The sequence below is a fragment of the Barbus barbus genome (genome assembly GCF_936440315.1).
Source record: "Barbus barbus genome assembly, chromosome: 32".
In the NCBI taxonomy this organism is placed as follows: Eukaryota; Metazoa; Chordata; class Actinopteri; order Cypriniformes; family Cyprinidae; genus Barbus; species Barbus barbus.
In genome coordinates, this window is record NC_136760.1 from 6,000,976 (window position 1) to 6,252,148 (window position 251,173).

A 251,173-nucleotide genomic window follows, 5' to 3' on the forward strand; every position below is an offset into this window, starting at 1 on the left:
ATTTACATGTACATACATTTATGTTTATGCATGTGTTTGCATTTATATATAATATATATACACATAATAAACACAGTACACACTCATGCTCATATATTATGTAAACAAACACTTATTTTGGATGCAATTAATCGCGATTAATTGTTTGACAGCACTAATGCTCCATGAAAACAAATGCGTTTTTACTTTTCTGTTTCTTTTTCCTTATGTGTATGCAAATTATATTTACGATTTGTTTAACATCTTTTAATTCAATATTAATCAAAAACATTTATTTTCCAAAAGACATAAAAATTCATGCAAATAAACGGTTATTGAGTAGACCATATACCATAATTAATATATTTTCTTAGACAAAATCCAAAAACCAGGATTTTCAATTTACTAATATATAAAGGCACTTATTTGTATGAGCAATGAAGACTCCTTTCCACACTCCTGCTTTTCATTTTATTGTCAGTGCAATACTTTAAGAGGACTGAGACTTACAAGCCACCAAATTGTAACATTTATTTGCCAGGAACTAAATTTATTTGTCATCCAAATGCCAAGGCTTTTAACTGCTTCGTATGCCTTCACTGCAAGTTGTCAAAAAACTCTACTAATGGTCAACTGATAGTGTTACAAAAACAAGAGCCAAATGTGTCACTACACTCTGCATGCGTTAGATACTAAACTGACAGTTGCATAAAACGTTTAATGGAACTGCGGAAAAGAGTACGTGAAAGTGCATATAAGTAGCTGACATGACTGCGGTGATGTGATTCCCTGAGGATTAAGTCAGTATATGATGCTTAGGGATTTGCTGCATATTTCTTAACTGTACAGATGGTCTAATGGGTCCCAAATCTCACACCAGGGAAATATGTTGTACAGATAATGGCCATGAATGTACAGAATGTAATGCTTGGCTTAACTGGAGCTCTGATCGGTCCCTCACTGCCCCTGTGCTGTTAGATTAGTGCCCTGTGGATAAATTGCTTCTGGTGCACTTAGCGAATCAGATATTTCATCATTCTCTAATGTGCTTTGCAAATGCTATGACTGCATAATGAATTTTGATAAGCAACTACACGCACCATAACTCAGAGTTCAGTTAAAAAGAATGTTGACAAGATACTAAAGTTACACTATAGACAAAGCACAAAACATTAATTAAATGAGTGATTCTTTTTAATTATTATTAATGCATTTATATAGAGAGATGCATACAAAATAAAAGAAAAACGAAAATAGTAACAAATATATTTTTGGGGGGGAATTAATAATAAAATTAATTAATAAAAATAGCCTATAATTTTAAATTAAAATCTAAATGAAAAAAAATTAAAGTATTGTTTATTATTATTATTATCATCAATTTGCTATTTTAAATATAATGCCTCTAAATGATGCCAGAGTTTAACTTAACTTTTGAATATTAAGAAATTTTCACTGGAATAAAAAGTGTTGCAACAAGCCCCATCTTATTTAGGCTATATATTTACGATCATATTAAATATTAAATAATATCATATTTAAAAAAATAATAATAAAAAAATACAAATGTGTTGTTGGGGCAATAAAAATTAATTATGCACAGACAGAAAGAGATGTAGCCTGTTTAAAGTTAAGAACTTTATCCCAATAGGGCCAACCTAATAATTTAATATAATCAAGCAAGATTTGTAAAGGTATATGTGTTGCGTATCGCAATAGATTAAAAATCACCGAATGCCACAGCACTGGAATCAGACTCCGCCCACCTCCATAAAACACTTACTGCTGATGATCATGGATTAGTGAAAGCGCATGCGTGAGGAATCAACTTCAGACTCGTGGACTGCCGTCAGAAAATGTAAGATAAATATTTTCACTCCTTTTTATTACATTATTACTGTCAATGTGCCAAATGAAATAAGTCAATGGCCGGGTAAATTTGAAACAGTTGGTAGCCTACAGTATGTTGCACACACGCTGTAATCTACTGTATAACGTTACAATTTAAGCGCGTCCACTGATTTGTTAAACAAACGTGCGCGTAACAATCTACCAAATATAAGTAGCCTTTTCTAGAAGTGTAGTTTAAATAAGCTTAAATGTGAAAATTATATTATTTTTGAGCCTTCAATGTCTTTTTATAAAATAGATATATGACTAAAAGTTTGTTAAAATGAATACGTGATCAGATAAAGTGCTGGGACCGGACGCGTGAGGACAGCTATCAGATCAGATCACTATTTAAGCTGTCAGTCTACAGAAAGGTTAAGACAGGGAAGAAAGGATCTCACTGTCACTTGACATGTAATTAGTGATGGGGTCAGGGGCTTCTTCATCCAAAGCCCCCTCCACACCTTCACCCCAGTGTGCCAAATGTGCGACTGCGTACGTTTGAATGCACTTCTGTCATCGCAACTGTTCTTCTTGTGTATGTTTTACCGGTATTTGTTTTCATTTTAAGCTCAATGTCTGGAAATGAAGAGCGCACGTTCATTGCCATCAAGCCTGATGGAGTGCAGAGGGGACTTATCGGAGAGATCATCAAGCGTTTCGATCAGAAGGGCTTCAAGTTAGTTGCCATGAAGTTAATCCAGGTAAACTGAATTAACAGTTTTAATCTCGATTGTTTTGATAGGACTTGCCTTTCCTTGTAAAATAGTAAAACAGCGTTTAGTTGGCAGTTACATCCACAGTTTATTTGTGTATTGTGTGCCGAATATGACAACAGATTTATTCAACATGTATACCTTACGAAAATGAACCATGGTTTTTCTACAAATAAAGCCAAAAACTCATGGTTACTATAGTTCAACCATGGTAACCCCATGGATTTGCAACACTAACCACAGTTTAACCACGGTAGGTATTTGTAGGTTAGTATAACTGTGGTAACACAAATGGTAGTCAATTCGCCAAAAAGCATGGTTACTACAATTTTACTATAATAAAACCATGGTTCATTTTCGTAAGGGCAGAATATTTATTCAAAAATATTTGGTGGTAAAACATCTACATCACTGCTCAGCTCTCATCAACGTTCTTTTACCTCAGCATCTTCTAGCAAAAGGATGATACTTGATATGTGGATGGCTTTCGAAAAAAAAACTTGTTACATGTTTTCCCCTTAGTCCATAATAGTAAAAAAAGCTAAGGGAACTTAAGCTCTCTCTCAGACACACTTGTCTTCTAAGCGTTAAATCAATTACTAACTCTAATTATAGTTGTTGGGGTCTGCAAGGTTGCACCTGCTATTTATATCCCTTGTGAAAATATTTACATATGCAGGTCCTTTTCAAAAAATTAGCATATTGTGATAAAGTTCATTATTTTCTGTAATGTACTGATAAACATTAGACTTTCATATATTTTAGATTCATTACAACACAACTGAAGTAGTTCAAGCCTTTTATTGTTTTAATATTGATGATTTTGGCATACAGCTCATGAAAACCCAAAATTCCTATCTCAAAAAATTTGCATATTTCATCCGACCAATAAAAGAAAAGTGCTTTTAATACAAAAAAAAAAAAAAGTCAACCTTCAAATAATTATGTTCAGTTATGCACTCAATACTTGGTCGGGAATCCTTTTGCAGAAATGACTGCTTCAATGCGGCGTGGCATGGAGGCAATCAGCCTGTGGCACTGCTGAGGTGTTATGGAGGCCCTGGATGCTTCGATAGCGGCCTTAAGCTCATCCAGAGTGTTGGGTCTTGCGTCTCTCAACTTTCTCTTCACAATATCCCACAGATTCTCTATGGGGTTCAGGTCAGGAGAGTTGGCAGGCCAATTGAGCACAGTAATACCATGGTCAGTAAACCATTTACCAGTGGTTTTGGCACTGTGAGCAGGTGCCAGGTCGTGCTGAAAAATGAAATCATCTCCATAAAGCTTTTCAGCAGATGGAAGCATGAAGTGCTCCAAAATCTCCTGATAGCTAGCTGCATTGACCCTGCCCTTGATAAAACACAGTGGACCAACACCAGCAGCTGACATGGCACCCCAGACCATCACTGACTGTGGGTACTTGACACTGGACTTCAGGCATTTTGGTATTTCCCTCTCCCCAGTCTTCCTCCAGACTCTGGCACCTTGATTTCCGAATGACATGCAAAGTTTGCTTTCATCCGAAAAAAGTACTTTGGACCACTGAGCAACAGTCCAGTGCTGCTTCTCTGTAGCCCAGGTCAGGCGCTTCTGCCGCTGTTTCTGGTTCAAAAGTGGCTTGACCTGGGGAATGCGGCACCTGTAGCCCATTTCCTGCACACACCTGTACACGGTGGCTCTGGATGTTTCTACTCCAGACTCAGTCCACTGCTTCCGCAGGTCCCCCAAGGTCTGGAATCGGTCCTTCTCCACAATCTTCCTCAGGGTCCGGTCACCTCTTCTCGTTGTGCTGCGTTTTCTGCCACACTTTTTCCTTCCCACAGACTTCCCACTGAGGTGCCTTGATACAGCACTCTGGGAACAGCCTATTCGTTCAGAAATGTCTTTCTGTGTCTTACCCTCTTGCTTGAGGGTGTCAATGATGGCCTTCTGGACAGCAGTCAGGTCGGCAGTCTTACCCATGATTGCGGTTTTGAGTAATGAACCAGGCTGGGAGTTTTTAAAAGCCTCAGGAATCTTTTGCAGGTGTTTAGAGTTAATTAGTTGATTCAGATGATTAGGTTAATAGCTCGTTTAGAGAACCTTTTCATGATATGCTAATTTTTTGAGATTTCATGAGCTGTATGCCAAAATCATCAATATTAAAACAATAAAAGGCTTGAACTACTTCAGTTGTGTTGTAATGAATCTAAAATATATGAAAGTCTAATGTTTATCAGTACATTACAGAAAATAATGAACTTTATCACAATATGCTAATTTTTTTAAAAGGACCTGTACATATATGGATAGCTAGTTGACGTAAACATGTAAAAAAATAAAGTCTAACATTGAAGATAAAACTCATGCTATTTGTAAATCTAAGAATGAAGATACATTTTTCTCATGTTATTTGTATGTTAAGTTTTTATTTTCTACATTTTTGCTATGTCACACCATAGGATAGGCAATTTTTGTGTGTTAACTACCCATATCTATCTATCCATCTATCTATATGTATATGGTTAGGGGGAAAAAGGCCCTCATATGCCACTGAAAATAAAAGCTAGAGGCAATTATTGTATATAAATATTAAATATAATTTCTAATGAATGTTTAAAAATAGAATTGTATTATAACTGCCTTTTAAATGTATTTTCTTAAATTATATTACTTTGATTAAAAACTTACTATTTTTTAGTCTCTAACTGTGGCAAGCTCTATTTAAAACTTGCACCTGTTATATATATGCCCATGTGACCATCGCATTAAAGTAAATATTGCCTTCAAATATTCAGTCACAAAAAAGTTGAGGTCAAAAGGATATGTGGGATTAGAGGACCTTTAATTCTCAAAACTTTGTAGGCTTTTTGCTCATATTTTGTATGCTTGTCTTCAATGCAGGCCGATGAGGATCTTCTGAGACAGCACTACTGTGACCTGAAGGATCAGCCTTTCTTTCAAGGGCTTGTCAGTTATATGTCCTCTGGCCCTGTGGTTGCCATGGTAAACCTATTTATATTGTTTTCCCCAGAGTGCAAGTCTAGGGCACTTTGAATTTAATAATATTTCTGGCTTATTGCTAATAAATATTCTTCATTCATTTTATGAAGGTGATTAATGTTATTTCTGTGATATATTTTTAGGTGTGGGAGGGTTTTAACGTTGTAAAAACTGGCAGAGTAATGCTCGGCGAGACTAATCCCATTGACTCCAAGCCTGGGACTATCCGAGGTGACTTTTGTGTTCACGTTGTCCGGTAAGATGTTACACTATTCTAAAATAACATTTTGATGACTGCGTTTTAAACAGCAGATGGTTTATTTAAAGAAAAAGCCTGAAAAATTAATACATTTCTTGTGTAAATGTATTGCAAAATAATTGTAAACTCAGATCAGCAAACAAATCGTTTTGACAAAAAAAAAAAAAAACACATATACATATATATATATACATATATATATATATATATATATATATATATATATATATAATTTATAGTTGTATATAGTTAATATATAGATAATATATAGTTGTTTTTTTGTTAAATTAATAAAAAGTGATGGTAAAGACAGACTTATTGTTAGAAAAAATATATTTTGAAATTCTATACTATATAGAATTCTATACTAAATTCTATACTATAATGCTATCGTTTCTGAACTATACTATAATTCTTTCATTTCTGAATTTATTAGTTTTGTTTTCTTTGTATATATCGATTACTTTGGTTGTTACCAACATCTGGTGAAAATTTCAAATCAACAGCACCTTTAGAAATATATTTACTGAGAAAAATGTTGACATGTTCAATACTTATTTTGCCCACTGTATGGGTGTGTGTGTGTGTGTGTGTATCGTGAAAAAGTTCAAGTGAAACTTTCATATATTCTAGATTCATTACACGTAAAACATTTCAGAAGTTTTTTTTTTGTTTGTTTCAATTTTGATGATTAGAGCTTACAGCTCATGAAAGTCAAAAATCCAGTATCTCAAAATATTAGAATATTTGAGTTTCATTAAATGACCATCCCTACAGTATAAATTCCGGGTATCTCTTGTTCTTTGAAACCACAGTAATGGGGAAGACTGCTGACTTGGCAATGGTCCGGAAGACAATCACTGACATCCTCCACAAAGAGGGTTAATCACAGAAGGTCATTAGTGACAGGTGTGGCTGTTCACAGAGTGCTGTATCAAAGCATATTAAATGCAAAGTTGACTGGAAAGAAGAAATTGGGTAGGAAAAGGTGCGCAAGCAACAGGGATAACCGCAAGCTTGAGAATACGGTCAAGCAAAGCTGATTCAAACACTTGGGGGAGTGGACTAAAGCTGGAGTCAGTTCATCAAGAGTCGCCACGCTCAGACGTCTTCAGGAAAAGGGCTACGTCTGAAGCATCTTACCTGGGCTAAGGAGAAAAAGAACTGGGCTGTTGCTCAGTGGTCCAAAGTCCTCTTTTCAGATAAAAGTCAATTTTGCATTTAATTTGGAAAGCAAGGTCTGGAGTCTGAAGGAAGACTGGAGAGGCACAGAATCCAAGCTGCTTGAAGTCCAGTGTGAAATTTCCGAAGTGGTGTCTGCTGGTGTTGGTCCATCGTGTTTTATCAAGTCCAAAGTCAATGCAGCCGAGATTTTGGAGCACTTTATGCTTCCATCTGCTGACAAGCTTTATGAAGATGCTGATTTCCTTTTCCAGCAGGACTTTAGCACCTGCCCACAGTGCCAAAACCACTTCCAAGTGGTTTGCTGACCCTGATATTACTGTGCTTGATTGGCCAGCCAACATGCCTGACCTGATCCCCATATGATAACTATGGGATATTTTCAAGAGATTGATGAGAAACAGTCGATCCAACAATCCAGACAATTTCAATTTTTGAAAGCTCAATAGTGCCTCAGCAGTGCCACAGGCTGATTGCTTCCATGCCACTCCTCACTGATGCTGGAATTTGTGCTAAAGGAGCCTGACCAAGTATTGAGTGCATAAATGAACATACATTAAATACCTTGAACTTATCTGTTTTGCAAATCCTTTTTTGATTGATTTTTAGGAAATATTCTAATATTTTGAGATACTGGATTGACTTTCATGAGCTGTAATGCCTAATCAAAATTAAAACAAAACTTTTTAAATATTTCACTTTACATGTAATGAATCTAGAAAGTTTAACTTTTTGAAATAAGTTACAAAAAAATGATCTTTTTCATGATATTCTAATTTTCTGAGATGCACCTGTATTTATCTGTACTTGCTTTTGCTAATATTAAATTGCTTTTACTTCAGGAACGTCATTCACGGCAGTGATTCTGTTGAAAGTGCCAACGCCGAGATCAACCTGTGGTTCAAACCAGAAGAGATCTGTGACTACACCAAATGTCATGACAGCTGGCTCAACGGCTGAACACTTTCTTCTTTTTCAGCTCTTTTCTCCCTCCCGGGTGCTTCTGATTTCAATCAACCCATTTTAATTTTTATTCCCACTGTTTCTGGTGTTTGTCTTCACAATAAAACCAAAAATGATTTCTATCCCATGAGTTCAAAGGCCAGCTTCAATGACCTGGTACTATATAATAAAACAAATGTTAGAGCCACTTTGACATGAGTATTCTGAGAATTGATCTCTTGACGATTTTATTAAACATAATACTTTATACGTTTATACTTACTGTATGGTACTGGTGGCCCTACTCAGGCTAAGCAACAAACCCCCATGTCTTTAGCGCAATGCCACACAAAGCACTGCAGTAAGGAATGAACTTGGGAAATAAAGTAAAAAGTGCTCATTTAAATGATACTGTAGCACCAACAGTGCTGTTGTCCATTAACATATCATTATACCATGTAATATAAAACCTATAATTCCAGATTGTTACTTACAAAAAGAAAGCATGCAAGAACAAGATGGCCTGGTCTTCTCCCAGTTTTTACATATTCAATTCTTTTGAACAATGTAGTTTACATCAAACAGTTAGAGAAAGGTCTCTTTCAGTCAAGTACTGGTCGTCCTGCCAGTGTACAGTACATTCAGAAATAAATTTGTACAATAAAAGATACATAGTGCATACACTACATAAAGATGGTAAAAGTGTAAAAGTCACAGAAGTGAATAGAAATGAATGCTCCATTTGAACATTTCTTATCCTGTATATTCTACCAGATGGTGATGTTTTTGTGTTTTAACCACATGGGCCCCGTTTTATTAAAATAAAAGTTCCCTTTTGGTCATCCGAGCCTAAAAATGTAGTGCTTTGCAACGGTTTCTATTTTTTGCTTCCCAGTTTCAGAATTAACAAAGAGGGACTTTCCCTTTTAACCTGACAAACCCAATAAATTATCATTCTGGTACAAAAATATATAATAGATGTAATCCATATAATGTTTCTCTTTCCCCAAACACAACGGTTGTCAAAATATACTATTAATATGCTAAGAGAAGTCATTTTCTTAACATGTTAAGCTCTAGTTGAATTCTTATGCAAAGACTGAAACATGCAAGTGTACAGTGAAACTAAAAATATACTGTACAACACCGAATCTATTGGCATGGACCTTTTTTTTTTAATAGTTATAGTTACAGTACAGGTCAAACATACTTGGTCCATGAGGTTTGGGTCATTAATAAATCAAGCATTTTCTTGGTTATGTTTTTGATCAGCTGTATTAATGCTTTTGAACAGGATCTTTCAGTCTACCAAAAACAAAATTGAAGAGTGATGAATCTCAGAGCACTTGAAACCGAGTTCAGGTTGCATCTCACCTTGATTTTACACCGTATATCCATTTGCTAGAGGCCAACTGTGAGCACAACAGGAAATTAAAGCGTCTCTTTTGAAAGAGCTTTACTACAGTAGATTTGAACAGTAAGTGCTTACATTCGGCAATCTTCACTGCAGATACGTCCTGTCCGAGCGAGATGAAGATGCAGAATGCAACAGTTTGGTAAAAGATATGTTGAAGTTCTCAAGTGGATTTTTTGGAAATTAGAGGCACGATCCAGCCAACAGACACACCGTGGTCCATTAAAACTGGTACAGTATATAAAATTAGCTAATTTAATTAAACTGTAAAACCAATGCTAGGTTCACTGAAGTGCGTAAACTAGGTGTGAGAAGTTAGACACTGAATGTCTAAAACATCCAGATGCTCCCATGTGAAGGCCTCACACAAAGGTTATACCTGTAGGAATTACAGTAGGTCAATCCAACATGGCTTCCAGCTGGTCAGCAAGATCATCGAACATGTTCCCTATATCATCAAGAATGTTCCCAGCTGACTTCACTGTGTTAATGCCCCTGAGAGAAAGAAGAGAAAGAACAAGGTTAATATGGGAGTATTGTGAGTGTATTTGAGTGACTTAATAAAGTAGTGTTTACACTGATAGCAACCTGTAGTCATTTTCAATTTCAATTTGAGTTTGCGATTTTCAGGACCATGAGCAACTGTTGGAGATGCATTGTGGGAGTAAAGTTTCCTTCCATGCAATGCACTTCATCTCAACTTTCAGTGTGATAGATGAACCGGAGATAGCATTAACCATGTATTATAACCAAAATAACCATTTTTATTTCAAATATTTTGTAATTAATATGCATATTTAAAAGTTTGGATTTTTTAAAGAAATGTATTCTTTTATATAGCAAGGTTACATTAAACTGATAAAAAAAAGTGACAGAAAAGATATCTCTAGTGTTACAAAAGTTGTCTATTTCAAAGAAATCTTGAAAAGCAAACATATAACCATTCCCACAAAAATATTAAGCAGCACAATAGTTTTGAAAAAGAAAAAAAGAATAATTTTTGAGCACCAAATCAGCATATCAGAATGATGTCTGAAGGACTGTGTGCTGAAAAAATATGGTTTAGGTTTTTTTGTTTTTAGAAATTGCTAGTAAAGAAACATTGAATTAAATTAGATTTAAGCAGAAAGACTGAAAAATGTTCTTGTAAAATGTACTCCAATTATCTTTGTTTCGTTTACAGCTTTAAATAATATTTTGTGTGTGTGACACTGAAAAATGGAGTAATGGCTGCTGAAAATTCACCTTTGCCATCATGGGAATTCTTTTATTTGAAATTGTAATATTTCACAATAATACTGTTTTATTGTTTATATATTAATTAGTGCTGTCAAAATTAGCATGTTAATGCAGGCAATTAATTTTTAAATATATTTGGCGCAGTTAATGCAGGGGCAGAGCTAAGGTTGGCCACCCCACTCACAAATCCTGCTTCTGCTTCGGTCTCTTTTTTCATGACAAGGATTGCGTTTATTTAGACGTAGAACATCTTTACGACCACATCCTTTCAGACCCGCGCTCCACTTCACCTCAGCTCCAGGCGCAAGTCAAACGAGTGTGGAAGTGGTACAGGTGACTAAATTCAAATATCATGCTATTAAATTAATATATAATTAATTGCTGAGGTCATATTATAAGGTACAGTAGCAGTCCACTGTTTAAAATGTTTCATGTTTCACTTAATATATAAAAAAAAAAAAAAAGTAGCCAGTATATAGTGTTCGACACATTATATGACCAGTCAGGAGCGTCAGGATTAGATTCACAGCATCTATATTTAAAACACTATGACAGGAGGGGGGTTTATCTTGGAGTAGCATATGCTCCGCTATGAGCTAAATCTGTTCAAAATGCAAAATGTGGTTCAACGCAGACAGATTGACCAGCTACACTGCTGAGTGGATTTGTTGTGACAAAACAGGATGGGAGTCAAATGAAAGTCCAAATTGTAGACACCATCTGTCTCCATCCGTGAGATAAGGACATCAACAATCTGTCTTCATTGCAGCCAAAACTATCAAAGAGTCAAAGGAAAAACACACTAGTTTTAGGGAGATCACTTATTGCTAGATTTCCCAGCGGGCTTGTTGTGACAAGCAGTCATTCAGTCATTATAGGACCATCTGCAAACCTGTCTCATCGAAATACAGAATATAGAATTTCCTCTACCGTGTGGAAAAAGTGGATTCACGCGGTTTAATACTTTTCTGACCTATTATATGACAAAAAGGACAGTTACAAACATACAAATATAAGTGGTTGGTGTTAACCTGTCTGCTGGATCTTCCTGAGCCAATTTCTTCTCCACAACTTTAAGTGCTGCCTCGAGAGACGTGCTGGTTTGCTCGAGTTGTTTGTGGACCAGCACATTCTGGCCTTCCGTCACAGCCTGTGGCTTTCCTGCCAGTACAAACTGACCTTGAGCTGCTTTGTTTGGTGGACAGTGAGCCAGAGGACTACAGGGAGGTGAGACGGCAAAGGCCACGCTCTGTACAACACTGACTGTCACTCCTGAAGAAAATTGGCCACAGCAAAAAGGTGGAGATAGAACAAGAATTTAGTAAGAGCATACGTACGATCCCAGGGCTAGTTTTCTAATTCAGTAGCATCAATTAGTGCATTTATCATTAATAAACAAACTATTATTCATTGTTTTTGGTCATTGAATTGAAGCTCAAATAAAATACACATTTTAGATGCTTAAGAAGCTTACATTTGAAAAAATTACAAATGTTGCCTAAATAACTGAAATATGTTTAAGTTGAAGTACTAATATTACTAAAATTGAACGTCTACTAATAACAAAGCTTAATAGATATACATATAAAAAACAAAAGCACATAACAGAATTAATCAAATGCAAACTAAAAAAATACACTAAATATATAAAATATTAATAAATACTATAATAAACATAAAAACACTAAAATAACACTGGATCCAATTAATTATAATGAATAAAACAATGAAGTTCTGCCCTATATATTTTTGCTTTTGACTCAGAAATACATAACATTACAAAAGTAAAATGGGCTTACACACAAAAATGGAAAAATTCTAAATAAAGCATCAAGTAGATTAACCCTATAAGACTTTTAAATCTGTGTGTATACATGCGTTTTATATGATTAAAACAGGGGAAATTATTTTTAAATAAACGACTATTTAAAAATATTGTTTTAATATTTGCCATTTAAATAAAGACAGATTAAGCGGAACATATTTAAACGCCTCTAATGTGTGATCAAACCTCCTGTACATTATTCAAATCATATGCATATAAAGACCAATTTTAAGATCCATGGGTGCTGATGTGATTTATTGGTAATTTGAGGAAATAAATACTGTTATTTAAAGCTGAGAATGACAAATATAAAGTATAATGTCTAACTAGCACTCAAAGCAGCTTGTTTTCAGGCATTAACAGTTCTGCTGTAAATGAGCCTATACGACTTACACATTCATAACTATACTACTGTTCAAAAGTGCGGGCTCTGTAAGTTTTTTGTAATGTTTTTAAAGTCTCTTAATGCTCACCAAGGCTGCATTTATTGATCATTAAAAAAAAAATTATTAATGTGATGGCAAAGCTGAATTTTCAGCATCATTACTGCAGTCTTCAGTACCACATGATCCTTCAGAAATCATTCTAATATGCTGATTTGGTGATCAAGAAATATTTATTATTATTATTATTATTATTATTATTAATGTTAAAAACAGCTGTGCTGCTTAACGTTTTTGTGTAAAGTATCATTTTCAGGATTCTTTAATTGATAAAAACTTTATTTTAAATTAAATCTTTTGTAACATTATAATGTATTTACTGTCACTTTTTCAACTGAATGCATCCTTGCTGAATGTGAAGTACTTAATTTATTTTAAAAAATAAAAATTAAATAAAACCATACTGACCCCACACTTTTGAATGGTAATATGCTTGGAAGTAATTAAGTATTTGTTCAAAATAAATTTAAATAAATTGAAAAATATTTTTCAAATAAATATCCTTTTCTAATACAATCTTCAAACTCGCATTTATAAAATATACATAGTGCTTTTTCTTATTTTAAATAATAGCCTTAACACATTGCAATACCTGAGTTTCCTGCAGAAGAATGGCGTGTGGGTTTAGAAGGGGTGGGAGGTTTATGTGGAGATCCTGGTTTCGGAGAGAGGCCAGATTTATAAGGATTTTTTGCATTCTGCATGCATTGCGAGACCATCTCAGTCTCAGTGGCCCTCTCATTTCCTATTTGCGTGCTGCTGCCCTGACCTTTCATATGCAGTTCCTTTGGCTTGTGTCTCCTTTTGACTGTGTCTGATTCCATTAAGTTAAACTCCGGCACCTCTAGGGATGATTTGATCGATTGCACCGGCTTCAGAATTTCAACAGTGGCCTCAGACTCTATCTTAGCAGATGCTATTTTGGTCCTTTGTTTGATGGTAACTTTGCCCTCTTCTGCGAAAGGTATGCTCTCCTGTGAGGATGTTGAACCTTGTTGGTTCCTCAGACAGCTGATGTTATCATCAGCAGGATTTTCTCCACCATGCCTCCTTTCATACGTTGAAGATTCACTAGTGGTCCTCCTTCGGTTTTCCATATTTTTTGTCGAGATAACTGGGGACACGGCTTTAAAAACAGGGTTGTTACATGTCTTATTGGGGCTTTCTGTATTGTTCTCCAGCCTAGCTGCAATACTTCTGACACTTCCTGCGCTCTCCATTTCAACCCCACTTGTAGTTACCCCACTCGGGGCAGAGCTTAGTCGCTTTGGAGGGGGAGGAGGAGGACCTTTCCTCTTGGCACGTATGGCGAAGGAATGACTGCGACCCACTTGGCGCTCACTGGAACTGTAAGATGGTTGGCTGCGGCCGGGCTTGCGAGTGAGTGTGGCATAAGATGCCACATTGGCGGTTGTTGTTGTAGGGGCTGAGATGCCATCTTCTTCATTCTCTCCATCTGACATAGCATAACGTGAAAGACTCTGAGTGCGCTTTTTGGGCTGGGATAGGTCCCCGTTTGGCTGCGGGGCTCTGATTGGACTTGGGCTTCCCATGTTTGCGTTGTAGGTTTGATGCTGCAGATAGTTGAAGCCCCTCTGATGAGGTGATCCATGATGGGGCTGAGAAGCAGAAACCACCGGTCTGGTGAGGACGGGTGGATATGCGAAACGTGCAATTTTACTAGTGGTTATGGGTGGCGTCCTTATCGGACTGCCAGTTGAGGGGTGATGTTGTTGTAGTGGCAACACTGGCGCCATTTTTACAGGTGATATTTGGCTTCTATCCTGAGATTCCTTGCTGGGACTGTTGTCCATACTGCCTAAGCTCTCTTGTGAGCAGCTGTTGGGGGTTACCGATGCCATTGGACGTTCTTGCGACCGTCCTGACCCTCCTGACCGTGTACCGATGCTTTCTTGACTAAGACGCATGGATGTTCCACTCATGTTTCCGAAACCATCTTGGCCTCCACCGTGTCCACTGTGAGCCATGGCGTTCTGTAGCTCAACGCTCAGCTCGCTGTCCTGGAAGGTGAGCATCTTTGGTGATAGAGGTGATGAGGGGCATTCGGAGCTGTCGTGATGTTCAATGGCCACCAGCTCGAGGGTGGGAGGATCTCTCCTGCGCTGTAGCAGCGCTTGCCCCTCGGCCTGGTTCTTACGAGCCTTCTGGACGCCACTGAGCTTCTTAACAGCAAGCATCAGCTTCTTCTGATGGCCTGTAGATATACATAATGTGTCAATCTACAGATGTACATTATTTAGGAAAAACAAATACTTTGGAAACAGAAATGTGGTTTTGGAATCTTGTGTAGAATTTTTGATCAAGGCTTGAATCCACAGTACCATTTAAATGCATTTGTGCAATCTATCTATCTACAATACCATTCAAATGTTTGGTTAGTAAAGTTTATTTTTTTTTTGGAAGAAATTAATGCTTTAATGCAGAAGGATGCATTACATTGCCCAAAAGTGAGAGTAAAGACATTAATAATGTCACAAATGTTTTTCCATTCCAAATCTATTACAGTTTCCACAAAAATATCAAGCAGTACAGTTCTTTTGAATATTGATAATACAAAATTTCTTAAGAAAAGTTCAAAAGAAATTCTTCAATGACAAATCCACACAACAGACAGATTTCTGAAACTAAAGATGAAACTGAAGACCGGAGTAATTGCTGCTGAGAATTCAGCTTTGCCATTACAGAAAAAAATTACATTTAAAATATTTTTAAATAGAAAAGAGTTGTTTTAAACTTTAACAATATTCCACAATATTACAGTTTTACAGTATTTGATAAAATAAATGCAGCTAAACCTTATCACTAAAATCAACAGTAGTGTATCTACTGTATCCATTCACTTACCCAGCTTAGTGATGCCAATTTCCTGTAGATCCTCCCATGTGATATCCTGCACTATGTTGATGGAGTCATATCCATTCTCTGCTAGCTTTTTCTGGTATTGTGGCAGCCCAATAGCACTGAGCCATTTCCCAATATCAGACTGAAACAAACAGACAAATTTCATCTTCAGTGCCTCTGTTGGTTAATCATATAAAATCAACGTCTGTGATATGAATCTAGCAATTATCTGTTTATTAACTCCTGAAGCTCTCATTAGTGTGAAACCCTTGAACTTGTACAGCACTTACTGGAATGTAATCTGGCAACCACTCTGGGATATTCATGTTGCCGATCTCCATGGAGATCTTCTTGCGGTGGCCAGGCTTTGTAACGCCAATAGCAGTGAGATCCTAAAACATAAAAAAACAGACTGATACACTTAAAACATTAATAGACCGTATGTTCAGCTTTGATATCTATTGAATGCAGTAGTGAATACAATGAGTTGTGCAAACGTAAGCCTGTGTACTTGAATGCTGATACACAAAAAGAGGGCTCACCTCAGGGGTCATTCTGCTGATTGTGGGCACATCATAGCCAGCTGTGAGGAAATTAGTTGTGTACTGCTCAAGCTGAAACTCACAGAGCCACTGGTAAATAGCCTCAGCATCCTATAACACAAAGAGACGACTGAGTAATACACACAAAAGCTCAATGGGTCAGTCATGTAAACATCCACAGTTCATTTAGATATAATTCTCTAGCTTTAAAATAGTTTAACATTTTATTTTAAATGGAAAATAGACATACTACAGTACTGCAAACTGAATAAAATAAAATGACTGTGCAATGCTGTGTTTGGCTACTATTCCAAGGGAATACTAGTTTATTACTTAATAGTGTGTAGTATACATTATACGAAAAAAAAAAACACTTTATGCAACATCAGCACATTAGCTCATGCCATCTAATTAACATGAAAATAAAAACGGTTGTTTTCAACTTATCCACACGTGTGTGTGTGTGTGTATGTATATATATATCATATATCATCACTACTAGGAGTAATATATGTATAATATCTAAATTATATATGTTATACATTTTGCAAAACATCCAGTACATAAACTGTATAAACAACATTAATATAAAAGTATTACTATTAATAATGTTAATAAATAAATAATTAGTGTAACTGAATAGTAATTTACAGCCACTATTATTACTACCCTATATTTATTATCCAGTTTTGTGTAAACAGATTGGTATGATTTGCATGGAAATGAACGGTCAAATCAAGCACACTGCATAAACAATTTACATGGGGCTGACAGTGTACACTGCATATGCTACATTGTAAAAATAATATATACTGCAACAATAGCACGAGTAATATGGTAATATGCAGTTCTGCCTTGGTCTTGCCTTGCCATCCAGAAGTTGCTGTGGGTGTATGACATGTTGTTCTCCAGGTCTGGAGCTGCTCAGTGGAATCCTCCGTCCAAGAGCACCTAAAGCACACACACATTTCTGTTGGTCAGGGACTCTGCTATTGCCTTAGGCGGTGTACTGTGGAATCAGTGCAGTCTTTCATACATGTTATTATACCTGCATCTTTATACTTTAGTGTGCTGATGAAGTACATGTTTCAGAAGAAAAACATGTTCTCCTGTTACCTGAGGCTGTTACCTAATAGATCATACCAGAATCTCGCAATCACTGACACTTAGAGAAGAGGATTTAAGACCTAAAGCTGTTTTGATGAGTGATTGTGTAAGTATGTGTTCATTTGAGAGACATGCAAATATATTTCTTCTCAGATAACAAACAGTACTCCAAGGATGTGCTTGGCAGGAAACAAACACGTACAGTTATTAAATAATAAAAATCCATATAATGATAATCCATTAACTCGTAACCAGGCATTACGATTTTTTAAATGTCTGCAGTGGCAATAACATGTAAATATGCCCCCATTTAACTCACCTCCAGAAAATAAGCTGATTTTAGGAGAGTTTGTTGATCTCATGCTTATTTTTAAATTCTCGTCGAGTCAAAGACACTACAAAAACACTCTTGTGTCCGTGCCACTGATAATCTTCTCTCCTTCTCAAATTCTCTTCTATTCCTTGGTATTTCTGACTTGCATACAACTTTGCCTCCATCATTGCATCCTTCCCTTCTAGTGAAATCTGACACTGCACAGTATCTGTCTTTAATACATAAGCAAGGCAGCTTAAATTACCTGCTCATTTTTACTTAAAGCGGTCTTGGGAACAAACCTTTTTCTCCACTTAAAACTGTAGATTTATGAAATACTTGGCGATTTTTTAAATATTAATAAAACTAATGAATACACAGGTCTGAAGTGATATTTGTATTAAATGATTCTCTGAATGTCCTGTTCATGGAAAAGACACAAAATGTGGACATGCTCAAGGATATTAAAAATTATCTGAAGGACAGTGCATGAGTCTTTTTTAATTGAGAGCATTAAACTTTCAATGACTGCTTTTAAACTTTAATATACAGAGGCTTGTAAATGTATTTGGATACTTAAGGCACATTTAAGTACTGCATTAGCTGTTTAATATATGATATTAAGCAAAGTAGCATCTACTGATATCAGAGCTTTTTTTAAACATTATTAAATAATTAAATAAACAATAAAAGTACTTAATTTTAAGACATTCAGAAATTAAAATAAATTAAATTCATATATAACAGCAGAGGTTCTGACCTAAATGAGGGTCCGTCTGTTTTGCGGGGTCAGGGGCCTGAATGCACAGTTCCACCAGTTCTCCAGCAGAGGGAAGCAGCTGCATGTGAGAAAACCACAGCAGTGTCACATTTAACTCAACAGCTGTCTGGCAGAAATAGCTCAGAGACACAATTACTGCATGTGAAAGGCTTCACACAGAGAGTCTAATTGCTACATATGAATATTAATTATAATTATCAGCAAGAACATAATATCTCTTTAATTTCACATGTAAGAGTCTCTGTTACAGGCGTTTACAGACTCCATCATTGAGAATATTGGGGGTAACTCAGCATGAGATCAACATTAGGCTCTTTATGGTAGTTTAAATAAATGCTGCAGTATGAGTAACTGTATGCTCAGCTGCATATAAAATGCAGAGTCTATTGTGTTATGTAATTAGGCAATACCAATGTGATGGCTATATGAGCTCTAATTACTGTTCCCACTGAGCAAAACCCTTTTCTATTCACCGGACCCTTTGGCAAAATTTGGGGGTCAGAAAGTTTCTTTCCCCTTTCTTTTTTTTTCTTTAAAAAGTGGATACTTTTATTCAGCAAGGATGCATTAAATTGACCAAAAGTGACAGTAAAGTTATTCATAAATTTAAAAAAAAATAATGTTCTTTTGAAGTTTCTATTCATCAAAGAATCCTGAAAAAATATATATATTGTGGTTTCTAAAGAAATGTTAAGCAACAACTTTTCAACCTTTTTTTAGCACCAAATCAACATAATAGCATGATTTCTGAAGGATCATGTGACACTGAAGACTGGAAAATGCTGCTGAAAATTAGGTTTTGCCATCACAGTAAATTAATATTATAAAATATATTTAAATAGAAGACAGTTGTAATACTGTTTTTTACTGTATTTTGAACAAATAAATGCACCCTTGGTGAGCATTGGTGACGACTTTTATAGTGCAAACAGAAATATCTAAAATACTAATGACCTAATTTATCAATTTTTTTAAACTATTTGTTTATTCTATATGTCATATATTACAAATATTTAGGCTAATAACACCAGGATAATAATCATTTAACATTGGTAGGTTCTCTAGAGCATATTTCTCACTTGTTTTTTCAAGTAAACTTAAGAAAAATTCAAAATAACTTTTGTCAAGATAACAAGAAAAATAAGATTTGTAGAAAACAAGGCAAAAATAATCATGCATGGCTTCTGCGAACGTCTATATATAACAGTAATTATTCTTTCCCTTTGGTGCCTCTATGAACCATGACATCTCTGTACTGTTCTAGGATGGGGTCGCTATCTTGTCAATTAATCAGTGCTGCATATTTCTCTGCACAGTTCTCTCACAGCTTCAGTTCCCCAATGAAAATCAGTGGACATGCAGACGGAATCATAAAATCTCCAGTTGTTGTTATTTTCTGATTCAGCTTAACATTGGATATGTGAAACTGAAGCCCACCTTGGTGGTGTCCTGGACAGCAGAAGGTGACTGATTGGGTCCATTGTGTGGAAAGTTTCCCTCAGTGCTCTGTCCACTGCCAGCACTGCGACTGCTGCCCATGCTGCCTGCACTGCCCACACTGTTCCTGTCACCTGCTGAAAGAAAGAGGAATAAACAAAGAAAATGAACAGCTGTTGAAATACTGCCCGTTAAAAACGACTGCTTTACTACACACTGGGCAACAATGGGGTAAAAATTTTAGCAGCTACGATCTCTGAACTCCAGCAAGGTCTCTGTAGACAAGGGGAACTTGAAGGAGCACAAGGGAACATTGAGGAGGGCTAGTGCAAATTAAGCAATGTGAATGGCAAGCTGATGGTAGGCTGACAAACTTAGGACAAATATAGCCTAAGGGAACAGGATTCCTGTGAAACAGCTGGAAAAAACCTGAACTTGAGACAAAAGTCACTGGTGTGCGGGCTTTGGGACAGCCGTGGGGATGAGAAAACAGGGGCCTAGGGAAACGGACAACTCTTACCATTAAGAGAGGTCCTGAGGACCCAAATATCCTCTGGCTCTTTGGGACTAGCTGGCTTACACAGGGCACTGGGACTTTCGGGAATCGCACCTAGCAAACACAAACACTTTAAAGGGCCATGGGGGGAAACTTTGGGAGTCCAGATATACTTCAAGCGGAATCGAAGCAAGAACTGGTGTGATGTCATTTCGTACAAAATCAGAACAACACAAAGTTCTTTTGGAGCTTTACTGAACTGAACTTTACAGAAAAGTTTGCTCCAGCTGGTAAAAACCTTCAAACTACCATTGGTCCATGGCGATTACGTACTGTAATGGGTTAATTTCCTCTGTTTAGTCTGTTAAGGTCAGACATGTGTAAAAGCATAAATCTACTGGAGAGCTGCTTAATAGTAAAAAGTGAAATTGTAAATCTAATTGAAAACGAGTGCCACTGTCACTTATGTTTAAAGGATTAGTTCACTTTTAAAATAACAATTCCCTGACAATTTACTTACCCTCATGTCAACCAACACAAAAATTAAGGTTTTCTCCATATAGTGGGTTGAAGGTCCAAATTGCAGTTTCAATGCAGCTTTAAATGGCTCTACACGATCCCAACCATGGAAAAAGGGTCTCATCTAGTAAAACAATCAGTGATACCCCCCCCCGCCCCAAAAAAAGTATACTTTTTAACCACGAATGCTCATTTTGATTACGTAATTATGTTGGAAAGGTCACGCATGGTAAGTTCTTCATCTGTGTACTTCGGTTCGAAAAAGGTAGGGTAGGGCAAAAAACTGTCATTTTTTTCTCCAACTTCAAAATCATCCGACACCGTTGTTTTACCTTTTTTGGAAAAGGCGTTTGACTATCTTTGCACATTTGTTCTGTAAACGCTGGGTCGGTACATTCGCCAACCTCATGCATGACCTTTCCAATGTGAATATGTAATGCGTGAGGTTGGTTCTAGTGCAAGATGAGATTTGTGGATAAAGAAAGTATATACACATTTTTATTATTTTAGAAAATTACCAATCATTTCCCTAGATAAGACCCTTATTCCTTGCCTGGGATCGCGTAGAGCCCTTTGAAGCTGCACTGAAACTGCAATTTGGATCTTCAACCCGCTGCCATTGATGTCCACTATATGGAGAAACATCCTGGAATGTTTTCCTCAAAAACCGTATTATTTTTTTCTTTTCGACTGAAGAAAGAAAGGCATGAACATCTTGGAATACATGGGGGTGAGTAAATGATCAGGAAATTTTTATTCTGGAAGTGAACTAATCCTTTAATACTGTAAAACTGCTTGCTTTAAACCAATTTATTGTATAAAGTGCTATATACATAAACAGGACTTGACTGGAGTGCTGAATTACAGAGCTGGTGTAATGTTACTATGGTCAGATGCTTTCTTAACTTCTGTTTTCTCACCCCTCTCATTTTTGTTGTGTGTTTGTTTACTTATAGAGAGGAAAGCAAAATTTACATATTCATCTAAATTGCGCTCTCAGCAGCATGGGTAAACCCTAGTAAACTGCTAAGGCATTTCAAATTTTATCTCCCAAAGTGAAAAACTGAAAAGTACTTTGTCGTGAGTATATCACGGCCTTTACGGCCAATGCAGATCAAAATAAACTTTTCACCAAGAATTACATGACTGGACTTGGGAAAAGTCTAAATGTGGCTATGATGTATTAAAGTACAGTTTATGTTGCTCACGTGGTGAGGGACAGGGGAGTTTTTTGCTTCCACAGATGCTTGGATGGGCTCTTGAGGTGAGATTGCAAGTTTGTAAATTGAGATTGTAAATTCATCCCTGCGAGTCTAATTCTCACGCTACCTGGGTGCTGATCCAGCCCATTGTGGTGAGTCAGTACAGGACGGGTGGATGAGTATAAGGTGTAGGAGTCGCCAGAGTGAGATGTGTGATGAGAACTGTGTGAGGACAGGGCTCTGGACAGAATGTTATGTCTCTGGATGGGCAGTGAGGCTTGCCAGGAAAAAACACCCCCTATGGACACAACATGGAAACACAAATGAGGCACCACGGACACAAACGAAACATCATTCTTGAGAAAGATGTTTCCATAAGGGACATGCTCTAAATAATATAAACTAATGGAAGTATATGAAAGTTTGGGGTTAGTACATTTTTTTTAATTGTATGTAGCAAGGAAGCATTAAATTGATCAAAAATGACAGTAAAAGCCATTTATAATGTTACAAAAGAGTTCTATTTCAAATAAATGCTGTCCTTTGAAGCTTTCTATTCATTGAAGAGTCTAGAAAAATATGTATAACGATTTCCACAAAAAAATATTAAGCAGTACAACTATTTTCAGCACTGATATTAATTAGAAATGTTTCTTGAGCACCAAATTAACATATCAATGTTTGTAGGATCTTGTGACAACGAAGACTGGAGTAATGGTGCCGACAATTCAGCTTTGCCATCACAGGAACAAATTACATTATACAATATATTAAAATAAAACAGTTTTTTAAATATTTGAAACTATTACTGTTTTACTGTATTTTTGATCAAATAAATGTAGCCTGGATGAGGCTACATTTAAAATAAAAAAAACAGCTTTTGAACAGCAGTGTAAATATTAATTTATTTTATTATGAATGAAATAAAATAAAATGGTGAAACAAGAACATGACAAGTTCACCCAGAAATCAAACTAAATCTATCATTTACTCATCCTCATATTGTTCCGTGTTATTTTATTTCAACTGCTTTTGTCTATACAATGAATGCAAGTGGGGTCCAAAACAACAATGGACATCCTTTGACTTATATAAAAAAATAAACAGACATTTTTCAAAACATTTTCACTTGTGTTCTACAAAGAAAGTAGGTCGCACAGATTTAAAACGACACTAGGGTGAGTAAATGACGACAACATTTACACTTTTTTCTCTTTAACATGAAAGACAAATCCCTTTTTTTCTTCTTTCCATACATAAACTTCAAAAACTAAGATGAACCTGGGGAGGCTTTAACATCCTGATAAGATAACACAGGTGGGAGAAACGCCCCAGCACAATGAGTTAAGTGGTTGGGTCTTAATCTGGCTGTTTTGCCTCCATCATGTCTCTTCAGCAGTATTGAGGCAGAAGCTTAGAGCGGAGGCTAATTTCGTGCGAGCAGCAGGATGTTGACGCTGTGACACGACAGAGTGCTGAGTCTGCTGCTGCGCTCACTCACTCATACAGAAAAAAAATACCAGGCTCATTTCAGGGAAAGATTTTCTGCTCAGGAGCTAGCAATCTAAGGCCGGCTCCCCCCTTCATGGAGGCACAGGACTCTAAAGTTGATCCGCCTGCCCCCAATATGTTCCTGTTAATCCCATTAGTGTGTGTCTGTGTGTGCCTTTATCAATGGACAACATGTCTACAAGAATTTATGAGAACTGCACTACTTTAGTATGCATTATTTTGATATGCATACTGTGGGATGCAAATGTCAGAGAGTGCATTTAAAATCTGGGATTCAAATTCTATTTTAAGCCTAAAATATAGTTTTAGGATTTAAAGATTTAGAATAAATGTTATTAAAAAAATACTGTTCCACTACTTCAAAGTCAAAAACTCGAGCTGCTGTCTTTAAAACAAAAAGGTGATATTTTTCAATCTTTATCTGCGCTCAAATTTTTATGCTGATAATGTAATTTAGTAAAAAAACTCAAACTCATTTTGAAAATGGACTATATATTTGTAGTAAATGCTTGTGTAAGTCGAAAAATAAACCAGAATTGTTAAATATACCCGATCTGCGACTAATGACCTCCACGATGGAGGGAGGGAAGAATCCCACACGGTCAGTGCCTCTCTGGCTGTCATGGATGTGTCCTTTCCAACGTCCATCCATATGTTGCTCTAAGACCTGGAACAGACCAATAAGATCACAGGATATTCAGCTCTATGAATACTTGCACATTTTATAATATTCATAACAGTCTTCTCTTCAATAGCTATTGAGACTTTTTTTTTTTGTACCGCATGGAATCATTTCAATAATCTATGATTTAATTATAGCCCTCTGTGTACCCTACACTATTCAAAGCTGAATGACCTGTGTCATCTGGTTTTAAATAATCTTCTAACCTTTTTTTCTAACCTCATGGCCCAGCCTGTGATTGTTTCCTCATTTGGCTGCACAATGTGGTAAATTAAGTCAGTTGACATTCCACACATGGTAGAGAGGACTTGTGTAGCAATCAAAGTCAATCCATTTGACTGACGTGAAATTGTGTTTCAAGCGAGCCTGGAAAAAATTTATGTGTCGCGGCTGTCTGAGTTGTTTTAAGTGTCTATTCACTAAAACAAACATGCAAATTAGGTAATGGCACAAACACGCACCTCACGTGACATGAAATACTGATTTGGGTTGAAATGTAGCATCATTCACAGTTTAGCATTATTATATAACATTTGAGTGTTATTTTATTATCTTTTAAATGCTATTATAGTGTTATAGTTTGGGTTAGCTTTTAATTCTTATATAGTTTTTATTTTTTCCCTTGTAATTTTATTAGGCGTTTTGTAATTTTCTATATATATTCTATAAGTTTTCCATTTTAGTACTTAAACTTTATTTCCCTTAGTTGGCCAGGCAACATTTAAAGTTTTTTAGTTTAAGGATATTGTCTAATATTTATATTTTATTTTAGGATTTACTTAAATTAACAAAAATTATTTTTTAAAGTTTCAGAGAGTCAAAATCTGACCTTTTTTGCACAGGCAGGCAGAGTTATGTGAACTGAAGGTGCAATTTACTATAATTTAATAAAAATGTACATAGAAAGAGGACATATTTGCGAGGAAAGTGCTATTTAGTGCTATAGTACCTGGTTAAACTGTACTGCTGATCATTTTTTTGCATTATTAGAATTATTAAATTATTAAAAAAATTAATTTTGCCCCATAGTGCTTCATTTTCAAAAGTGCTCTTTAAGGTCAACATCTGTTTTTAATTAGTGTTATTTTAACACCATGTCACCAGTTATTGGAGATTGAAAAGGAAGGCAAGTTGTTGTTCATGACCTTTCATTGAGATTATGAGATGTTAATTTACCCACAATTCAACCACCTAATTCCCTAATAAAGCTGTAAAGAAACTGTGAATTTTGAAGCTGAGTTAAGTCTGAGTGGAGGTATCTTTCATTGCTAGCTTTTAAAAACCCCAAAGTCTCTGTTATGTCTCACTGCCACAAAAACACAGCAGTCTTTCATGCTAGCAGAAATGGCCGCCTAAAGCTATCTAGACAGACAAGGTGTGAACAATGTCATAGCATACGTGCAGCACTGAGCCTCAGGCTGCACTCTACAATACGCACACCGAACACAAGTCTTTTATTGGGGGTGAAGCACACTGTTATGAAGGCAAACTAGGCTGAACACACGCTACTATAGCACAAACAACAAGCTACAGTTGATTAATTTGAGACGTCAAAGGCTGATTGGTGGGAACTTGTTGCAGCATGCTAAAGTATTCTCTGTAGGGAACACCAAATTACGGGCCTCACTTGTTCATGTTACTGTTATGTCTTATGTGTAGGACATAATTATATCAGTTAGAAACATGATATGCAACGCTGTGTGTAGTCTTCCATATTTAAAGCATTCTGAAAACCGCTTTGAGCTCTATTTTTCCACAAGCCAAAACATCTTTGTTGTTTTGATGTTTTTGTGATTCATCAGAATATGGTTTAGTAATTTGGTAAGAATGCAGATCAAGGCAACGCTCAAGCACACTGCCAATTATATAGGCCTATTACATAATGCACATTATACAGTATTAAATTAGGACACCTCTTGTGAGAAATAAGGCTTGAAAAGCCTACCATGATTGTATCTCCTGCCCGGATGTTGAGTGCAGTTGGGTCATGGAGATTCCAGTAGTCCTTCAAAGCTCTCACCTGCAATGCTCCGCTAGCATCTGATGTCACAACCCAGGGAAATGAATGCATGAAAGAATGAGCGGGAAAGAAAAACAGTTTGCCTTTAAAAAATACTCATCAAGTCATGCACTATACGTTTAAGTAATCTCTGAGGTCTTCATATTGACTCAGGTCCACAAAATTGCTACCGGAAAACCTAAGAATTCAATACTCAGGTTAACTTGTTGCAATAAAGAAGTGTAATAAGCAGAATTTAAAGAGGAGTAATGAAGTGTTTAAATACTCTGAAGCACTTAGAATATCTTCTGAAAATTTAATGAGGAGCTGAGCTCAGAACAGGGATGCTAAACACCCCTCATCTTCAAACACAGCTCCTTCAGCCGTTTTAGTGCCCGAATCAAAGCGCACACTTCAAAGACAACAAGCAGCTTGATTACAGGAGGGATAGTAGAAGGCCACAGCTACTTAACACATTCAGACGTATGCCTAGACCTAGACACACAACCACAAACAAAACTTTTAGCTAAATCTTCAGGCATTGCTGTTGCCCAAGGATAGTAATGTTATGCAACACTATCGCTTTATAACAAAAGCAGGTTCCCAGAAACGAACACACAACACTAAACACACTCTAGGCAACTATTGTCTATTTTCAGTCTAAGCTAACAATGAACAAAGGGCTCATGGCCTGATATTAAATAATATATTGTACATCAACAGAAAGAAAGAAAGAAAGAAAGAAAGAAAGAAAGAAAGAAAGAAAGAAAGAAAGAAAGAAAGAAAGAAAGAAAGAAAGAAAGAAAGAAAGAAAGAAAGAAAGAGAGTGAGTGAGTGAGTGAGTGAAGTGACATTCAGCCAAGTATGGTGACCCATACTCGGAATTCATGCTCTGCATTTAACCCATCCAACGTGCACACACACAGCAGTGAGCACACACACACCGTGAACACACACCCGGAGCAGTGGGCAGCCATTTATGCTGCAGCGCCCGAGGAGCAGTTGGGGGTTCGGTGCCTTGCTCAAGGGCACCTCAGTCGTGGTATTGAGGGTGGAGAGAGCGCTGGACATTCACTCCCCCCACCTACAATCCCTGCCGGCCCGAGACTCGAACCCGCAACCTTTGGATTACGAGTCCGACTCTCTAACCATTAGGCCACGACGAAAGAAAGAAAGAAAGAAAGAAAGAAAGAAAGAAAGAAAGAAAGAAAGAAAGAAAGAAAGAAAGAAAGAAAGAAAGAAAGAAAGAAAGAAAGAAAGAAAGAAAGAAAGAAAGAAAGAAAGAAAGAAAGAAAGAAAGAAAGAAAGAAAAATAAGGAAGAAAAGAGAAAAGGAAATGCCAGGAGGAGGAAAATGAAGAGGGTAAAAAAAATTATGTAAAGGAAAAGGAAAAGAATGGAAAAAGTAAGTAAAAGACAGACAAAGTAAGGAAAGGGAAGAGGAAAAATGGGAAAGGAAAGGAAGGAAAGGAAAGGAAAGGAAAGGAAAAGGAAAGAAGGAAGTGAAAGAAAAAAAAGAGGTCAGAAGGGATAAAGGTAAAAAAGGAAATGCCAGGAGGAGGAAAAGGAAGATAGTAAAAAAAATGTATGGGAAGGAAAAGGAAAGGAATGGGAAAAGTGAGTACAGACAAAGTAAGGTATGGGAAAGGGAAAAAAGGAAAACTGGTTTGGGAAGGGAAGGGAAGGGAAGGGAAGGGAAGGGAAGGGAAGGGAAGGGAAGGGGTCAGAATGAATAAAAGATACAGGAAAATGCCAGGAGGAAAAGAAAGAGCGTAAAAAATATATGGCAAGGAAAAGGGAAGGAATGGAAAAAGTAAAGACAAAGTAAGGTTATGGGAAAGGGAAAAAAGGAAAGGGAAAAGGAAAAATGGATAGGAGAGGAAAGGAAAGGAAAGGAAAGGAAAGGAAAGGAAAGGAAAGGAAAGGAAGAAAGAGGAAGAGGGAAAACAAAAAAAATCTAAGGTAAGGTAAAAGGATAAATGAAAAGGAGGAATACAAAACATAAAAAGGGAAATGAACAATAAGAGTAAAAGGAAAACAACAGGAGTTTTGGATTTCTGACTCACCTCTGAGGAGTTGTTTGATTTCTTTGCTGGCATGTGAAGTGGTGAACTGGTTCACAATGTCCAAGGCTGTTTGTTTGTACGTGTTGCGGATGTTCACATCAATCCCAGCCTAAGTGTCAGATGGTGAAGGGTTGGATTGATATGTTAGGGTTAGTTCAGGTGAGAAAAAAACACTCTGTATACTGACAGAAATACAAAGAAATAATATATCACTGTTCTCTGATATGACAGACTCAAACACTACACTGAGAGAAAGCCCCCAAAACTGGTTCTACAATTCACAGTATTTTCCCTTGCTAATAAATCTGACATAATAAATCAAATTAAATCAACACTCTTCCCACTATTTTGCATCCATCTACTTACATCAAGCAATAATTTTACTACTTCCGTTTTCCCATAGAGGGCAGCCTCGTGTAGAGCCGTTCCGGATTTAGTGGTCCTGTTGATGTCAATCCCAGCTTTTAGCAGCAGTCTAAAAATGAGTGATAGACCACAGTGACACATGAGCCATGCTGTCCACAAGACACCAATGAAATCACTCAATAGTACAGTCAGCTACCACAACATTCAAGCTGACACGCTGATCAGGTCTTTTTGTCCCTTATAAAATGGCTACTTACCAAATGAATTAATATTAATTTCAGATATTGATATATCAGATATAGATATATTTTTTTAGATACTGATTTCAGTCGAAATTATATGCGAGAAGAAACAGCATTTTTGAAAATGAATTCCCCTCTTAGGTGACTCTTGTGAGAGGGGATTTTGTCATTTGAGGGGTGGAGGGGGGCATATTTTAGACATTTTTCAAAAATATATATTTATCTCACCTAAATGTTTAATTATGCACTGCATTTGTGCTTTGACAATCGTGCAATTGTTGCACAATAGCTTTTCTTTTGCATTTAATTCTTTATTACAAGCAATCCTGCGGTTCATAAAGAGCTTTGTTTTCCTACCTACACAAGTGCCATCCATTATTGCCTTATCTAAAAGTGCTCTTTTCCTTTAAACCTAGCCAAAATGCCATAGACTGTGTTGACTGTGAAACACAGTAGACTTTAATTATATGCATTTATGGTGTAATTACTACATTTTTGTGTCAATCCATGTTCATATTTACCGCAAACAATGCGCCGTTACTTTAGTTAAAGGGTTACTCCACCCCAAAAAACGTCAAAATAGTCCATCTGCCAAGAGTGGTTCAATCTGAATGTGACGAGAATACTTTTGGTACGCAATGAAATAAAAAATTACGACTTCGTTCAACATGGGGGTAAGTGATTATTGACAAAATTTTCATTTTAGGGTGAAGCAACCCTTTAAGCGCTTGCAGCGAAGCAAAAATAGGTGTGGAAACTATCTCTGCACTGCAGCAGACACACCGCTCCTGGAACGCACTGCCAAACAGCAACCGTGTGCAGTATGAATGATCTAATCTGTTAACATGAGCACGGAAATGTGTGTGCTGTGCGTGTGCATGAGCGCACGGTCTCCAGGAGAGCGCGCAAGCACTGAATGGTTTAAACACTGGCAAAAATTAAAAAGAAATGCAATTTATAAACTTTAGTGATGACGTGACACTGCCTCGATTGTACAAGTGACAATTCCTGGGTCAATATATATATATATGCTTATAGTGCAGACACGATGATTTGAAGCCTTTTGCGCATTTTGAGAGAGAAAGAGAGAGAGCGTGCGGTGATTCACTCACACTGTTTGTGAAATCATGTCTCACAGGAAGTTTTCAAATTACTTTATAAGTTATTTAATGAGGAAATATGAATTGTACCTCACCTTCAGCATTATAATTATTTAACATGCACCGGACAAAGACTGAGATGGTGTCGCTGCATGTCATGCCAAACCTCTCACAGCAGACGCATCATCAGCTTGAGATCAGTTTTTTGAGTTTGGCCTTTTTAGAGACTGCTGATCAAACATCCCAACGCGATTATCGGCCGATAGTGATCGGTAGCCGATCAATCGGAGAACCCCTAATCCCACAAAAAAAAATACAGGTTTGAGGGTTAGAAAATTATGACAGTATTTTGGGTGAACTATTAGTCAGTAGTGAATTTGACAATAATAATAATTATTGATCTCAGCAAAAACAATAATTGTAGCAATTCATTGATTGCTTGCTAAATTCTGCTTGAATTCATTCAGTTTTAAGAATCCAATGCTTTATACTAAGAAGCGTAGAGTGGTCTCCTGTTACCACTGTACATCTTTCCCATGTTTAGAAGTTCCAGCATTCCAGAAAGGCAGTGGAGGGGAGAGCTGCAGCGTGAACTTTCATATATGGTTACTGCTAGAGAAGCATGTTGAGCAGCTGACTGGCTGGTGTAACCCTATTCGGCCTCATTCCTATGCATGTTACCATCACAGCGCAGTCACAGCCCTCTCATTAGACTCAAGAGGGGAGGGCAGCCCAGGTCAACACATGCACACAGCACCAAACACACTACACTCATTCCACAACCTCTTCTCTTCACCTCACTTGCTCGAAAAACATGTCAACAAAGCGCCCAGCCAAAGTCTGCCTGACCATCAGCTTGACACCACACTACTTTCCAAAAGACAGAAAACCTCCCAGAGGCATGCATGCCTGCCTCTGGTCACATATTTACTGTGTCCACACGTGCGTGTGTATATATATATATATATATACATATATATACAAATATACACAGTACACACAAATTATGTAAACAAACTTTTATTTTGGATGTGATTAATCGATTTGACAGCACTACTAAAAACACCTGCCTATGTCAGGAGTAGGTTTTTAAACAAACTTACAGCACCTCCCCGAAACCATTTCTACATGTTTGAAAAGCAAATATTTAGACTGAAAAGAAGATGTAGGAAAACACAACAGGATATAAAATAAGGGGTTAGTTAGCAGCAGACCTGATGATGTCCTTATGACCATTGCGGGCAGCAAGATGCAGGGGGGTGTTATCCCTGCCGTTCCCCTCTAAGAGCGCTACCACCATGTTACTGCTCAACAACAGCTGGGTCACCTGGAGGAAAGAATTAAGACACTGTGAGGAAGCCATCCAAAACTAGAAAACTTTCAGCCAGAAAGTGCTCCAGTTTTGCCTACTAATGTCTAAACAAGATGTCACTGCCAATTTAAAACACAAGAACACAACCAGCCTGAGTTGTCAGCCCAGGCACATGACTTTGTACTCCCTTGGCATTGAGAATCTGTCAAATGGAATTCAGTTTCCAGCTGGGGCAGAATCCTCCTGCAGCCCAGCAACCGACTGTGTGCTGCTAAATTAGACTCATTCCATCAGCCCGACTCTCTGCAGCATTTGCATTCTATAATTCCAAATGACTTGGGCGAAAGATTAAATAGAAGTAGTTCACCCTGGCATACTAGTTTAAGGTGAATTAATGAAACTGTCATCAGGAAAGCCATCTTTTAAAGCCTTTCATCTCTACTCGCCCAGCTTGGGGCTTTTGCAGGCAGTTTGTATGAGCTTACTGATATCCTTTGCCGCTGAATGCATATGTAATGCAGTCTTCGCCAAAATAAACAAGACTTCGTTCAAGCTCAGTCATATCATGAACTCCTGCTCATAATTATAATAGAGATTGCAGTGTGGAAATAGATTCAGCACTATGAGCTTGCATTGAGACTGGGATAACTCAGATGGATGTTATAAAGGGCACAGCTATTTTAAATCAGATAAGCCCTAACTATATTGATGCAGAAATACCAATAGCTGAACAATTCCATTGCACCCATGTCATCTCATGTCTGCTGGAAAATACAGTTTTATTCTCTGGTTATTATTTACTTCTGTATCCACATATTGTTAAATGAAATATCAATATTGCATGAATATTAAAATACTGGCTGATGCATAAGCTGATGATTATTTAAACTTTATAGCCGATAACCAATGAATGGTCAAGAAATTTGTCTATTTGCGACAACATTGGCATCTCTAATATGCTTTTTTGAGACTAAAACAATTCAAACACATATTAATCCCACTGAGGTGGTATGGCAGCAGGTCAAGTTACAACATCACAACAGATGTACTATGACTACACTCTCGTGACTCACCTCGAGTCTGCCAAACTCACAGGTCAGGTCCAGAGGGGTCTTCTTCGCCTTGTTGACAGTACAGGGGTTGGACTGGTGTTGAAGTAGCATTTCAGACTGAGGGCAGACACAGACACACAAAGATACTGTGAAAGGGCAGAGAAGCTGTGTCTGGCTACATAAGGTTTCTGCAATTACACAATAGAAGACAATGTCAAAAGCCATATCAGTTCAAATCTATCCACATATGAAAAACTGAAACAGCATCCAAAAAAGTCAAGAACTAAGAGGGAAAGGTCAAAGAAATACTGTAAATTATTGCGTTATATGTCACACATTATACCCTGTGACATGTTTTGTGAGGAAGGGTATGCCATTTGAAAAGGGAATACTCTGCATTTCAAGCCAAACAACTGGTCAGTCTAACCTGGTTCTGAGAGGTATCGTATACACAGCAAGGTTAACAAAAAAAATGCATTGTTTTGAAACAAAGCCCTGGACCCTGTAAAGTAATGCTATCTTTGCAGGGGACCTCTTTTCTGCCTCGAGCGTGCAATGACACGTCTTGCATTTTCCTTCCTTTTCCTTTAGAAAACATAAAACAGTAGGTATCCTTTTTATCTAGCTGCCAGAGATCTGTACACAGCCTCAAAAGCTATATTTTGTTTCAAGTCACAGCACATTGCTGAGTCACTATCAAAGTGCTGCATTCAGCCTTTTTGCTCATTTATTTTGAAGATACTAGTAAGTGACAGAACTAGTGATGCACTGAAAATTCGACAACCGAAAATAACTTGTCAAAAACAAATTTTTGGTTTCATGTCAATGGCCCTGGCTTTATATTTACCTCAGGAAAGCCATTCAATGTCCATAGTTTGCTAGTTACGGTAGCTTGAAATATTAACTCTAGAGAGAAGCATTTTGCTAGATATTTGCACTATAATATACATTATATTTTTTAACCTGGTGCCTTCATTATTTAATACAAGTCTGTATAAATCTGTCATTAAAACAAAAAAGTTGTTAGAGTTTAATTTTTATTAATGCTCATATGTTAATTTCATTACCATTTAAATGTTAATTTTTCAAGAGTGAATTAGAGTAGAAACAATTATATAATCAAAAAAGATTGATATAAAAAATGCTTTGTAATTAAAATGCTTATATACAACGTTTTATTTATTTAGTGTTGATGATCAATTCAATTTAATTAATTGATTATAAAATAAATGATTGATTAGAAAGTAAATGTTAATAAAACATTTTTTTCAGCTTCAGTAAAAAACTCATTTTGGTGCATCACTAGATACAACAAATGCAAATCCAGAGTTTGTAATGGGAATACAATGTATTACCCACATTGCTTGGGCACTTTATGATTTTTTTAAGTCATTCTTTGGATGGAAATCACTTTAAGTAGCCCAGACTACATCAGTGCAACAAGTTCCCACCATACCTGTCAAACAAACCTACTTTGGTGCAATGGACCATGGTATAGGTGAAAGTCTGAAACCTTTTTGACATTTTTCTCCCTTTTTTCAGTGTAGACTGGCACAAAACTGGTCAATAGTGGAGGAGCAGTGTGCTACATACCACCTCATAGTGTCCGTACTGTGCAGCCAGGTGGAGAGGGATCTGTCCATCTTGTGAAGCCCCATTCACAGAAGCTCCGGCTCTCAGCAGCATAAGTACAGAGTCAGCCTTCCCCTGCCAGGCAGCATAGTGCAGTGGACGCATACCTACAACAGTGAGCAGAAAATCATTATTTTCACAGCTACTTGTTCTTTTACACTGGAAAAAAACAGGGCTTTCTTTCTCTGGTGGTGCAGTCATTTTTGCTGAAATGGGAAAAATCGTGACTACCTAGCTTGTCTATGTTTAGCCCATGCACAACATACGGTAAGTTTCAAGTTTGAATAAATTACTCTTTGTATAAATATGTTTTTAGACTTTTCATCCAATTTGTTTTGATGGTAGAGATCTTGATCCAAAGACTCTCATGTTGTTCCAAACCTGCATGGCTTTATTTCTTATACAAAATACAAACTAAGATGTTTAGCAGAATGTCCATGCTGCTCTTTCACATACAATGAAAGTGGCTGGGGACAGGAACATCTGTGGTCACCATTCATAGAATAAGTATGGAATGACATATGGATGAATAAACTGCTAAATATCTTTAAATGAATACTAAACTTTCACAATATTACACGTACAGAACATGAACATAGATTAGGACACATGGAGTATAACGTTCGCTGTTTTCACATTTTCTGGATATTATGTAAAAAAATAAAATAATTGATTATTCATATTTGGGCAAAAAGGGTTCATGGGAGGGAAAATACAGTTGAACTTGCACAGTTTTGCAGCTGTATTGATGTTTTCGAAAATGCTTTGGAAAAGATAAAGAAAAAATACGGAAGCCTATATGAAAACACTTGAGACCATGATCACTTTTTATATCTATGCGCTGAAACATTTTTAGAGCTGTCCATGTTATTTTTTTATTTTATATATTTTTCTTTCTGCCTATATGACCACTGTGATCTTCTGACTTCTAGTATTTTATCAGGTATCAGTTATCATTGTATCAGGGAAATTTATTTTTAACATCTTTACATTATTTTGTGCCCACTTATTAATATATTCGATATATTCAAATCTACTTTACTGTTGTTTTTGGACCTCACATTTGTTGAATTATATACCTTATCAGAAAACAAAAAGGTTATTTAAAAAAAAAAAAAAAAAAAAAAAAAAAGTAATTATACAAACGATGAAGGAAATACATTCTAAACGTTTCACAAACTCACTGGCTTGTGGATAAAAATCATAAAGTGTCTCACCATTGCTATCTTTGATGTCCACAGTGGCTTGTGCCTCCAACAGCAGAGACAAGAGGTCAGTGGTGCCAGTGAGAGCCGCATGATGAAGAGCTGAAAAACTGAAGAACAGAGAAACAGTCCTATAAACTACACAAAAGTCTCCTGTAAGCTACCTAGACCTCTAAACTGAATTGCTTATATTCACAAAGCTTTTGGCAAACAGCAGCTTTTCCGATTTAAGTAAGAAAAGTAATAAACTGTAAATTTGGTGCATTTTATGACATGACGAGCCATACTGAATCAACTGAATCAGAAAAGGCCTTCATTCATTCATTTTAAAAACAGAACATGACAAATATGCATCTGATTTATCCATCTGGTGTGATAGAGGGAAATCTTTGGCTGGTCTGGCGATGTTTCTGTCACAGGGTTCAATTGAGTACAACACTGTGATCAGTCCTGATGGCACAGCTAGAGCTCACTGCCCAATTAGCAGACAGATCTCTGCTTTCACAGTCACTTCATGACTGGGGATGGTCCGGCTTCTAAAATATGCATGTGTTTGAGGGAGCAGGCGGCTGAAGAATAAATAAAAGAACATTTCTTAACATCACTTAAAAGGATTGAACTCAACCAATGTGGATTAGATCGAGACAGATCTAGAGATATGATATATTAAAGGGATTGTTATTGTAAGTGAAAGAGCTGAATTACAGGATTATCATTTCTCAAATCTGTGATGACAAGTATACTTAGCAGTTACTAATCTATGGGACAATATGTGGTCATGTAGTTGGGAAACTTTTGAACATCCTCATGCTCCATTCTAGGAACAGCCATTAAAATGTGTCAGTGCAGCTAATAAGTATATAATTAGCTCCCTAGATTAAGATGACTTTTCCTTGCAGTCTCAGATTGTTTCCAGGGTCTGAAACTGAATGGAGCTGCACAAATCCCAACGAAGCACTTCTGTCTGAGATAGATAAATATATAATTTGTATTAAAAATGTATCACAGGAAGAGAATACCAAGATTGCTTTAGATGTGCTTGTCTTCAAGAGGAAACTGTTGTCCCTGTTTTCACTAGCAGCTATCTTCTGCTTTGTCATTCGGTGTCAGTGTGGACAGGTTCAATGATGCTCCAATTCAAGTTGCTCAGTATTTATTTAACAGTTTAAAGGATCACTTCAGAGAAATTCCTTTCCAGTCCATAAACTTAACAACATCACCATAAAATCCCTCTGACTTGAGTTTAATGATGGATGAGACATTCATGCATTTTACAGTGCACTTGTCACAGCCTCATTTTACCAAAAAAACACCAAAAATACAGGAGAATCAGGGCCTAAACAAAGCACCCACAGTACAGTGAACAAATTGATGAAATTAACCAAAGGACATTACTTCTTCAACGGTTACTTTATTTATATATTACTATATAAATATATTTATATACATTTAAACAGGATATATGACACATAATGTTCAAAATTTTGGGGTCAACATTTTTTTTTGTTTTTTTTTAAAGTCTCATGCTTACCGTGGCTGCATTTATTTGATCAAATTACAGTAAAAACTGTGATTTTGTTACATATTATTACAATTTAAAAATAAGTTTTTCTATTTTAATGTATTTTAAAATGTAATTTATTCCTGTGACGGCAAAGCTGAATTTTCAGCAGCCATTGCTCCAGTCTTCGGTGTCACACTGTAACACTTTCCCTTTAAATCTTTGCTGGGGTGCCAGACAGGTATAAATACTCTGTCAAAATAGTTAAGTTTTGTTCCCTTCTAAACATCAGTACTTAGTCAGGTCAAAACAAGTCATAAGAGAAGTGAACAAAGGATACATGCACACACTACTTCACTTCTTATCACATATCATGCACCCTTAAACTTTGCAAGAGTAAACATCAATTCCATCACACCACCAAATCACAATTCATTTAGAACAATGTCCACACAAAAATATAAACACAACATCACCATCACAATCTTCATAACACATCATCAAAACACATTACATCAGCATTTTACAACTAGCCCAAGTCTTTTAAGAGGAGAAAAGTAAGAGTCAAAGTCATAGGTCTCCATAAAAAAACAAGAGTGGATATTGGTTACTCACACGCCACGGCGTCCACATTCATTAAGAGTCCAATCAACTCAGTCTCTTATGATTCCACAGTATCTCAGGAAGCTCGCCTTACTCACGTTCATGGTATAGTCTCCATTCGCAATGATTTGGAACTTTATTCTGAAGGCTAATATTCACTTCCTTGATATTCCAACAATAGCAAAACAAAGAACTTCCAGACACAGACTGAAGATTCTCCGATGCACCGTTTCTTCAATTACAAGGACTGAGATTTCAGTTAACGCTGTATTTGCTCTGACACAAACCATGGCCGCACATAATATATTCCAGTTCCAGACACTGACAGGAAACCTTTAATCCCTCAGGCCAAGTAAATCACAAACAACAAACACGGCCATTCGTTCTTCCAAGCAACTCTCCCTTATTCAAGCCCACCGCCATCTCTTTTCAACTTTCTGAACGGTTACGTCATCCTTCCGGTATTCCCACCCGGACTAATATAACGCCATATTAGTTGGGGCAAATGTTATCTATATATAGAAAATACATCCTCAATATATACAATTCATTGGAGCGATTATAAATTCATCAAGGCAGTTATTTTAATTAAATTAAGAATTAAAGTGCCTTGTCACAACACGATCCTTCAGAAACCATTCTAATATGCTGATTTGGTGTTTAAAGAACATTTCATATTATCATCATGTTAAAAATTATCATCGTCACCCTATAGAGCCATTTTGGAGAGTATCACATATGTAAACAACATAAGCTGTTCTGTGTCAGCAGCACCGTAAGCGCATGCTGTTTGTGTTTTTTATGATATGATCTGAACGGCATACGTTGCATACTGTACGTTGTTTACATATCTGATGCTCTCCAAAATGGCACTATAGGGTGACGCCGAGGAGACGATTGTTGAATAAGGTCGTTATTTTTGTTTTCTTTGCACACAAAAGGTATTCTCGTAGCTTCGTAAACTTTCGGTTAAACCATTGGAGTCACATGGACTATTTTAACGATATCCTTGCTACGTTTCTGGACCTTGATCGTGTAAGGATTCTTGCTGTCTATGGGAGGGTCAGAGAGCTCTCGGAATGCATCAAAAATATCTTAATTTGTGTTCTGAAGATGAACAAAGGTCTTACGGGTTTGGAACGACATGAGGGTGAGTAATTAATGACAGAATTTTCATTTTTGGGTGAACTGTCCCTTTAAAAATTAACTTTTTGCAGTCAGTGTGGGCAGACAAATTACTTGTTTTTCCAGGTTAGGACACGTAAGGTTCCCTGAACCCATTTTACACCTCCTCCAGTCTTCTCCTTCACTGCATTGCTGTGGTGCTCCTACAAGCCCTTTCATGCAGAAAAGACAAACTGACCCCTTTATCTCATATATCAGCACAACTTCACACATATCATCTCCCAAAGAGACCTTACACCAAAATAAAACCCAATACTGAAGCTTCAGCAGGGACTTGGTTAAAATCATATGAGTTTTGTAAAACTAACAAATAAGAGATGGAAAAATTATTATTGCACCCTGCAGCTATTGTTCAGAAGCCACAGATATTGAGTGAGTAACGCTGATGATGATTAATATGACACATAATATGACACATATCTGAAGAATGCTTGGATCAGATAGCACACACTATCTGATCCAAGCTTCTTAAACACATCAGTACGTCATCTACTGCGCATGCAAAAAACATCCCACTGGGATTTGACAAATTATTATATACAATTCCCATAATACAGGTGGCGGTATGATTTAAAGTTCCTGATACTATAATGGAAGGAAGGAACAAAGAAAGAAAGAAAGAAAAAGAAAGAAACGACCGAACAAAAGGAATTAAGGGAACACTCCAATTTGTTTTTAAAATAGGCTCATTTTCCAACTCCCCAAGAGTTAAACAGTTGAGTTTTACCGTTTTTGAATCCATTCAGCCGATCTCCGGGTCTGGCGGTAGCACTTTTAGCGTAGCTTAGCATAGATCATTGAATCAGATTAGACCGTTAGCATCGCGCTCAAAAATGACCAAAGAGTTTCAATATTTTTCTTCTGTAGTTACATCGTGTACTAAGACTGACGGAAAATGAAAAGTTGCGATTTTCTAGGCCGATATGGCTAGGAACTATACTCCGTCTTAGTACACGATGTAACTACAGAAGAGTCAAGTTTTAAATAGGAAAAATAGTGAAACACTTCGGTCATTTTTGAGCGCGATGCTAACGGTCTAATCTGATTCAATGATCTATGCTAAGCTACGCTAAAAGTGCTACCGCCAGACCCGGAGATCGGCTGAATGGATTCAAAAACGGTAAAACTCAACTGTTTAACTCTTGGGGAGTTGGAAAATGAGCCTATATCCAAAAAAAAAAAAATGGAGTGTTCCTTTAACAAATGAACGAGTGAATAAAATAAAGACCAAATGATAGAACAAATAAATAAATGAAAAAAAGAAAGAAAGAAAAAGAAATGTGGAACAAATAGAATGAATAAATAGATGTGCAAAAGAAAGAAATTAGCTAATGAAAGAGAATAAACAAATGATTGAGCAAAGACAGAAAAAAAAGATTAAGTGAACAAAAAGTATGAATAAATGTGCAAAAGAAATAAATGAGCGAACAAAATAGAATTAAAAAAGAATGAGCGAAAAAGACCATTTAAAAAGAAAAAAGAAAGAAAGAAAGAAAGAAAGAAAGAAAGAAAGAAAGAAAGAAATGAGCAAACAATGAACAAATTGTTGAGCAAAAAAAGAAAATGAAAGAAGAATGAGTGAACAAAAATTAACGAGTGCAAAAAAAAAAAGAAAGAAAGAAAGAAAAAGACAGAGAAAGAAAGAAGCAAACAGCACCAGCAGTGATGAATAATGAAATGTTTTTCCTCCACCTCAGCTGTTTCTCAGTTCTTCCCCTGCTGCTCATGAAAGCACAAATTAGCGCTCATGCTAATGTGAGGCCCTCGAATTCATGGAGATGTGCTTTCAACTTTCTGCCACTTTCGTCTCTCAAGACTAATGGGACCCCAGATTCAACAACAGCACACACTGTACAAAAGCAATTAGACTTTACCCAGCATGCAGGGCTTAGTGAGTCAGAAACCAGAATGAAAATTACATAAAAACACGTTAACCAATAATATTCCCACAGATGCTGTCCCAAATAGCCTAAGAGAGTTGTCATAAATAGTTTCAATATTGTCCTGAACGTGAGCTCCCAGCATGCACTGCAGAATGAACGCACAGATATTTTTATCAGATTATTGTTTTCCTGTTTGCTGACTTTAGTTTTATGTTGTTGTTTTTATCATCACTGCTGGGTATTTGTTCACTGGTGATAAGCTCATGTTTTTACTTAATGATATTTGTTGACTGTGAGGTTATTAAAGTTATCCAAAAAAATGTAGGACGGGGACTTCGTTCTAACCATCATATCCATATCCAAAGCATAACCGGTTATTGATTTGATGGTGGCATATCTGACTTCAAACATTTTTAATCAAATACATAATATTTTTTAATGTCAAATTGCTTTACTGGTTATGAGCTCAACTGTACACAAAATATACACATACTGTAGCAGTTTGACCCAATACAATATTTCCCATAGCATCTATCCAGTATTTTTAAGAGTTAAGCTTTGGGTCTGTGGCTCTCTCTAATAGTCTGAGCTTTGATTTCAAACAGTGCTGTTTGCTCAAAGCAGAAAGGAATCATGGGAAGAGTCATGGGAAAACCAGTCAAACCAGGTCACGTTACTTTTAACTAATGCTGAGATATAGTGCACAGAAAATCTATAATGCTGGTAGTCTGTGCCGTATATTGAGGAAAAAATGGCACAAGAATTACAAGTTTGTCTCTTATCCAAGCATCTATGCATTTTCTTTTTCCTCTTTGCACAGGAAGGTGTTACAGTACAATGTTTGGATAGAATCTCTGCAAACACACTGTGAAAGCAGACAAAACCACAGCTAGGCCCAGCAAACAAACACAAGACATGGCATGGAGCCTTTAATATGCGTCTTTGAGGCATACAGTAAATAGAAAATTTGGCAAGTTACTACATTCATTGGGACGTATTATATCGGTTTAATTATTCCTAGGGCTTAATGGGCATGTGTTGTGGTACTCTCGTGAATGAGCATCGAAGACTTAACATGGAAGAGAAGAAATTGTTGAATAAAGTTATTTTTGTTTTCTTTATGCACAAAAAGTACTCGTAGCTTCATAAAATTAAGTTTGAACCACTGATGTCACATGGACTATTTTAATGATGTCCTTTCTGGGCCTTGAATGTGTCAGTTGCATTGCTGTCAATGCAGAGTCAGAAAGCTCTCGGATTTCATCAAAAATATATTAATTTGTGCTTCAAAGATGAACGAAAGTCGGATTTGGAACAACATACGGGCGAGTAATTAATGACAGAATTTTCATTTTTGAGTGAACTATCCCTTTAATGCACTGTACATTATAATGCTAATAGCTCAATACACTGATGAGTGGCTTCAAAAAAAAAAAAAAAAAAAAAAAAAAAACTTTAATTTGTTTAAATAAAAAATAAAGACGGCATTAAGGTAGGTTTAATCACTCATTACAAAATTATCTGTATAATTTTGCCTTGCTAAGTGTTTTATCTTTCTTCACTAATTAATTTACTAAGGGAACATTATTGTTACTGCATAAGACTACACAGAGGAAATGATAATTGGTGGATGAGACAACTATTCAGTTATGACCTACATTTAATATATTAAACTAGGTTTAATTAAATCACGTTACTGATGACTTCATTACTGCTTTAGGGACCGATATGAATGCATCTCTTTTATATATATATATATATATATATATATATATATATATATATATATATATATATATATATATATATATATATATATATATATATATATATATATATATATATATATATATATATATATATATAGAGCTAGCGTGTGTGTTTGCTCAATCATACAGTACGTTGATTCTAGTTTGACAGGTGTTTAATTATTTCTAAATTATTAATATAGTTAAACATAATATATATGCTTAATAATAACTAATTATAAAAATGTACAATAATATAATATAAAAAATAAAACAACCAATAATAAAAATGAGTGTTTTCGTCCCCATTCATATTTTTGTGACAAATCATTTTCAACAAGATTGTTAAGGGTTTTGAAATTGAATAAGGGTTGACTAGTCAAGACATTGGAAAGCATATACCACCTTCTAGTAAAAAAGAAGTGTCAACATTATACAACAGCACATATCCAGCGTTTAAACAGGTGGTACACACATGCAATGTTCTGATGAGTAACAAATGTGATCAAAAGCTTGTGTGTTGCTGTGTCTGATGTACTTTGTTTGCTTCAATCTGCTTCTGAAGTTAAAAACATGCAAAATTCATACATTTGAGAATTTGAGTTTACTACATAAATATTTAACTGAAAAGGAGGCAGGTTTGGATGACTCACAAAACAACCCATCAAAATGTTATAATTTCTGTATATTTATCCCTTGTGCTGTGCTGAAAATCCTTTACCTAATTTGGTGCAATTGGTAAAAAAATGACCAGACTTTTAAAAATAGCTGGTAAATCTCAAATTTTATTACTATATTATCAACAAATTGAGTCTTTTTGTCAGCTTGTTTTCTTTCAGTAAGCCACATTGACCTGAGTTTATGCACCTTTATATTAAAAAGCTTTATTTTTAGTCCAATGCAGTTGAACATTATCATCTTCAGAAAAAAAAAAAAAAAAACATACTACATATGGACACACAATTTGGACCAAGCATGTGGAAAATGTGAGAACTTACCCATCTTGGTCTTGGTAGTTCACATTTAGCCTCTTTGTGGAGCCCAGCAACTCTAGAAAAACAGATGGAAATAAAAGTCAGGACATGATGTGATGTTTTCAACAATTCAGTCAAGCTGCTGATCCCTCCATTAGAGAGGTATGAGGCATGATGATGTTTTGGCATGAAAGCACTTGTTTCAAACATTCAACAGGCATTTGTTTTGTAATCAAACACAATGTAGATTGATGGTTATGTCATGTTTTTTATTTCTGTAAGAAAACATTCATACAGTCTATTTTGTCATCTGAACAATATTTATATGTAAATGCACATTTCTGATTATAACTTTTTTTCATAAGAACTGAAAAGTTACCTCCGTTCAAAGTGGTCTTAAAAGGATAGTTCACTAAAAATTATATTTCTATCATTATTTTCTCACTCTCATGGCTTGGACAAAACACTGCACGTTTCTTTGTGAAACTGAAATATAACACTAATAATAAACTAATAATGCACTTGCATATTATTGCTCTTTTGTTAGGTTTGATTGCTTCTATTGTCCTCATTTGTTTTGGATAAAAGCATCTGCTAAATAATAAAATGTAAATATTATGTAAATGTAAATAACAAAACTAAACTGAAGTTTTAAAACAAGCCCCAAATCAAATAAGTAACACAAAAAAAGAAATCTCTTCATAGAAACAAAATAAGGCTTTGCCTGTGCTCTTTCCATTTAAAATTAGAGGAAACCACTGCATTTTATTCATGATCCAAACAAAGATGCTGCATACAAGCAACATGAGCAGATTCAGTCTCTGCCAGCAGGTGGCATTTAAAGCGTTTCCATGGTTTCAGCTGTAAACAAAGCAGTGCTGCACTTATGAACTTTAATATGCATTATACAGAGGCAAGATGAAAAGAAAAAATAGCATCTAAACTTTTCTAAAAACAGTAAATTACCCTCAAGCCCAAGACACTGCATGATTTTCGGCTGTCCCAGACGAAAGACTGGCATCGTGAAACAATCACGGCGATTTCTGATTCACCACGATTGTTTCACGATGGCAATCTTTCATCTGGGACAGCCTAAAATCACGCAGTGCGTTTAAGGCTTCAGACAGAGGTTCGATTCAATTAGGGGAACAGATTTGAATCGTCACATATTTAAATTGATTTTCAATCGGCTCACGGTTAATTGTTAGATCCCCAAGTATTTCTAGAAAAAAAAAAAATAATTATTAATTATCTCTATTTTGAGATGCGTTTGATTATTAATATTTAATGAAACCATTAAAATTGAATCCAGATATTATGGTATAAATAAAACTGAATTTGGGAAAAAATTAAAACATTTCATAGGGCCTTTTTAATAACTTAATACGTTGCTGAAACAAATTTAATTGAGACATGCTTTTGATGAATGAAATTTAAATTTAACCATTAAAACAGTCTAGAAAAAGATTAAAACAGAAAAAAAAATGAATCCAGAAAAATTTAAATGGAAAAAAATATATATATAATTTGGGAAGAAATAAACCGATTTCATAGGGCCCTAAAAGTCCCAATGCTGTAGGACTGTAATTATCAGAATTAAAAACGCTCCTTGACCAATTAGATTTGCAGGTACAGTTCTAAGTTAGAATGTTCTAAAGATGTGGAGAAGAAAAAGTAGCAAAAATAGAATATTTAAGGAACAAAGAGCAGCTTTGTAAGCATTGTAAACATCAAAAAATACAAAACACTGAAAAAATTGTTTGCTTCACCTGTCGCTAAAGGGAAAATGTGATGTAGGTCAATAAGTGAAGAGCGATGAATGCAAGACTGTCCCAACTGACAGTAGACAAGTCTGTCCTCTAAACAACACAGAGCTGTCATCATTTAAAACCAGCTCTGAGCTACACAGCATCCTGAACGCTTTTATCTCAAACAAACATGGAAATGAGGAGTCTTAACTGCAAATGGAAACGGTGTTCTCTTACCTGTCAGTACACACACAGCTGCCTGTCCCATTTTGACTTTAAAGAAATGTCACAAACCTAAACTTTTCTTTGCATTCTTACATCTTCTACACGTCAATCATTCACCTGCTCAGAAACCTTTCCATCTATTTCATATATCTCAATCCATCACCCTCACAAAAGAGCCTTTCTCCTGCTCCAAATCAGAGAAATCCACAAGTAATTGGATCTATAACTATTTGTTCCCTACTGCAAAGTGGGAGTCATAACTCCCCCCACATCTTCTGGATTAAAACCAATCAGAAAAAAATATTTAATTTATTGTGAAAACTGCATCTCTTATTCTGTGATTATAGGCTTCTAAAGTGAGACAGCAATCAGCTCACTTAAACTATAACATTTCACTCCTGTATTTAAGAGAGTGAAAAGGCCTTTCATGGTTGACTGTTAAAGACATAAAAAGGAAAAAGGTAAGGATGTGTACAGAATGTGAAAAGATGCACTGCATGTCTTTAAAACATTTCACAACACACAATATAGAACACATCTGATTCAACTTTTACAGTCATGTTTATCACGCTCTTACAAACTATTCTAACTTAAACTTTCAGGGAAAATGTTTTTTAAATAAAAACTGAATGAGCTGCAGTAAGCTTAATGGGGGTGATGGTGAAGTCATGCAACTGATGTGTAGTTTATTTATAGTCTTCAATTAGCTCATTACATCTGGGGATGATATTAAGGCATCAAAATTGAAGTTATGATGAACAGAACATTTAAGAATCATAAACCTTTGTTGGTCACAGTGCTTATTTTCTGCAATAATCCAAAAGCCAATGGAAAAAAAACCTATTGGGTGTAGGACATTTCTAAATCCCTGGTAGCCCTTCGGACAGGCATTCATCAGATTTTGGTAGTCCAAAATGAATTTAACTGAAATAAATAAATCAGCTGAACACAAATCAGGATGATCAAAAACTAGAAAAAAACAAGAGAGTCAAGAGAGTAGAGGTGCAACGGATCACAAAATTTCTGATTCGGATCGTACTATGTATTTTGAGCCACAGATCGGATAATTTTTGGGAGAGCAAAAAAAAATTAAAAAATAAAGTTATCATTTAAATAACACTTTCCCCCAGTTTCACAAACAAGGCTTAAGCAAGTACCAGACTAAAATGTTTGTGTAAGAGGTCTCAACTGAAAATATCTTGCTCTGACATATCTTAAAATATGTCAGTGTCATAGTTCTGGCTCAAAATGCACAACTGAAACGTTTTCTTCCAAGGCATTTTTATAAAAGCTGCTTAAATACAACCCAAATTTGAATAAAATGAAAACTAAAAGAATTTCAAACCACATGAGCCAATATTTTATTCACAATAGAACATCGAGAACATGTTTAAACTGAGAAATTGTACAATTTTATGCACAAAATGAGCTCATTTCAGATTTGATGCCTGCTACACGTCTCAAAACAGTTGGAAAAGGGGCATGTTTACCATGGTGTAGCATCTCCTCTTTTTTTCAAAAAGTTTGAAGACGTCTGGGCATCGAGGTTATGAGTTTCTGGAATTTTGGTGTTGAAATCTGGTCACATTCTTGCCTGATATAGGTTTCCAGCTGCTGCAGAGTTTGTGGTCGTCATACATATTTTTCATTTAATGATGTGCCAAATGTTCTCTATAGGTGAAAGATCTGGACTGCAGACAGGCCAATTCAGCACCCGGACTCTTCTACTACGAAGCCATGCTGTTGTAATAGCTGCAGTATGTGGTTTTGCATTGTTCTGCTGAAATACACAAGGCCTTCCCTGAAATAGATGTCGTCTGGAGGGGAGCATATGTTGCTCTAAAGCCCGGTACACCGACGGTCGGCCGTCAGGCAGTTTTTGTTCGTCGGCCGATGAAGTCTTCTCAGTGTGTTCCGCGGCGTCGGCTGAAGTTGGTCCTCGTCGGCTTGTTGGTTCCTCGCGAGAAAAAAAAAACCCGGAAGTGACGAAGTAAACAAACGACGAAGTCAAGAGGGAATACACAGAACGCTCATTATTTGTTTGCATTTCTCATTCCGATACGTGAATATTTAAAAAAGATATGGCTGTCTGGAACGAGGCAAGTGAAGATGAATTGATTAGCATGATCCAGGAAAGGCCAGCTTTGTATGACATTAAGGAAAAATGTTATGTCTTTTTTTAGCATATTGTAAGCTGCACTGTTAATATGTTATGCACAGTTGTAATTTACATTATAGTTCTTGCAGAATTCTATGTAGACTTTAAAGTATCTATTGATTTTTTTTTTCTTAAATTTTGAAAATCCTGGATTTTTTTACTGATTTTAGTATCTAAACAGATTTTTTATCATATTGTAAGCTGTATTGTAAATATGGCATGCACAGTTGTAATTTATATTCTAGTTCTTGCAGAAATCTGTGTAGACTTTAAAGTATCTACTGTTTGTGTTCATTTTATATCATTGCCTTGTAGCAAATTTTTTGGCCATTGTACTGCACATTGGAAAATAAAACACTTGACTTTGGGTAAAAGGTACTTGCATTCACAATTCTTTATGTAAAAAAGGATCACAAAACACAATGATGTAAAAACCTAACCTTTATTTAGCAATGTCACACCATCTTCATAAAACCGACACCAAGGGTTTTATCAAAGACTGGAAACAAACAAGTTTGTCACGTCACGTGCCATTTGCAACGTGTCAGACATTTTCAAAATATCAAGATTCCGTCTGTGGTGAGCGAGATTCTGATCTGATTTCAGGCACCTTTGTTTATGTTTTGTATCCCTTTAGCTCTTCCGGTTTCCGGCTTTGAGTAACAAACACAGACTACTGCCACCTGCTGGTACAGAAAGGAATTTCTTCTTTACGCAGGCGCAGAAGGACGTGCTATTTGGCCATCGGGTGTCGAGTGTCGGCTTGGTGTGTCAGGGCAACTTTGGACCCAGACACTGCCGAAGTCAGCAGATGTCGGCCGACCCCGCAGTCTGTTTTCGTCGGTGTTGGCTTGGTGTGTACCGACCGGGCTTAAAATCTTTATATACCTTTCAGCATTCACAGTGCCTTCTAAAACATTCAAGCTGCCCATACCATATGAATTTATGCACCCCCATACCATCAGAGATGCTGGCTTTTGAACTGAACGCTGATAGCACACTGGAAGGTCTCCCTTCTCTTTAGCTCGGAAGACATGGCATCCGTGATTTGCAAAAAGAATGGCAAATTTGGACTCATCTGACCATAGAACACCTTTCCACTCTGAAACAGTCCATTTTAAATGAGCCTTGGCCCACAGGACACGACAGCGCTTCTGGACCATGTTCACATATGGCTTTCTTTTTGCATGATAGAGCTTTAGTTGGCATCTGCAGATGGCACGGCGGATTGTGTTTACCAACAGTGGTATCTGGAAGTATTCTTGGGCCCATTTATTAATGTCAATGACAGAATCATGCCGATGAGTGATGCAGTGTCGTCTGAGGGCCCGAAGACCACGGGCATCCAACAAAGGTCTTCGGCCTTGTCCCATACGCACAGAGATTTTGCCAGTTTCTCTGAATCTTTTGATGATGTTATGCACTGTAGATGATGAGATTTGCATAGCGTTTGCAATTTGATGTTGAGGAACGTTGTTTTTAAAAGTATTCCGCAATCTTTTTATGCAATCTTTCACAGATTTGTGAGCCTCTGCCCATCATTATTCTGAGAGACTCTGCCTCCAAGACATCCATTTTATAGCTAATCATGTTACAGACCTGATGTTAATTAACTTAGTTGCTAGATGTTCTCCCAGCTGAATCTTTTCAAAATTTCTTGCTTTTTCAGCCCTTTGTTGCCTCCGTGCCAACTTTTGGCAAAATTTGAAATGAGCTCATTTAGTGGATAAAAGTATAACATTTCTCCCTTTAAACATTTGTTATGTTCTCTATAGTCTATTGTGAATAAAATATTAGCTCATGTGATTTGAAAGTCTTTTACTTTTCATTTTATTCAAAAAAAAAAAAAAAAACATCCCAACATTTCCGAAATTCAGGTTGTATCTTAATTTAACTAAGGCCTAGTCCTGGTTTAAGCTAAGCCCCGTCTGTGAAACTGGGCCTTTAAGTTCTTCGATACCACAAAAACTAGTAGCATAACTAATAAAGGTCAAACATTTTTAAATACAATTGAACAGTCAGTGATAAAATAAGAACAAATAAACATTAAGCCGAGAAATAAAATAAATCAAAGTTACAAATAAAACAAGGTCTAATTAGTTTTCAGGTACAGAAATGTAATAAGGGTAAAATTATCTGCACAGTTTTGTTTTTAATTTAACTGGTTTGCACTATCTGCCATGCGCCTTATGCCACCTTATCTATTTCTTTATTTTTTTTCTACAATGTCCTTACTTGTATAGCTATAGAGTTGTATGTACATATGTTTAAACCGTATTATCTGTATTTGAACGTGTTTAATGTTAATTGTATGCACCAAGGGTCTGAGGGTAACGCAATTTCAATTCTCTGTATGTATGTGCTGTACATGTGGAAGAATTGACAATAAAGCAGACTTGACTTGACTTGACTTGACTGATAACACTGCATAGTGTTCACTCTATAAATTAAATACAGATTAATCTTTGTTAAAGCTGTGTGTTGTTTGATTAACATTAAATGACAGACAACAGCAGGTTTTTATAGGTCGTTGTCCCTTTAAGACCGATTGCACGGGTCCAATATAATGATACACATGTGATTTCTCTAATGTTAATGTTCACGCAAGACATATCCGACTGTGTTTACGAGAATAATTGCCCATACATGGATTTTCAGATAATCGTGTGAATGTGTCCGTTCAAGCTCAATGAGATGCTTTGCGCAAAGAATACGAGTACTGAATTTAATTCTCTTTAGTCTCTTCGTGGCATCAAAGTTTTAAAACATTTGAATGTTTAAATTGGCAACATATGCAAATGATCAACTATGATCTGTTTCACCCCTACAAGCGAGTGAACAACGCAAATCAGGAAGAAGTTCAGAAGTTGGCTAGCGATTTTGCAAGCCCTGGGGTTTTTGTCAAGGGAACTAGGGTAATGCTAACTTTCGTGGGTGGCCCATAAAAATAAAAACAAAAACACATTACAGCAGCACTCACTACCACACAGTGGTTAGTAGTAAACACAGCCATAAAGTAAAAAAATTAAAAATTAAAAAAATTAAAAAATATATATTTTTTTTTGTATTTCAGCAGATCTGGTTATGGCTAACAAAAAAATATTCCTGTAGTCCCAATGCAAATGGATTCTGATTCCAAAAATTAAACTGCTTCCATGCAATTAAATTAAGCTGTGACGAGTTGAAGGGTTGTGTTGCATTAGTACATATTAATTAACTAAGCTGAACAAGAAGCTAAAAAGTGCACATGTGAAGTAGACAGATCAATGCAGATCCCATCTATATACCCTATTTTGGCCGATCCAAGTAGTCTAACACTGTATGCTTCACACATTGCCTATGGATCTGCAGGGTCTGTAAGCCATGCCTTTGGCTCATGCTGGGCTAATCACAGGCCCTGTTGCATCTTGCACCGCACAGGACTCAAACACTCCCTAAACCCACACAATAAACATAATGAGCCAATTTAAAGGACACCTTGTATCAAGTCATTCATTGTCACTGAGCCTGTTGGGTTTTTATGCTTGAAGGCATCTTTACATATTTTCTTATGAATAGAATTTCCCCTCAAAAACCCTTAAAATCACAACAACATACAGGTACTGAGTGAATCTGAAGTTTGGACGTAAACGGGTGAGTCAGTGTCTAAGGTATAATCAACAATAGCCTTAAATATACACTGATTTTAGGAATTTGACACATTTACACTGACAATAATGTCACTGAAAATGCATCTGTGAAAATGTCAAACTAATGTCAGCTCTTAAGTCTTTAATGCCAAGCCATTTCCAAACACAACTTATAAGATGCAAAACAAAACCTGAATGAAGATTTTGCAGCACAGTTAAGCCCACGCTTCCAAAGTTTCATACATATGTATAAAATATAAACTATTTACTGACATTTTCAAGTACACTACCATTCCAAAGTTTGGTGTCATTAAGATTTTTTAAAAGGAATTAATACTTTTATTCAGCAATGCTGCATTAAATTACATGTATTAACAGTCTTCCAAAAAATGTATTTAAAATAAAAGCTCTTCTTTTGAACTTTCATGTGAGGATCATGTGACACTAAAAAACTAAAATAATGGCTGAAATTCAGCTTTGCCATCATAGGAGCATATTACATTTTATGATATTTAAAAAAAAAAAAAAAAAAAAAAAAAGATTTTTTGAATGTCTGAAGCCATAAATGTAGCACTTATGGAGAACTTATGGGTCAATAAAAGAGAAGTATCGTGTTAGGTCAAAAATGCGTTAAAATTCATATCAAAAGAGACCTGAATACACTATTATAAGGAAAATGTTTCTAAACAATTTCGGAATCAAGTCATTTGTTTAAAAAAAATCAATTGTAAAGAAAATTATCAAGCTGAAAAGTTGGAATGTTTAGCATAATTTTTTGACTATAATTTCAAGAGAAAATAAAAGCTAAAGCAAATTTGCAAAGCAATACAATAGTTGAAATCCTTTTGACAATCAAATCAAAGTTGTGCCACTAGCCTACCATTTTGTTGTCATGAGACAAAAAAACGAATGTGTGACCATGTCATTAAAAAAAAACAAAAGACGTTTTGTTCATCTCAAATGGAGCAGAATAACCCTAATAACCCTACGAAAAACATCTTGATATTCATGAATCAAAAATACACAAGCACACACACACGGCTAAATACTTTTCCGAAATTTACATGTCATGTAAATTCATCTAATTAAAGTCATTTAATTAGACATCCATCCAATTAAATGACTTTAATTAGATGGATCGCTAGTGATTTGGCTTGGCTTGCCTGAAGCAATTTGGGGTAATAGAGTTGAATGACCTACCTACAATTTGTTCCAGTAAACAATACAGTAAAATACAAGCTAACAACTTCTCTTATTAGAAATATTATTAGCAACTTTAATAAACTTGTATTAAAAATTAAGATTGTAGAAAAAGGACTTTTCATTTCTGCATAAGGTTGAACCACCTAGCTATACCCCTTTACCCACATGGATTTCAGCATCTTTATGTGTGGCGCACAAGACCCAGCAGTCACATGTTATCCCATGAGCCTTTGAGACAGTGTGTTCAAAGGGAATTACCACCACAAAATAGGAAAACAGTTTTACTGTTACCTTTCCAAAACACTGGATCTTGGCTCGTTTCTTAAACAACATTCTGCCACATGATGAAAGCCTCCCTGAACAAAACAACTGGAAAATTGTCAAGGTGTCTGAGCTCACTGTTAGTGGATCAGCGGAGATAAACGGAGGACCTGGTTATGTAACACGCACAACGTGACTGCGCAAAAGGTGACTTACTGGCTCAATGTACATTTGAAAGAATGTAAATGATCTTGCAAAAGACTCAAACAAACTATGTCTGAAAGGCAAAGTTTCACTGATACATTGTCATTCTGCAAAATACAAAATACAATTTATCCTACCTACACTGGGCTACGAACTCTTTTGAGAAGGCTTCTTTGGAAATGTAATAGATTACAAGTAACCCTATTTAAAATGTAATAAGTAGTGTAACTGTTTTCAATTACTTTATTAAAGTAATGTAACTGATTACATTTGATTACTTTTCTAAATTTCTAATGAATGTTTTCAACTGTTAATCATTTTAGGGTTAACCACTCAACACTAATTACTGTCAGACTTTCAAAATCCTTCTTCATTAAAATTAAGATAATTTAGTTTTAAAGCACAGCTACCACAAAAAAAGACTTGCAGCACCTTCTGAGATTAAATACAGATTTAAATTCATAAACCATTTAGTTTGGCTACTGTTTTTTAAATCAAATCTTTGCATAACTATGACAGAAAACACTGGAATCTAACAATGCCTTGGGGGGGAAAAAAAACAGTTATTCTTAAAAAATAAAACATACAACCTAAATAGAAATAAAACAGTTATCAAATAAGCATGTGTCCTATTCTGTGTCCTAAACTCCTGAAACATTGTTTTATATTTTTGAGCAGTCAATGCAATTTGGGAAAGAAATCAATCCTATCTGTATGTGTGTGAAAATATTCAGATGTAACCCCCTTTGTAATCGTTAACATTTTCCTAAGCAAATAATTTAATCACATTTATTCTCAGTAACTGTAACAGATTGCAGTTACATTTATTTGTAATTAAATTAGGTATTTCTGTTACATGTAACTAGTTACTCCTCAACACTGGCTAATAAACAATCAATGAATGATATTTGTTACTTAAATTATTGCATAATAATTATTATTATTTATTTAATAATAATTAAATAAATAAAACTACCAAATCATATGATTATACATGCTGTAAATTCTAAAATTCTGTCTTAATATTGAACTATACTATGGCACACAAAAAGGCTTTTGGCCATCTAACAAAGACTACGTGCATATGGTTATCTTTCTATTTCTCTTCAGAAGGAAAATCTTTAACCAATCATGTACGAGGGTGTTAGAAAGAAGGTATTTAAGATAATCTTTACAGATTGATCCTAGTCGCTCACTTGAAGGAAGATAACATCATTACATCGAAAGCAGACATAGTGTTCTGATTTCATATCTCTTACATAGTCTGGTTTCGTCACCTGCTTTTGTAAGGTTGTTTTGGTGCTGATGACTGTAAACAAAGCTGCCGAGAACCAGTCAGCTCGAATTAAGCTTACATTTATCTTGCTAGTCTGTGCGTAAAGACTTTTCTCCAAAAAGGACATTTTTATCATGGAAGCTTCAATTAATCATTTTTGTGAAATTAATGCTGTTAGAAATAACTAGGCCAGTACCGTCTTGTTTAAGAAGATCTGCTCTGAATGAGCTGAAGCTCAGTGGATCATATGACCAATGGCCATAGTGACACCAAAGATTACGTTAAAGTCTCAATGTAGGTCATTATTCAGCTTTACAATATAGAACATTCGGGTCACAGAGGTCAAATATAATCCAGGCTATTGTCTCAATATAATAAAGCAAAACTAATAAGGGCATGTCTGTGTAAGTGCAATATTTATTCAAATGCTTTTACTCTGAAATTACTTATTCAAAGTGGTGATTTCTCACTTTCAAATTACTTGCGCTGTACCTATTACATAAGACAATGAGGATGTGAATGTGTTGAGATTTTTGAAGCCCGTAGAGATTCATTATCATTTGCATCAACATTGAAACCAGAAATGAAACCGGAAAGGTGAGACAAATCAAAGCTGAAAAGTTAAGTAACTACACAACTAAGTCACACCCATATTTTTTATAGCTACAATCACTTTCCCTCTGGCACCATGTACTAACCAGCAGTGACACCGTTTCCTACAACAAATGGTCTGTCTCTCTTCACAGAAAGTGACAACTCTTCACGGCACAATAAAGAACGTATTTGATATTTAAATGTACAGTTATGTGGTGTGGCAATCACACCAATGAGATTTCACAGTGCACCGCCAAAAACAAACTGAAACCAAATAATCACCAAAATGCCATCACATAGTTCGATTTACATAAGATCACTGGTCACTTTGTAATTTCGCTTGGTTTAGGCACAGTGTGGAAATAATGCAAAACAGGGATTACACAAAACTTAACCCTTGCACTGTGCCGAAAATCCTTCACCGAATTTGGTGTCCCTGCTATAAACACCAGTCTTTTAAAAATTGCTTGTAAATCTCTAATTAAGCTATATTATCACCAAATCTTCAATTAAATCATTTTGTCAACATGTTTCTTTCAGTTAGCACAGATTTTGTATTTCTTCTTAGAACGAATTGTACATAGGCCTAGAAAGTTGTTGTACCCTGTGTGAGCAAAGTCAGTAAGTTTTAGTCCAATCCAATAGCATTAGCACTTTTGGGAAAAAGAAAATCCTCTCTACAACGCAACAATTACTTTAAGACTATTAAAACAAAGACAAAAGAGCGCATTCACATGCAGTTATTTCTAATAAATGTGAGGAGCTAGATGTTGTACGTGTCTTCTGATCTGCACTGTTTGGGTTTTCTACAGTAGCCTTGTGTTGTGTAGACTAATTAAGATAAAAATAGTAAATGTATGCAAGCTCTCACATAATGCTAATAATACTGTCCATCCTTTAATTAATCTCTAGTTTCGATGAATATTTAAAAGCCGACTGTAAGATGCAGGACCTGTTTGCTAAGTTGAAGGAATGGCTGGCTTACACAGTTTATACTAGATCTAGCAATGACTGACAACATCGCTCATGGATTAACTCATTGAGCAGATTCCAAAACAGTCCTGAGTAGCCTGACCCATCTGTCATGAACAAGAGGAGAGAGTATTAAAACATGTACAAGCTTGTGTAAAACATGCTTTGCGTGGAAAATCTCAATGGCTTTCAGTTAGCTCATATGGAACTGGTATTTTTACACCAGTGTTTTACAGGGCTACAACATTTTTAGGGAACAAAAGCAACTGAAAGCAAAATAGCCCTGATGACGTTGCGCTGAAATCCAGCTCTCTTTAAAGTTAATCTGTCAGTGTGCCATATGGGTTATCCCTGATTTGTAACAGGACAAGCGGGGGTGAAGATGAACACCAGATTTCAGATTTTGGCAAAAAGGAAGGAGGTTGTTAAGAGTTTCAGGGTCCAATACAAGATACTGTAAACTCAAGCAACAGAATTTGTGGCATGAAACATTATTTTGACCCATTCCTCCTTTTCTTTAAAGTCAGCATAAAATGAAAATTCACTATTTTTAAATGTTTGCTATTGATTTAACTCTATCTTTGTATACTGGACTTTTCTAATCATTTAGTCTGCTTAAAACACTTTCTTAAATTCGACCTCAAGCTTGTATTCATCCAATTATGTAAGTCACAATACAAAAGAAATGATCTAATGATCTGTCTCTTCTTTTGTTTCATCGCAACTTTAAATAAATAACAAGGTTACAATTAAAGTAAGGCAGTTACACCTATAAATATACTAAAATGTATTTGAAATACATTTATTTCATGCTAAGTATACTACAAATACATTTACAAATGTATGTGCTTACTACAATTGTACTTTTGGTATACTAAACTGGTATTACTTACATTAGAACTAATTTTGTGCTTAATGCACTTTCATTGTGCAGAAGTAGTGCTGAAGTCCAAATAAAGATATACTGAGGTATATTTGATTGTGCTAAAGTGAAGCTATTGCAAGTATACTTTAGGTACACTTTGAATATCTTGCACTTAAAGACTGATATTATTCAAAGTTCCTACAATCACCATCAATAGTGACATTAAAACAGGCTTTATATTAGGAAATGTGCATTGTGCACAAGCAGTACTCCAAATAAAGTAATTATAATTTTTATATCAGTAAGTCTCAAACCATATGTCAGTTAAAAGATTTGCTTAATATGAAAAATTTATTTTAAATATATTACTCTTTTACTAGGGAAATTAAAGTAAATGAGGCACTTTTTGGAAAATCTGTTAAAAAGTTCCTGAGAACTTCTTGGTGTTGCCTTGTTTTGTAAAACCAAACCCACTCCCAAAAATCTCCAAGGCACTTCTTTATGAAAGTGATTAAGATTGATATGGCATTGTGTGACAAGAAACATTTAATATTAATAAAGACTTCACACCGCCATCAATATCCTGTAGCAGAATATAACCATAATTGGACTGACTATAAACCTTCAGATATGCAGGGAGTTCATTGACCGTCTGACCTGCCATGAACTGACCCTGTTTGGCCTCCAGTTGAAGCGGTCTCCATCTGCTTGGGGAAGACTTACAGACCGTCCTGAAAACATCCTCTGCAGGTGCACTGCACCAACTTGGCCAATAACTGACCCTTGACAGACTAGTGAGTAGACAGACTGCTGGATTTAATCCCCAAAAAAGGCTTTAACATGCCATTCTAACTGCAGTTGATGTCTGAAGGTACCTATTTACATCTAGTGTTTACGTGAAGTGAATACATTACTGGAATGGTCAAGAGATGCTAATGGCCTTTTCATGTTGTTTGGATGCAGCTGTTGTTTGGTGTCATAAAGGGCTGATTCAGCAATTAGTCTAGTATTATTGCCACTGCTGTTGCAGCTCAGATGTTAAATAAATGAGTCCCTGATGGTTAATCTTAATATCAGACAACAAAATCTAGGCAAGTCAAAACAACAATTTATGGGCTTGAAAATGAATTCAACTGAATTGTATTCTGGGTCACAATAACAGCATTTTCAAGAATGAGGGTATCAGGTTGCAGAATATCTCATTTGAAATATTTGAAATGTGAAACAGAAACTTTCAAAAGATACTTAATTCATGTTTAATCTGATCTGTGGCTGATAATGTTTTCAAATGACCGCTGCCAAAAGAAGAAATACGCCAAAAAAGCAGCCTACTTACTATTTCGGTTGGTCTTGATCTTGGCCAGAAGTTTATGAGCTGAAGGAAGGTCTCCATTCTTCACAGCCAGAAGAAGGTCCTGCTCCTTGCCCATGGCTCTTGTCCAGCTTCCAGAAAAGTGTTATAATCTGGAGTCACAATGTCATGATTCTCTCTGTTCATTAAACTTTGGACTTGGCTTTTGGTTTACCTGATCACTTTTTGTTTTGTTTTTACACATATGGTCTAAACATTTAGCATACTGAGTTTTTAATGTATGGTGCTATGCTACATAAAGTAGATGATTGCTCTTGAGCAGCGAGAACATACTGAATGTATGTCATCCTTACAGCCAGAAACTTCACAAGGAAACCTAAGGGGAAAACAGACATGCTGTATTATCATGGCTCAGTCAATACAGTCATATACACTTTAACATATTTGTACATAAAACGCAACTTTGCTGTTGTTGGTGTTTTAAGAAAACATCTTATGACATCTTGAATCTGTATTTTTATTTACAATAAACAAGCAACCAATCACGTCTAAGACAACCTGAGCGCTTCTGTACGTTTTGTTGTTATGGAAAGTACGTATAATAAGACATAGAAAATAACCATAAGCATTAATGACAACTTTCCTGACCGGTTACCTCACTAGGTGTTATTTAATCAAATTGTAACTAGGTAAGTTAATGCACTTGTCGTGTGGAGCTGTAGGATCGCATACTCACCAATGCGTAGTCAGGTCGATTTAAGCGCTTAAAACCACTTATTCCACGAAACCGACGAAGTTCAATAAGTATAATACCGTTTATGTTTTCCGTTTCTGTTCGGGAAATCGCAAAAGAGCAATGCCATACTTGAACGTGTTTGACACAAGTGAGCGGTGCGTGAGCGCGCGCGGATCGGTCACGCGCCTCCCTAGAGCTCTCTCTTCCTGAAAGGTGCGATGTGAGGACTCTTATATTCCAAGAAAAAAGATTCCATAAATGACGAATATCTCCTATAATATACTCTGTGCGTTCAAATTGCTAGATCAAATGTTCCAAAGATTTCTATATCATGTCAGGCTATATTTACAGCTTGAATTTATACCATAAGTCTTCATTCGAGGCTAATTTAACAGTTATTTCACAATGGCCTTTGTATTCGTTGATGGTAATTTAGTCAGGAAAACATCTGGGACATGTTAATTCGTTGTAGTTTCTAAAGTTAGTGTGACATCTGGTGTCTGGACGCTGTAATGTCCTGAGAGCTCTCGGCGGTAGCAATAAACAAGTTCGGGGTTATCAAAGTCGATTCCTGGAAATCTCAACTTTTTCCCTGCAAAGTTGAGATTTCACCCTAATTAAACATATCTGATCCAACTACTCAAATCATTCAGGCTTATTTGAAAATTAATTATTTGGAACAAAACTTTCAAGGGCTCTGGCATTTCAGGAATTGAGTTTGACACCCCTGAACTACTTGTTAATTCGTGTCCCTTAAATGTTACAATATGCAGAAATTCTCCACCACATTTCAATTATTTGGGTCATTTAAAAAAAAGATGATTTTCTTGTAAGAAACCCAGATTCATTTAGATATCAGATTTTCCCAAATACATCCAGATAAGTTTGTCATCATGAAATTTCTTCCAGGTTCTCATCTCCAAACGATAATCATGATTAGCATAAAACACTAGTTTAGTATGTTTGGTGTCATAGTAGTAGTTTGGATATATGCGACAGTCAGCAGTGCTAAAACCATAGGCTCTCACCTACATGAAAGCAGGAAAAAAAACATGGCATTAATAAAAATAAAAAAAAATCAATAAGCCCAGTGGTCAGTTCATCTGATAAAATCTGAATTATTATCATTATTATTACAATAACACTTACAATGTCACATGTGTGCATAGCCAGCAGAACAGTAAATGCTACATTAGTTGGCCTGACTAGCCACCATCTTTTTGCCATAAGAAACCTAAAATGAAAAATGTAAGACACGGCCATCAACAAAATAATGAATTAATAAGTTCGTGTACTGAATATATGAGTGTATGGATATTTCAGATCATACCTGTTATGCACATATCTGAGAAAGTCTGGATGGAGGATGTAGTAAGAACTTTCATTAAAGTGGCCACTGTAATAATTCCTTGGCCTTCAAAATAATAAATAATAACAACAACTCACTGAACAATAGGCATATTTATACCACAACAGCCAAACACAAGGCAGATAGCAAAGTGAAAATGATTAATCGTTTTCATTTTTGGCATATGAAAGGGGCAGGCAACTCATTTGGGGCCGGTAGCCACATTGGACAGAATATCATATCAGACAGGCCAAGAAAACTGAAAACAGTTCAAACTGAATTTAACAATTCATCACCCATAATGGAAGCCGAAACAGGCTACCACAGCTAAAATACAACTTGGAGAATGAAACTGATACAAGGGCAGATCATTGTGATGTGGTGATCATTTTACCAAATCACTGAAACTAGTTGTGAGGAAAACCACAAGACAACAGCAGAAGCACAATGGGGAAAAAACACGAATCTAAGGGTGCTTCTCATTTCTTATTTGTGCATCCTTGTTTCTCCACCCCCCTTATGATGCGAGGGAAGGAGTCAAAGTAAAGCTTATTTGTATATTAGAATATTCTTGTTCACTCAAGTGTCACTTCAAAGCATCATCAGCTGCACTCATGAAATCTGGCCTTATGTTGTTAAAGTTTAAGAAATTCATAGCTACTATCGGAGCAAAATGCCATGTTGAAATATATAAGATATAAGGTTTATTTAAACTGTGAAGGTAAAACATAAATTAAAATTATTATGACAAATGTGAAGGGGAGGAGAATTTATATGTGCATCAGTTTTTGCAACAACAAAGATTTCCGCATAAGATACACCTGTGTATCCACAATCATTGAAGGTTGCGCATTTATTATGCGGATGCAGCAAGAATATACATTAAGTGTCTAAAATTTAACAATAAAGTTTGCCATCTTTAACTTGATGTTCAATTGAATGTGCAAAGCAAACTGCAGAAATAACCACAACATTAATAAAAACACCGAAATAAGACTGCTCTGTTTATGTCAATCTCATGTGCATGTTAGTTACAGTAGTAATTTCCTTATTTAGTACATCCCTAACAAAAGGACCCTGGCATGTTTCTTTCAGAAACACCATTGCCCGTTAAGAAATTTTTAATTTAAATAAAATTAAGTTAAGATAAAGACCCTATGTAAAAATGCCACATGGCGGGATTTTGAGTAGCCATCAGCCATTTTCCCCTTGAACTTCTACTGTCAGTGTCTTAAATGTTAATTGTATGCACCAAGGGTCTGAGAGCAATGCAATTTCAATTCTCTGTATGTATGTGCTGTACATGGGGAAGAATTGACAATAAAGCTGACTTGAACTTGAACTTGAACTAATGTTTGCTCCTGTGTCAGTCACAGCTGAACTGTTGGTTGGATGAGGCTCCTTAACACTCTTCAAACAATCTGCGACATTGCCTTCCTCCACCCATAAGAAATCATATTGTCTAAGGAGAAGGGTAGCAGAGTTATCAGACTCCTTTCTGTTATTGCTTTACATGACGGAAACATTTTGGTAGAGGAAATCAGTTGAACAAACTATTTAGTAAGTGTTTGTGTTTCTTACCGCGAATATGCCTTCAGAGTGCAGTTTCCATTGTACAATGTTACAAAAATAAACAGAAGTAAAGTTATAAGAGCTATGTCAAAGAATATCCTCAGGAGAAACATCCTCGCAAGCGCACCTGTGAGTTCTCAGCTTGATTAGGCCTAGTATCGACAACTCAAGCGAGCTGCCTATCTAGGCAACCTTTTTTGGACATGGGCATTAGGCTGTCAACCCTGATATGGACGCACACCTTTAAAAAAATTTTAAAAAAAATTACGTGTGGTATTTTACATTGTTTAAGCAGCTTATCTTCTAGAGCAGTCGCGACCCACTTGTGGGACAAGGTGGGTCGCACAAAGCCACTGGGCGGCAGCTAAATGACACACACACACACACACACACACACACACACAATTCCTAGGGCGGGACTATATACAAAGATTAATTATGAATTGCGATATTGCTCAGTGCGATTTTCGAATCGCAAAGGCCAGGATTTAAAACATGCGTTGTGTCATGTTTTAAATCCTAAAGCCCCAGCAAAAGTTTAGAGTGTCAATAGCTGCTTTATGGTTAGAAAAGGTAGGTGTGTGTGTGGTGGGGGGTGGGGGGGGGGGTATTTTAGCACCATGGTTTAATAAACAATCTATACTATCACATCCTTGCTTTCTGATTAAACAAACCTGTGTAATTGAGTCCCATATAGCCAAAGGAGCTGTCGAAGTGATAAAGACTATTCCACTCATTCATGTTGAGATGATCACTTTGTAAAAACAGCTGAATGTTTAAAATAAACTTCTGCTCAAACACGGGATTAGAAGAGTTTCACAAAGACATTGTGCATTCCTGAAAAACATATATGAAAAAGTAGTCAGAAAAATCAGGAAAACAAAAAAATGTGTTTTTTTACTATTGTATCATGTTTCTATCAAGGGGGGGGGGGGGGGGGGGGTGATACATGCATAAATCAAGTAAGCCTATTTTTTTAGCGTTTTAGCGGTCCGTCGCGGGGAAGCTCTCCTCTTCCTGATACGCATATCAGGAGCAACTTGAAGCAGCCACCACAGGGGGCTTGTTTGGACGTCTTAAATCTACTCGCTTGCGGGGGCGCTGGCGAGTAGCGGAATGACCACAGGCTCCCCAGACCGTGTAAGGTGGGGGATGCACCAGATCGCTCACTCTACCGACTGGCTCCTTTCTGGGGGCCGGGCGCTCCCTAGAGGACAAGGCAGAGGCCGGTTCGCGTGCACGACGTGGCATGAACTGCTTAAACGCAGCTGACTGCATTTTAGCAGCCCTGAACTTACGACGGTGTTAACCGCGTTGCCGAATAAGCCAGAGCTGGAGATCGGGGCGTCGAGGCCTTCTCTTTATCACTGATCTCTGTCATATTCAGCCACAGGTGATGCTCAGCCGCCCCCAAACCTGCCATACTGCGCCCAACCGCCCACGCTGTATGCTTAGTAGCACGAAGGGCCAAGTCGGTAGCCCTGCGAAGCTCCTTAACAGCTTCGGGGGTCACACCGTCCCCCTCATCCATCTCCTTCAGTACCTCCGCTTGGTAGGCCTGAAGAAGAGAGCCACACCTGCCTGTCCCGCTGCTATGTAGGACTTACCAATCAAAGCAGAGGTGGTTCTACACTGCTTGGATGGAAGGAGAGGGCGGGATTTCCACGAGGGGGTGGAAGTCAGCGAGAGGTGCGCAGCGAGTGTGTCCTCGATCGCCGGGACTGCAGCGTACCCCTGCTCCACAGAACCAACGAGGTTGGTGAAGTCATTAGTGAGGCGGGAGGAGAAAGGCTGCTTCCAAGACCTGGAAATCTCATGATGCAGGTCAGGGAAGAATGGCAGCTTTATCCTCGCCGGGCGCAAACCAGAGCCACTGAGGAAACGCTCGTCGAGCTTAGATGACTGGGACTCGCAAGGCTCGTCTGGCCAATCTAAGCTCAACTTCTCAGTGGCAAGCACCAAAACGTCCACAAGTTCAGTATAGGCTGGAGAAGGCCACACCTCCTGGTCACTAGGCGGGAAAACGTTGAGTGATGCGGCGCCAAAGTTCACGGAGGGAGGAGGCCTCTGGAGCAGTGCAGCGGGGGAGAACGGCAGATTCTTGATCAAAAACCACGAGTCTAGCACGCGAGGTTTAAGTGTAAAGAATCCCAGACTAAAACGTCGTTGAGAAAATGGGCCAGAAAAACCACGAGACGCGAACGCTTCTGAAGAGAGGAAAATCTGAGGGGTAAGATGGCGTGAGCGTGGGTCTATGTCAATCACGTATGATGTAGGGGACGGTATCTTGCACCATCAGCCAATGAATTGGCGTGATTCTATAAGGGCTTCAGACAATCGTCACACCTGGGGGTGTTCCCATTGCGTAAAGCTACGCAGCGTTGAGTGAACCTATAAAAGAGAACAACTATTTTTGTTCATGTTGATATTACATATCATAATGCATTGGGATTTTTGAGTTACACGTGTTTATCTTAAAAAAAATGTACGTTTGTTTTGTATTCATCATTAATTGTAGCCATACTTGTACAATGACAACAAATTACCTTGTAACCATCATCATGGTTTAATAATATGTTTTCTTTTCAGCGTGTTGTATCTCAGCCTCAGTTAACAGGATGTTCACAAACTTTTCTCTAGTTACTGTTATTGTTCATTGTACTTACACTGTTTAATCTGTGGATCCAATTGATACATATCATAAAATGTCCACTGGGGCAGAGCAGTAAAGTTGTGCTTGTCCATAACTGGTACAGGGATTGAGTCCCAAGAGGATCAGGGCTCACTATTTGCTCCTGCATCAGTCACAGCTGAACTGTTGGTTGGGTCAGGCTAATGTGTAAAATGTTACAAAAACAACCAGAAGTAGTAAAGTTATAAGGGTTATGGCTAAGAATATCGTCAAGAGAAACATCCTCTCATGCGGATGTATGAGTTTAGAACCACGACTTTACAGAGGACAAGTGGTAGCCTATATCCAAGTTATTATGTGTAGGTTTATTCCCCTATTTATTTGCAACCATGGTAACATTTATTTAATTGGACAAGGAGAAAGTCTTTTCTCTGAAAACACTGACTATTGACGTGGTTGTCTAACAGAGTTGGCTTTGGAAAAATAAAATCTTGTAAAAGGGTACACATAAAAGATTAATGTTCAGACAGTTTGTTCTTCACAAAGACTAACAGAATACAGAGTCTCTTTCTGTCTTTGATGTGTTTGTGTTGAGTCTAATGATTTTAGAGTCACACAGTTTCTTCAAAGTCTTTAGTTGTCCAGGCTTGTGACAGAATAAGTTTGTGATCCCTTTAAAAATATCAAGGCAGTCTTTTTTAACAATTACAGATGAACACAATCTGAACTAATAACACAAAACACACTATATTTTTTTAATTTTTATTGAATACATTGAGTAATCTTTTTCACATGCAGGATGAGGAAAGTAGGTGAAACCTTGAAAATAGTAAGGCTAGATTCTCCTTTAAAAGCACAACCTGCACTGAACATTTTCTGTAACAGCTTATAAGATTTTTGACCAATTTTGGACCATCCCTGCTCATAAATCTGAATCAGTTTATCAATATTTCTGGGTTGTCTTTGTGACATCCTGAAAAATATTCCCTTAAACACAGTTTAATGATGCATTGAATTTGCACTGGCAGATTACAATTTGAGCAAACTGTAGCTAAACAAAGAAGTCTTCCACAGAAGTCTGCTACTCTACTTTAGATAAATCAATGAGAAAATAAATTATTTTGATTATTCTTTCCTGTTCCTGTTCATTCATGTTGTTTCTGAAGTTGGATGATGCTCAACAATACACAGTTCTGGAATCCACAGAGCATTACCAGATAGAATGAGCTACACAAAAGTATACTTTAGATCTAGATATTAATCAATAACCTATTTCTTTAAAGTCGGTGCCATGTTTCTGTATGTCTATTGGTAGCCCAGTTTTAGGGAAAAAAAATATTTTGCATTACTGAGAAAAACTTATAAATTCTTTAATAAAATTAAGAATATAAATATTAGAATGAAAAATATGCTGAATAAATAAAAAATAAATTTATGTTGGGAACGTAAAGCAAATGTAATGAAGAACAAAGATCGAACACACACAAACCAAGACCATTTAAATATATAATGTCACCTTCCTCTCCTTTAAAACAAGTTAAAAAAAGATAAAACTGATAGTACAACCTTTCACTTGCAGCATATTACAGCTGTTTCACTTCATTTTAGTCAACAGCTAACACCTGTTGACAGTCTGTCTGATGTGTTAGTGCCTTTGGAAAAGTCTAATGATTCCAGAGTCATGCAGTTTCTTCCAAGTCTTTATCTCCAGGCCATAGTCATGGTTAATAAAGAAAATTACATTGGTTTTTTTTAACTTTTCATAATAATAGTTGGAGTACTTATGGTGGTCTTCTGTAATAAATCCATAGGCGTCCACCTGATGTTGAGCAAAAAATAATTTTCAAGTTATTTTCACAAGGTATTATTACATACAGTGCCCTCCAAAGGTATTGGAACACTAAAGACAAAATTGCTCTGTTGGCTGTGGAGTTAAGACATTTACAAATATGATTAAAATATGAATATGAGACAAAACTACAGAATGACACATTTTATTATTGGTCATTCAACACAGATGTTTTACCAGCTAAGAAGATCAGCACTTTTAGAGTTTCATCTCTCTATCTGATGTGAGCATAAGTATTGGAACAGTTGCCTCACAGGTCTTTCTAAGTGATCAGCTGTGTCCTGTTGCATTAATTCTTCCGATATTAAAAGCAAGGAATGTGTCGTATCAGTTATATCCATTACTTCTGCATTCTGAATCTTGCATTCGATGATGACACACACAAACCAGGATGAAGATGAGGGAGCTGACTTTGAGAGAAAAGCAAGCAATTTGGATGCTAAAAGAAAAGAGGAAGTCAATTAGAGCTATAGCAAAAACAAAGGGCATGGAGAAATCAAGAGTTTGGAAACCACCAGCGACACCAGCAACCAACAATGACCTGATCGGCTGAGAAAACAACAGTAGTTTATGACAGACAAATCATAAAAGCTGTGAAAATGAACCCTAAAAGACGTGTCTGTAAAATCACCAACAACTTCCAGAAAGCTGGGGTGATGCTCTGACAATCTACTGTCCTCAGGAGACTTCGACACAGAATTACAGATGCTACACAGTAAGATGCAAACCTCTGAAGTGATGGGAAAGCAAAAATGTGGAGAAAAAAAGGTAACTGCAAATGATCCCAAGCATACAGCCTCATCTGTAAAGCATGGTGGAGGTGTTGTCATGGAACAGGCCCTCTCAACTTTACTGATGACTTAATGTATGATGACAGTAGCAGAATGAATTTGGAAGGGTACAAAACCATCTTGCCTACAAATATTCAGGAAAAAGCCACCAGATTCATTGGGAAGTGCTTCATATTGCATCAGGACAAAGACCCAAAACACCATGCCAACATCAGTCAAGGAATTTATAAGGGCAAATAAATGGAAAGTCTTAGATTGCCCAAGTCAATCTCCAGATTTAAATACGATTGAACATGAATTTCACCAGCTGAAGAGGAGAGTAAAGGCAGAAACTCCCCAAAACAAGCAACAATTGGAATTGGCTGCATTAAAGGCTGGGAAAAGCATTTCAAAGGATGAGACCAAGAGTCTGGTGATGTCTATGGGTCACAGACTCACTGCTTTGATTGAGCGCAAGGGATCTGCAACTAAATAATAGCTTTTAATCTTTTATATCTGCCTTATGTTCAACTGTCCCAATACTTATGCTCACATCAATGAGTGGGATGAACTCTAAAAGTGCTGTTCTGTTTATTTGGTAAAATATGTGTTGAAACGGCTAACAATAAAATGTGACATTCTCTAGTTTTGTCTCATATTCATCTTTTAATCATATTTGCAAATGTCTTGACTCCACAGCCAACAGAGCAATTTTCTCTTTACTGTTCCAATACTTATGGAGGGGACTGTGTGTCCAATACAATTACAAATATTATCAAATATTACTTCAAGTGTTAAATAGCTACAAACAACTTGATGAATAAGCTAAACGAATAGAAAATAACTACTGCGTTTACTTACAATGTCACATGTGTGAATAGCCAAGAACAAAGCAAACGCTCCATTGGTCGGTCTGTACATTGCCCAGTGAATGCTCTGCATTTGTTTGGATGGCATGAATCTGTTTTTTTAAAAATGAGGGTCATTGAAAAGAGATAGATTGCACTTAGATTGTTGTATGACTAGACAAACTGATCACTGTAGCATAAATGTTACCTGTTGCGAATGTATCGAAGAAAATCAGGGTGAAGCACATAGAATCTACTCTCATTAAACTTCCCTTCGAAAAATTTCAGTGGCCTATGGAAGAATAAATGAAAACAAATCAATATCATAGTAATACATTTTCACCTTTTATCATGCTGAGGTAGAGCCACTGTTGCAATGCTATTCTTGTTTAGTGGGACGGTTTGAGAGAACTAGAGCTGGATACAGTACCTCACACCCTTGAATGACCCGTTGGATGCTTTTCCGTGCAAAAGGCCTTGGATCCACTCAAAGTCCCTCAGGCCTTCAGGGATCATTACATATTTGATACCCTATTAAAAATAATTTTTGATCAACCTCGGTGAGCATAAGAGACTTCTTTTAAAAACATGAAAAAAATCTTAACCTCAAACTGTTGAACGGTAGTGTAGATTAGGGTAGAGTCCAGTGTAGAATATACTGACCTCATCTTGTGGAATGCTGTTAAATCCGTATGTTTTTAACTCCAGAATGTTGGTATATAAGGAATAAGCTGTATGTACATAGACTGATGTTCTATTTCCAACGTCCTCCTCGTAACCTTGAGTAACAGCCCCATTTACTCTGTTTCAGAACACACACAGTCAAGACCTCAGTATAGCTGCCTGTTACTTGCATGCATTATCATTAACGTAACCATTTCATTCAGTTGTCAGCTCTCCTTTTTTCATTTTTTCAAAACTAATTTTATTAAAAAACTTTTAGGCTACATATTTTAACTCTTACCGAAAAATGTAATCATGAGAGTCTATCTCTTTGCCCATTTTTGAGTTATTGAGAATGCCACCAGAGCCCACAACAGCACAGCGGATACAGCCATCCTTTGAACTTTCAGGCACAGGCAGTAATATTGAAGACTTGGGCTTTGGTATCAAATCCACTGCTCTTTTTACCTCTTCAGTGAGAGAAAAAAGCATGCACATAAAGAAATGTAAAATGCATATAGGGTGACAGTAGGTCATCCAAAGGAATAGTTGACCCAAAAATTTAATTTAGCTGGAGATGTACTCACCCTTCTTCAGGCCATCCAAGATGAAAATTAATTTGTTTCTTCATCAAAGAAGATCAGTTTGTTTCTTAATTAAGCATTACATCACTTGTACACCAGTGGATCCTCTGCTGTGAATGGGTGCCGTCACAATGAGAGATCATACAGCTGATGAAAACATCACAAGGAATCAACAAGTAATCCAAATGACTCCAGTCCATTAAATAATTAAACTTCATAATCCATAATAACTCTTCCTCTGATGTCCTCAAAATCCACATACATATTTGTTTAGACTTCACTTGAAAACAGTGTTTAATCTGTACTCTCCTGATTCAGATGAGACAACTTTTTAACTGGCGAAAGCAAGGGTAAAAACATCTTGATGGATTTGTTTATTACAAACATGCAGCTTTTCACTCCACAACACATTCATTGATGGACTGGAGTTGTGTGGATTATTGTGACATTTTTAGCAGCAGTTTGAATGCTCATTCTGACGGCACCCATTCACTTCAGAGGACTGGTGAGCAAGTGATAAAAAGTCTCCAAATCTGTTTCAATGAAGAAACAAACTCATCTACATCTTGGATAGCCTGGGGATGAGTAATTTCTTTAGTGAATGTTCATTTTTGGGTGAACTATTCCTTTACCACAAGTTTATCTCAATCACAAAGTGTTTGTGGCATAATGGTTATTTGAAGAAAAAAAAAAGTTGTTCCTTTTTTTAAATCAAGATTACAGTGAAACATTTAGAGTCAAAGTTAATGGCGCAAATTTTTAAAGGATTTAGAGTAAATAAAATGCTTACTTAAAAAAAATGATTCTGTTTTTACAGGTGTTTTAGGGTTACACTGTCATGACAAAAAAGTTGTAAGATTAGATGTAAATGCACAAAAAAAAAGTAAATATTTAAGTTTATTGACTGACTGACTGTATGTGACCCTGGACCACAAAACCAGTCTTAAGTCGCACGGGTATATTTATAGCAAAATTCATTAGGTATTAAGTAAACATCATGTTTCATGAAGATATTTTGAAAATTTTGTAATATTTAAATAAATATATAAAAATTTTGTAATATTTCAAACTATATATAAAAACGTAAATTTTTGATTAGTAATATGCACAGCTAAGAACTTCATTTGGACAAATTTAAAGGTGATTTTCTCAATATTTAGATTTTTTTGCACCCTCAAATTCCAGATTTTCCAGAATAGTTGTATTTCGGCCAAATATTGTCCAATCCTAACAAACCATATATCAATGGAAAGCTTATTTATTCAGCTTTCAGATGATGTATAAATCTCAATTTCTAAAAATTAACTTTTTGTGGTCCAGGGTCACATATTTACTACCAGAGATGGGCACAAATACATCAAAATGTATTTAAAATAAAAATACAAAATGTATTTTGTATTTTTGAAAATACACAAAATACATGTGAAATTGGCCATCCAGTGAAGTAACACTATTAAGGCCTGTTTACACCAAGAACAACAATTATAAAGGTAACTATATTAGTACTCTAAGTATACAATGCAGTTGTGTCATCTGTCACTAAATGCTCAAGCTCTTTAAAGCAGAAATTATTCCAATTGGCTGTCAATGTTTTTTATCATTCATCATCATTTTTTGTGCTGTTATGGTTAAAGTTGTGGTGTGCTATCTGCTATTCCCTTAGATTTAGGATGTAGATCTGATCCATGCTTGAGCGCAATTGACCCCCAAAGTCCAGTTCATTTCACAAGTGTGACTGCTCTGTACCGTGTCCAGTGTGGTTCATTTAACCATGCCCTGGCCCGCTTGAAGAGGTGGCTCGGGTGCAGTACACATGTAGTGTGATCGCTAACCGCTCCGGAGCATGGAGTTAATTTATTATTTTTGTATGTGCTATTGTTATCATTATGACAGCAAAAATCTTAGTCATACAGCTGCAGCTCACATGCATGAAAGTGGCATGCTTGAGGTTTGAACTAGTTATTACAGGAAATCCGCAGTCTAATAAATAGGTTGATTGGCAAAAAGTATTTTATGTTACATTTAAAGATTAAATGTATTTAAATACAAAATAGTATTTTGTATTTCAAATACGTATTTTAAATACTGCCCATCCCTGTTTACTACCATTATAACCCAGAACTCTGCTTTTTTTTTTTTTTTTTTTTTTAAGTCAGCATTAAACGGAAGTTACAAACATGTTTTCTTCCCTATTATCCCTAAATGTAGAGTGGGACTTGGTGTCACGAGGCCGGACTGCAGGTCTGCCCTTCCCCACCAGAGGTCGCCATCTCCCTTTCTCCCGGACTCCACTCACAGGATTACACGCATACACCTGTTTCATTGCACACACCTGGCTAATCATTACACCCACAGCTGATCCCCATCACCTCGGACTATATAGCTTCCGCCTTCTCACCACTCTGTGTGCTTTCATTATATGTTTGTTACCCGTGATTCATGTCCTGCTTCATGTTCTTAGATCTGCTTATGTTATGTTTTGGTTTCTGTTTATTGTGCCGTGTTGGCCTTTGTGTTAGTTTGTTTTATTAAAGACACCTCCCTGCATTCTTGGACCCAGACCTCGTTTCTGTAACGTGACAGAATGAAAGCACCAAAGATGGGTCCAGCGGGGAGGTTATTGAACATGCGCCAGGGGGATCGGAGCATGGAGGATTACTCCAAGGAGTTCATCGGGTTGGCTCGGCAGTCGACCGTTGAGAAGGAGTGTCTGGTGGTCTTTTTCTGGAGTGGTCTAGCTGAGCCGTTCAGGTCCCGAGCACCATACTGGGACCCTGAGGAGTCGTTGGATGGTTACATCGACAGGATTCTTCAGGTGAGCGGCTCAGCCTTCAGGGTGGAGTTAGCGGCGGAGATGTCGGCGGGGCACGCTCGCAGCGCTCCCGAGGCAGCGGTGGCTGTGCACAGCGCTCCCGAGGCGGCGGTGGCCGCTCTCTATCCCCCAGAGGTGGCCGAGAATGCCGCAGCGGCGCCCACTGTGGAGGCTGAGTATGCCACGGCATCCCGCTCCCGGAAACGGAGGAAGAGACGGAAGAAGGCTTCCGTCTCACAAGGCCAGGAGGCCTCCCAAGAGCTCACTGCTGGTCAGGAGGCCGTGTTAGAGCCACTCAAGCTCCTCGCCCTGCCGGCGCCACCCGTGCTCCTCGCCCTGCCGGCGCCACCCGTGCTCCTCGCCCTGCCGGCGCCACCCGTGCTCCTCGCCCTGCCGGCGCCACCCGTGCTCCTCGCCCTGCCGGCGCCACCCGTGCTCCTCGCCCTGCCGGCGCCACCCGTGCTCCTCGCCCTGCCGGCGCCACCCGTGCTCCTCGCCCTGCCGGCGCCACCCGTGCTCCTCGCCCTGCCGGCGCCACCCGTGCTCCTCGCCCTGCCGGCGCCACCCGTGCTCCTCGCCCTGCCGGCGCCACCCGTGCTCCTCGCCCTGCCGGCGCCACCCAGACTCCTTGCCCTGCCGGCGCCACCCAGACTCCTTGCCCTGCCGGCTCCACTCAAGCTCCTTACTCTGCCAGAGGCCGTTCCTGAACTCACTGTCTGCCCTGTCACGGCCACAGAGACCGTTCCTGAGCTCACTGTTTGCCCTGTCACGGCCACAGAGGCCGTTCCTGAACTCACTGTCTGCCCTGTCACGGCCACAGAGGCCGTTCTTAAACTCACTGCCTGGTTTGTCCCTCCGGCCCCACCCTGGCTGGGCCCTGGGGTTCCTGTTGGGCTGGAGCCCCCCTGGTCCGTTCCTCCAGACCCGCCCTGGCTTCCTGCGCTGCCTCCCTCTCCAGACCCTCTGCCCCCACACGGACCTGGCCCGCCATCCCTCCCCCTGTTCACTGTTTCACCCCCCTCCGGACTGTTGGATCTTGGGGAACGTCTGGAAGCCGTTCCTTTAAGGTGGGGTACTGTCACGAGGCCGGACTGCAGGTCTGCCCTTCCCCACCAGAGGTCGCCATCTCCCTTTCTCCCGGACTCCACTCACAGGATTACACGCATACACCTGTTTCATTGCACACACCTGGCTAATCATTACACCCACAGCTGATCCCCATCACCTCGGACTATATAGCTTCCGCCTTCTCACCACTCTGTGTGCTTTCAGTATATGTTTGTTACCCGTGATTCATGTCCTGCTTCATGTTCTTAGATCTGCTTATGTTATGTTTTGGTTTCTGTTTATTGTGCCGTGTTGGCCTTTGTGTTAGTTTGTTTTATTAAAGACACCTCCCTGCATTCTTGGACCCAGACCTCGTTTCTGTAACGTGACACTTGGTTTTGTTCAATGGGAATTGATCGGATCATTGTCATTTGCTATTGCTGGGATCTCATGTGAATGACAGATCACTGCACACATCATCAAAAAAAAAACGAAATATCGTTGCAAGGGGGAGGGGAAGTTATAGTATTAAAAGATTACAAGAACACATAATCGTGTGCATGAATAAATCCTTTATAATAAACTGCAATATTCCATTTAAAAAATTGAAATTAGTGACTTGAAAGAAAAGGCGGGACAAGTAAAATCAACAATATGCCACAAATGCTGTCGATTTAAGATTAGCTTGCACTGAAGCCGTAATGTTTCTTTAAATAAAGAAAAACGGCACTGGTTTCCGTTGTTTACAGTGCTAAACTCCAATGACATCAAGTTAATGACCTGCTGCACCCCTTTCTCAAACTCATGCAGAATTCTACACACCCATATTACACCAAATCTTTCATTTTCCTTAGGTTATCACCATTGTACTTGTATTCCATGAAGCCAAAGGGATTGTTGAAGTGTGCTAATCGATTCCATTCTGTTGTGTTGAGTAGACCTTTATACAGCCACATCTGAATGTCAGGAAGAACAGCCTCCTTGAACTTCGGATCCTCTGTTTTTTGAAGGGAATTTGGACAGGTCTATGGAAAAGGTGATTTTTTTTTTTTTAAAGGATCAAATCGAGTGCACAACTTCACAGTGAGAATGGTATTGGAAAAGCAGGACTTACAAGTTTTCTTGCTTCATTGTTTCGCAAATAATCATCTTCAAAATCCCACACTGGAAGTTTTGTAAAATGTTTCTTATAGAGAACCGGAATAGGTGTTATCTTGATTTCTTGCTCAGTGGAGTAAATGGGTTTTTCGGTTTTGTACAAACTAGGAGTTCCAAATTGTGATAAAATCAATGCAGAAATGGCAGTTTTGCTAATTAGGAGGAAAGTGTATAGCAAAAACAGAAATAAACTTTTTGTGGTAATCCAGACAGACAAATCTTTAATAAAACAGTAATAAAACCCATCTACCAGTCATTAGAATATCATACTTACAGACATTTACATTTATGCATTTAGCAGACGCTTTTATCCAAAGCGACTTACATTGCATTCAAGTTACAGTTTTTACATTTTATCAGCTCTTGCTTTCCCTGGGAATCGAACCCATGACCTTGGCGTTGCTAGCGCCATGCTCTACTATTTGAGCTACAGGAAAGCTAATTAAAGACAAATTAAGAATATTTGTAAATACGATTCACTCATTTTCTTACCTGTGAAACTGTTCAGAGAGATTCATCCAAAGCATTAGATAGAGCAGCACGCAACAAGTCAGAATGAGACTAATTACACCCCAAGCTTTCTGCATATTTTATGACCAATTTCCACTCTTGTTATCAGTCTGGCCCTATTCACGTGAAAGTTTCACTGTTTTATAATCTACCTATTCAAACTAATTGCATCATCAAACCAGGTGTTTATTTCTGGATTACAGTCCGCCCATTGCTACGGGTGACATTATTGGTCTATGCCCTTCACAGATCTATGAGCACTGTTTACACATAACACAAACGATAAATAATAAAAAGTAACAAAAAGTGTTTTTTATTTATAAAAATAAAACTAATATGTCCGTTTTTCATACTAGTAACTTAAGGCACAGTATTACATGTAAATAGACAGATGACAGCTAGAGTGAGCAATATTAGCTGATTTAGAATTTTATTTCAGTTTAGTTCATATTTAACAAGGATTTGAACTGATATGCACCATAAGCATTAAGTGAAGCTAAAGCACAAATGAAAAGACTACTACTAAATTTTCTACTGAACTTCTGATTCCTCACTACTTATATATATATATAAGTAAAAAACAAACCATTTTTTCACACAATCAAATATTTCAGTGAACAGGTATACCGAAATCACTGACCTCAACTTGAACTCTCCTTAAAATGATATCTGAATCTATAAACCACACTGTCAAATAGAATAGAGTTTAAGCTGTTCTTGTAAATCACTCTCTGTAACCTCAACAAACGTGTCTTGTTTGTCTCTGAGCAGCTGAACCCTGAAACAAAACACATACATTTTATTAAATACAAATCACAAATGCTCATTCTGTAAATGTATTACCTACAGTTGTGGTTTAAGTTTAGCGTGAAAAGACAGTCACTGCTGGAAAGTTTCAAATATGCCAAAGAATGTGCAGGACCTGGAGGATTTTTCTGAACAAAAGTGAGCAGTTTAACAAGGGACTTAAGAACAACAATTGAAAAGCATATAAAAAGTAAACATATATATATTTTATATCCTATCCAAATAAAACATTCACATTCATACAGGTATGACGTCATATCCGGGTCTAAAGGAACAGCAGGCAAACAAAAAACGAGAATAGCCTGAAGCCTTCAATATGTAATGGTGAGTTTATCTAACATGACCACTGAGGTGTGCTAAACCATAAACTGTTTAAACAGAAAATGTCTTTTGTTTACCTGTTTTGAATAATCAACAAATGCCATGTGATAATGCAAACAGGAGCACATTTGAAGCTATGGAACTACAATATTAAAGTGAACATGCCTAACAGAACTGTTTGCAGACTATTAAAGAAAATGTATTTCAAAATGTTGATAATGTGTGGAGTGAAAACAGACCCATTGTTTGCATGGGTTATATGTCATCAATTTGCAAGATTACAAATTACAACACAGCCTGTAAGTCTCTGAGAACAAACTAGAAAAGCAAAATACAAAGCAAACAAAGGTAAGACTTGAGGAATTACTCAGAGTGAAACTTGCATTTTACACAATGATGCATTATACTAATCAAATGTGGCAGTAAAGACATTTATAATGTTACAAAATAATTATTTCACATAAATGCTGTTCTTTTGAACTTGAATTTGAAGTTGCTCTTTTGAATTTGAACATCAATAACTGCACGATCCTCTTCAACACTGATAATAATAAGAAACGTTTCTTGAACCACATCAGCATATTAGAATATGACAAGTATAAATTACATTTAAAATAGAAAACAGCTATTTGAAATTGTAATAATACTTCCTAAAATTAGAATACTATTTTAATTTTTTGACCAAATAAATGCAGCCTGGATGAGCATAAGGGACTTCTTTCAAAAACATTGAAAAAAAAATCAACCCCCAAATCATTGATTGATGGTGTACATTGTGAAAAAACTCCATGTATCCTCCTGATACAGGTTAATGTTCTTACTATCCAACAGCACTTTAGGAAGGACTGCTGACATTTCAATACATTTACATAAGAAGAAATCACCTCTGCTCTTCCTCCAGTTCTTCTTTGGTCATTGTCTTCTCAAGCTGGCAGGTCCTCAGCATGCCAACCATGTACCTCAAGGGTTTCTTCTGCCTAGAACATTATTTGCATACTGTAAGTATAGCTGTAGAACATTTTTGTCATCTTCATTATGTGACACACGCAGGGGCGTCGGACAGGGGTTAATTGTGGGGCCTGGAACATGATTTCGACCAAGGAGGGGGATGATGCATGTATGACATTATGCAGGAAATTACAATACATATTAAGCACTATACCAAGACCTGTGAAGAAGTAGTAGACTTTACCATACTTTTAAAAAGAGTACTTATTATGGAAATGAAATACTTAAAAATAATATAAATAAGAACTGCAATATTTCAGACATTTAACTGCATGCTATTTACAATTAAATAAAAAATATATATACTAACCAATGCACTTACACACAGGGATGGGCAGTATTTTAAATACATGTATTTAAAACACGTATTTGAAATACAAAATACTATTTTGTATTTAAATACCATTGAAAAAAATCAAATGTATTTTGTATTTAAATACATTTAATACATTTGCCAATTAACCTATTTATTAGACTGCGGATTTCCTGTATCAACTAGTTCAGACATGCCACTTTCATTCATGTGAGCTGTAGCTGTATGACTCCATCTAGAATTGGGTAAGCAAGTTTTCAGAATTTCAGAAGTCAGAAGTCAAAGTGCTTTGCTGTTGGAAAAGAACAGGAATCATGGAGTAGGCCAAGTTTCCTGGGAAAATCTTATTAAAACCAAAATGGAACACCATTCAGATTAGCACTTAGCATGAAGGAAAAAAGCGCACTAGCAAGAGAAACATGCCATTAACACTAGTCAGTCTTGATAGTTGTTTTGTTTTTTGGTCAGATTTATGTTTTTATCACCTAGCTCAGGGGTCATCAAACTTGATCCTGGAGGGCCAGTGTCCTGCAGAGTTTAGCTCCAACTTGCCTCAACACACCTGCCTGGAAGTTTCAAGTATAGCTATTAAGACCTTGTTTAGCTGTTCAGGTGTGTTTGATTAGGGTTGGAGCTGCACTGGCCAGGACATCGGCCCTTCAGGACTGAACTTGGGGACCCCAATGTGTTCATTAAACTTTAAGCATTACTGGTTGCTATGCTAATACGATATAAAGTGATATAAAGGGTAAAGCGATTGAACGTTTTCTATATCATTTATATATCGTTGTGGTATGCAAAAATAGCTTTTAGTGGGCAGGAGTTATTGACATGTCACAGCGATAAAGAAACATGGATAAATGAATAATAAATGAGTAATAAGCAGCTTCAAAAAATTCAAGTTAAAAAAATTGTTCTAAGGGCATACTCACACTAGGCACAGCTGCCTTGTACTAAAGCACAAGCACGGTTGTCCTTTCGCTAATAGACAGATATCAGAGCATTATTACAGAGGCAGCTGAGGATAATGGTGGAATTTGCAGCTTTACTCACAAACTACAATACCTGTTCATCAATAAGATGAGAACCAGACCCATTATAAATCTAAATGTACTCGAATTAAATTAATTGAAAAATGTGATATCCAAGTAGTTATAAAGATTTTTGCTGTCATAATGATAACAATAGCATATGCAAAAATAGTAAATTAACTCCATGCTCCGGAGCGGTTAGTGATCACACTACATGTGTACTGCACCCGAGCCACCTCTTCAAGCGGGCCAGGGCATGGTTAAACGAACCACACTGGACACGGTACAGAGCAGTCACACTTGTGAAATGAACTGGACTTTGGGGGTCAATTGCGCTCAAGCATGGATCAGATCTACATCCTAAATCTAAGGGAATAGCAGATAGCACACCACAACTTTAACCATAACAGCACAAAAAATGATGAATGATAAAAAACACTGACAGCCAATTGGAATAATTTCTGCTTTAAAGAGCTTGAGCATTTAGTGACAGATGACACAACTGCATTGTATACTTAGAGTACTAAAATAGTTACCTTTATAATTGTTGTTCTTGGTGTAAACAGGCCTTACTTCACTGGATGGCCAATTTCACATGTATTTTGTGTATTTTCAAAAATACAAAATACTGTATTTGTATTTAAATACATTTTCCCACACAGTATTTTGTATTTTTATTTTAAATACATTTTGATGTATTTGTGCCCATCTCTGCTTACACACAAATAAAATAAAAATAAATAAAATCTAGTTGTCTAATAAATCTGGTATTGTGCACTACAACAAATGTTGGCTCTTTAACAAATTGATTTGTTCCTCTTTTGTAAGTCACTTGGGATGAAAGTATCTGCTAAAATCATAAATATACAGTAAATGTGCTTTTTTACCCACTTAAGGAGTATATTTTATATGTAATATCATAATTAATTATATTGTTTATATTTAAATATTGTTAGAATGTACTGCTGAATGTACTGACAAGCATTTATGCTAAATATTTATGCTGAAATATACTTTAGTGTAATTTCATTGAAGTTGTAATTATATATCTGTATTGATGAAGTGGCAATAAGTACATATGCACATGTTAAAAAGTGCAAGTGTCTCTTTGAGTACACTTAAGTGGCTTTTTATATTAGCAAGTACAGTTTTTAAAAATATACTTTTAAAATTTGAAGTACACATCAAGTGCACATTTCATACATAAAAGTTCACTTTCTTTTCAGTTATATGTAGAATACATTTTCATAGAAGCAGCTTCTGTTAATACTCTTATATTCACAGACCTGAGGTTCAAAATGTATGTGAATGAATATGAAACGAAATGTTTACAGAACAATGTTCATCTTGTCTACCTTATTTGTAATGAGGCAACCCTGTTTAAAATATTAATGAAGTAGAAATATGAATAGCCCATTTTATTTTTTCTAAAAGTCTAAAAATACATTTTCACCAGCCATTCCTTTAATAACTGCATATCCATCACCACTGTTCGTATTGGCACAAGGACATAGGAACCTTTGGAAAGTATAATCTGTTGACTTTTCTTAAAATGCCTGAAAATGTACACCTCGAGTCATTAGCTTGGGACATTTCCTTACATCAGCCAATATTTGTCTGATTTGCATAATGAAAATATGTTTGCCTTTAAAAACTAATGGTTTAATGGGGTCATTTATCTATTTTCAGTTCCACGAACACGTTATTTGTCTAGTACAAACCACAAAGAGTGTAAATAGATTTAACACCTAAGACTGTAAGAAAAAGTAGCCTTATCAGCTTTTATGTCTATGTTTTAATGATGTGGAAATAAGTTATTGTTCTTGTGTTAATGTCAATCGTACTGTATAAAAGACCAGTGCAGCTCGCTTTAGAGTTGTGCATCAGTTTTAGCCAATACAGAAGCAGAACTATCACAGGACCAGAACCAGAAAAGGCAGGTCTAAATCTGTTTGCATTCAGCTGTTTTGTTGTCAGTGGTGCTGGAAGTTTGATATCTATTTTTCTCATCTTGTTTGTAGTATTAAAGGAGAAATGAAGGTTGCAGTATTTGCGCTGGTTTTGATATGCCTGGGCAGTGCATGGTCATGTGCAGGATCCCAGCCTCTTGATAGCAGGTAAGAAAATAATTAAGCATTATCAGATCATTTTCAAATTAAAAAATGTACATACTGTATGCATATAAAAATGTGGTAACTGAGGTTCCATCAACAGAAATAGTTAAAGGAATAGTTCACCCAAAAATTAAAATTGGCTAAACATTTACTCACCCTCGAGCCATCCAAGAAGTAGATGAACTTGTTAGCTCATGGGAACACATTTGGAGAAATGTAGCATTACATCACTTGCTCACCAATGGATCCTCTGCATTGAATGGGTACCGTCAGAATGAGAGTCCAAAAAGCTGATAAATGCAATGCAAAAATCCACATGTAAGTAATCCAAAAGTTGTGTGTTTTTAAACAAATGTATCATTTATACATTTTATTTTAAATCCCCCCTTCTGGCCAAAATGGTCCGTGACACTTCCTCCATTGGTGAGCAAGTGATGTAATATTAAACTTCTCGAAATCTGTTCTGACGAAGAAACAAACTCATTTACATCTTGGACGGCCTGAGGGTGAGTACTTTTTTAAACAAATTTTCAGTTTTGGGTGAACTATTAGTAAGTTTGTTTAATGCATAACATTATAAGTGTTACCAAAATGTGTATGTATAGATAACAAAAAGTCACAAAACTATTAAAAGAGAAGCTTTTGTTTTGATTTGATGCTCTATTTGTTTTTCAAATGTCACTAATAGCTCACCAAATGAGATCCAGAAGTTTAGCCGCCGTTATGCTGAATCAACCATTGCGAGTGACATCAGCAAAATTATGGACTCGATGGTTCAGAAAAACTTTGTAAACTTTCTGCTCAATCAGAGGGAGAAGAAAAGCGTGTAAGTTTGGGGAAATGGGCAGCATGTGTGTTACAATATTCAGGTTTTATGAAGTAGCAGGCAGGATCTGATGCTTGTTTCTACAGACCAACTATAGAAGATCCAGACACCCGCATCTTCAATGACCTGCTGAAAAAAGAGTTTGTGATGTGGATTCAGAGAAAAGGCGATGCATTCAAGTAAGTTGCCTTCTGCAAGTGAGACTGATCGTGATTTACCATGTAATCTGTATTTACCATATTTTTCTTCCTTGACCGACAGGAATCAATAAAGCTAAACAGAACATGCTTCTAAAGCGCCTTGGAGAACAGACCAAATCCAAGTTCGATTTGAAGAGTGTACTGGAAATTTTCATATAATCAATGTACTGAATGTCATCTATCTCTAAATGAAAATCTCTTAATTAAATTGTTTTTCAGAATCATAAATTGTGGTTTGTACTTTATTATCACTCCTATTAGTCACCCAAAATAGAGTCATTTGTGGGTTGAACATGTCCTTGCTACTTTCTACCCTACTACTGATCCTGACCTTACCACTTTGTGAAATATATCCAACACACAACACATTTGAACCATCCAGAACATCAGTGGCTTGATGCGTAAACTTTGCTATGCACATGGATTTGAACAAATAAAACATAAACCGTGTGCAGACTCTATGAGCCTTGTGTACACATTCTTTCATTCATGTGGTAAAACTGATGAAGTGAACAATAATTTCCATTGAAACTAATTTCAGCACACCGTATCTGCTACGAGCCCTTGCTCTTTCTCCTTTTTGTTTTCTTTCCTGAGTACAGCTGCTAATTGAATGGGGGCGGAGACTATTAAAGGCCTCTGATTTAAGAGCTGCTGGTGGCACTTCAATGGTGCCTTTCCCTGGAAACTCTGTTTTTGTGTTTGCTTTTAGTCTTGTTTTTCCGTATTCTCTTTTGTTTAGGATGGTGAGTGATTAGCTTGTTTAGTTACCATAGGGTACATAGAAAGCATACATAAATGAGCTGACCCGGAAGACTTTTCCTGTGTTTTGCTTTCGTCTTCGGGATATAGGAAGTTTTCTTTACTCTTAAGTAAGTTGCAGTGTAAATTAGTTAACTCACCAGTCCTTATTTATGATTTGTTTGTTTAAATACATTTCTTGTTGTTGTCTCTTTTTTTTGGTTATGTTATTTTACCTGTACAATAAAACGTTAACTCTGTGCCCTGGCCACTGTGGTATTTGTTGCCTTTAGAATGGCTTTCTTATGTTGGTCCCTAAACAGTATCATTATCCAGAAATCATTACTAGAATGGTAGGACATCTAGTGGTAAACATATGAAGCTAGAGGTGAAAAGGCCACATATTAAATCTAAATTTCACTTTGAACCTAGACAGACTGACAGCTTCAGTGACCTAAATGTTGTTGTTTTTTCATTGCAAGACATTGTGAAGAAATCTGCCAATGTTACCAGCTCAGAGCCTCTCATTTCCTCCATCTCTGTATCTTCTGGAGGGACCTGGATGGGCTCCTTCTGAATGGTGCTACATTCTAGGTTGCCCTTCCTGTACTGTACTTGTCTGTACTGTACTGTCTGCTCTTTTAAATGAATTGTTTACTTCTGTTTATAAAACTTCTGACCGATTCACTCACGACATGGGCGATTCTTGAGTCATTAAACAGAAATCATCTGATCAGTGACATGATCAGTGGCGTAGCAAAAACATACATTATAGGTTAATGTGGGCTCCAACCCTCACTGTAGAAAGTATCCCCCCGAAACATGGACTTTCCCGAACACCCCCATCATTCCGACTGAAATGGACTGTGCAAAAAGTTCGCGCTCGGGTTTGCTAGGTGACGGAGCGGGAAACTGACCAGCAACTCGTAGCCGTCAGCCTATATAAACCAGTCAGACAAAAAAGAGAAATTACACTCACTGTTGTCTTTTGTGAGGTAAATCACATTATGAGACTATTCACAAGCTGTTTTATTTATGATATAAATGCTTGGAAATAATATCTAACATTTTCAAGTCTATTCATTATTTGTACTATACATTTTGTTACTTTCAATATAACACAAATAGTATCCTTTATATTCTGTAAATTCTATCATGAAATACAAACAGTAAATGTGTTTAATTTAATTCTCCAAATTCATCTGCTATGTCATTGGTGTTTTATGCAAGGCTTTGTGTATATTCTCAATGGAAAGAATGGCTACTTTTGATAGTCTTCCAATAAAAGGGAATTAAAATGAAAGAAAGAGAATTAAAACGGTGCAGTTGTCACCTACCAACCTCACAGGTTTTTTTTTTTTTTTTTTGGAGAAAATAGCTGTGGTGCAGTAACCCTGCATCTTAAGGACATTTCCAAAAAGTTGATACAAATCATATTCAAATAATAAATAGGCTACAGAAATTGTGTTTAACATTCTATAGTTAATTGAAAGTTTGAAGAGTAAAAGAATAAAAACTAGTATGAATAATTGCCATTCAGAAAGTAACAAAACAAATGTTGTAAAAGATGTGGTAAAATTGTTATCATAAAACATAAAAAAACAACAACTTGTGACTTTTTTTCAACTTGTTGACTCTGTTTATTGAAAAAATATTTTTCACCCCCACCCTCCCACCCCTTAGAGGAGAAAAAAAAAAAAAAAAAAAAAAAAAAAATCAAATTAAAAAAAACAAAAATAAAATAGAAAAAACACAATACATATTGTAATAATAAAGAATGTCAAGCATAATGTCTCGAATATAGCATGTGTTGGAGCATTAAAGTTTAGACATTTCAACCATTTATCAAATGTATGCTTCTACTTCCACTAGCAGAACCTTACAGCTAGAAAGTATATACATATAAATATGTAAGTATCCACACATATGATCACATACTCCTAACCAGATTCAAGCCATGATCATAAAAACATCTTAATGCTTAGGTTGACACACTCTAGAGGAAGTACCGACATATTCAGAAAAAAAAGTAATGAAGGGATCCCAGATCTCAGAAAATATACCAGTGTTTCCTTTTAATGTATATCTCATTTTTTCCAAATGAATGAAGCTCAAAACATCTCTCATCCAGTCATCGAATGATGGAGGGAATTTTTGTTTCCACAGCAGAAGAATGCGCCGTCTAGCTAATAGTGTTAAAAAGGCAAACGTCTTTGCAGTATTTCCAGGCAAACCATTGACATTTGAAGAAAGTCCAAAAAGTGCAACCAAAGGGCAAGGTTCGATCTGTTTCTTTGTCACTAAAGAAAAACTATTAAAGATTGATTGCCAAAAAGAAGTTATAGATGGACATAACCAAAACATATGTATTAAATCTGCAGGGGCCTGATGGCAACGATCACAGAGAGGATCAATACCAGGCTTGATTTTTGCCAACCTCACTTTTGTCCAGTAAATTCGATGAATAAATTTTAATTGGATAAGACTATGACGTGCACAGATAGAGGAGGTGTGAACCCGGGACAGAATCTGGTTCCAAGTCTCGTCATCAAATGTGAGGGAGAGATCCGACTCCCATTGTTGTTTAATAAAAGAGAGAGAGGAAGTGGAGATGGAGGAAATCAGCCTGTATAGCGTAGACAACACACCCCTTTTATCTAAGGCTACTTCAAGAATCTGATCAAGGGGAGATTTTGGAGGAAGATTCGGAAAATCAGGGAATGAGTTTTTAACAAAATTTCGGAGCTGTAAATATCTAAAAAATTGTGCACTAGAGAGGGAGAATTTTTGTTTCAACTGAGAAAAGCAGGGAAAAACATTATCAACGTAAATATCATTGACAACTGAAATCCCGGCTCTCTGCCAACTATTAAATGCCTTGTCATTAAGTGAAGGGGGGAATAAAGGGTTGCGATTTATAGGTGAAACCACTGGTAAGCGTTGAAGGCCAAAATGGGTTCGAAATTGGAACCAAATTCGTAACGATTGCCGGACAATGGAATTACCATAAGGACAGCGCGAGATGGCAATAAGAGGGCCACACAATAGTGCAGCTGGCGAGGCAGGAGAACAGGAACACTCTTCAATACTGACCCAAGATGGGACCCAATCACTGAGCCCAAAATGACTTTGAAACCAGAATAATGTAGAGTGTATATTTGCTGCCCAGTAGTAAAATAAGAAATTAGGGAGGGCAAGCCCACCCTCAAGCTTTGGTTTCTGAAGTATTTCTCTACGAATTCTGGCTGGTCCTTTGTTCCAAATAAAAGATGAGATGTGTTGATTTAGAGTCTTAAAGAAAGATTTGGGTATAAAAATTGGTACACATTGAAATAAATACAGAAATCTAGGTAAAACGTTCATCTTCACTGAATTCACACGTCCAGCTAATGAAAGGGGAAGAGCCGACCAGCGAGTAAAATCTTTCTGGACTCGTTGGAGGAGCGTAGTAAAATTAGCCTTGAATAGATCTAAACACTTACGTGTAATTGTTACTCCTAAGTATTTAAAACTATGAGAAGCGACTTTAAACATCGAAGTACACATTGGTAAATCAGAAATTTGAAAATTTATTGGAAATAACTCGCTTTTATTTATATTCAATTTATAGCCGGAGAAGAGGCTAAAGGAGTTTATAATTCTCAGAGCTTCGGGCAAAGAAACAGCCGGATCAGAGATATATAGCAACACATCATCGGCATATAATGAGATTTTATGAACAGCATCCGCTCTCCTAATTCCCTGTATAGCCTGCTCACTACGAATGGCAATTGCCAGTGGTTCAATTACCAATGCAAAAAGCAAAGGTGAAAGTGGGCAGCCCTGTCTGGTGCCACGTTTTAAGGGGAAAGTAGAGGATGATACTCCATTGGTGTTACAACTCTGCCCGGGAGCACGAAGACACGGAGACGAGGAATTCACAAACACGAGAATCTTTAATCCAACTAGGAGCATGGGAGGCACAGGAAACACATCACGGACAGGGAAGACAATTCAACGACCGACAAACATTCATAGAAGGACTGGGGCTTTTAAACATAGGATGATCAGGGAACTAAGGAGACACACCTGGGATCAAATTAACACAATTAACATGGGGAAACTGGGTCACACGGGGAGCAAAACACACACAAAACAGTCCACAATCCTGACATATCGCCCCCCTCCCGGAAGGTGCGTCCTCGCACCGTAGAAACATCCAAAGGGGAGGGGCGGGTGGGAACTAGGGAGGCGGTTCAGGAGGAGGACGGATACCCGGGAGGGGGCCGGCAGACAGAGGCCAAGGCGGGTGACGAAGGAGGGAGGAGCCAGGGAAGAGACAGGAGGGACCCGGAGCAGGAGGCGCTCAGCTGGACCCAGGCCACAGCCGTGAAAATGGCCCAAGGTGGAGCCGACGGAGGGAGGAGCCATGGAGGAGGGATGGCCGCCGACTCCAGGGGGGCCGACCAACGGCGGCGGAGCAGGTGGTGGAGGAGCCCGAGGCGGAGACGGAGAGCCAACGAGCCAGGGGGATGCCGAGGATCCGGGGGGACAGGGTGGAGCCGAGGGCTCTGGTGACCGAGGTGGAGGCGGAGACCCGGAGATCCGCGGCAGAGCCGGAGCGACTGAGGACCAAGGTGGAGCTGGAGGGAGGAAGGAGCCCAACGGAGCCGGTGGGACGGAGCGACGAGGCGCAGCCAGAGGAGAGGAGTCCAGAGGCGATGGCGGGTCGACGCCCGACCAAGGCGGAGCCGGAGGGACGAGGGAGCCCGGTGGAGCTGGTGGATCGAGGAGTGACGGTGGAGGCGAGGGAGCTAGGAGCCGAGGTGGAGCCACTGGGTCTACGGACCGAGGCAGAGTCCGGGCCTCGGAGGCTGGAGGCGGAGGTAAGGGATACTCCAGCCCCGGCAACGCTGGAGGATGGCAGACCCACGGGGCTCGCACCGTACCGATAGAGGGCTGAGGGCGAGCGGGGGGGCTGCCAGACGACAGCGGTGGAGGAGGCAGGAGTGGGTGGGAGGGTGGGGATCTTCGAGGAGCAGGCACTGGAGGGCACGTGCGTGGAGCCGGCACTGGAGGGCACGTGCGTGGAGCCGGCACTGGAGGGCGCTCTGGAAGCGCGGACACTTGGGGGCGCTCGGGAAGAGCTGAGCTGGACGGGACCAGTGGAGACGCAGGAGAGCTGGGCGGGACCAGCGGGGACGCAGGAGAGCTGGGCGGGACCAGCGGGAACTCAGGAGAGCTGGGCGGGACCAGCGGGAACTCAGGAGAGCTGGGCGGGACCAGCGGGAACTCAGGAGGGCTGGGCGGGACCAGCGGGAACTCAGGAGGGCTGGACGGAACCAGCGGGAACTCAGGAGGGCTGGACGGAACCAGCGGGACTTCAGGACGGCTGGGCGGAACCAGCGGGACTTCAGGACGGCTGGGCGGAACCAGCGGGAACTCAGGAGGGCTGGAGGGAGCCGGCACGGGAAAGTCGGACGCCCCCTCTCTGTCCAGCAGTCCCAGATTTCTCCTCAGCTCACCCTCAGCCGCGGTGCAGGGGGCGGAGCTCCACTCCGCGCTCACACCGTCCACGGCTTGCTCCCTCGTGATGAACACTGACGCCGGCTCTCGCACCTGGTCTGACGGGTTGGGCTCTACTTCCGGGACGATCATCCGCTCAGTCGCTCGGCTTCGCGCTGGCTCGCAGATCGCGGCGGGAAATGGCTCTCCGTCATCGGTGGGCTCGGGCTGGTGCTCCGCACCGTGGGGAGATGGTGGGCTGGGCTCTGGGTCTGGAGTGGTTCTGGCGAGATCATCCTCTGAGGAGACTGTGAGAGGCGATCCGTTTCTCACCAGAATCCACTCCACAAAAGCGGCGAAATCCTCTCGAGGACCATCTTCGGACGACAGCGCTCTGCACGCGGTGTTCAGGCTTCCATAATAGAAAGAGCAGAGCACGTCGTCCGGGTAGCTGGTGGCGTTAGCTAACATGAGGAACAGTCTTGTATGGTCCTCGAGAGATCGGTCCCCCTGCTCCAGCAGGAGGAGGAGGAATTCGGGCCAGACATAGGGATCCATGGGTCACAACGGAAAGAAAAACACTGGGTAAGACGGAAAACAAAACGGAAGGTAAAAGTAGAGGTATCTGTTTGAGGTCGGTCGTTCTGTTACAACTCTGCCCGGGAGCACGAAGACACGGAGACGAGGAATTCACAAACACGAGAATCTTTAATCCAACTAGGAGCATGGGAGGCACAGGAAACACATCACGGACAGGGAAGACAATTCAACGACCGACAAACATTCATAGAAGGACTGGGGCTTTTAAACATAGGATGATCAGGGAACTAAGGAGACACACCTGGGATCAAATTAACACAATTAACATGGGGAAACTGGGTCACACGGGGAGCAAAACACACACAAAACAGTCCACAATCCTGACAATTGGCCCGAACAGAGCATACTGGGGAGGAATACAAAAGTTTTATCCAAGATAAAAACGTGTTGCCAAAACCGAATTTCTGTAGCACATAGAAAAGGTAATCCCATTCCACCCGATCAAAAGCCTTCTCTGCGTCAAGCAGTAGAAAAGCCTCTGATGGATGAGAGTTAGAGGAATAAATTATATTTAATGCCCTTCTAATATTATGAGACAGTAATCTGTTTTTAATAAAACCAGTTTGGTCGCTATGTATGATTGACGGTAAAACTGATTCCAGACGCTTTGCAAGCATTTTAGCCAGTATTTTTACATCTACGTTCAAAAGACTGATTGGCCTGTACGAACCACATTCATGTGGGTCTTTATCTTTTTTCAAAATCAAAGAAATACAAGACTGACGGAGAGTTGAAGGCAAGCAGCCATTATTAAAGGAGTCCAATAACATGTTTAGGAGCGGTGTTTTAAGTGTTTGAGAAAACCTCTTAAAAAATTCAACAGGGAACCCATCCGGCCCAGGTGTCTTGCCATTCTGCATACTCTCAATTGCTTGCACTATCTCCTCTGCGGAAAAAGGTAATTCTAGCTCTTCTCTCATTACGTCTGTTATTGTTGGTATAGGCAATGGTTCAAAAAAGCTTTCCATAAGGGACCTATCCGTGGGGGATTCTGACTTATATAGCAAAAAGTAGTAATCTTTAAAATGTTTAGTAATACTAACAGGGTCAGTAATCAGATTGCCATCGGAAGACCGAATCTTAGAAATTACATTTTGAGCTGATTTTTCCTTTAACTGAAGTGCAAGAAGTTTACTTGGCTTGTCACCATGCTCAAAAAATGCACATTTAGCCTTCAGCAATAACTTTTCAGCCTGATGGGTTGATAACATATTAAAATCTGATTGAAGTTTGAGTCTTTTTTTGTAAATTCCAGGATCTGGAGAAGCTGCATAAGCTGAATCAAGCTGAATTATTTCGAGATAATTCTTCTAGCTTTTTCCTTCTTTGTCTATTTACACAAGCTGAATATGAAATAACTTGACCCCGAGCATATGCTTTAAAAGATTCCCAAATTATAGAGGGTGAGGTCTCAGGGATGGTATTTATCTCCAAAAATATATCTAATTGATTTTTCAATGCATCACAAAATGCTTTATCAGAGAGCAGTAGAGAATTAAATTTCCAACTTCGAGAATACATACATCGACCATACATACGCCATACATTGGCCTGACCGCAAGTAGATAAAAGCGTTTGAAGCGTAATTGCAGTTTTAGAGGGTTGGGCAGGTTTAGTAGATGAACGGTCTAGAGAAGGGTTCAGAGAACAATTAAAATCACCTCCCATAATAAGATAGTGTGAGTTTAGATCAGGGAGTAAAGAAAATATTTTCTGGATAAAATTTTCGTCATCGTAATTTGGTGCATATATATTAGCGAGAGTCACTGTTAAACCATAAAGAAGGCCTGAAACTATAACATATCTACCACCGGAATCGACTAAGGTTTGTGAAGGAGAAAATTGTATACATTTGTTGATAATAATTGCCACCCCTCTAGATTTACTGAGAAATTTAGAATGAAATACTTGACCTATCCATTTCTTACAAAGTCTGGTATGATCTGGGTTTTTTAAGTGGGTCTCTTGCAAAAAACCAATATGAGTATTTAAATGTTCTAAATGTGACAAGACCTTGTTGAGTTTAATTACATTGTTTAAGCCTTTGACATTCCAACTGGTAAAGTTTACACACAAACCCCCAGACTGGGCCTTGCTTAAGCTAGTGGTCATTGGTTATAACAACAACAAGAAGTATATAAATGATGAAAACATGAATATGGCTTTCTTCTGTCTTGACATATCTAAGATAAGAGTGAAAGAACAAAAAAAAAACAAAAAAAAAAAACCCCTGTACATACGTAGTACGAACATTTCCCACAAGAGCACACAAACCTTCTCTCCGCTGAACTTTCGGAGAGAGCTCCGCAACAGATTGGAAATATATAAGGAAAAAGGGAACAAAAAGTTCACAGACCGCATATTAAAATAATAATAATAAAAGTTGCATGGTCTGTACATGTTTATAATGCAAAATGTTCATAGAGTCCGATACAATGCAGTACTTCAATGCCACGACCAATCAGGGCGCAGACCCGGCTCAAGTAGGGCTACTGCCCCGAGTGGAATATTATCCAAAAATAGCTACTGGTGTTATTTCCCTCTTATTTCCACAGCGGCTACTTCGCTTGACTGTTTGGGTTTAACCACGGTGGCAAGGAAGGTAGACGCAGCATCGGGCTTGTCAAAGCTGTGCGATTCACCGTTGAATGAAAGGAGAAGTCTGCAGGGATACAGCATCCTGAATTTGACACCAGCTCCATGTAATTCCGTCTTGATTGACTTAAACTGATCCCGTCGTTTCTTGAGTTCCACGGAAAAATCAGGAAAAATCAGCTACATTCCTTGTAGCGCAGCTCTCCATGCTCGCGTGACAATCGTAAAATTTCTTCCCTGGTTTGGAAACGAAGGAAGCGTACAATCATGGGTCTCGGTGGTGCGCCGGATCGTGGTTTAGGTGCGAGGGACCGATGTGCGCGCTCAATCTCCGGCGTCTGAGGTAGTTTATCCCCGAAAAGTTCTGCGAAGAACGATGCCATGAACTGAGAGGGTTTGGACGTTTCAACATTTTCGGGGATACCTAATATACGAAGATTGTTCCGACGCGATCGGTTTTCCAGATCATCCGCCTTACTTTTTAACTCCTCGTTATCTCTTTCCAGGGACTGGCATTTGCGCTCTAAAATGTCGAGCCTTTCGTCCACGCTGTTCATCGAAGTTTCAATGTCTTTAATTTTGGATCCATGACTGGAAATAGTGGCTTGAAGGGCAGCTGTAGAGGCGCGTATTTCAGCGAGAAACTCAGTCCTTAGCGACGCGATTTCCTCACGAATTGTTGTGGTAAGCATCTCTTTTAAAAGAGCTGGCGTTAACCCCGGAGCGGCCGTGGCCATGTTGCCGACTTCGTCAGTTTCATCAGGAGCAGGAGAAGCGCGTTTAGATTTAGGCATAGCAACGAAAATAACAGGCTCCAGCGAGCATTCGAATGTTCTCTAGCGTTGTATACGTCGTCTTAAAGTGTTAAGAATACCTAATGTTCCCTTTGACTATTGAGAAGAAATAAAATTTACGGAGCAGCTCCCGGACGCGACTCACTCACTCGACTGCATGCCGGAAGTCAACTTGTGACTTTTTACAAAAAAGGAAATGTATTAGGCTACTTTGAATAAAAATAAACTCCTGAGAACCCACCATGTAGCCTATATTTTTAAGGAGTGTCTATTTACACTAAGTGCAAATAGCCCATCTTGTTGGCAAAGGCTATTTACACTAACTCCACCCACTAACGTCTGATTGGGTTAGTCAACAATAAAAAAAAGCATTTAGTTCACCATCAGTTTCAGTGGCATAGATGCTTTAAGACGCATGCTTTTTGACGCGATCGACCCGAGTTCGAGCCCACCTTTCGCCAAACATTTTTTTTCCCCTTTTCAAATCTCATATCGCATCAGAAAGCCATTTATTTTCAATAAAAATGAATGAAATAATCAAAAAGTTGAAAATAAAGTATTGGGTAGGGTTAGAGTAGATGTAGGGAGGGCTTTATTGTCCCAATAAGGTGGCATCCATTTAATAAATTTGAATTAAAATTATAATTTACACTCAGTACGTTATTATTGCGTACTGTTTTATAATGTACTACAATACTGAGGTGCAGATAATTGCCACTATTTGCAATAAGTAGTATAAATAGCAGAAAATCTTGCTATTTTAACAGTGTAAATATAATCTATAGCTATTTGCACTTTGTGTAAATAACCGCTGCCATATTTTTATTGCTACATATGATTCCCCCATGACACCATACTCGCCTCGCATTGCCTACTGTTTTTCGCATACTATTGAAGGGAAGTGTGCGAGTTCGGACGCAGAGCATGTGTGCAAGTGTTCTTGGGATTTATATTTATGCAGCGGCTATTTGCACTGGATTCTAGTGGCAATGGATTCTATTTACACTATGTTAAAATAGCAGGATTTTCTGCTTTTATACTAATTGCAAATAGTTGCAATTATCTGCACCTCAGAATTGTAGTACATTATAAAACAGTATGCAATAATAAATTATTAAGTGTAAATTTTCATTTTAATTCAAATTATAAAATGGATGCCACCTTATATTGGGACAAAAAACCCTCCCTACACCTACCCGATACTTTATTTTCAACTTTTCGATTACTTCCTTCATTTTTATTGAAAATAAATGCTTTTCTTGATTAGAAATTTGAAAAGGGAGAAAAAAAGTTTCCCATGTTTTACCATCTGCGCCACGGGAGCTGACCACAGTTGAGTCTTTTGTAATGCCCAGTCACACATTGGCGGGCGGAGTTAGTGTAAATAGCTTCTGTATAGTGACACTCAGTTATATTTATGGCCTAGTATGTCAACAATGACGGCGAGTCCACTGAATTGGAGACATGACGAATTTATACAAAAAAAAAACAAAAAAAAATGTAAATCGGCTTTCCGAGACGGCTTACTATGACGTCATAAAGGGAAATCGAGCTGGAAAGAAGCGTTCTTCTAAATGTCTCTTGGTAAATTCAAAGTTGAGGCTCAGCGGATGATGTACCTGTTCTCCTCGCGGAATTACTGACACAATTCTTTGAAGTAACTTCCGACTCCCTGCCAGGATCTGACTCCGCTCGCGTGCACGCGCATGACGTCATACGATACCGCCTGTTGCGAAAACAAACAGACATCAGAGGGCGTAAGTAATACATTACTCTATGCTGGTGTTTGATCGTGTATTTATTTCTATTTGTCTTTGATCATGTATTTAACTAAACTTGTATGATTTACAACTGGGACAGTCTAGCTGTGCTTTTATCGTTTGTGTGTTTTTACTACAGTAAAAACAAAACAGTGTTTTTTTTAACACTACAGTATTATTATTATTTATTTATTTTTTTGTAGTAAAACAATAGTTTCGTAAGGGTAGCCTACTCCTAAATCTGAACTTCATAAAGGAATGCAGAAAAAATGTGTCATTGGACTTTACTCCCTGCTCATTTTCTCTATTACAATATTCCTTATCATGAAATGTGTTTGTTAGGGAGCAGAACAATTTCAGCAGTTTTGTTAAATCTACCTAAATTATGATAGCACACAGAAAACCTGTGACCTGAAGACCTTCTGCTTATAGTTTTACATTGAGCATATCAATAGAATGCCATATGAATTCAGCAGGGCTGCTAAAATTATACCTCTCTATATTAAATGCTTATTATTGAATCGAAACACTTGTGCTTTTTTGCAGGTATTCTGCAGGATGAGATGTGTCTCCAGAATGAGTTTTATGGGTCTCTGACCCAGCAAACTTGATATCATTGGGGGAGGGGGAAGGTATGAATTAGGCAGTGCTGCCAAAATATGCTGTCAAATATGATGTATTTTATGTAAATTATATTCTGTTCTGCTGTATGAAGTATACATGCACATACATTCATGTACACACTATCTGTGTGTTTTATTGTACTGTGTAATAGGCTCAGTGTACTGCTCTTGTTGTTTCTGTGTACTGGAAAGCTCTTTCTGTTACAACAAATTATTTTTTAATGCAAACATATTGTCAATAAAGATCTTTCTGCTACCTCTGACTATACACTATAGTGTCCTGATGACCCTGAGCCTTTAGGTAAATTTATATCAATTTTAACTATTTGGAACTGATTTCAGACAAGCACTATTTTCATTTTGCCACTAACACGGTCCTTCACAGACCCATATACACAACCCTATTCATGTCATGTTACTGATCTTTTGCCAGTAATCCTAATCAGTGTACTTTTAGTACCAATTTTTCATCATATTTTTCTAATGATTTCACTGTTCTATTGTGAATAACATGAGATGGGAAAATCATTAAGTGTTTTTATTTACAGTTTACATAGTGATACATTAACAGTATTACAGTATTAATATTACATAGAAATTACAATAAGTAAACAATGTTTTAAAATCACAAAACTGTAAAAGAAATAAAATTTAACACTTACATTACATAAAATAAATGATCGCAGTAAATCGACATGTGAGTGTGCACATCAAGATTCACAAACGGGGCAGATGTAACTTCTGTGTTTCCTTGAGCGTTGGACATAGTTGCAATGGAACCAACGTGGGCACACATCACAGCCAATCTAAGCATGTTGACAAAGAAATTTTGAAGTCAAGCATAGGTATTTCTGTAAAAAAAATACTTAAATGAACATCGTCACCTTCAATTAATATGGAAATTTGATAAAAGACAACATTGTTTTTGGAATGCTTACCCAGTTGGTCAATTTTTGACCGCTGCTTCTTTCTCCACACAAATGGCACAGGTTCTTAAGGTTAGCTAGTCAAATATCATGCTTAAGTTATCATAAGACAAGTTCTTAAAACATCACAAGTATGTTTATAAGCAAATAAATCACATTTTTGCAAACACTGATAAATATTTAGGGTACCAAAGAATGAATGAATATTTGAAATATTTGAATGTAATTTGAAACAAGCACTAGTCTCTCAAACTTACCAGTGTTCTGCAGGAGACAAGCAGCTATAGTCATCCTTAGGGCAGCCACACTTTTTTCAGATGTGGAAAACTGAAGCGGCTCATCATTTAAGAAACATTCTGCAAACTAAAAAAGAACAGTGATTATGTAATTGAGAATGATATGGTTGTAATGTAAACAATGTGTTATTACAAGAAGTTACAACAATGGGTTGCTATATAATAAAAAATAGTTATGCTGCAATAAAGGTTGCATTTGTAGTGGACAGCAGGCATTATCCAACACATTGTCAACCACAAAAAAATTGTCAGGGATTGCCAAGGGGTTGTCAAATTTGTTTAAATGCATAGTTATCCGCAAAATGACAATTTTCTCTTTATTTACATATTTCTCTTTATTTTTTTTCTGTTGATGGTGTTTTAAGGCTGTCCTTCTTTGTTAAAATACAAATGAGGGAATCCTACACAATCATGTCACTACTACGAGAAAGCCCCCCTTAACTTACATTGTCAGCAGTAACACTCTTCCTAAAATATCCTAGTGTTCTTTTTCAATGGAAGTCACCATTAATTTCAATAGTTTTATATATATAAAAAAAATGATTATCCATTTACCATTCAGGATTACCATCTCCATTAATGCTTACCTGTGGTGTTATACTAAGGAAAGAAAGTCATATATGGCATTATGATCCATTTAACTTACTTTCAGGACAAAAGGCCCACAGGAACTGCTATCCTGTTGGCATGAGTGTGGTGGCTTGTCACATGCCCATCCGGGCACATTGTAGCTCTTCTGTCTCATGAAGGACCTGTAATATTTATGATTAAGTGGTAAAAACAAAATAAGAATTACATCGTACATAGCTACATATGACAATAAAAATCTTGAATTTAAAAAAATGAAATTGAATATTAAGAAACCCCTTTAGAATTTTAGAATATTATGTTTAAACTGATGATTTACCTTGTCACACTGTGACACTTTTGAATATTTGTTGTGGTCTCCCCTAGAGGATCCAGATACAGAGCCCTCTTCTCTTGTGGAATCATAATCTTAATTAAGATATTGCAAATGATTACAACAAAACTTTAAATAAAAAAAAAACTATTGTACCCAACCACATGAAAATAAAAGATAACTAAGATATAAGCTTATAAAACACATAAACAGTACCGTCAGAGTCCAGTGCTGATCCTCGTTAATGACCCCAAAGATATATTTGAATGTGTTTGGATCCATCTGAAATTTCACAATGCAGAAGAATTATTTATATAATAATTAAATTTCAGACCATTTTTAAGAAGAGAACTGATAACATAATTTTAAAAATGATGAATATTAGATTTTATATGACTCTTACCTTGGAGGTCAAAAGTGTTGGCCTTTTTTCTAAAATTAGCTTTCTCTGTTTTGGAATACCCATCAGGGTATGAACCATTTGTTTTATAATTTAATATCTGTCTGTATATGGCATTTCCATGTTAATGACCAAACAAATTCAGCAAAATAACCCAGCACAATCAAGAAATGTCTGCCAGCTTAAATGCACAAGAGTGGTCTCCCTCAGGGTTTTAGTTTAGTGGAAGTAGTCCCTTATGAAAATTAACCATGGTTCTTTTCATAATAAAAGTGTGGTAACCCTTGTTTTTAGTCTATTGATTACTTTTGGCTTTTTTGGCCTATTGATTACTTTTTTTTTTTTTAAGTAAAACCATGGTTAATTTGCATAAAGGTAGGTATCCACGGGTCCTGTTAAATGCATTAAAATTCTAAAAACACATCTTCCTGAACATCTTCCACTCTGGCCTGAACCTCAGGAATAACAATTATTCTCTCTAAAATGAGCTTTAATGGTTTATAGCAACCCCACCCGACCCCGCCCTTCATTAGTAATGGTTGTTAATCACTGTTAATACCTGCTAGAAACCATATTTATGAGTAGATATAAATCAAATGCATATTAAAAGTAGTGAGGAAAATAAATTACCAAAGAGTTTAAAATGCATTAAATGATAGACCTATACAATGAAATGCAATAAAGTCAGAGCTGAAACTAAATGATTCTTGTGTTGTCTTGATTTAAACATTTCAAACTCGTGATTCAAATCCAGCAAGATTTTATGCAGCACCTAAAGACTTTGGTGCACAATAAACTTGAACATATAGGCTAGTTGACAGAATACAAAAACAAACAGACTGCAGGTCAGCCAATGTTCAATGATATGGAAATCAGTGGCATAGTAAGTCAACCCCGGGCCCATATGCAAAAAATTTGTACGGCCCCTTCAAACGTTAGGTTATAGGTTAATGTGGGCTCCAGCGCTCCTTATGTTGTCTTTTCTGAGGTAAATCACATTACATGACTATTCACCAGCTGTTTTACTGACGGTATGAACATTTTCAAGTCTATTTATTACTTGTAGTGCACCAGCCACCCAATAATCACAATAAGTGTTTTGTTACGTATAACACAAATCATATCCTTTAAATTCTTTCAATTTTATCACAAAATTCAACAAACTCTTTAATGTGGTGTGAAATCACTGTATTCACCTCAGTTCAAGCGGCATGTGAATTAATCATCTTTTCCTCTTTTCTTCTATTTACAGCATGAAATAAACAAATATCAGAGAATGTGAAAAAAATCAGAACAATTTAATAAAACAAATGTCTCATGTAGGCTAATCGATCAATCTGTGTTTTGAAAATCGTCAATAAAACACCTTGTAAAAGTAGTCATAGCAGCTGTAACATATCATTTACCTCAGAAATGCCAACTGTCAACATTTTTTATTTATTTTAGCCTTTTTATTTATTCTTTTTGGAGTACATGGAATCTTCACATTGATTAACTTTATTCATGCAAATTAACACAACTTTAATCTCTTTTGACATTATTCTGAAAATATTATGGCACAAAAACACTGCCATATTTACTAACGCTAACACACTCTTGGCACAACGGCCCAACATATAGAAAGACAGAAAGAAATTAAATAAAAACTATACTCACTACTCACATTTTAGTTGTAATTCATTTTTTTAAATTCTCTAGGCCTTTCCTTCAGCAAATTCATCCACAATGTCCTTGTTTAAAATGAAGAAGAATACGTTCCCTCGTGTTGATTTAAAAGGCCACCTCTGCGGGCCTCCAACTAGCCCTGGCCCAAACGTGACCCTGGAGCACAAAACCAGTCATAAGTAGCACAGGTATATTTGTATATGGGTCAAAATTATCGATTTTTCTTTTATGCCAAAAATCATTAGGATATTAAGTAAAGATCACGTTCCATGAAGATATTTTGTAAATTTCCTACCATAAATATATCAAAAGTTAATTTTTGATTAGTAACATGCATTGCTAAGAACTTCATTTGGACAAATTTAAAGGCGATTCGATTTTTTTGCACCCTCAAATTCCAGATTTTGTTGTAGCCTATCTCAGCCAACTATTGTCCAATCCTAACAAACCATACATCAATGGAAAGCTTATTCAGCTTTCAGAAGATGTATAAATCTCAATTTAAAAAAATGTACCCTTATGACTGGTTTTGTGGTCCAGGGTCACATATGCATGATTTAACCTACCCCGAATCCCAGACGCAACGCCTCCCGCTTGAGAGGATGAGGGTGGATGGAGGAGCTGAACACTCTATGAAGACTCTGGGAGGGTGGAGGAGAGAGAAGAGAAAGGGAAGTTGAAGGTGTTTGAAGATGAGTTGGGAGGTTAATCAGGAGTTTAGTGTAAATGGTTCATTTCAAAGATAGGTGGCGGTAATGCACTTATAAGTCTGCGATCCGCCGTAAAGCAACAAGAAGAAGAAGAATAAGAAGAATTGGAAGAAGACGCAACGCCCCGATTAAGCTCGTTGTTCTCCAGTCCGATGGGTGGCGCTATCGGACACATTCACCAAAACATTACTGTCGAGACCGTAGTCGTGTACAGAAGAAATAACACAGTTCCGTGGATGTTTTCTTCCTGGACTGTTTGCAACTTTATAGATAAAGAGCACAATTGAAAGGGAACAACCCCATTCTTTTGTTTTATTGTAACATATCTCATTTAGTTTATTCTCAGATTCTGTCTCGATGTGTAACTATGTAGCTCGTGAGCTGTTCAGCTGACTAGGAAGTAAATTACTAACTTACCGTTGTCAGAATAGGGAAATAATACACTTTCATTTTGTAGTTTTATTGTATTTTAGGCATCATGCACAGAAGAGGAGTCGGAGCTGGAGCGATCGCCAAAAAGAAACTTGCAGAGGTATGATCACATCACTTCTGCGAGCTTTAGGCAAATGTTTTCGCCTTTTCATTCAGCTAATTTGTTTACTGTCACAGGCAAAGTATAAAGAGAGAGGAACTGTCCTTGCTGAGGATCAAATTGCACAGGTGCGTATAGCCTGCTGAGGAAACCACACAGATGTAAACGGCACTGACCCCATTATAATCAGACCGGATGTGTTGTCCTTGTAGATGTCAAAACAACTGGAAACCTTCAAGACCCATTTGGAAGAGTTTGCCAGCAAGCACAAACAAGAAATCCGTAAGAACTCTCAGTTCAGGGTGCAGTTCCAAGAGATGTGTGCCACCATAGGGGTTGATCCACTGGCATGTAAGTTTTTCATATCATAAATGGTTCCCTTAAAGCTGAAATGGAATATGTCATTTTAATGTGTTCATGGGTCAACGTCGAGACGTCCCATTTTTGCACAGAAAATAAATCATGTATAAATTGGGAATACACACACACACACACACACACAATTAAGCAGGACACATTCTAATGTTTGGGGGCAACTGTTTTGTGTGTGCGTGTTTTCGTATTTGACCCTATATGAAAACTGTGTGGATGCACTATAATTATTAATTAAATTCTAATTATTATTCATTCTAACATTATTGAATTATTGTCAGTTATAATAAATTATAGCATTTGTAATTCATTATAATTATACAGGGTTTTTATGATTTAATATTAGGGTTTAAAAATGTGGATACATTATAATTACTAATCAGCTAATATGCATTAAAACTGTTTATTTATAATTATAATTTCATTATTTTACATTTTTTATGAAAACCGCATGGATTGTAATAAACTAATTAGTTGAAATTAAGTACAATTTAATTTTAAATATAATTGCTCATAATTTCAAAGAAAAATCATATGAACCGAAGTCAAATGAGTCCTTATGAACATTTTTGCTGTATGTGTGCAGCTGGAAAAGGGTTTTGGTCTGAGATGCTTGGAGTTGGAGATTTCTACTATGAACTTGGTGTACAGATCATTGAAGTCTGTTTAGCTCTAAAGCACAGAAATGGCGGTAAGTTTTGCCTGTTTAAAAGTGTTACATTTTTGCATATCGAAATTATGGGTTTGTCTCTTTTTTACCTTGAAGATATTACATGCGTTTCACAAAACAAACTGCAAATTCTCGTTCCATATATTTGAAATACATAATACACTGCTCACTGTTATACTTTCTGATTAGTCAATCATGGCATTTAGCAGTCAGATATTTCTAAATTATGATGATGTGTTCCTAGACTATCTTTCTGCACACATAAAAACACCCAAAAAAGACCTGATCAGCTTATCAGTGTTTGTTTGATGATAATGATTAAATGTTTAATATGACTTCTAAAACCCTATGAAAATAATGGCAGATTGTTATTTTAAATGTAAATAATAACCAGTTAATTGCATTATTTTTTTGAAGGTCTCATCACATTGGATGAACTTCACCACCGTGTCTTGAAAGGAAGAGGGAAGTTTGCACAAGATGTGAGCCAGTGAGTGTCTTTGATTTGTGTTCTCTAGCTATTCTGAACACATGAATTCTCTTACCAACCATTAACGTTGTTGCTCAGGGATGACTTGGTGCGGGCCATCAAGAAGCTCAAGGCTATGGGAAATGGCTTCGGGATGATTCCCGTCGGAGGCTCTTATCTAGTCCAGTCAGTCCCAGCAGAGCTCAACATGGATCACACTGTTGTCCTTCAGCTAGCAGAGGTAATAAATACCACACAAAGCCTGAGACGTTTACACTTCCATGACGTCAGATCTGATTATTGTCCATCTTTCACAGAAAAAGGGCTACGTGACAGTGAGCGAGATCAGAGACAGCCTCAAGTGGGAGAGAGAGCGGGCCAGTCACGTTCTTGTAAGTGTGCAAGAAAATGAAACTCCACTCTGAATGCTTATTATATCACATAGTAATACCTTTTGCGCTGTTTTTTTAGGATCACCTGCTGAAAGAAGGCTTAGCATGGTTGGACTCCCAAGCTGCGGGGGAGCCACAGTACTGGCTTCCTGCTCTGTTCTCGGAGCTGTTATCGCGAGACGTTACGCCTGAGGAGGCCAACCAAATGACACCTTGAGAATAAGACATTATTTTGTAAATACATTGTCATGGTGGATAGAGTCGAAGGTCAAAGAATGTCGCAATGTTGCGAGTCAAGCTTGTTTGAGAGGACAAACAGTGAAAATGGAGAATAAAAGCATCTATTTAGTCACATTTGTCACAATATATTTATTATTTCAATGCCTGATTAACCACTGGAAAAAGTTTGGGTAAATAAGACCATGCTAGTTGTTGTTATCATATAAGTGCAATTATATCTGTATTATATCTGCTTTTTTATTACTTAATTGGACATTTGGGTCCAGTTTCTTCAGTGATATAATGTTATTATTTTAGATAGATAACAGCTAATAATGAAAGAGAAGTGTTGCATATCTAGAAAATCCTGGACTATTCAGTGCTTTAAAAAGTGCCACCATGCTTTCCCAAAGACAGTATATCAGATAAAGAAACAGAAATGACTAATCCTCATGACTGTAGACGTGATGTTCAAACTCCTGCTGTTCCATATCGTCACAGATCAGAGTGCAGAATGGACACACTTTGTGAGACTGCTCATGTTCTGTCAGTTCATCCTCGCTGATGCCAGGAAAGCCCTCCTGACAATGCTGGCACACACTAATCTACACATAAGGAAATGCATACAATTATTACATCTGGCAGTGGTGATTCTGGTTTATCCTCTATGGAGCTCTGCAGTTTAGTATAAAGGCACATTTACAATCTCTTTATTCACCAGTAGTGTTTTGCCATGATGATCAGTACAAGAACAATGCAGTAAAAGTGTTATTATTGTTTCAATATAGTGTAATTAAGAAAAATTAAATCTAAATATTAAATAAACAACTTAAATGAAAATTAAAAATGTTGCCTTGAAGTTGAAGGTCTAAAACCAAAACTGAAATAAAAAATAAGCAAATATACAAAATGTAATAATTTTGACCATTCTTGAAATATTGCATGCATTAAAAATGTAATTACCTGTTTTTCTGGATCTGAAGGATTTGCTATAACGTAGAAATGAAATACGTATCGAGTTTAATACACTCATTTTAAGACAACTTCTAGAAATGCTTGCGTTTTCATCTAAGTAAATGTTACAATTTCCTTTTTCGTTGATTGCTATTGTACCAACCTGTCAAGTCATCAATGGTCTCATAGAAATGAGAGTCAGGTGAGTATGTTTGCTCCATGGTGGCCGGTGGGCTTTGAGGGTTGGATATCTGATCAGACATTGCGGCAACAGATGCGACCTGGCAGTCAAACAACGCCCTTTTAAGCTTATTTACTTCAGCTTGCAACTCCTAAAGATAAAAAACATGAAATAATAATTGACTGGCATGTCGTTCAGTGCCCCACAACATCTTTGGTATTAATTTATGGTAGAAATTACCTAAAATATGCTACTGTTCAAAAATTTGGAGTGAGGAATTAATACTTTTTTCAGCAAACACTAATTTTATAATACGACAGTACAGATAAGACAGCAAGTTTCCACAAAGCACAACATAGATAATAAGGTTTCTTGAGCAGCAAATCAGCATATTAGAATGATTTCTTAAGGATCATGGTGACACTGAAGACTAGAGTAATGATGCTGAAAATTCAGCATTTCCATCACATTTTTAAATATATTACAATAGAAAAAAATTCAATTGTAATAATATTTCACACTATTGTTTTAACTGTATTTTTAAATAGGTAAATGTGTGATCATAATAGACTTGAAATCTGACCAACCCCAGACTTTTGAACGTGTAGTGTAGCTAACAGTGATGTTCAATGTGTCATAACAAAACAGATCACCTCATTCCTTTCCACAAGCTTCTCTCTGTCTAATCTTGATGTCTCTGCCATTTCATAAATTTTATCTTGTGCTTGCTGAAGTTGTGCCTGTAATGACAAAATTGTGTGGAATCAGGATCTAAATATTGATTATTGTTCCTAAACGTACTTACAAAATCAAACTAATTTTGAAAATAGAATGTAAAAGATTTAAAAAACATGACACTATTTTGAAAAATACCTGGATTTGATTGGTTTTCTCATCCTCAGTCTGTTTCATGGTTATCTCCTCCAGCTTCCTTTTCACTTCCTTCAATTCCTGCTCAGCTGTTTCTGCACGTTTGCAGGCTTCTTTGCAACTCTGCACCTCACTGCGAAGCAGTCCTCTGGCGTCTGTCAGCTGACTGAGCAGGGCTTGAGTCTGTACCTGTCACAAAGAAATGATTCCATTACAATACAGTGATTTTTAATTAATGAGTTGAAGTCTTCAAACTTCCAAATGGATAAGCCTCAGTGTCAAGCCTCACTTTACGGCTTTCTTCTTTCAATTGGGATTCATGCTCTGACAAGCATGTTTGTAATGCTTTGTTTTCAGCCCTCCGGTCCTTCAGAGTCTTTTTCATCCTGAGCTCCTGGATTTCAGTGTGCAATTTCTCATAGTCTTTCCTGCTGCTTTGCACATCCACCTAAAAGAGAATAAATGCGAAGCTTCTCAGACTACAACTTTTTTTGCATTCATTTGGTTATATCTCCGTATTTCATTTTTTGTCTTGGTATTCGTATTGTCAAGAATTATGAAGCTGCTTTGTTTAGAGGCACTAATTTTTTTTTTCTTATTTATCATTAGCAGTATTAAGAACACATTTGCAAACCTGTAGCAGCTTGACTTGGTCCTGTACTTTGTTGCAATTTTGCTCTGTTTCTTTCAGCATGGTATCTAGCCTGAAGCAAAATAGATAAACATTTCCATAAACATTTTGCACATAAAACATTTCCTTTTTTCAATATTGAGGACACTCACCTGAGGACTTCTCCATTCTTGAGTTGAAGCTGTTGCTGTAACTCTGTCCTTTCTCTCTTAAGTGAGTGGATCTTTTGAACAGCTCTCTTGTACTTTTCTTGCTGAGATGTCACTGACTGTGAATAATTTTGTTTGATTAAAGTCATACAGATTAACTTATAGAGATACTGTAGCTAAAATATTCAGCTATGTCAGTTTTCCACTGTTTTTTTCAGTAGCCCCTCACTGCAGAGCAAAGATCCAGGGGGCGGGGCTGGATCCACATCTAGGGGGTGGAGATTGGTAGGTTTAGGGGTGGAGATGGGTGGGTTTACGGATCAGGGGGTGGAGATTGGTAGGCTTAGGGGTGGAGATGGGTGGGTTTAGGGATCAGGGGGTGGAGACGGATCCAACCTCGCCCCCTGGATCTTGTGTTCTGCAATGAGGACCATCTCGTTTTTTTGCAGAAGCATAGTTCTTTCTTTACCTCTATGGTGGAATTAAAACTGGGTATATCTGGCAGTGGTGATTCTGGTTTATCCTTTGACTTTGAATCCTCTATGGAGCTCTGCAGTTTAGTATAAAGGCACATTTACAATCTCTTTATTCACCAGTAGTGTTTAAACAATGCAGTAAAAGTGTTATTATTGTTTAAACGTTGTGCAATTAATTAAATTCTGTAAAATAATATACAAATATTAAATTAACAACTTAAATTAAAATTAAAAAATGTTGCCTTGAAAAATAACTGAAATTATTCATTTGAAGTTGAAGTTCTAAAACCAAAACTCAAATATAAATAAATAAACTCAAATATAAATAAATTAAAGCTACAGAAATATAAAATCTAACAGAAATGACAAAGCACAAAAAAAATTATAAAATTACTTAGACTACAACTAACTGAAATTGAAACTAATTGAAAATATTAAAAAAACTAATTGAATTCCTATTATAAATACTATAATAAATTATAAATAACATACACACACACACATATATATATATATATATATATATATATTATATATATATATATATATATATATATATATATATATATATATATATTATATATATATATATATTATATATATGCGTGACCCTGGACCACAAAACCAGTCTAAAGTCGCTGGGGTATATTTGTAGCAATAGCCAAAAACACCAAAATTGTGACAAAATTATTGATTTTACTTTTATGCCAAGTATCATTACGACATTAAGTAAAAATCATGTTCTATGAAGATATTTTGTAAATTTCCTACTGTAAATATATCGACTTAATTTCTGATATGTAATATGTATTGCTAAGAACTTAATTTGGACAAATTTAAAGGTGATTTTCTCAATATTTTGATTTTTTTGCACCCTCAAATTCCAGATTTTCAAATAGTTGCATCTCAGCCAAATATTGTCAGATCCTAACAAACCATACATCAATGGAAAGCTTATTTATGCAGCTTCCAGATGATGTATAAATCTAATATGGATATGTATAAATTTAATGACTGGTTTTGTGGTGCAGGGTCACACACACACACACACACACACACACATATATATATATATATATATATATATATATATACATATATATATATATATATATATATATATATATATATATATATATATATATATATATATATATATACTAAAAATAAGACTAAGTAGAACAACATTCCCACTACATAATGGGTACAGTACACAAAGAAAGGGCTCTAAAAAACAATAGGCATTGCATAACAGATCAGACAATCAGTTGACCTTCATTGCAGAAATCACAAATACTTCCGTAAATATTGTAAATAATAGGTGCTTACATTTTTACATATGCGTGTTATAAAAGAAAGAGTCTGACTAACCCTGAGATGGTGGATCTCATGCAGTCTTTCATCCAGCTCTTTTTTCAAGATCACATTTGTTTCTTTTAAAGACTTAATCTCTTTCACAAAGTCTTCTTTCTCCTTCTCCATCTTTTCTGCTTGCTCCTACTCACAAGGACATCCAATAAATTATTTTTTTGGCCAGTTAGTATTAATATTACTGTAACACAGTTCGTAGAACGGGAAGGAGGAGGCGGGAACCGGCAAACATTTAAGAATTTAATAACCAAAATAAATAAACACAAAAGTAAAGCGGCAGCCCCTCACGGTGTCACGCAACGGTGAAGAAGCGCCGCGAAAAAGACGTAGTCAGGGTCCAGATGCAGGTAAGGTGCTTTTAATAATAAACAAAAAGGCCAACACGGCACAAAAAAGCAAAACAGAAAAGGACTGGGATACAAACGGCAACAAAGTGCATGTATCCCAGACCAGAGCCAACACTAGAAATACAAAACACATCAAACAACTAACGAACCCAGGCAGAGTGGTGGGAGAGTGGAGACTATATAGTCTGTGGCAAATGGAGAACAGCTGGGAGTGTGAAGTGTACAGGTGTGTGTGGTTAAGCAGGTGTATGTGATGTGGCAGGTGTATGTGATTACGGAGATGAGTCCGGGAGGAAAGGAGATGGTGACCTCTGGTGGAAACGGGAAGAACTGCCGAGCCCGGACTCATGACATGACCCCTCCCTTAAGGAACGGATTCCAGACGTTCCACCAAAACCCCCAAAAATCGGGAGGGAGGTGGAACCGGGGGAGGGAGCGGAGGGGGACCTGTGTAGCGGAGGGGGACCTGGGGCCTGAGGCAGCGCCGGCGGGATGGAGACCCAGGGCAGAACCAGCGGCCACCACAGCGGTGTGTGTGGAGCTGCCATCCTGGAGCGGGCAATGGTGGGCTCCACCGCTTCGGGGGGCACATCAGCGGACACCGCCGCCTCGAGGGAACTGTGAGCGGACACAGCCGCTTTGGGAGGCTCGTGAGCGGGCACCGCCTGCTTCGGGAAAGCCTGAAGGGAGCTCCGCTGCCCCAGAGGGAACGTGAGCGGGCACCGCTGTCTCGGGAGCTTCGTGAGCGAACACCGCTTTCTCGAGAGGAACGTGGGCGGGCCCCGCTGTTTCGGGAGGAATGTGAGCGGTCACCATCATCTCGGAAGCTTCGTGAACGAACACCGCTCTCTCGGGAGGAACGTGGGCGGGCACCGCTGTCTCGGGAGCTTCGTGAGCGGGCACCGCTCTCTCGGGAGGAATGTGAGCGGTCACCATCGCCTCGGGAGCTTCGTGAGCGGGCACCGTTGTCTCGGGAGGAATGTGAGCGGTCACCATCGCCTCGGGAGCTTCGTGAGCGAACACCGCTCTCTCAGGAGGAACATGGGCGGGCACCGCTGTCTCGGGAGCTTCGTGAGCGAACACCACTCTCTCGGGAGGAACGTGGGCGGGCACCGCTGTCTCGAGAGCTTCGTGAGCGAACACCGCTCTCTGGGGAGGAACATGAGCGGTCACCATCGCCTCGGGAGCTTCGTGAGCGAACACCGCTCTCTCAGGAGGAACGTGGGCGGGCACCATCGCCTCGGGAGCTTCGTGAGCAAACACCACTCTCTCGGGAGGAACGTGGGCGGGCACCACTGTCTTGGGAGCTTCGTGAGCGACCACCGCTCTCTCGGGAGCTTCTTGAGCGGGTACCGCTGTCTCGGGAGGAATGTGAGCGGTCAACGCCGCTCGCACCGACATCAGCGGGGGTTCCCGCACGCTGCACATCAGCCCAGGATGCTCCGGAAGCGGGCGCGAGGCACTGGGCGCAGCCGCCGACGCCTCTGCCGCCCACCAGATCGCCGCCTCGGGAGAACTGTGAACGGGCTCCGCAGCTAACTCCACCCTGAAGGCTGAGCCGCTCACCTGCAGAGCCAGGTCAATGTAGTCCTCCAGCGACTCCTCTGGGTCCCAGTATGGCACCAGGGACTTGAAGGACTCGGCCAGGCCTCCGTAAAAAAAGACCATGAGGCAGGTCTTCTCCATATCCACCCGCTGAGCCACTCCAATGAAATCCCTGGCATACTCCTCCATGCTCCTGTCTCCCTGGTGGATATTGAGCAACCTCCCTGCTGGACCCATGTTTGCTGGGTTCGTTCTGTCACGCAACGGCGAAGAAGCGCCGCGAAAAACACGTAGTCAGGGTCCAGATGCAGGTAAGGTGCTTTTAATAATAAACAAAAAGGCCAACACGGCACAAAAAAGCAAAACAGAAAAGGACTGGGATACAAACGGCAACAAAGTGCATGTATCCCAGACCAGAGCCAACACTAAAAATACAAAACACATCAAATAACAACTAACGAACCCAGACAGAGTGGTGGGAGAGGGGAGACTATGTAGTCTGTGGCAAATGGAGAACAGCTGGGAGTGTGAAGTGTACAGGTGTGTGTGGTTAAGCAGGTGTATGTGATGTGGCAGGTGTATGTGATTACGGAGATGAGTCCGGGAGGAAAGGAGATGGTGACCTCTGGTGGAAACGGGAAGAACTGCCGAGCCTGAACTCATGACACACGGACGACTGCCGCACACAAAACACAAAATAAAGTCCAGGCCTAGTCCTCTCTCGTCTTCCACTGTCGTCACTCCTCCTTTTATCTTTCCGGAGCTCCTCCGTGGGACTCGAGACCGGTGAGTGGCGCAGGTGTCACTCATTATCATCAACTCCACCGGCCTCGCTGCGTTCCCACGGCTCTCGGCCCCGCCCCACTCACTACAATTACATTTTTAATGGCTGGCAGAATGTAAAAAAAAAAAACACTACAATCTTTAATTTCCAATGAAGATGTACCTGTGTTGTTATGACTAACAGGTCATTCTCCAAGCTGCAGCCAAGGCTTGCTTCTGCTGAGTTTTGAAAGCAGAATGGGGTACTGGCCCCTTTGACATGACCAAAGCTGTCCACATAGCAGAACTGGTAAAACTCTCCATCATCCTTGGGCAGGTAGCTCTCTGTGTAAAAAATCTGCATCATTAGTTTAATATAGGGCAGTGGTTCTCAACACAATATTCAAAAGGCCCCCTATATAAGAAATTATTAACAGAAACTGGGAGTGTTGAAATTAGTAATTAACCACAAAAGCAGTTTAATTAAGTTAATCATTATTATAATATTATTTTATAATAATGATTAAAATTACTAGTGGGCCTAAGCCCCCTGGCTGAGACTGGTATAGGGATGCACCATCTTGGTTATCATCCAATAGTTAAAATATTATGATATTGGATATTTGATTGTTAATTTTGGATATTTTATTGTAATTTATACTTTTTGATGCCTAAATTCACATGTATACCATTTAAAATGATTTTGACATACTCCAAAAATATTTAGGTCTAAATGTAAGATTTATGTATTTGAATTGCATATAAAATTTCTATCCATTTGGATTACACAACAAAAAAAAAAATGTGATGCATATTTGCGAATCATAAATGAAATCGGTAAGAAAGATTTTTTTGTACTCAAAATAATCAATTACGAACATGGTTAAACTATGGCTAGCTATGGAAAACTCATTTATATACTCAATACTCAATTATTTAAAATACAGGAGACAATAAATTGTATTTCTTGGAGATAAATATATAATATTTAATACAAATTCAGTTTTTTGTAGTACTACAGAAATCTTAAGTTTTTCTTACCTGCTTTATTTGTGTATAACTAACAGATGCATATATATCACATTAAGTTTATTAGTTTATGCTAAACTAAATATAAATGGATGGTAATTTTATATACATTTCAAATGCATAAATATTTTTTTTTTGTGTGTAATTTTAGTATTGTTGTATTTTTCATTTATTTAGATGAAATAGCACAGAATTGTAATATTATTTATTGTTTATCTGGTTAAGTATGGGCCAAAGTTTAAAGTCTAGTCTCACTCAAGACCAAGAAAGTTATTTAAATATTTTGATATATATAAAAAAAAACTACACCGCAGTCATCAAGTAATCCTCACCATGTGCCTCCCACACATAATTAATTGCCAAGGAAAGGAAATCTCTTCAGTTACTTCACACATCACAAGGTCCCTTGATTTAGGACCCCTGAGTAACGTGATGAGTATGAGTATTCAGCCTTTACTAAAATAGCAGCACAACGTCACGTCCACGGCATTGGTGCACTTTAATTACACCAGGTCCACAACTACCACAGACATGATAACCTGAGGGGAACACATCGATTCCCCTTTTATACCTTTAGTTTCCAGCAGTAGGCTATTGAATATTTGCATGTCACAACCATGTTTACATCACAATAACATTTTAGACATTGTTGTAAGTCTCGCACAATTACCAGGTTCCTCTGGCACTACTCAGGTTATGGAGCAAAATATTGGAAAGATTTGATGAGTAAAATGTGCAGTGATTGTGATTCCTACCTGAGAATACCACTTGTTGCACAAGTGGCTCAGGTCCGACATGGTCCAGGTAAGGTTCCACCCATACGTAGGTACAATACATCTGTGTTGAACTCCAACCAACCTGGCCATTTCACGGATTTAATAAAAAAAAAATTGAAAGCAATACAATACAGAAACTATAGTGTATGCTGTTACCTCTTACACACCTTATAGATACCGACCCAGTCCCTCGGGTTGGGCAGCACAGCACCGGTCAGGGTGTACCGGCACGTAACTGCGGTGTTTGGCGGATATGATGGAGGAACATCGTTGAAAACTACCTGCGAGTATGATGACGTCTCCATTATAACGGGGGCCGTCTCTTCCCCAGTTCCGTCATTCATCCCGGTGTTTATGGGGGACACAGTCACCTTTCCCCAAAATATTAATTTTAGTCAAAAGCTTATTTATGCTTGGTTTTGCCGTTGTTAAGTTATTCTTTCACTTTCATTTATGTAAGGGCGTAACGAGGACAAACAAAAGCGACTCTACTGACAACACGCTAGATTTGTTTGATTTTGTTACATAGGTTTGTAATTAAATCAAAATATTGTTTAAAGAAAAAAAAAAGTGTTCAAGTAAACAGTCATTGCTTGTAATCTTAAATTTAAAACTTTTTATAGTTTCATATCAGTAAGAAATTGGACAAACCAACGCTTTTCCGTGTTTACTCAAAAAATTGGTGATATTTTCCACAATAAACAACTTCCATAAATAAAATGTTACCTGAACCTTCTGTTGCAGTCCAGACCGTCGTGTTGAACAGGCGGTGGGAAACACAGCAGTTGCTATAAATGGGAGCAAACAAGTAGACACAATCTGGGAGATGTAGTTCTCTAGGACTGTACAAAATGAAACTACTCGCGCGCGTCTAGCATCCTGAGATACAACTGAATTTTCACTGTTTCCAGAAATAGTTTTGAGCACCAAATCAACATATTAGAATGCTTTCTGAAGGATCAAGTGACACAAAAGACTGGAGTATGGCTGCTAAAAAAATCAGCTTTGCCATCACAGGAATAAACTACATTTTTAAGTGCTTACAGAAACATATTTACAATGCTACGCTAGGGTAATATCATCAGTGATATTACCTGGGGTCACAAGGTTGTTTTGGGTCTTTCTAATATCATACACCTTTGCCCAGGTGAGTCGGCAACCTGACCAGGGTTGGTTAGAGCCCAGCCTGTGCCCTACCAGCAACCCACTGATCTGGCCTTTCTAGCCAAATCCTAGACACTTTCTTAGCAACATCTGTGGTAGTGTAAATGGCTCTCCTTCATCTCTCTCCTGTGATACAATGGTGGAAATTAGGAACTCATATAGCAATAGCGGCTAGGGGATTCTTGGTAGTATGCTGTGCTGATAAATCCACGTTTTAAACTGCCCAGGAAGGCCACTCCTGTTAACGTCTTGCAACCATTGCGCCTCATACTCCCCAAAGGTTTTTCCTATTGTGGTCTTTTCCTTGAGTGTCACATCAAACATCTTCCCGAGACATTTAATTCAACTTCTAATTCAAATATCAAAATTATAAAAAATAAAAAAAGGATAAAACAAGAAAAACATTGCAAAAAAATATTTAAAATTTATTTAAAGATCACAATTTTACATCAGAATGAATTAAATGTGTGGCAGTATGTCTACAGGCTGCAAACTGAAACCAAGTAAAGTGCATTCTTGGTGATTTTGACATTTATAGTGCCACACAGTGGGCACTCCATTTGTCACTGCTCAAGAAAAGGCACCAAGGTTCAGGCACTAAACAAGTAACTGTACATAATCAGTTCTTAAAAGTGCATGTCTTTACTGGGACAGAGCACAAATGAGTTCAAGTATACATACATATGCGACATGTCATTGTGAGACCAAGAGAAGTAGTATTTTGAAAGGTAGTTACTTTAATGCATAGCAGAGTATAAAATTAGTTGTTATACAGATTACCTTGAATGCTAATTTAGCCAATTTCAAGTTTGAAATGGCATTACAAAAGGATAAATCACAACAGATAACACAAAATACATCTTATAAACATATTAGGGCAAAGACAAATAGCCCATCACTCAGAGGTCTTGAGCTGGTCTCCAAATCGAAGTGTTATATATTAGGAATCTCATTAGCATTTTTTCTTCATCTACCCTATATGACCATGTTTTAGTGTTGGTATTGCAAATGAAGTCCACCATCTTGGAAATACAGTCAGTAAAGCAATCAGTTACTTCAAACCATTTTTACCATGTAACTTTTAAATGTCCAAGTGGTGCAGCAGACACATTTTCGGGAAATCTAAATCATGTCCTTTGTAGGACAAAGCAGCTAAAACAACAAATCAACAATTTAAAATTTAAGCAAATGTAGCTTCCAAAACAGTTGGGATACCAATAATGGTCATGCTAGAGGGACTTCAAGAAGACCGTTTAGGAAGACAAAACCCAGAGCTTGACGGGCAAAAAGAAGTCTAAAAAAGGAAAACACTGTAAAGAAAAAGGATACATGATTTAAATATCAAATAAATATGAACAAAAATAACTAACACATTTGGGCACAAGCAATAGTTCACCCAAAAACTAAAATTTGCTGTTTGCTCACCCTCAGGTCATCTAAGATGTAGGTGACTTTTTTCTTCAGTAGAACAGTAAAGAAGATTTTTGGCTGAAACTGTGTTCCTTGATGGTTCATAAAATGCAAGTCAGCGGCTGCCTGTCATTGCGAATTTAAAAAAGGCATATCAAGGAACACTTGTACAGTTGTTTCGCTTCATCAGACCTCAGTATATCGTCAGGAGCCACAGGTGTTAATTTGGTGTGATTTTTTTTTTATTCTCAAAAGATGGCCACTGAGTTACATTTTATGAATCACCAAGGACCATGGTTTCATCTTAAAATCTGTTCCTAAAATCACCTAGAACTTGATTGGCCTGAGGGTAAGTAAATGTTCAATTTTGGATGAACTATCCCTTTAAATAGCTTGCATAACATTGACATTCAAATTCAATACAACTAATGGGACTTACCTCAACTGAAAGTGATAGCCAGGATAATGGCTATTATTACAATTAAAATAGCAAGGCATAAGGCAATCCATAATTTTTTCTGAGAAGAAGAAATGTGATCATTCACACTGGTCAATGATGTAACGTCATTGTCAATAAACAAATAATCATTAATAACTTACCAAAGACTATAGAATACCCAACACATGTCACTCGTATAGTTTTGAATGGGGAAAAATGCAATTCAATATGGCCGCTCAATCGCAGGAAGCCCCGCCTTCTGAATGAAGGAGCAAATAGCAGCTGCCCTTAAAAGTCTCGGTTGCTATAGAAACGGTCAGTGTTCTGAGACCTGCGCCTAGGACTGCGCATGCGCTCTAGCTGATCTAACCTGAAAAATAAGCTTTTTATAAAGCTATCTGAGCAAAAGAAATAACATTTATGATACAGTTGTTGTCAGATTTCTTTGGCGATTTCAAATAGGAAATTTAATCGTAAGCTTAGTGAACAGTTTTGGAGAATTAGATGTTTCCCCATTCAAAGAAATAGGAGATGCACTTGCATGCCCGAGAGGCGTTTTAAAGACGGCCGCCGAGTGACATGACTTGTCTTAAAGAGACTTTGCATTTACTCACCTTGCGCACTTTTTTTGAGGTTTTTACAGCAGCAGCTGTTTCGGCAACAGCCTTCTCCACATAGTTATGGGAACTCTTAATGGTCTCCTCAATCCGGTCCACCGTTTCACCCTGAAAAAAAAAGTTAATTTCAGAATACAGATTGAAATTAAAATATGGACAAAAATAACATTAAATTAAAAAATTTTTTTTTTAAATAATAAAACATCATGGTTTTTAATTTACTAGACATCTGAGGAATGAACTAACCAGTTTGTTAATCTCACCTGTGCTTCCACCTCCGTTGCAAGGTACTGAAACATAACATGTAGTTCTTTAATACTTTTCTCTAGCTTGATGATCTCATCATGCCGTGACTCGATCTCGTTCAGAGCCTGTCTGGTAGCTTTAGCATCATTCAAAATCTGCAAGAACAAGTTGATTCTTCAACAAGGGTTCAAGACACTGAACGGGATTTTTCACGTGATATATACTGTAGGACACAATGGTGAAATGTTTCATGGTGGTGATGCTTCATTTCAGGCAAAGGGGGTGTAAGGGTTCTGAATATATGAGCTAAAGGGCAAGAATGACAGAACTAAATAGTCTAAAAGAGAAGTAGAAATCTATAAAGGAGGTACTGAAAATGAGAGACATTTACTTCTAGCATTGCTTTTAATGATGCTGACAACACAGATTTCCTTTATCTGGAATAAAAAGGAAATAACACCAGAATATACTTTGTCCTAAGGTGCCCCCAGCATTCTTAGTTCCAACTGGAGGTCTTAATTTGCCTAATATTTGTCGTTTTTACTGCTTCACAAGAAAGAGAAGGGGCAGGAAACAGGAAAATGTTTTTTTATTTATTATAAATGATTATATCACTAAATAGCCAGATAGGTTAATCAACTTCATCAAAAACAAGAAATAACAATTGCATTTAAGACGGAACAGTTCCTAAAAGGATCTTACCAAATTAAACATCCATTGAAAGCAAGCAAAAGAGAAATGTGATATTTAAGTAATCTAGTAGACTATAAATAATATTACTCTGTTGTAGACTAGAGGTGGGCGATATGGCAAAAATATCAGATCATGATTTGTTTTTTGTTTGTTTTATTCAGGAAAAATCCTGTAAAAAAAAAAAAAAAGTGTGTCGTGTTGGTTTTACTATTTTTCACAGTGTCTGAACAGTACAGCCAAACTAATTTCCCTATTTTAAAAACAAAGCCTTACAAGTTAGCAAAATATAAAATAAAAAAAGAACGGCAGACATTTAGGCCAAAGATAAAAATCAAATAATGTGTACAAATAATAATGACAATTTAAATTTTTGGGTGAACTATCCCTTTATTGACAAGAATCAGAATGTTTAGCACTATTAGTCTGCTGTCAATTTAAGACCTGCAATCAGACACGAAAGACAACTTAGTCCAGTAATCTGTTTGATAGGCTTTTTTAGTGTGCATGTGCTTCAGGTGTACGCGTTTAAAAAAATGTCTAACCGGCAAGGCTATAAAGCACATACAAATAATGTACTTTTTGGATTGCCAATAATTGCAGTGTCCCATGAGCGTAACTCTACCGCTAAGATAACATTTGATGTGAATGCATGCTGCGTTGAACTGCAGCTGATAGAATGTGAGCTGTAGCACGATACTACGATATCTCTTCAAAATCAGATCATGGAGACATTTTTAACTGTCCACAATCAAAAATCATGATATCCCAAACCCCCAGCGTGGACTGTTTTCTTTAGGTAATTGTAGAGGAAAAAGCACTGAATATCTACAGGCACAATGCAAGACTTGCATGCACACTACACAACACAACACACTCACATTTTGCGTGAAGACATCAGTTTGTCCACTCTCAAGCATGGATTCTAGCTCTTCATCTGTCACATTATTACCAGCTGTAAACCACATTCACATTAGTTTTATTTATCTTGTATAAATAATACAAAAGAAAGCTATGTTGCACTGGCTAATACTGCAGTAGTCTTGGACTTGTACTGACACCTAGCATTGTAACATGGTGCACATTTAAAAAGGCTATTATAAGAGAATGAAACAAGACAGAAAAAGCACATACTGATTTTGAGTTGTCTATGTATCCTCTCCACATTTCTGTCTCTGTATTGGGCTTGAATTGTGTTACAGTGACCCATCACTTCCAGAAATTCACGGGACAAAACACCATGCTTTTAAAGGATGTTGAGGGAAAAAAGGGAGGAGCAGGTTATTCTGAGCCAAAACAACACTGTTCATGTATTATAATTTACAAATATTTATAATATACATATTAAAAAGCAACTGACCTGAGTTTTCCGCATTCTAACGTTTATTGGAATATATTTGTCTTCACCTTCAGCTTTCTTAGGTTCAATGCCTGTGACGTACATTTATTGTTTAATTTTTCACATCCAGTAGGTCTAGCGGAAAAAGTTCAATAACATCCACCTATGTTTATTTATCAGTCTCACTTTTTAACTTCTTTTGGATCTGGCTGGCCATGACTTTGATGTCTTCTCTGAGGGACTGCAGTTCCTTTTTCATACCTATTGGCAAGGAGATTTTTTAAATATTTATTGATTTAAACATTTTGCTGGATAATAAAACTTAAACGGCAAAAAAAAAAAAAAAAAATGAAGAATCTTTTTTTTATTTCATAGGAATGGAATAACATAAAAATACCCAAACCTAAACCGAGAAACTCACTTTCTTCTGGAAGTGCAACTCCTAACACCGTTTTCTGTTTGTTCTCCAATTCAGACACCTTCTTTTTAATTGTTTCAAGTCCCTCTCGAATCTCATGAACCTATATAGAAAAAAGTAAGGTATTATTAATTTAATTAAGTTTGATTCAGAAAACATTGTATTCCTAAACCACACAATTTAAGCAACAAAAAAGTAATTCATGGTGAATAATTGATGCCACAAGGTCACAAGTATTTGTGAGTTTGGAGGTAGTGACTCATTTCTGGAACTGTTCCCTAATAATTTACGTGAACCTTTTTAAAGAAAGCCTCATTTTCTTTCTCTTCGTTTGCTGAGCTCCCAGATCCGGGCTTTATCATGAGAGCTGTGGGTTCTTCATCTTCATCTGAAGCATCAGCAGTCTAGAAGACAAAAATCATACATTAAGAATGTTATACGTTTGAAATGTTTATCTCGTGTTGCAAACGAGGGTGAAAAAAGTGTCACTTTATGGGAAGAAAAACGGATGTGATATTAAACTTTTCTTCTTGAGGGTGTGAAATATCCAACGGTTAACTTTCAGTGCTAAATATGACTGACATGAGTTCCATTCCAAGTCATTGAGGGAAAACAAATCGCAACAAATCAAACAAAACAAACCTACTGCTGGTTATACTCTGTATAATTGTGTATGTGACAAATAAAAAATCTTGAATCAAACATTCATGGCTGCTAGTTTATTTGTAGACCAAATAAAGTTACACCCCACCTACACTGCAATACTATAGCGATGGTACGTTACTAGTGCAGAAGCGTGTTATCTTCCAATTTGGGATTTGACTCGTCATTTTTTTTCCAACAATCTGCATAGATACCTAAATATCCAGTCACATAGCAGCAGACTGCGAGGCGTGAGAATATGTGAAAGTGTTAATAAATCGCAGTTGCAGTATCCACGGGTTAGCCTGTTAGCATGCTAGCCGGTTTCCTGAGTGCACTGCCCTACTTTGTACTCACATTGCCCAATTCTTTGGTCCGGTCTCGCATTCTCGGTGTATCTTATATCCAACTCAGATGAAAAGTTCCTGTCTTAAGCGGTGTAGCTCATCTGTCTGCAAACTCAAACTTGCAAAACTCCTAGCCGAAAAAAAGGGAGTTTCCATTCAAAGTCACATTTCACGCCAGACAACTTCCACAAATAACTTTCAGAGCAGATTGTTGATGGGCGCTGTGAGGTGCCTAAACGAGGACATAACAATAGACCTTCAGTTATGCTTAGCCTTCAAAATAGGGCGATGTAGATTTACACAAATTTTTCGCTTTCTTCTTCTGTCTTAGTTTGCAGAGGTAAGAAAAAGCGACCAAGGCTTATACTGCCCCCCCCCGCTGGAAAGATAGGCCTACTGTGTTTATAATATTTATGGCGAAATATAATATTCCACTCGGATCTCAAATATCTCAAAAAGCAAGAGTAATGAAGATCTGTAAGATGGTGAATGTAAGTTTATGAAGAATAACTGTATAATATAGCCTCATATAAATTCAAGTTTTTATTTAACAAGGAACGTCAATCTTTCTTTTTTCATATAGCCTAAGAAAGAAAATTAAAACACCTAACAAAATTATTTGCTTAAACAGTCTCAGAAACAGGCAGTTGAATTTAGCAATTAAAGAGAGAATAAATATGAAAAAAATTATACATTGTATAATTGTAGATAATTAATAAAACAACTAAATGATCTATTGTACATTCATTTGTAATTTGTGGATAATAGCTAAATCTAAAGTTCATTCATTCACCTTTTAAATCTTAAATTAATGCAAAGAATCTCTTTTTGAAAGAAAAGCAAATACAGATGAATGACGCTCATTCACAGGCCAGTTTGCCATCGAAGGAAGACAGAGCGATGGCAAACGCCTGTAGAGCACACATGGGAAAGCTGTAGTCCATGGAAAACACATCTTCAGCTACCCGCCCAAACTGCATCACAATGTAGTCCACTGGAGAGAGATATTCATTCATATTAGAATTTGTAATATTTTCATATATTATATGATATAGCAACTACAAATACAAAGACAGTAAAAATAATAACTCACCATTATCTGGATGGACAATTTGAAAGTTTTTCACAGATGCCTGAGTAACTCTGCCATGAAAATTCAGCACATATGACTGAGTTTGCTCATTCCAGCTGGGTAATTTATTTACAAGGGTGACAAGATTCTCTTTGTTTCCATTCTCATATCGGGTGAGCAGAGACTCCAGCTCCTGGGATATGCAAAAGAGATTTCATTTTCATTATATATAAATAAATATATATAAAACAGCTGATTTAATCAGTGGACCAAACACATAATTCGTTTTTATCTGAGTGAAGTGTGAGAAATATTTGCAAGTAAATATTCTTTTTTTTCATACATTTATACAGAAATAACACATTAAATTAGTCAAATCATTAAAAGAATACAAAATAATTCTATTTCAAATAAATGCTGTTCTTTTGATCATTATATTCATCAAAAAAATCTTTAAAAGAAATGTATTTAGGTTTCCCCAAAAAATATTAAGCAACACAACACTGAGAGTAAAAATACATGTTTCTTGAGCACCAAATCAGCATATCAGAATAATTTTTTGAAAGATCGTGAAAATTCAGCTTTGCCATCACATTAATGAATTACATTTTAAAACATATTACAACAAAAAACAGGTATTTACAATTATAATAAAATTTCACAATATTACAAATTTTACTCTATTTATGATCAAATAAATGCAGCCTTGGTGAGCATAAGAGAATTCTTTCAAAAACATAAAAAAAATGTTTTGGACCCCAAACTTTTGAATGGTAATATACTGTATATCCAAAGGAAGAAACATAATATTGCGACTGATTATCAAAAGTGATCAACAACATAATACTCACACTTTTTGGTTGAATAACAACTCTCTCATCATTCTCATGCATACCAGGAATAATTACTGTCATTTTTCTAGGTCCTTTGAAACCCAAAACATTTTTCTCCTGTGTGACAGTAAAGAAAAATGTAAGCTTTTTTGCAATTAAAACAGAATAAATTAAAATATATATATAATGTAGACATCTAAAGAAGAAAACTGCACACACTTAGCATCTTACATAAAATACAGCTGCTAGCTCTTGTCGCAGCGTATCCGTTTCTTTAATGAATGGCTTCCTTTCTGGATTCTCGCCATTATTATACACAGTGAATTTAGTCCCAAAGACATTTGATCTGAGGAGACAAATTATATATTTTAGCATGGGCAGAATCGCAAACAATATTTCTGATAAGGCACTGTAATGGTACTGACCTTAGTTTGCCTATGTAGCTCTCAGTATCTCTGGATAAATCGGTAGGATCGATTGATATCAAATAATTTGACGTTTTGCACTTCTTTCTTTTTCTGCCAGCCATCAGAAAGATCTACCCATTTGAAACATTGGACAAGAGAACAATGATATGTTAAGCAATGAAAAAGACATCATTTTTCATATTTTTCTTTATTCACACTTCTGCTAACCCTTTTCCCATCCTCCTTTTCCATGTGAAGGTAATATGTGGGAAATATGCCTTTCTCCACTCCCCTCCTGTCTCTGGTGATCCTGCACTGAATAGTCACATCTCTTGGAGCAGGACGCATGGCAAACTGTTCCAGATCCTCCAAAGACATAGGAGAGGACTGGACAAGAAATAAAAAAATATCAGGGTTATTGTATTAACCTCAACTAAACCTAAAACCATAAAAAATGCCATTTTTCATTACTTGAAATAATCAAATGAAATAAAATAAAATACAACAAATAAACTTTTAGTTTAAGTTCAAGTACTAAAATAACTATAAATAAAACTATAAGAACTAAAAAACTATAGAGACATGTTTAATTCATGAAAAGGGCAAAATAAAATTGCTTATTAGGTTTCAAATTAAAATGGAAAAGTAAAATGCATAAATAATATACACAAACACACAGTGTATATATAACACTAAACAAATGAATTTAGACTGCATCTTACTTTTCCCATGTCCAAAGAATCACTATCAGAGGAAGGCTCCTTATAGTTGGAGTTTAAAGAAGCAATACTGTCATCATTTTCTGCTCCTTTTTTAGACTTCTTTGGTGTTTTTTTAGCTTCCCTCTTTTTATCCTCCTCCTCTTTGTCCTCTTTTTCTTCCTCACTGTCACTGAGATGACATCTCGCTACAACGACAGAAAACAAATTTTAACAATCAGGCCAGATCAAAAGAAGCCATCATGAAATAAAAAGGTTAATATGAAGCCATATATCATTAGATTTTTATACTTGGTTTGGGATGTTGTTTTTTCTTCGGTGTTGGAGGGACGGGGCTCTTTGTCCAGTCTTTTCTTTCATCCTCGCTCTCTGTTTCAGGTTTTTTCTCTTCGTTAATGTTGATTTCCACAACTGAATCAGTCTGAGCTGCTGGAAAATACCCCGAGTTGGAATGATAACAATGCCAGTGTCAGGTTATTTCCTATTTATGGATGAGGCACTGGGCTGTGTGACAGGAAATGGCCTTTAACTTGTATCATGCCTAACAATGGAGACACATCTCCGGTACACTTACAAGAGTGTTCCTCGCTCTTCACTTTCTCCTTAGATTCGTTTGTCTTATCCTTCTTCTTCACTGTTTTTTTCTCTTTCCCCTTATTTTCCTCCACTTCAAATGCAGGTTTGGCCTCAAGTACTAGAATGTGCAATTCAACAAAATGTAAAGGCATATCACGCAAAGGCAGATACAAAAGTTATAATTGAAAATAGAAAAACACTTACATTTTGTTTGCCCTTTTTTAACACCATTCTTCTTAGTTTTCTTTCCATCTGCCTGGCCTTCTGTGTCTAAAGTGCATTCAGCACTGTGCTGCGGGCTGATGTCTAGATCAATTTTCTTAGCGATGACCAGAACAGAGTGAGTAACCTCTTCCGAAGTCTCTTCTGTCCTGGATGAAACGGTCAGCTCTTCTAAACAAATCTCTTCCACCGTGTTTTCGTAAATCTGCTCAGGTTGTGTGTCTGAAAATAAATAGGCAGGGTGTTATTTTCTATAAAAATCTACAAAATTAAAATAATGAGTAATAAACAACATAACGTGTTCACAATAATACAAAGTAAGTGATTGCAAACCACTGAGGGAAATGTTGCTCTGAGATTGGCTTATCATTAAAGCTGTATCGGCAGACTCAGCTTTCTGTTTGCGTGTCTTGGGACGAATGTCCTGATTCGCTGTGATCATCCGGGCATCTGCCCTTCTTCTTTGTTGTTTCTTGATTAAAAGCGAACGCTATGAGAATTGACATGATATGAACTGCTGTTAAACATCAGATATATAACTACCCAGTAATGCCATCAGTATAGATACAGATCCTCAAAACCTAACGAAGCAGAAAATCTAGAGATATGCTTTTAAGCATGACTATAATCTCAAAGGTAAAATAATATTAAAAAGAAAACCCTCTTAATAAAATATGCAACACAAAAGTATATGTCTAATCAAAAGACATTTATTTCTGAGATACTAACATGAGTGTCCAGCTTCTGTTGTCGGACCGCTGCGTCCTCCATTTCTTGTGTTGGAAAAGAACAAATATCAACAAATATCCACTAAGTTTTTATTGTTATAAACTCACCAGCCAGAACGCACGTTCAAATCAGCTATCGGCTATCAAACCGATGTCTCATTGTCCCTGTCTGTCTCTGCAGCTCCATATGGCATCCCCACCTGCATGCAACAGAAGCTAAAGAAGATTACAGCGGATAAAGTTCTTACAATCAACACTCCACTGAGACGCCATGTAGAATTGATCCTTCATCATTACTGACAACAGACACTATTTCACAACTGAAAACAGCACCAGTGTCACAATATTAAGATTTTAGTAGTATAATACCAGAACTTACATATATTTCTGCGCCTTCCAGTCAAAATAAGCATTTTATGCAAGTCTTTTATGCAAGACTAACCATTGTTTATTACGGTACTAGTCGATTTTGCTTCCTTAACTTATCTATTTTCAGACTTGTGAAAAGAAAACATTCTTAATACACATTTCAATGACTTTATCTGTTTGTGTCTGTAGATTTCAATTACAATACACATCTTTAAGGGATGTTAAATCTCCACTTAAGCAGCACTTACCACAAACTTTATTCTTATTTATATTATTAATGTTTTTATATAGCCTAGGTGTTTGTTAATGTATCACTTGCCTGATTTTGTAACATTTTACACCTAAAACATTCCTTTATTTATTTATTTGGCTATTGATAGTACTTTCTGATTTATGGAGTAATACAAAGAGATAGCCAAAATTCCCTCTGGAAAACCTTTAACACTAATATTTAACTCTTCAACGAAAATATTCTTAAGTTAGTCATCTTTTCTTGTTTTTCTTTTTTGAATGGTTATAGCTTTAAGTCGGTTACATAGAAAGTTGAATTCAAAGACTGACTGCTAGTTAGGCTAGTTCTTAACAGCGGCCAAGTTTGTCCCCAGATTTCAGGAAATAATTGAAAATAATGCATATTTAATTAGCGAATGCCTCATTTGCATATTTAAACATAACCTGAAAAAAATAAATATATAATACAAAACAACTATGCTCTTCGACTTTGACACGGGAAAATATTTTATTGTTTACCATATTCACCTGTGCTATTTTGCCTTAATGTAGTCAGCAGAGAATTCTTATTGTATTTTCGTTACAAGGAAAAGATAAGCAATATTTATTGGCTGTGTCTCAAAACCTAGTGGCCCTACTTGCTAGTTTTAGCATCATAAGCAGACTAACTACCCGTAGCTACCCCAGATGGCAGTGTCTCGCCTCAGATTGTTTATATATTCACAGCTGAAGAAAAACGAAACTGATCACGTTACTCGCAAACTCTCAATAATGTTTTTATAACTTACTTCTAATCTGTTTTATCTGTATGCGTGACATTTAAGGAAAATCACTATTTATTACGGACGGATGGGATGAAGGTACGAATTTTACTTTATTTTTGACATTCGTATCTATGAGCTTATTAACTTGCGTTTACCTGAAATTCAACCTGGAATAGAGCACTATTACAGTAAGTATCATACCAATAAATGTATCTTTTAGCTATTCTTCTGAGTAAAAGGTGCTGTGACAGATAGGAGACAACAAGTAATCGAATTAAAAGCTACACTGATGCCAAAGTATCCTTCTACGCAGGATTGCGAAAAGTAGATGCATTTACTCTGTAATCATGTAAATGTAATCACATTATTAACCACAGAACTGACAAATAATCATGATTAATGGCCGTTTAGAGGAAGAGGAGGGGCAGGTGATTCATCACAAGGGTTAAAAAGAGCAGGTCTGGAGATATTTGTCCCCTGGATACTAAAATCAACCATTAGTGATGTTTTGGAGAGTAGACAGTACCAGGTTTGAGGAATCTGGTGATTTCTCCCTATGTGGATTTCTGAAAATATTTGCTTTCCACAAGTTATGGAAAAACAAAGACAGAAAAGACAAAATCATGTAAGTTAAAAAAAATGAAAAGAAAGAAAAAAACTTGCATGATAAGGGATGTTTTTGTTGTGGTTGATGACTCATGTTCCAGTGACTGTTTTTCCACAGATGTTCAGTGTGTCGTGTTACCTTTGGTAGGATGATCGAAAGTCAAGATCATCATGTAAGATCTCTTTCTTATTCTTTCCAGTTTGTCTGTGTGATGTGCAATGACAGATCTGAATATTGCACTAAAGCAATGAGGTCATTTAGATATTTAGACCGCAGATTACAAAACAGCTGATTTGACACAAGAGGTTTTGATTGTCCTTTTAAAGGTATAAAATGCCATAAATGTTTGATATTTGTATATTTTGGTCTTGAAAATGTTTCTTTTAACTTTTTTTAAAAAGGAGTTCATTGCTGTGAGAGTTCAGGATCCTCACGTTCAAAACGAAGGGTCGTGGAACTCGTATGTGGACTTCAAAATTTTCCTTCATGTGAGTATTTTTGCCTCAAGGACTTCTAATATTACAAGATTATAATCTAATAATGTGACTCTTTCCAACTTCCAAAGTCTTTTTGGGGAAGTCATGGCCTAATGGTTAGAGAGTCGGACTCGTAATCGAAAGGTTGCGGGTTCGAGTCCCCGGCCGGCAGGGATTGTAGGTGGGGGGAGTGAATGTACAGCGCTCTCTCCACCCTCAATACCACAGCTGAGGTGCCCTTGAGCAAGGCACCGAACCCCCAACTGCTCCCCGGGCGCTGCAGCATGGCTGCCCACTGCTCCGGGTGTGTGTGTGTATGTGTGTGTGTGTGTGTGCATTTGTTCACTACTCACTGCTGTGTGTGTGCACTTGGATGGGTTAAACGCAGAGCACCAATTTCGAGTATGTGTCACCATACTTGACAATACGTCACGACTTTAGACTTTTTAATACTTCTTTAGATACCAAAACAGATTTAAATGTTAAGAATAACATCAACACCCCCTCTATTGATAGTTTTTAGTCATGTGACCAGCTCGAAGACCTGGAGGGCAAAACATCCATGGAACTGCTGCACAAGCGTGTCAGTTTTTCATCTGTTTCCCAGCCGCAAATATTTAGATCACTTTTCAAAAGGTATTTCTAAACAAAATGCAAGTTTTCGCCATTTGCAATCCATATTAAGCACCAATATTGCAATCATAAACAGTGCGACACAACGTTGTAAAAACACTTAAAGTGCCTTAATATATTTAAAACAGTAATATTAAAAGATCAAATTCAGTAATCGCCACATTAATGATGCATAGTTGATGAACTCCAACAATGGCGAAATGCTTCACACTGCAAGCAGATGAGGCCGAGAACATGAACGCAGTCCGCTTAATGGTTCAGTGTTTTCCTTCTAATGGTTTTCTATGGGAAGCCATTTAATGTGAAACTTTGCAAATTGCGTTTATATTCTGGCTTCATCCTCTTGCCTGTACAAAATATACATGATCAATAAGGTGTCCACTGAATCTCGCCTTTTAATATCTGCGTTTTACTACATTATTACTTGATGCAAACTGCGTAAAAATAGCTGGCGGTCAGTGGAGCAAAGCTTCGTTTTGCCCTCCAGGTGGGCGTTCCTATAAGGGTGTGACGTCACGTGAAAACTATCAATTGGTTACAGTTTTGGTGTTGATTAAATCACAGCCATGTCCTTACATCATTATTGCTTTCTACATAAGTTTTTAGTTTTTTAGTTAAACATAATTAATGTGTATAATGATATCTATAGGGCAGGACTGGCTGTGTCTGATATATTATAAATAATGCAAATTAATGCACACAAAACTGCTTCTATTGAAACTGGTATTTTGAAGATGCATGAAACTTCTTTACATAAGCAGACACCATTTTAATAGCCAAATACTGGCCGATATATCACTCTTTCACTATATGTGTTTTTATTCTTCTGTTGTTCAACACTTGTTTTTATCTGCCCTTTTGTTATCTCATCTGGTTACTTGGTTTCTGTCACCAGACAAACAGCAAAGTATTCACTGCCAAAACATCCTGTGTGAGGCGGCGATACAGCGAGTTTGTGTGGTTGAAGAAAAAACTGCAAAAGAACACTGGTCTGGTGTAAGTTCCCTTGTATAAACAAATGACTGTATAGCTGCATATATGTCTCAGCCAGTGCACCTAAAAAAAAAAATTATATATATAATTAAATTTTATTTAAATTTACTGCAAGCAATATTAACAATTTGCTGTTGTAGTGACTTTTTCTGCATTGCATTCCCTTTTATAGTAACCCATAATGCATCACTGTATTTCCCACAGACCTGTTCCTGATCTGCCGAAAAAGTCTTTCTTCTCGTTTATTAATGATGACTTCATTGAAAGAAGGAGAAAAGGTCTTCAGAGCTTCTTAGACCAGTCAGTTCTAGCTCTTTATTTAAAATCTTCTGTTGCTTACTTCTTACAAAGCATTTTAAAATTGGGAGAATTAAGAATGGCATGTAAAATAGGACAGAAATTTTCATTTTAACTCGCAGTATTCCTGAAATTATTTGCTTTTGTCTTCCTATACAGAGTGCTGCACATGACAGTATGCCTGTCAGATAGCCAGCTCCATCTTTTCCTGCAGACTCAGCTTCCTGTCAAGCACATTGAGGATTGTGTGCAGGGTCACACCCCTTACACTGTGACAGAAGTCATTCTGACTTATGCTTCCTCTAACCGTGGCTGGGTGCAGGAGGAAGGGGATGGGGTCCAAGAGTTATGGCCCACCCCTGTTCCATTTGAATCTGTAGAGAGGTAAAAAAAAATTAAAAACCAGCCGCAACAACATAAAGCACTTGCTGATGTAATATTAAGATTACCTTCTCCTAATGATATACATCTCTTTACAGCCCTGCTCCTCACCTCCCTTCATTACAAAGTCAAGGAGCCACATCCAGTGGGCCCCTAAATGAACTTACAGTTGTTTCAGACTCTGAGTCGAGACAGAGTGATGCAGAACAGACTGCACTTGACCAGAAGCAGGGAATCGGCCATGAGCAGCTGCCTCAAGAGGGAGAGAGTTACATTAAACTAGTAGTTGAAGTCCACCCAAACCCTGTTTCTGTAGAAACTGAGGAAGAGGATGGAAACATTGGCTCAAAAGAAATGCAAAGGCTTGATGAAGATGCCAAAGATCTACAAAGTTATGATTGTGAATATCTAGCTCCACAGATAGACAGACTCATTGAAGACAAGCTTCAGCAAGGAGATGCGCACAATGAAGGAGATCTTGATCAAGAAACGTCTGTTGCCGAAGACGCAGTTGACGTTACCTCAGTAGACGAAGTCATCGAGGAAAAGACTGATGATATCAATGAAGCCAAGAAGGGAAGTCAAGATGTTGGACTTGAACAGGATAGCACTGTGAGACAAACCCCTGATAAGATCCTTCATGAAGAAGATCAAGGAGAAAGGATCCATAAAAATGAAGTTACTATTGATCTCAGTGCTGATGCTGAGAAGCTACTTGAAACCGCAGAAGATGTTGAACTCCATGATGCTAGTGAGGAGAACACGCCAGATATTGAAGATCAAGATAAAGCTGAGATAACAGAGGAACATGTGGTCCAGGAGAATGGAGTCAGTGATGAAGACGCTGCTGCCCAGGAAGAAGCCATGAATGAGAATGAGGTGCATGTTGGGGAAGTGTACAAGCTCGATGCAAAATGTCTTAAGCCTGACAGCGCCATTTTGATACTTGAAGAAATTGAGGAAGTGGTGAGCACGCCAATGGCCGCTGTGACAGAGACTGTCAGTAACCTTGATGATGATAATACTGCTGATGTCAACACGCTTGTTTTACAAGCCATTGAGATGGACTGAATGCAATGTCACGAGATGGACAGTCATACTATCATCACTACCCACAAACCAGATACTAATTCCCGTGGGTACAGTCATAGATTGGACAGAGTTATCAAAAAGTCCTCCCTTCAGCTCTTTCCCAGTCAAAATCCAAGATGTTTTTCTACTGTGTGAGTGAATGCATTAATCCACTATTGATGTGTTCAGTTCCAGACTGTTTACAGAAGATACACTAAATGATTAGACCGGGCTGTAGTTTTTCTCTAGAAACAATGTGAACAAACACAGATAATGCACTGATTACTAATGTGCCATTCAGGATTGTGAGCAAATTGCACACGCAACAAATAGTTATGAAACCGTGGTAACGGGCGAGAAAAAGCAGTGTACATCACTTTGGCACCTTGATTCTAATATTCACCATTCTTAATCAAAATATTTCTGCGTTTGTATGATTTGCAGGAATTACCCCATGACATGTTGCTAATCTATTTCTATTTTAGCAAAACCAGATTTTAACTGATTTTTTAAGTCACTTTCCTTTTTCTCCCAACTGTAAAAACATGTTGCTGTCACATGTTTGCTCTACTGGAACTTTGGGTAATTTACGGGATAGTTCGGCCCAAATGTCAAATTCTGTCAACTTTTACTCACACTCATGTTCTTCCAAACCTGAACGAGGAACACAGGATAATATTTGGAAAAATGTCTTTCTGTCCAGTGTTGTTTTGGACCCAACTTAATTTCATTGTACAGTTGAAACATTCAGAAGTATCTTCTTTTGTGTTTTAATATATTTTATGAAAATGACAAGGGTGAGTAAGTGATGACAGAATATTCATTTAGGGGTGAACAATCCTTTTAATATAATTAAATTATATTGGTATGTTTAGTGTTAGTGTGGCTGTTAAGAATGCCATGTTTTTATATATCAGGGTCTTTGGTATCTAATTTCTTTGTTGCTTAATTGATGGTCAGAACACTAATTTCCATACAGAAACTTTGAGCTAAGGAAAATAACCCCAAAATGCATAATCAATTACAGTGCACATTGTTTGGAATGATAATATATTTTATTTTCCCCATCCTGATTTAATGTTTCACTAGGTCAAGTAAGCTGCTCGTTGACTGTTCTTCTATATTCTGCTGTGATGTATTACTGCTTGTAATACTAATAAGGGAACAGAAACGTACTCAAAAGGGAATTGCTTGTTGATTGACAGAAAAGGGTACTTTTCTGAGACACGTTGATCTTTTATTATGCACAGATGTTATTTTTAGCCAAATCAGCACAGTAACTAATATGAATTCACAGTTGCATCCTAAATTATTTTTTATTTGTTTTTAAAGGATTTAAGTTAAAGTTACATTTTTAACAGTAAGTTGTGAAGAGTATAAGAATGTCTCAGTCAGCCCCACTCGTGATGTGACACATCTGTTGGTCTATAATACATTGTACACGAGTGCCAGAGCAGGTGTTCATTACTGTATGTATGCTTGGATTCACCAATGTGCTTACTAACAGCAAACCAATAAAGAATAAGAGGCTGAAATGAAACTCAGTGTCCACTGATTCACCTGAGAGAACACGTCAGAAACCATGTGTTCACTATACCAACCAATACCAGTATATTAACTGACCAAATAAGTAAAAAAAAAAAAAGCTACTGGACGGCTCACACATAGGAGCAGCCAATGAAAGTTGGACTAATTCTAAAACTGCTTTTTAAAATGAGTTATTAATGTAATATTTATGTTCAAATGTGTTTTAAAACATGAATTGGATATAGATTTTAGATTCATGTGCTTTTGTCAGAAAAGCTGGTAATTTAATTAATGCTTTTTTTGCTATGGTGATTATAAGTTTTTTTCCAAAGTAATTAACAAAATACAATACTATCAGTTTCTTAAATATTAATCGATCCAATAATAAGTTATGCAGTCACCATTATTGCAACAAGTATAACCACAAGATGGAGACACGGTATCAAACTAAGGAAAAAGAAAGCCAGTTGTTATAACACATTTTCATTCATTTTGTCATTTATATAAAACTCATAAGATCAAATTAAACAAAATATTTCCATCTATTTTTATTTGCATCTCATACATTCATATTTGAATTGTCTAAATTATATACTCCCTAAATATAAACGCACCTTTAAAATTATAAAGAGTTTTTTTTAAAAAAAATTAAATAATTAACTAATAACTATAATTTTTCATACATTAATGTAAGATACACAAATCTTTTTGGTAACACTTTAGTATAGGGACCAATTCTCACTATTACCTAGTTGCTTATTAGCATGCCAGTTATGAGCATATTGGCTGTTTATTAGCACTTATAAAGCACATATTCTGCATGACCATATTCTACATTCCTAATCCTACCCAATACCTAAATCTAACAACTACCTTGCTAACTATTAATAAGCAGCAAATTAGGAGTTTATTGAGGCAGAAGTCTTAGTTAATGGTTTGTTAACAGAGAGGATTGGACTTTAAAGTGTGACCGATTGTTCCATATTGTTAAAAATTGAGCTCTCAAGGAATGAAAGTTATTAATCTCATGATTTGTTTAGAAATATAAAGATCAGTAATTGTGATTACCCCTGTTACAGGCCGCTGGGGTTTGACCCAAGTTTGAAAACGCCTGGTCTAGTTCATAATGAAAATGCAGAATAGAAATGTATTGCAACATCTTGGAATCTATAGTTTCCTGTTACACAACCTTAGCTTTACACATTCTTTTTTGTTAGTCTAGGTTTTCTGGGACATTGTGCTCAATATTTGAACTATGCTCTTACCACTTTGCTTTCAATATGTTGATGTGATCTAGCCCATTGACAAACAGTGCTGTGTTCAAGGCTGAGCTGACTGACCTCATTTTAAACTGTGACATCGGCAGGCGGGGTTGTGTGGCTGGCAGCAGGGGACTGCAGCCGGATTCACGCTGTAGTCGGCCGATGATACCTTATCTGTGGCAATGTCCCATAGCAGAGCCTCCCTCTCTATCTCCACTTCCTTCAAGACAGATCTGTACTCCTCACTCTCAGGGTTCAGAGGGCTCTCCTCTGCCTCATCTAGTGAGAGGTCAAATATCAGAGGGGGGTCGTGATACTGCTGCTGTCCACTTCCTCCACCGCATGTCACTGATCCACCTGAAAGAGCACATCAAAACCATTACACCAACCAAAAAATACCACTGGACAGCTCATACATGGAAGCAGTTATTGAACTTTAGACTAAAAGTTACATTTCAAAGTGAGTTATTAATGTATTATTTTATGGTTTCACTTAAGTAATGTTTTATACACAATTTAAACTGTTTCAAATACCTCGATTTTTTTAAATGTGATTTATTAATTCATTATTTTGCTGTTACATTACATTTTTAAACAAGAAATAATTCGTTTAAAATGTCTATTTATTTGTCAATTCATAGAAAATTATATTTCTTCATTTATTATTTCACTAATACATTTTTTAAACATGAATTTAAAAAATGTAAAAGTTTCAAATGTCTATTTATTTATCAATTTAAAAATAGTTATTTATTCATTTATTATTTAATGTTACATTTAACTGCATTTTTAAACATTTAAATAAATACTTTAAAATTTTATTTTTTTTTATTTAAAAATGTGACTTGATTCATGTAATTTTGATATGTGGTATTTTGTATTTTATTCCTATTAAAAACCAATAAACATTCAGTTTAAAAAAAATTTGACTTTTTAGTTTACAGTTTTATTCTACATTTAAACTAATTAAATCAACAGTTTAAAATAATAAACAAACTTTAAGTAGATTAAAATAAATGTATTTGTCATTTATAAATATATATTTATTTACAGTTTTATTCTTGAATTAATACCCTGATTCTTTCATTTTATTTTTAACTTGTAATTAAGTCCTCAATAAACCAAAATAAGTCTATGTTTAAATGTAAAAAAATATTTATTTACAGTTTTATTCTTGAATTAATACATTGATTCTTCAATCTTATTTTTAAGTGGAAGTCTTTAATAAACAGAAACCTGTGATGTAAAATGCCTTGTGATGTTTCAGCCTGATGGTTTGAAGGTCACCAAACTGTCCTGCAGCACCGCTGTTTGGATGCATGAGACTCTGAAGACGGGAACGAGAATTTACAGAAGGCCAGTGAGAGCAAATTTCACAAATATTTGTTTAGGTCTGTAAAAGTGATGTGTCATCTAAACACACTTGTACCTTATGGCCTGTGTCAGAGTCATTGAGCAGAATGTCAGTTATATCAATGCCGTCATAGCGTCGATCTGATGGTGGTTTTACACCAGCCAGGGAGAGAATAGTTGGAAAGATATCCAGACCACTAAGGAGTTAAAGCCAGACGTCATAGATTGAAAACAAAACAATCATGTTACACAATGTTCATAATTTTCCAGTACCTCAGCAGGGCGCTGCTGGTGCTGTTGGGTTTGATCTTCTTAGGCCATGCGACCACTGTGGGAACTCTATGACCTCCTTCCCATGTGGTTCTCTTGGCTGAGCCGCCACCTGCTCCGAAAAATGAAAACAGACTATTACATGATAATTCAATTAGTGGGTTTGTTATCTAAAACAACTGAAGACACAAGCATGAAATCTGCATCCACAGAAAAACCTGGAACTTCATTCATTAAATATCTTCTATTTTTGGCAGATTAAAGATATGACATCTTCTAAAAACAGAAAAATACAATTTATTTTCAATAAATGAGACTTCATTACCTCTGCTCGTCTGCCATTTTCCAACAAAAGGCCCAACATGCCCAGCAAACTGGCATTTCTGCTCCCACGGGCCATTGTCACCTTAGAAATTGATGCATTGTATTACTATTAAGCAACTTTTTAGTAAAACAACTAACCCAAATGAGTCCTTATTGTAAATATGTGTAAAATAACTCACCAGTGAACCATATCAATGTGTTTTCCAACTGCTCAGTGCTGACCGCTTGCATGATTGTCCCCACCAAAGAGTCCATGTCACTGAGGCTGGCTGTGTAAGGGTCTTGTGTCGTAACGTTTAGGAAGGCGTTATGGAACAGTGGGACATGCATGTGAGCAAGAGCCACATACAGTAGGAACGGCTGCTTCTTCGAAATGCTACACAGACACATTAACACAAAACATTTAATACCCAAATTGTACAGTGACAGAAGGGTAAGTTTGTTATAGAGAGTGTAGTGGTACCATCAGGAGATATTAGAGATTTTTTTAACACCACTATTCAAATGTCGGGGGATTATTTTATGCTTGAAAGAAGTCTCTTTTTCTCACTAAAGCTGCATTTATTTGAGAAGAAATGAAGTAAAAATAGTACAACTGTGAAATATTACTACAGATTTCCATTTTATTATATTTTAAAATCTAATTTATTCCTGTGATGGCAAAGGTGAATTTTAAGCATCATTACTCCAGTCTTCAGTGTCACATGACCCTTCAGAAATCAATACGATATTTTTGTGGAAACCATGACACGACGCTTTGATGAAAAGAAAGTTAAAAAGCTTTTATTTTAGTTAGAAATCCTTTGTTAAACTGTTATAATTAACTTGTTATTTTCTGCCAGTTTAATGCATCCTTGTTGAATCAAATGAATAATTTATTTTAAAAAAATGACTGACCCCAAACAGTAGAGTACTGGTATCAGTTGATATTGTAAATTTAATTGTACATGCTCTTTTACTCTGTTTACAGTTAGATTACTCCTGCCATCATTTAATGCTCACAAACTGTTCATCTTTAAAATCACTAATAATTTAATAACACTGTTAAATGTTCGTTAGCAAATCCCAAAATAAATATCCAAATTTCAAACAGTATTATAATGTTGTGATGCCTAAATTCACCTGTACCATTTCACTGCTGGTTATACCCTGTATAATTGTGTATGTGACAAATAAAAATCTTGAATCTTGAATCTGTAGAATGCAAAACAATAGTTTGTATTGTTCAGTGTTTTATTTTTAATTTAGACAAAATATTATACAATATAATATAATATTATACCATGGTCTGTTTGAATACTCGATTTGATTGGCTGGCAGGTAAGCATTAAAACCGTATAATGCACAGGTATTTCCAAGTCAGTTTAATCACTCTTCTACATTGATGCACTGCTTTAACTGATGCACACAAACACACACACACACACACACACACAGAGAAAGAGAGGTTGGAGATAGCAGATGGACACACATTGACGCACAGAAACTTGTTGTCAATGCCACTCCGCTACTTTTATTAATAAAATAGCCTAGATACGAGATCACTACATTATATTCCTCAGCATCCTCCCTGATTTTTAAGTAACTAAACACAGCTTCATTGTTTGTAGAGAGACACGCCGACACAGGTAATCCACAATCTTCCCTCTCTCTCTCTCTCTTATTTTCTCTTGATAATAAATTCAAATAAATGTGATCTTACTGCACTATTTCATCTCTGTGTCTGATTTGAAGCAGGCAGAATACTAGCGCTAACTTGTTGTTGTCAGTGGTGACAATTGACCATGGTATAAGCAGGATAATGCACGGCTAGCTGTGCCTTTTAATGCATTAATGCGCTTTGCATTGGGTGTTTCTTGGCCTCCACGTCGTGAATTAAAATCATTTAATGCACAGCTAGCCATGCATTATCCCCTACGTGTATAATATACAAAATATTATATACTATTGTTATCTCATACTTAATGGTTACTGGCCCAATGTCAATATATTATCTATTTATTTAAACAGATGTATATGAGGACTGTAGTGATACTGGCTTTGAAACTGTCACAGGTCTCTGTACAAGTATACAGCTGAAATGAGAAATAGATGAGACTTGGTTGCACATGCAGCCCAACAGATGATGATCTATCCTTAGACTGTGTCAAAGGTCAACACCGCAACTTTGCCTGCCCAGTAAACTTGTTTGCAGACTAGAGACCTTATATTCACTGATCAAAGTCCCCTGTGTGTTTTTATAATCCATTTTTAATCAAGAATGTTTTGGCTTCACACTTAATACCTAAAACCTATTTAATTAAAACCATTTGAATTTACATATATTTTACCAGGAAGTTCAAGTGGTGTAATAACCTTTAAAACAGTAATACTAATATTAATAGTACAGAATTTTTTTGGGGGGGGGACAATCTGTGCAACAGAAGTTATTAGAAATACTTACAAGCACAATTTGCCAGAAGGCAGGCTATTATGGAGTTTTATGTCGGTATCGAAATCATAATATAGGTATAAAATCATATATAGAAGTGGTGAACAAACCTGGCAGTGAATATCTGATTGACTGCTGCTGTGGCATATCTGTCTTTAAGGCTCCATGTGTCCAAGGGTTGTTCAATTATTGTCTCATTTTCAAACAGAGGCAATGCCACTTTAGTGTAGCATTCTTCATGCTTCCTGCTGAGAGAAGATTTTTCAACATATTTGAGACGCATACAAAACCTCAGGCTATGTGTGGCATCTGATGTGTGTTTTTGACCTATATGGCCTGAATAGTAACACAAACCTAGCAGTATACTGACTGCGGAGACAGGGTGGACAGCTGGGAAGGTCGAGACCTGGTTTGTCAGTGCAGCCCATGTCGTTGCTATAAGGAATACCGAAGTAATAGTCAAAACCTGTAGTGTAAACACAGAAAAGTGAGGATTTTCTCATGACATGGCTTAAAATAAATACATAATGTTAGACCATAATTACAATGTATTTATAAAAATGTAATTTAATGTGAAAAAAAAATCCATGTCAAGAAAATTCTTATTAAATTAAGTAATATTATTTATTTTTCACTGTTTTAAGTAACATTTTCATCACTTGAAATATAATAAACGTTAACTAATATAAAATATAAAAACTTTTCTTTTTCATTAAGTTTAACTTGATGTACTAAAATAGCTGAAACTAAAACTGAAATAAAAATCAATAAAAACTATATAGACATATTTAAAATAATGACCAAAACACAACAAAATTACTGAAATTTTAACTCAAATTAAAATGAACATAAAATCTACAAATGAAAACTAATTTTTAAAAAATCACATATTAAGTTGCTGGATTTTACCTCTATGAACAGGATTGTAGGAACCATTGTGTCCGAGGTGCCATTTTCCTGTTTTAAAATCAATACAAGAAAACTGGAATTGAAATATTATTACATATAATAAGTTTAGCTTAGGAGACTTATTAGTTGCCAAGGTGACGATGCTTATTTGTTAATCAGGAGCTAATCACAGCACAATGTAGAGTTCATTGCTCTCAGGATTTTAATCGCGTTTCTCTCTGTATGTTCTTTTGTGTTTCTGCACTTACCGATAATGGCTGTATAATAACCTGCATCATGCAAGAGCTCAGCAAACGTTGTCTCATTGAGTGGCAGCCCCCCAACTGACCCCACTGCAAAATTATGAGTGACCCCATTGCGTAGCCCATGTCTGCCGGTCAGGAGGGCAGCACGTGACGGCGAGCATGTGGAGGCAGGAGAGTGGAAGTCTGTGAATCTGCAAATCACCAGACATAAGCCCCAAAAATTAGACATAATTATGCACAAAACTGCGTCGGTAATGATAACACTACCTTTTGCCCTTCAGCATTAATGAGTCCAGCCAGGGTGTTGGTGTGGAGCTGTCAGGCCTGTTCACCCAGAGGTCACCCCATCCAATATCGTCGGCTAGGATGATTATGAAATTGGGTCGTTCCTTTTCACTAGTTTTGTCTTCCTTTTTAATATGGCTTTTGATATGATGAATCAGTCCAGAGAACAGAAGCAGTAAACACAATCCAAACTGTGTCATTTTTATGTTAAACCTAAAAAGAAGACGACATTTAAATTATGATTTATTTGACACATAATTACTTATACATCGATTGCTACTTACAAGGGGAAAAACAACTATAAAAACAGCATGATTAATAAAAACAGGCAACCAGATATCTTCAATGGGGGTTATTATTATAATAGCTAACTAAAATTAAAACTATTATTTTTTGTTATTTGAAATAAAATAAACATTAATCCAAATTAAATATTTAAAAAAATATTATTTTATTTATTTTCTCATATTATTTTATTTCAGCTGTCTCATTTTCATTTGAACTTTAATAAAAACTAAAACTGAAATAAAATATGTAGACATATTTAAAAATGACAAAACGCAATTACTAAAATGTAGCTAAAATGAAAATGAAATCAGAAGAAATAAAAACAAAATACTAATACTAAATAAACTAAATATGAATAAAAACTAATATAGTAGGGGGCTAGTTTGATTTCAAACTCAAAAGAAAATATGCATTAAACTAAATATAATACTATGTTAACTTCAATCAAACTAAAAGTAAACACGTTAATTTATCCCTCAAACATTTAAAGTATTAAGTAACATTCAAATGTAACATCAAGTTATTTTAACAACATGGCAACTTAATTATTAAGTATCTAATTACATTAATATGGTGTTATATGGATGGTATTTCAGGCATTTGATAGAATATGTAATGGATCCTGCTTCATCTTTTTATCCACCAAGGGTTTCTCATCTTGAAGAAGACTGAAGACCCCCGAATTGCATGAATTTACTAATGTAATGTAAAAGGCAGCATGTGATGTAGAATTTAGGCCTAATAATGATATGATCAGTAAAGATCGGTCAAACTAACAGTATGCTATAATCACATAGGAACCAAACGCTATCTGAGGTTGCAGTTTTTCATAGCATAAAGCCCTTTGGACGTCTCTGAGGAAAGCCTTTTCACTGTTGGTTTGAGCAGATCTTGCTAACTGTTATATAACACACTTTACCTAGTGCACCAGTCCGTTTTAAACATTCAGTACAGTCACTCCTGCAGCTCCCACTTTACACTATGGCGGGGGAGAAGAGACAGCATGTTTTGACATTCCAGCTCAAGGGAAATGGGGGGTTGCTGGTGTGGCCTTTCATTCAACATTGACTTTAAACCAATCCTCAACTTACTCAACAGCTGTTACCTCCCACCATAGAGGAGCTCAGTGTTTGAGACAGTGGAAGCAGCACCACATGGACTACAGTACAGCAGTGGAGTAACAACATTCCTCTCACTGACAGGATAAGGTATGCATTTTTTTTTAGTTCTGACTGTTCAATGTTACAGTATATCAATGGTTAAATGACGACTACAACTAAAGGGTTAAACATCATGGGTCAGGTAGTGCGCGCGCCACACATATGTATGCAGGAAGGCACAAACCCACACGTTTATATTTGTATAGAGGTCCTGACCATATAAACGACCACGTGACAAGAAACTGAGAAAACCCGTTCTTGCTGGAATCATGATGGGGCAGGTGGTGCAAGATAACGTACAAAGTGATTTAGAAACAAACGTATTGAACAATGAACAAAGATTTTTAAATGAACTAAACTTAATATATGTTTATTTGTGACAATTACGTCATGCCACAGGTGTGCTGTTACAGATGCTTTGAGGAGTTAAATCAGTAAAGTTTTATAGTCTGGATATGATAGGAATAGAGCTGTTCTAAAATAATGTTAGCTGTCGCTGTCCTAACATTGGGAAAGACGAGAAGGATTTTAACAAACACACGCTTTATAATGACTTATATTAATATTATGAGACTAATTACTCCTCACCTAATGCCGAGCGATGATTTTAATCAATGAAAATATTTCAGTCGTTGTTTTGCGCTTCAGTTTGTTGACATTCGTGTCCCGCCGCCCCTATCATGACGTAACATCCCACTGGTAACGCCCCTTGCTGTTTTTTTTTTTGTTATTTTAAAATATAAAGCTATTTAGCTTTATATTTTATTTCAGTTTTGGTTTTAGTCATTTCATCAGTACTCATTTATTTCAGTTAGCTGCCTTAGTTGAGTCATTTATATAAATATGAACATATATTGTGATAATATGATCAATTTAGTTCAGCTTTATTTTAGTTAACAATAACAACACTGGTCTCTAGCACACATCAGAAATTCAACTTTACAGAAACCTCTGTCCCAAAACCTGATCCATGAAATGGTTAAACTAATTTAATAGCTGATATTGCAGTGGTTTTATAGAATTATTAAGCATGTATATCTGAGTTAAGTTTTTCATCTTTGACAGTGTCTACTTTCAAATTAAATGTCTCTTTACAAATGGGAATGATCATGGTTGTGCCCAAATACAGTTTATACTGATGGATCTGAGTGGCTGTAAAAAGTTAATTCACTTATTTACTCACTATAGCTTAGCTTTATCTTACTTTTTTTTGTCACATTCACAGGTCGCAGGTCAAAATGGCACAGTGGATTTTCCGACTAAAGGGCTGTCTTGGCTCTAAAGTGTACTCAGAGGTCCCAGATGGTGGTTGGGGTTGGATTGTGGCTGTGGCCTTTTTCCTGGTGGAGATGTTCACTTACGGGGTTATTAAAAGTTTTGGGATTTTTCTCAAGGACTTAATGAGTGACTTTGGCGAGAGCAACAGTCGAGTTTCTTGGATCATTTCAATATGTGTCTTTGTTATGACTTTCACAGGTAAGGTTTGTAACTGAAATTTAAAAAAATAATTTGCTAGCTTGACTCCTCATAGCTGTATATTTAGCCTACTCTTTTTTTATATGAGTTCATTTATGTAACTTTGCCATCCATGTCTCTTCAGCTCCATTATCATCAGTGCTGAGTAATCGATTTGGCTTCCAGCCAGTTGTGATGTTTGGCGGATTTCTCATATCTCTGGGCACAATCTCAACAGCATTCACCAGCTCCATCAATCAGATGTACCTCACTACTGGGATTGTGACAGGTAGGTAAAGCCTTGTAGGCTACTATATATACACAAATGTTCAAACATTTTTTTTTAAAAAGAAATTAATATTTCATTCAGCAAGGATGCATGAAAGGGATAGTTCACGCAAAAATGAAAATTACCCCATGATGTACACCCTCAAACCAGAGGAGACTGATGACTATCATATTCTCTCTGGAGCTTTTGCTACACCTACTTCATCCGGTGAAACGCCACTCTCTCATCAACATCAATAAAGCTGTAAATTTGGATAATATTCTTACACAAACACATCAATTCACTTCAGAAGGCCTTTATTAACCCCCCAGAGCCGCGTGGAGTACTTTTTTTGATAGATGGATATACTATTTTTGGGCTTCAATATCTCGACCACCATTCACTGCCATTATAAAGCTTGGAAGAGCCAGGATATTTTTTAATAACTCTGATTGTATTAGTCTAAAAGAAGAGAGTCAAGGCCCGTTCACACCAAGCACGATAATGATAAAGATAGCGATAAAGATACAGTTCTAAAAATCGTTCTCAGTATTACAGAATAGCAGCAACTATAATGATAAAAGCACAAAGAAACTATATAGTTGAAATCACTTCCAGAACAATTTTTTTCCAACTGATGAATGATAAAAACACTAACAGCCAATCAGAATCCATCTTGCTATAATGTGCTAGAGAATTTAAAGCGACAGACGATATCGTTTGCTGGTGTGGACGCTAATATCGTTATCTTTATAGTTATCTTCATCGTTATTGTGCTTGGTGTGAACGGGGCTTTATATATCCATGGTTTGAGGGTGAGAAAATCATAATAATAATAATAATACATTTTATTTAATGGCGCCTTTCAGGACACCCAAGGACACCTTGCAACAGAAACACAAGCAATAAATCACCAATACATAAAATAAAAAATAAATAAATAAATAAAAACAGAAAGGATTACAGTGAATAAGCAGATTTAAAGAGGTAAGTTTTGAGCTTTGATTTAAAAATGTTGATAGAGTCCAACTGACGGATATGAATGGGTAATGAGTTCCAGAGTTCAGGGGCAGCGTGACTGAAGGCCCTAGCCCCCATTTTGACCATTTTAACTGAAGGAATAGACAGGAGACCAGAAGAAGAGGAACGGAGGGCACGAGAGGGACTGTATGGATGGAGCAAATCAGACAAATATGTGGGAGCAAGATTACAAAGTGCCTTAAAAGTGAGGAGAAGGAGTTTGTATTGAATTCTTTGGAGTATTGGGAGCCAGTGAAGTTAAGGGTCGGTGTGATGTGTTCTATTGATTTTGTGTGGGTAATAATTCTTGCAGCAGAGTTATGGACATTTTGAAGTCGTTGGAGGAGCTTTTGGGGTAAACCGAAAAGAAGGGCATTACAGTAGTCGAGACGTGAGGTGACAAGGGCATGAACAAGAACTTGGGTTGAGTGCTGAGTGAGTGATGGGTGGAGTCTAGAAATGTTACGTAAGTGGAAAAAAGCTATGCGAACTGTATTGTTAATATGTGAAGTAAAAGAGAGAGTAGAGTCCAGTATTACACCTAAACCTTTGACCTGAGAGGAGATAGGGACCAGACAGCCTTCAATACTTATACTGATGGGTGGGGATTTGGAGAGTGTAGATTTGGTACCAATGAGAAGAACTTCACTTTTATTGCCATTTAGTTTGAGCTTGTTCTTTGTCATCCAAGATGTGATGGCCTGTAAACAATCAATAAGTGCAGTGGGGCATGATGAAATACTGGGTTTTGTGGAAATGTACAATTGAGTGTCGTCAGCGTAGCAGTGAAAGTATATACCAAAGTGCCGAAAAATATTACCAAGATGGAGGATGTAAATAATAAACAAAAGGGGACCTAACACTGAGCCTTGGGGAACTCCTTGGTGTAATGGGGATGAGAATGACTTGATGTTTTTCATTTGTACAAACTGTTTCCTGTCAGTGAGATATGAGTTTGAACCATTTTAGAGCAGTACCAGTGACCCCAGTGCTAGCCAAACGCTCAAGTAAAACTGGGTGCAATAAAAACTAGTCATTTATATGTTTGATTAAGAAGTTTGATTTACTAACTAAAAGCAAAACCAAGATGAACAAAGCATCTAATGATTTTCAGATGCCTCTTCCTTTCTGTAGGACTCGGCTACTGTCTGACATTTCTGCCAACCGTCACAATCTTGTCCCAGTACTTCAGCAGACGTCGTTCTGTGGTCACAGCCATGGCCTCCACTGGAGAGTCATTTGCTATATTTGCTTTTGCTCCAGGTGAGGGCAGGCATGCTCATCTGCAATGTAATATCATCACATATTATGTCTCATTATGTTAAAATAAGTGTTTCATAATTGTAATCAATTGTAGTCAAACATATTGCTTTCTTGTATCTGCAGCCTTCACAGCTCTTAAGAACTTAATTGGCTGGAGGTACACAATGGTGGTGATTGGAACGTTACAGGGCATCACAGTTATCTGTGGGGCTCTGCTCCGTCCCATAGTCATCAAACCAAAGACTTCTCTAACAGATACTGAGCTGAAGATCACATGCTCTCTTCCTGAAGAACAAATGCAAGGCTCTGCTAGCTCTGGAGATTCAGGTGTACAGTCACTTGATGAGCTAAAATGGGGTTTTAAATCTGGGAAGGAACAGAGTGAAGCGGAACCACTTCAGATCCCTCCAAAACAACAGGACATGTCAACCAAAAACAATCTCCTGGATTTGACTGTACTAAAAGAAGGCAGTTTCTTATGCTATTCAGCCTTTGGCCTTTTTGCAACCCTGGGCTTTTTCGCCCCACAGCTATATGTGGTGGAGCTCAGTGCCAGTTTGGGTACCAAGAGGGACAAGGCTGCCTATATGCTGTCAACAATGGCCATTGCTGAGATCTTTGGACGTCTCTCCATCGGATGGGTCCTGAACTGGGGGCGTTTCAGGAAGATCTTCATACTTCTCGGATGCGTGTCACTAATGTTCCTGGTGCTGGTGTTGTTTACTGTGGTTAATGGCTTCTGGGGACTGGCGGTGTGCTGTGTGCTTTATGGCTTCTTACTTGGGAACATTGCATCCACGCACATCCCAATGTTGGCAGAGGATGATGTTGTAGGGATCCAGAGGATGCCCTTAGCTGTAGGCATCTACGTCTGTATTCAGAGCTTTGCAGGACTAGCTGGTCCACCATTAGGAGGTAAGAAAAATTAAATGTTTTGACCTACCATTCAAAGTTTTGAGGTTGGTAAGATTTTTCGAATGATAAATTAATGACTGTTTTTTACTGTAATATACACTGCTAAAAAAAATTATTTAAACTTCAAGGGTATCAATCTGAGCTGTCCAGTTAGGAAGCATAAGTGATTGAGAATCAGTTTCTCTTGCTTTGGTGCAAATGAAAGTGACATCAGGTGCACTGGAGAGGCAAAACAAGACCACCCTCAAAAAGCAAATGGTTTTGAAATCGGTGGCCACAGACAATTGCTCTTTCGTTATCCTTCCTGACTGATTAGTCTTTAGGGGTCTTCTAACTACTTGTAGCATGAGGCAGTACCTGCAACCCAATCAGGTTGCACAGGTAGTCCAGCTTCTCCAGGATGGTACATCCATACGTGCCATCACAAGGAAGTTTGATGTGTCTCACAACACGGTCTCATGACCATTGAGGAGATACTTGGAGACGGGCCATTACATGAGGAGAGCTGGCCATGACCATAGAAAGGACTGGTATGGAGGGCCAAGAAGCAGGACTGCTATCTGATCCTTTGTGTATGAAGGAACAGGAGGAGCACTGCCAGAGCCCCCCAAAATGGCCTCCAGCAGGCTACTGGTATGCACTTCTGACCAAACTGTCAGAAACAAACTCCTTGAGGGTGGCATGAGAGCAGCATGAGGGCCCGATGACCTGTTGTGAGACCTGTGTTCACAGACTAGCACCATGCAGCTTGATTGGCATATGCCAGTGAACACCAGAATTGGCAGGTCTGCCGGTCTGCCATTGGTTTCTCGTTCTCATCAGGGATCAGAGCACATATGACAGACTTGAAAGAGTCTGTAAATGCCATGGAGAACATTGTGCTGCCTACAACATTATCTAGCATGACTTTCTGGTGGTGGGTCAGTGATGGTCTGGGGAGGAATATCCTTGGAAGGTCGTACCCTTACTACTGTTAGGTCCCAGGATTATATCCTATAGCCACTGTCTGACCTTACACTGGTGCAGTGGGCCCTGGGCTCCTCCTGGTGCAATGGCCTAATGTCTGGATGACAAAGGCATTGATGCCATTGACTGGCCCTCACGTTCCCCACATCTGAATCCAATTGAGAATCTATGGGACGTTGTATCAGAGCATACCAAGCCACTAAGGAGCACCAGGAGAATGTCCAGGATCTCACTTATGCCCTGATCCATGTCTAGCAGGAGATGTCCCAGTACATCCTTCATCTCATCAGGAGCATGCTGTTGTCGGGAGTGCATACAGGCACGTAGGGGCCACACACACTACTTACTTATATTAAGAGTTGCTTTGAGGAAATTCATGCAAGTTCAATCAGATGGTAATTTCAGTTTTTTACTTTTTTACTTATTTTGGTGGCATTTTGAATCCAGCCCTAAGTGGGTTGAATATTTGGGTTTCTATTGACCATTGTAACATAATTTTGTTAATTGAGGTCCAATGTATGATTTAAGTGTTCCCTTACATTTTTTGAGCAGTGTTTTTCAAATGTAATTTATTTCTGTGATGCCAAAGCTTAATTTTCAGAAGCCATCACTCTGTGTCACATGATCCTTAGGAAAACAATCTAATATGCTGTTTTGGTGAACAAGAAACATTTATTATTATCAATGTTGAAAACAGTTGTCCTGCTTAATATACAGTACCAGGTTATATGTTTCAGGATTTGTTGATGAATAGAAAGTAAGAAAAGCATTAAAAAAATATTTTTTTTGAATAGTAGTGTATATACAGTATAATGCAAAACTCCCTGAACAAGCAACTTACTGCATTATCCTATCAAATATTCTAGGTGTCCTTGTGGATATTACACAAAATTACAGGGCTGCATTCTACTCCTGTGCTGTGGGAATGGGACTAGGTGCTGTCTTCCTTGGGCTCGTACATCCAGCTAAGACAGGTCAACTGTGCTCGAGGAGGGACAATGGACAGAATAACCCCATAGTGAAGCAAGTATCCAAAGACAACCCAGAGGAAATTCTAGAAGTGGATAATCAAGATATTAAGTCTTGAAAAAAAGACTTCCTTTATGAATTTAGCTGACCTTTAGGTACTATCAGACCTGGTAATAACATAGGAAAAACTTTTACAACTGTAACTAAAATATAACAACATTATGATTCATAATAATTGCTTAAAGGGTTAGTTCACCCAAAAATAAAAATTCAGTCATCACAAGAATCAATTAGGTTTTTTCTCACTTTTCCCAAGTGCTGTTTTCCGTGTACCATATTTTAGATGTATGTATGTTGATGTTAATATGTGAATAAAATGAAAGTTTAATTGGTTTGGAAGTTGGAATGGCATGAGAGTATGTAAATGATGACAGAATTTTCATTTTTGGGTGAACTAACCCTTTAAGATGTGCAAACATAGTTTATACACTGAGATCATACATGTGATTATCATAGTACACTATATTAGCAGTAGCTGTCATAAAAACTATGATTAGACTTGAAAAACACATTGATGAATGTTTGTAATTTTAAACATTAACCACATTTTCGTGGTTTTAGTGATTATAGGCAAGGGGTGATTAGGCACTGATAGGTAAAGCAATGACCAAAGATAATGCTGAATTCAGCAACTAAGGTTAAACAATGTAAATGTCATAGAAAATGGTTAGAAAGAGGTATTTGATACTTTATTTTTTAAAAGTAACCTTTTTTTATATTTGCAAAAGATTGGATGCTCTTCTATACTTCATATTCAGCTCACCTCAGGTCAACATCTGTCTCTTTACCGGATACTAAAACAATGTTATTAATGCAAATAATGTCTGTTGAGTGTTGTTTAGCTACTATGGATTACATTTGCATCTCTAATATATAGAGATAACTGTGAATTCAAAGCTTTCCAGAGCTCAGGTTGATGCAACTGTGAAATGAAGACAAAGGATTCCCAATGTAATGCAATGCCAAATTCAAATGTGAAAGTGTCTTATGAGACTGCTTCATCATTTACTTCTATAGTAAAACTATATTTGTTATTGAAATACTGTGACATGACTGTAATTTTATAATGGAAAGGAATTATTTGCTGTATGTTCAGTGGAATGTGAATATGTGATCTTGTGAGGTCTTCTGTTTCTGCACAGTAGACAATTGTAATAATAATCTTTAAATCAGATTTAAAAATAAACATTTTTAGACTGTTGTCTGAAAATTGTTTTCTGATTTAGCTCACATTTTTAAAAAAGGGAAATTTTATTTAGTTTGATTCATACATCCATACAAACCAAAAGCACTTTACATACACGTTTACTTCCTCTTTCTCTTTCTCACCAAAGCTCTTTTCAAGAATGTGCATATAACATGTCTCCACTTGCCTTGACATCGCTTGTAGGGAGCAAAAGATCATATTGGCTGGCTCATGATTTTTCACCTTCCAATATTCTTAAGCACTTATATAACCAGTGTTTATACTCTTGGAAGGCTTGTGTAGGTTTTGAATGCAGTCCACTGCTGGCAGCTTCCTCTTCAATCCAGTGCAGTAAGGCCTGTAGAGTAACATACTATACTGATTTATTTAAGTTAGTGATGTTCAAATGTTCAGTTCCATCAGTTCACTAGAGAGTGTTTCAAATAGTAATATCCACTGCTGCAAATTACAGTCAGTTATGGAAGGGTGTGGTCTTACCTTGTATCTTTCAGCTATTTTGAATCCAATGGCAGACTGTAGTTTACGCAAACAGATGGGGCAGAGGTCAGCTGGTCGACGGTCAGACTCCTCTAAGTGATTGGAGCCTTGCATGACACAGTTTAGCCACTGGCAATGCTTCACACCGAATATATGTCCAATCTCATGCGTCAGGGTCTACCACAGATGCATAAATAAGAATTCAAATAAAAGGTTTAGTACATTTATAAACAGTTTTCTATGAAAGCTTACTTCCTCAACATAATGAAAAAATAAAAAGGATAACTGTGAAATTTTATCTCACAATTCTGACTTTTTCTCATAATTCTGATTTTACATCTTGCGATTTTGACTTTTTTGTTCCCTTTACTTCACATCTTTTTTTATAAGTTTACATCTGACTTTTTCCTCACAGCTGCGACTTATCTCTCAGTACTGACTTAATCACAATTTTGAGTTTACATCTGAGTTTTTCCAAGAACTGTGAGACAAAAATCTGAGATATTACTCAGAATGGTGAAAAACAGTCAGCATTGTGAGATTAAAAAAGTGGCAATTACCTTTTTTTTTTTTTTTTTATTCTCTGGTGAAAACAAGCATCCATAGTTTTATGTTTTCGAAATATATTATTGGGTTTATTACAAATCGTTAAAAATATTTATGCATTTTGTGAGGGTTGGGCAGTTTAGACGCCCAGTCATCTCATTTCACCTTGCAGGAGCGGAGGAGGAGAGTGCTAGTGATTGGAGGAGTGTAGTAATTCTCAAACACTGAGTAGTCTCCTTGCTTCAGTTTTATTGTCTTCTTCAGCCGTCCTGCATAGCTTCTCTGGTAAAAATGATCATCATATCGGGCAAAACTGAATACTCCCATTCCTATAGAAACAAAGACTTACACTTCATTGAAGTGCTAAAATAAAATAATAAAAGGTTTATTAAAGGGATAGTTTACCCAAAAATTTTAATTCTGTCATTAATTACTCTCTCTGTTTTCATCTGAATGTTCATAAGGCGAAGCATGTGCATGTTCTATGTCAGCAGCACCACGCACATGCATTGTTTACGTACAGGAAAAGCAGGCACATGTGTAGTGATACTCTCCAAAATGGCATTAGGTGACGCTTGCTTGTCTATGGAGGCTCAGAGAGCTCTCGGATTTCATCAAAATATCTTAATTTGCGTTCCGAAGATGAACAGAGGTCTTATGGGTTTGGAACAACATGAGGGTGAGTAATTAATGACAGGGTGAACTATCCCATTAAATCAAAAAAGACACTGTGCTACAATAACAACTATGCTTTCAAGTTAGAATAAAATTTGCAACATTAACAAGCCCATGCCTGCTAAATCAAAAATGACCTTCAGTGAGAGAAGCCTGGCCAAAAACAAAATTCCATGACTCTCTGGGGTACAAGTCGATCATGGTGATCCCCACAATGCAAAAAGCATCTCTGGGCTTCTTCTTTTTCAAGAAATTCAACAGCTCTCCTATAAACATAAAGAAAGCATTAAGTTTACTTACAAGTCGGTGTGAATTGCTGTTTACAACCAATCTTATTTCCATAATATATAGTTTGTAAAAGAGATTTTATTCATTGACAGGATGATTTAGGTGTTACCTACCAAAATTGAGCTCAGACTTAAGTCAGTCTTGCTAAAACATTGCCTAAATAACTATTACTAATTACTAAAATTAATTTCAGAAGAAAAGTCTTCAGAGGAACAGCAAGTTATTTTGATCAAAATTTAAGATTATCAATGTATTTTTGTATTTACAAAAATTAATACACTGTACATTTGTTCAAAGGTTTGGGATTGGTAGGATCTTTTAATGTTTTTGAGGTCTCTTATGCTCTCCAAGGCAGCATTTATCTGATGAAAACAGTAATATTGTTAAATATTGTTACGATTTAAAATGACTGTTTTCTAATTTAAAATATTTGAACATGTTATTTATTCCTGTGATGGCAAAGCTTGATTTTCAGCAGCCATTACTCCAGTCTTCGGTGTCAACTGAGCTTTCAGAAATCATTTTAATATGCTGATTTTGTGCTGAAGACACATTGAAAAATGTATTCATTTTTTGAATTATAACATTTTTCAGCAAATGTCTACTGTCACTTTTGATCAATTTACTGCTAAATAAAATAAATTCATAAAAAAAAATACATCTTACTGACCCCAGTTTTGAGGTGTAGAGTGTATGAAAAAATATGCACAAATATATAGGCCTATTTGTTCAAAATAAGACCAAGAAATGCATTAAGTAAATAAATGGTGTGAATTTTGATTTTATGCAGACAAACATTTCAAAAATGTTGCTAAAAAGCTTCTTAGACCCAGACCCAGCCAGTGGTTCTGGTTAAGTTCAGTAGCAGCAGTACTAACCAGCATGAAGCTGAAGGTTGTGTGCGCTGTCGTTGATACGAAATGAACAAGCTGTTGAAGCAACTGTTACCGGTGGTAAAAGCTTGACCACTAGTCCATAATAAAATGCCTGGCAGTAGTCCTTCAGCCATTCAACATACTGCTCTGCCACAACCGCTCCTTCCCCAAAAGAGCCTGTGCATTGAAGTGATAAAATTACATAGGTAAATATACTACTAATAATAAATGACACATTTAAGCTGTTTTACATACTGAGTGCTCTAACCAATAGTTTGAATGTAGATGGTATTATGCCCACTGCTTGGAGAACGGCGGTAAGGGTTCATGTAAAAACTCTGAAAGTCTTGAGGATCCTCTGGATGTGCAGGAATCCAGTCTGAGTCGGAGTGAATGGTGATGGGGTTGAAAAGTGAATTGCCAGGCAGGAGTCCTTCTTCTAAAAATGTCTTCTCTGGTCTGCTGAATTGTTGGTATGTTTCTATAATTAGATCTTTCCTTGTGGACAGTAGAGCAGTGTGCAGTCTCTCAACAGGATGCTCAATAACCTGCATCTGTCCATAAAAATACACACACATGTACAAAGTAAAATATTAATCAAGCAAGTAGCCAATAAACACAAAATAAGAAACCTAAAATACGTGTTCTGAGTATACTGGTGTTATACTGTACTGTCTGTGTTCACTGTGACACTTGCACTGTTTTTGCTGCACTGTTAGTGGAAGAGTATTATGACTTAACTTATCTGTATCATATAGGCAATATATGCATGCGATAACGTCACGCTATTAATGATTATTAACAAAGCCCATTTTTTATATTTAGCACCACGACTTCATAAACAGACTGAATGACAACACAATTCGACTTGACTTAATATTAGCATAACATTGATTCACGCTAAAATATTACGTTACCCTAAATGAAAAAGGAAGCTCATGTCAACACATACTAATAAAGCAAAGCTACCTTTAAATGTGTCCTAGGATAAAGGTCGAAGACTGGAGTTGATGTGTTCCAGATAAAACGCTGTAAATAGTCAACAGAAACCATAAACTGCCTACGCCGCATCGGCTGCAACTGTGGTAACTTTTCAAACGTAAAGTCCTAGTCCCTGGATTTTTTTTAACCAATAAATATTAATTAGATTTATTTATTTTAACTACAGACATTTACACACTGTAAAAAGTAACACTATTGGACCTGGATGAGTATTTAAAATGTGTTACAGACTATACCTAGAAGGCCATATTAAATACTGTAAATATTCAGGCGTGCCCTATTTTTTATTAGTGGCATGCTGGGTCAACATAGCCTCATTTTTCTTTTCTGAGAGGACAACAGTAAAATGAATACGCAACCATTCTGATAACAATCAGATTTAATAAACAGAATAACACAAATGTGACAACAAAAAAACACACCACACAAAAAGCAAGTGATTATGGCCGTAACAAAGATAGACAGCATTGCATGAGCACATTTTTTGTACAGATTCTATACATAAAGACCTTACTTCAGGCAATCAGTTAATATCAATTTACTACCAACAGTCAGATTACAGTGCTCGTTTTCATTAAGATTACATTAAGACTTAGTCTCTCCACCAACACATTTTAATTTATCTTGCATTTAACCAGCATTGATTGATCTACAGACATTTAAGGCAAAGGTATATTGTAAAATATACAACTTGGGGGGTTAGAGCTAAATAAATTGTACAGACATTCTGTACAGGCTTGAACGGCAAACAAAGACACTTTCCCTTTACATATGACAAAATGTAATATGCCATAAGTACTTCACACAAAAGTACTAATTTACTATCATGATACAAGTGCAACAAAGTTATTTTGAGTGGGGGAAGACAAAGGCAGTGAAACCATATTCTACTTGACACTGGGGCCTTATATAACCACACACATCAAGCCCATAAACTGCTGACTGGAGCAGAAGAGCTCTTTGAATTAAACATTTAAAGCCCTGAGTTCTCTTACTTTCTTTTTGAAAAGCTTTACCAAAACCAGATGTTAAGACAATGGGTTACAGGAGTGTTAACAGTTCTATTATATGAAAATATGCGCTCATAAACATACAGTAAACAATCAGAATTACAGCATTTTGATGAATAACTGAGGACCATTCCTTGGCATATTTGATATGGCAACAAGCAGCTTAAAAGGTTGCTTTGATATCTAATTCTTTGCATATATATGACTGTAATAATATGCAAAAAAATAAAACAATTAAAGTTGCATAATTATAAAATTTTTCTTCAACCACAATATGTATTGAACCACTTGTATTTTGTATTAAATAAAGTAAAAACCTAATTAAAATGGAATGTTCTTAAAGACCAATCGGTGCCTTTCATTGTAACATAAGCTGTTTAAGGTTGTCGTGCAAGATGGTGTCTTTGACATCACGGAAGACGAGACGAATGTTCTCTGTGTTAATGGCAGTGGTGAAGTGATGGTAAAGGGGCTTCTGCTGCTGTTCACGACGCTTGTTACGGAAGCACTCGACCAGGAACTTCTGAACATCCTGCAGATTGTGGGGATCCCCTGTGAACTCGGGGAAGTAGTCCTTGATGTTCACATTCTTAACTTTATCTTCTAGCAAGTCTGTCTTATTGAGGAAGAGAATGATGGAGACGTTGGCGAAGACGCGGTTGTTGACAATAGTCTCAAAGATGTTGAGTGACTCCGTGAGCCTGTTGGTCGAACGGTCTTCCATGAGCACCTGATCGTATTCGCTGGATGAGACTAGGAAAAGGATGGAGGTCACAGAGTCGAAGCACTCGAACCATCGCTTGCGCTCTGACCGCTGCCCTCCCACATCCACCATCTTGAAAGGAACATTCTTGATCTCAAAGTCGTACTCATGGATACCCTTGGTGGGCTTTCGTGCCAGCAGTATATCCTTTTGGCTGGGCAAGTAGTCCTGCAGATTAAATAAAAAACTAAAATCAGACAGGCATAATACTACAAGACCCTACACATTTATAAAAATGTAGTACCTGTATTAGAGATATACCCGTAGACACAATAAACCAGTAGAAATTACACTCATTGCATTACATTGCACTGCTGCACAGTCACAAATGTTTATTCTTTCCATGTTTTTAAGCCTCGCCAGTTTAAACGTTCTAGCTATTTTAAACTGTTCAAAGCCCAATAAGCTATAAATGAGAACTCAATTAGGTACTCGAACGCTGTCTGAGTGACCGTTTCTGTGCCCATACAACCAAAATACACAAACAGAAACCATCACGCAAATACCGAATTGAGTTCTCCTTTGAAGCTTGTTGTGATTAAAATAATCAAATACACCGAAGGTGATGTCAAAACATCTGTCTTATTAGTATTTGTGTAAACATTTTCCTGTATTTAAGCAAACTTAAACAGTTGAGGGGGGAAATATGGCATGTGTCAATTCATTGGATCCATGCATTAAGTCTTAAGAGTGACAGGAGCCTAATACACCTGCTGCATATACTTTTATTGTTGTAAGATTATGTAGTGTTTTTTTCCACAGTTTATTCTTTTTCAATTTCCACAGTATTTCTTACTTCTCATAGAGCTCCCTGAAAAACTTCAAGCACCGTTTAATTTATTTGTACATTTGTTTATTTGCCCTATTGTTCATAATTAGCTTCTTTGTTCTTATTTTGTTACCGACTGTTTGCTTGCCATTAGTAAGCTTGCATTTTTTAATTATGTTAAGCTAGTATTGGTTTATAATGTTGCTGTGATTTCCAAATTTGTACGAGAATTATTAACAATTCAATCAATGGCAATTCTAATTTTAATATCATAACCTTTTTCCAAGTAAAAATAGCTACTGTGATATATCGTTTTTGTGAAATGGAATTACTCTAATTAGATTTTGGTCACGTCGTCCACCCCTAACATGTATTAATGGTACAATGCAACAAAATAAGTACCAGTATCGGCCAAACTAATGTCAGTACACCCAACACTCCACCAATAGCCTTTCAAATGGATAACAAAAAAATCAGCTTGAACTTTAGGTTTCATTTCGTTTCTGCAATTCTGTGTACATCTCATGTGTGGTCCTTAAATTGTATTATCAACTACTTTGTGCAAGAGATACCTGAAGACGACATTGACATTTATAAAATGCTATTTTTTACCAATTGTCCAAGTTTATCCACATTGTCCAGGAAATACTTCACAGATTCACCCTAAGAAGAAAAAATACATACAATCATTAGTCACAAGTGTGTGAGCTGCGGTGCAGAGGGTGAAACTTTGAATTTGTCTTCTGCTGTGTCCCAATTTCCCTATTTTATCCATTTACTGTTACTCTCTACATCCCTGTCCAAAAATTAAATAAAATAAAAATAATTGTGAGTTATTAGTTTTTTTTCTCTCTCTCTTTTACACTCACACAAACAAACAATACAAGATAACCATACAATATTTTCCACCAGATCTTCTGGTCCAAGGCAGACCCTACTATGATATACTAGGTTACTCTGGCTCTATTCATAATCAATTTTACCTAACACAAAATCAGGAAAATGAGGCTCTGCAGCATGGCCGCTTATTGGCTTGCTTTGTGAGGTATGCAAATCAGCAGTAAGTAGAGAAAGTGTCTTGGTCACCAAAAATGAATGTTTATCACTAAATACGGATAAACACGTCTTAAATCACAACTTGTACAACAATGGAGATTTTAGTTGGAAAATTTAGCTAAATCCTAATCTCAGTCACAAGGGTTCTACCCCTGAACATGCATGATCTTATCTTCATAACTGAAATGCAAACTACATTCAGGCACAAACAGAATGCCCTCATTGTCATGAGCAAAGTCACTTCATTTGTGTTCAACTTATATCTGTGCATTACTCTCAGGTCTCAACCATTGCCCACGCTACGCTCACAACAAACAATATATATAAAAAAACGCCTGCTTAATTACATTCCAAATACATGAAATATATAAGCAAACATTTCACCATGATTAATGCTTTGGCGCAAAAGCTTGATAGGAGTAATTACGCAAGTACACTGTGCCATGATTCATAATACCAAGCTATTTAACAACAGATCGACATTCCTTCAGGTTCACAGCCCCCAAATTACACAAATCCTATGAAAAAGATTGAGTGGATTTTATATCCAAAACTTTAAAACTAAGAACAACTGAAATGATCATGTTGAACGATGCACAATAATTAAATAACGAGTGATCATTTCATATTTACCAGCTGAAACTCTCTCCGTCTGTCATAAGCATTCTGAATACCACTGTCTTGCCACAGGGCACGGATGGAGGGCAGGTAGTTCAGAAAGACTTTGGTCTCCACCATCCCTTTGGTCATCAGGGATGAGCGGGTGTCAAAGGCCATCACTGTCTCCCCGTGAACCTGATTCTCAGGATCTCCCCAAGGGATGTGCAGCTTCTCGTGGGCATCCACCAGCACTCGGACACCTAAACAGAGATATTAGAAATTAGAGATATTGACATCGCATTTCTATAAAAATACATATGAGGCTTCTGACCTGATGTACTTTAAAAAGAAAATGAAATGGCATTAGTTTACTATGCATCCTCAGACCATAACCTCTTTTTTATCAACATCATCATACTTTTATATTTCCCCTTTTTAAAAGGTCAACGAGGTCAGATGGGTTACAGTGAGTACTATAAGTATTTTATACAGTATACAAAGTTACTATAAAGTGAACAAAATAAATATATTTCTTATATAAAATAACTGCAACAATATGCATGTAGATTTCAGCACCCAAATGGCAAAGAAACAGTTTTTCCTGAATTTTAAATAGCTAATTTTAGCAGCTAGTAACATCATAAAAACAGAAATGATTTCACATTTAATAAATGGCATTAAAAATAGTTTTGTAATACGTAAAATTAGTCAAAGCCTCATCCTTATATTAATTCATTCATGTAAGTGGATATCTATAATACTTATTAAATAAATATCTGTATTGAAAGGTGTTGACTCATATTGAGGAACAACAAGCATTTTGTCAAAGTGGAAGCAGGAGATCAAACCTAAATTTCACTACAAAAAGCTTACTTTTCCTTTCTAACATCTGTAGCATTTTTATCCGTTTTGTCAGGTAAGTCTCAAGAATCAGCTGAGATACAGATATCAGAATAATGTCAAAACAATCCCACATACAGATGACTAACAGACACTTTCCCTCGAGGCGCCAAGTTTACTGAAAGTTTTATGTGAGATTTGAACATAGGCTACATATATGGAAATGTTTTCGAAACAGTCGTGTCCAAATACTTTATCTGATATATGTATAACTGGAGTTCAACAAACCCTAGCCTTCCCGTCGTCTATGGGCTGGGTGAGCAATCGAAAGTTTGTGAAAAGTTAAGCGAAAGAGGTCGATAAATCACTTCCACCTGCAGCCACAATAAACTGAGCTTTCATTGAAGTGTTCCTTTTTTAATGATGAACTCGTCTCTTTCGATTTGAAACTACTGGCGTGGTACCTTTGATAACATTGCTGTAGATCGTAGCCCGGAACTCTTCTTTGGCCCGCTGATCGAAGTCCTGCCCATGAATTATGCGCATTTGTTTGAGGAAAGTTGACTTGCCACTTTCGCCTGCTCCTAACAGCAAGATCTTCACCAGTTTCTTCACATAAGTCTTCTCTCGAGACAGGCTTTTATCGATCTCCTTAGACTTTCTAATTTGGTCAATTTCGCCGCCGGAGAGAAGACAATTGGGAATACAAACTATAGCAGTCCGGGAGGGCAGGAAATCCGCCATCTTTGTAGTAACGTATTCATGGATACATCACTCGCTCTGCCGCGCGAGGCGCGTTCACGTGTTCTTTACAAATAGGCGGATACCACGGGTGTGGTTTAATGTTTGGAAGTCATTAACAAGTACATTAACAACTATTTATTGTTTAATCAGTTATATTACTGGGTTGGGCTATTCCTATTGAGCATTACAACTGACAATATAGTAAACAACAAACAACATATTTTCTTTCCTTTCCACGTCTGACATGGAAAACTGTCAGTTTTATAAGTACTGCAGGTGCTAACTTGTAAGTTCTGCAATTTAATACTTTTACACAGTATCACTCCATCCTCGTAATCTTAGTAATGTTCATTTAACTGACAAAAATAAGTTCCATAATGATATCATCGTATATATATTTCAACTTGACGCTCGTGCAGTATAACTACGGTGGACGAGAAGTGCAAAACAAATCACGATTCTGAAAACAAAATAACAAATTACAAACGCAAATGCAAATCTAAAAAACAAAATAACAATTCCAAAAACATTTTAACAATAAGAAAACCCAATGACAAATCCGAAAACAAAATAACAAGTCAGAAAACACAAAGACAAATCAGACAAACCGGAAAAGGTAGGTATAGTTTGAGACAGCACCATTGGTTTGGGAATAGATTACTCATTGCTGATTGGACGGAATTAAGGAAATAATCCAAAAATTGAAAATAAAGTATTGGGTAGGGTTAGGGTGGGTGTAGGGAGAGCTTTATTGTACCAATAAGGTGGCATCCATTTGAATTAAAATGATAATTTACACTCAGTACGTTATTATTGCATACTGTTTTTTTTTTTTTACTACTATACTGAGGTGCAGATAATTGCTACTATTTGCAACAAGTAGTATACATATCACAAAAATCCTGCTATTTTCACTTAGGCTGCATCCAAAATCGCATACTTCCCTACTATATAGTATGCGAAAAACAGTATGCGAGGCGAGTAGTATGTCCGAATTCATAGTATTCGAAAAACAGTAGGCAAGAATTACCCGGATGACCTACTACTTCCGCCCAAATTCTGTAGTAGGCATACGATGGACACTTTACTATCCCATGAGGCCACGGGAGAGGAGGTGTCATATTCGAAAAATGGCGGCGCGGCTGTTTTCAAGTGCAAGTACCTCAGGGAAAAACGTTGTTCATTGTGGTTAAATTGCACTTGTTTAAAATAATCAAAGTAAACGGCTGATTTATTAAAGTTTAAACGTTGTAAATCGATGAGATGACTTCATGAACATGGCGGATGTAGTACGTCCGAATTCCATTCATACTACCCTCATTCATACTATATAGAACGTACTTTTTTAACGGTCGAGAAGTACGTTTGAATTCAAATGTAGTACCTACACAAGTAATATGCGATTTCGGATGCAGCCTAAGTGTAAATATGTTAGCTGCTATCGCTATTTGACAGAACTATGTCAAATTTACCGTCACTCCATAGACACTGTATTAGAAACACCCTCGCATTAGCGTTAACAAGTTTTTTTTGTATTTTGATTCAAAGGTAATGTAATACAGAGTACAGTGTTGTAAATGTACATGCATGTATATTTTTATGCAGCAGCTATTTGTACTGTGTAAACAGCGATAGAGGCTATTTAACTAAGTGAAAATAGCAGGATTTTGTGCTATGTATACTACTTGTTGCAAATAGTGGCAATTATCTGCACCTCAGTATTGTAGTAAAAAAAACAGTATGCAATAATAACGTATTGAGTGTAAATTATAATTTTAATTCAAATGGATGCCACCTTATTGGTACAATAAAGCTCTCCCTACACCCACCCTAACCCTACCCAATACTTTATTTTCAATTTTTGGATTATTTCCTTAATTCCGTCCAATCAGCGATGAGTAATCTATTCCCAAACCAATGGCGCTGTCTCAAACTATACCTACCTTTTCCGGTTTGTCTGATTTGTCGTTGTGTTTTCTGACTTGTTATTTTGTTTTCGGATTTGTCATTGTGTTTTCTTATTGTTAAAATGTTTTCGGAATTGTTATTTTGTTTTTTAGATTTGCATTTGCGTTTGTAATTTGTTATTTTGTTTTCAGAATCGTGATTTGTTTTGCACTTCTCGGCCACCGTACATAACTCCTCAAATTACAACACAAGCATATAACATTTTTTTTCTTTTCTTGTTTATTAATTGCAGAGCCTAAATGGTCCTGCATAATATGAATGATAATAAAATAAACATTTTAAATGCGCAGATTTTCTTTTTCTTCGCAGTAAAACCTTTTTATATACGATAACCACAATAAGAAATGGTTTATGGATTATAATAATCATAAATCCAGCTCAAGAGGTTTTTTTTTTTTTTCAATTCAATCGTGTAGTTTGTTGTCAACCCCAGGTGCCTTCATGTGAAAAAGATGACACCACAGTGCCATCTATCGTGTTACTGTAATCACTGCCGTCAGCTACAGGTTACCTCCATGAGCAGAGCTGACCTGATTGGCGCACACAGCCATCGTCTTTGTGTGCATCAGTGATGATTATAGATTAGACACAGCCAAAACGATACCTACCGAGTATTTCTCATTTCATTTTCTCGTCTTCGACCGTCGACAGACTGTGACCGCGTGAAGAAGCGAATATGACCATAAGAAATGTACGGGACCACGGGCAGAGATACAGACCGCGTATGGCATGCCTGAAGAAGGTGGGTTGAGAGCATCATCCGTAGCTCATCTGTGTTATTTACGTTCTCGGGAGTGAGATAAGAATAATGCTACATTTGATTTCTATAATCTAACAAGTAATCCTTCATGCCTTAAGATCCAGTGATATTTCTGCTTGTCTTGCTGTATTTGAGCGCAGCAATATAATTACTTTAATCCTCATTATCATGTAGTGTTGTGGGCTGTCAATTTCACTTTCGATGGTGATTCCATCCATTCACAATATTAAAGCGTCTTGTAGCCAATATGCCAAAAAAAAAAAAAAAAATGTTACCTGAAACAGAAACAAAATATTTTAAGAGTATGCCAGCATTGCTCTTGTTTTGGTCACAGAGAAACTTTTCAATTAAATAAATTAAAATTGTAAATTAAATTGCGTTTGTCTTTTTTGTTTGTTTGTTTTGATTTTATTTATTTATTTACATACATGCATAGCTATATTTTTCCTACGTTGTTTTCAGGTCAGATTCAACACTCCATGCACATTGATTTAGATTTTTTTTTTTTCACTTCCTAGAGTTTGTTAATTTGTTTTCCAGTTGCAAAATGTATTTTTATTATTACTCAGTGCTGACTCACAAACCCCCCCCCCCCCCCCCCCCCCCAAATCTAATTAATTGTTAATTTGTAATTATATTATAAATATTCTAAATTTTAAAAAGTAAAATTAATTGCTTTACAACAATAACAAAAATGAAACTGGTGTCAAAATCAAACTTTTCAACCACTTTAAAATTCATTGATGAAGAAAACTCATAAAAACTGATTTGTAAACTCATTGCATAATTTAGAAATTAAAGAAATTGTTACATTTTATATGCATTGTAAAGATGTTATGGCATATGAATTAAAACATTTTTACAGTGTAAGTGTTAATTGTTTATCAGCAGCTTACTCTCGGGGAAAGGTCACTATGTTCTAATAGTATTAGTCTAGCTTTGCCTTGAGCCTCCCATATAATGCAGTCCCTATTTTATCAGTATGATACTTCAAACTGCACACTTGAAGTGATCCCCCCACAGTGCGATCCACTAGAATATGTTTTATTAGTGCATTGCTTTGCTCTTTGCCAATGCACAGATATTAATGACCCAATAACTCAGCCAAGAGCTTTCTGTGATCCAGACCAGGGTGCAGCAAGAGTTCACAAACAGTCTTCAAAAGCCAGAGACCCTGACAAAGCAAGAAAAACTTCAAACAGCTGAGTCACAAATCAATCACAGAGCATATTTTAAAGAGGTCAGTCGCAGTCCCTTCAGACCATAACCCAGCAGGGATGACTTCACGGTGGAATAATTTAGTGAGATGTGCACACAGGCTGCCACAAGGTAAAAAAAATTGATGTTTTTATATTGTATGTATACATTTTTTTGCATGTTAGGTGGAGAACATGGTGTTGGAGATGCAGGACCCCAAAACTGGAGTGAAATCTCAGACCCAGAGGCTTGTAATCACCACCATCCCACATGCTATAACAGGTGAGATCCTAAGAAATAGCTGCTACTATTACTCAATAGCCAATCTTTACAGATTTCAAGCTGATGAAAACTATGAGATGTAAGACACAGCACTTGTAATTAAAAATAGTAGGCTCACCTACTCCTTTGTATTGATTCCTGCTGTTAGATTACTCTTCGGGAGTGCTAATCATCTGTGCGCTCCATGCATTATGTGGGTCTGAGACTGAAGAATCTATTGCCATGACAACCTCTGAGCAGCTGGTTGCAATGACTCTCTCCTCTAGGCTGCATGGTTTCAGGGAGGAGAGCTCTTGTAATCTCCACTGCCGGTCTTAATGCTGTCAGCCAGCTACATGTAACATACGGCGTATGATTAACTTAAATTTGTGATTGCTTAAACTTAATTGGAGCCTCGGATTATTCGCAGCAGTTTTGATATAATTTATATAGTGGAAAGACACCTGAGGATTTAAGTTAAAAATAATTGAAACGATCTGATTTGCTCTTCAGGCTAGCAGACACTAATGAAGCCACTCAGATTCACCCCTGCAGAGATCTTCTCATTAGTCTCCTATCACGAGAGCCTCAGCGGGACACACAGTGGTGCACCGAGTCATACCTATTTTGAGAACGCACCTTTGTATTGTGTCCAATACTGACTGTTGTTTTTCCTTTAGTGGTCTTTATGAATCTCTCATTCAAAAATAAATAAATATAAATGATTAACTTATAAATTATATACTTTGTAATTATTCCCTGCCTCCATTTTTACTTCCAATTCAGCATTTTTATTTTGCATATACTCTTCTCTGCCTCTTAAATCTATGGTAGGCAAAGTTTTTCATGAACATTTTTTGATATACTGGTTGAAAGTCTCTTCAAAGTCTGATCAATCTATAATTAAAGGGTTACTCCACCCCGAAATGAAAATTTTGTCATTAATCACTTACCCCCATGTCGTTCCAAACCCGTAAAAGCTTCCTTCGTCTTTGGAGCACAATGTAAGAAAATATCTTAAATTGTGTTCCGAAGACGAACAAAACATTTCCAGGTTTGGAACGACATGGGGGTAAGTGATTAATGACAAAATTTTCATTTTGGGGTGGAGTAACCCTTTAAAGTGGTCTAAATATATATATATATATATATCTTCTCTGGAAGGCTCAGGACCATAAAATGTTCATCTAATCATTGCATTCGGCCCGAAATTCAAAGCCAAAATGTGAAGACTTGACAAAATACACAGAGACAGACACTGAGGCAAAGCAAGGTAAACATTGGCTGTGTTTTTACAAAGATTGATGAATTTGATGGAAAGTTTGTGTTTCAATCATTATGACAAATTTGCGGAGTTTCTTCTTGATATGTTAAAATTCTAGTTATAAGTATTCCTAATATGTTGGACCTTTTATTGAAAATAGCCTATTTTACTGGTTAAGACATGCCTTCACTTTTATAGACTCATTAGAGCTGTGTTCGTGATGTCGGGGGGGACTGACACACAAAAGGAGCATTTGCAAAGATTGTTTGAAAACATAAACCCTTTGGATATTGTTCGCCGATCGACGACCCACGCAATAGTCACAATAGTCTCTCATTATGTTTCAGAAATGCTCATGTTATTATTGACTGGCTGCCAGGATGCTTCTCTAGTTTCATTTTAGTATCACTGAGATGCTAGTTTTTATTATGATGATTTTTTTTATTTGTTTGTTTTCTGTTTTCATTTAGTATGTTTTTGTCTTTTTTTTTTTAATGTCTCTATAGATTTTATTTCTTTTTTTCATCATTTTAGTATTGTGGATCACTAAATGAAAATGAGAAATATTTTCTTGGCTAACTATAATAACCCTGGTGTGTGTGTGTGTGTTTTGCTGATGACTCCTGGTGGGCACATTCAATCTGAAGGCCAACTTTCCCACCCACTGATACAGTCTTTTATTACTCTGAAATGTTTTACTATAACTGTTAACGTGTTTATTGCATGCATTGTTCTTTCAGGGGAAGATATTGTTGCATGGATCGCTAATCGATTTAAAATAGATGCTACGGGTAAGTCAAGTACATAGTTGTTGTTTTTTTTGTAATATAATAATTCTGAAAAAAAGATATCCCATTCCAGATCTGTATAAAGTATTAAAGATATGCTTTACGATATTCTTGCTATGCAATTTGATGGTGTGATTTGGTGTACTGTTCATTTGGGTCTTGTTTAAATGCATTAAGTAACTTTCTCACTCGAAATGCTTAGAGGCCCGAGCTATGGGGACCATGATGGTGGCGTTTGGGTACATCTATCCACTACAAGATCATAAGAGACTCATCCTTAAACCAGACACATCCCTGTACCGCTTTCAGGTAACTTTCACAAACAACCTTCAAATACTGTGATAACATATCATTATGGTTTCCATGAAAATATTAAGCACACAACTGTTTACAACATTGTTAATAATGAGAAAGCTTTCTTGAGCACAAAATCAGCATATTAGAATAATTTCTGAATGAATTTCTGGAGTAATGGTTGCTAAAAATGCAGCTTTGCCCATTGCAGAAATGATTAACATTTAAAAATGTATTACAGTAGAAAGAAGTTGTGATAATATTTCATAATATTACTTATTTTACTGTTATTGATCAAATAAATGCAGCCTTGGTGAGCATACAAGAGTTCTTCCTTCCATATGCTTTGTACTAATCTTTTCCATTCCTACTTCTGTACATTTCTTCTTCCAGACCCCATATTTTTGGCCTGCGCAGCAGTGGCCGGTGGAACACACAGACTATGGTGTGTAATCATCTTTCATTTTTCATGCATGCTGATAGGTTGTCATAGCTATAATTCGCAGTGAGGTTATTCATTATTCTTCAAACAGCTGTCTGAGATAAATAATTTGATAAATTGCTTTCATGTTGAGTCATATCACATCTTTAAATTGGCTTTTACTGGCAAGGACAGATGTTTATATGTGTCTTTCCAGCCATTTATTTGGCAAAGAGAAATATACGCAAGAAAGGGATGTTGGAGCTGTATGAACAGGTAATTGAACATCTTATCCTTCATTGTCTGAATACTCATGTATTAAATATATATTAATTTCTCTGAAATCGTATGTTTGTAATGCAGAGGAAGAGGAACTCATTATTACATGACAAATTACAAGACTAGACATAAAATGTGTATGTTTCTCTACTCAGGAACAGTACAACAATCTTTACAAATGGATGAATCACAAGTGGGATTTTATTGTAATGCAGGCCAAAGAGCAGTACAGGTGGGTCACACTTTACTTTAAATATTGCAGAATATTTATGATTTATCATGGCTCAATCAATCCGTGTATACACAGGTTAGTGAATCTTAGTGAACGTTTTTCTTGCTCAGGCGTACACTGTCTGGCCAAAAAAGCATACTCTTAATATTTCATTTGACAGCTTTTAGCTTTGATTACTGTGTGTGTTTGTTGTGGCATTGCTCCAACTGCGTTATGCAACACAACATTTATTTCCATCAAGAGTTGCATGAAGTTTTGGCCAAGCTCTTGTATGGACAATATGATAGTCAAACCCTTCTTTAAAGCCGACTCCATCACATCTCAAAGAATTTCAGAAGGGTTAAGGACACAACTCTATAGTGACCAATTGATGTGTTAAAATGATTTTTCATGCTCTCTGAATCACTCTTTCGCAATTTGAGCCCAATGAATGTGGTCATTGCCGTCCTAGGTACTTTTTCAGACATGTTTCTTTATTAAAAGCTACACACTGCATCAATTAGGGTTAAAAGAATTGTTGCTGAAAATATATTAATCACTACAAAAATAGTCCAATCCTAGACCCTTCTGTTGTAATGGAGCCAACGAGACATGAGGTGTATGGATCCATGTGCAAGCTTTTATTAAACAGAGACGTGGTCAAAATACAGACAGGGTCAAACATCAGTTGACAGATATGTTGAGGACAAGACACAAGAGGATTCCGAGGCCATGCGTGGGTCGTCGATCGGCGAACAATATCCAAAGGGTATAGACAAGAGGGGTAATCCGAGAACACGAGCAATAGTCCAAGCAGGGGCAAACAGAAAGTTCAAACGGAAAGACGAAGGGTTAATCCAGAAAACACGAGAAAACCGACAAGGCAAAACAAAGACAACTAAGTGGGTTCCGTATCGCAGCTAAAACTAGGAGAGTAATAAACGCAGAACAATACTGGAACTAAACAGAAACACAGAATGGCTCGTTAAGGCAGCTAACACTAGGGGAGTGCTGTACGCAGAACAATACTCGGCAACTAGATCAGGAACTGAATGTGTTTTATATGGTGTGTGTAATAGTTCTCAGGTGAGCATGTGATTATCGCAATCAGCTGTGTGTGTGTCGTCAGTGCAATAATAGATGATGGGAATTGTAGTCCGTGGGTGACGTGCAACAGTAATGTGGTGCAAGAGTCAATTCGATGGAAAGGCGACCTCTGGTGGCTATCGGGCGGAGGGCCACAGACCGGATTTGTGACATCAGTATTTGCTTATTTAAATCCAAACAACAACTTTTTGGCCAGGCAGAGTGTATTTTATTCATATAGCTATTGGTTTCTGCATATACAGTGGTGGCCAAAATTATTAGAACCCATGGCAAATTTAGAGAGGTTTCAGTTGTTTTTGTTGAATTGGCCATTACAATACCCATAAAACAAACTATTGCCAGAACTACCTGCGGCGGAAGGAATCTGCTGGAATATTGAAAATGATGGACTGGCCCCCTCATAGTATTTACCTTGGCATAATAATAAGAGTTCTGTACATGGAAATGACATACATGTGAGCCTCAAACGCCACTGTTTCCTCCTTCTTATGTAAATCTCGTGAATGCAAAAGACCACTGAAAAATAGGCGAATCAGAACATAACACCGACTATGACGTTACAGTCAGGATCACTAATAGTTACGCCCCCAACATTTGCATTTACCCGCCAATGTTCTAGGCCAGCCACCAGCCAAACCATCAGAAGTTCTGCAGGTATTGTGAAGAAACAAGCGAGGAAAACAGCGAAAATGACAGATCATGGAAATAAATGTCATGCTCCAGGCTGTGCAGGGGATGTGAAGTGCAGTGATGGGTTAGTGGGTAGCCACTAAAGGACATGGTTAGCTCCTTGCTAGCGGTAGCCTGTTACATTACAATACATAAGATTTAACTTACCACATAAACAGAGTAAGGAGAGATGACTGAGGATGATAGCTAATGATTTACAGATATTGCGCACCACTGACGAGCATCTGATCTTGTAAAATGTGTGGCAAGTACTGCCGCTCCATAGTATAAACAGAGTACATGCGACAGCGAATCTCGAAAGTGAAAGTGAAACTAAAAAGCGATTCTACATTCCAAAGCAGTTTCAATGCCCAGTATATTAATAGTGGCTCCCTGATGCCCGCATATTATTTACAGTATAATTGCCCAACGATATAGCTGGGCAAGAAAGTATTGAAATATATATTTTCCCTGTGCTTCCTTCCTGCTGTGTGAGCTACTGAAACGAGCTGCACTGCAAAATCAGAGCAGAGCTCAATTTTGAGCTGCACTGTGCACCAATCAGAGCAGAGCTCAACATTATTATTCATGACCCTTACAAATAAGGTAATAACAAACCATTTCATTCTAGGGACAAATCCTAGGGTTTTAAATGGACATGTAAAATCGTTTCTGGAGACTTTTTACCTTACCACATGCCTTCTATGTAAATATCAGAGAACAATTTAAAATATTGTATCAATGCATTCTATGGCACCTTTAAAGTTAAAAGTGGATAAAAACAGTACGAGTCACTTCATCTGATATTTGTTGTGCTCAGAGCAACCATATGCATGTTTCATGAACATTATGAAATTAAATCATGTTTTAGAGGAAAACAAATCAATATTTTCAGATCTGTCAGGTGTTGTAATAATTTTGGCCACCACTGTAAAAGACACATTGCTTTTTGTGTAGGGCTGGTAAGGAGAGGAAGAAGCCAGACCGGGTGGTTTTTGACTGTCAGGAACGGGCCTACTGGGTTGTACATCGGCCACCGGTGAGTTACATTTAGACTGAGTATATATATATAATAAGGTCAGTTAAAGTGACATATTTCCTTGCCAAGTGACTTAAAGATGTGAAAGTACAATTGTGCTATTTACACTCAAAAGCCAGGAACTGTTAGTGCCATGGACCATGGACACGACAGGATGGTCGACCCCAATATGGAGGAGGTAAAGGTATGTGTGAAAAATGATCGTAACTTCTAAAGAAATAAAATAAACATTTTTGACGTTGTATAGTTGGTCTGATAAAGAATCTTGTTATGAGACATGGAGCTGTATATCCAACATTAACAGATACTACTGCTGAGATTATATTTGAGAGACTGTTGTGCTGGGCTTATCAAGGATATTTCTAGTATGTCATCTTATATCCAATAGGATTTAAATTATCATAATCTGACTGCTTGCCACTGCAAAGGTCTGACTGCATTCAATAAAATAGCTTTGTCTTACACCCTTTCTATCTTTCTTTTCTACAGATTCCTAAACTTATCTGTTGAGACACATGACAAGAAACAGCAGATTACTCCAAAATGAAAACACACTCATTGGATCATGAAATTGGATGGACTCTGTTGAATATAAATTTTCTTAAATGACATTGCACGTCCACAAGGAGACCATGTTCACTCTCTTCACTGAGACTCATAACACAAACATTCTCAAATGTCAATCTTTGACTTTCAAAACTGTCCTTTAGTATGACCACTTCCTTTCTTTGCGCTTAAACTGTTTCTAAAATTGTTTTACAGAATAAAACACCTGACTACTACAGAAGAATAGTAAGTACCAAAGAACTTTAACTAGTACAGATATTTAGATGCAAAAAGAAATGATCTTTTTGTTTGTTTTTGACCAATGAATCATTGTGTTTTCTTGCAGATTATGTTCACTCAGCAGTGTATCATGAGACCAAGGGTGAAGTCATCTGTGTCAATTGGAGCGTATGTTACTGTGATATAACTTATGTTATGGGTAGAATCCTGTATATGAAAAAAAATCGTAAATATATTATATTAAAGTATTTTAATACATAATTACATTACATATATTTAATGTATTGTAATAATATTTTCATAATATACTTTTTAATTTTATTGTAATTTTTTGCAGACTTGTTAAGTACACAACAACATACAAAGAGCATGACCCTTTTCTCCACGCCTGCCTCCCAAGCAACCCCTGGTTAACAGATGATGTTACATATTGGACCCTCAACATGCCAAAGTGAGCCAGATACAAACATTTTTATTTAAATAAAAGCTTGTTTTTTTCTTAATTAAACATTTGATTAAATATTGTGTGTTTGGTTTATACAGTGTTGAGACCCCTACTAAAATGAGGGTGGAGCGCTGGACTTTCAGCTTTGGAGAACTGCTTATGGACCCTCGGGGAAGGGCCGATTTCCGCCTTTTCCTTAAAAAAGAATTCAGTGGTATGCATTTTTCTAAACTTGCTCCACTAGATGCTAACATTTTAACAATGTTGGCATTAGACTTATTAGGTAACTTGTTGGTTTAGATCTACCCTATTAAGAATGCAATCTAATTGTTGATACTAATATTCAAAACTGCAATGATTATTATTTATTAGAGGAGACTGTGACTATAATCTGATTGCTGAATAGGTGAGAATCTTGCCTTCTGGGAGGCATGTGAGGATCTGAAATTGGGTGCTGCTGAGACAATGAAAGAAAAAGCTCAGCAAATATATAAGTAAGGAACACATTTTTGGCAATTTATTTCTGTTAGGGAAAGTAACCATTTTCAGCAGCTGAAATGTAATAATGTCTTGCTGAATGTATGTATGTGTATATATATATATATATATATATATGTATATGTATATGTAAAATAAATAAATAGTAAATATCAGTATTTAACTCTGCCATTTTTTAATTCTTATTTGATTAGGACCTTTTTGGCCCGTGGAGCTCCACGTTGGATCAACATTGACGGCAAAACAATGGATGTAACAGTGAAGGGTTTGGCACATCCTCATCGTTATGTACTGGATGCCGCCCAAACTCACATTTACATGCTCATGAAAAAGGTCTCTGATCTCATGTAAAACTTTGCAGCTCAAATGCCTTGTGCTGTTTACAAACTTGAATTTAATTTTGGCTTTTTGAATTTAATAATGATCTGTCATTAAGGACTCATATGGGCGATACCTCAAGTCCCCAGTCTTCAAGGAAACTCAAAAGAAGGCCGTTGCTCCTGAACCACACAGATTCAAGTGAGATGCGCCTTTCTGTTAGTTCCTATATATATTAATAGACTGTCTTCTAATGCATAAGTGACATTAAAAATGTTCTTTACTCTTTTCAAATGTCTCCTAGTGAGATGCAGTTGGAGCAGAATGCCAAGAGAAGGCGGCCCAGCCTGAGTCCCATCATCCTCAGACAGCAGGAGGAAGAACAGAAGGCCAAACTTGCAGCAAGTGGCCCGGTGGACATCACACAGGTCATGAGCAAACTGGAAAGGAAACAGAAAAAGTGAACCTAGAGACCTAGAACACAAGAATAGATATAAGCAAATATTTATGGCGAACAAAAAGGAAAACCACCTTTCTGGTCAAAGCAATAACCAGATTTGCAAGCCAATTTATTTATATAGTGTTTGTAATATTACACAGATATTTCTAGTTTTTTTAAGTTTGCTTGATATATATTTTTGAAATGGCATCAAAAACTTCCACTTAGCCTTTTTATTAGGCCATTATGTTATTCTTTCACTGTCTTGTCATTCACAATCATTTTTAATATTTGTCATTTTCATGTTTTGTCAAACGTCATATATCGCCCTTTCATTTCATACAACCGAAAATGATCAGATGTTGTCCTCCTCATTACTACAGTTTGTTTTTTCTAATGTTTGTTCCATTTACAAGTTTGCTGTAAATCGTGAATTTATTAAAATACATACTAAAACCATTTCTGCCATCTGTTGTCACGTCATTTGTGATTGTTGTTGAGTGAAATGTATATATGTTTCTCATCAGTTTGTGCATAGTCTTGTATTAAAATAACTTTGACCTCATGTCATTAACTGAGAGGAAATCAACATGCTATTCTGTCATCAATTACCTGCAATGACTTGCATTATTTCATAAGTACAAGAGTGGTCCAGGCTGTTTTTACTATACAGTGAAAGTGAATGGTGACCTTGGCTCAGAAGCAGAACTTTCAAGGCAACAGTGTCAGTGCAGCATAAATCACTGCATCTACTTTTATGATGCTTTAATGAAGCCTGACAGTAACCTTTCACTGTATCGAAGAAAGCAGCGTAAATATTCTGCTAAACCTTTCCTGTAGTGTAAAATAGAAGAAATGGGTTTAGAACAACATGAGGGTGAGTAAATGAAAATAATAATAATAAAACGAATTGTTGCCAATATGTTGCTTTTTAATATGTTGCTGAAAAATACTATCCTGAAAGTGGATTTATGAAATTGCCAAAATTAGGTAAACCGAGAGTTTAAAATAATTTTATAGCTTGATTCTATTCAATTTCTAATCAAAGTGTGAAGTCAAAAATATAGTTTTAATTCATTTAAACATGAATAATAGAATAAGTTAGATGCAAATAATACAAATTACAGTAAGATTTGCAAAGCACAGATTAATAAAGTTAATCTATAATCTCGGGAAAAAAAGGGTACAACAGCTGTCACTGGGGTGGTGCTCTTTTAAAAGCTACTAATATGCAGAGGTGGAAAGAGTACGCAAATATTCTACTCAAGTAAAAGTACTATTACCTTAATGAAATTTTACTTAAGTACAAGTAAATGTACCAGTCTAAAAATCTACTCAAGTAAAAGTAAAAAGTAGCTCATTTAAAATTTACTCAGAGTAAAAATTACTTAGTTACTTTTTAACAGTGGGAGTTGACGCAAAAATGGGATAAGCCAAGGGTGTCAAACTCAGCTCCTGGAGGGCCACAGCCCTACACAGTATATATATCAGATGGATCAGCTGTGTTTAATTAGGGTTATATCTATACTAATCTAATCATTTAGGCTTATTTGAAAACTACAATAATGTTTTGATATATAAGACATAAAATGTTGAACACTCATTTAAAAAAAAAAAAATAATAAAAAAAAAAATATATATATATATATATATATATATATTTAGTACTGCCCTTCAGAAGCTACAGAAGGTACATGTTTCCCAGAAGACAAAATCAGTACTATTTACCCTGACCATCAAATTCAAAAAGTCTCATATACATTTCATTGATTCGGTGGATGGACTTCCTGCCAGAAATGCACTGTATTGCATATTTTCTACTCCTGATTGCAGATTACTCAACAAAAACTGTATTTAGTACTAATACATACTTTGCATGATCTGTGTCCCACAGCTCTGCAGGTTTACAGCACCTGTGCCTCATTTGGCCGTGTATACTGGCATTTGTGAAGCACAGTCCACTGCCTCCCCCGGGCTCATGACACTGCCCAACAGTGCTGCCTGTCCGTCTCCCATCAGCGTCGCCATCGACAGCACTCCAGCCTCAGAGAGGAGGTTTGATGGCAACGGAGGGCTTTCCTCCTCCCATTTCCCATCAATTGCAGAGGCATCAGTATCAGAGGAAGAGAACCAGCCACCTGCCCCAAAGTCTCGTATGGCTCTGTCACTGAGCAGACTCCTCCGCAGAGGATGCAATGCCCCATCTGTCTTTGCCAGCCTATCCCCGAAATGTGCTGTGGCTTCAGGAGGAGGCAAAGTACAGCCACTTGGAGTGGAGCCGCTTGCACAACCTCAGCCCAGAAGAATTGGAAAGTTAGTACATACACTTTTAGGCCTTATTTTGATGTAATTTTACAATATATGAAAAATAACCAAACTGCCATTTCAGCTTTTTTCAAATGAAAGTTGACATCCCACCTGAATGTCGCATCTACCCCATTGATTCAGAAGATGAGGAGGACGACAGTCCTGATACAGCAAGAGGAGGTGTGAAAGAAATCATTTGTCCGTGGGAAACTGTCACCAAACAAGACGGAGCTGGGTAGAAGAGTCATAGACGAGTCAGCAGAGAGGAAGGAGATACACTGAACCAATACTTGTGTCATAAATATTCTGTTTTACAACCCCGAGAAGGCTGTGGTAGTAATGTATGAAGTAACCTCATCTCTAATTGACCTGTCTGTTATTCTTGATGGCTATTAGGTAGTGCCTACATGTTTTTGTAGCCAATGATCTGGTTATAATATGTTTAAATGGTGGTTTTATATGCATATATTCGTATTCTGATGTCACTGTTCTTTTATGACTGAAGGGGCCTTATTTTAAGAGATTAAGATTTTGTACTTGGCTTGTTCACTGTTTTATATAGCTGAAAACATGCATAAATGTGAATTGCTTTAAGAAATGTTATTTTCATAGAAGTAAATCTAGTAAGGCAGTAAAACGGAATGTGGATACACTTTTGCTGTCTGAATGTATAACCTTTAAAATGTTTATAGTTCGCTTCAGAATGTGAATTTGTTCATGACTCATGTTTAAATTGTGTAAGTGCCTCAATAAATCATTCGAAGTTAGTTATTCTGATGTGCAGTTGTTACATGTGCTGTATATATTTAGCGTCCAGTGTTATTATTTGTGCATTATTTTATTTATATTTTGTTTCTTTTATTATAAAACGTCCTTACAGAGGAAACTGGAAAAAATTGTGTTGATGGGGACTTTTATTTTAACGCAAAGTAATCTAATCCTAACTTCTTATTTTCATTTAAGAATTATTCAACGCCATTGGCCTTGCAAGCACAAGACCACACGTTATTGTCTGACTACATTGTTTAATTTAATTTTACTTTATGTTATTTATCATTGTATATTTATTATCGTTTGTTATTGTTTCTTTATTATTTATTTAATGTTAAATCGTTTTGTTTTCCTTTTTTTTTTTTTTTTTGATGTTTATCAATATTCGGAAGACAATTCGTACATTTTTTGCAGTCATTCATCTTAATCTGCAGATCGTGATGTTTTTATTTTAAACAGACTTTTATTTTCCGGAAGTGCTGCCCAGGCCGTGTTGACTGGCTTCACAGCACTCTGCGGCTGAACAGCAGAGTAGCCGGATGCCTCAGCACAGTTTTTAGAGTTCATGAACACCTTTGTAAAGCCGAACGGTTGTTGCGTTTCACTTTGCGACTCGGTAAGTCGTCCAAATCAAACAGGTTCGCATGTGAGCCCCCCTTTAAACGATGTAAGTTTAAAAACAGTAAGAACAAGTAGCGGCATGTGACAATTCATCCGCTTCTGTTATATTGTTGCTCAGCGCACATTTCACTTGATCCACTAGTGTCTGTTGCTACATACATGCAGCTGTCGCGACTAGGATCTGGCCTGCTAAGTTATATCTGGCCTGTTTAGTCTCGTTTAACGTGATGAATTTCAAATGTATGAGCTTCATGGCAGCACGAGCCTCTCATTTTCTGCTATGTCGCATCAGTAATGCATGTGTTAAAAAGAATCGTGTGTCGTGGTTTGTTACTTTCTAAACCAAATCACTGTCATAATGCTGTAGGCTGTATGATTATACTGCTTGTACTGGAATATATGCTGGGACACACCTACTAATCAACAACACAAGCGGATCTTGATGGACACAGAATAGCTATCAAGGGACTTATTATATATGAATAAAATCTGGCCTATTTAGGGCAGCTCTTCTATCTGCATGCTCATGAACTGGTATAAAACAGGCATTTCTGATTATTACATAAGCATCTGCATTGACTGCTGCTATGCCGACACGTATCTGTAACTCATGGCGTAATGTAAATGTTTGGCTTTGAGATATTGTACAATGATTATGTATTTGTCTATACACAAAGTTTAATTACACATGCTGATCCTCTCTTTCACAGGGCCTTCAAGATGCTCTCAAACTGTGAGTGGAAATAATGCTGAAATCTGTTACTGTGGATCTCATATTTAAGGTATCGTGCAATTTAATATTGATTAACAAGTCATCTGTACTTGCATGACAAATTCTTAATTTCTGACCTACTCCAGAAGGCCGTGCCTATCCATATTATGCTATTTGGTCTGGTTAATGGGGTATGGGGTTACCTGCGTCACTTGCCAATTTCTCAGGTGAAGGTTTTTAGCATTATTTTTGTGGCTGATGGTTAAAGGCAGGCGTGGACCTGCACAATGAGGAATGTCAGAGAGCTTTATATCTTTGCCCTTGTCAGTGTACTAGACCTGAACACTGCATGTCTGAACACTGTTTCCCCTGTAAAGTTGGAATATTCTTGCAAGATAATCCCTTTCTTAGAAATATAAGGAATAGTGGGTTACACTTTAGAATAGGGAACACTTACTCACTATTAACTACGAATTTTCCCTCAATAAATTCCTAATTTGCTGCTTATAAATAGTTAGTAAGGTAGTTGTTAAGTTTAGGTGTTAGGTAGGATTAGGGATGTAGAGTAAGGCATTAATATGTGCTTAATTTGTACTAATAAATGGCTAATATTCTAGTAATATGCATGCTAATAAACAACTAGTCAAGATACCCTAAAATAAAGTGTTACAGTTATTTTATCTATCTTGTATATTAATTTAAAGATTCTGCAAAGAAAAATAGTTTATGCTTATATAAAGCAGTGGTTCTTAACCATTTATGCTCCAAGTGTGACAGCTGCCTTTTATTTATATTTATATATATATATATTTAAACAAACCACTTGTTTTATTGGATTAATTTTCTCATTCGGTTATTTATTAAAAAAAGATTTCGGTTTACATCTTGATTTTATGTTTTTTTTTTTTTTTAGCATTTCTATGTTAATTAGAGAAATTATTTGAACATTTTAGTAATTTATTCATTTAAATATTTTTAATTCATCCTGTTGCCCCCTTGGAAGTTTGCCGACGCCCACTGGTTGGGAACCTCTATTTATCAATTTATGCTAACCATAAACTTAAAACTGAACTGCTATATTGCAACTACTAAGTTGCACAGTGTCGCCAATTAGCTGTTCTGATTTGCCTTGGAATGAGAAGAGAGAAGGCATAGAGTGCTTCAAAAGCAGAACCAGCATGTTTCCATGAGTAACTGTGAAATGTACAGTTTCGCATCGTCATAAACAGTATTACCTCTTAGATCAGAATCAAGTGTTCTAGAGAGCCATGTGATAAGCCAGCCAGGTTTTAATATTAACACGTTATTGATTTGGTTTCGTAGCTGGCAGGATACAATGTACTGTAATCTAAAACTACTTCTCAAAGAAAAGGGCACAACTTGCCATGGGTCTTGAAACTCTGCTGTAATGGTTAGGTGTACAGCAATAGGAAAACTTTGAAATAGTCCCAAAAGGCTTGTCAAATATTAGATAACTGCTTAAAAGAAAATGTTTTCTTCTTTCCACCCCACCTCTCTTCTTTTGGGACGGGAGGGTGGGATAGGCGTATCAATAGACTCTGGATGCGGATGAGATTATAATGAAGAATGCATTAGCTAACAGGATGGACAATGCTTACTCGATGCATTACCTCTGTTATACAGTTAGACTTTGATTTGGTTGCTCTTTAAGAACAGCATTCTGCAACACTCCTCTAAGAATCAGATCTACTCCCAATAAATCAGTTCACCCAAAAATGAAAATTCTGTTATCATTTACTCACCCTCTTGTCATTCCAAAACTGTAAGATTTCATTCCTTCTGTGGAGTATAAAAGAAGATATGTTGAAGAATGTTGGCAACTGAATAGTTCTGGTTCCCATTGATTTATATAATATACAACATAGGCAAAAATACTATGGGAGTCAAAGAAAACCAAAACTGTTTGGTTACCAACATTCTTCAAAATATCTTCTTTGGTAAATGGGTTAGTAAATGGTGATGGAATTATCATTTTTGAGTGCACAGTCCATTTAATGTCAGTAGATGTGCTACATTACCTCACAAATGGAGAGTTGCATAATGTGCATTTGTAAATGCCATCTCCACAGTTTTAATGCTCAGAATGACCATTGCCATTACTGTGCTCCTAGTCAGATGATACTTCAAGTTGTTTTTAATGTCTTGTTGGAAACTGGGTCTAATGCTCCATGTGGAGATTTTACAGCTACAGGGATTGTCCTAGACTTCTTTCCAGGGCTTATGCCAGATTTTTTCTGCTTAATGCATTCTGCCCAACTGTTGGGATAAAGAAAGAAAAGGACAATGAAAGCTAAATAAATAAATAAAAAGGCTAAATTACAAAATCAGCAACATGGAGATGTGAACAGATGGGTGGGTAATTCAAATTAATCCACTATATGTGTGTGTTTGTACACTCTCCAAAATAAAAACAAAATGTTGTGAACGCACTAAAGAAATATTTTGCACAATGTGCTGGTTGCTTGATTTCATTCAGTGAGTGACAACTTAAGTTTTTAATAAAAATAAAAAAAGTTATAAGTTGTATGTACAAATCATGTGCTATACTCTGTGTTCTAAAATTTTTCTTGAATTTTTCATTAGCTACTTCTGAAATTGGATATTAAATATTTAGTGCTGTCAAACAATCGCATCCAAAATAAAAGTTTTTGTTTACAATAATATATGTGTGTGTACTGTGTGTATTTATTATGTGTATATATAAATACAAACATATGCATGTTTATATTTTTAAAAAATAGTTTATATATTAAATATATTTATATATAAAATAAAATAATATATTAAATGTATAAACAGGTACATATTTTCAAAATATATACTGTATGTGTTTGTTTATATATACATAATGAATATAAACAGTACACATTCATATATTATGTAAACAAAAACTTAATCGTTTGACAGCACTAGTTTTATTAATACTATGCATTGCGTTATACTATGGTTTGTAGGTTTTCATGCATTTTTCATTATCAAATTATCCAAAATACTTAACAAATGAATATGCACAGGGCAGCAGATGTGTAGAACTCTGAATTATTCTCACTCGCAGATTAGACAGCCATACAATCGCTCTTTGTTCTGTCGAAAAAGGAGACCAGACAAAGCGTTTTCCAAAAATCTCCTAAATCACTTACTGCTGGAGGCTTTGAGTTTTCTACCTGATATTATTTTACATGCTTGTGTAAATCGCTGCCTCCAGTCATATTGGAAGACATTGAGTGTGTGAGTGCCAGTGCGAGTTGCACAGTGCTTCGTGTGTGAACTTGTCATTTTTGTGCTTTATAAAACATGTAACACACCCACAGTGGTTTCACTGGTTTAAGTAAGCGAGTGATTTAATATAGGTTAATAGGACATGCAAGGCTCAATTTTTGTTTTGGCACAGACTGTGCTGTATCAAACATTTTCTAAAGTTTTTATAATTAAAACCTGTTACAGGTCTGACTGCTTCACCCACCTGTCACCCTGGCAGCGCAGGAAGTCAAGCGTGGGGAGGAGCTAAGCCCTGGCAACATGGTGTCTGCCCTGGGGAGCGGCTCTGTGCCCAGTCCTCAGAGCGAGGCGGTGACCAGTGAGCTGCAGGAACTCTCTCTGCAGTCTTTACCAAGCTTACTGCCCCTGAAAGAACGCAAGAATGGTGAGTTACGGCACAGTAGTGCTAATCCATTAGTGAAACTCCCTTCGAAAGTTAAGTTATTCAAACAATCTCTCCATTCAATATCATATGTAGCCTACATATATAATAGTGTATGATCATCGTTCGAAAGTTTGGGGTCCGTTAGGTTTTTTAATTCAGATTTTGGTTTATCAAAAGGGACAGTAAAGATATTTCAAATCATTTCTGTACTTTTATACTTTATATTCATCAAAGAATAAAAAAAGTGTCATGGTTTCCACTAAAATATTCATCAGCACAATTCCTCTCAACATTGATAATAATAAGACTTTTTTCTTCAGCACCAAATCAGCATATTAGAATGATTTCTGAAGGATCCGGTGACACTTAAAACTGGAGTAATGGCTATTGAAAATTCAGCATTTTCTTCACAGGAATAAATTACATTTTAAAATATATTCAAATAGAAAACATTTATTTTAAATTGTAATACTATTTTACAATATTCCTTTTTTTTACTGTACTTTATACAAATAAATGCAGACTTGCTGAGCATAAGAGACTTAAAAAAAAAAAAGAATTATACACTTGCTGACCTCACATTTTACACATGGTATTTAGTTATTACCATATTCATTAGGGCTGATTTAAAATGTTCAATTAATTATGATCTTCAAAATAAAATTGTAATCAAATCAAGAGCTTGTGAATCAAATTGAATCAGCAAATATTGATACTCAGCCCTAATGTTCAAATGCTGTGGTGTTTACATTGTACTTGTACATTGCAAAATAAGGTGAAACTGCGTTTCATTAGCCACTAGGTTACTATGAAGAATGATTTTAGAATTTAGTAGTGTGGAGTTTTAATGTTTCTCACAACAACAGGATGTACACACATGTTCTGTTGATGTATATAGGATGATTTTCTAATTAGATTTAGCACACCATAATGAAGTAATTCGATCAGTTGCAATGTTACAATTTCATATGCATAGAAGTCGTGGCCTAATGGTTAGAGAGTCGGACTCGTAATCCAAAGGTTGCGGGTTTGAGTCTCGGGCCGGCAGGGATTGTAGGTGGGGGGAGTGAATATTCAGTGCTCTCTCCACCCTCAATACCACGACTGAGGTGCCCTTGAGCAAGGCACCGAACCCCCAACTGCTCCCCGGGTGCCGCAGCATAAATGCTGCCCACTGCTCCGGGTGTGTGTTCACGGTGTGTGTGTTCACTGCTGTGTGTGTGCACGTTGGATGGGTTAAATGCAGAGCACAAATTCCGAGTATGGGTCACCATACTTGGCAGTATGTCACTTCAAGCGTACAAGTCTCTACAGCGTTAAAGCAGGAAACAAAGAGAACATCTTATGCTGATTTATGATTGTGTGTATGCTAAATGTGGCAATCGTGAACAAGGAAATGCATAAGCATCGTGCAGGTGGCTGATTCATTAAGTTATGTAATGCAGTTTCTTTTTGTAATGCAGTTAATATTTAGATCCTGTGGGAGTAGGGTGTCAAGGAAGTGTACATTATTGAAAGTGAAATGGCTTGTTAAATCTGTGTGACATGTAGAAGTACACTTCAAAGCGTGTTTGTTCAGCTCTCTGATATACAGCAGACACTCGGTTTGACTTCAGAAAGCTTTGAGGAAAGGATGATTTAAGGAAGTTAAGATTAAACCGCGCCAGCAGGAAGATGCACAGACGCTGCAGCATGCTGTGATTTCACTCCAGACGGGTTACATTTTCATTCTGAAAAATCTGTGGGATGTTGTTATGTAAGGTTTGCTGTGGTAGCCAGGTGAGTGGTGGGATGTTGTTGCTTTTTTTCAGAACTGCAGGAATGCTAATAAAGAGTTAAACTCCCATTTAACAGCCCCTTAGAAGCTCATAGCCTGCAGTCACCACCGCTCCCTTCTTCCAGTCTTCAGCCCCCCGAGCTGCACTTCATTGAGGGTTAAATGGTAGTAGCAGACATGTTAATGCAAGACTTCCATTTTCTCTTGCACAAAATAGAAGTGATCGCTATAAGGCATTTAGAAAACAATGTTGGCGTTTGGATGGATTTTAGCATGTAAATAGGGATGCACAGACAAAAATAACCACAGAAACTGCTATTTAGCAGATCAGTTACTGTTAACAACGATTTTGAAAAAAAAGAAAAGAAAAAGCAGCATGCATTTGAAAAGATGCAGGCAAAGTCTCTTTCAAGGAAAGTCTGTTCACTCTGCAGCTATATTTGCAATGTCTCTGGAAAGCTATTTCAGGAATCCAAGCCCAAGTCCTGTCTGCTTGAATGGGGAAATCCTGAAATCTTAAAATCTCACATTTAACAAAATTCGATATTAACTGTCCCATAAATGTTGCTCAAATAACATTAATGAAAGCTTATATTTCAGGCTGAACCAGTCAATGTGCATGTGTGGTCCGAAGTGCACATTTCTGTGATTATGGCTTTTTGTTATGACTTTACCAACTTTGTTTTTGTATATCTGAAGTCTTTGATGCAGGTTTAATTAGATATAATGTAAATGCTGATATATTGACAGTAAAGTGGTCCCATTTACAGTTGATGCACACATACTACACTGTAAAAATCAAAAGTTAAGAAAAAGTTGAGTTTAAGGCAATCAGCTTTAGGAGATTTTTGTTTTCTCAACTTGTTTTTTGTAGGAAAGTTTTGAGTTTTCTCAACATTTTGTTGAATAAACTGAATACAGTAAGTTGAGAGAACTCAAAAATGTCCTGAAGCTGGTTGCCTTAAACTTTTAAGTCTTCTCAACTTTTGATTTTTTACAGTGTAGTCTGTGCGCAACAAACTCGCTGTCTATAGAGAAATATTGTAGTCAAAATTCAGACGCGAATCCAAATTTGCATTTCTTTGCATTTCCAAAAAAGTGACATTCTTAAAACAACAATTTGGGACCTAGATGTTATTGTAAAATGTTATATTGAGAATTGAATTTAAAATGCTTTTAGGTAGAAAATGGGATGCAGAATTGCAGTAGAATTATAATGAATTGAAATTCAAAGAAATTCACATAACTAATTTTAACTAGAAAATGATTTTATTACAATTATTTTAAAATACTGTTTAAAATGAGTATTTTTGTCAGTTTTAGAACAGTTTGTGCAAAAGTTTCATTTTTGGCCAACAAATAACTTCAGTGAGTTTGGAGGTAATTTTTCTAAATTATAATCTTGGAAATTCAAGCAACAGTTGTCAAAATGAGCAATGTGCAGCTTAAGTAATCACTAAGACCTGTTTGAAGTGAAGAAGTTTGGACGAGGGAACAGAGGCTTGAGGAAGGATGTGTGTTGGGTAGCCATCCTAAGCACTTGATTGCATAACTTTGTGTACAGAGCAGAAATCCTGCCTCTAAGAAAGCAGGCGGTCAGGAGAATGACAGAGGGCTAAAGGTGATCTGGAATGTGTTTTGGCTTCGGTTTCTGGCTTGAGGCTCACACACGTTTACTTCTATAGTAAACGAGTGACCTCACATCAGGACACAAAGTTCCTGATCTCTCCTCCCCTATTTCCTGGAATGAAAAAAAAATGGCTTCAAGGAGCAGGAAAACTAGGAGTTGCTCAACAACACAGCTGAAAGCGGAGCCTGAAAGCAGCACTTAAGCAGCTAACACACCCACATCTGTAGGACGTGCACACACACGCCGGTGCAGAGCTGAGGAAGGTGAGCGGCACACGGACACACCCTGCTGTTCTTGGATCTCTCAGCAGAACAGCCCGGAGTTTAGTCATTCAACTTCATTCACAGCTTGTTGTGTTTTCCGGTCTTGAAATGGATTAATAAAGAGTGGCTGTGATTGTATCCTTTGGAAGGATATGGCCATTCATTCAGGTACAGTGCTTGTTTGGATTTTTATTTATTTTTTTATTGTTAGGTGATTGGTAACCATGGTTGAGATTTAACAACTTTGTTTAATAGCTAAGCTGTTTGTGAAGTCCTGCACAGGATTTATTGCTGTTTGAACTGAGGTCTCACTAAACCACAACATTTACTTAATCCCGAGCTCAAGCAGTTGACTGTTGAGGTTTTTAGCAATTAAAGATGTTAAACATTTTTGTGTGTATGGAAAATAACTGGGCTTAGGTTTTCAGATAAATGCTGGCATAATCAAACAGCTGTGCAATGTGGCTGATTAATTATTCCCATGAATATTCATTATACATTTAATTTTAACTCGATCCATGATCTTGACAACTTTATTTTTTTATTGACAATTTTGTCAGTTTTTTTTTATTATATATATTTATGTATTTTGTATGTATATGTAGTTTTTGAGGGGGCATATATTCTATCTATCTATCTATCTATCTATCTATCTATCTATCTATCTATCTATCTATCTATCTATCTATCTATCTATCTATCTATCTATCTATCTATCTAAATGTGTGTATGTGTGTATATATATATATATATATATACACACACACACACACACTCACTCGCACTATTATACTATTTATTAGTGTTTTCAGTTATTAATTGGTTTAATTTATTTGAATTTTAATAGTTATGTACTTTTTGTCATTTTTGTTACTTTTTGTTATTAGTTTTAGTTATATTTGTTTATTAATGAAAGATTAATAACTAAAAATTCAATAATTGGAAAAAAACTAACTAAACTTAATTATTAATATAATTTGCTTATTAATCTTTATTAGCTTTATTTTTTATTAGCTTTAGTTTTGGTTAACCATAACAGCACTGTTGAGCATAGACAGAAAAAGTAGGGGTGAGAGAAGGCGAATGCCAACAGGACGTGACCCAGATCAAACTCAAATGTCCTGAGCATCAAAACAACTTTATTAGGACCCTCTTTTGTGCATAAAACTTGCACAAAAAAAAAACAAAGAGTGGAATATATAACCTAAAAATCATTCATTTACCTGTGATACGCCCCGTAAACACAGAGTGTCAAAGCTCACTTACTTGTATTACTTCTACTCTCTTTCATTGCTTTCATACTTTTAAGTGAAAATCTCCAGAATGATACAATATAGAAACAAATATGTGGAGAGTCCACCCTGGAACTGCTCCAGCTGGAAGGGGAGGGATGTGTCAATGATAGATCTCTGTTGTTAAAACCAGCTGTTTTCTCCCTGAGGTCTGGCAGTGGAGCTCAGAGGCTTGAGGAAAAGAACAGACTCCTTTTGGGACAGAATGTCTGAGTCAGCAAGAAAAGGAACCGTAACATACCATGTTTGATGCTGCGTTATAAATCAGATCCAGGAGGTTTGACAGAGTCCTGGCAAAAGTCAGCGTAAAGAGTGATTTATTATCTGCGAAAGCCCACTCCTCCAGACGGAGGTGCCTTGACGTGAGAGATTAGATAAAAGACCAATTATGTGGACTTTTTGTGGCTTCGGTACCAGTCGCCATGAGATCCTAACATTGATTTTTAAGTGGAACCGATGGATTGATCGAAACTCTCAGGTCGTTTTCAGTCCCACTGCTGCAGTTAATATTGGATAACAGTGATGTTTCTGTATAATTGGTCAAGATTTGGAAAGTTAGTCCTGTGAAAATGTATGATTTACATGTCGTATTGCAACATTGTTGCTTTCCAGAGCGCAGTTACTCTGCCGTGGGTTTTGCGCTGACTGTCTCTGGGTTGCTGTGTGGTGTTCTATGTTATGTAACATTTTCAGATTGCTTGCCAAGTTTAACTCCAGCATGCTTACACAGGCCCTGAACATAACCGGATGGAGGGAGGAAAAGAGAGCCATTGCTTAGCATTAAATAGCCACGATCCGCAGCTGGCCTTAATCCCCCAGCAGCCGCTCGGTTTATCTAGACATCTTCTCTCGCGCATACTAACAAGTCAGGTGAATCAGTGGAAAACACATCTTTGCTTATTGTGGTGATAATAATAAAATGACAACAAGGTGACACTAGAATGAATGAGTATTCCAGGAACAAGGAAGCTTCCTAGAATTTTCTGCATGACAAACTAGTTTAAGGGAACAGAACCTTTCACATCTCTGCCAGGTATGAGACATAATCCTTATTATTCTTTTGTTTTAATTCAGCCATTATCAGCCTTTATTTTGGCAATAAAACGTTTACCAAGCCACATCGCTTCAATCCCAGTACACATTTACCCAACTATTATCAAAAGTATTTCTAAATAAATACAACAAAACATTTTCTTGCGACCTTACATGAAGTATTATGATAAAATGCATTATGAAGAAGAATTGGACCTGTTCTGCAGGTGCATTAGAGGCTAACATTAGCATCATGCTACATAAGACAATTTATGAGATTAATAGTACACTTTTACTCAGAACTCACTTTAAACCACCATCGAGTGTTTGTAATAACTTCCTTTTGCGATCACGTGTGTATACCTTGGGCGGCCGCGGTAAATTAAGTAGCCCAAAAAAACACAACCCACGGCTCTGTAATTTCTCCCGCGACTGTATTTTCAAAATAGCCCAATTGTGCGGGAAAACCTCGACCCTGGCAACACTGGTTCGCTGTTACCCTTATCACATATGATTATACATATCTCTCGCGCACTCTCTCTCTCTCTCGCTCTCTCTCAGACACACTCGCTCTCTCGGCATTCGCTTCACTTTTGTCCAGCCCGGCGCCTCATAATCACACAATCTGTGCATCCCAATGTGCATACTATACACCCTATCTGCCCTAAATAGTATTGAAAATTACTAATATCACAGAATTTAGGATGGATAGGGTACACATTGGGACGCAGGCAATGATTACCTTGTGCGCTGCGATGACGGCAAGAATTTGGGGTCAAACCTTATCAAACGATTAATTTGCGTTAAAAAATTAACGCGTTAAAATTTTTAGATTAATTGCATGCGTTAGCGCTGACAGCCCTTTTATATATATATATATATATATATATATATATATATATATATATATATATATATATATATATATATATATATATATATATATATATATATATATATATATATATATATATATATATATATATAAAAAAATATTATTTTATTATATATTTTAAAATTGAAATGTCATTTCACATTTTAATATTTTAAATTATAATATTTTACACTATTATATTTGATTATTTTTGATCGCGTGTTGTAAAAATGTATTTAAAAAATCTTTGTTCTGCTTGTGTTCTGTTGTGTTCAGTGATATTGATCCTACAAATCCGTATAATTTAGTTTTATTGTTTATGTTGGAGCTTCTGGACATAAGCACAGGAACATGATGGAACCACTCCTATCAGTTGCTTTGTTTTGTCTGTTCTTGCAATTCCAGCTTTATGACTGAATTGATAGCATCCACTGACTCATTCACATATCAACGGTTGTAAATTGATTGCACATGATTATATACATAGAGAACCTTTTGTCACAGTCACAGACCAAATTGTATCCTGGTGAAATCTTTCCATGGAATTTCCAACTGATAATGTGTTCAGATATAAATGCTTTAATTCTCATTATTCCCTGTAGAAGTAACAAAAACAGTAAAAGTGTTGTGTAAAGTCAGATTGTGATTGGATAAAATGACATTTAGAAAGGATACATAAGTTAATAATCAGTGTGATATAACTTATTGACTCTCCCTCAACATGCTAACAAGTCTTGACAGGTCCAGGTTTAAATATACAGGCGTTACTGCAGTGATTTTTCAAGTTTAAAAGAATGTGCATTGTTTCATGGCAATTACTAAATGTCATCCGTACAGATCAACAAAACAACTGTGTCCTAACCGGTCACGGTGTGACAAATTTACAGCAGCAAACGATTCTCCACACTGAATGTGAAACTCCTACGCAGTGTGACACAGTAGTCCAAATTAGAGACTACCTGATATTGCTTTTTTGGTGACTGATATTATTTTTGTTTATTTTTGAAACACAAGACACACACAACAGAGGACTGACAATAGCAGACTAATGCTATTTAAATGTGTAGTTTTATGATTTATTCAAAACACATAATGCAATGCAATCCAATGATAACTGAGAGATTAACAAATGTTCCTCAGAAGCCTTTTTGACACTCACATTTTAATATAATCTTTAAATATTACTAATGATTTAAAATTTGATCGCACGTTTACTATTATAAAAATCTGATTTCACAGCAAAACGACATGAACATGACCCGAAGGGAAATGCTTTTAGAATTACTAAAAGGCATTTTACTTTCTAAAAAACACATAAACCATCAATCAGAAAAGACTGATCAGAAAAGTTTGTGTATTAAATATAATACAGTAGGCTTTATAGGGTTAAGGTACCTTTAAGGAAACTCTGTGGAATGGAACAAAATGCTATTTGTTTCGTCTATAAAAGCAGGATGAAACATCATGTGAGACTGTCAAATACAATGAAAACAAGAGTCATGATTTGCAGAGATGCTGGAAAATAGGGCAGGAGGTAGAGAGGTTTGGATGAAATGTGTTCAGAAGGATGTTATGTAACAGGCTCACAAAAAGAGGAGAGTTTGGACGTGAACCTCTCTTTTTCACTCGGCTCTATCTTGTTCCTCTCATAACCTCATTTGCTGAGCTCAATCTAACATCCCTTCTACACTTTAGCAGCTTGTATTATTATTGAATCAAACTGAGGAGATTAGTTGTATAATCCTGTTTTGTGTGTCTGGCTCTCATGTGTGTATTGTTTTGATGACTTTATGGCAGTGCGATCCCTTGCGTCATTGTAGAAATGTAGATTGCATGAATGCTGGTCCGCTAGGGCCTATTTTTCTAGCTAGTGCTGGAAATTAAGCAACAGCGACTTTGTTTTTCAGTGGGTGATTGAAAGCAGAAAGGAAAAGCAGCAGAAAAGTGTGCTTTATTGTGGTACAAACAGTAAAAAGACGAGAAGGCAGAAACTGATTCTCAAAAAACAACAGCATGAATGCAATAGAATATCAACCTCTCCTTTTTGAGACTGTGCAAATGTTTTTCATGACTTTAAATATGTATTTCAAAATGATTAGTGGTTGTTATGGAAGAAGCTCATGTTAAGTTAATCTTAAAATAATGTTGTAAATATAAAAGCGGATGTGGCAGCTGCAAAAATGCAGTTCGGCGCTACACCCTAAGTTAACTTTGGCCAATAATAATTAACCAGCAATGATTCTGACAGTCATAACGGATTGTTTGCATTGCTTGTAATAAAAACTACATAGCATTACTCATTTGGGTGTTTTTGATCAGAGCCTGATGAACTTTGACTTTATTATCTGTGCTGCTTTATTTGATAAAGGTGGTGTTTTGTATTTTATGCGACTTATGGGCGTAGCGTAGGCTGGTAATAGACTTCCTCTGTGGTTAGTCGGCACTTTGCAGTGCTGGGCCCTTGTGGTTAATGACAACATGAGTGTCAACTGCTGTGAATTCTCACTGAGTGATGATGGCTCCGATGAGCTTGTGGGCTAAAAGCAGATCACGGTAATATTTTTGTCTCTGGGGAGTCTTCTTCATTTCCCTATAATATAGAAAAGATTATATGACTGTTTGCATTAGAATATTTAATCTGAACGTAATATACAGTGTCCAGAAGACTTTTATTAAATGGATTAGATAAAACATGCAGGAATTCTTAAAGGGACAGTTCACACAAAAATGACACTGTCATCATTTACTCACCTTAATTTCATTTTTAGATTTTTTTTTTTTTTTTGGGTCCGGTGTTGTTTTGGACTCCATTGACTTTTCAAAAACATTTGATAAATTGTATCAAATAATTTCTTTTGTTTTCAGAAGAAAGTCATACAGTGCAGAACAACGTGCATGTGTGTAATTAATGACTGAATTTTCATTTTTGGGTGAGCTATCCCTTTAAGATACTTTATCCATATTTATTTCAATAGCCATCCTTTAGTGTTTTGGTTTCTGGAATTCTATTTTTGTGTGTGTTTGTTCGAAAATGTGTGTGCGTCATGTTTGCAAGAACTGTAGCGCTGTAACCCTATCCAGTGCTTGCACAGGTGATACTGAGCTGAATATAGAGCCTTATGGCCAGCTGGCCTTACTATTTAAAACTAAGAGAGGACACGGGTGGGGGGGATGAGGGGGTTCGCCAACAGTGCAATATGTGCGATGTATGTTAGCCTGTCAAGTTCTGACAGGAAAACTCCTGTACTTTATCTGCCAGTAAGAAAGGAAAGGTCAAAGGAGACCTACATTCTTCTTGTGACCTCCTTCCTTCCACTCTCTCACTCACTCTCAAGAGCCCCGCATGACACCATTTCTGAGAGTGACCTGAGAAATTTCTGTATTAAATACCTTGTGAAATGTTGAATTCCTTTTTTTTTTCTTGTTTTTTGCAGTTTATGACTTGTGCATGTGAGAAACGCGATTAGAAGCTTAGAGTTTGTGAACATATTATAAAAGAACTAAGAAGAAATGTCTGTGTATAAGTGAAAGTGTTGTTAGTGTTAATAAAAACTACATTATGAAATAAAAAGTAACACAAACATTTGTAAGAATAAAACATTTTTCATGATTCCATATATAATATAATATTCTATATAATAAATATTTTTTTTGCAATAGCAGAGGCTATTTTAAAAACATTTTTAAAATAAATTAATACTTAATCAGAAAGGATGAATTAACTTGATCAAAAGTGAAAATAAAGACTTTTACATTGGAAAACTCATATTTCAAATAAATGCTGTTCTTTTGAACCTTTGAACAAAAAAAATATTAAATGATGTCACGGCTTCCACAAAAATATTAAGCACCACAGTTGTTTTCAACTCAATAAGAACTGTTACTTGAGAAGAAACCCAACTTAGAATGATTTCTTAAGGATCATGTGACAATGAAGTAGGTCCCTATGAAATCTGTTTTAATTTTTCCCAAATTCTATTTTATTTTATTTTTTTATTAAATTAAGTTTGTTTTTTGCTGGATTCTATTTTTTCCTGTTTTAATTTTTCATGACTCTGTTTTAATGGTTAAATTTAATTTGATTAAAAAAGCATGTCTTATTAATTGAAATCATGAAACATACGCAATTTAACAGCAATTTAATTAAAGTTTAACAAAAAAGCCCTATGAAATGTTTTCTTTTTTAAATTTTTTCAAATTCAGTTTTATTTTTACCAAATTCTCCAATAATTTTCTGGATTCCATTTTAATGGTTTCAATTTTAACAATCAGTAACATCTCTAAATAATTTATTTTATAAAAATGTATTTCTAATTATTTTATTTATTTATTTATTTTTGTTTTCTGGTAAATAAATTCTGGTAAATATTCCTTTAATGTTGTAATAATAATTGTATTATTAGTACTACTATCATTATATTAAGTAATATGTTTCTGTCATACTTCAATTTAAACTGAACTTTTATTTTGACTGGTTGTTTTGAAGACCTTTAAGTTTCTGTTTGTATATGATGTGATGGTCATTTTTCTCAAAAGAAGCAGTAAAATGCTCATAAAGGTACTCTCAGAGCAGTTGTAGACATTATATTCATATTGTCCATGTCCTCATATATTGATGTGGCAGAGGCTGAAAACACTGTGAGCATGCTTCAGTTTGTGTTTAGTAAACGAAACTGTGTGTCTGTGCCATGTATTCACACAGAGACACGCAGAACATGCAAGATTCATATTTAAATAGTCTTCTGTGGCTTAACAAACACTAGTCCATATCGCATTTTGAATGAAGTGTACTGACCTACTTTTGATTTATTCATCCAAAATGTGGCAAAATCTGTGACATTCCGTGTTATACAGTAAATTCCGTTTTTATGATTGGATTCCGCAATTCCGTCCACGTTTTTTGTTGTGTATTAAGTAAATGCAGCCTTGGTGAGCATAAGTGACTTTTTTAAAAGCATAGAAAACTTACCTACCCCAAACGTTTGAATGCTAGTGTGTTTATATATATTTTACCATAATAAACCAGTGAAAAGAGCTGAGAGGGTGAATGGGGGTCTGCCAGATTGTAGAGTGTAAACGAGAGGCAACAGCTGAGCTGAAGCGAGCAGTCATTGGCACTCAGCAGACCCTCCTCTGTGTTTGAGGGTGAGAGACACGCTGTTCTGTGAATGTCTTCTGCTGAGTGCAGAGCAGGCTCTGTGCTCTGCCGTCCTCACCTATTTGCTTTAGCTTCATTTTCTGCCTCTGCATCCACCTTTGAGAACAAAAGCAGACAGAACCGAGGATCAGATTTTGGATGAGGAAGAAACCAAGTGGAAGCTGTCTGTTCTCCAAATCTGGGATTTGAAACACTGTAAATACTGTCATTGTGGACTAACATACCTGTAACGGAAATCTTGCCCTGTGCAATCCGTTTTCCTCACTTTGGACCATTAATGGAATATCAGTTTTGACTTCGAGATTTGCAGAGACTTTCAACACTGGATCCAAACATGCTGGACACAAATCACTGCCTTCACATTGAAACTTCCTCATTTGAGTATCACCCAATCCGAAATGGGGAAGATAAGCTATTTTTGAGTCTGGACTGTGACAGACATGCATATCATAGCCTCAAAGAAGGTGGGCATGGTTATTTTTATGCTTTTATAGAGTATAAATAAAGCACCCTCCAGGTGTGCACCCAACTTAATACATTGAATTTAGCTTCATTAGCGTTTATCCCGAGTCTTAACGCGTCAGACCTGATTATTCTAGTGTCTTTGTGGTGAGATCACCCTAGCTGCTCATACAGAGCCAAGAGCGAGCACCGGTTGATCTGTAAACTGTGCCAGGCCTGGGGGCTTTGAGGACAGTCAGCAAGAGGCGTGTATAATTAAGACCCCAGACACACAGGCTTTTGGATTAACCCAGTTGTCTGCATGATTCGTTTTCTTTTTTCCTTTTGTTTCAAGACCTGGATGTTGACGCTACACTTTCCAGGTCTCCCTCAGAATTTTCCAGGCTGGCGAAGAGATGGAGAGAGTACTGGCATTTAAAAGTGTCTGATTGATTTACACTATCAGGCCAGGTTCTCGGAGAGGTGCGAGAGGGCTTGTGTTTCTTTTTCAGTGGGTACAAAAATAGTGTCCAGCAGCTCTAAGGAGTGGGTGGTCAAAAACAGCTGTTAAAATGAAGTGGGAACAGGAAGAATTTGGAACAAATAGCGAAACTTTTCATATTCAATTTGCAAGTGAGAACCAGAGTGGGTGTTTTGGGATTTTACGGGAACTTGTGACAAAAAGGGGCTCTGGTTTAAAAGTGCAGGATTCACATCCTCACAGCTGGTCACCAAAGCGGCAGCCATTGGTTTTGTCATTTTACGCACTTCCAAAAGTGGTTTTCACAGTAATGCCATAGAAGAACAATGTTGTGTTCCCCAAAGAAACTTTGTGAACAGTTCTTAAAAGAACATTTTTTCTAGGTGTGAACTAGAGCCTTTTCCACCATCAAGATGTTTCCATGGATGTTAAAGGATTAATTCACCCAAAAATTAAAATTCTGTCATTAATTACTCGCCCTCATGTCGTTCCAAACACATATTCATATTCAGAACACAAATTAAGATATTTTTAATGAAATCTGAGAGCTCTCTGATCCTGCATAGACAGCAAGGATACTACCACAATCAAGGCACAGAAATGTCGCAAGGACATCGGTAAAGTAGTCCATGTGACATCAGGGGTTCAAGCGTAATTTTACAAAGATACGAGAATACATTTTGTGCGCAGTTCTTCTCCCTGAGTTACTGTCTTCTGCCATTTTGGAGAATCCTTGCTGTCTATGGAGGTTCAGAGAGCTCTCAGATTTCATCAAAAATATCTTAATTTGTGTTCCAAAGATGAACAAAGGTCTTACGGGTTTGGAACGACATGAGGGTGCATAATTAATGTCAGAATTTTCATTTTTCTTCATGGAACCACTGATGCCAATGAAGAATCTGTATTTGTTATTTTACTTATGGTTTATATAACAGAAAGGAGTGTTTGGTTGGTCTTGGCATGCATAGCCAATGTTCTGGTTTCTTTATCCCCAGACGTTGTGACTGTGAAGGTCAGAACAGCTGACTAGTGCACACAAAGCAATGCCATGTGGGTGATGATGTCATTGTGTCAGGACTGACAGGTGCATGCTTGCCTCTAAAGCGTCCTGGGATGCCATCAATACTCATGGGCCACATCCCTCCTGACGTGACATTTGACGTAATAGTAACTGTAACGGCTTTTTTCACAGAACAAAGCAATAATAACAAATCTCTCATGCTGTCTACACACCACCCTCTTTATAATCATTGAGCAATTTACCCAGTGTGTTGTGCCAGCATGCAAGTTCCTGATTTTAAGAACGCCTATTGCCTCTCAGTTGCACTTTTTGAATTCAGAAAAGTAGTTGAGTGTGGTGAAACGGGAAGTATGAAAAACCACCCAAACAACCTAAACGTTCACAGTCCCTCCCCTCAGCATTTACTCTTTAGTTAGAAAGAAACTGAAAGAGGGCTCTTTCGAGCTCTTGTCCTGACTATGTTATAGTCATCTGCCTGCAGCTGTCTTGATGTGAATATTAAATCTGTCATTCTCTAAGTCTGAACCCTTTTCCTCTCTCCCCATGCAGTTCTTCAGCTCAAACTACAACAGAGAAGGACGCGAGAGGAGTTGGTCAGTCAAGGAATCATGCCTCGTAAGTCAGATTTAACTTTTCTAGTTACCAAGCATCACACGTTTGCATCACATTTTTCCATAGGTACATTTACTTGCAGCAAAAGCAGACTGCAAAGAATTAATAGGTTCATTTTGGCAAGGTTTGTGTGTATATATATATATATAAGTGTCTGGGCAATCAAGTCAATTTATAAATGTCTTTGTTTTATATATGTATATTATTATTATTATTTCCATCTTTACTTGACCCTCTAACTCTAGCACTATCTATTCTAATTGTATTTTATCTATGTCTTTTTATTAAAAAATAACAATAATAATAATAATTATCTGTACTGCGTTAGGCTAACCAAGACTTGTAATAGCACTTGCACGTTGTTGCTCTTTTGTTGGTTTTGATTGCTTCTTATGTCCTCATTTGTAAGTCGCTTTGGATAAAAGCGTCTGCTAAATGACTAAATAAATAAAAAATAAATATATATATATATATATATGTATATATACAGTCAGGTCCATAAATATTGGGACATCGACACAATTCTAACATTTTTGGCTCTATACACCACCACAATGAATTTCAAATGAAACGAACAAGATGTGCTTTAACTGCAGATTGTCAGCTTTAATTTGAGGGTATTTACATCCAAATCAGGTGAACGGTGTAGGAATTACAACAGTTTGCATATGTGCCTCCCACTTGTTAAGGGACCAAAAGTAATGGGACAGAATAATAATCATAAATCAAACTTTCACTTTTTAATACTTGGTTGCAAATCCTTTGCGGTCAATTACAGCCTGAAGTCTGGAACGCATAGACATCACCAGACGCTGGGTTTCATCCCTGGTGATGCTCTGCCAGGCCTCTACTGCAACCATCTTCAGTTCCTGCTTGTTCTTGGGGCATTTTCCCTTCAGTTTTGTCTTCAGCAAGTGAAATGCATGCTCAATCGGATTCAGGTCAGGTGATTGTGGTATGCTTAGGATCATGAGCAGTTCCTTTCCTTCTCCATACTCTTCTCTTCCCATCACTCTGGTACAAGTTGATCTTGGTCTTATCTGTCCATAGGATGTTGTTCCAGAACTGTGAAGGCTTTTTTAGATGTCGTTTGGCAAACTCTAATCTGGCCTTCCTGTTTTTGAGGCTTTACATCTTTACATCTTGTGGTGAACCCTCTGTATTCACTCTGGTGAAGTCTTCTCTTGATTGTTGACTTTGACACACATACACCTACCTCCTGGAGAGTGTTCTTGATCTGGCCAACTGTTGTGAAGGGTGTTTTCTTCACCAGGGAAAGATTTCTTCGGTCATCCACCACAGTTGTTTTCCGTGGTCTTCCGGGTCTTTTGGTGTTGCTGAGCTCACCGCTGCGTTCCTTCTTTTTAAGAATGTTCCAAACAGTTGTTTTGGCGACGCCTAATGTTTTTGCTATCTCTCTGATGGGTTTGTTTTGTTTTTTCAGCCTAATGATGGCTTGCTTCACTGATAGTGACAGCTCTTTGGATCTCATCTTGACAGTTGACAGCAACAGATTCCAAATGCAAATAGCACACTTGAAATGAACTCTGGACCTTTTATCTGCTCATTGTAATTGGGATAATGAGGGAATAACACACACCTGGCCATGGAACAGCTGAGAAGCCAATTGTCCCATTACTTTTGGTCCCTTAACAAGTGGGAGGCACATATGCAAACTGTTGTAATTCCTACACCGTTCACCTGATTTGGATGTAAATACCCTCAATATTTATTGATATTTATGCAAATTAGCCACAATGACATGCAGACTCTTGATATGCTACTATTTGGTGGCATGTCAATAAGTTGCTTTTGAGGTGCAGCTATGGTCACAAGTATTTCATGTTACTATTCGGATATTGCAACATTCAAAGCCGATCATTCTGCATGAAATCGACAATGAAATGGAATATTTCGACAGTGCTTATGTAGCAATCAGCACCCATTCAAAAGCAATAATAGTGAGCTCCATATTGCAGCATAAACATGGGTTTTGCTTATAGGCTCCAGCAGGCATTAATGGATGGGACTGTTCTCTAGATGTGGTCTGGTATAGAAGACTGACTCTTGAGCCTTGATTGCCAACACACACTCATTGTGAAAGGGCCTGTTGTTGTGTTATCAGGTGGATCTACTTCCCCTATTGTTTCCACTTCCTTATTCTATGTTCTGCTCATCAGACGAGAGGATTTGCAGTCTTCACACTGTGCTGTCTATGTGGCCTCTGTGAGAAGGAGGAAGTGCTCAAGCAGCTCTAGCTTTGCTCTTTAAAAGCGACAGCCAAAAATTAACTGTTTTGTTAACAGTACTAAACACTTGTTACAATATTAATTGACAATCGCACTTGCTGCACACGTAAGCCTGCAGGATTACATTAAGATTTCATTACAGTTTAATGTAATTGTATGAGGGTAGTTGACACACAACACGTCAACTGACTTTTTCATCAAAGTATTTAGATTAAATTTATATTGAATGTCTAAGAAGTTTATACTTTAGGTTTTTCGCCATTTTTTAATTCATCTTTTTGCCTCACAATGCAGGTTGTCAACTTTCCTAATGTTTTTAATGTAATTTATCCACAGCTCTACAGTATAAGCTTCAGAAACTTGCGTAAATAAATATCAGTACTATGTATCTATTTATTTTTTTTAGATTTTGAAGAAATTATTCTCTCTAAGGTAGCAAGGCTACATGTATTTAATCAAAAACTCACTGCAATTATTAATATTATGAAATATTTAGAAATATTACAATTTTAAGTAACTGCTTTCTGTTTTAACATTTTTAAAAAATTTGTTCCTGTGACGGCAAAGCTTAACTTTGATCATCCATTACTCCAGCCTTCAGTGATCCTTCAGAAATTATTCTAAAATGCTGATGAAACCTTACTGACCCCAAACTTTGTACAGTACTTTTGGTTTATTCTTGAGACTAGGCGGATCATTGCTGACCCTCCCTTGTGGTTTTAGAAATTTCAAGTTAGTTACCCAATCTTGGCTGTTACATCACATTACAGCTCAATCACTTGTGCAGTTTACTGTCTTTGTTTTTTTGTTTCAGCCCTCTTTTAGAGAAATAATGTCTGCTGTTGTGGTAGTAAATATATACCGTACATTGTGCAAGTACAGTTTACAACAAATTTAGGAATATACTTGTTTGGTATACTCTAAGATGACAAGTAGCAAACTATTTAGCAAAAAATAAATTTTTAAAAATGTAAATAATAATAAAAAATATCTACAGTGCTGCTGGAAAGTTTGTGAACCCTTTAGAAGTTTCTATATTTCTGCATAAATATGACTCAAAACATAATCAGATTTTCTGTCCTGAATGTAGACTAAGAGAATCCAAGACAAAAATATTTTCTTTGTCATTTATTTCAGGAAAATGATCCAATATTGCATATCTGTGAGTGGCAAAAGTATGTGAATCTCTTTAGCAGTTAATTTAAAGGTAGAATATGTACCTGTGCAGAGTTGTTTTCAGCCAGTGCAATGACTATCAAATGTCAGTACATGACCGGTTTTATTCAAAGAACAGGGATCTATCAAAGTCTGATCATGTCACGAACAAAGGAGATTACTGAGGACCTTTGGAAAAAGAGTTGATGTTGGCTAGAAAAGGTTACAAAACCATCTCTAAAGAGTTTGGACTCCACAAATCCAGAGTCAGACAGATTGTGTACCTATTACCTTCCCGAGAAGTGGTCGACCAACAAAGATTACTCCAAAGCAGAGCGTGTAATAGTCTGCAAGGTTGCAAAAGTTCCCAGGGTAACTTCTAAGCAACTAAACATTGGCTCTCACATTGGCTAATGTTATGTTCATGAGCCCACCATCAGGAGAACACTGAGCAACCATGGTGTGCATGGCAGAGTTGCAAGAAGAAGCCACTGTTCTCCAAAAAGAAAATTGCTTGCTAAAGATCATGTGGACAAGCCAGAGGACTATTGGAGAAAGGTTTAATGGATGGATGAAAATGAAATAGAACTTCTTGGTTTAAATGAGAAGCTATTATGTTCGGAGAAAAGAACATACTGCATTCCAGCTGAAGAATCTTATCCCATCGGTGAAACATGGTGGTGGTAGTATCATGGCTTGGCCCTGTTTTGCTGCATCTTGGCCAGGACAGCCTCCCATCATTGATGGAACAATGAATTTTGAATTATACCAGCAAATTCTAAAGGAAAACATCAGGACATCTTTTTAAGAACAGAGTCTCAAGAGAACATGGGTCATGCAGCAAGACAACAACCACAAGCACACAAGTCATTCTACTAAACAATGGTTAAAGAAGAACAAAGTTAATGTCTTGGAATGACTGAGTCAAAGTCCAGACCTTAATCCAATTAAAATGTTGTGGAAGGACCCAAGCAAGCAGTTCATAGGAGGAAACCCACCAACATCACAGAGTTTAAGTGGTTCTGCACTAAGGACTGGGCTAAATCTCCTACATGTTATTGTGCAGGACTGATCAGCATTTACAAGAAACTTTACCTTCGTTACTGCAGCAAAAGGGGGTCACACCAGATACTGAAATCAAAGATTCACTTTTGCAATGCACAGATATGTAACACTGGATAATTTTTCTCAATAAATAAATGACCAAGAAAATATTTGTCTCATGTGTTTGATTGGGTTTGGGTGCGAAAATCTGATTATGTTTTGGGTCATATTTATGCAGAAATATAAAAAATTCTAAAGGGTTCACAAACTTTCAAGCGGCACTGTATATCATTTATCTGTTAAAATAATTTATTTTGATTTCCCAGGTGCAGTTTTAGGCAAAAGGATGATTTGAGCAGGTGATTTGAGCCAATCTAATATAAGAGGATCTTCTGTTTTTCAAATATGACCTTTCAGTGTGACCTTTAATGATGAGTTTTTCATTCTTCTTACATAGTGCCTCAATATCAAATATGGTTCATTAAGGGAAACAGGTGGGCACAGATACATGACTATTTGAAAACTTGAAAAAGTCATGGCAGTGATTGAGTGAAAACACAATATATATTGGAGTGGTCAGTTCACACAGGAAGCATTTTGGTGTTCTCCTGCACTCAAACTTGAATGCTGTCTTAATTAATCTATTGAGTACCTGGCAGTCACAATGACCGAAATACACATCCCTATGACTGAACATAAAGTAAGACTGTCTCTGTCTCTATTCTGTACACAGCACTGAAGAGTCCGGCTGCCTTTCACGAACAGAGGAGAAGTCTGGAGAGAGCACGCGTGAGTGACCTTAGAAAAAGAGGTTCTTCTTTAAAAAAAAAAAAACAATCACATTCTTGTCATCATTGATTGACACTTGTTTTCTCTCTTACTGGTTCAGACTGAGGATTACCTGAAAAGGAAGATCAGGAGTCGGCCAGAGAGGTCAGAACTGGTCAGGATGCACATCCTTGAAGGTGAATGTCACGTCATTCTTTTTAAAATATGAAAACGGAGTAATGTTAAATGATCACAATATGTTTTTGTCTCTTGCAATCAGAGATGGCAAAAGTACACGCATCCTTTACTCAAGTAGAAGTATAGATACTTGTGTTTAAAAATACTCTGGTAAAAGTTGAAGTACTGACTACACTTAGTAGAAGTATGGGAAGTAGTATGGGCTCTGACATGTACTTAAGTAAAAAGTACCCATTACTACAACCTGTTTTAGTGTCATGCTGGTAACTGGACTTCACGTCATATTGGCAGATTGATACAAAATAACTTGCATTTAATATTTCATATTACATTTAATATTGTTAGTTAATGAATGTATCGTGACTGAACAACCATCATGTAGAACAGGGCAGGACTGGGACAAAATTTCAGGCAAAGAAATCTCACACTCATCCAGGCCATTCCATACACCCACAACAAATTCTGAAACATCGGATAACCCTATTTTTTTATTTCTTTTTTTTACATGGCCATCACATTTAAAAAAAGGTTTAAAACCTTAGGCTGGGGCCATGCAAAATAGTTAAAGGTTCTCCATTGAACTGCACCTTCACTTCCTTTTTCCTTTTCAGTCTCTTCATTTTCCAGTTTATATCTTTACATCTCACTTTGTTCGAACAGAACTGTCTCCACCTTGTTGCAAAACAACCACCTCATTGTATTCTGTTTTCAATAACATAACTTTATTTTAGTTCAATTTAAAGTATCACATTATTGCCATGTGTTGTTGTTCTATCTTATAATGACTTAAATACTATAGATTTAACAAAACTATACTTTCTAAATTATAGTATTATTATTGTAATTAACAATAATAATTACATCATGACAATATCTTTAAAGAAAAATCCTAATACTGTATGTTATTGCATTATCATGAGTCATATTTTTCTCTTACCAAAATTAACCATGGTTTATTATAGTAAAAGTTTTTTGGGTTTTTTGTCAGATTGATTACAATCAATTTTAATTCACAACTATAGTTTTACTACACATTTCATGGTTAGACTATAGTTAGTGTAGCAAAACCATGCTTAATTGGTTGTTACCATGGTTTAACTAGTAACCATGGTTTTTGGTTTGAATTTTTGTAAGGGTTGTGTTGAAGTCATGAACAGGTCAGTAGGCCATTCTCGATTCTCTTGCATTGATTACTCCGATAGAAACCGATAGAAACCTTTTGGCGGAGTGCGCACGAGCCGAATCGCGTTGCAGTCAAGGCTAACTGATTCATGATTTATTATAGATTTGTTATTGAATGGTGATCCACAAAAACTAAAGTAACAAGCCTGGTTTGAAAATGTAAGAAGTAGAAAGTACAGATATTTTTGTAAAAATGTAAGGAGTAAAAGTAAAAAGTAGTCAGAAAAATAAAGTACAGATACCAGAAAAATCTACTCAAGTACAGTAACAAAGTATTTGTACTTCGTTACTTCCCATCTCTGCTTGAAATGAACCTTTTTTACAGTGAAGGGGTTCATAGCCATTACCTTATCCTGACCTGTTGCTGTTCTAGAGTGAAGGAGCTGTTCATATTTTTCTATAACCTTTGTATTTTTTTTACATTCTGTTACAACAGAAACAGGTAGTTGATCAACATGCAAAAGTACTAATTGAGTCAGTAGACACTTAGAGGGGAATTTAGGTGGTATTTACATCAAAGGATGTGATTAAGTTGTTAATATTCTTATTTGTTTCACCCACAGAGACTTCAGCCGAGCCCTCACTGCAGGCCAAGCAGCTGAAGCTGAAGAGAGCCCGACTGGCAGATGATCTCAATGATAAGATCTCCCACCGCCCTGGTCCCATCGAGCTCATCCACAAAAACATCCTCCCTGTGCACGCACTCATTGGTTAGTCTGTAACCACTGTCAAAAACAGCATTTATGTTGCATACACTATTATCGCAATGTCAGCTTTGTCAGTGTTACTGTTTAAACACCATAAGCATTTTCTCCACAAATGACAACAGTGCAAATCTATTATTTGTGAAGTTGACAAAAAAAGAGGAAGCTTTGCTTACATTTATTGTTAATAAAGTTCCTGTGTCATTTTAATTGCATAGAAGTTCAGTAAACTACAGTGAACGAAAAAAGTCCATTTGTTCAATTAAATGATTTGCTCACACTGATTCTTTCACAACTCAAATTCTGTTAAATGTAACTGAAGTTTTACTGTCATCAATGTGTTAAAGGGTTAGTTCACCCAAAAATCTAAATTCTGTCATTAATTACTTCCATGTCGTTCCAAACCAGTAAGACCTTCATTAATCTTCGGGACACAAATTAATGAGAATCAGAATCAGAATGAGCTTTATTGCCAGGTATGTTTACACATACAAGGAATTTGTTTTTGTGACAGAAGCTTCCACAGAGCAACAGAATGACAGTGACAGAACAAAAACACAGATAATAAAAGAATAAAAATAGAACAAGTAAATAGGGAATAACAATATACAAATTGACAGTTGTATGTACAGGTATATTACAATAGAAAGTTTTGTATGTACAGGTATATTATGTGCAAATTCGAAACCGAGTATGCGTGTTAGATAAATAAGTGTATAAGTGTATAAATAGTGTTCCACGTTTATTGTCAAGTCTTCATGAGATGGATTGCCTGAGGGAAGAAACTGTTCCTGTGCCTGGCCGTTCTGGTGCTCAGAGCTCTGTAGCGTCAACCAGACGGCAACAGTTCAAAGAGGGATTGTGCTGGATGTGAGGGGTCCAGAGTGATTTTACCAGCCCTTTTGCTCGCTCTGGATAAGTACAGTTCTTGGAGAGTAGGGAGGGTTGTACCAGTGATTCGCTCAGCAGTCAGATTTGGCGAAGCTGGCGAAGGAAGTACAACCTCTGCTGGGCCTTTTTAACAATGTCAGTGTGAGTGTCCCACTTCAGGTCCTGAGAGATAGTGGTGCCCAGGAATCTGAATGACTCCACTGTCGTTACAGTGCTGTCCATGATGGTGAGTGGGGGGAGAGCAGGGGGGTTTCTCCTGAAGTCCACAATCATCTCTACTGTTTTGAGCGTGTTGAGCTCCAGGTTGTTAGGACTGCACCAGACAGCTAGCTCCTTAAAGGAACACTCCACTTTTTTTGAAAATAAGCTAATTTTACAACTCTTGAGTTAAACAGTTGAGTTTGAATCCATTCAGCTGATCTCCGGGTCTGGCGGTAGCACTTTTAGCTTAGCTTAGTTTAGCATAGACCATTGAATCAGATTAGACCATTAGCATCTCGCTCAAAAATGACCAAAGAGTTTCGATAATTTTCCTATTTAAAGCTTGACTCTTCTGTAGTTACATCATGTACTAAGATCGACGGAAAATGAAAAGTTGCGATTTTCTAGGCATATATGGATAGGTACTATACTCTCATTCCAGCATAATAATCAAAGAACTTTGCTGCCATACCATGGGGAGGAGCGTCTCGCTGTAGCCCACAAGATCCAGGGGCATGGTTGGATCCAGATCCAACTCCTCCCACCTTACATATACCTAAACCTACCCATCTCCACCCCCTTATCCCTAAACCCACCCATCTCCACCCCTAAACCTACCAATCTCCACCCCCTAAATGTGGATCCAACCACGCCCCCCTGGATCTTGTGGACTGCAGCGAGCCCTACTTGACCATGGGTGCAGCAGGCGCAATGATATTACGCAGCGCCTGAAAGTAGTCCCCAGCTATATTGTAACTAGTTACCTAGCTGGGGACTACTTTCAGGTGCTGTGTAATATCACTGCGCCTGCTGCACCCATGGTACGGCAGCAAAGTTCCTTGATTATCACGCCGGAATGAGAGTATAGTTCTTAGCCATATTGGCCTAGAAAATCGCAACTTTTCATTTTCCGTCAGTTCACGATGCAACTACAGAAGAGTCAAGCTTTAAATAGGAAAATTATGGAAACTCTTTGGTCATTTTTGAGCGAGATGCTAATGGTCTAATCCGATTCAATGATCTATGCTAAGCTATGCTAAAAGTGCTACCGCCAGACCAAAATGGTAAAACTCAACTCATTTTACAACTCTAGGGGAGTTGTAAAATGAGCCTATTTTCAAAAAAGTGGAGTGTTCCTGTAACCTCCTGTCTGACTCGTCACCATCCTGCATGAGGCCGATTAAGATATTAAGAATTAAGAGTTTAAGATAAAGATTAAGATATTTTTGATGTAATCTGAGAGCTTTTTTTACCCTGCATAGACAGCAATGTAACTGAAATGTTCAGTACTAAGGACATTGTTAAAATAGTCCATGACGTGACATCAGTGGTTCGAAAGTACAATGACGCATGTGTGTGGTGCTGCTGACGTAGTACATGCATCATGGTACTCTCAATAATGGTAGAGAGCAGTGACGCAGAGAAGAATTGTTGAACAAAGTCGTTATTTTTGTTTTCTTTGTGCACAAAAAGTGTTCTCGTAGCTTCTTAAAATTATAGTTGAACCGTTGATATCGCATGGACCATTTTAATGATGTCCTTACTACCTTGCTGTGCCTAGGAACATTTAAATTGCATTATTGTCTATGCAGGGTCAGAAGGGGTCAGATATCATCAAAAATATCTTAATTTGTGTTCCGAAGATGAATGAAGGTCTTACAGGGTAGGAACAACATGAGTGTGAGTAATTAATGACAGAATTCTAATTTTTGGGTGAACTATCCCTATAAAATCCCTAAAAAATCCTATCATAATTTAATCACCCTAATTTTCACAAGATTTAGATTAAACCACTCGATTCATATGGAATAATTTTACAATGCCTTAATGGCCATTTTGGATCCTCTAAGTCAGGGATAGGCAACTCCGGTCTTGGAGGGCCGGTGTCCTGCAGATTTTAGCTCCAACCCTAATCAAACACACGTGAAGAAGCTAGTCAATGGCTGCATCTGAAAACTGAAAAATGCTGCCTTCGGAGGACACATTCCAAGGTAGCAAGGCACGTCCAAATTTTTGTTGAATGCAGCATAGATGTATCCTTCGCTGCCTTTGATATCCCACAATCCTGTGCGTTCCATTCCGTGACGGTTGAGCTAAAAAATAAAGATGGCATCTGAAAGTTGCGTTTGGTGGTTAGTTTGTGTGTAAATATATCTTTCTGATTAACTTTTTGCACTTCATGTTATTTCTAGTGAGAAATTAGTATTATAGTAACTAAATATTTGTTTAGTTATCACCAAAACTCGTTCTATTTTGTTGTAGATGATTAAACCGTTACGCTGCCTCAGAAGCCTGTCCAAAATCAATTTTGTGAGGTGCCTTCGTGCAAAAACGCTGCCTGCAAAGTCATTGCCTCATAAGGCAGCGAGGCAGCAAATCAGCTGCCTAAGTTTTCGGATGCAGCCGATGTCTTCAAGATCATTAGAAAGTTACAGGCAGGTGTGTTTGATTAAGGTTGGAGCTAAACTCTGCAGGACACCGACCCTCCAGAAACGAAGTTGCCTATCCCTGCTCTAAGTTTTGGTTACCTGGACTTTCAGTTCATTTTTGGGTGAACTATCCCCTTACATGTGTCCATGCACAGATCAAACAACAAATTTCTTATGCATTTTCAGGTACAGAGTCTCCAAAGGGTGAGAGCTCCTCATTGGACGAGGACAGTAGTGATGCCCTGTCACCGGATCCCCAGTGCAGTCAGGACTCTCCTTTGGGACTTGCCCCTCAACACTCCCCCTCTTATATGATGAAACTGAATGGAGACCTCTCACCCACTCAGGTATATTGCTGTTTCAGTTGTTCAACATGAGATGAATGAAATATTGCTTTTGTGCTTTCAGTAAGCTAGAGGACAGCACTGCTGTACACTTAAAGGGACCATTCATCCAGACACACCCAACATGTCATCATGTTGTTTTAAACATGTATGATTTCTTTCTTCGATAGTACACGAAGATATACATTTAGCAGAATGTCCAAGCTGCATTTTTCCATTCGTATTTTAATTTTTGAATGAACTGTCCTTTTAAATTGGTTTGCATTTTAAATTACCTCATTATTATAAGCCACAAAGCAACATCTGTAAGGTTAAAAACAGAGGGGACAATGTAAGAAATGCATTTAAGGCCACATACTGTATTTAATCAGTGTATTTGTTGTAGTTCCTCACTCAGGCCCCACCACCTCCTCTCTTTGCGTCTGATGCCTCTCCACCACAGAATCGAACCAGTGAAACTAACATGACAAACTCTTCCCGTCCACCGACGGGACATGCAAAGGTAAAGTAAAAGCCAACAAACCTATCATGGGTTTCATTTTTCAGTCTAAATCACTCATTCACTCATTTTTCTTTTTATGTTCCTTTGCTTTGCCTCCACCATAAGCAGCAGTCCAAGTCCAGCACAGATCGGACATCTCAACGATCCAAGAAACCCAAAGATAACAAGCCCAAAGTGAAGAAACTCAAATATCACCAGTATATCCCACCTGACCAGAAGAACGACCGGGAGCCTCCTCCTCAACTGGACTCCTCGTACGCTAAAATCCTTCACCAGCAGCAGCTTTTTCTTCAGCTTCAGATCATCAACCAGCAACAGCAGCACTACAACTACCACACTATCTTACCCGCACCTCCAAAGTGAGTACAACCACACAGGATATGGATGCACTTTACTCTGCTGTGTATAATTGTGTTATAATTGTGTATGTTCTTATTATGTCTGTGTCTGGGGTTGATAAGATTTTTTTTCAGTATTTTTGACAAAAAAAACTCATTAAAGACTGTAAGATTGCATACTTTTAAATTGCTCTTTTCTATTTTAATATATCTTAAAATGTAATTTATTCCAGTGATGCAAAGCTGAATTTTTAGCAGCAATTACTCCAGTCTTCAGTGTCACGTGATCATTCAGAAAGCATGCTAATATGCTGATTTGGATCAAGAAACATTTCTTAATCATCAGTAATGTTGAAAACAGTTGTGCTTGTATTATTTTTGTGGAAACCGTAAAACTTTATTCTTTGCTGAATAGAAAGTTCAAAATAACAGGATTTATTTGAAATGGAAATCTTTTCAACATTGTAAATGTCATTTTTAGTCGGTTTAATGCATGCATACTGAATAAAAGTATTAATTTCTTTACAAAATCTTACTGACCCTAAACCTTTGAATGCTAGAGCAGTGGTTCTCAACCTGTGTGAGTTGTGAACCAAAAATGGGTCACACATCCATTTTGCTTGTGCCATAAAAGATTCCAATTTAATATTAAATAAATATTATTAATATATTAAATAATAAAAATAGACAAACTATACAAAATAAAACAAAATATGCCTGTATAAAATGCAGGATACATAAACTGGGCTTTGAAGCAAAATTTGTTGAGAGCCACCATTCTAGAAGAGTGTAGACATACCTAACTGATTTAACTATAAATAAAAAATAAATCTCTTTTAAATCCAGACTTCCTGCTGAAGAGCAGCAACCATCCACCAATCCAGGCCCCCCCCCTTCCCAGACTATTTCCACACGCTCTACAGTCTCCTCCAATCAGAATGGGCCCAATCGTCAGAGCCAGCCTACAGTAGGAGGAACTAAGCCAAGCACCTTGCCTGCAAACCTGGATGAATTCAAAGTGGGTAACAGTTGTAATTTATATACATATACTAAAAAAATCAGTGACTACTAATTTTGGCAATTTTGGTTCAAGTATTTTTCCCACTTACTCTAATGCAGATTTGTAAAAAAATAATAAAAAAATCCTCAATTTGGAGTTCTAAGCCATGAACCAAACCAACCAGTTCTGAAATGAATCACACTATTACACCTTTTAGAGAAAATGATGGGAATTGTTACTTCCAGATCCCAACTATTTCGCTCTTGTGGATCTCTCCTCCAGGTTGCTGAACTTAAACATGAGCTCAAATTGAGGGGGTTGACCGTATCGGGCACCAAGAATGATCTCATCGAACGACTGAAGAAATACCAGGAGCAAAACAGTGGTTCATCAGTTGCAGGCACTGCAACTACGAAAAGAGTCTCTGCTCATTTACCACAGGTGTCAGTAAAGTCATCTGGTGCAGCCCCACATCAAGCCCCAAAAGACACAGTTGTTCCAATGTCAGCGGCTGCCACTAGGGTCCACAGTACAACTCCACCTCAAATCATGCGCTTCAGCAGCACTAGCTCCTCTCCTCCTGCATCTCCTACCCCTTCTGACCGCTCTCTGGCTGGATTGAGTCCCGATGAGACCAGCTGCAATGGGGATGTGTTTGGAGAAATGGTAGGTTAAAAAAAAGAAAAGAAAAATAAGGGTGCACAAAATATCGACCCTGTTTACTTTCTTTTAAGAACTTGTGTTTCTCCCTTAACAGGTTGCCTCACCTCTCACCCAGCTTAGCCTGCACCCCTCTCCAGACCACCCATCCCCAATTAAAGAGGAATCTCATGGGCAGATGCAGGCCTCCTGCAGCCTTTCTCACCTGGGTCCGCTGTTAGCCACACAGCCTCACAATCCAAGCCCCATGGTAGTATCAGGATCTGCTGTGTCTCCTCTGGACAAAGACCAAATGCTTCAAGAGAAGGACAAGCAGATTGAGGAGTTGACACGCATGCTTAGGCAGAAGCAGAGGCTGGTGGAGACCCTGCGCTCTCAGCTGGAGCAGGGTAAGCGTGGAGCAGCCGCAGAAGTTACAAACAACATGGGTAATGCTGAAATACCGTTGCTGTCTAACGGAGTGGAAGTGAAGGTAAAAGAAGAGATTAAGGATGAAATGGACACAACAGAGGACCTGCAGAAGCAAGTCCAGCCCCAGAAGTTGATCCAGATGCAGTGTTCGCAGCAGACTCTGCTCAAACTGCAGCAGATTCACAGGCTGCAGGTGCAGCAGCAGCAGCAAATGCTGGTGGACCTACCAAACGTACAGCAACAGAAGACACAGTTACTACAACAGCAGCAAATGGACCCACCGAAACTGCAGCAAGAGCAAGGAAAAACACAGGTGTTACTATTGCAGCAGCAGAAGACACAGCTACTGCAACAGCAGCAGAAAGCGCAATTACTGCAGCAGCAGAAGATACATTTACTACAACAGCAGCAACAGAAGACTCTGTTACAACAGCAGCAGAAAACTCAGTTGCAGCAGCAAAATAAGACACAGTTACTGCAGCAGCAGCAAAAGTTGCAGCAGCTCATCATTCAGCAGAGGCAGCAAAAGCAGCTACAAAGCAATCAGAAGAAGCAGCAGAAGCCTCAAAATCAGCCGCAGTTACAGACACCACAGGTCAGCAACGTTTCCTGCTCATCAAAGAGCTTAGATATTTTTTTGGATGGCATTGTATGTTTTTTGTTTAATGCCGTTCTGGCCACTGTTTTACATAGTTTTTTTTTACAGGTTTCACAGGTGTTTGTCAACCAGCAGTCAAGCACTCAAATTACTACGTCTTTCCCACTGGATCTCCTGAAAGCTCATCCCACACCCACGTTGGTCACTGACAGCAATGGCAACCGTTATCTGATTGCACTCACCAGTAATAGTGTTGATAGTCTGACTGGAAAGTCTCCTCAGAGCAAATCCAATGGACGGATCACTCTACAGGTGACTAAACAACAGTTTATCTATCCATATCTTCATTTCATTTATATATACTCTACCGTTTAAGTTTGGGGTCTGTACATTTTTTATGGTTTGTAAAATACTGTTTTAATTTAAAATCTTATCTTGTATCCATTTTAATATGTTTTAAATAGAATTTATTCCATGAATGGCAAAGCTGATTTTTCAGCAACCAGTATGCAGACTTCAGTGTCACATGTTCCTTTAGAAATCGTTCTGATATGCTGATTTGGTGCTTAGGAAAAATTTTGTCTTATCAATGCTGACATTTTCTTTTTTACATATTTAATATGAGTCATAATCGTTGGTTTGTTGTATTTCAGAGATTGCAGTCAACCCCTACCAAGCTCCCTAGCCAGTCATCTACTCATATGGCTAGTTCTGCCAACCAATCACAGACTGTCAGAGAGCCCACCACCAAAGTATGTGCATGTGGATTTGCTTTTTTTTTTTAATTTGTTACAGTTATGAAAAATAGCATGAAATTGAGAACTCTCTGTTGATTTAAACTCTGAAGTCTTTAAAGGTACATGAATAACTAAGATGTACAGCAGATATGAATGAATAGTGTATGATGAAAGACAAGAAGCATGTTATTTTCAACCTATGAGACATAATTTGTTCATTTAAGGATTTTTTGGACTATCACATGGATTTGAATTAGATGTGCTTGATTCACATCAGATTTCAACACACTCAGTCTTATAAGATTTTTTTTTTTTTTTTCAGCCATTCAAAAGGAATGTCATGGTCCAATATGTGCACTTAATTACAGTTTTGCATTAAATTATTGATATAAAAAGATATACAAATACGTGTGCATTTGTGGATTGTATTGAGAGCTAACAAAACTGTGTACATGTATTATAGTTGTAGTAATTGCTGGAATATAAGGGGCTGGGCTGCAGATAGTTGTTCTTTCTCTCCTCTCCGCAGTTGACCCATGTTAAAATCTCCCATTTCCAGGTTCAGAAAGTAGGCCTCCACTTGGAAACCACCAGTGTTAAAGAGTCTAGCCAGCCAGTGTCTGCACCACCCAGCTTTGAGCCCTTCTTCTGTGATGAGTCCAACCCACTGAGCAAACCCTCCTCACCTCCTTCGTTTAAGGTATTGCACATGCATTAATAATGTTATTACCCATTTTCCTTTTGCCTTTTTCTCCTTCTTGCTTTGTTTCGAGCTAAACCTAGTATTTCTTTTTCTATCTTCCTCTACCCATCATCTCCATCAATTCTAGGAGGACATTTGCCTAACTTTTGATCGACACACTTTATTCACCCCTTCCTCCCCAAAGCCGAACCCTCACCCTCCTCAGCGTTTCAAAGTATGGCTTTTGCTCATTCTTTCTTTCTCATTTTTTCTTTCTCTTTAACCGTCTTTTCCTGTTTAACAGTTTTTTTTTTCTTATTGTAACATTGATGGTATTGTCTGTTCACAGGATAATGTCTCAAACAACCAGCAAACAGATGATCTGTTTGAAATCCTGATCAAGGGTGGAGGTAAGAGTCTTTTTACTTTAGAAATTGATCGTTTTATTTAGCAAGGATGCTTTAAATGACATTAAAGATATTTATAGTTTTTAAAGGTATTGTATTTCAGGTAAATTCTGTTCTTTTGAACTTTCTATGTATCGAAGCATCCTTGGAAAAAAGGTATCTACAAAAATATTAAGCAGCAAAACTGTTTTCAACATTGATAATAAATGTTTCATGGGCACCAAATCAGTATATTAGAATGATTTCTGAAGGATCACATGACTGCTGAAAATTAAGCTTTGCAATTTTAGGATAAATTACATTTTAAAATATAAGAAAAAAACAGCTATTTTAAAGAGTAACGGTATTTAACAAAATTACAGTTTTACTGTATTTTGATCAAATAAAGGCAAACTTGATAAGCATAAGAGACCATCAAAAAAAAAAAACTTACCCACCTCAAACTTTTGAATGGTAGTGTGTGTGAATATATATTAAATAATAATAAATCTCTCTTCTTTCTCAGAAATTTCATCTGGATTTAAAGCCAGTCAAGATCCCTCCTTTTCAGACTTCCATTCAAGCCCACCCACTCCATCTCCACCTCCTTCTCCGCTCCACCTCTTGCCACCCACACGTCACCCCGACCCTGTCTCCGCCCCTTCCCAGCAGCTCCCGGACAGGCATTGCTCTGGAACCGGTCGCCTGGAGGACTTCCTGGAGAGCACCACCGGTACTCCTCTTCTCGGTGTGGAGCCGGACGGCCCGTTGACGTTAATCGATGACCTCCACAATCAAATGCTGAGCACTTCCAGTATTCTGGACCATCCCCCAACTCCAATGGACACCAGTGACCTGAGCTTCTCGCCCCACCCTGCCAGCCTGGACTTTGAAGACCCCACCTTGGATGGCATGGATTGGCTGGACATACCAATAGTAGGAGGGGGCAGTAATTCTAACAGTGGGGGTATGGTTCTTGCCCCTCTGAACTCACACACCCCACCCAGTGTATTTTCTGCAGACTTTTTGGACAGTTCAGATCTGCAGCTCCACTGGGACTCATGTTTGTAGCTTTTGGTCTTAATTGCTTGACAACACACAATTTAGCACCTTCAACCTTACTGTGTATACGCTGTACACAAAACACTCCAGACGCACATGCTGTTTCTTATGCTGAAAAGCTTCAATTTTATTTTTCTTCATATTCCAATGCCGAATGGTATTTAAACATTTCCTGCGTCTGATAGGTTCTCTTAAGCACTGAATTTGAAGCTGTCATTTACTTCATCATACCCAAATGTTTTACACCACATGGCGTTGTTGCCTTTGCCAACAGAGAGACCAATCTGGACCCCGACACCAACGTCTCACACCATCGACAGCTCAACTAAAGAATCCATAGTTTGCTCTAGCTTTTAGACAAGTTGTCTATGCTGGTGGTTAGGATCATTTTTCACTTTAAGCACACAGTTACTCTACTCCACTACCTGTCTTTGGCACCATATAGTGTTATTTCTACCCATTTTAATAAAGCTATCACCTCATAATCATGACATGAAGCTATTTCTGCTCCACAGGTTTCACACTTTTCCTTCCATCAACAAACTAAATGGAGGGAAAATATGAGAGACAATAGTCATCCTTGCTTTTGGCTAGTTCTTCCAACATTGCACTTAAGCTGACCCAACTGGTGCTCTGGTCTACACGACCCAATGTAATGGGCTCTGCAGGGAACCAGGTTTGGTGACGTTCACCAGATCTCTATGCATTGCTGTACTTTAGGATCATATATTGATGAAGCCTTTGTTCCTTTCCCTCTTGATTGTAGAGATTCGCTGGTGGAGGTCAGTGCTGGGGTTCAGGTTTCAGAATAACTGGAACTTCTTGTTTTTTTAAAAAAGAAAAGAAAAAAATGCAGTGGTGGAGTGTGTTTTGTTGTTGCATTTGTGCTCACTTATACACAGTGCATTCACACACAATGGTCATTTCTTATTCTGCTACTGAAGCAAATAGGATTTTATTACCCTACTCTTGCCTGTGGAGGCTAGTCTATATACTATTAAAATAAAGTATTTAGATGTCTTCAAAATTGTACTAAAAAATAAAACCCGGAAAACTCAGTGTTTGCCCCTAGTGTATATTTAATGTGTAGCAAATAAGTAAAAAAGGTTTTTGAATATATAGTGATATTTGAAAAAGTAAATATACATTTTAAAAAGCAATTTTACATGCATGTCATAAAAGATTTTACATCAATAATTCTGCATTTGACAGTTGCTTTTATCGGAAGTGACACATTTTCAAAATATAATATGTTCTGTCATGTACATTTTATGAGATCAGTCTTAATCATTTTAAATATCAGTTCAGTTTCTTGATTGGACAATTAAAAATCACAAAAAAAAAGAGCCCTGTATGAAGGATTGAGATTTCTGTTAGTAGAGAAAAGGCTGGAGATTGATAGTGTTAAAGGGATATTTTGTCCAAAATTTAAACCCTTAATCTATATGATTTTCTAAAGGAAATGTTGATGACTGACGGTCGACCTGAGATATCTCAGTCACCTTTCACTTTCATAGCATCCTTTTCCTCATACAATTAAATGGGGATTAATAGTCTCCACAAAATGTGCTTCATAAAATAGAGAAACAGATTTACATTAACATGAAGGTGATGACAGGGAGCTAGCCATTCAAGAAAAAATGATGCACTAAAATATATTTTTAATTAATAGCATATATTTTTTTTTATTTATTTAATACATATATATATATATATATATATATATATATATATATATATATATATATATATATATAAATTATTATTATTTATTTATTTTTTTCATCGATGACCAAAAGAGAGCGCAAGAGATCTACGTATTATCATAATGACAACCGCGGTGCTGTGTGAGGCCAACGAGTTTAAAATATTTCAAATATGCTGCTGTTTGCAATCTCGATAACCATGAACGAATGTTACCTGTCTGTTGTGCCTGGTGAGTGGTGATTTTTAAGGGAGTTTGGGAAAGTGTCACACTATATTAAGTGGAATTACAACGTGTGGAAGTATAAATGCTACGGTAACCAAACACACAGTCTGCTAAAAGCATTACGACGTTTGAAAAGTTTTATTTTGTAAAGAGACATTGTTTGAGGTACAAATCCACATTTGAAAACTGATTCATAATTTCAAGCATTACTTTTTTTATTGGTGGTTACTCGTATTTACTCAAAATGTGAATATAAAACCGTAAATGTCCTTTCAAAATAGCCTTTCTTGTCTCGTTGTTAAAAGCCCTTATATGACTAGTTAATTAATATAACACAGTTTTTACACAATACATTACCAACGTAACAAATAGTATTTATACTAACACTCGAATTTCAGATATCTTTAAACGTTACAAAGCGTCTGTGTAGTTCCTAAATATTCGCTTATTAAATAATACAATTCTTGTACAGAAATATATTTCATATGTTTAATATATTTTAAACCAGAAAAAGCAGAAGTGTCCAGGAAGGTTGAATAAAAGCAAAACACTACAGTATAGGAAGCACTTATAAGTACACACTACAACCTTTTAAGGAATATCACACTAGCAAGAGTGCTGTTGATCTGAATGATAACCTGTGCTAATATTCAGACAGTGAGTGTGAAATATTACTTTTATACAACAGTTTAACAAGTAACAGTGTGGAGTAACACTGATTTCCCCTCCTTGTTCAAAGAGTTCTGTAACCACTGTGGGTTATTTCCCAATCCCACTAGCTGGGGATTTTAGTCATACCAGAATCTGAATTTGAATCTCCAGGTTCTACTGCAGATTATCAGTTGACACAATTAGCTTGGATTAGTCTGAAGTATCATACTTTTCCCCATCAGACTTGCTATATGGTATTGAAGTAGATCTTGTTTTTGTATTTGTTTACTTTGTTTCTGAGGTAAAAGTTATGGTAACTTTATCCAGTGATCTAAGTGAAAGAAAGGACACACAAGTATAAGGTAAACAGTGCAAGGCTTGCCTACAAGAGAGCTAGTGCTTGTGAGATCTTGATTTCAAGGATGGTTAATTCACTAGATCTGATATTTTTGCCATTGCATAGCTTGTTTTACAAGAATGATGTGCTTCATTCCCACTTCCAAGGTCCAGATTATTGCTCGGAGCTGCTGGCATCATTTCTTCTGCCTCACACCATGAGGCAATCCGCCTTGGTCAACAACCTGTAAAGTGAGCTACTCAGCATGACAGTGAGGACTGGACACTTTTAGTCAGATGGTCTTGTGTAACAGAGGAGATAGTGTAGATCAGACTCTTTTTTTTAAGCAAACAAGAGACAAAAACCAGTTGAAGTTAGATGTCTTTACTCCACGAATGGAGTGATTTGAATGTAAAACTAATGAAGACTCATGAAACAAGATTTTCTTTGTTTCCACAGAAAATTCATCAAGGACAGAGCCGATAGCATTCTGCCATGTAGTTCATAATCTGACTAGAGTTTGAGTCCTGTTTTGGGGTCCTTTCTCAATCCCAACCTTCTTTTGCTTCTACTTTACTTCCTGTTAATGTGATGCTGTTCCAAACCTGTAAACCCTTCATTCAGATTCGGAATACAAATTAAGATATTTTGGATGAAATCCGAAAGCCTTCTGACCCTGCATAGAAAGCAATGGAACTACCACATCCAAGGCCCAGAAAAGTAGTAAGGACATCGTTAAAATAGTCCATGTGTCATCAGTGGTAATTTTATGAATCTACGAGAATACTTTTTGCATGCAACCCTAGTAAAAAAAGCAATAGGCTATATTTAAAATACATTTATTTCATACTAAGTATAGTTAAAATCTATTAACGTATTTACTGACAGTTAACTTGAGACTTACTGATATAAAAATGATAATTAAACTTTACTTGGCATGTTACTTGTGCACAATGCATTTTTCTTAATATTAAGTCTAAAATGTATTTTAATGTCACTTTTGATGAGGATTGTATGGGCTTTGAATAATTTCAGACTTTAAATGCAAAATATTTACAGTGTACCTGAAGTATACTTGCAATAGGTGCACTTTAGCACAATAAAATATATTAAGTATATCTTTAATTGTACTTCAGCTCTACTTCTGCACAACTAAAGTGCATTAAGTACAAAATTAGTTGTTCCAATTTAGCAGACTTTAAGTATAGCAGTTTAGTATACTAAAAGTACAATTGCAGAACATTTTGTTAAGTACATGCATATAAAAATGTATTTGTGGTATACTTAGCATGAAGTATATTTATTTTTCATTACGGAAAGAAAACAAAAATAACGACTTTATTCAACAATTTCTTCCCTTCTGGGTAATTCTTTGACACGTGTTCACAAAAGTACCACGATGCATGTGAAACAAGCTGCAGCGCATCCAGGAAGAAGAGAAGAAATTGTTGAATAAAGTCGTTATTTTTGTTTTCCTCACCCACAAAAAGTACTCTCGTAGCTTTATAAAATTACAGTTGAACCACTGATGTCGCATGGACTATTTTAACGATGTCCTTACTTCCTTTCTGGGCCTTGAACGTGTCAGTTGTGTTGATGTCTATGCAGGGTCAGAAAGCTCTCGGAGTTCATCAAAAATATATTAATTTCATAATTTGTCTTACAGAATTTTTGGGTGAACTATCCCTTTAAGTCCTGTTCCAAAAAATATGCCAAAAATAAAACTTAAAATATATATTCAGAAAAAAAGAAGAATACTCTCTTAGTATAAATATTTCATTGTTCTTTATCAGACTTGTTGTCAAGTTTGTGTTATATTCACTGACAGCTCAACTTGATTCATTTGTACAAAGGTGATTGTAACCCACAGCAACTGATCTGGTGTGCCTTATGTTTTTTTTCTCAACCTCATTCCCCTAAAACAAATGAGTGATTTAATGAGTAACTTTCTCACAGCTAGACTGCCCAAGCCAGAGAGGAAGACCGTGAAATTTGCTCAAGCTCGAAAAGCCTTTCTTCATGAGCACAAAATCCTCAACTCACTCAGCAAAGCTTATACTTAAATCCTAGTGTGAGACCAGGCGTCTGGGTGTTGCTCTTTGCCTCTTCGTGGGCAGGAGAATGAGTTTGCTTTGTGTCTTTTTTCACATAAGGAATCATGAGGTTGTGTTTACTTAAAGATGGCCAGGATAATGTCCCTTAGTGATTTAGATTTAGGCTGACGTGATGATGGCATTGTCCCCGTTGAGCTAATGTGGCTTCGGGCGCCATTCCTGTGTTCTGATGTGAACACTCATCTCGTTGTCAGTGACACAGAGGCCAGAGATGAACTCAGAAAACTGGGACGCATAAGAAACTATATAAAGAGGGGTTTAGCACTGAAAGTAGAAATGACTACATAGTCCTCCTGACATTGTAGTATTTGAGCATTCAGTCTGTTAATTAACAGTCAGCAGTGTTGCTTCTTTCTTTCCCATTTCCTCAGACAGTGACCTCCGTCTTGCTGTTGGTCTGGTAGGCCTTAAGTTTGGGATGTGGCTGATACAGTGGTTGTCCTGCATAGCCTTTGGGCTTGGAGAGGAACTCGGGTAGTGTTTCTATGCTGTAATGTCTCCTGCTGCTGTAGGTGTGATGGTGAGCGGAATGCCCTGGATGAGAAGTTTGCCGGTGGACATGTCTTTGTCCAGAATCCCAAGCTTTGAAGGCTGAGCTGGAAAGCTGGGGGTGGGTGATGGTTTTTGGGATGCGGTTCCTCTCCAGCTGGTTGGTTGGGATTGAGATCGAAAGGGGGGAATGGATGTCATGGGAAGGGAGGACCTGGTGGAGGTAGGACTTGTCTTTCTGGTGCATCGGCATTGGTTGGAAAGGTGCTGGAGGGGAATGATGCTGAGAGAAATCCATTAGTGGATAACTTTTGTAGTAGCCCCTGCTCGCAGTATCGGCTGTAAGGGAGAAGAAGAAATGGAAAAAGTTAGAGAAGGACAAATATTTAGGCCCTGCATTGCACAATTATAACTGAACTGCACCAGGCACAATTATAGTCAAGCTAAAGTTTTCATGTGGCTACTTTGCATGTAAATAAACATGAGATTGGAGGAAAAATTATATTTGAATACTTTTGTGTTCTCTCACAAAAGTTTTGCATTTCCCTAAGAATCGTTGCGTTCACTTGGAGAGAACACAGAATGTTTGTGAGGAAACAAAGTTTGTTGGGTAATGCGAAAGATTTGCATGTGATGCAAAATTTCTTGGGGAAGCGCAAACATTTTGCAAATAAACACAAGTTTCTCTGAGGAATTCTAAAGTTTTGAAAGTGAATGCAGAGTTTGTCAGGAATTTTGCAAGCAAACAAAGTTTTATGGAGTATGTGAAAATTTTGCAAGAAAATGCAAAGGTTCTTGGGGCAGTGCAACAGTTTTGCGACTGAATCCAAAAGTTCTGTAAGCAAACGCAGTTTCTCAGGGAAACAAATTTTGTGGATGAATGTAAAAGTATTCAAATTTAATTTTTCCATCACCATGTATCCTTACGGGGCATTTGACATATTTAATAAATTAAATGCATTGATGCAAATTGATGATATTCACAGGGTTAAACTACTTGGCATAAGCTGATTGGTTTATGTTCCAGCCAGTGAGCTTACTGCTTTACATTTAAATGACTGGTTAACATTCACTAGAGCAGTTCATAGCGTACTTTTTAGATTTCCTCTGAAACCCCCCATCTTCCCCAGCTCCACCTGTATAGATCTGCTATGGGGTATTAAATATGCTATTTGTGCAGCAGCAGTTTGTCTTAAATACTCACAGCACCATATCAGCGTATTGGCAGTAACTAGTGCCTGTACTTGCTTTGCAACAACAGCAGCAGCAGCAGCAGCAATAATCTACAACTACAGCAATAACCAACAGCAGCAGCATAGCAGATCTATTACACCAAGACCAAATACATTAACATTGTCATATCCATCCAAAAATAGCTCTGGAGGAGCTATTTTCAATATTCTTCCTCTGTGTTGCTGTCACAAAGTTTTCGTATAGTTGTGGTCTGGACTTCGCTATTCTCATAGAATTAGAAAAATCATTCAAATTTACTTATAGTAATCTTTATAGTTATTGTACTTGGTGAGAACAGCCCTTTACTCCACACCATGAAGTTTGTTTTGCAGTAGAACATTTTGTTTATCTACATTGTAGGACAAATTAATCAGATGAGACAGAACTTGAAAGAAAATATATTTTCTCCATGAGAGCGGATGAAGAAATTAGTCTACAGATTAAGGGTCTATATATAAAGTTCACTTTTAGCAAATTACTAGAAGTTTTTAAAAGCTTAGCTTTTGCATGTGTAAACTGCAGATGTGGCGATTTACTGGAATACGTCATTTTAATAGGTCTTGTGTACAGCTGGCCACTAATTAACTTTAAACAAAAGGTAAATACTATGCATCTTGAATAATAAAAGCATCAGTTTGAATGAAGATATAAAAATGCAGCTTAGACTAAAAATAAAACTGAATTCCACTCTTTACACTTCTTTTGCCATTTTAAAGGTCTGATGAGAAAATAATATGCAACATCTTGTGTAGTGAGGATTATGTGTAAATCTGACAAAACACTTGAATATGCAACTCTGTCTAGATGTGTAGTCACCAGTTAAATTGAGTACCGGGGGTGAAACAGAGTAACTTTGTAGTGCCCCAGCTGTGGTCCTCACCACACCAGAGGCCTTCCCTGATTCTGTCAGTCAAATTTAGGGAATGCGGTTTCTTTATGGCATCCAGCAGAGCATGAAATAATTCAACATCTGTGAATGAAGTGTGCTTGTGCGCATAGTAACATTACCAACTGCTTTCAGTGAGTTGTACTTATTCAGCGCCAGGCCTGGTATACTGAGGTTGCTTTGAGGTTGAGAGAGTCCGGCCGATGTACCAAAAGAGAAGCCAGCGTTGTTTAGATGGTACTGCTCTGGAATACAGAAGAACATTAGAAAAGACTCCGTATCAGTATTTCATGTATAAATATGAGTTTTTCATAAATACCCTAGTAAACACATTTGGGCTTCTATTTCAAATAAATGCTGTTCAAAAATGTATCACACTTTACACCAAATCAGCATATCGAATGATTTCTGACAGACCACGTGACACTGAAGAATGGAGTAATGACTGCTGAAAATTCAGCTTTGCATCACAGGAATAAAAATAGAATAAAAATATAACAGTTGTTTCTAAATTGTAATATTTGACAATAATAATAGTTTTCTGTATTTTTGATCAGATCAATGCATTCTTGGTGAGCATAAGTAACATTACAATCTTAATCAAAATTATTTAAGAATACCATTTTACTTTCAGGTGAGAACACTAGCACAAACTACACTGTTACAATATGTACAGAAAAACATGCTGTGTCTGTGTTTAAGTCACTTTGTAGAACTGCAGTAGAGCTATTTAAATCCGCTCTATATGCTGTGACCCTATATTGACCACTGAGATGTGGTTCAGCCTGAATGACCTATTTTTCCTTGTAGGCTGTGGGTGACGGCACAGGAAGGACATTGATGCAATTAATGTACGTTAGATGTTGCTTTCTGTCTTTCCTGTTTGTTCCATTACTCATTAGTCACATTTAATTTAACATGAGCGGTGTGTTGAGAGATGTGGACAGCTGTTCTTTTAAGGTGTGTGACTGTTCTGTTGTCATTATGTGGCATCAAATGCATGTCTGGGTAATTCTGATGTTTATTTGCATGCAGTTTACAGTACATCGTCTGAACCAAGCTTGCTCAATATCATTTATGGCATTTCAGTGCTTTTAGTCTCTGCAGGTGTAGATTAGTCTTTTATATTGTTAAGGGAAGTTTTATCCTTTTCACCAGCTCTCTCGATCAGCTGAGAATGTGGTGCCCTGAGGACATTAGCTTTAATACAACATCAGCAGTGCTGTTAACCACCAATTACTATCTGTGTGCCCTCTTGACACGATCTGCTGTGTTTGATAATGATGAAGAATAAAGGAAGAAACTAATGAAAGGGTCAGGGTAAAGCATCTCTCAGGGTACAAGACTTAGCATCACAAAGAAAAATCAAACCAGATTGTTCGTAAGATTAAGTGTATGTGATGTAATTGTATGAGAAGGGTAGAAAAGAGAGGGTGATGTTCTCTGTGCACGTTAATGTCTTCATTAGGTATTTCTGACCAGACCTTTGAAGTCAAAATCATAGTCAGGAATTCCAGAGGGGTAATAGCTTTTGATGCATTATGTAATATTTTTTAGGGCTGTGTGTATTGCGTACTGAGAATTTTAGCTGGATATAAATGTAGCAAATTAGCTCAAATTGAGATGAACATAATTAATCACAACGGGTTGTTATCAATTATATATTCATCTTCAAGAATTAACTGTAGCATTAATAGTGCAATAAAATGATTTGTTTGTCCACAGTATGGACAGTTTTAATCGTCCATTGACTCTACGGAAAATTATTTCTCTGGCCACAAAAAATAATTCCCTCGCTAATACATTGCTCATAGAGCATGTAACAAAACCGAAACTTTAAAGTGACCTTGTTCTGTTAGTAGCAGACACAGACAACCAAGCGTGAATACATATGAATGTTTATTAAACTACACTACAAATGAACATGTAACATTGAACTAGACACAAACATACACACATTAAACATAGATGCCAACGCAAGGAAGGCATGGAGAGCGAGAGTGAGAGAACAGAGTGTAATGGCAGGATTTACACATCAGCTAAACACAACCTGTTAGAACCATCAGAGAATCACATCACCTTAATTAAAAATGGGTCAAAGCCTAGAAGCGCATCTAAATAGTTAACAAGCAGTTACTTGCATATTGGTTTTGTTAGTGCTGAGTAAAGTGTCCTGGTGCATGTATAATGCGTAGATTCTTGATTAATTCTTTAGGAGTGAAAGCTTTGTCATTCCAGCCATGGGTTGATTGGTCCGAAGTGAATCGACAAAGTTACTGGACTTAAAACTGCCAGAAGCTCGGACTCCCCCCGAAAGGGGAGTCGCAAGATTTCCAAGGTGATGTGTGTGTCTCCAGGGCACCGAAAGTAAAGAGAAGACCTCGCCTTTTGGGTGTGGGAGAAGTTTTATCTGGTTTCCCTGTAACACCCATTTTGGTTAGTTTGACCAATAACAAGGCACAGTTTCAGCGGGAAAGTGTTTCTTTGTCCCACTTGTCCCACCCTCATTTGCATGTTTTATGATTGTTCTGCTCAATCGGTGTAATTCTTCCCACAGTACAGTAAAAATCGTATGATGCATTTCACGATCACATAGTGTACATCATTGTTTGAGAAATAAAGAGCAGATAATTTTGATATCAAGAAAGAGACATCTAAAAGATATTAAACCAGCGATACATTCATACACCTGAATATGAGTGCTTAGAGCTTACTAATACGAATAACGAGTGGTCACTAGGCTAATATAATAAGGAAACATACAAACAGCACATGCATATCCCAGATACATTTGTAACTGATTAATTATGGTCTAAATAAAGAAAATGTCTCTACGTGTGTGTGTTATGTATCTTGTAATCGTGGGGGGTAGTCCACTAGTCAGCCAGGCCTGGTACTGAGGGTCATTTAGTTCTCTTTGGAATAAGTTTGAAGTCTGATAGAGAGGAAAGATAGTCAATCTGTTTAGCGTCTTTTTGAAAGTGGGGGGACAACCATTGGCAATTTAGCACCCATATAAAGGTTGAATGTGGGGCCAAGTCTGTGAATTATATGCAAATATCAAAAGGCTAAAAGGGGTCTCTTAAGACATAAAGTCCCAACAACAATCAAGGATCATAAGCAGATGCTACATAAAGTCATGCATATTTCCAAAGCAGTCGTCAAACAGTTTTCAGATTCCTGAAGGTTCTAAAGCACAGCATTATTGCCGTCCATGTGATCATGAAAGTACATTTTTAAATCTAATGTATGATAAAATGTTATCAAAAACAAAAATAGTTTTCATTAGTTGAAATGAAGGGGAAATAAAATAAAATATGAAAAACTTAAATGAAAATTAGAAATGCTAAAGTAAACCTGAAAAGTTGAAATTGAAGTTGTAGAATTAAAACTAAAATAAAGTAAACCTTAATAGAAATTTAATAAAATAAATTCTATTAAATTAAATTCTATTAAATTAAAATGACAAGCATTTAACTAAATTAAAAACAAAATGATTTATATGAATACTTAAAAATAAATATTTACTACGTCAAAATCTTTGAACAGTAAGATTTTTAATGCTTTTTAAAGAATTATCTTCTGCTCACCCAGCCTGCATTTATTTGATCCAAAATACAGCAAAAGCAGAAATATTGTGAAATATTTTTTTACTATTTAAAATATCTGCTTTCTACTGGAATACATTTTAAAATGTAATTTATTCCTGTGATCAAAGCAAAATTTTCAGCATTATTACTCCAGTCTTCAGTGTCACATGATCCTTCAGAAATCATTCTAATATGCTGATTTGCTGTTCAAGAAACATTTTTTTTTTATTATCGATATTTAAAACAGTTGAGTAAATTTTTTCAGGATTTTTTGATGAATAGAAAGATCTAAAGATCAGCGTTTATCTGAAATAAAAAAGCTTTTGTACCATTATACACTATACCATTAAAAAGCTTGGAGTCAGTGTAATTTTTTGATGAATACTTTTTTATTTAGCAAGGATGCTTTAAATTGATCAAAAGTGATGATGAAGACATTTATAATGTTACAAAAGTTTTCCATTTCAAATAAATGCTTCTGAATATTCTATTCATCAAAGAAACCTGAAAAATCTACTCAGCTGTTTTCAACACAATAATAATAATAATAATAATAAATGTTTTTTGAGCAGCAAATCAGAATATTAGAATCATTTCTGAAGGATCATGTGACTGGAGTAATGATGCAAAAAATTCATCTTTGAAATCACAGGAATAAATTAAATGGTAAAAATATTTCAAAATTTTTGTGTTTTTGCTCTACTTTGAATCTAATAAATGCAGGCTTGGTAAGAAAAAGAGACTTCTTTTAAAAACATTAAAAATCTTAATGTTCAAAAACATTTGACTGGTATATATGGGGAAGTGCCAGGCTCTCTCACCACTCAGTCCCAACGTTCACCCTCACTAGAGTATAATCACCCACACATGTACCAGACTGATCTGTCATCACGTACCATACATAAGCGCACACCTTGATCCTTTCCAGGAACTTGTGGATGAGCTCAAACAGTTCCTCCACTTCCACATCACACTTTTCCACCTCTCCTCCTTCTCCTGCTCTCGCCAGTCCCATGGCCAACCCAGTGCCCTACTTTGGCTCAGCAAAGGATTGCAGTGGCTTCCTGCTCCAGTGTTCTCTAGTGATCGAGATGCAGCCGCACAGATTCGTCTTAAGATAGCCTTCATCATTGCTTGCTAATAGGGTGGCCTCTCCAGTGGGCTCAAACTATCTGGGATCAAGCAGGGCCCCTCACTCGTCTCTCGATGGATTTGTGAGTCATTTCTGAGAGGTTTTCGGCTGTCCAGCTGGCGATTCTTCAGTGAGTGAACAGTTGTATCATCTTCGTCAAGAAGGAAAGATGTTAATCACTGATGATGTTCTGAATTTTCGAAACTTTACAGCTGCTAATGACTGGAACAAACGTTTGCTTCTCACAACCTATCAACAAGGATTGAATCCTGGGTTGCGGTTGCGACAACATCAGGCTTGATAAATTCATCCAACTATCCATCCACATGGCTCATCATGTACAACAATGTAAGGATGAGATGCAAAGGCAACATTCTTCCTAATACATCTGCCAGCCAGAGGACACTTCTGCTCCAGAACTAGGCACTGAACCCAAGCAACTAGGAAACACTCGTCTACCCTTCTTTGAACGGCAGAGGCGGCTGATGCAGGGGCTGTATCTGTACTGGGGTGGTGAAGGGCATGTAAGGAATACATGTCCCAACTGTCCACCTTGACCTGTGGTGAGACTGGTGAGTTTTCTCCATGATCCATCAATTGAATTTCAGCCTTTGACCTGAACCTTACTGTCCCTGGTGTATCTGTGTCTGTTGCAGCCCTCATTGACTCTGGGTCAGCTGGGAACTGTATTGCAGGGAGTCTCTACTTCAAAAGAGATTTATCCCTACCCATTACTAAGTCCAGTCAGTAATTGGCAAACCTCTCAGTAGATGTAATATCCAGTTCAGCGTGGGTCCCATTCAGATGCATGTCGGAATATGTCATGAGGAATTCATCTCACTTCTGGTTCTGGAGCAATTCACCATGGATGTCATCTTAGGTCACCCTTGGTTGAGTCAACACCAACCAGAAATCCTGTGGAAGACCAGGGAAATTCTGAAGTTGGGTGACAGCTGTTTTCCAAAAGTTCCTTGTTTTCTATAAGTTCCTCTTCTCTGCCGTCCTCCAACCCCTGTGTTGGCTGTCCAGTCTATATTGATTGAAAATCCTATGGAGAAACAATCAGTCAACATACTACCATGTTACGCTCCCCCTTCAGTGATGTTTTCTGTCCCAAGAGAACAACCCAATTGCCTCCACATCGGCTATGGGAGTGTACCATTGACCACATTCTGGGTGAGCAAGTGCCCCATGGCAAGATTTATTCACTCTCCATCCCAGAACAATAGACCGTGGAGGAGTATATTGTAGAGGCATTACAACAAGGTTACATCCATCCTTGGAGTCCCCTGCTGCTTCCAGCTTCTTTTTCGTGGCTAAGAAGGATGGAGGCTTGAGGATTTGCATGGATTATCGAGCGTTCAACCAGATGACAGTGACATTCCGTTATCTACTTCCCCTTGTCCCAGCAGCTCTGGAATGCCAAGGTGCCATTGTCTTCACCAAGTTGGACTTCAGCAGTGCTTACAACCTAATCCAGATACGCAGGGGGATGAGTGGAATTCCACATTTGTGACCCCTACCTGCAATACCTGACAGAGTACAATCTGTTCCTCAAAGTGGAGAAATATTCCTTCCATCAGTCCTTATTGCAATTCCTTGGTTATCACATCAGTAAGAGCGGTATCCAGATGGATGAGGGGAAGGCTGGTGCGATTCATAACTGGCCAACTCCTACCATGATCAAAGAGCTCCAACGATCCCTTGGATTTATAAACTTCTATCACCGTTTCAACAATAATTTCATTTCCATTGTTCATCCGCTCACCAGTCTTCTCAAGGGTAGGCCCAAGTCTCTGTCCTGAGGCGCTTTCGCACCGCATAGTTCTAGGAAGTTAGTTTTAGGAACTAGCCAGCAGGGTGGTTCCTCAAGAACCAATTTCTCTCTCGGGCCATTTTCCTGGTTGCATTTGCACCAGCAGCAGAAACTCTGAAACAGCTGACAGCGACGTCTTTATTTGCGGCATTTACAAACGTCAACAATTTCTGAATGGAGGACGCCGTGATCGGTGTTGTTTCATTGCGTGTCATGGGTTTCGTGATAATGGAGATGGAATGTAAATGCACAATTTACACCATTAAAAGAGCACAAAAATCTGACTAAATCTCCTATGACAACTTCCAGTGTTACATATCATTGAGGTTGAGGAAAGAACACAAAGCTGCAGACAACAGGTGAATGCCATTATCGCTGTTTTCCATGTTTGTGGAGTACATATCTTTACACGACTTTTTAAAAACGCTGAGTAGCCAGTGTTTCCTATGTGTTTGGCCAATCAGCGTACACTTACGTCACTGGTAGTTTCTATAGAACTGTTTTAGACCCTACTTAGTCGTTAGTAGGTGAGAACACACCAAAAAAGCGGGAACTTAAGCCAATAGTTCTAGGAGCTATGAAAAGGTTCCTCCGGTGTGAAAGCGCCTCTGGTCACCAGCAGTGAGCCTTCAGTGAGCTCAAGGAGACATTTTCCCCCGCACCACTCCTCGCCCATCCTGATCCAACCAGGCTATTCATAGTTGAAGTTGATGCTACAACCACTGGTGTTGGAGCGGTGCTGTCTCAGCAGCATGATAACTCCTCTACACTTCATGTGCCTTCTTTTCCTGCAAACTTAGATTAATTATGACATCGGGACAAGGAGTTACTCGCCATCAAGCTCACTCTAGAGAAATGGAGGCATTGGCTAGAGGGGTCTCAGCATCCATTCACAGTGCTCACAGGTCATAAGAACCTTCAGTACCTCCATGAATCAAAAAGACTTACTCCAAAACAGGCTAGATGGGCTCTCTTTTTTATATATTTCAATGTCACAATCTCCTATCGACCTGGTTCCAAGAATCTTTGAGCAGATGCTCTATCCCGTCTCTATGCTTCTGATGAAGACTTCTCCCCTCCTGTGTCCATCATTCCTCAAAAAAATCATAGTCCGCCCCATTCAATGGACGTGGATGAGGAACTTGCCACAGCCAATGTCTGCAGTCTGTCTCTGCTGGTGTGTCCCTCTAACTGAGTGTGTGTGTGTACCCTGGACCCAAGCCAACATCCAATCTGTTCATTCCTCTCTGGGCACTGGCCACCCTGGGGCCAATGTAACTCTCTCACTTTTTCAAGTTTCTGGTGGCTGAAAATAGCAACGAAGGTGAGAAGATTAGTTCAAGGCTGCAGGGAGTGTGCCATCTCTAAGAGCCCTAACTACTTACCATCAGACTCCACCTGCTGCCCGTTCCTCATTGTCCCTTGTCACACCAAGGAGTGGACTTTATCAGAGACCTGCCGCAGTCCACTGGTAACACGTGTATTTCTTGTTGCTGTCCGGTTCTCTAAATCCTGTTGTCTGATTCCCCTCAAAGGCTTACCCACAATGATGGAATCCACAGAACTGCTCTTCCAACATGTGTTCCGGTACTTCAATATCCCTGAAGAAATTGTGTCAGATAGAAGACCCCAGTTTGACCCCAGTTCATCTCCAGAGTGTTGAAGAGCTTCTTCGGTCTCCTAAGAGTTACCGTGAGTCTCTCATCTGCAGTCGAACAGGCTGAAGGAAAAAGATATATACAGGAAGTTCAGAGATTTCTGTGAACCCTCTGCCATGGCCACCAGAATTCCTGGAGCCAGTTCCTGAGTTGGGCTGTGTATGCACAGAATTCCCTCCGTTCGGCTAACAAGGCAATCCAGTGCATACTCGGTTACCAAACCCCATTATTCCCGTGGTCTGGGGAACCGTCGGACGCACCATCAGTCAATCACTGGTTTCGGGAGAGTGAGAGAGTCTGGGACCCAGCTCACATTGGCCCCTTTTCCATAGTCAAGCAGATCAGTCCATTTACCTACCAGCTCCAAATTCCTCTTGAGTACCGCATTCACCCTATATTTCAAGTTTCACTTTCTGTTCTCCCTACAGAGCCTGGCCCGATGGAGAAGGCCCCCCTCCATTGATCATTGAAGACGGAAGAATCTACTCTGTCACGGAGTTGGTTCGCTCTGCTGGCCAGTAAAGTAATATATAAGCATTTCTTTACATTTTGAACACATGTTTGTTTAAATGGAGGAAGATTAACTTGAAAGGACTGTTGAGCCCATAATAAGTGCAATTGTTCATGCATTTGAGCCGATCCACGAGGGGTCGAGAAGTTCATGAACGATCATGAAGTTCATGATGAACGTTCACGATCCACGATCGAGAAGTTCATGACCATAGAAGTCATGAACTGGTTTGGGGTGAAGAGCGGGTCGAAAACAAATCGCGTTTACATGGATACTCATCCAAACATCCTTTAACATAATATTCTGTGCATTTGCTCAAGCAGAGTAGAAAGAGGACTCAATTTGGTACTCACGTGCAGTCCGAGTCGAGTGCTTTTTACGAGCGTGTGTGTATGTGCAGAGAAACAATCTGTCACAGGGCGCGAGTACCACATTGAAATCGCTTTCGTGCTAATGCACTTTTGAATGTCTTAAAACGCTTTAATGTTTAAACTGGCAAGGCATAAACACTTGAGAATGATAAAGCAGCACTAGCCCGATCATTCAGAGAGGTGATTAGTTAAACTGCATTCTCTTAACAGCAGGTAAATTCGCTGGTGAACATAAAATGTTACATACCACTGCTGGTGTGAACGAGCCAGTGTAATGCAAATATGTCTGAAAGGTCTGACATAAGATGCCGCGTTTGTTTACATCATGTTGCGCCTCGCGTTATGAAAACAATGTTTGGGATACAATGATCAAAACTTTGTGATGAGGTGATATTGATATAGATATTGTATATGTTGAATATTCATCCAAATTATGGTGAAAACCAAAACATTTGTGTGTTAAAATAACATTTGTGTGTTCAAAAATTAAAGAAATGCTTATATTACTTTACTGGCCAGCGGAGTGAACCGACCCGGTGACGTCACACACACGGTGGTACTGCAAGATGGTGGCGCCCTTGCTCCAAAAGCTATAACAAAACATCCTTTTTTCTTTAAAACGGTTACATTAATCGTGTTTGTTATATATTTTTGTAATTAAAGTGGAAATCAATTTTCTAAATGATGTCTACTTGACTGACTGCTTCACTTTAAATACCTGGTTGACTGAGACTTAATCCCACATTACTCACTGTATTTCATGAATCTCATCCAGATCAACCTGCACCTCGTGGAAGGGGTCAGCCGCCACAACATCAAGGTCCCTGGCCCTCTGGAGCGGGCCGTGAAGGGTACTGTAAAGGAAGTGCCAGGCTCTGTCACCGCTCAGTCCCAGCGTTCACCCTCACCAGATTTACTAATCACCCGCACTAGTACTTGATTGATCTCCAATCACGTACCATACATAAGCAAACACCTCACAGTCATCGTTTGGTCTAACATTGAGCTTTGGACTGCTTACCTGTTCTCCGTGTGCAGTACGACTCTAAACCTGTGCTTCGTCCATGTCTCCTGTGTTCCCTCCTTGTTATTCCCTCCTTGTTATCTGTGTGCTCCATGTTCCTTATTGGATCTCTCCCCCTATGGATTCTCTACTTACCTGGATACTCACCTGTCTCCCTGAGGTGTGCGTTCTCCAATCTCTCCATTACCCGCAAGAACAGTGAGAGCATTTACACTTCATGTGTGATATTCTGTTGAATTCTTCTTCAATATCTTCAGTATTGCTGTAAGTATTGTTAATAAAATATAATAAATGTGATATTTGAAGCATATAAGAAAGCACATATTTTAAATAATGGAAACCAAACATGACTGGAGAAAACAGAAACACTGAATGTGCATTCTAATCAACAGTAAGAGGTTAATAAATACCATACATATAATATTCTAAGTATACTGTAAAATATATTATGCAATATATATTTTGTAATTATATTATGTAACAATAACTTCAGCCCACAAGTCTCAGTGCAGCCTATAGCCACTCCATCCATCCATAACTATGTTACATTTTTCCAAAAGCATCTGTGTTACGACTGTGCTAATATTATGTAGTGAACTGCTGATGGGTTTAAAGTGAATTACCATTTAGCTGAGGTTTGGCTTCAGGGACAGACTGATGTATGACTCAAAAAAAAAAAAAGTGCCCAAAAGTGAAATCTCTTGTCCATATAAGCTCAAAGGTAAACATCCTGCCAGTCATATTTGGGAATGGCAATGTGAATTGAATGGGGGATTGAGAATGTGCAGCAGAGATGCACTAATATTGGATGGGGTGGCATCTGTGTATTTGTGCGTCATTGTTCATGCTCTTCATTGGCGTGCCACCATCTCCCACTATGTTGTGTATGTTCTTAGCCCTGAAGCAATAGAGATGTCTGTGATGCTATAGTGTGTGTGTGTGTGTGTGTGTGTGTGTGTGTGTGTAGTGGCATATAAAAACAAAGCCTGGAATGCCGGAGGCAGAGAATTAAAGAGCGGACTGCATAAGCGGAAGTCTAAAATTGGACGGTCCGTCTTTGTGCATGACACTGTCATGCCACAGCACATGTGCTCACATAAACACACATGCTGGTTTACAAGCTCTTATACCTGATATTAACCTCTGAGGTTTTTGACTGGTCCCTGTTATTTAAGGTCTTTTGTCACACTCTTAATAATAAAGGTTCCAAAATGGGCTTTTCACATTGATACCATTTTGGATGCCATTTTAGGTTCTTTTCTGTGAATGGTTCTTAAAATAACCATTTTCTTCTTAATGTGAAGAACATTTCAATAATCTGAAGAACCTTTTTTCCACTATAAATTACCTGTTGTCCAATGGAAAGTTTCCATGGATGTTAAAGGTTCTTTGTGGAACCTTATGCCTTTATTTTATTTATTTTTTAAACCATACTTTTTAAGAGGGCGAGATGAAAGAGTGTGGAAGTATTTTAACTATGTCTGATTATGCTTTCAAAAGCACAGTAAATGCATACAATATTTTTGTCTTTAGGCATTTTGGCATGATAGAGAATGCAGAAAGAAAGAAAACAACAAATAATGCAAATTAATGAAAGAATATGATACATTCTTAAAATAACAGTTCCAAAGGGGAGTTTTGCAGTGATGCCGTATAAGAACCACTTTGGTTTCCCAAAAGAACATTTTCAGTTTTTAAAACAAGCATTTTTTTCCTACTGTGAAGAACATTTTAATAATCTAAAAACCTTTTTCCACTATAAAAAAAACTTGGAAAGTTCAATGAGCTCTTTTAATGGAAAAGTTCATCATAAATGCCAATGAAGAACCTTAATTTTAAGAGTCTACCTAAGGAGAGGTAATTTCATGGAGGCTTAATGCAAAACTGTTGAAGGATGTACATACACTGTAGTGTAGTGAATGAATTTCACCAGATGAGTTTATTTGAAATCTGAGTAGAAATAAAGGGCAATTGAACTCCGGCACATTCCAGCTTATGAGAATATCTGGAAGTGCATGCATAAGAATCTTCGGTCCCACTTTATATTAGGTGGCCTTAACTACTATGTACTTACATCAATAAATAAGTACAATGTTCTTATTGTGTTCATATTGTATTGCAAAACACTATTGCTGCTATTGAGGTGGGATACGGGTAAGGTTAGGGAAAGGTTTGGTGGTATGGGTAAGTTTAAGGGGGGGTTAAGGTGTAAGGGATGGGTCAACAGTGTAATTATAAATGTAATTACAGAAATTAAATACAGATGTAATTACATATAGATATGTTTAAAAATAGAAGTACAATGTAATAAAATGTATGTACACAATAAGTGCACTGTATCAAATGATTAATTTAAATGTAAGTACATAGTAGTTAAGGCCACCTAATATAAAGTGGGTCCGAATCTTCTAGCAGTTGTATTACAAGAATAAATCAACATCACAGATAAATTACTGCGAGAGACGGCAACATTCATGCTAAATTTGAATTGCATGCTGAATTGACGCAAGCTTTTTTACTCTGTTTTGTAATGCGTTTTCATTTGAATCAGGATATTCCATGAGTAAAAATATGAGGCAGGAGTTGGTAAAAGTGGATGCTGAATGGAATAAGAGCAAATGTCAGTTTGCTAAAATATTGCATACATATCTGATATTGCATACATACCCACTTCAGCCCAGTATATATCAAAGTATACAGTTGTAGCTGCTGTTAATGCAATTAAGCCACCTCTGAGCAGCATTAAAAGGGGGCAGTTGTGGCCTAATGGATAGAGAGTTGGACTTGTAACCTGAAGGTCATGGGTTCGAGGCTCAGGTCCGGCAGGGAGTGTCGGTGGGGGGAGTAAATAACCAACACTCTCTCCACCCTCAATACCACGACTGAGGTGAGACCCTTGAGCAAGGCACCGAACCCCCAACTGCTCCCCGGGTGCCGCAGCATTGGCTGCCCACTGCTCCGAGTGTATGTTCACTACTGTGTGTACACTTGGATGGGTTAAATGCAGAGCACAAATTCCGAGTATGGGTCACCATACTTGGCCACACACCACTTCCCTTTTTTTTCCCCTAAACAGTCTGTGTAAAGACACCTAAATGCCACTTCAGATGCACTTCTGTGCCAACTTTGTAGTGTAAATTTGTAGTGTAAAAACATCAACATGCTGTGCTCAGGGAATAGAGACCAGTGATGACATTTCTCAAAATATCGTCTTTTACCTTCAACAAAAGAAGAAAGTCATACAAGTTTGTAACAACATGAAGGTATGTTGTATGAAGGTGAATAAATGATAAGAGGGATTTAAATTTTTGGGTGAATTATCTCTTTTTGTTTTAGAACAAGTTTTATATTTTGATTATGGAGGCAAACTGCTACTGATAAATTGTTCACAACAAGGACAGAATTTTTAATGAAATAGTTAATAAGGTTAATTCTGATTTCATATTGAGTGAAATGAATGGTTGCTAAATGCAACATCAACTTCAGCTGACTTACAATATACCGCTATTGGTGCCATAATATATAACATCTTTTCAAGGCTTCTTGTGATCGCACAGCCTGAGGCCTTTTAACCATCTAGTGCTCATCACACTTGCTCTTCCAGACAGTGTGGCAGTTTAAAATTCCCAATTTAACCGTACACAGATAAAAACCTATGTGAAGACATGTCGTTTGAACCCTGGTATTAAACATCACCTTCCCAGTGCAAGACCTAGAACTGCACAAGCGCTATAATCTTCACACCATTTCTGGGGACGCAGAGAGATGTGTACAGTCACATTGCTAAAGCCTCTAAGCACTGTGGAGCTAAACTTAAATCCTCCTCATATAGAGGAGAGGAAAGTGTGCCGCTTAAGCCTGGCACAAACGCTGGTTATCAGAATAAACCCCACATCAACTGTCGGTCTGAAACCCTCTGCATCTCAAGCCTATGTAAATCCACCAAGTGGAATCACAGATGAGTAATAAAAAAGGAGGTTACAGATGTATTTTCCTCTGGCTCTTGAGGAGAAATGGAAATTATGAGGGAGAAAACCAAAGATAAAAAGAAAGGTGTAGAAAAAGACATATGTGGCTTATTTAATGTTGTCCAAAACCTTCTTTTATTTTCTATAGAAGAAACAACAGGTTTGAAAAGACATGATGGTGAATGAATGATGACAGAACTTGCATTTTTTGGGAACTGTATTTGTCTATTTAGTTGTTTTTTGCTATTAACAAGAACAGAGAGAAGTGAGCAGCTGTGAGCCAATGATTCACATTGTGTGTTGTCATGCAATACTCTTGGGAAGTGAGCCCCTTGGGAAGTTGTGTGAGCAGACATGTACAGGTGATGCATCCATAAATGTAGAATCTATAGCGATTTATTTTTTTTTTCCTTTAATTTATTTGTATTAGGGGAAAACAGCTGAGTAAGTGATCTTACCGCTGCGGCTGCGAAGCATCCTGGCAGAAATACCATTTGCTCCGGTAGATGTGTTGCTCAGAGGTCCATCCACCTCCCCACCTGACTGCTTCAGCAACTCCTGCAGAGTCCTGCGAGGAGACAAGAGTAATCGTTTACTAACTATTATATCCAACAGGGATGTCATTCCAAATTAAATCAACAATGCTTCTTAATTTATGATTTAAATGAATCCTTTGCAAAGACCCGCCCCCTTCGTTACTTATACTACAGTATGTCCGACAAGCCATAGCACTCTCACTCAGTGTAAAATACATCGTGGAGCAAAGAGTAAACCGAAACGTGCTGACAGACAAGACAAAACAGGTACTTTAGGTATGAAACAGTCTCAGCTTTCAAATTTGATAATTTTTTAAGAAATTCAAACAATAAATACCATTATGTGGCTCTTTAATTATGTGACAGATCACTAGCACCTCAGTTCAAGTAACACGTGAACCAATCATCTCTTCCTCTTCACTGGTTATAATATGAAATAAACATGAATGAACATCAGAAGATATCTGGTTTCAATCGCGGAAAGACGTCAATACACAACATTTTTCAAGTTCACGTCCACCAAGGTTAATCTACTCTCCTGTCTGGTTTGTTTGTTGGACAAATTCTGAGTTATGATTGAATTAAAGTTCCCAAATTAATTTGAGGAAGTGCAATTAAAATGCTATTATATAATTCAGAAGTTTTGTTACAATTTTTTAGTTTTTAAGTGAAGTACTCATTAATGCTCACCAAGGCTTCATATATATTATAAATAATACAGTTACAGTAATTTATGTATTTTATAGCAATTTTATTGTTTTAGTAACATTTTATTTTGATGGTCCCTTTTGAGCATTGCGTTGACAAAAAATAACTTTGCACCTATATGTCAACAAAATCTCATTAAGAGTATTCGTAGACTCTTTATTGTGATGGAGTCCCAACAGACATTCTACTGAATGTAAGTAACTTTGCTTGTACATGTCAACTTCTTCTAACCCTAACCCTACCAGTCTACTAATACTGTACTAACAGTCTAATGAGAGTTAGTTGATATGTAGGTGCAACTTTACTTATAGTCAACAGAATGTGTTAAAGGGACCATCAAAATGAAGTGAAACCATTGTTTCTTCTCATGAGACAGTGTAGTGTAAAAGGAAATTAGAGGAGAGAAATGGGAGGAGAAGATCAGGACATGACCCAGGCTGGGTCAAATTCATGTCATGGACAAGTGCGCTACCATCTGCGTCACTCAGTCTGACAGAAATACTACATTTTGAAGTATGTTTGATGTTGTAATCCCATATAATAGGTTGGATCAGAAAGTGGCACTAACTGGATTTGATCTCAGGTTGGCTGATATATTGTAATAAAGCAATTCATCAGAGCAGTGTATTGGATTTGTAGCTATGGATGTGTATATCAGTATATTATAATGTAGAGCTGTGAGCCCTGAGGCTGACAATCAGCATATGGTGATATTTTACCAATACAGTCATTTAGCATAAACTGGCAGTCAATAGACGGTTTGTGTAGCAGCTAGTCAATGAATTCACACTCAATATGTTCTCTGTGTGTATACTGTATGTACTTTATAACAGTTACACTGGTCACATTTAAAAAAAAAATGCATTTAAGCAGTTAACAGGTCTTGGTATCCACAGCACTGGATGTTTTCGAGGGCTGTGCTGCTTACTCTTGTCCTAGAGTTCACAAACCCGTCCCTGCATCCCTGATTCCTCCTGGGTGCTGTGTTCTTCAAATCCTTGACACTCCATTATTGCTCTATTTCCTACGACCTCCGCTTGTATCCATGGTGAGGTCTCTAATTCTGTCCAGCACCCTTTAACCAACAAGGGACTGTGATGAGATCTAACGTGATTGTCAAGCACAAGCGCACTGGCCCTTGGCCGGCCGATGCCAATGGCAGTAGGCCACCGCAGCCTAAGAAAAGCAGCACATCAGAAAGGCTTGAGAATATATTCACCCCGGTGATGCGCTTTTCCAGGGAGGACAGAAATGGCATCTGCAGTGGAGCAGAGAAACGGATAGCAATGAAATTGGATGGCAACAGCCACTCCTGTGCCATCTCCATTTGAATCCCAGTGCTTTTGGAATTCTCTTGAGGAAAGTAAAACTCAACTCAAACTAGAGGATAAACATTATCTGTTTGTTCTAGATCTCTCTGGGGAGCTCACACGTATTGGTCATTGGGCTGGACGATCCTGAACAGCTGTCCTTCTCTCTCAATATGTCCATGATACCGGTGCCTGAGCATATTTTTTAGCAGAACTGAGTAGACTCAGATACAGAATAAAATGGAATAGATGGTGGCTGTATTGAAGTTCTGTCTCCTAATTAATTGAACCAGTCACATGTTTGTTTACTCTATATGTATGAATATTAGCTGAATAAATGAATATTAGCCAGCCTAAAAAAAAAAGTGGTTATTTGAGCTAAGGAAGTGAAATTTATGACACCATTGTTGTTAGATTTTATTAATTATAAATGCATTATTTGGTGTAAGGAAAATGTATGTTTCAATGTTTTTCCAAAATTTCACGTTTCACAGAGGAACTTTGGCAAAGGTTTTACAATTCCGTGATAAACTGCATTTGCTCACAAAACATTCTCCAAATTTCTGTAAGACTTTTGAGGACATGCAAAACAATTGAATTATATGCTCTCCTTCCATCTCATATTTATATAGACCTGTAAGGTGTTTTTTTTTTTGTTTTTTTACTTAGGGGATGCTGTTGGCATACTTGTAATAAAGTTAAAGTAAAATACACAAATCGTATTAGATTTCTGATTAAATAAAACAGTAATTTATGTTATAAAATCATGTGTATGTTTTGATTTAAATGTCAGAAATTATAGCTTACATTAATAAAAATCACAAACATGACTTAATTTTAGATATACAGATTTATTCATTAATGTGTTATATATTTTCTTCAAATGGATTATGAAAACTTAAATATAAGGGTGTCTAAAAGACCACATTTAAACAATACATAACACACATAAATAAACAATCATCTCAATAAAATGCTGATAAAAAAAAATCACATGCTACTGTTTAGAGCCGCAGCCCTGCAGAGTTTTGTTTCAACCCTAATCAAACACACCTGAACAAGCTAATCAAGATCTGGAGGATTACTAGAAAGCTACAGACAGGTGAGTTTTAATTAGGGTTGGAGCTGAACTTTGCAGGGCTGTGGCTCTCCAGGACCGGCGTTTGCCACCCCTGCTTTAGACCATTTACAAATGTAAAATCGACAAATACAATGCTAAGATTACCCCTGCATCTGAAAATAAAGCAAAATACAGTGATTGATTTATAGTTGTTTTATAGTTATTTTCAAAGCTTTCAATTGACTCTTATTTAAAAGAACTTCATAATTGTTTATTTAATTCTAACAAGTAATTTTTGGTTAAAAACTAACCAAAATGAAAAATAAATTATTTAGAATTTCTGCACAGGAGAGACTTGGTGTTGTTTCCAAACAAAAGGAAATATATATCAATATCGACTATCGGCCAAAATGAGTTGAAAAATATCGGCATAACTGATATCGGCAAAATGACCTGACACACTTTGAAGGGACTTGATAGATTTTTGAGAACATTGTTAGTTTGCCTGTTAATCAGTGTTTAAGGCCTCCTTCTATATTTTTCTTAACATCCGTCTCTCTTATCAAGCGAATGTGACAGTTGTTTTTCTTTAAGTCCAGCTGTGTTTACCAGCTAGTGCTTTCGTCTTGTATGGGATAGCAATTTATAATCTCGAGATGGTTGTTTTCAGTCATGTCGACATGACTGTCCTTATAATTGAGGGTGACATTGAGGATGTGCCATGCTTATGCTCAGACGGTTGAAGTCTTTTACTCCAGCTTTGCTAGATATCCTGCTGGGCTTTCACCCTTTGCCTCAGTGGACACAGACTTGATCCTGACTCCCGCTGCCCTGATGTCTCTCACACACACTGAGCTGTGCAGAGTGACACACTTTCGCCCACAACAAAAAATACAGACCATGGTCTAGGAGACAGTGAGGTCTGAAAACAAGGGCATCCTGGGATAGTCCTTCCTAAGGGGTTCAGATATACAGTGTCATGGCAGCTAGTCATGCTGAGTCAGAAACAACGGTATCTGACATGACTATTCAATCACAATAGGGCCAAATTGTATTGTCTCTTCATCACTAAATCATCCTCCTTTTCCTATTGCAGCTTTATGGTGCATATTTTTATTTACAAACTGCCTCAGCTTTTTTTAAATTAAGAAGCAAACAACTAGCTGATATGGACGCAAGAGAATGTGTTTTAGTCCAGATGACCTTAATAGTCTATTTGAAGGGCAGATATTGGTGGTAAGGCAAATAATATTTGTAAAATGCTTTGTACTCAAAAGTATCATACTACACAATGTGTGAGAATTCAGATTTGTTTGGCTTTGTTATTTCTCTTCTTCTGCATGCACACAGTAGATATCAATAAAACAAAGGGAGCATAATGAGGTTCACCCTTTTAAAAAAGATATGATAGCTACACTAACTCAAATTACAGAGCTATGTTTGATTCAAAGGTATAATTAGTATGATTGTCTCATTTAATTGTAATTTTCATTACTGCATAATTTATTGCGCAATATAACCGGTTGTAGCGCAGTCATACCAATGAGAGCTTGTACAGGCGACCCTGTCAAATTATCTCAGTGCGGTTGCATTTTGTGTGGAACAGGATTCTGGATCTTTGGATCTGTGTCGAGTGATTTTATCAGCAATTATTCGTAGGGTGCTGCATCGAATTATATTGCAGGAGGAACAGCTTCGCCTCGCTTAATGCAATGTAGAACTGAATTACTCTTGTAATGCGTGTCCCGCAGATAACTAATTAGTCAAATTCCCATTGTGCCATCCTAATAAGCCCTCATGCCATTTACTTAATGTGCACAGATTCATATGAAATAATTTGCACACTATTTCTATGATACTTACAGCAGAAGTAGGCTTATTTTCAATTTGCAGCAAAAGTAAAATCAAATAATTATTACCATGGTAAAACATTTTTGCTCTCTAAAGGAATTTTTGGGCATGGTAAAATGCCAAAGCATTAAAAACATTATTCATAATATAGGTTTTGTGTGTGTGTGTGTGTCCCCAAGTAATACCAGTAAATTTCAGTCCCCGTTATAGGAAACAGGGTTAATACCTACAGAATGAAGTGTTCTGAAAATCTAAAATAGCAGAAAGTTTTGTGTGAGGGGTTTAGGTGTAGGGTTACCCCCCCCGGTCTATAATGCATCCCTGCCTCTGCTGAATTACTTTTATCGTGATCCGATTGGAGTGCTTCGAAAGAGTGAATAATTTTGCAATGCAATGGTTAACCGATTTGGCATTTCAAAAAGCTCCATTGATACTGTGTTCTTTGCTCGCTTTCTCTACATCATTTATTTTAAAAACTTAGCCTACTGTACCTAAAAGTTAAATAAAAACTACTGTACTTAAAAAGTATAAAAAACTGTACTGTATTTACAAGTAAAAAAATTTACAGTACGTGATAAAAAAAAATTAACACAGGCATCGTTTAGCCACCTTGCAAACTTTTTAAAAGTGTTTTAACATTAATTTATATTTAATTCAGTGATTCCTCTGCGTACCACACTTTGAGAATCAGTGCACTATGCAAATTTTTCTAAGAATTTTATATTTGTTGCGTAGTATCATTTTCCGGTATTTGGTCCTGTCCTGCTGGTTGCCCTTTTCTCATCCTCTCTTTTTCTTTGCTTAATAAAAGTGTAACAGAGTAGGATTGTGTAATTTGTCCTGTCCTCTTATGCTAAACAACTAACACTAGGTGACCCCTCATTGTGATTTCACAACTCTTACAAAGAATATAGTCTGTTATTTCTTCATATATTGTAAGAGTCAGAAAGTTTTGTATAACATCATCATGTCAAGTACAGCAGCCTGCACAAATCCGTCTCAGCCAGCAGGCAAATGCACGGCTAGAGAAAAGCCCAAAGAGAGAAGTAATGAGTAGTTTTGTCAGAGAGCACAGACCCACAGAAGCCAGCAGGACACAAAGGTCAGTGCACACCCACTAAGAATCAACCATGCGGTAGAGACCTCTCCAGAATCTGAGAGACACATTAACACACAGCGCCCAGCCATGAGCAGCCACATCTCATTCATGTCAAATGAGTTCATACAGTTTGGAGCCACAGGAAGGACACAGGTTGAAATCAGACAAACAAGCTCAGGAGTATTAGGAGAACTAGTAAGCTTAATAATATGGCCCTTCCTTAGTCTGTCTTTCTTTCAAAAAGTAAACCTGAATTTATGTGTATCTGGAGGCTTTTACAGAGACTCATATACAGAGAATATAAAGAGCTTCATATGCATCCAGAGTCCTGTCAGTGAATTTCCTTTCTTTTATAGCCTTGAAGGCTTTTCATCTTTTTCTGTTCTGATGTATCCAGTACAGTGACCTCAAAGACAGTGCCAGGGGTTTTCAAACTGTTTAATGCTAAGGAAACCCAAACATGAGATATAATTTAGACAACTGTATACTTTTATGTATACAGACCCATTAAAACTATGTATGAAAGACAGTTATGGAAATAACAGATTGATGTTATAGTGACAAAGTTGTTTCCAAAATTGGAAATTGAATTGTTAACATTTATTTGTCATTGTGCTACAGCCAAGAACAATTTAATAATTAATTATCAGAAAAATATTTGCATTTCATACCAAGTATATTTTTTCTGCCTATACTATTACAATATAAACTTGTTAATTTAATTTTTATTAAATTATTTTAAATAAAATTCAGATTCATTTGTTTAGCATTTTTCATAATATCATTCTTAAAAGAAAACAATGCCAAACAATAAAGATGACAGTGGCTAGGAAAAACTCTATGACAATATGTAAATCTAGTTTTATTTCTTACACATTTTGAGCTTTTTTTTCCTCAAATTTCCACTGCCTCTGGAAACTTCTGAAGGGCATGCAAGTAAACCCAGATTCAACTAAAAATGCAACTCTTAAGTGACAACCGGTGATCAAAAGACATTTAGGCTTTGACGTTTTGATAACTACTCATATGAATTGAAAGGAGAGTAAGCAAACAATGACAGAATTGTCCGTTTTAAGCAGAAGGTGTGACTTGAATGTGTAGTTTCTTCCATAGAATTTTACATGTTTTTTTATCTACAGTAATCATGCAACCCAATTATCAATTTACAATTTATGGGGTAAGTTGCATTCAAAATCCAGTTGGCTAAAAAAATCTATGCCAGATCCAGAAGGTCTCACATTATATAAATGTGATATCTCAAAGATTTCTGCCCCTCAGGACACCCATGGTGGAGCAGCATACCCTGCCCAGCATGATAATTATTTTCTTTAACTGTAGATGGGATATTGTATGGCATAGAAACCTCAGCATGCTGTTTAAGATGTGATCTGAATCATAGATTGCAGTATAACTGCTGGAATCCACATTGAATTATGTCTCACATAATCATGACTCACATTCTGTGTGTTGTCTATATGATCCTACCCCTGTTTTATGTCCTTTATTGTTCAGCAATGACACACATTTAAATGAATGTAGGCCATTCCTGTGCCTACATGACAAAACTTTGACTACAAAGTATAGATGGAGTGTATAAGTTAAGCCTGACAGATAAAACCTGCTTTTCTCTTCTCTGTTTGACTGTTGGAGAGTTTTGAGGAACATGATTCACTGGTAAATATTCAGATATGACTGGAAATGGAAGTGTGAAATTATTTAGGAGCCCAATTCAACATCTATTTTAATGGAGTGAATGGAAGTGTATAAATTAGTTCTCTAGAGCTGAGAAGTCTAGCAGTAGCCTCTAGTAGCATCTTCGGATGAGTAATTTTGTTCTCCAAATGTGTTCATCTCGATAGGGCTGTTTTCATTATTGGGTCATTTCTTGTCTAAAATGGGGTTACAGCAAAACACTGTGAGAATTATAAATTCTCTGTATTTTGTTATATTGCTCATGACAGGTAACTTGATATTCATAAAGGGATTTTGAATATTTAGAACGATGAGACCAAAGGTTCGATTTGACGTTTGGAGAGAAAGGAACAGAGAAGGAGAGCTGGGAACTGAGACATAAGAAAGAAATATTCAGGTTGGATGGGGTTAGCTTTGCCATGAATATTAAAATAACCTTAGGACAACACTCTAAAAAAAAATCTTCCATTCTTTTTATGTCTCTAGTACAGATGAATGCTAAATTCAGAAGAGCAGCATACATATAAATGGCTTTAGTCTTGGCTGGATGCTGTTACTTGGTCTTTGGTTTACGATACAGATTTTAAGGCTGGCTAAAAAATATCCCTGGCCAAAATAGCCAACACACTCTATTAGAACTTTTAACATAAAAAACGCATGGAATCTTCTCTGTTTCATAGTGAGCTGTCTATCTAAACAGCATTTTGAAACACAGGTCTGCTTCTGGTGTGAAGGCTTTTCCAAAAAAAAAAAAAAGTAGGCAGCATATGTTCCTTTAATAAGCTTTCTTTAACCCAAACTTTAAAGGGATAGTTGAAAATGAAAATGAAAATTTTGTCATTAATTACTCACCCTCTTAAATGTTTATCTAAAGTAATTTTTGCTTATTAGTGTGGTTGAATTGGATCATTGAAGGTGAGCAGCAAAATCATTGCTTAATAAAATAGGTTTAAATACATAAAGGATATTTGTGTTATGTGACATTTAATTATTGCAGGTTTGCATCATATTATGAGTTTGCATTTACTGTTTTTATTTATTTTGAGGAATACAGAATCTGTTTTGTGCAAGTGAGATGTGTAAATGCATTTGCACATTTAGTCTAGAACTACAATAACCGTCATGTTTACTCATTGCACACAGCGCCTCTATGCTTACTCCCGATTTCTCTCAACATGGGGACAAGAGATCAGTCAATAAATGGGAAAACAAAGTAACTGACGTTGCGTTTTTGAAAAAGTAACTGAGATATTTTATTGTAAATTAAAAATGATTGCATTATTAGTTACTTGGGGGAAAAAAATGTTATCCATTACCACCAACTCTATTCCATTGTGGCAGCTCACTAGACTTTGTAACGGAGCTCATTTCTACTCACCTGGAGTTACTGAGGTCATTCTGGCCTCCACGGCTCTTCTCCAGCCCCAGTTTGGTGAAGATTCCCACCAGGACCATGATGGCCACCACACCGCAGATGATATACACAATCATGTGAGTCCGATCCCACTCATGTTCTGGCTGCACCTCAGTGTTGGCGGCCACTGGTTTTCCAGTGTTGGCCCAAATTGGAGTATCATAGTTGGAGCAGGAGGTCTGATCCAGTCGCTGCTGGCGGAACTGACAGCAGAACCGATAGAAACAGGTGCCGCAACAGTACAAGAATATATCTACATTACAGTTAAAGGGAGGGTCCCACTGGCCCATGACATCATAGTAACCCCGGCAGCGGGTGCCAGTGGACGGCAAAGTGTCCTCCTCCACCTCTGCAGGTGTGGTCAAAGTTGGAGGCCCCTCTGATGTCACAGAAATCAACAGAGGATCAATAGTCTGATTGGCTGTTTGGATGTCCATATCAGTAGAAGCCTCGTCCTGTGCTTTAGCAGCCCGTCCCACGATGGCAGTGAGCAGAAGATGTAGTAAAAAACTATTTCCAGCCATGCTTCACCCAACACACTGCGCCCAATGATTTACCTCAATATGAGAGAGAAGATAGCTAGCATAAATATTAAAAGAAGAATTGTAGAAAATGCTGAATTACTTTCACACAATTACAGCTATGGTCAAAAAAAGTGTCTAAAAGATTAATTTATGGATTTCAAAATATTCTATTTAAAAAAGAAATCTATTAAAAATGTGTTATTTATTTTTACAATGAATATTAAATATGCATCTTTAATTTTTTTTAATTAATAAATTATTTCGTTTAACTTTTTTCAATTAATAAAAAAAGTATTTCAACAAAATATAATTATGTTTAAGTACTTTAACAATTTTGAGAGAAGAAAACACTGAAAATGGTGTACTAAAAAACTATAAAATGTTTTTTTTTTTTCAATTACAAAAACATTACCTTTGTCCTTTGAGAGAGAAAATAACTACTTGGACATTTGCTGTCTTTCGCTGGTCCTTTCCAGATATGCATCTCATTTTATGTTTCCAATCACTGTTCAACACTTGTTCTCCTTGCTCACCAGTAGTAAAACTTCTGTAAACAACCAGCCACAGAAATTTGCCATATAAAATCCTTTCCTGAGGAGCGAGTGAACCCACAGAGAGGTGTTTTAATCCACAGCGATCCACTCAGACTGCTGTCTCTGAGCCTTGTGAAGGGCAACAGTTCAGGATTCAAATTAAAATTCCTCCCTTCTGTTCTCAGCATATCAGAGAGAGAGAGAGAGAGAGAGAGGGATTGAGGTGGGGGCATATTTTCCTCCCAGCTGCTGGTTATAGTGTGAAAGGGGAGGAGACACTATGTTACTGAAGAGCTTAGATCACAGATTTCTACAGATAATGAAAAATGTACACAATAAAATGTTTGTTTGTTTGCATATATCTAATTGAGAGTGAAATAGAACATGTGAAAAATGACAAATATGTTCATTGGCCAGCCATCTCTATCATGAATTAAGGTTGTGTATTATTATTTTCTGTGTCAGTTGGTTCTGCAGCTGTAACATCTGCAGCAGAGACTATGGTTTGTACGGTCTTTTTCATGACTACCTCTTTGTTAATTAAAATTTGTTTTTAATTCTACATGTTTAGAGAGGAAAAAAAAAAAAAAAACACAAGTTGGCACACCAAATCTCCAAAAGTAAAAAGAAAAACAAATTATGTTCTCACCACAGGTGACGTTTCAGAGCCTAAAAGCTCTTCATCATACTATATGAGATACTACCATTCAAAAGTTTGGGGTGAGTAATTTTTTTTTTTGTTGCAAGAAATCAATACTTTTTTCTGCAAAATACTTTTTTTTTTTTTTTTTCAAAAGTGACAGCAAAGACATCAAAGAATTCAGAAAAAAAATTATTACAGTTTCCACAAAAATATTAACTAGCACAACTGTTTTCAAAATGTATAATATTAAGAAGTGTTTGATAAGCACCAAAACAGCATTTAAAATGAAAATTGTATTTTTGAAAATTGTACATTTTTAAATTGTAAAAATATTTAACAGTATTCCAATTTTTACTGTTTTTTTTTAAATGCAGCCTTGATGAGCATAAGACTTCTTTTTTAGAAAAGTTCAATCTTACCTTCGAACATGTACAGTACATTAAATATGCAAATAATATCAGTTGTTGTTGTTTTTTTTGTTGTTATATTAATTTAGTTATTGGTTTTTGAATTTTTATGTAACTTGGTTTTAATTAAAATGTATCATTTAACATAAACTGTAATATAAACATCTAGTTTTGGTTGCTTGTAATGTATACTGTTCCACACGCCTTCAACCTGAAAACTGTGTGAACATCAAATAGACTTGAATTTACATTTGACATGTTTTGATGCCAAAGTCCCAGTGAAGTGTCCCCCAGCCCCTGTCCATCAGCACATCAGTATTCACCATGTCTTATAACCATTGCTCTGCAGTGTTGTATAAACTAAACAGATTTTTTTCACAGAAACAGAAAATGTCCAAACTGTCCAATGTCAAAATATCAACGATGAAACCAACTATTTTAATTTTTACAAGGTTATTGCAGTTTTTCTGCAGTTCTCTTCCATTCTTCATGTACAGTGCGGTTGTGATGGGGTCTGAGGGGACTTCTCTACACAGGGTTAAGATGTGACAAACATAACCTGGACATCTGAAGAGAGGAAGGAGGACAGGATGAATAAGGCATCTCACAGATGTCTTTGGTCGTCTCAAACTAATTCTCACTCTCTTTTCATTTTTCAGCCTATATCCTATACTCTGTCCTTTTTGAGAACACAGACAATCTTGAAAGTAAAAATACTTATAAACGGTAAAATGTCTATTAAACATCTTGCCCTACTTTCTTCTTGATGATTACAAACGTTCTTTGTGACTGTCTTTTTGCCTCATCACTCAGGCTCCTCTGTCATATCCAGGTCCACATGGATTTTATTTATGTTTCTGCACTGATTTTTACGAGTACTTCTGTAGAATTAGCAAACACATATCAAAAATGTTTTAAATTAAGCTCAGGGGACTGACTACACACTTACTGATAGCCGAAGGCATTATCAAATTAGTCAAAGTGTTTAATAAAAGAACATAAAGGGTGTATGAAGACTTGGGAGAGTGGAAATACAGCGCATGAGCCATGTGGACCAATTTATGATACTTTAATGGTGCTTTTCTGATGTAAAAACATTTTAGACCTGCCTAAGCTGGTTTGCTGGTCTTATAGTTGCCCAGCCTGGTCAAACTAGTCTGATGAATGGTTTTAAAAGGGTTTTCAGCTTCAGCAATGCATCAAAAGACAATAGAACCCATTAATATTAATGATCATGCTTATATTTGTGATGTACTCCAAGTGCTCACACTACTTCTCACATGAGGGACAAGTAAAGTATTAAAACGCAAGTAAAGTATTAGTACATAAAATTTTAATTAAATCAATAATAATAAATAAACAATAATATCCTGGCCGGAGGAGAACTGCCCCCACGACTGAGCCTGGTTTCTCCCAAGGTTTTTTTTCTCCATTCTGTCACAGAAGGAGTTTTGGTTCCTTGCCGCTGTCGCCTCTGGCTTGCTCAGTTAGGGACACTTAATTTGTAGCGATTATCGTCAATTTGATTTCACAGATACTATTTAAACTAAACTGAGCTAGACAATGACATCTCTGAATTCAATAATGAAATGCCTTAACTGAAAATTGAGTGTGTAATGTTATCATTATACATTACTGACACTCTATCCTCCAGTTTGATACTGTTAAGCGCTATATAAATAGAGGTGACTTGACTTGACATTGTTAGTCCTTATTCATTGTAATTGCATGGAAAAGAGTGGCCAGTATAGAGTTGAAAACACTTTCTTTTGTGTTTGACAGAAGAAAGTAAGTCATACAGATTTGGAATGACATGAGGGTGAGTAAGTGATCACAGAATTTTCATTTTTGGGTGGATTATGAGAGATGCGAAAGGCCAAAAAGAGATAAGATGACCTGTGTGAAAGTCAGTAGTGTGTGCTCTTATTTGCTTGTGAGACTTTGCTTCATTTGTAGGAATGAATACGAGGGTGATGATGTTGAATCTGAATGACCCCCCCCCCCCCCCCCCCCCCCCCAATAAATGTGTCCTCTCATTAGAATACGCTGAACTCTGTGTAACTCTCTCTATGTGTGTGTGTGTGCATATTTTAACATGGCCTTTATTCATTCACTTTAGGGTTTCTTTGAATCTAATTTTTTCTCTGTAACAAGGTCAGCATTTTACTTGTAAATTGTTCATAGTTGCTCTTGTTTTGTGGTCACATGTTACATTGCTCTTCGTCAGAGATGAATTATTCTTTGTCAACAGATAAAGCCTGTGATCAATGTTCTGATCAACTCGCATCAGGGTCTCCTTTTTTATTTCTAAACTTTCTCAGTATTTTTAGTTATTTATTTTTTGTCATTGGCAATGTGTAATTCTCTCCCCCTTTTTTATGAAAGTATGAAAGACTGCAGTGCGGTTTTTCTGTGCTTGAAATGAATGCTGTCAGATGCAAGGTCTTGGATGGATTTGCTGAAGCGTGAAATATAGCCTTGACAGGCCTGATATGGAGAGGTATTAACAGATATACAGCATTCTCCTGTCTATATATTAAGTTATATGGAGAATATATAATTCAGTCTCTCTACAGCATGAAATGAAAGGAATATGAGATCAGGCTATTTAACAGAAGAAAATACTATGATGAGGAATTGAAGCAATGCAGAAGTGGATGTACTGCTATTATATACTGTGTAGTGTTGTGATTTCTAACCAAGACAGCATTTAATTTTATAGGTGTTGTTGTTATGTTTGTTGTAAAATGAAATGTAAGGAAATGTTGTATTTTAAGGTGCCGTTATTACAATTTAATTACTTAAATAAGTGCTGAGCCATATTAATTAATTACATGTGAAGCAATGGGGCTATTGCTAGTCTTCCATTCAATACACATGCACTGATGCTACAAAGGCAAAAGAAAAGAGGGAAAACAGAGACGAAGAGTGTGCCTACACAGAGTAGCTATAGGTGGTCATGAGATTGCCAGGCTTTGCAGCAAAACTGGTGATCTTCAGGTGATAAGTTCTAGCTAATTAAAAATAAAGTGCTACTGCAGTGCCTAAAAGTATTTTATGTTGACTACAAGCAGTTGAGTTAGATGGGTGTTTTATAGTGTAGTTTCATGCCATTGTTCCAGAGAGAGTGAAAGAAAGAAAGAAAGAAAGAAAGAAAGAAAGAAAGAAAGAAAGAAAGAAAGAAAGAAAGAAAGAAAGAAAGAAAGAAAGAAAGAAAGAAAGAAAGAAAGAAAGGAAAAACGAGAATTTTCTGTGCAAATATTTTTGATGATTAAACCAGCCATGTGCCCTTTCATGACTATAAACCTCTGGTGAATTGTGTGTATTTTAACGTCTCATAAACAGTCAGGTCTGTTTGAGGTCTCTGTAGACTCTCTGTCAAACTTGACCTTTACCAAGTGAAAAGATATGCAAATAGCCAGTCAAACCAATGTGCTGAGTTCTTTATTATTGTAAATTGGTTTAGAATCACCTGGATCCATTGAAAAAACCTGCCACTCATCTCAAAATTTCAATAATAGGATTTACTCGCTCTTTTTACTCGCTCCTTGCAACTTCCTAGGTTTCGTTTCTTTTAACCTACACTTTCATGGGTCTAAAATCTTAGTATCGGTTCACAAGCAGGATGATTATAGCAAACTACGGGATTAGTTTCACAATTGATGCACTTGCATCAGCAAGTTTATTTTAGCCTTGCCCTAAAAGCAGATAATGTTTAAAATATCCAATGGAATGAATATATTGAAGACACGTGGGATTTCTGTGCTAGGGGACTCTTCTTTTTTTTCCCTGCGGTTTAAGAACTAGATTAAAGCAGCACAAAGGTTTTAAGGTTTAAAGGTTTTTTAACTTTTAAAGGAAAATATTGAGTCATTTTTATCTCCCAGTCTGGAATATGTACATCTTAAGCGCATTAGACAGGGGGTGGTAGTGAATCTGATTGAATTATCTATTTTGTCATCTCTCTAAATTCAGCTTTACACCGGCTCATCATTTCAGTGACGTGAGATCTAGAACTTTTTCTCTCTCTCGCTCTCTTTTATCTTTAAAAAAAAAAAAAAAAAAATGTATCCTCTCTAATTCCCCAAACGTTCTTTCACTTCCTCAACCGATCATTTTATTTGTTAAATAAATAAATAAAATAAAAGTATAGAAGATTTAAAAAATGTTAAATTTGAGATGAAATCTGAATGAATAGTAAGGTAGTGATCATCTAATATCACTCCACATATAATTTTTCATTGTACGAGCATTTGAAAAAGGATACTAAAAAATTACTCATAAATAGTCAAATATAAATGTGAAAATATTGCTTTGGAACTATTATTGATATGTTGTTGTTAATGTTATTATTATTAATGCTTACTACTTATTTAATAAATACAAAATAAGTCAATATTCATGAAAATGTCATTCTGACAAGTGTTTTAGCTCTGAATTTTTAGTATAGGCATGCAACATATGATTTTTGGATTTGTTTGGAACTATTTGTGATAGTGGAGCAAAAATAGAATAATAATGTGCATAAACTGTTAGTTTCTTGTCTATCCCTATTGTCTCTTCTAAATCTATTAAAAAGTTTCTCTTTCTGATTCATCACCTCGAGGTTTGTTGCAGTGGTCTTTGGGGAAAAAAGTGAGACATGAACTCTCTCAGGAGTACAAAAGTATCAATAACTCCTTAAAAATATCCCTGAACTCAGTTGATCTCAGCTCCATTTAAGCCAGAGAGACACAAAAAAGGAATAGTTTACCCAAAAATGAAAATTTCCTGAAAATGTACTCAACCTCAGGTCATCCAAAATGTAGATGAGTGAGTATGTTTGTTTATTGGAACAGATTTGGAGAAATTTGGCATTACAGCACTTGCTCACCAATGAATCCTCAGCAGTGAATGGGTGCCGTCAGAATGAGAGTCCAAACACCTGATGAATACATCATAATCTACAAGTAATCAACAGAACTCCAGTCCATCCATTAACATCTTGTGAAGTGAAAAACTGCATGTTTGTAACAAACAAATCCATCATCAAAACGGTTTTTTTACTTCAAACTATTGCTGCTAGCTAAAACACAAGTCCTCTATCCATAATATTGCATTCTCCAGTGAAAAAATTGTCTTGTTTGAATCAGGAGAGAAATATGCACAGATCAATTACCAGATTTTAATGTGAGAGGGCAACAGGGAATGAAGTTTTATGGATTATCAAAATGAGGGTTTAAAGTTAAAATGCCTTAATGATGAATTTATTTCTAATAGCAGAGCTTTTCACTTCACAAATCAGTAATTGATGTACTGGAGACGTGTGGATTACTAGTGGATTATTGTGATGTTTTTATCAGCTGTTTGAACTCTCACTCTGACGGCACCCATTCACTACAGAGGATCCACTGAAGAGCAAGTGATGTAATGAAATTGCTCGAAATTTCTCTAGATTTGTTTCAAGCTCATCTACATTTTGGATGGCCTGAGGGTAGGTCAAGTTTTAGCAAATTTTTATTTTGGGGTGAACTATTCCTTTAAGATCAATATACCTCATATGCATAGAGTACAATGTGATATTGCCAGTCATGCTGTTGGGGATGATGAAGAGGAAATAAAATTCTGATTTAGAAAGGGAGACCCTGAGAGCAATCCCCCTAGCACAGCTCTGTTTCCCCCCTCAGTCTCGTTCAGAGAAAACATGCTTTGAATAATGAAAATAGTAGAAAGCTCTTGATTAACTCATTCTTTAGAAAATTCAGACCCTTGTAGCTGTACAGGAGCTGTTCCCATTTGAAGTTCTGGTGTTTTAGCAAGGGAAGCTGGTGTTTCCACCTGGCTTTTAACTGACTCAAACAGCAACTTGGTCAAATATTTTCCTACTGTTACCACATTTAATCTGTATTTGCAGATTTGGAGAATCTTATTAGCCCTTAAAAAGAGCTGAAATAATTTTTTTTGCTATGTCTTTGAAATGATAACATGCAATTAACAGTCTTACACATACAGTGCATGAAATGGTAAAATTGCTAATGAGCTATGAAATAATTTGGAAAAACTAAAGCTATTCTACATAACTAATTGAGACCCATAGGCCCTATAAAAATTGTAACTAAGATATTAATTCTTTCCACACTGTAAAAAGTGATAAGTTGACTTAAATTAAAAAAATTGAGGAAACCCGTTGCCTTAAAATTATCAAGTAAATAATAATTTTAAAAAATAAGTTAAGTGAACCTGACAATTTAAGTCAACTTATCACTTTTTACAGTGCACACTTTCCAAATGTATTAATGACAGAACATTCAGACAATTGTTTTGTATTACAAGTTTCCTCAGATATCCAGAACAGAAATCTGAAACTGGATAAAATTAGGTTGAAATTAAAAAAAAAATAAAACAAATTTTGACCAATGTTTTTACAAGGTTTTTGCAGAGGGGATTTTGGATATCTTTATATTAACACAAAACATGAAAAAAGACAAGTTATGGAGGCACAATAGCCTAACCTGAAAAGCAATGGTTTTGCCTGTATTGTTTTGTGCCATCATTACATTTAAATACTAAAGAGTTTTATTTTTGCACTCCAGTAAAACATCTCTTCATCTCTGAAAACCTTGTGATTAAAGACTGTGAAGCTACCAGATTAATTGTGAATCCCTTTATTTTGGCATAGCCCATGAAATCATATAAATGTCAAGGATTGTGTGAATGGACAGCTACCAAAAGGAAACTGCCATGTGACTGCATATAAATTATATCGAAATGAGAGTCTGTATCTGATTTGGTGGATTTACAAACCTTAAATTCAAAACGAAAAAGTGAGAAAATTTTAAGCAAATAATTTTGTGGATTATAAATGGATAAAGTGTACAAATAAAAAGAAAGCTCTCTTTTTGTCTTTTTAAAGACTGCCTTAGTTAACCTGTCATCAGCATATTTTCATAAGAACTGCTAAGAAGATGTGAGCACAATGATGCAATTCAAACGTAACTTTAAAAGTACAGACTGTTGCAGTTGTACGTGTTTCTGCGTGTAAACTTTTTAAAGTGAATTGTAACTATGAAAAACATCTCAACCTCTCTTGGCCAGATTAAACCTTCCATCATCCAAAAATATGAATGGTTTGGGGGCGTAGCCATCATTGCAAAAGTGGGGGGGACGGAATGTCTAGTGTTATACCTGTTTTTTTGTTGTTGTTTTTTTTCAGTTAACCGTTTTTTATTTTTAATCATACCTTTTTGCTTAATATGCTTTATGATTATATTATTATATATGATTATAAAATAGAAGGAAAGAAAGATAGAAAAAAGAAAAAGAAAGAAAGAAATACAACAGCTTGTCACTGGGACAGTACCCTTAAAAGCACATCTTTGTACCTTATTTACCCCAAAAATTTTCATAGTTGTACATTACGGTACATATTGGTATTCTAATGTACTAATATGCACCTTTTTGAGTATAAGTTACAAAGATGTCCTTATAAGGGTACTATTGTTTACATATTTCAGATTGTATTTTGTGTGTGTTGTATGTAGAGTACATGGCACACAGTAATGGATACTTGCACATTCACATACTCCTTTATTCTGTTCTGTTCTATTATACATTAGTCTGATTAGTCTATATTAAAAGCCACTCTATCAGTTCTTCTCACCTGTCACTGCGTGTCGTCCTGATTCTGTCCTAACAAACCTAGGCTGACTGTTTCTTGTTCATTCTTGACAACAGATAAAATTAGTGCAATAATGACAGAGCACCCCTAAATGAAGATCGGTCCTGTATCAGATCAGTGCTTGCATGTTTGATTGAAATACATCATGTATAGTATTGGCAGAGTTAAACATGTCACAATGCTGCAAACGCTGTAAAATCTCAGTTCAACATTATCTTTATTCTTATGTTTGTCCAGGCAGCTTTTTATTTCTCCATATAATGAACATCAAACTTGCTAATTATTCAACAAGAGCAATAGGCAGAGTCACTCAACATTGTGCAACACTATTCGAATACCACATGCCAACTTACGCTGCTTGACTTTTTCGTAAAAGAGGAGTGAAGAGTTTCTTGCCGCTTTGAACTCAACTCGACCTCCGATGAATGATGGATAGATACAGCGCGGGACCGCGGGCGCGAGCCTGGGCATGTCGTGACGTCACAAACCGAGTGACTGATTGCCATGGAAACGTAAACGTCATGTATAAATGATCTTGTCTCTTTGAATTTTAAATCCTTCTGCATTTATATACATTGCTCCATTAAAACCTCAACATGTCGAGAACACAACTGTCCAATGAAAAAGTGCGGGGGACGAATTTACTTTTTATAAAAAGTGGGGGGAACACGTCTCCCGCGTCCCCCGCGTAATCTACGCCCCTGGGTTTTCATCAGCTTCCACCTCTATTTGTTTTGTTATTGCATAATAATAAAAAATAAAAATAAAAAGCTTCCACCTCTATCACCCTCTAAAAAGGCATTTATTAGGAAAAACAAATACTGATTATGACAACGATGTAGTTTTTTGGGAATTTGAGAAATTGAGATTCATACATCATCTGGAAGCTGAATACGCTTTCTATTGATGTACGGTTTGTTAGGGTCGGACAATATTTGGCAGAGATACAACTATTTGAAAATCTGGAATCTGAGGGTGCAAAAAAATCAAAATATTGAGAAAATCGCCTTTAAAGTTGTCCAAATGAAGTTCTTAGCAATGCATATTACTAATCAAATTAAGTTTTGATATATTTGCAGTAGGAAATTTACAAAATATCTTCATGGAACATGATCTTTACTTAATATTCTAATGATTTTTGGCATAAAAGAAAAATCAATCATTTTGACCCATACAATGTATTTTTGGCTATTGCTACAAATGTAGCCCAGCGACTTAAGACTGTACTGTATATTGTATCCAAGCATTTGGAAAACGTGTTAAGTGTTTTGAAAAATGTGCATGAACACGAAGGTTCTGTTATTAGTGCAAAAAAAAAAAATTAAACTGTAAAAACCATGCAACCTGACAATCAAGAACAAAACCACCCCATCTTTATAATTTCAGAATGCCTTTATTTGTTTAGAGCTGAGATACAATGATGTTTAACATAACACATTTAAACACATGAATGAGGTTTATTTGAGGCAGGAAAACTGTAAATAGTATTTTTTTTATTACAACAGTAGCACAGATCAATCAGGCAGCATAACCTGAACCTACTAAAAG

At 37.1% G+C, this 251,173-nt stretch overlaps 16 protein-coding genes across 37 annotated transcripts; 7 read left to right on the plus strand and 9 right to left on the minus strand.

Annotated features, from left to right (window-relative positions):
- Window positions 1-1,780: 1,780 nt before the first annotated feature.
- LOC306852121 (nucleoside diphosphate kinase A-like) lies at window positions 1,781-9,099 on the plus strand. Of its 2 annotated transcripts, XM_079388773.1 has the most exons (5): window positions 1,781-1,837; window positions 2,441-2,573; window positions 5,469-5,570; window positions 5,711-5,823; window positions 7,851-9,099. In XM_079388773.1, exons 2-5 carry the CDS (start codon window positions 2,445-2,447, stop codon window positions 7,966-7,968), a joined length of 462 nt encoding a protein of 153 aa, XP_079244899.1. In that variant the 5' UTR covers window positions 1,781-1,837; window positions 2,441-2,444; the 3' UTR covers window positions 7,969-9,099. The 2 variants fall into 2 exon arrangements, with proteins under 2 accessions (XP_079244899.1, XP_079244900.1); XM_079388774.1 differs by lacking the exon at window positions 1,781-1,837 and having other exon boundaries at window positions 2,231-2,573; window positions 7,851-8,801.
- LOC306852120 (caskin-2-like) lies at window positions 8,163-58,539 on the minus strand. The gene is made up of 21 exons (XM_079388772.1): window positions 58,375-58,539; window positions 57,663-58,014; window positions 43,216-43,267; window positions 35,310-35,407; window positions 34,054-34,199; window positions 32,482-32,577; window positions 31,311-31,423; window positions 28,755-28,863; window positions 28,389-28,497; window positions 26,270-26,364; window positions 24,192-24,309; window positions 22,258-22,428; window positions 19,914-20,050; window positions 18,456-18,534; window positions 17,141-17,226; window positions 16,276-16,386; window positions 16,024-16,125; window positions 15,737-15,875; window positions 13,464-15,086; window positions 11,635-11,875; window positions 8,163-9,859 (listed from the first exon to the last, which is right to left on the minus strand). Exons 2-21 carry the CDS (start codon window positions 57,754-57,756, stop codon window positions 9,763-9,765), a joined length of 3,816 nt encoding a protein of 1,271 aa, XP_079244898.1. The 5' UTR covers window positions 57,757-58,014; window positions 58,375-58,539; the 3' UTR covers window positions 8,163-9,762.
- A 7,032-nt stretch (window positions 58,540-65,571) lies between these two features.
- Window positions 65,572-74,244, minus strand: st6galnac1.1 (ST6 (alpha-N-acetyl-neuraminyl-2,3-beta-galactosyl-1,3)-N-acetylgalactosaminide alpha-2,6-sialyltransferase 1, tandem duplicate 1; the record flags this gene model as incomplete). Its single annotated transcript, XM_079388526.1, has 9 exons — window positions 65,572-65,745; window positions 67,407-67,506; window positions 67,602-67,685; window positions 67,824-67,924; window positions 68,057-68,195; window positions 68,358-68,526; window positions 73,362-73,524; window positions 73,614-73,809; window positions 74,150-74,244. 9 exons carry the CDS (start codon window positions 74,242-74,244, stop codon window positions 65,572-65,574), a joined length of 1,221 nt encoding a protein of 406 aa, XP_079244652.1.
- A 5,292-nt stretch (window positions 74,245-79,536) lies between these two features.
- LOC306852127 (uncharacterized protein) lies at window positions 79,537-81,015 on the plus strand. Its single transcript, XM_079388782.1, has 5 exons — window positions 79,537-79,583; window positions 79,669-79,764; window positions 80,450-80,587; window positions 80,674-80,766; window positions 80,849-81,015. The coding sequence occupies exons 2-5, from the start codon at window positions 79,682-79,684 to the stop codon at window positions 80,856-80,858; spliced, it is 324 nt and encodes a 107-aa protein (XP_079244908.1). The 5' UTR covers window positions 79,537-79,583; window positions 79,669-79,681; the 3' UTR covers window positions 80,859-81,015.
- Window positions 81,016-98,470: 17,455 nt separating this feature from the next.
- Window positions 98,471-101,073, plus strand: LOC306852628 (vacuolar-sorting protein SNF8). Of its 2 annotated transcripts, none has more exons than XM_079389613.1 (9): window positions 98,471-98,658; window positions 98,740-98,814; window positions 98,892-98,942; window positions 99,027-99,165; window positions 99,773-99,877; window positions 100,274-100,346; window positions 100,425-100,566; window positions 100,643-100,717; window positions 100,797-101,073. In XM_079389613.1, exons 2-9 carry the CDS (start codon window positions 98,761-98,763, stop codon window positions 100,932-100,934), a joined length of 777 nt encoding a protein of 258 aa, XP_079245739.1. In that variant the 5' UTR covers window positions 98,471-98,658; window positions 98,740-98,760; the 3' UTR covers window positions 100,935-101,073. The 2 variants fall into 2 exon arrangements, with proteins under 2 accessions (XP_079245739.1, XP_079245740.1); XM_079389614.1 differs by having other exon boundaries at window positions 98,491-98,682.
- LOC306852626 (uncharacterized protein) lies at window positions 101,065-110,880 on the minus strand. 2 transcript variants are annotated; one of them, XM_079389610.1, is made up of 14 exons: window positions 110,754-110,880; window positions 110,195-110,398; window positions 110,007-110,109; window positions 108,407-108,567; window positions 105,569-105,694; window positions 104,191-104,271; window positions 103,725-103,840; window positions 103,576-103,645; window positions 103,231-103,389; window positions 102,945-103,130; window positions 102,725-102,811; window positions 102,054-102,222; window positions 101,900-101,925; window positions 101,065-101,541 (listed from the first exon to the last, which is right to left on the minus strand). In XM_079389610.1, exons 2-14 carry the CDS (start codon window positions 110,369-110,371, stop codon window positions 101,380-101,382), a joined length of 1,623 nt encoding a protein of 540 aa, XP_079245736.1. In that variant the 5' UTR covers window positions 110,372-110,398; window positions 110,754-110,880; the 3' UTR covers window positions 101,065-101,379. The 2 variants fall into 2 exon arrangements, with proteins under 2 accessions (XP_079245736.1, XP_079245737.1); XM_079389611.1 differs by having other exon boundaries at window positions 110,760-110,845.
- Window positions 110,881-111,591: 711 nt separating this feature from the next.
- LOC306852024 (syntaxin-4-like) lies at window positions 111,592-117,722 on the minus strand. 3 transcript variants are annotated; one of them, XM_079388607.1, is made up of 12 exons: window positions 117,596-117,717; window positions 117,350-117,469; window positions 116,647-116,754; window positions 116,354-116,453; window positions 116,119-116,193; window positions 115,954-116,024; window positions 115,728-115,836; window positions 115,475-115,548; window positions 113,921-114,058; window positions 113,655-113,765; window positions 113,041-113,119; window positions 111,592-112,501 (listed from the first exon to the last, which is right to left on the minus strand). In XM_079388607.1, exons 2-11 carry the CDS (start codon window positions 117,377-117,379, stop codon window positions 113,042-113,044), a joined length of 894 nt encoding a protein of 297 aa, XP_079244733.1. In that variant the 5' UTR covers window positions 117,380-117,469; window positions 117,596-117,717; the 3' UTR covers window positions 111,592-112,501; window position 113,041. The 3 variants fall into 3 exon arrangements, with proteins under 3 accessions (XP_079244733.1, XP_079244732.1, XP_079244734.1); XM_079388606.1 differs by having other exon boundaries at window positions 117,350-117,722; XM_079388608.1 differs by having other exon boundaries at window positions 117,339-117,717.
- A 98-nt stretch (window positions 117,723-117,820) lies between these two features.
- Window positions 117,821-123,644, minus strand: LOC306852019 (protein king tubby-like). Of its 11 annotated transcripts, none has more exons than XM_079388596.1 (14): window positions 123,416-123,644; window positions 122,019-122,096; window positions 121,898-121,941; window positions 121,502-121,658; window positions 121,151-121,390; window positions 120,945-121,064; window positions 120,662-120,796; window positions 120,374-120,558; window positions 119,880-120,038; window positions 119,670-119,782; window positions 119,476-119,590; window positions 119,263-119,361; window positions 118,433-118,604; window positions 117,821-118,333 (listed from the first exon to the last, which is right to left on the minus strand). In XM_079388596.1, exons 3-14 carry the CDS (start codon window positions 121,937-121,939, stop codon window positions 118,200-118,202), a joined length of 1,671 nt encoding a protein of 556 aa, XP_079244722.1. In that variant the 5' UTR covers window positions 121,940-121,941; window positions 122,019-122,096; window positions 123,416-123,644; the 3' UTR covers window positions 117,821-118,199. The 11 variants fall into 11 exon arrangements, with proteins under 11 accessions (XP_079244722.1, XP_079244718.1, XP_079244723.1 ...); XM_079388592.1 differs by lacking the exon at window positions 123,416-123,644 and adding an exon at window positions 123,016-123,190 and having other exon boundaries at window positions 120,662-120,799; XM_079388597.1 differs by lacking the exon at window positions 123,416-123,644 and adding an exon at window positions 123,025-123,165.
- LOC306852022 (uncharacterized protein) lies at window positions 123,216-129,336 on the plus strand. 2 transcript variants are annotated; one of them, XM_079388604.1, is made up of 7 exons: window positions 123,216-123,356; window positions 123,985-124,039; window positions 124,269-124,355; window positions 125,872-125,972; window positions 126,174-126,269; window positions 126,426-126,650; window positions 126,746-129,336. In XM_079388604.1, exons 2-7 carry the CDS (start codon window positions 124,016-124,018, stop codon window positions 127,716-127,718), a joined length of 1,506 nt encoding a protein of 501 aa, XP_079244730.1. In that variant the 5' UTR covers window positions 123,216-123,356; window positions 123,985-124,015; the 3' UTR covers window positions 127,719-129,336. The 2 variants fall into 2 exon arrangements, with proteins under 2 accessions (XP_079244730.1, XP_079244729.1); XM_079388603.1 differs by having other exon boundaries at window positions 123,219-123,448.
- On the minus strand, window positions 126,253-138,454 carry LOC306852020 (arylsulfatase G-like). Of its 2 annotated transcripts, none has more exons than XM_079388601.1 (13): window positions 138,361-138,454; window positions 136,307-136,537; window positions 136,043-136,230; window positions 135,795-135,842; window positions 135,240-135,351; window positions 134,996-135,130; window positions 132,634-132,830; window positions 132,456-132,536; window positions 132,134-132,242; window positions 131,937-132,057; window positions 131,744-131,834; window positions 130,586-130,864; window positions 126,253-126,640 (listed from the first exon to the last, which is right to left on the minus strand). In XM_079388601.1, the coding sequence occupies exons 2-12, from the start codon at window positions 136,522-136,524 to the stop codon at window positions 130,587-130,589; spliced, it is 1,578 nt and encodes a 525-aa protein (XP_079244727.1). In that variant the 5' UTR covers window positions 136,525-136,537; window positions 138,361-138,454; the 3' UTR covers window positions 126,253-126,640; window position 130,586. The 2 variants fall into 2 exon arrangements, with proteins under 2 accessions (XP_079244727.1, XP_079244726.1); XM_079388600.1 differs by having other exon boundaries at window positions 126,264-126,640; window positions 134,996-135,133; window positions 138,361-138,452.
- LOC306852021 (monocarboxylate transporter 7-like) lies at window positions 137,669-144,746 on the plus strand (the record flags this gene model as incomplete). Its single annotated transcript, XM_079388602.1, has 6 exons — window positions 137,669-137,820; window positions 138,998-139,248; window positions 139,373-139,516; window positions 141,650-141,778; window positions 141,902-142,693; window positions 144,526-144,746. The coding sequence occupies exons 2-6, from the start codon at window positions 139,011-139,013 to the stop codon at window positions 144,744-144,746; spliced, it is 1,524 nt and encodes a 507-aa protein (XP_079244728.1). The 5' UTR covers window positions 137,669-137,820; window positions 138,998-139,010.
- A 146-nt stretch (window positions 144,747-144,892) lies between these two features.
- On the minus strand, window positions 144,893-149,837 carry LOC306852023 (archaemetzincin-2-like). Its single transcript, XM_079388605.1, has 7 exons — window positions 149,726-149,837; window positions 149,025-149,310; window positions 148,760-148,933; window positions 147,731-147,859; window positions 147,084-147,247; window positions 146,373-146,549; window positions 144,893-146,232 (listed from the first exon to the last, which is right to left on the minus strand). The coding sequence occupies exons 1-7, from the start codon at window positions 149,825-149,827 to the stop codon at window positions 146,104-146,106; spliced, it is 1,161 nt and encodes a 386-aa protein (XP_079244731.1). The 5' UTR covers window positions 149,828-149,837; the 3' UTR covers window positions 144,893-146,103.
- Window positions 149,838-150,121: 284 nt separating this feature from the next.
- Window positions 150,122-155,578, minus strand: LOC306851986 (guanine nucleotide-binding protein subunit alpha-13-like). The gene is made up of 4 exons (XM_079388533.1): window positions 155,261-155,578; window positions 153,990-154,216; window positions 152,913-152,963; window positions 150,122-151,699 (listed from the first exon to the last, which is right to left on the minus strand). The coding sequence occupies exons 1-4, from the start codon at window positions 155,538-155,540 to the stop codon at window positions 151,127-151,129; spliced, it is 1,131 nt and encodes a 376-aa protein (XP_079244659.1). The 5' UTR covers window positions 155,541-155,578; the 3' UTR covers window positions 150,122-151,126.
- A 2,471-nt stretch (window positions 155,579-158,049) lies between these two features.
- On the plus strand, window positions 158,050-170,830 carry LOC306852042 (regulator of G-protein signaling 9-like; the record flags this gene model as incomplete). Of its 2 annotated transcripts, XM_079388635.1 has the most annotated exons (19): window positions 158,185-158,250; window positions 159,651-159,747; window positions 161,731-161,781; window positions 161,981-162,087; window positions 162,466-162,517; window positions 162,711-162,769; window positions 162,928-163,004; window positions 165,717-165,798; window positions 165,914-165,982; window positions 166,561-166,590; window positions 166,691-166,752; window positions 166,922-167,035; window positions 167,128-167,243; window positions 167,436-167,523; window positions 167,722-167,860; window positions 167,964-168,046; window positions 168,150-168,273; window positions 170,179-170,597; window positions 170,674-170,830. In XM_079388635.1, the coding sequence occupies 19 exons, from the start codon at window positions 158,185-158,187 to the stop codon at window positions 170,828-170,830; spliced, it is 1,992 nt and encodes a 663-aa protein (XP_079244761.1). The 2 variants fall into 2 exon arrangements, with proteins under 2 accessions (XP_079244762.1, XP_079244761.1); XM_079388636.1 differs by lacking the exons at window positions 170,179-170,597; window positions 170,674-170,830 and having other exon boundaries at window positions 158,050-158,250; window positions 165,914-165,976; window positions 168,150-168,742.
- A 1,004-nt stretch (window positions 170,831-171,834) lies between these two features.
- Window positions 171,835-209,673, plus strand: LOC306852129 (myocardin-related transcription factor A-like). 4 transcript variants are annotated; one of them, XM_079388785.1, is made up of 19 exons: window positions 171,835-171,978; window positions 172,694-172,765; window positions 176,161-176,359; window positions 190,878-190,943; window positions 196,122-196,177; window positions 196,278-196,353; window positions 198,100-198,246; window positions 201,948-202,108; window positions 202,491-202,607; window positions 202,716-202,966; window positions 203,792-203,963; window positions 204,228-204,611; window positions 204,703-205,611; window positions 205,723-205,926; window positions 206,268-206,366; window positions 206,911-207,051; window positions 207,182-207,268; window positions 207,383-207,443; window positions 207,946-209,534. In XM_079388785.1, exons 3-19 carry the CDS (start codon window positions 176,236-176,238, stop codon window positions 208,488-208,490), a joined length of 3,600 nt encoding a protein of 1,199 aa, XP_079244911.1. In that variant the 5' UTR covers window positions 171,835-171,978; window positions 172,694-172,765; window positions 176,161-176,235; the 3' UTR covers window positions 208,491-209,534. The 4 variants fall into 4 exon arrangements, with proteins under 4 accessions (XP_079244911.1, XP_079244912.1, XP_079244914.1 ...); XM_079388786.1 differs by lacking the exon at window positions 207,182-207,268 and having other exon boundaries at window positions 207,946-209,673; XM_079388787.1 differs by lacking the exons at window positions 171,835-171,978; window positions 172,694-172,765; window positions 176,161-176,359 and adding an exon at window positions 180,075-180,197.
- Window positions 209,674-213,880: 4,207 nt separating this feature from the next.
- Window positions 213,881-240,385, minus strand: LOC306851981 (protein shisa-9B-like; the record flags this gene model as incomplete). Its single annotated transcript, XM_079388529.1, has 4 exons — window positions 213,881-214,341; window positions 216,244-216,366; window positions 230,650-230,759; window positions 239,826-240,385. 4 exons carry the CDS (start codon window positions 240,383-240,385, stop codon window positions 213,881-213,883), a joined length of 1,254 nt encoding a protein of 417 aa, XP_079244655.1.
- Window positions 240,386-251,173: the final 10,788 nt, after the last annotated feature.

Excerpts from the sequence above, each read along its gene's own strand:
- LOC306852121 (XM_079388773.1), top strand. The coding sequence starts at position 2,445 with ATGTCTGGAAATGAAGAGCGCACGTTCATTGCCATCAAGCCTGATGGA. Across the intron at positions 2,574-5,468 it reads TTGCCATGAAGTTAATCCAG|GCCGATGAGGATCTTCTGAG; the intron begins GTAAACTGAATT and ends TCTTCAATGCAG. Across the intron at positions 5,824-7,850 it reads TTTTGTGTTCACGTTGTCCG|GAACGTCATTCACGGCAGTG; the intron begins GTAAGATGTTAC and ends CTTTTACTTCAG.
- LOC306852120 (XM_079388772.1), bottom strand. The coding sequence starts at position 57,756 with ATGGGCAAGGAGCAGGACCTTCTTCTGGCTGTGAAGAATGGAGACCTT. Across the intron at positions 32,578-34,053 it reads AGTACGGACACTATGAGGTG|TCTGAAATGCTACTTCAACA; the intron begins GTATGTAGCACA and ends GTCTGCCCTCAG. Across the intron at positions 16,126-16,275 it reads TCAGCAGAATGACCCCTGAG|GATCTCACTGCTATTGGCGT; the intron begins GTGAGCCCTCTT and ends TTTATGTTTTAG.
- LOC306852127 (XM_079388782.1), top strand. The coding sequence starts at position 79,682 with ATGAAGGTTGCAGTATTTGCGCTGGTTTTGATATGCCTGGGCAGTGCA. Across the intron at positions 79,765-80,449 it reads TCCCAGCCTCTTGATAGCAG|CTCACCAAATGAGATCCAGA; the intron begins GTAAGAAAATAA and ends TGTCACTAATAG. Across the intron at positions 80,588-80,673 it reads CAGAGGGAGAAGAAAAGCGT|ACCAACTATAGAAGATCCAG; the intron begins GTAAGTTTGGGG and ends TTGTTTCTACAG.
- LOC306852628 (XM_079389613.1), top strand. The coding sequence starts at position 98,761 with ATGCACAGAAGAGGAGTCGGAGCTGGAGCGATCGCCAAAAAGAAACTT. Across the intron at positions 98,815-98,891 it reads CCAAAAAGAAACTTGCAGAG|GCAAAGTATAAAGAGAGAGG; the intron begins GTATGATCACAT and ends TTACTGTCACAG. Across the intron at positions 100,567-100,642 it reads TTGTCCTTCAGCTAGCAGAG|AAAAAGGGCTACGTGACAGT; the intron begins GTAATAAATACC and ends CATCTTTCACAG.
- LOC306852626 (XM_079389610.1), bottom strand. The coding sequence starts at position 110,371 with ATGAATGACGGAACTGGGGAAGAGACGGCCCCCGTTATAATGGAGACG. Across the intron at positions 110,110-110,194 it reads ACTGGGTCGGTATCTATAAG|GTTGGTTGGAGTTCAACACA; the intron begins GTGTGTAAGAGG and ends TGAAATGGCCAG. Across the intron at positions 105,695-108,406 it reads TGTTAGTCATAACAACACAG|GAGCAAGCAGAAAAGATGGA; the intron begins GTACATCTTCAT and ends CCTTGTGAGTAG.
- LOC306852024 (XM_079388606.1), bottom strand. The coding sequence starts at position 117,379 with ATGCGAGACCGGACCAAAGAATTGGGCAAT. Across the intron at positions 116,194-116,353 it reads AGTTGCACTTCCAGAAGAAA|GTATGAAAAAGGAACTGCAG; the intron begins GTGAGTTTCTCG and ends CCTTGCCAATAG. Across the intron at positions 114,059-115,474 it reads CTGATGTCTTCACGCAAAAT|ATTTTGAATGATGCTAAAGC; the intron begins GTGAGTGTGTTG and ends TTGTTCTTGCAG.
- LOC306852019 (XM_079388592.1), bottom strand. The coding sequence starts at position 121,939 with ATGGAGGACGCAGCGGTCCGACAACAGAAGCTGGACACTCAT. Across the intron at positions 120,800-120,944 it reads GAAGAGCGAGGAACACTCTT|CAGCTCAGACTGATTCAGTT; the intron begins GTAAGTGTACCG and ends GGTATTTTCCAG. Across the intron at positions 118,605-119,262 it reads TTGTTATTCAACCAAAAAGT|GAGCTGGAGTCTCTGCTCAC; the intron begins GTGAGTATTATG and ends TGCATATCCCAG.
- LOC306852022 (XM_079388604.1), top strand. The coding sequence starts at position 124,016 with ATGATCGAAAGTCAAGATCATCAT. Across the intron at positions 126,270-126,425 it reads CTTCAGAGCTTCTTAGACCA|AGTGCTGCACATGACAGTAT; the intron begins GTCAGTTCTAGC and ends CTTCCTATACAG. Across the intron at positions 126,651-126,745 it reads CCATTTGAATCTGTAGAGAG|CCCTGCTCCTCACCTCCCTT; the intron begins GTAAAAAAAAAT and ends ATCTCTTTACAG.
- LOC306852020 (XM_079388600.1), bottom strand. The coding sequence starts at position 136,524 with ATGACACAGTTTGGATTGTGTTTACTGCTTCTGTTCTCTGGACTGATT. Across the intron at positions 132,537-132,633 it reads CACATTGATATGGTTCACTG|GTGACAATGGCCCGTGGGAG; the intron begins GTGAGTTATTTT and ends TCAATTTCTAAG. Across the intron at positions 130,865-131,743 it reads CAAGGCATTTTACATCACAG|GTGGATCAGTGACATGCGGT; the intron begins GTTTCTGTTTAT and ends GTGCTCTTTCAG.
- LOC306852023 (XM_079388605.1), bottom strand. The coding sequence starts at position 149,827 with ATGCGGCGTAGGCAGTTTATGGTTTCTGTTGACTATTTACAGCGTTTT. Across the intron at positions 147,860-148,759 it reads CAACCTTCAGCTTCATGCTG|GAGAGCTGTTGAATTTCTTG; the intron begins GTTAGTACTGCT and ends TTATGTTTATAG. Across the intron at positions 147,248-147,730 it reads CCAGGCTTCTCTCACTGAAG|GAATGGGAGTATTCAGTTTT; the intron begins GTCATTTTTGAT and ends TTGTTTCTATAG.
- LOC306851986 (XM_079388533.1), bottom strand. The coding sequence starts at position 155,540 with ATGGCGGATTTCCTGCCCTCCCGGACTGCTATAGTTTGTATTCCCAAT. Across the intron at positions 154,217-155,260 it reads CTACAGCAATGTTATCAAAG|GTGTCCGAGTGCTGGTGGAT; the intron begins GTACCACGCCAG and ends ATCTCTGTTTAG. Across the intron at positions 151,700-152,912 it reads TGGATAAACTTGGACAATTG|GACTACTTGCCCAGCCAAAA; the intron begins GTAAAAAATAGC and ends TTTAATCTGCAG.
- LOC306852129 (XM_079388785.1), top strand. The coding sequence starts at position 176,236 with ATGGTGTCTGCCCTGGGGAGCGGCTCTGTGCCCAGTCCTCAGAGCGAG. Across the intron at positions 203,964-204,227 it reads CAAACCTGGATGAATTCAAA|GTTGCTGAACTTAAACATGA; the intron begins GTGGGTAACAGT and ends TCTCTCCTCCAG. Across the intron at positions 207,269-207,382 it reads ACCCTCCTCAGCGTTTCAAA|GATAATGTCTCAAACAACCA; the intron begins GTATGGCTTTTG and ends GTCTGTTCACAG.